The 283,764-nt window shown below is 38.4% G+C and overlaps 6 protein-coding genes and 1 non-coding gene across 9 annotated transcripts in view; 5 read left to right on the top strand and 2 right to left on the bottom strand.

Moving 5' to 3' along the window:
- The first annotated feature begins 26,328 nt into the window (after positions 1 to 26,328).
- Positions 26,329 to 61,026, top strand: si:ch211-196i2.1 (collagen alpha-1(I) chain). Its single transcript, XM_060891575.1, has 63 exons — positions 26,329 to 26,448; positions 28,819 to 29,334; positions 32,906 to 32,950; positions 33,897 to 34,016; positions 34,999 to 35,037; positions 35,353 to 35,406; positions 35,519 to 35,572; positions 37,585 to 37,692; positions 37,772 to 37,825; positions 37,939 to 37,992; positions 38,212 to 38,256; positions 38,345 to 38,398; positions 38,572 to 38,616; positions 39,287 to 39,340; positions 39,456 to 39,500; positions 39,592 to 39,645; positions 40,894 to 40,938; positions 41,139 to 41,192; positions 42,643 to 42,687; positions 42,919 to 42,972; positions 43,085 to 43,192; positions 43,435 to 43,488; positions 44,075 to 44,128; positions 44,262 to 44,306; positions 44,665 to 44,718; positions 45,339 to 45,383; positions 45,797 to 45,850; positions 46,368 to 46,421; positions 46,507 to 46,560; positions 47,221 to 47,274; positions 47,354 to 47,407; positions 47,498 to 47,542; positions 47,697 to 47,741; positions 49,098 to 49,205; positions 49,359 to 49,412; positions 49,483 to 49,536; positions 49,625 to 49,678; positions 49,777 to 49,884; positions 49,985 to 50,038; positions 50,138 to 50,245; positions 50,344 to 50,397; positions 50,508 to 50,561; positions 51,472 to 51,525; positions 51,728 to 51,781; positions 51,864 to 51,971; positions 52,063 to 52,116; positions 52,230 to 52,283; positions 52,921 to 52,974; positions 53,149 to 53,202; positions 53,467 to 53,520; positions 53,762 to 53,815; positions 53,943 to 53,996; positions 54,069 to 54,122; positions 54,224 to 54,277; positions 54,525 to 54,578; positions 54,702 to 54,719; positions 55,754 to 55,807; positions 56,164 to 56,226; positions 56,712 to 56,877; positions 57,911 to 58,020; positions 58,115 to 58,195; positions 58,291 to 58,473; positions 58,877 to 61,026. Exons 1-63 carry the CDS (start codon positions 26,353 to 26,355, stop codon positions 59,024 to 59,026), a joined length of 4,584 nt encoding a protein of 1,527 aa, XP_060747558.1. The 5' UTR covers positions 26,329 to 26,352; the 3' UTR covers positions 59,027 to 61,026.
- A 1,080-nt stretch (positions 61,027 to 62,106) lies between these two features.
- man1b1a (mannosidase, alpha, class 1B, member 1a) lies at positions 62,107 to 79,935 on the top strand. The gene is made up of 14 exons (XM_060891206.1): positions 62,107 to 62,383; positions 63,471 to 63,599; positions 66,453 to 66,561; positions 66,686 to 66,852; positions 67,089 to 67,225; positions 67,726 to 67,820; positions 69,290 to 69,481; positions 69,575 to 69,723; positions 69,882 to 70,070; positions 70,590 to 70,780; positions 72,185 to 72,302; positions 72,544 to 72,738; positions 73,329 to 73,460; positions 75,764 to 79,935. The coding sequence occupies exons 2-14, from the start codon at positions 63,507 to 63,509 to the stop codon at positions 75,968 to 75,970; spliced, it is 1,974 nt and encodes a 657-aa protein (XP_060747189.1). The 5' UTR covers positions 62,107 to 62,383; positions 63,471 to 63,506; the 3' UTR covers positions 75,971 to 79,935.
- Positions 79,936 to 90,153: 10,218 nt separating this feature from the next.
- Positions 90,154 to 186,814, top strand: whrna (whirlin a). Of its 2 annotated transcripts, XM_060890874.1 has the most exons (13): positions 90,154 to 91,440; positions 133,713 to 133,931; positions 141,064 to 141,189; positions 153,138 to 153,346; positions 157,376 to 157,412; positions 169,297 to 169,509; positions 170,828 to 171,049; positions 171,426 to 171,458; positions 176,656 to 176,727; positions 178,385 to 178,853; positions 181,002 to 181,168; positions 181,611 to 181,733; positions 185,982 to 186,814. In XM_060890874.1, exons 1-13 carry the CDS (start codon positions 90,727 to 90,729, stop codon positions 186,162 to 186,164), a joined length of 2,787 nt encoding a protein of 928 aa, XP_060746857.1. In that variant the 5' UTR covers positions 90,154 to 90,726; the 3' UTR covers positions 186,165 to 186,814. The 2 variants fall into 2 exon arrangements, with proteins under 2 accessions (XP_060746857.1, XP_060746859.1); XM_060890876.1 differs by lacking the exon at positions 171,426 to 171,458.
- A 12,199-nt stretch (positions 186,815 to 199,013) lies between these two features.
- akna (AT-hook transcription factor) lies at positions 199,014 to 218,022 on the top strand. The gene is made up of 24 exons (XM_060890936.1): positions 199,014 to 199,252; positions 203,101 to 203,424; positions 204,021 to 204,195; positions 204,530 to 205,334; positions 205,921 to 206,221; positions 206,525 to 206,599; positions 208,948 to 209,104; positions 209,290 to 209,414; positions 210,052 to 210,111; positions 210,226 to 210,347; positions 210,434 to 210,596; positions 211,181 to 211,356; positions 211,585 to 211,758; positions 211,876 to 212,104; positions 212,613 to 212,716; positions 212,913 to 213,181; positions 213,343 to 213,499; positions 214,106 to 214,282; positions 215,285 to 215,412; positions 215,607 to 215,735; positions 215,864 to 215,983; positions 216,070 to 216,168; positions 216,804 to 216,954; positions 217,611 to 218,022. Exons 2-24 carry the CDS (start codon positions 203,209 to 203,211, stop codon positions 217,858 to 217,860), a joined length of 4,362 nt encoding a protein of 1,453 aa, XP_060746919.1. The 5' UTR covers positions 199,014 to 199,252; positions 203,101 to 203,208; the 3' UTR covers positions 217,861 to 218,022.
- Positions 210,859 to 210,950, bottom strand: trnar-ucu (transfer RNA arginine (anticodon UCU)). Its single transcript is given in 2 exon segments — positions 210,859 to 210,894; positions 210,914 to 210,950. It is a non-coding gene; the product is annotated as a tRNA-Arg (tRNA).
- Positions 218,023 to 220,375: 2,353 nt separating the features above from the next.
- On the bottom strand, positions 220,376 to 252,416 carry stxbp1a (syntaxin binding protein 1a). 2 transcript variants are annotated; one of them, XR_009649784.1, is made up of 20 exons: positions 252,256 to 252,416; positions 238,369 to 238,418; positions 236,504 to 236,585; positions 236,018 to 236,094; positions 235,513 to 235,591; positions 234,620 to 234,723; positions 233,176 to 233,324; positions 232,191 to 232,275; positions 231,980 to 232,110; positions 230,666 to 230,773; positions 230,500 to 230,560; positions 230,224 to 230,289; positions 230,024 to 230,104; positions 229,660 to 229,798; positions 229,212 to 229,321; positions 229,015 to 229,116; positions 227,404 to 227,489; positions 226,552 to 226,706; positions 224,423 to 224,608; positions 220,376 to 221,359 (listed from the first exon to the last, which is right to left on the bottom strand). XR_009649784.1 is itself a non-coding variant. In XM_060891211.1 (19 exons), the coding sequence occupies exons 1-19, from the start codon at positions 252,290 to 252,292 to the stop codon at positions 221,277 to 221,279; spliced, it is 1,785 nt and encodes a 594-aa protein (XP_060747194.1). In that variant the 5' UTR covers positions 252,293 to 252,415; the 3' UTR covers positions 220,376 to 221,276. The 2 variants fall into 2 exon arrangements, 1 of the variants encoding a protein (XP_060747194.1); XM_060891211.1 differs by lacking the exon at positions 224,423 to 224,608 and having other exon boundaries at positions 252,256 to 252,415.
- Positions 252,417 to 254,885: 2,469 nt separating this feature from the next.
- The window catches only part of niban2a (niban apoptosis regulator 2a), a 41,136-nt gene continuing 12,257 nt past the window's right edge, over positions 254,886 to 283,764 (top strand). Inside the window, exons 1-7 of the mRNA XM_060891351.1 lie at positions 254,886 to 254,927; positions 255,184 to 255,250; positions 263,513 to 263,643; positions 264,810 to 264,938; positions 265,207 to 265,312; positions 267,145 to 267,312; positions 277,980 to 278,095. Of these exons, the coding sequence (XP_060747334.1) occupies positions 254,895 to 254,927; positions 255,184 to 255,250; positions 263,513 to 263,643; positions 264,810 to 264,938; positions 265,207 to 265,312; positions 267,145 to 267,312; positions 277,980 to 278,095 (750 nt within the window). The 5' untranslated portion in view covers positions 254,886 to 254,894. The remainder of the gene's footprint in view (positions 254,928 to 255,183; positions 255,251 to 263,512; positions 263,644 to 264,809; positions 264,939 to 265,206; positions 265,313 to 267,144; positions 267,313 to 277,979; positions 278,096 to 283,764) is intronic.

A 283,764-nucleotide genomic window follows, 5' to 3' on the forward strand; every position in this document is an offset into this window, starting at 1 on the left:
TGATTTAGAGCGCACCTACAAATTTGATGCCATATAAGGAAGTACAATAAAACAGGTTGCAGTAATGATAATTCTGCAATATTCATTTGTTTTGGACAAATGTGGGGTTCATGCCTTTTTTTAATCCATATTAAGCAACATTTTCCTTTCAGATGCTGCAATACACAGCCTGTATTTATTTTAATGGCCACTAATTATTGCGCATTATCTGATCATAACTTAAGCTGAAGCACAAAGAAGGAAGAACTCAGTCATAACGCATTCAGTCACACCGTCTCCCCTCCCCATATATTGTAAAGTATGGTGAACAGATCTGACACAGATGCTGGTCAAATTTCCCTCAACACTGTACATCATGAAACAATGAGTCTTTAATCAAGGAATTCAGATAAACAGATTTTATTGTACAATAGGCAGAACAATCTTGCTGGATTAATCAGTACTGAATGACTTCATCCCAACAGTTTATATTGAAATCCTCTTAAAACACAGCATGTTTTTTACCAGTAGACATATAATAGTCCCTGAGGAGTCTTGCCTGGTTCAGTGAATCAGCCACATCATTTTGATCTTTATATTGTTTATAGCACTGCTGTAAAAATGGTCAGGATTTAATAATAGGTAGTAATTCTGACATAATGTAAATTCAGCTCTATTAATAAGTCCCATCTCAGTTTAATACATTTCTTTCTTAGAATTTGACACATTATATATTACTGACACTGTAGGAGTTTTGCTTTAAAGCATTCAATATTGTACCATGAGTTATATCAGGTACAGTATATTGCACTGTAGACACGGTACATGTAGGCCAAATGGATTTATTTATTTTATGGGTATAATATAAATGAACATCAAATATATTATTTAAGATATTTTACTGATGCTTTCTGACAGGTTATATAGAATACACCACCTGTATTGAAAATTATTTATAATAGCATTATATCAGTTTACCGATATAAAACATAAACATAGAAACATAAAAAACATAGTGACACATTTGAAGACATCAACCAGAGAACCTCAGGAGCTCAAGAACAGATAATAACCACCAGATCACATACGATCATCACAGGAATGCTGCACATGATTTGCTTTGTTCATTAATGACTGCATATATTTTGGAAAAATTATATATATATATATATATATATATATATATATATATATATATATATATATATATATATATATATATATATATATATATATGTATAGTTAAATGACTTTTGTTGTAATATTAGTGACTGTATACTGCATATGGATAGTAACAAGGAGTAAAAAGTGAAACCAAAATGCCTCTGAGTCCCTCTAGAGGCTGGTTGCTGTACAATGTTTTATCCCACCATGTCCCATTACAATCGCATTCCCAATTCTGTTCCTTTCTGTTCCATTCCGTCTTGTTTCATTTCATCTCATCCAATTTCATTCCATAATGCAACAGACATTTGAGCACATATACACATCATTATGTTTGCAAAAATCAAACCATTGCGCAACAACATAGAAAACATGTACCAACTTCAAAGCACGGTAGAGGGGCGTATAATGTTAGCTGCTTAACCACCTCAGGGTCTGGACATCTTGCAATCATTGAGGAAGCAGCATTTATCAAGCGGTTTCAGGTAATTACACAGCACAATGTCGTCATGTAACCGATGTAAAACTATCTGACGGTGGCTTCACGCAGCATGACAGTAATCCAAACACAGGAGTGATCAGAGTGGCCTGGCGGAGACCAGACCTCAGTCTTGTGATGTGAAGCCGGCCATTCAAGCACGACATTCCGAATTTCTGCATGAGCTGTAAGATCTCTGTGTAGTGGTAATGGGCTTAGAGACATAAACACTGTTTGTAGATGATCAGAAGTCACACAGTGTTTGATGAAGTTTACTGCCATAAAAGGAGACTTCCACATTCACTAAATATGTTATCAAATGCTACAATTATACTGTGGTCTTTTTAGTAGATATGTTCAACATTGCTCACATAGTTTCTTATTGAGTCTTAGAGAGAGTACTGGGACTTTCTGTAAGTTTATTTAAAAGTTTATTCAAGCTTTTTCTTACTTTTCTAACTCTTTTTCCCACTCTTAGTAGCAGTAGTATTTTTTATAAATATATCATGTTTAAGTAATCCGTCCACGAAACTTACAAATAACTGTAAGTAAGCGAAGGTTCTGTATAAGTTCTTATAAGGCTGTTAATAAACCAATAGTTTATGGTTATAAAAATAATACATACAAAAATAAGAATAAGAATTTTATTTCCTCAAAAATAACGAAACAACAACAATATTGTACAGAATATTATTTTCAGTGCTGGGATCTTACACAGCTCATACAGCCACTCACAAAATGGGCCCTGACGTGTTCAGCTCCCGGTCATGGAAATTTTGTGATTATGCTGCCGCTTAGCGGTTTGCAGTACCAAATGAAAAAAAATCACGCCAAGAACCATCGCAGCAGCAAGGACATTCTGAATGAGTAACTACTGTATATAGTTCAAGTTAAAATTTGATATTAGACAGACACATTTCTTGGACTGGTTTTTAGGCTTGTGTAAACGCTGACCTTGTGCAATCAGTTTCTCTGACTAGAAACTGACCCTGAGTGATGACATATGATGAGCTCAACTGTCAGGTGGCCTGTGGCCAAATCGGCTTCGGATGTAAAAGAGAACATTTCTTATTTGGAACCCTGATCTATACTTGTTGCAGCATGCAGATCTTGTAAATGCTGTACAGATGGCTGTAATAATATGTTGGAGTCCATTTTGTTTCTATTAGTCCAAACAGTATTGCAGCAACCATAGTAACTTCCTGAAAACACCTGTAGTTATTTCTGTGTCTTATGGTTCGGTGTTGGTCTCAGTCACAAATTCAAATTCCATCTTTGTTATGCCTGTTTCTGCTTGTTTTTCTCTGTTTAATTCACTCTTAGTGATATCTAAAGTAATATGAAAAGAGTGTGCAAAAAAAACATTTAAAGAGGATTACGAGTAGTGCCTGGCTGCTGGCACTCAGACAAGGGCAGACCTGTTGTAGAATTTATATAAATAGCACTCTCTGACTGTTTGGCACCAATCATCCCACTGGGAAACCGTAAAGCTATAATAATATTGTAATTCTTATTTAAAAAAATATAAAGAGGCAGCTGTGACTGGTATAATGACCCCACCACTCCTGCATGTATTCCATGCCAGATGACATCATGTTTTTGTGAGGTTGTTAAACACACTTGGACTGTTCACAACCCACAATGAACCTGTTTCTTCTGGCACACACTTGGCAATGTTGACCCGTGTGCACCTCTTTTACTCTAACGGTAGCCTGGCGTTGACACCATGAACAAGGATAAATAGGCAGAAGTGGTCAAACAGGCCATTCATATTTATTTTTAATGGATTCATTCGATTCCCCACATGTTGACTCACATGGTAGTAGGATAACACTTAACTGTACCTTCAAGTCATAATAGCTAAACATTGGTCTAAAGTGCTAGATACAATTCAGCAAGGATATCAGTCATAAAAATACATAATGTTTTTGCTTGTATCTCAACCACATGTAACATTCTAGTATTTATAAAAACCTGTCAAAGGGGAAATTTGCAGACATTTTCAAAGCAGGTATCTGATTGCAAAGTGAGTTGAACAGACATGCTTCCATTTCAGTGTGGCATGTAGCTAAACAATGACTTGATTGAGGCATGACATTCATTACGTGAAGAATTCATGCAAGGTTTTTGACATTTTTAGGCTGGTAGACTGTTTTAACCCTGCAAAGATGGGCAAAACAGAAAGATTACACAATAAAAAAAAATAAAACAAAACATGTCCTTTTGAGTGAATATATGCATGTTTATATTTATGGTAAATTATAGTCGGAATTAATCTGCAAAGCTAATAATTCTACATTAGTTTTTAGCTCTTTGCCTTTTTTTTCTCACATTGTGATTGTGTACCATGTGCTTAGTCTTTCAGGTTAGAGCATTTTGTCAGGACATGTTACCCATTTAAGCTTTCATTTATTTCACTTACCCTTTGTTTACATTTAAGACCCTTCTACAATGCATCCATCATGTCCACAACATTAAGATCAGCTGCATAAGAGGACAGTTGTTAATCGTGCTTGACGTCTACTTGTTAAGACATTCTATTCATCCTTCCCTTCTTCCATTCAGCCACACAATTAGTGACGAAATATATCCCATGCTGTAAAAAACATTTTCTGCCATGTTGATGGATTGGTGCCACATTTGAAACAAACACTCATGCTTACTATCTGTCTATAGGTAGCCTTTGCTTTTCCCAAAGAAAGGTAAACATGCGGGCTGACTGAGGGTGAAGGAAACATGATCAGGAATCGAAATACACATTATCAGGCTTATGTCATGACTCTACACATGTATTCAGCCTTTTGGTTTCTTCTCTGACTAATACCCTCCTAATGGCCGCCTCTAGGCAGAGTCGCGGTTGTGCCATGTTCTTTCCATTATTAAATAATGGATTTATTGGTGCTCTGTAAGATGTTTTCCAGAACCTTGTCTCAGACTTGATTTGTTCCTTTACAAACTCCAGGGAACAAACTTCCAGGAACAGGTGTATTTAAATTGAGGACACAGGGCACTATAATTGCACACAGATGGGTTCCATTCTACTATTTATATGACTTCTTGTTGGTAATTGTGAACACTTAATGCAATCTGTAAATATAAGATTGCCTAAGAAACTCAGAACATTATACACTTTAGTATTATGTGAGATTATGTATAGATTAATGCCGTATAATAACAATGAAATGTTTTCAATTTGTTTAAGTCTTTTTCATCTTGCAAACCTGTAGTTTCCTTTTTTCTTCTGCTATTTGTTTTTGAAGCAATCTAATCTATCTAGATAAGTAGTCTGTTTCATGGCTATAGCCTGTCATTAAGCTGTGACATGCACACACACACACAGACACACACACACACATACACACACACAAACAATCACCCTACCATCAGACCAAAATTACTCTCACGCTAGGTGAGATTGTGTCATTTATAAGTCACTAGGGTAGCATCTGCTGCATGTTCCTGCAAAATGCCTTCTGCTTAAGTAAACACTGCTGCCGGCTTTTGTTCAAATTCGCTGACTTACAGATTTATTTGCACAAGTCAATGATTATTGTGGCTGATAAAATTATCTTCATACGTATGACTTCATGAGGGCCTGGGCGTGTTATTTCAGTAATTAACACCATTGTGCAAACATAACATTTCTGTCCAAATCATTCTGTTTCAGCCATGATGTAATGGAGAGAGGGAAGTGAAAGACGAGGATTGTGTATGGTTTGTATGTTTTACTCACTGGAGCAGGAATGAGGCTAAAAAAGAGTGAGCTAGTTAACATTTCTTCCATGTAGATCAGTCTGCCCATATGCAGACATTTATTTACTCTCAGGGGAGTTTGAACCTAAAAGGTCAGCTTTGTCACTGCATACGAGCCACAACGTAAACTCCATAAAAATGTAAAAGTGCTTTTTTTATGGCTTGAAACACCTTTGTCAGTGCAGTTATAATGTTGTCATGCCCTTTGAGTGGCTTCTTGCACAACATGACTGACCCTGACGAGCACTGGGGGTAACTTTTGAGGGCAAAGCTGGGATTTAACTGTTTTTCAGTCATAGGAAACTTTCCTAAACAAACATAGCTTTACTGCTCAGACACGGCAGCTGGTGCTCATCAGATCCCATTCCTCACCACTGAGCTAGTCTTCTGATCAGCATGGCATTATAAATTATTTTTATACATGTGATTGCTAGGGAGAGTGAGGTGTTAGCATGCTAAGAGATATCTTAAGTAGGGAATAAAAATTATGGGTTGAAAATGAAAACTACTGATGACAAGGTGCTGTGATCACCTTTTTTTATCATTTAAGGAATTGTATGTTATTCATTTTTATTAGTGTAAAGATAAGTGTAATGTTGAGGACGACTCACGAACATGCTCTAATGTTACAGCAGCTGTAAACATTTGGTTCCTCACCTCAGCATCTTTTTTCTCTCGATAAGTTCATAAGACAAAAAATGCAGCCCCCTGTCCTATGTAAGGAGACGCTTATTTTACTGTACATTTTGGCAGGATTTTCAGGTCTCAGCACTTTATGACATTCAGAGGTAAAGTGCTGAGACCTGAAAATCCTGCCAAAATGTACAGTAAAATAAGCGTCTCCTTACATAGTTTGTGCCGAGACGTTTATTTTACATTTTGGCAGGAGTTTCAGGTCTCAGCACTTTATGGCATTCTTTATTCAAGTATATCAGTTCACCATGGAGTGTCTGCCATCCAAGTCCACGTACGTTATTACTAAAGAACTGTGAAAGAACTAGAAAACAGTGCTGTGGTATGAACATGGTTTAAATCACAGATGATTATATTGTACTGTAGAGTTTTTTCTGATCCACATCGTTGGTCCCTCAGTGCTGCCTTTTTTAATCTAGACCCTCAGGCATGTGTCATACTGGACTTGTTTGAAGATTGCCTTTTTCCTTTCTTTGGCTCCTATCCAAAGAGAAAGCCTTAGAGAAAGCTGCAACCATGTGCTGCAACCATGTGACGTTTATTTTATTTAAAATAAAATAAACGTTTTTTTTTACGCTTTTTTTATTCATTTATTTTTATTTATTTAAATTTATTTTGATCAGCTTGACTGTAGAAACCTTTTGTAACTTATTTAATCCTGTTAGTTTCTTCTGAGCTATAGCAACATGTTGGGATTGAGCCTTATTACATTATAGCATGGTTTAAAATATATCTTAGTATTTAACTGAACAGAAGGTTTAAAAAACAACCTTAATCTGAATTAAGTGAAATTTTCTTATCTTCAATTACAAAAATCAAGCCCACCATGATGCACGTGCTTTGTCCTCCACATAATCCCCCTCTTCCATGTTTTGGCCTTCCATGCATACATTCTGTATTTTGGAGGAATTCCTCTGTTGATGGGGATGTCTCCCAGTCCATTAAATACACATGTAGTGCCTTCTTTACATTAAAGTGTTCCTTTGATTACTAAAAGTCTTCAATAATTACTCACCCTTCTAAAAGAAACTTCAGCATGTCTGTCTTTTACCAGATTGCAGTGGCAGAAAAGATAAACCAGGAGTTTTGTAACTAACGTTTGCAGTTTCTTGCTTGAAAACTTAATGAAAAGCCAGTGTGCTGCTCTGGCCTTCTGTTGTTCCCGCTTAAGTAGTTGTGTTCAGATTGCCTAGTACATTTCAGCACACTTTTTTTCAGATACTTGCAGACTTTATAACATCGTGCCCCAGAGGTCTGCTCAGTGCTCAAGCTGGTTTTCTCATCTGATGTAGAACACACTTCTTACAAGCACTGCTTTCATATATGACCTACGGTGACTTACAGTAAAGTTAAACGCAACCTCAGTGTAATATTGTTTCAAACAATAGTCAGTGATCATAACAGCTGGATGGTTTATTATGTGTGTAGATTTCAGGTGGGAGCACGGCAATGGAACATGCTGGACCGGTTCACCATTTTCTTCTTTCACTAGCAAAGCATTATGTTTTGTCATGTCTCGTGTTCATTTTTAGTAGACTTCAAGAGAATTTTATAGAGAGACATTGTAATCTTCAGACCTGTTCTAGTCACCCTGCAGGGCCATACAAAAGGTTATGGATAGTAAAGGTTTTGAGAAAAATACCCTTATGGAGTGTCATTTTTGATTGTCTAAGATAAAAGGACGTAATGATTTTCATCTGTTTATTTTCCATGAGGAAATGCCCTATGCAAATTGGTTTTATGAGCCTGACTCTTGGTGCAGTCTGTCCAGATGGTGTATGCTCTCAGTCCTGGTCCTTCTCTTGTGTGCGCTGAAGGAGAGAGGAAGCTCGGCTCTACATCTGACCCAGCACCCAGTAAAACGCACCTTGCATCCTCAGCTTCCTCTTACACACATCTGTTAAAGCACTAACACAGTTTGGTTTCTCAGAGACATAGAAATAGTTTGTAATTTTCCAACACTTGAGTTTCCTCTAAGGGATTCCGCACCCACATCCATACAATCATGTAAAATAATTGCTGGGATTTGGAGATGGAAACATTCATAGATCATCTTTGAACATTTGCTCTAGCTGTACAATTCTGGACTGCATAGTGGGTATCTTGGAACTTCATTATGCTTCACTCATGCTTACAGAAACCATTTGATTCTAGGTTTGCTATATGTTTATATAACATCTTTTTATCTGTCTTTGGAGATGTTGAGAGTTGGTCCAAATGTTAGGTGAATAGTCACATGGAGTTATATTCACCTGCATTTACACATTTAGAGCTATTTACCTGCTTAAGCTGATTTAATAAAATAACCCATCATGTAGCATTTTTTTTGTACTCCCACAATCACTTCATGTATGTGGGATATAAGTTATTTCATCATGCTATTAATGAACTATTTTGATTAATAATACGAATTTGTATAAAAACCTGGGCCAAATCTGATACGCAGAGCTCATGATCTCCAAACAGGAAGCAGCTGAAAGAAGATAAAAATACATAAAAAATTATTATAAACAAGAATAAAATAATGTTAATGTTTTTCATAATTTGCACTCTCCTCTCAAGAAAATTTGGCAATGGATAGATGTGACTAAGCACACATCTAATAGACTTACAGCTGCCTTTAAGTTTTGCTTGCAATTCCAGTGTCCTCTGCATAATACTGTTATTAAGATTAGTCATTAATAGTTAATCGTTTTACATTTCCTCCAATAATTTAATGATGTCTTTACTTGTCTGTTTATAATTGTTCAATTTTTCACACAGCTTTTTGTTGACAACGGTAGTTGTACGTTCGTGCTATTCATCATATTATTTGACAATAATGGTACATAATGGTTGAATGAGAGTGTGTGTGTGCCCTGCGATGGGTTGGCACTCCGTCCAGGGTGTATCCTGCCTTGATACCCGATGACGCCTGAGATAGGCACAGGCTCCCCGTGACCCGAGGTAGTTCGGATGAGAAAACGAGTGAGTGAGTGAGGGTACATACAGTAATGGTCTGACATAATGGAGGAAATTTCCACAATTATTTGAAAATAATGGAACAATATGTGTTATTGTGCATTATCAAAAGATGAGGTAGATATGAATTGTGGAAAACTAGGAAGTAGAGACAGAAAACAGGACACAAACAGAAGTCCTCTGTAAGACAACAAACACCCGTGACAGTGAAACGTATCTCTTAAAGGATTTGATTTAATATTACACTTGAGAGGGTGACAATCCATATTGCTAACTCTACCCTCTAGCGTAAGTCTAAGCTGGAAAGATTTTTGACAGCACAATGACATACAGAAACATTTCAAAGATGTCTGCCCTAAAATTACCATGTGATTACCTCTATTCTGCCCTACAATAATCCATGGAGTATTTGACCTAGAGCAGTTTCCATCAATGCAACTTTTTTTTAGTCAAATGTCCTAATAAGTTGTTTCTTTAACTCAGGCATGTATTGACTGGCTCTCCATCTATTCATCTTTACCTGTAGTGACTTATAGCAAAGATCCTTAAAGTGCTTAAAGGTTTACCAGCGAATTTGCTCAAGAAAGACATTTTAGAAGGGTTTTAATTATTAAAACAAATGACAAAGGCTAAAGGTGTTGTATTAGTTATGTGGAAGATTTGAAACTATTTTATACCCCAGCACCATTGGATTTTTTTAGGTTTACTTAATCCAAGCCTAATACTAAGCTGGTGTTTAAAAAAGAAAAAAAGTTATCATGGTATGGTAAAGCTTTCTTCAAAGAGACATGCATTGATGGAAATCTTGGAAGGACAAAAAATATATCTATATTTCATTCATATATTTTAATGTATTTTGCAAAGAGAGCTGTAGTATACAAAAGTGTAAGCATGTTCTATTGTTCTCTACAAAGTCATTCTTTTGCCATGAATATCCCATATTCACGTCTTTTCCTGTATTATGGATTTATTATTATTTATTATTTTGCCTTATTATTATTACTAATTATTTATTATTTAGCCTCTTCTTCCTTTCCGGGCCCCAAAGTGGGGATACATATCCCCACATAGCATTTTCCAGATGACGAGTACTTAAAAGAAATGTCTGTTGGTCTGTTAGATCATGCTTCAGCTTCAGGGCTGTCCAATGAGCCCAGTTTGAGCAGATATATAGGGGAAAAGCAATTATTTTAGCATATTGCTGACAAATAATATTCAGGTTGTTAACAGTAGACAGAAGGTGACAGTAAGAAAGGTATGTAACATATTAAGCCCATTTATTTCAGTATATATGACAGTATGAATAACAGTGTATATGAGAATACAGGATGTAAGTAAAACGTGTCACATTTTACACCGCATGTTAATCTGCATTAACTGTGCATTCAGCCTGTGTTAAAAGATTTAATCCATTAATTCTAAGGGCTGACAGCCTTTTTTCTTCTCACAACCTCCTTGATAGATAATTGTTGTAGCTGCTGGCTTTTCCTAGCCCATTAGAGAAACATGAGCCTGAGGAGAGAGACTGCCTCAGAATGAGGAAATGGAGCCCAGATGAAGGGGGCAGAGAGAGCGGAAAGCGATAATTCCTTATCACTGGAAATCAGTCATTTTATAGCAATGGAGAGGACAATATAAAGGACTGAGTGACTTGTTCACTACTGTGCTAGCTCCAACCTTCACAGCAAAAATGTAAAATAAACGTGGTGTATACCGTAAAGAACATGGTTTAGAAGAACATTGTGAGAACACAGTTTAGCACAGTTTATTTATTTTCTTCATAAACTTTAAAAAAAAAATTTATATTCATGAGGCAGATAGATACATTACATAGATTGGATTGAGTAAGATTTAAATTGGTTTAATTGCATATTGATTTACTTAAGAAAAGTACTGCTGTAAAAATAAGTAATGTTTATTTGTTTTGTTAGAATCACTCAAATATGGGTATCAGAGCAGTTTTATTAATACAGTCACAATGAGCACAATTCTTGGTATTGTGTGTGTCTATGCAGATAATATCATTTATGTTCTACCTGACGCCTGGTTCAGTTTTCTATAATATATTTTATATAACTGTCCAAAAGTAAAGTCATCATTCCTGTTCGACATGCTAGGTGAAAGTGCCAAAACAGGGACGTGTGTCAAGTATCAAGATGGAATCTGGCATTTGTCTCCGTACTCTGTGAAACTACAGTACATATGGTTTAATATGGCCTTTAATGATGTACACCTGCCTATCTCGGATCCTCCTAGATTTTGAACCATTGATCTTCAATGAGGCTGTTTCTGGGACCTGGAGGTCTTTCTTTCACAGCACATTAATCGTGCCAGGAAACTCTTTCTGCAACTGACATGCAACTGGTCTTCTTCTTCTTCTTCTTCTTCAAAGACCTGGTCCTTCAGAAGAAGTGTGGAGTAGAGCAAACAGATCCATGGAAGAGCTGTGTTGTAGCACAGGATTGTCTGCCTTAATCACCATATCAATTACAGTATGAAGTCATTGGGATTTAACCCAGCCCTTGAGGTTCTGTGCACAGTCAACATTGGTGTTCCTGTTAATCAACAGCCGCTCAACTTTTTTATCAGGCTGAGGTACCATTAACTGACCTGGAACTGAAAAAAACATGCTTTGTCTTGAGGTGTTAAGGATGTTGTTGATTATCTATAAAGAAAGCTGCTTAAATTTGTGTCTGTGTGAAATGTTACAGCAGATCATAACTATCTTTGCTTTTTTTTATTACAGTTAACAACGAAAAGCATGTATCAATATAAAGTGTCAACCAATTTCTAGGATCAATTTTGTGTCTGAAGTGAGATACAGCTTACACTGCAGTCCATTAACATAACACCCGAGTAGGCAAATACATTGTGAATTATTCTTCAGTACAACACATATGCAATCCATCACGAATGCCAGAGTCATTCAACACCTCCTATGAAAGAAGCAGGCCACATCTGGCAATACAATCTCTTTAGATAAGTATGGCTCTCCATCAGAGCGAGAGATTTGGAACTTAGAAAGGTTTTAGTCTTTTGATTATTTTGTTTTTAATTATATTCAAGGATTATGTACCATATCATACCAAGTTCTCTAGCCAGCAGTTCTCAGATCTAAACACCTCACCTTCCTGGGGTAGACAAGCAATTACGTATTAGGTTTCCATTCACATTTGCCTGGCAGGCAAGCTTCAACTACCACAGGAAGGAGAAAAACTACTAAGTGTTGATGTGCATAGTGAAAACTTGTACTTGCTCAGGGGAATAGATAATGAATTTATGATTTGTTCTCCAATACATTCAAATGCAAGTAAAATGTCTAATTCTTCAGGGGCTACTCAAGTCCAAGTCTCATCATAATCTTGTGTGGACACTACTGTAGCTTAGCAAATTTGCGGTAACTTGTGTTAGTGAGGACCCTGAAGTCAAGTGTGCGAGAGTGTGTTGGGTTTAATTTAATTCGATTTTTTAGCACAGGTACTTACCATTCAAATAAAAATCTAAACAAAGCTCAAAAAGGTTAACTTGTTCATTACCTGCTAGTTCTCAGTAACTCCTAGTCACAGCTTGTATTTGAACAGTTCGCTGTTGCCACAGTACTGTTTACTTTTTACTGTTTACTGTTTACTGTTTATATTTACAGGTAAAAAAAATGTAGTACAAGTCAAGATTTTTATCTTATATAAAAAGTCTCGCTTTATAATCCAAGACACTCATTATTTTACTGGTTAGCATATTTTTATTTTTTTAGTAATGTTTAGTGTCTGTTTTTTGACTCCTGTTCTATATGAGTTAGTATTTATTTTTGTTTAATGGTCACTGGTTTGAATCAGTTTTGTCTTTCTTCCAGTATTTATCTTGAGCTGCTGCTTTTGGCTTTTGATCTCAAAATTGTCTTTGGTCTCTTATTTATGACTTGCCTGCATGAAGGTCACTTTTATGGTTTTGGTTGACTCTTCTGTAGACTTCATTCTTTCCTCACCAGGGGTCAGTGATGGATTCCCCCTTCCTACACAATAAGCCGTTTTGGGGATTATTTACGAAAGTCTCCTTAAATCCTGTGACTTCAGAATGTAAACAGAATGCTCAAGCTTTGTTTAACTTGTTGATCAGGCTTAAACACACGTGAGTGATCACATCAGTATGACATTGGCATTAATGGGGGTGTGTTTGTGGCTTATTGCTCATTTAAAGATGTTAAAGTGCAATGAGGTTTAAAAGACCCAGAAGAAATGCTGCAATCGATGCAGTAATTACTAACAGGATACACCAGAGTCCAAAACAGTCCCCATCTGTGTGAAATTGTTCTGGCTTAATGACCAATTTGTCTGCAAAGCCTTTTCTCAGGGTACAATCCATCTCATGGCAGACAGATGCAGAAGAAGAATAGCTAATGCTTTATTTCAGAGTGAACAAACCAGTAGATGTCCAAACTATGTTCTAACAATATATATATATATATATATATATATATATATATATATATATATATATATATATATATATATATATATTTCACACACTCACTGGCCACTTTATTAACTGCTCGTTAACGCAAATTTCTAATCAGCCAATCACATGGCAGCAACTCAATGCATTTAGGCATGTAGACATGGTCAACACGATATGCTGCAGTTCAAACCGAGCGTCAGAATGGGGAAGAAAGGTGATTTAAGTGACTTGGAACGTGGCATGGTTGTTGGTGCCAGACGGGCTGGTCTGAGTATTTTAGAAACTGCTGATCTACTGGGATTTTCACGCACAACCATCTCTAGGGTTTACAGAGAATGGTCCGAAAAAGAGAAAATATCCAGTGAGCAGCAGTTCTGTGGGCGCAAATGCCTTGTTGATGCCAGAGGTCAGAGGAGAATGGCCAGAGTACTAACTGAGTATTGTTGCTGACCATGTCCATCCCTTTATGACCACAGTGTACCCATCTTCTGATGGCTACTTTCAGCAGGATAATGCGCCATGTCATAAATCGCGAATCATCTCAGACTGGTTTCTTGAACATGACAGTGGATTCACTGTACTCAAATGGCCTCCACAGTCACCAGATCTCAATCCAATAGAGCACCTTTGGGATGTGGTGGAACGGGAGATTCGCATCATGGATGTGCAGCCGACAACTGCAGCAACTGCGTGATGCTATCATGTCAATATGGACCAAAATCTCTGAGGAATGTTTCCAGTACCTTGTTGAATCTATGCCACGAAGGGTTAAGGCAGTTCTGAAGTTCTATATGCCCTGCGATGGGTTGGCACTCCGTTCAGGGTGTATCCTGCCTTGATGCCCGATGAAGCCTGAGATAGGTACAGGCTCCCCGTGACCCGAGGTAGGTCGGATAAGCTGTAGAAAATGAGTGAGTGAGATAGTATATATAATATATATTTATTTTTTTTAAATATAAAAATAAGTCTAAAACAAGTCTAAATACAAATGTCAATTATTCTATATTAGTCCAAGTCAATAAAGAAAAAAGCCTTATAGCGATACCACCACTGGCAAAGAAATTTCACATTTGTCTTATCTTATGTTAGCTAATATTTTTTAGGCTAGTTAGATTTCCTGGCAATCAAAACATGTAACTGGGCAGCACATTGGAGTGCTCACTTACACAGTGGTCTGGTTAATGGCTTTATGTTCTTCTCCACTTCTGTATTTACTTTGCTAACATCTGTTGGGAAGGAAAATGTTTATTTTTTTTTTAAGTACAGTCACAGTAACCTTCTGGCTAGAATGCTTAAGAAATGACATATTAAGATTCTACTAATGGAGTTTAATCTCAGATTACATCATTTAATTTTAGCGCTGATGAGTCTAGGTGTTTACAGACACCATGTGCGGAGATGTTACCTTTTCTATTTTTACAAGTGTATTAAGTTGCAATGTTTTGTTTTTATTCATGCTTTACTGAACCTCAGTGCAAAGTGTGCATATGCACAGAGAAAGGCTGCTTGCAGACATGATGTGTTTGCAAGGAATGTTCTGTTTGGCATAGAACATGCTCTCCCAGGCTGCTGCACAGGACCTCTCAAAGAATGCTTGACTAATAAATAAAATCCAACAAAAGTCCTGCAGTTCCTTTTCTGTTGCTTTGTACGACCTCAGTGTCACAAAGAAACGACTTTGAGCTTGAGCGGGTTTGTTTTGAAACATTGACTGACCCAGGACTTGCCCTCAGGTTGGAGAAAAGGTGTTTAAATACACACACACACACACACACACACACACACACACACACCTTCACTAAAGAACTATAGGTGTCTGGTTTGTGTTGTTTATGTTGTCAGTTTTGTGTCTGTTTTGTTTCAGAGTAAAACAGAGCACATCAATCTGTTTCTTTCTGTAATAAGACCTTGTCTAGACAGATGTGGTTTTAAAACTGTTCTTATATGCTGTAACTGCTATAACATTGTAAAATTGGGAGCAATCTCACATGCATGAATTTGGTGTATTCCAAGCTTTCTAAAGCCACAAAAGCAAATGCAAGTCTACTTTGTTAGGAAAATCTGTATTCTAGTTCATTCATGTCATTGTCCTGTTATGTAGCAGCATCATGGTGCATAAAAGCATGCAGTTTCAAATAAAGTTTACCTCAATCAAGAATGTGGAAAAAAGCGATCTCAGTGACACAGACCCTCGCACAGTTGTTGGTGCCGGATGGACTGGTTTGAGTATTTCAGAAAATGCTGATTTTATGCACAACAGTGTCTAAAGACTGGGTGGCGATTATGCAGACAGAAATGGTTTGTTTGCGTGAGAGGACAGAGCAGAAGGATCAGGCTGGTTCAAGCTAGGAGAAAGGCGATGGAAATGCAAATAAGCACTTTTTATAACTGTGGAATATAAACAGAAAATCATCTTTGAATGGAAAACCTTAATGTGGATGGTCTAAAACAGCAGAAGATTATATGGGGTACCATCTACTGTAATCCAGGGGGCTTCACTGGGTACAGGCCCACAAAACGGTTGAAGAGTGATAAAATACCAGGTGATACTCTATAAAGTGTTGTGTGTGTGTGTGTGTGTGTGTGTGTGGAAATTCACTGAGTGCAAACCATGTTCATGTTCTGCTGTTCTCAGTTAACCTGTTTCATTTCCCCCCTTCCTTTCAGTCACATGCTAGTGACAGGCTATAATTGATTTACTTGGTTCTGGGCCAGAGTGGCTTTCTATTTAAGGCTACCATGTGCATATTTGGTCCTTTTTCTTTCAAGGTCCCTTGAGATTTGACAGTAATTCAGAGAAAAGTGAGCATTTTCCTCCCAACGCTCTACACTGCCTGCTTTAAAACACATAACAGGTTGCTTTATTTTTAGTAGGTACTAATCAGTGTGTGTCTTGTGTAAAGTAATCCATCCGAAAGAAAAGAAAAACACGCCTAAGTGTGAATGTAAATGATGTGTACATGTAAATGGTGCCTGTCGTAATCAGAACCTTCTCTCATGCTGGAATTTTCTACTAATCGATTCTAAGCAGCATGACGTGAGAAAGGAACTGCCTGGCCCACCATGGTGAGAAACCTTGCTCCCATTTGTCAGGCTTGGCAGGTGTGTTTTTTGCACTTGCTGTGCTGCTTATGCAAAGTTTCTTTCTCTATGCTGGATTAAATGCAGCTTTCTTGACAGCACCTAGGAGGTCACAACAGTTTATTTATCACCTTCACTACCATGCTGGCCTGCTTTCCATCTCATATACACTCTAGCATAAACTATTGTGTCTGGATATTAAACGAGTGAAAGGTCTAATTCAGTGGCTGGTCCTGTGGAGTATGATTTTAGAAATATAGCTTAACCTTTAATGAGGGTTCTGATCCCCATTTCTGTTTTTTATTAAAAGCGATTTCCTGCAAGGCATTACACAAACTCCCCATCATGCTGTCAGGTCCTGTGCATCACAAATGAATTGTAAGGGGCCCGCATGGAACAGACCTCACCGTTTAATCTACCAACGTTTATAGGCTCTAATCTTTCATCTGCACCTGAGCTTACTCTGAAAACAGATGTTGCCAGCATTTATTATACTGATGTGTTAACTTGTGATTTAAGCTACCTCAGGCAAAGATTCAGGAAGAGTCATCATGCTTTGCCATGTTTCCTGGAATGATCACTTATATCTGCTCTCTCTCTCTCTCTCTCTCTCTCTCTCTCTCTCTCTTTCTCTCTCTGTAGATGGCATCAATCTACTGGATCAGCTGTGGCAGGTGGCCAACAGCAGTAATGCCTCTGTAGCACTGGAAGATCAGGGATGTCCAGTGCTGCATGTGGGACAGTACTCCACTCTCTCCTTACCCTTACACCAGGTTTTTGGCCACAGGTAATTACTAAACTTTAGTAACCCTTTAGTAACTTTAGTAACCTTTTACTTACTAAAGATCCTTTACAGTATTTATTGCTTTTTATTTATTTATTTATTTATTTATTTATTTATTTATTTATTACACATTTTGTGTTTCCAGATTTGGTGATGAGTTCAGCCTTCTGCTCCAGCTACGCAGTTCTCAGAATGAAGACCGTAGCCTCTTTACATTCCTCTGCCCAGATGGTCACATCATCCTTCAGATCCGCATCAGCGCACACTATTTCACCTTTATCAGTACACAGCAGCGCCATTACGAGTCAGTCTAAGCTTGTTCACATACATGAGCACTCTCTAGTCGGATGAAACCTGCAAAAAAGGTTTTCAAGGAAAGATAGAGAAGTAGGCAGTGGTTGTAAAGCTATTATTCTAGTACATTTCAGTACAAGGTATCAAGATACAAAAGTCGACATTGCAAGTGAATTAGTACTTAGTAACAAATGTGGTTACTTGGTCTGATTCCAAAACGAGTGTAAAATGATATAAGGTGCACATGTGAATGTGGCAACTTCACAAAGAGCATGATAATTATGTGGGTTAGAATTAATATATTATTACAAAATAATTCACAGATCTTTAAAGTCAGACCCCACACAGCAAGCATGTTGATTATCTGATCATGGAAATTGTAGTTGGCTGAAACTACAGAACTTATGCCTAAAATAAAGGATTCAAATTGTGAAGTCATTTGACATGAATGTTTCTTTCATTTATCACGGAAGTCTATTAATATCCTCCATGTGTTTCTAGCATATTCTGTTTGCTATATAAATATTTCTTTAATATTTCAGATCGAGAAAGCTGTTTATTTAATACATGATGGTCACATGATGTAGTTTTTAGTTATGTCTGGTTTATTTTAGGTTTCCCGTGGCTGTGTTGTCTGATGGAAATTGGCATCGAGTGGCAGTGAGTGTGTCAACTGGCCGGCTTGTGTTGTATGTGGACTGCACCCTGGTGGAAAGTGTAGACTGGGCATACAAGGAGGGTCTGGAAGTCACCACTGACGGGCTTATCATCGTTGGAGGAATTATTGAGGGCTTTGAAATACCATTTGAGGTAAAACTACTTAGTTATTTTAAATGATTAGACTTCTTCAGTTCCAAATGTGATCAAACTGTAATCATTTACAACAAACTCAATGTAAAAAGGTGTCTTTGAAACACTTGATAGCTGACTGAAAGTGGGTCATGTAATCCTACTTTTCTGCACCACACAATTCACAAGGCCATCCCCAAACTTTTGTTACTACAGACTTGTAGCTACCTAATCCCCAATGTGTTTATGGGGAATGAATTATTAATACCAGTGGTATGTGTGCCATAAGGGGGATCAGGAACATCTGTGGTCTCACTTATCTGACAACGTGATGCATTTTCCATCACGCAATCTCCCAGGAAGACCCAAGACAACATACATAGATAACTACAAATTGTTCACACGATTAGGTCTATAGTTTAATTGTCTTGTTTTGCCAAATAGAACATAGAAAATAGAACATGTTTTGCAAAATAGAACATGCAGCTTTGACTAGCTATTATATGAACCATATCATATCTAAAATATAGACCTCTTCCACCTGAGAGCCCTGGTACCTTAATAAGGAGCTTAATATGTAAATCAGGTTCATTCAGTATGTATCCACACATGCTGCATACCTAAAAACAATGGGAAGAAACTCTATTAACATTATTTACACTCTATTAAGTCTAGAAAGACTATTTTCACTTAAATAAAGCAGAATTCCAACACCAAGCAGTTAAATCAACAGACTTAGTAAACTTAGTAAACATGTTGTATGTAGGAAATGTGACAACTGTAATCATCCATTAACACAAACACAATCTTAGATGCATCAGAAACCTGAGATTCCAAAGCTACTGTATCAAGATTATCAGTGTGTGAACAAGATTTACAGAATTAGAAGGAAAAAAACACAAAACAACTGAGCAGCCATGACATTAAAGTTGCTCTTACCTTTGGTGTTTCAGGACTATAAATCCTATTTATAATGTGCTGGGATGTGGGCTGTGGTAGTTCAGTGGTTAAGGCGTTGGACTACTGATCAGAAGATCATGGGTTTGATTCCCAGGTCCACCAATCTGGGTCTCTGAGCAAGGCCCTTAACCTTCAATTGCTCAGTTGTATAAAAATGTAAGTCACTCTGGATAAGGTTGTCTGCTAAATGCTGTAAATGTAAACATTCCAAGAGAAAAACCCAGTCTCCTGCTTATTGTCTCTGTTACTTGCTGTGTCTGTGAGAGACTTACAAATCCAAGAAGTCCATTGGCCATCATTCATTGATCATTCCTGACGACTAACTTTACTGCCTTACTGTTGAATTATGATTCAAAGTATGGGGAACCCAGCCGATGTCTTGCAATCGCTGTTGGAACAAAACAAAGTTTAAAGCCCTTTTAAATGTCATGGACCTTTAAATTCACTAAGCCAACTTTCTACAGGATTTTCTCACGTTATTTTGCTTTTTAAGCGCTGAAAACGCACGAAACGGAAAACAACTGGTCAAGTTTGTCTTTTTACTGTAGGTAGTGGTGGGTAGATTCCAAAACAAATAGTTATATTTGGATAAAATGAACAATTATAGCGACATATAAATCAATTAAATTAAGTGTTATAGTTCGGTAGCTGATAAAACTGTAATATTTTGTCAGGCGGAATTTTATTTTTAAATTTTTGCTGTGTTCCATCTTGCCTTACTCTGATCTGTTAATATATATATATATATATATATATATATATATATATATATATATATATATATATATATATATATATATATATATCATGTGTTACCTTTATTTTGGTACCAGAATTATTGAATTACACCCTGAGAAACCACAGATATTACAGATGAATGCCAATATGTGCCATCATCGCACACAGGAGAATCTGCCTAGACATCTCTCTACAACAACCTCTCTCTAATGTCTCTTATACACGATAGATAAATCAGTCTTGAAAAGGTTAATGGTGAGATGTTGTAAAATAGATTTCTGGAGTTTTCAGGCTTTGTTATCAATGATTCCATAGGGATATTCTCTCTGGAATTGGAAAATTCTGTCAGGCGGATTTTGTTTTTTTTGGGTTGTTCCAGCTTCTCTTACTCTGAACTGGTACTATATATACGTATTTTATCACTTCTGTAGCAATCTTACATGTATACATGAATACAGAATTATTCAAATACTCCTTGTAGTTTTTGAGAAATACTCTTTTGAAATAGGTGAAGAGTGAAGTGTAGAGAGATAATCACACGTCCACTTAAAAACAGAGCTCTAGAGTTTCCCTGAAGTGATCTTACAGACCTCAAGTTCAAAAGTTATAATAAGATTTATACACTCAATGGTCAATGTATTGCATGTGGACCATTGATAATCACATCCATATGTGCTCAACATGGCTTGTAACATGGCTGTGGCGATGTGCCCATTCCAGCACAAGAGCATTAGTGAGCATTAATTAACTAGTTGTGAGCTGAGTGGCATTTTGCTCATGTCTGATATAGATACGTTTCCTAATCGAGAATTCCAGTAATACATTAAAAGCAGCCGGCTTGTATAGAACTTTGGATAGATTTTATTGGAACCTCCACTACCATTATGGACTAATGGTTGAATGCTACATTTGAATGATGGATGAAATGATTTAATGATATTTAGTGAAAGAGATTTGGACAGCTGCAGCAAAGGTAAACGTAGGGTAATGAGAGTTAATACTGCATGAAGTCTAGGTAGTGCCTGTTACAATGATCTCATTTAGTGCATTATCTTGGCTTGTCACACTTTTACACATTGAACTCACTGGCAGAAAGAAGGCAATACTGTAACATTAGAACCAATATTTTCATGACTTTTCATTTGTGTATGTATGTTTTATATGCCTAGGGTGATCTGAAACAGGTGATATTCATAATGGGGGAGCCAGATGCAGCCAGAGATCAGTGTGAACTGTCTTTACCACAATGTGATGGATCTGCTCAGAAACCCAGATACTTCCCAGACATTCAAGTTCCAGAAGTAAGTTAGCTACACAGTTTTTCCTTCATCCATAAAGGAAAACGTTTCCTTGACAGATCCTGCAGGATCCTGGTCATGGTTACACCTCTACTCTTCAGAGATGCTCTATTTGCATTGCACCTTAAACATCCATAATTTGCCCTAGCAACTGAAAACAGTAACACAACATGCTATATATGATCCATCAATTTAAAAAAATTGCAGTCATCTAATTTGGACAGATATGATTAGGATGGAGTGTAAGGAACTTAGAGGAAAACCTGCTTTTTTCATCATCCCAGCAGCTCATATTCAAGCCACTGGCAACACAACTTTTATGCACCACTTTATGTCTGATCACGTTACTGTCTTTTGCTTATTTCAGGAACTTTTGCTGTCCTCAAATGACTTGGAGGATTTACTGGACGGTTCTGACCCAGAGAACGGGGGCTTGAGCCACATGGCAGCGAGTGTAAGGATTGATTTTCCTCTATCCCATCAGTGCAAACGGACCACTGGTTTATGCACGTTATCCAAAACCTTTAGGAGAGACAGGTTGAAAAAGGTCTTGTGCTTTGCCCCATTCTAATCTCCTCAAACACAACACAGAACACATATTTATTAACAATAGGTGATGATTCATCATGTGTTAATTAGTCTTGTGTTATAAGCTTTAAATAAACAGGACAGGGCCTGTAGAATTTACTTTGCTATCAGAAAACTATTATACAAGTACACGGTTACCTGTTGGTACAACAAGGCCAGGAGCCTTAAAGCAATGCAACATGTTTAACAAGAAATTCTTTACAAAGAAATTTGTCCACAATTGCCGCTTGTTTGTTTAATTGCCTAATGCTCAAATAACTAAATTCAAAGTCACTGAAGTGATCTTTTTTATTTGCATTTGTTTCTGCATTTTGAGCTTCACGTGATAAGTTCTATCAAGCACATTATACAGTGGTTTTTAAAAACAGATCAAATTTTTCTTAGTAAGTTATAAGTACAGCACACATGTAGTCACAGTAAGCTGTATGTACAATACATATGTAATCAGTGCTGTCTTTGATCCAACTCCATGTTCTGTAGAGGTGGTTTATTCTAAACGCAGAGCCAAGTAAAATAAATGTGAGGCATGTGAGCTGTGTACTTGTGTGTAAGTCCCTCACCCACCATCTGGTTCTAATTAAGCAATGTCAAAGTTTCTGGCCTCAGGAGATTGAAGTACTTCAAATTTCACCTAATATTTTTGTGCAAACCTTTTTTTAGACTCTTGTGTCTTAACCCTTTGAATTTTGACGGCTTTTGTTGTTGTGGCAGGCTTTCGTGGCCACAGCACTTTCAGCCACTTGTTTCCTTTATACTGTACAAGCTCCCAGTGGAGCAGCCATGCCCCACACTGCTACAATCACAAACTGCCTTCCATTTTACATCGGAAGGTTAAAGGTAAATACTTAAATACATTTTTTTCCCCAAACACCAGAGTGGGGCCCATTCTTGAGTGAGGCCTAGTTCCCAAGGCTCTGTTTAATTGGTATATTAGAGCACACAAATAATTCTTAATAATGGCTCTAAAACCTAAACTGAATACAAATTATGCTAAACCTTTTCATAACTGTTCACATTAGACTTGGGCAAAGGCCATCCATAAAAAACAGTGCAATATCCTAAAAATACTTGTAAGTTTATAAATGGTTTCAAATATTTCCCTGCCACACTTGGTCACACTTTGCTCCATTACCTTCACTAGACCTGTGCTTTTGGGAGAATGTTGTAGTCAGTACACAACACTGGGCAACAGTTCTTTAAGGTCTGGATCAGGACATCTCTTTGAACTCGCTAGCACCTCACCTTTTGGGGAGCATCATCTTGGAAATCATCTTGTCTCAGTTACCAATTTGACAGGTTCATAATAAAGAATGATTTTTAAGTAATTATTGTATTGCAATATTGTACATTGTATTTAAGCAGATAAGCTATTTAAGACTGAATAACTTGGCATACTTTGCGGTGAAAGTGGCTCTCCTATAGACTTTGTCCTATCAGTGTGGCTCACATGAAAAAAATAGTGAAGACCACTGCTCTAGGGGTAAGTCACTGTCAAGAACAGCAGCTGATAGCTTTGTAAGTTTCTTTTGTAAAGAAAATATCTAAGAACTAAGAAACAAGTTGAAAATTGACTCTTAGAGAGCACAGTATTAAAATGCAGTATACACTTTTTGGTTTGCTTTATTTGCACAGAATAATCTGAAAAAGCAACAGGTACATAATGAAGTGTGAGACTACTGTATGGTTCTTTTTTAAATTTTTAGATAACTGTTCCCTGTTACCTGGTTTATATAAAGCATTGCATTTAAAAGATTCTGGAAAGTTACTGATCTATTCCTTTGCTGACACTCATCTCACCCCTCATCACCGAGGACAAAGGTCAAGCTTTCTGATCTGACCATGTGCTTCGATCCCTGTCCTCATGAAATAATTTACTGACACTCATTCCTGAAGATCAGAGGGCAAACTAGATGAGACACCAGTCTACACTTGTTAACACCTGGACAGTTCAAAAAATTCCATGTGTGAAACCCACAGGGAAAGCGAGAAAATCCTGGTGGTCATGGTAGTAGTAACAGTATCTCAGGATCATGGATAGTGCTGTGAAGCACCAACTCTACTCACTGAATCACAATGAACCCAAAGATTTTATTGCATATATGCATTGCATATGGTGCTGCAGGTAGTATTTGTGCCAGCCATAGTCACATTTTTTTCATATGAGAAAAAAGTTATTATTGGCACTGCTTAGAGTATAAGGAGCAAGTTAAGGCATAACTCTCCCAAACATCTTATGTGAAGAAGTTTAAATATCACTCTAAGCATCATTATACAGAATGCTGTGCCATCTAGGACAGCTACAATTAGCTATATAGCCTGGAGTCAGTTATGAGGAATTGTGCTGATTGTGAAAGTGTTTTTCCGAAAACCTCTGGAGTCGAGCTGATGTTTAATGGTAGCTATGTACTGTATGTGCAGAAGAATACAAATACCAGCAAGGATAATCTCTAAAATGACCTCGGAAATGGTGATATATTTAATCCAGGGTTATAAGTGCGTTAGTTGTAGTGTCAGGACAAAGCAAATGAAACCCACTAATGATCAGTAATGCACTATTAAAAACACAGTTTCAGTTTGCTCCACTCAGTCTGCTCATCATCTGGTAATCAATGCTTTTGGCCTCAAAGCTAAAACACCTATAATTAACCTTTCTGAAGCAGTGATTTACTACAGGTGACTTAAAGTAACTATAAAATGTCGATGGAAAGTGTTTGGAACATGCATGTAGAGATTTGTCAGGACTTTACTCTCTTACATTATCTCTCTCTTTTTTTACCCTCTGTCTTCCTTTCACTCCGAGCGTGTTTAAAAATTCGAAGGTGCTTAAAAGATTATTGATTACATTTTTAAAACTTATCTAAAATACTTTGGCAGGTCTGAAAGCAATTATTTTTCTTGCAATTGTAAATTAGAGTTATTTTAATTTTATTCTCTATTCATTGTCCAAAACTGAGGTTGTGTACAGTATATCCTATTTACTCTGGCAACACTTCCAGTAGAAGTGCTGTTGTGGTTTCTGTGGTAATCCTTACTGTTGTAGCCAAAGGCCTAGATGATTTTCTAATGTGCTGTAGGTCTCATGGCTCTGTAACTCTGGGGTCTCTGAAGTCTTATAAATCAACCATTTAAATTTTCCTATTGTTGTCTATACCTAATAAATCTCTTCCTTACACTGTCTAAATATTTCCCCAGTGGACCCTGAAAGGTTCTTTCAAACAAAGCCATAAACTTTATAACAAAAAGGATATTTAGAAAAGAATTAGAATCTGTACACTTGGTGGTCTAGTGATGAAATTATCCAACCCAGATTTGTTAGCGTTAATTCAATTTGTTCACTTGACAAAATGTAATTTCCCGGACAAATTAGCACTTATTTACTATGTAAATTAATAACGTAAAGCTTTTTAAATGCTGTCGGCATCAGACATGCAATTATTACATTTTGCTAGTAATCACATGTAAAGGATGCTTTTTGGTCTCCATTCCTGAAGTAGTGTCTCATTTCAAGGTGACAACATTCTTATTCATACTAATATGTTGTGCTTTTTTTTAAAAACCAAGTTCTCTGACAAGTTAATTTTGCACTTTTGCAGACCTTCAGTACTCTACAGCTTGTGAATGTCAGATTATGTGCTTTGTTTAATCCTTTATTGAATATTGATTGCACCAAAACCAAACGTTAAGTAAGAGTTATTTTGAGAAATACATTTTTGTTTTCCTGTATTCTTCTAAGCAATTTCTTGCTGTAACCTCATCTTACCTCTCTTAGCATTATTGGAGCCAAAGGTCAAGGGTGAGGAACTGACCATGTGCTATACTACTTGCCTCCTTGACCTCGATCTAGCTCTCAAGTTTGCTTTGCTTGCTGTTGAAGTAGAAACTTTGGTCCACCTGTTCATCTCAGGGTACCATTCTCACACTAATAACTCAAAAAGTAAAAGCGATTTAATAGCCTAAAAAAAAAACAAAATAAGAACAAACATCAGACAGTACTGTGTTGAAATGAAATGCTCACTATAGGCATATTTTGAATACGAGTCATAAGATAAGAACATGACCGTCTTTATGATTATGTAGAAATACACATTATCCAGCTGAGATTAGAAGCTTCAAGCCGAGATAGATCTTCAGGTTAAATAAGGCGTGTGTGTGTGTGTGTGTGTGTGTGTGCCTGACCGTGTGTGTGTGTGTGTTAGGAGGGTGAATGATACCTCAGTGGGTGTGAGAATGTGCACTTTGTGAGTGAAACTCATCTCACCTCCTCAGTGTATGTTCTGTTGTGGATCATGATGTGACAGCACAGTGTGAGCTTCACTGGTTTGTGGTATGAATTTGTAGACATGAGGATTTGGCTGTGCCTGATAGGATGGATTCTGCTGGACCCACAGGGTCAGGGACATGCAAGACTCCAAGGTCAGAGGAATTGGTTGCTAAAGGTATGTTTCTTCAGGATAATTTGGATATTTATGTATTGCACTGTGGATCTATTAAGTATGCATGTCAGTATTCTTACAAGATGAAAGTATTTTTCAATACCAGGATGCTTAGGTTTTATGTATATAAACAGTGAGAGGCGGTCACAGTGATTTTAGTTTATTGGAAAACCTACAAATCCAATGTGGGACTTTTATAGCTTTTGTCATGTGACAAAACTCCAGATTGTATTTAGCCAGCATGCATTTCTGCCATGACAAACAAGTCTATGAATTTCCTTGACATAGACCACTAATAGATGAAGAATGACAGATCTTCTCTGACACTGTAACTGAACTTGCACGGTTTCTGTTTTATTCTTGCTTTTCTTTTTTTTCCAAAATTCAATTCCTTGTGTATTTTGCATTAGTCAGCTTGCAAGACACTGCCAGTTAAATGTCAGCAATTAAAAATACCACTGTCTGTAAGGTGGATTTATTAAACTTGGCACTTTTCAAGTCAGAACAGCCTTTTTTTTGTATGTGTACCTGTGTAGGAACTGTGAAAGACTTGCTGTGTGAAGCTCATACAAAGCTTGTTATCTGATTTGCGGCTTAAAGTTTACCGCAGGACCGCCTTTGACTTGCCCTGAACATATATTATCTTCCTGATACATGCTCAGTAAAAGCTTCTTGGTATGTCATTTTTAGCCTGCAGGCCTTTTTCCACTCCTTTGTTTTTCCAGAAATCCGTCTTACAGCATTCTGACTTATCATTTGGATGTCATCAAGTTAATCCTCTGAGATTTGGCATATTTTATACAAAGACAACTATCGATACACAAAACGGTCATTTTTGACTGTGATTAAGAGATCAAGTTTTATATCTGGGCATTTCTTCTATTATATACAAATTTTCCAAGTATGTTTGACCATTTTTAAACTGTTAATATTTATATTATTTCTACTACATAGCAGGTGTAATAAGAATTGGGAAAGTATTTTGCCCCCTGGTGGACGGTTACGGAATTACAGAATATGGTTAGCTATGGGTGAATGGTCTGCTTTTGGGCTTCCCTGGCAAACCAGCAGAAGGATTTCAGGTCCACTGTCCCCTTTGAGATAAGCTGGCCAAAAGCCCAATGCTGGCCTTTGGAGATCAAGTGATAGCTTATCAGACTACATTCAGGACTGAGCTTCCTGTGGAGCACATCAATGCTTCTGCTCAAGCTTAGCTTTATTCATCTTGCTGAACTGTACCAGAATTCTCCATTTCAGAATAGCAGAACAAACAGCTTGAAAAATTCATGTTCTAATGAATTAGTTCCCTGGCATTGAGCTGCATTCTCTCAGCATGGCAACATGTTATATTAGTGACCAGATCCCAAGCACATTCACTCAGCCACAAAATTAAATCCACACATGGAAATATAGCCACAAGACAAAAATCATTTCTCTTTTGCCTGTTTTGCTGATCACAGACTAGTGCATGTGTTTAAGTGGAGACTCTGCTGTTTTGTATTTCCTGTGCTTTATTTCAAAACAAGGCAGTGGAACATCTGTCTCACAGGTTCCCAACTCCTGCTGAGCTACACATCCAAAATCAGGGTTTTCTTGTACACCCAGGCCAAGGCCTTCACCTCCGGTGTGTGTGTGTAGATCTTTAAGATGGTGTATATGAGTAATGGGAAAACTTGCTGCTTTAGAGGACAGTAATCTATCTTTACATTTATTGATGTTTCTAGCAATACATACCAACGTCTTCATGGTTACTGTAGCTTTAGTTCACCAGTTTGCCCTGGGCAAATTCTTTTTGTGTGCACATAAGTCATCCAAAGATGAATAAAGCAACAATCCATCAACCCCATTGATATTATGCAGTCACTGACGGGCCAAAAAAATAAATACAGTTTTGTTACATAATGAAAAAATACTGCAATAAAATGATTCATTTCTAATTCACGTTCACAAGATACTTATTATATATTTTTATTTGGATTCGTGTACTTCAACTGTTTTTAGCTATATAACGTATGTTGTACCATCAACAACATTAAGCGTAACTACAGTTGAACTCGTGATTTGTCTGAGGTGGGATCAGAAACTCCATGATGAGTCTGAACATCTAATAACATTTAAAGTGAAATTGTTGACAGTAAATACGGCTATAGCAAATCATGCGCTTAATTTTTCTTAAAAGTCAATGCTATGATTATATATACTGAGTTTTTATCACGGTGTAAATAGTGTCTCTGTAGTCTATGGGCCTTAGATACTCACTCACTCACTCATTTTCTACCGCTTATCCGAGGGCCTTAGATATAAATTACTAAAATTTTTATTCTCATTCTGTTCACCTCCTGTGTGTGTGTGTGTTTGTGTGTGTGTGTGTAGGGTGTGAGAAGACGTGGCCTCACCCGTGGAGATGGCACACATCCTACAGGTGTAAAGCGACCCGGCTCCATTAGCCGCGGGGACGTCTTTGAGGTGGACGAGTACACTGACCTGATCGATCCCAACACCCTGTCAAAAAATGCCGGCTTACCCCACAAGATCCACCCACCACTTGCTAAAGGCAGCAAGGAAGCAAAGCCAGACTCTACCTCAAAACTTCTAGATGAGAATATCACCACTGAGAAAAGCACTCCTGACAAAGGGATTCCTAAAAAGCCTGTCTATAACACCATTTTTGACGTGGACGATCCTTCCATTTTGAAAAAAACTGGAGAAAACTCAAGCTCCACTGGCCCTGATTCCAATCTGTTACAGGAAGGAGAGGAGAGAGTGACATCAACTGTCCCGAATGTGGTTCTCACAGATAGGACAGGTGGCCTGGTGCGAGGCTCAGATGGGAAGATGTATCACTTTCGTCAAGGCCCTCCAGGGCCAATGGGGCCACCTGGGGAGCCAGTGAGTACTTATTACTTATTTCTTCATTTGTTCTCATCTGATCAGACGTAGTGCCAACCTCAATAAACAACTGTAATTAGGAAGTGTAGCACACAACGTACAGTAGCACACAATACATACCGCACCCATATCCCATTCCATTTATGTACTTAACACTCATTTTTCACTAAAATGGCAGATACAGTATATAATACAGATTTCACAATATATATCATGCCATTATGACTTGCATGCTACAGTATTTAGGCAGCAGATTTTAGATCCTCAACTGAATGTGACCTGTATGTGAAATAATTCAATTCAATGTGAACCAAATATTATCAGACCTGTTTAGATGCTCAGGGAAAAAAATGTGACATAATTGCAACCAGTATTTTATCTATTGGCTTAAATTTGTTCAAATGCACCTGCGTTTAATACAGCACTATTTTTTTTTTAAATACTTAATTTAATGTCCATTTCATTTGTGGATCTAATCAAGATTTACTGAATGTGTACTGTACTGAGTATTGTCAAGATGTGTACTGAAACACACTAATGTCTATGGCAGCATGACTGTCAGAGAAAGCATACCATTTAAATCTATTATCTATGTGTTTTGTATGTAGAAAATGTGTACAAAGGGGATTGCTGGCAACCTAGGTAACTTGCCTTTGCTTGTACAATTGATAGCATGTGGATTTATATATCTGGCACTCAGCCAGATTTAAATTGTTTGTGATCTTTCACTGATTTATATATTTAAACTCATGCACATGTACTGAGTCCATAAACAAGGTAATTACACTCAGGTATGTGAGCAGGGGCAGTGTGTCTGGATTCCGTCTGACAAGTTGTACCTACATCAATAACGAGGTTTAACTTGTTCAGCTCCCAATAGCTTGCCAAAGTCTCTTTGACTTCAACTTTAAGCATTTTTTTATTTTTTAAAGCAAACAAAAACAAATTCGGTATTCCTTGCAAGCCGGGGATCCACAAAAAATGCAGAGTGACATCAACATTCTCTATAGTCTGGAAGTAATAAAGTTGGTCTGCAATTCAGGTTGATGGAAATCATTATACCCTTAAAGCCCTTAGCTAACAAAACCAATCTTACATCACAAATCACAAGTACATCATCTGCATCTGTTTTCAGTCAGCCAAGGAAACATAGTGTGTAGTGTAAGACAGACGGTTCGCAGACGTTTTCAGATCTTTTTTTGTTGTCGATTGATTTAAAATCATTTTAACCACGATCCCAGGCTGACGTATGCCGAAATGGCACGCATCAGTGGATTATACAGTTTAAAGCGAGAAGATGGTTAGCTGCAAATTCTGTTTACTCATCAACAAAGCATCCAGAGACGGCAAGACGTGATCCGAGGGTCCAAATGTAATATCTATCTAATCTGTAATGCCTTACTGGGTCAATGCCTTCCAGAATAATCTGTTTGTTTAGATATTAAATTATGTTCTCATCCATCACTTTACCCTTATCATTTTTTAATACTTCGCACGTATCAGGAATTAACACTGAACATCTTTATCAGAACTGTACCGCTCCGTTTAACTAGAAACAGGACAGAAAAGACTCCAGGTCAAATCACTCAGATTATCTTCTTTAAGAGAGGAAGGAGCAGCAGAAGAAGTACCAGATGCAGCAGCATGAGGAGATACCAGACCAGGCTCCAGGGTCACAGAGCTGTTGGAGCTTTTTTGTAGTCCTCACGCAGCCCTGAGTCAGACATGAAAGAACACAGATGACAAGATGCACCGCTGATGGCAAGTAAAAGTTAGCAGCAGGGAAAGAGACAGTAATTAAAACTCTGTTTTGTGTTTATCAGTGAAAACCCCAGACAGAACGTCAACTCCTGCCTTGATGTGACATAACTGGAGTTACCACTGTGTTTTAGGGTACAGCCAGAGGTCATACAGTGTATTACATACCACTGAGCCCGTCTTTCCCTTTGTATATCTGAATTTGGCCAAACAGTAAAGTAATTAACTAAAGAAAATAATTCACAGTTTTTCAAGTCACCCAGAATTAGCAGTCCATATACAACATTAAAGAGAGCCTTGTGTGTTATTTAGAAAGCTGGTGTACAAGCCTAAACACATAATGTGTGCACAATGCATGCAGCAACATGCTCTTTCATGCACTCTTTCAGCACAGATAAAGTGTGAAATGGAAAATTGATTGCAGGCTGATTACAGTTTCCTTTTCATGTACTAAACTCTCAATTAGTGTTTTTGAACACCTCTCAAAACCAGGTCTAATTTAGCACTTTTCATTAGCAGTTTCTAGGTCTTATACATTATATGAAAAAATATATTTTTATGATAAAATGTGTAATAGTAGATAGACCATTTTAGGATCATGACGAGGTGCGAGATTTACAGCAAATATGACTTTTAATCGTTCTTGTTAATTCGCCTGTTTTCGTTTGACAAACGGTGATGGCACACCACCCAGGAACACATCCATCAGATTGAATTTCTACGTTAGACACAATTTTGTACCATATGGAATTTTCCAACTCTTAATGTTGCACAAGAAAAAAAGAATACAAAATATTTTTTATACATATCAGTCTTTAGTAAAAAATTAAAAATTAAAGAATTCTAGCACAGCAATGTAAATTTGTTCACAAAAATTCACAAAATCCTGTAAATTTTAGTAATAATAGTTCTGAAAGTAAGTTAGCTTTTCTCTATAACAGCTCGAGAGAGAAAAAAAGGCCACTTTGCGATCCGAGTACCGGTACTTCCGGTACCGGGTCTCAAAATGGCCTTTTTTCCCCATAGACTCCCATTATAAACTTTGGAGGTTTATAACTCGGCAAGCTTTCGAACTATATACACCAAACTCGGCCAGCTCCTTTAGGGTGATACTCTGAACAAACTTTTAAGTTGGTGTACCGACTGGCCTTCCGGTTGGGCCGCAGCCCCGCCCCAATATATGCAAAATAAAAAAACTTTTTACAACATGGACATTTGACATATCAAAACGCTCAGAACAATGAGGGGAACTTCCTCATGTGTATTCAGAATACGTCACATGCTCGTCTTGACTAGCCTCCGGGATTTGCCACATGCAAACACCATTCACATTTTCTTCAGGAAATGTATGTTCTAGTTTAGTAATACAATTCTAATTGCTGGCAAATTAAAATAAAAATAAAGCACTTCCTGTTGTTGATTATTTTCCTAAAATCACAACCAGTTATTCTTAAATTTCTCACCTGCTAATCAGATTGTGTTTTAGTCACATTATTTCTCTCAACATTGGTTAGTGGGTCTTTTTTGAAGTAAAGCAGTCCCAATTGTTTGCCTTCCAAAGATTTGCGATGCACCTTCTTTTAAATGCGTCTGGCTGAGAGAAACTTTGCAAGGATCCTCTATTACTGTGTCCTAATAAGCTTTTCAAGGTTTTTCTGATTTTCTTAAAGTTTCTCTAAACTTTGAGGAATTTTACTGCTTTAGCTTTAGTGTTTCCACATGAAACCTGATTTGAATAAATGTTCCGATGTAACGTATTGCTTATAATTAGCGAATTTGTGAATATGCAAGTAATGTTGTTCATTTACCTTAGGGTTGTCCAGGCAGTGTGGGCTATCCTGGGTTCAAAGGTGAAAAGGTGAGTGCCAGACTTCTCTCTTATATCTGTTTAATTTGTTAAAAAGGTCTAGAGGGGTTGTTACACACAGAGCAGCTCTCTTTCGCCTGAGTCTCTGTGCTGTCTTTTTGAATTAAGACTCAGAGAAAAGTCCCTGGGGATATAGCTTCTTCATCGCAGAAGTTCACTTAAAAGTTCATGGGCTTTTGTTCTGACCTTTTGTGACCTTTATGGATGCTTAGGAACTGCTCTGGTCTGGTCTGTGTTCATGCCAGATACCCAAATCCCAGCAGGACAAGGCTGCAGAGAAAATACATCAGTCAGTTACATTTATATTTACATTTACAGCATTTGGCAGACGCCCTTATCGACGTACATAAGTGCTTAAATCTCCATCGTTGGATACATTAATACTGGTTCATTTGGTTGCATACTTAAGATACCATGAGTTTAAAACATTATTCAAAGTTACAATGAAAAAGTTTCAAAGTTTTTTTTTATTTTATTTTTTTTATAAATGCAAAAGATAAAGAAAGAAGTGCTAGTTGAAGTGTTTCCTGAATAAGTAGGTCTTCAACCGCCGTTTGAAAATAGCCAGTGACTCAGCTGTCCGGACCCCTAGGGGAAGTTCATTCCACCACCTTGGTGCCAGAACAGAAAAGAGTCTTGTAGTAATGTAAACTTGCAGTACACTGCATTGTCATTCCATGCATTGTAGAGTTATTGTGTCTTTATAAATGTCTCAGAAATGATTAGTATAGTAGAATCATATCCCAGAAACTCATGGGCAGGTATTCAGTATAATACACAATGTGTGTGTGTGTGTGTGTGTGTGTGTGTGTAAATCTTTACTGTATGTGACGATAGTGGTGTTTAAGTAGGTTGATTGATTCATTTGTTTTTTACTAATTGTAAATTCACAAGAGTTACTAAATCTCACATTCAACCCTTTGATGTTCCTGTCTAGGGAAGTGTCGGACCAGAGGGTCGTCCTGGTCGGGTTGGTAACCCAGGTCCCCAAGGACCACCAGGACCTCCCACTTTATATCTATGGAAGAACACAGCAGAGGAGTGGGCTTACTTCCAGGTAACCATTCATTCACACTCCTGCATTTGCTATTCCTCCTCAGGCAACTTAAGAGCCAAAACAATTCTGTAGCAAGGATTTGATCCACTACAGTTTATAGGTTAAAAAAAGGAAACTATTAAAGAACAACAGCAAAAAAAATAATATATCAGTACCCCACAACAAGCAATGAAATAAGATGAGACATTAAGACGAATATAGTTATTAGATTCTCTTCCATTTTTCCATATCAAAAACTATAAATGGGAATTAATTACAGCTAGGAACAGCTAATATAGAGCAGAATACATGGCTGTGGATTGGTCTGAGGAATCATTTAAAGCAATTTATGGCAATTATTGCTTTACGTAGCTTGTTGTTCACATGCATTCAGTTGAGTCACTCGTTCCTTGTCATTATTGCAGAAATTGTGACTTCATATCGAGTCCAAAGATAGAAATGAATAATCAACAGTTATTACTTTGCTGCTTGTTAGTATAGAGTTGGAGGGTGAATCCAGTTTCCTTAAAGTTTGTTGGGAAATCTTTGAATCTTTGTAGACTCAAGACCCTATTCTTTTATACAAAGTTCTACATCTCTTGGAAAAAGAAAAGGTCAGAGGTCATTCTCACAACCCATATGCATAGACTATCCTGTCACTGTCTAATGAAGCATAAAATCCCATCAGTATGCCTTTCCCTTTCCTGCCAGTCTCGCTTTCTGGTGGATTTCATCATATCTGAAAACTGAATCTGGTACTTTATGAGCCATGCAAAATGTAGCATGTTTTATAGATTTCATACTGCTTTTATGTTCTTCTTCAGGGCCTGTAAAGGAAATACATCATAATAATGACAACCAGAGTAGCACAAGTAGAAGTGAGATAGTCAATAGATAGTAGTCCAGCTTGAAGTTTGGAAATTTTGCTCATGTGCAGAAATAATTTTGGAATATTTCTAAAAACGATTTATTTATACAATTTATTTGCTTCCTCTTTTTCCAGCAAACATCATTCTTTCAGCTGTTGTATGCAGGTTGGCCTGTAAGTATGCAGTACGGGGTTACAGTTTAGCACTGACTCGCATATCACAAACAATTCTAAATGGTTTCTACTGTACCTACACAATCAATTTCATGAGTCATAAATTGTAGATGCATTATATATAGCATTCACTTAACTTAAACACTGTCACCCCTACGAAATATAAGTGACATTCTTAGCTAGGATTTTCTACAGTAGTGTTGCTTATAAGATGTGGTGTCTTACTGGTGGCACGAAGAGATTCCATTTGAATATTGGCTCATATGACTGGAATGTACGCTCTCTCTGATTGGTGTCTTCTTTGTGAGCCTGTAGAGAGAGCTGGGGTTACCTGGGCCACAGGGAGAATTGGGAAAACCAGGCCCACAGGTGAGATGCTGACTCAGTATTATTTCTAATAGACTACACTATTTGTAAGGGTTGATGGATTTATATTGATTCATCCGTTCCTCTTTTCATGTTCCTCTGTTCATCTTTTCAGGGACCACCGGGTGAACCTGGAGAAAGAGGACCGTCAGGCCGTACGGGAGATATGGTAATCCCCTGAGCTGTGCACATATGACACATACAGTAATCTCATTTCACAGCTTGGATGAGAAATCAGAAAATATATGAAAAAGACACATAGATAAATAGAAGCCAAGGTCTGACAACGTTATCAGCTCAACAGCTTAAAAGCTTCAAGTCACTTCAAGTTTGCTGACACAGGAAAATCTTCAGGAGACAGACCGTGTGCTTTTTCTTGTGCGGTTGCTAGGTAACATCACAAGCTGCATGTTTTTTTCATCTTATTACCTTCCAGAGAGAGAGGGGAAAAGGAAAGAGGTTGGTGAGGAAATTACTTCATAGAAGTGATAACAGAAACAAACCTGATTCACTGACTTTCTACAACATCTGGTTTTCCATGAGGAAGTCTTTAGGACAGAACTTTAAGACTTATAAGGGTTAAAATTCATAATTGTGTCCTTGGTTATCCTTTCCAGCCAGGTCTTCATAATTATACAATATTTCAAAAAGCTGTGTTTCTGTCCGTTTGAAAAAATAAAACCTAGACACTCTAACCCTCATTACTTCAAGCTTTAACCACATAAAACATAAAGTGTGGTGTCTGAGAGCACCATTATGGTTTTTGAAGGATTGTGACAGTGACGTGTTATGTTTGTGTCTGCACAATGGGCTAGATTGCCCACTTAATGAAACACAGTACCAGCAAAACAGAAGGAAGGCATTAACTTTCTGATGTGGTGCTATTGTCGTTGAGTCCTCAGAGGTAATTGACAAAACTAAGCTATTTATTGTGCATAGTAAATACTGTGAGGAAGGGTTTAGCCATGTTAACTTGTTTATATCAGTCGACTTTAGTACAGGCTCTACACTTCCTCACTGCTGTTGTGTGTGTTTATCAGTTTTCAGTCTGAGAGTAATTATACTAATTAATAATAATACGCTCGAGAGTTAGTCTGTGTGTGTATGTGAGCATGATCCAGTTCCTACAGCTGAAAGCACAAAATGTAGAGAAATCCATCAAGTCTTACACAAACCGCACACAAACACAGCCATATACAGTAAGTGTTTCTCCTCACACAAGGACCGAGAAATTAATCTTGTCTCCTGATGTGTAAATGTTGCATATGCTGAAAATGAGCCACATTTTCCACATACACATGCGGATTTAAACTAGATGTAGAAATGTGTGAACCATAATGCATCGACCGTATATTCGCACTGTTGTGCACAATGTGGCAACAATTAACGACGAATACTTTTGTGATGGATGAAGTACTCTATAATTAGTAAATTGATACTAAAGTATTATAATAATTATCAATAATAACATGTAAAATCTCCTCTTGGATTCAGCTGTGGAGTATAAAAACTGTCAGAGCAATGGTTGTGTTGGCTCCTTTCATAATTACGATAACAATTGGATTATGAGCTATTTTCTTTCTATAAGAGGAAAACTCTTAGTTTTTTTATTCAGCATCTGAACTGGAGCCAGCATTTAAGAAATCACCAATGATAAGGATTATGGCACAAAAAAATGATCTTTTAAGGATTACAGTCGTATTTATAATTATATTTGTTTATACCTTTTGTAGCACCTGAATCTTTAATGCTTATTCAATTCTTTAATTTCTCTAATTAAAGTCTACAATTTTGTATTTAATGCTGTTATGTAGTAAATTTGACTTTTTTTATCGCAGTGAAAAATGCGATATGAACTGAAATAATCTATCAGACCACAAAATGATATGCACACGTGTGTGTTTTTAACTCCATGAGCAGCAGGTCAAGAAGTTATTTTGGCTGACTTGAGATGTCTCTTTTTTAGCATTTTCAAGTGATAGTGAATATCAATGATAAGAGTACAAATTATTTGAGGTTTTTTTCCCAATGGGATGGCGGACGCCGTCATCTCCACCATTATATGAAGTGTGTTCATCTTTATCATTTTGCTTTTATGATTTAATATAACGTTTTTTGCAAGTTCTGTGATTTTAGATGTTAGAAAGTAATTTTTGTGTGTGTGTTTTTGCTACACTACAGGGTGACCCTGGCCTCCCAGGTGTGCCTGGCTTACCAGGGGTTCCTGGGAAAGATGGAGAAAATGGCATGAAAGGACAGCAGGGGACGCCTGGAATGCCTGGCCCAAAGGTAGAGTAATGCGGTGCTAACTTCTAATCAACATTAACATGTCGCTGACTCTCTTTTATGTTTTTTTTTTTATCTTCAGGGCCCTCTTGGCTATAAAGGAGAATTTGGTTTACCTGGTGAAAAAGGAGATGAGGTAAGATGAGCTAAAAAAAAAAAAAAATAAAAAAAAGAAAAGATGTGCTTATTGTTTTGGCTCTAACCAAATTCTGCTCACTTAAAAACAAAGCTTTGCTATTGTGTGTCTAGGGACCTATTGGAGCAGAGGGTCGCAGTGGAGATGTAGGGGAACCTGGAGAGAAAGTAAGGTGTATTCTGAATAAACTATTTTATGAAGTTCTGAATAAGGTAACAACTACTCATTCATTCGGAGTGGGAGAGTTAAAAGTTTGGAGTTGTTGCCATCTAGTGGCTGAATGACTTATATATTTCTTTTCACTGAATAGTGCGATGCAGTATTAGCACTTTATTTAATAAGTACTATTCATTTGCTGTTATATCACACACTTGTGTCTCATTTAGGGATATAAAGGACTGCTCGGACCACCTGGTCCTATCGGCTCTCGAGTAAGACTTCAATATCACTGTGTTACTCACTAATGTCTTTATGGCAACATAATACATGCTATAAGAGTAACATTTCCTTGAATTGCAGGGGCCACAGGGGATTAGGGGGATTGAGGGCCTTGAGGGCCCTCCAGGGACAGATGTAAGTAAAGCTAAACATTTTAATATGACACAGACTAGCTCCATGGATTAAAGCTTTCACCACCACATCAGACTTCCTGAGTTTTAGCTTTAATCCTTGTGGATAGGTTTACAAAGTACAGCATGATGCTGTCTACATTTCAGTAAACATTCTATCTTTTATCTCTTTTACAGGGGGACGATGGCTTCGACGGTCCACCAGGTTCATCAGGTCCACAAGTAAGAAATCTATCCAATTAATAAATAGTATTTACAATTCTGTTGTAGTGACTTCTCACTGAATCATTTTTAGACATTATTCACATTTGATTTTAATTCAGCAAACATTGTATTCGCTCTCAGGGCCGGGCGTATTGTTCCTGGTTTAATTAGGATGCTGTGTTTGAAAATCCTAGCACCTCATGTACCCCGAACGCTCAGACTTATGCTTATCACCTTCATACATATGCATTTGAGAAAGGATTGAACAAAAGCATGTTCAGCACAGTGACAGGGTGGAGAAATTAAAGTGCAGATGATTACATATTCTGTTTGATCTACTAAAGCAATTCCGTGACTGCTTTTGCATAGATTTTTTTTTTTCCGTGATCCATTATCTGGTGAAAATTAGCAGCATGCATGTCACTCAGAGCAGTATCACTAAGTCGGCCAGGTGTGGGGATTATTAAAATAGGAACGCATTAGAAATGCCACCTCAGCCTGCTTAAAGTAAGCTGCTTCTTTAGCTTGTCCATTATGATCATGGTTTTAGAGAAGAGTGGAAAACATTGGTGCAGTTCATTTATTCTTAACAAAACAGCGTAATGAAAACATAAACAAATTACACCCTGTTCACACATAACAAGTGTTTTTCTCACTGTCGCATTGTCTCACTGAAATATTTGTGTAGGGCCCTCCAGGTATCACAGGGTTTGTAGGTGCTCAGGGCATAAATGGCTCAAGGGTGAGTCTTCTTATGATTTTATAAAACTCTTCTGATTCATCCTGTTCTGCAAGACTTCAAGTACACAGCTGTTCCTATAGTGTCTGACTGTGGCATTCCCTGATCTGCTTTACAGGGGGATCCTGGGCCTGCAGGAAGCACTGGTCCCCCAGGGCTCCAGGTATGCCATTACCATCACAACCCTTCACATTTGAAAGAAACCTTCGCTTTTTGAAGTTGGATATCTATATAATCTATTCTTCTTTTGACAGGGTGCCCAAGGACTGGAGGGACAGATAGGGCCTCCAGGGCCACGGGGCCCACAGGTGAGAACCTGCTTTTTATTCTAACATCAGAGTCAGAAGAACTTTAAAGTCAGTTAAAGAAGTTAAAAGACTTGAGATCATGTTACACATCACACGATAATATTAAGTGTTAATCTGTGACAATCATCTGTAGTTATTATGATTAAAGCTGTTTAACCTATTTATCTAGAACAAAACATGTAAGATATCATCATTTAAAGTTTATTAGCTCATTATACAGTATGCCTGATTATGGACGGTTGATGCTCTTAGGTGTGTACTCAGAAAAGAAAAGGAAAACTTATTAACCTTAATCTTTATTCTTGTAATGTTGCTGGTGTGGTGCGCTGCATTTGAAGACAAGCATTTTCCTTGTTAAACAATATTAGGCAAGCCTACGTTTAGCTACCTACCTAAGCACATAAATGACATAATGTTTGAGATAAATACTGCCACTATGTTATTATACATAAATGCAATCCAGCCACAGTACACCAAGTTAATAGTTGCTCTGTTGTCAATTGCAAAGTAGCCACAGATTCAAACACTAATGAAACACCCACGTTTATTGCCATGTAGTCTATAAAATAGCACCTGATAGCACATTCTATTTCTTTGCATGAGAAACTACAAGTAGAGTTATATTTTGGAACTGAGCATAAAGACTAAGCATGAGATGAAAAAGTTACAGAAGTGACAAAATCAATAACTGGATGTTGACAAATGTCAAGATTACAATACTGTAATATATCTGTGTGCATGCATACTGTATTGTGCTTTCATTATTTTGTTTTGAGTTTTAGAATGTAAATTGTTTAGGATCATTTGGTCTAATCAGGTTAACAGACAAGCTTTTAAGAGAAAGAGACACGATTTTATTGTCATAATAAATATGCCTTATAATATTCAGTTCACAAGATAAGTATTGAAGACTTGAGATAAGCAGTGTCCTCTGTGGGCAGCAAAAAACTAAATCAGTTTCATAGTTAAACTGCCTGAGTGCACTACAGCTTTACTGTAAAACTGACTGAATTTAATACAGTTGCTGGTACTTACTTACAAAGAGCACAAAAAAGCAAATTTTGCTTGCATTTTTTTTTTTTTTGTGGCATTTATGGCGATGAGTATAATGTATTTAAAACATATCTACAACTGTTACTGAGGGCCAGAGTCCAGTTATGTGGTGGCACAGCAAAATAAAGAAAAACAAGTCTGAGCTTTTATAAATCCACACATATACAGACGATGTGTGTTTGTATATTTTCACAGGGTCAACCTGGCAGAGAAGGCATACCTGGCCCAAAAGGAGATCCTGTAAATATATTCGTCCTTTTTTCAAAGAAATATCATTTTGTATATTGTTTAACTTAAAGGATGTGGCAGGAAACATGAAATCAATTTGTCCATCAATATGCAGTATGCTGATATTTTCTCAGATGATTCTATTTTTATTTTTTTTTTATTTTTATTTTTTTTATAGTGGTATAGATTTAGACTGAATTTCTGTCTTTTAGGGACTTATTGGGCCAACAGGACTTCGGGGAGAAACAGGATTTGAGGGCCCCATGGTAAGTGGTACAATATGTCTAATTCACTTTCATGTTTTCAATCGAACACTCCCGAGCAAACACTGCAAACCTCTTACGTTATCATTCTCAGATTTAATGTATTATCTGGATTTCCCTTTCACTTTAAATCCCACTTTAGGTCATCGGTATGCCGGTGCTGTGATTTTTGTTTGAACATTAGAGGATATAACTAGAATACACATCCTTAAGTGATTTCCCAGCAGATGGCCACATTGTTACATATGAAAGGGTATCCAGTGAAACTGTAAAACATGACGTGACAATTTCCCCATGTGCTTTATATCCAACTTTGATAGATTCCATTTGTATCAGTTATGTGATTTCGAGTGCCAGAGCAGCTGTCATACATTATTCTATTATCAGTTTTAGATCTAAATCAAATAAAATCATCTCTACTACAAATGTTTTTTTGAAGCCACACAAACAGCGCGTGTTTAATGCCAACCGAATACCGACGAGAGGTTCTGTACATACAGCTCATTCGATTATAGCCAGACATCTATTATTTTGTTAGTATTTGTTTCTACTTGTAATAATTAAAACCTTTAGAAACAGTCTCGCTGTTTAACCGGCACATTTAATGAGCATGGTTAGGTATATTGTTGTTAGCTTGCCTTTGGGAAATTGCAGTTTTAAATGATGCTCAGTAGTTTGCGGTCACACATGCAGTATGATTTTCACATGCAGATTACTTTTAGTGTCCTTGTAACTAATTTGTTAAAAAATAAAGGTTAAAACCAAGAGCTTTAAACCAGAGAAAACTTTTTTTTTTTGCTCAGACCGAACATTTAATTGAATGCTTTTATCTCTGCAAAGAATTAGCATGGGTTTTATATAGGAAAATACCATAGTCTCATAGTCATGGTCCCTACTGAAGGTTAGAGACCATGCAGCCAGTATCATCTGGGGAATATCCATGAGCAAAAAACTGAGAGAAAGGGCGGGCGATAAAAAGTTCACAAACAAGGTTCAGCCTTAACCAGACAAATGCATTGTAGGACTTTGTAATGAACAACACAAACAGACTACCAGAAAAAACAAACAAACAAACTATCTAACTAAATAAGTCCTAACAGCAAACAGGCTGAAACAATGTGCAACAAACCAGTGACAGTTCATGGTGGAGGCAGGACCAAAACCAAATCAAAGACACATGTCAAACCTGCTACTTTAAAAGCTGTACTTTCTCATTATTGCAGATATTGATCTGGATTTTGATTATTTCTCTCTACATTTTTCAGATTTTTTTAAAAAATTTTTTTACACACACTGATTTTCATTTTCCTAAGCAGGTTTTTCTTATCTGAAAGTTCTATTTGGGATTAATATACGTTCAAAGTCATAAAACATGCACTTCATCTGTAACGTAATGCAGCTGAGCATCTGCATTTCATATAATCAAGCATTGTCTCATTTCATTTTGAATCAGGGTGCATTAGGAGCTCAAGGTTCTAAAGGATTTGTAGGTGTTAGTGTAAGTGCATCTTTATTTATACTCCTTTTTTTCCTCTTAAAGATTATTAAATCAACATTATCAACATCATGCTTTTTCAAACATTTTGCCATTCTATTGTCTGTGTGTGCATGTATACTAATTGCAACTTTCCCTTTTTTTTGCACTAAGAATAAAAATGCTTTTTTTTTGTTTATTACTTGAATTATATAAGAAGATATCATGTTTACATATTTCTATTATGCTGAGCAGGGTAAAAGGGGACCTGAGGGAGACAAAGGAGAAGCCGGACCAAAGGGTGACAAAGTAGGTACTACTTCAGAAAGATATATATATATGTGTGTGTGTGTGTGTGTGTGTATAGTAATTGTATAGGATATGGTTACAAATTTATGTGTTTTCCTTTTCACTAAACCAGGGTATTAAAGGAGACCCAGGGCTACAGGGTCAACAGGGTGAACAGGGACCCACTGGTTTTACAGGTTTTTCAGGGGTCAAAGGTCTGCCTGGGCCAAGGGGAATACAGGTACTGTACATGTATTTTTTTTTTATCTAAAACATATATATATATATATATATATATATATATATATATATATATATATATATATATATATATATATATATATATATATATTTAGAATGATTTATTATTCATATCGTACTACATTATTTTTCAGCATTATTTTTAATAATTTCCTTATAATATCACTACTGCATCTGTTTCCTCACGTCATTTGAACTCTGTGCTATTTGTTTTTCTTTTAGGGAGAAGATGGAGACATGGGTCCACAAGGCAAATCAGGAAAGGAGGGGATAAAGGTCAGATGTCTACAATGCTATTCTAATTTCCCACATTGCTTTTCTGTGTTTTGTTGTATTCTCGTTCAGCACTGCAACTATGAGTCTAATATCTTATCAGCTTGTCAGTAATCTCACCTCAAATGGTTTGCATTATTCCATGGCCAAATGCATATATACTTCTTTCAAATGACATCAGTTTTGTCAACCACACATTTTCCCTCTTATCAGATCAGGTGCTTTGTTTTCATGCCACCTGGTTAAAACTGGCATTTTGATATGTTGGTTGGATGCAAGCCAAAATCCCAAGACCCATTTTAGTACAAATAAATAAAACAGAATGTTACTGACCTTAAACTAAAAGCTAAAAAAAACCCCAGAAACTTTCACTCACCCTTTAAAGTCTTCTTTCTACTATTCTCTTGTGAAGTCACTAAGCCTGTTTCCTCTCTGTGTTTATACAGTATGTCAGTTATATGGTAATGGGTGAAGGAAAAACAGTAAATAGTTCCTTGTGTAGCAACTTCAGATTAAATGTACTATTGACTTTTTTTAATTGGTTTTTAAAACGGATTTTCTAATTGTTTCATTTGATTTTGTCATAAAGGGCAACAGGGGATCAGAGGGCTGTCAGGGAAAGCCAGGACCAAGGGGACCAATGGTATTACAGCACTACTTTTAAACCTGTTCTAAGCATCTCAGCAATTAGATTAGATAATTAGCATAAAGATATATTATGTGCTGGTTTACAGTTCACTGAGTGATAATTCAGTGTATGTCTGATGCTACTTCAGGGTCGTACAGGGCAAAGAGGTCATGCTGGAATGCCTGGACCTCCGGTAAGATTATATTTTTAAGACAATAAGACAATAACTACGGAAGTCCTAAGAGGCCATGCATTATTCAAATTTTTTCTTTTTTGTTTTGTCCTGATAACTTAATTTCAGATCATGAGAAAATTAAGTTGTTGTCGCGACAAAACAAATTTCTGTCGAGATAACGAGAAAAACCAAGCAGTTAACACGACAAAAAAGAAAGAAAGAAAGAAAGAAAGAAAGAAAGAAAGAAAGAAAGAAGAAAAAAAATGAAAGAAAAAAAAATCTAATAATCCATGGCCTTTTAAGGACTAACATAAACAACAGACCCTAAAGTGCAAAATTTCAGTATGTCTTATTTGGTTTTCTTTCAATATTTTAGGGATTTCCAGGTCTTCAAGGAGGATTCGGGGCTGAAGGAAAGCCTGGTACACAGGTTCCCATTCTATATTTTCATACCATGATTACTGCTTTACTGATTATTTCCCTATGTACATGGAGAGAAGGGTGGGAGCAGGCGGCTGTCGTGTCTATAAAGTTTCTACAAGGCTTGAAGTTTGAACAATTCTCAAGTGAACATTTAACATAACATTATTAACATGATTTTTGCAATTTCTGCTTTTTGAACCATGTGCTGCATGGTGATATTTTATACTGTCCCTCCAAGAAAACCTGGGCTTTTGTGAGAATCAGCCAGATAATATGTCATGATAAAATGTTTGTGGTCTATAAACACATTAAACAAATCTATGGATTGTAATTTGAGTCTAATTAGTTGTATACCCAATAAAATATTTCACGATGCTTAATTTAATAAATACATCCATGAATATTCAGATAGTATACTGAACGTATAAGTATGTAAAATAATAATAATATTTCAAAGCTTCTAAGATTTTTGTTAATATTGATATTGCAGATTTCTGTATATTAATGTTCAATTTCTGAAACTCCAATGTTTCATCAAAACTCCTGTTATACACTAGTGGAGTCTGAATATATTTTTCTTAATGCAGTTTAGTAATGACGTTCTTTAATATTTTTTCTGTATTTCAGGGACCCCAAGGTGCTACAGGTAACCCAGGGGAAAAAGGACTAATGGTGAATACAATTCTTTCAAAATAAAAAGCCTCAGATTTCGATCTAAAAGATGTTTCCTTCCTTTTATATGTACTATACTGTATGTGTTTTCTTTATTCCTCAGCCATTGCAATAGTGCTCTAAATGTATATGATAGCACATTGGTGCTGAAAAAGGTTCTTGGTAAACTTGTCATGTTTTATAGTGGATATGATAGGACTGTTATCATAAAAAAGCTTCTCCCAACACACTTTTGAGTGATTTTTCTGAGAAGAAATGGGCTCTTGTTCAATGTTGAATATTATTCTTTAGACATAAATGTTGGAGTAAAATATGGGGTGCTGAAAATGTAACGGTGACTATAATCAGCTGAAAAATAAACACATAGATTTGTAGTAATATGTCTTTTCTTTTTTTCCTGCTTGTTCCTCCAGGGCTTGCATGGCAGTGCTGGAGAGCCTGGTATGGACGGTCCAACTGGATATCCTGTGAGCTTCCTTTTATCTTACAACCATTCTTTTTAGAGGGAATGAACTAGTGCAGGTAGTCCTTCTTATTTAGTCTCTGATGTGATAAGAATATAAATAAACTCAGCTAATTGGCATGAGAAGTTCATTTGTTTGCAAGCAGTTTTGGCTGAAAGCTGATTTACACAGAAGCTGGTTTATATTTGGGCTAACGCTGTGTAAACACACCCACTCATAGATAATAAAACATTTAAAAAAAAAAAAAAGAAAATAAAAATAAGGATTAATAAGAGGAATTAATAAGAATGAATAACAATGTAAAATGCAGTAAACAAAAATGATGGAAAAAACCTACACTGAAAAGTAAAAAACTTAATTGCTTTGTCTTTACGTGACCTTCTGGGCTTTTGTTGCGGAAGTGAGCTTTGTAGTTGAAATGTGCTTCTTGAGAGGACAGATCAATAAAGAATAATAACAAATTTACAATGGTAATATAATCACAGTTGTACATATCTACCCCATATTTCTCCATTTTCAGGGTCCATCTGGACAAGAAGGACCCCGGGGCAGTCCAGGTCCACCAGGAGAGAGGGTAATTGTGTTCCGTTCATTTGCTTGTTTTAGTCTTTTACGTTAGGTGAGTACTAGTGTGTAATTTACCTTTGTTATTTCCTCAGGGTTTCTCAGGAAAGCCAGGAGCAGTGGGGCCTCAGGGCCCTGTTGGCATGTATGTAAGTGATGCTTCTGCAGGGGTCTCCAGAAAGTGGGGCTTTCCAATTAACAATGTTTGTATGTAAGACAAAGCAATGTGAGAATTGTAGCCTGCAGCATTTTCTTGTTTCCCAGGTTTAAAGGTATATATGGTAATGTTAGTGGTAGGTTTAGCATAAAGCTCCAAAGATCTATAATATTTTATTTATACAGAGGTGGTGATTGTGAATTGATGATTTGAAAGCCCTGGCCAATTTAAGCAAGCCAAGCAAATTCAGCATAAAACCCTTGGAAAACAATATAATCCATTTGTCCAGTCCCTGTAACTAAACTTCATTGCAGGCATTGTTTTACAGTTTACACTGAACATGAATTATTCATTGTTTATTTTTTTTGGTTATACATCTTCCTGCAACTTTTGCTCCTTGTGTGCTAAACAGATGGAGTTATTGTGTGTGAATATCTTAACTAGCACCATAACTATTATGTGACAGAATAGTACAGCACTATAGGTACAGATGCAGGTACAAAATGCTACAGTATTTACAACGTTTGTATATGACTGTTTTTGGACACAGGAGGCCCACCTGTACCTAATACACAGTAAAGTGCATTTAGACTGTCTGCTTATATCAGTGTCCTTAAGACAGCTGTCTTACAGTGTTTTTCTGCACTTCAAGGGTTTTACAGGAAGCACAGGCACACGAGGAAGACCAGGAAGCATGGGAGAACAGGTTACTACAATATTATATGCATAATATTGTTATATTATATTCATACAAAGACTTTGTGATCAAACTATTTTCCTGATAGGGAGAACCAGGTGTGAAAGGACCACCAGGACCCAGTGGAAAGCCTGGACCTGCAGTAAGTGTTATAAAATGTATGCATGTATGTATGTATGTATGTATATCATGCACATACCAACCTATAGACGCATTTTGTTTTTGTCTCAAGGGACTAACCGGTCCACCTGGAGTGAGAGGTCCTCAAGGACCACAAGTGAGTTTCCACATAACCTAATCAGCATTTTAGAATACAGTGTGATTTAATGCTTATATTGCAGATGAGGAACTGCTTATTTGTACTAAAAATGAGAATACAGTTATAGTTTTTTATTTGTTCTATATTCTAATTGCTCATTGCACCTCCTCAGGGCAGGCAAGGGGATCCTGGGCCTCAAGGAATAGACGGCGCACGTGTAAGTCATATTTTATGGAATAATTTTCATATCAAATCATATATAGATGGATTTTTCTTCATTGTACCCATAATTCTACATTACAAAACATACATGAAAGAAAATATAATCTTTATATTTTCAGAAAAAAAATAGTGTTCCTCTGACTTCAGTTTTCATAAACTCCTGAAATATAGCCTTTATTTCTCATTCATTTCATAAGGGTACTTGAAACTAGTAACAGCCTGTGTTTTTAACTAAGCAAGAGTGCAGCATAAAATGAATGCTAAGATGAACAAAATGGATAGTTAAATTTGCCTAAAACCCTTCATTTGTTGCTTTATTAAAGCAAGTGCTATATTTTTCATCCTCATGTTGATAAGATACATGTTTTATGTTAATGCATTAATAAATAATCACTGTTTCATTTGGGTATGTTTAGTGCACTGTCCATGGTGCTGAAGGAGTTGCTGATTAAAGTGCTGGTGTTTTGGTGCGTTGGGATGAGTGGTGGCACTGTATTAATTCCACGATTGAGTCTTGCGGACAATTTGTAACAGTTATGGTAAACATATATTACCAAATTGTAGTGCAAATGACCCCAAAATATGAGAACAGCAACACTTGAATTAGCAACTCCACAATAAGCCTCATTTAGCAAGATGGATAAAAACAAATATATTCTTTAATTTTCTTAATTTTCTTAAGAAGTCTGTTATTCATAACTAGCCAGTCTGGAAAATATTTATATCTTATAAGAGCCCTGAGTTTGTGTGAATTTATGAGAAACTCATTAATTTGAAATTCGATTGACAAAGTTGGTGAGTCACAATTATGTATTACATTGTCAAGATTATTTAATTCAGCTGTACACACAAATTTAATGAACATTTTAGGAAATTCAGTCTCATAAATTTCAGTCTCCTAAAATTTAGCAGTAGGTTGATTGTAGATCTTGTGAAAATATCACAATTAATCAACAAAGCAATGTAGGTATTCATATATTGAGACAGGTATATACTTGGGATGGGAAGCCAGTATATCACAGGGCACCATGCAAACACAATCACACACTCATTTACACATATGGGCAAATTATATATGCCAGGACACATATTGACATACTTGTCAGAACTGGGAAGAAAGTTACAGTACCTGTAGGAACCCATGCACAAAGGGAGAAAATGAGAAATTCCACATAGACAGCAGAGCTCACATTGTTCCCAAGCACAGGAGCCTTCCTGGGTTTGGTCTATGAGCATCACCACATTTCTTTACTAAGCAAACTAAATTAAAGCATGCTTTTCCCATATAATTGTGGGACTTAATATTCATAAAATTAGGTAATTATTGTATCCCTTGCTTTTTCATTTGCAGGGTCCTCCAGGGCTACAGGGAGTTGATGGGATGATGGGAAGACCAGGGCCTTATGGCAGTAAAGGAGTGCCAGGAGATCCAGGCCCAAGAGGGCCTCCAGGTATCTCAGTAAGTCTTGCACTTCTAAAACAATGGAAAATCTATATAAAATAAAAAAAAAAAAATAAAAAAAACTGAGCATCATGAGTGATGATGTGTGGCCATAATATATTAGTGTGTTTATTAGTGTACATCCTGAAAGTGTTACATCATTTTCCCCAGGGCTCTCAGGGTGAAAATGGGTTGCCTGGACCAGCTGGGGACAGGGGGGAGAAGGTGAGATTTTTTTAAATAATTTTTTGTTTTTGTTTGAATAACTTACATAAAAATGTGTTTGAACTACTAGGGAATAATGGGCCATCATGGTGATATGGGGCCGTCTGGACTCGAAGGTGAACAGGTCAGATTGTATGCTTTTATAACATTTACAAAATAATTGGGGATATAATTGCCACTTGAGTGTGATTATATACTTTTGATTTCCATAGGGTCCACCGGGTCTATTCGGACAGGAGGGACCGTTGGGGAGAAAAGGGGATCAGGTCAGGTGATAAATATTACTTTACAAATTAGATGAAACTTTTTTGCACTACAGAAATCTTGGAATTTTAGGTTCCTAATTGTTGCTTTTCATTTGTAGGGAGAACAAGGCCTCTGTGGTAACCTTGGTCCCCAGGGACAGAAAGGAGACAGGGGCCCACAGGGTACAAAAGGTCTGCAGGGTCTACCTGGACAGCTTGGAAAAGAGGTGAATGTTTTTTTTCCCTACACACCATAGCAGTGAGGTCTGTGGCACAGTAATATACTGTACAAGCTAAAGTTTGATGTCTGTAATTGTCTCAATCAAGGGAGATGTTGGTAAACTTGGAGATCCTGGCTATCCTGGGCCTGAAGGGGAAAAAGTGAGTTACATAAACTACATACTATGTGCCATCTTTTCTGTAAATTGCTTACATGCAATACATGTTAAGGCCTTTGGGATTTGGTGTTTTTTATTTCAGGGTGAAAGAGGCCCTCAGGGGATGACTGGTTTAGAAGGGCCCTGGGGCGCTGTAGGAGAAAGAGGAGCAAGGGGAACAAAAGGAGACAAGGGCAATGTTGGGCTTCTGGTAAGAGTAAATATACCATATATATGTGCTCCTTTTTGTATGCAGCAATGGGCTATTATGATTATAAGCAGATAACTCTGTCCACCACATATTTTCAGGCTGAGCCAGGTCTTATGGGTGAAGTTGGACCTGGTGGGTTGAAAGGACTTCCTGTGAGTATATTTTTTTTTAATTACATTTGCATAAATTAGGAATGCTTTGGCAGTTATACATAATTAACAATTTTGTTAAGCTGATCCTAACAAACTATTCTTTTAATAAGGGAGAAGCAGGACCACCAGGGCCAGTAGGAGCAAATGGACCACCAGGGGACAAGGTACCAGATTTGTTTAACAGTTTTGCATTTTGGCCTTGAACTCAGCTTTAACCAAATTATAGAGCTGTCAGTAATCTCTAAAGGACAATACAGTGATGATGTTTTTCCCATATCTCATAAAAATGCGCTGTTGCAGCTTTAAAGTGTACTAAATCAAGCACTTTCTGAAAAAGTATTGAGAGATGTAGGCACTTTTTGTACGTCCTTGGTGTGTATTTTTTACCTGGGAGAATGTATGCAGTGAACCTTAAACATATTGTGCGAACATAATTGTACCTCAATGACAAGGGTGCATTTCTATTAACAGAACTTTAAATAATGAAGCACCTCATGAACCTGCCTTGTAAGTCAGTCTGTGAGTGACTCAATCAGTTAGTCTCTCAGTCTGTGAGTCTGTTAATCAGGCCCTCAGTCAGTGACTCATTCAGTCACTCTGTGAATTATTCAGTCTCTATCATTTAGACAGACAGTCACTCAGTCAGATAGAGTCACTTACTCACTCACTTATTTGGGCTATGACTCATTCACCTTATCACACATATCACAGTTACGCATTCAGTCAGTCAACCTGTCAGATAACCAGTCTGTCAAACACTCATTTATTTTATCAGCCACCTACTCATTCATTCATTCACTGACACAGACAATCAGTTACTTTCTCATTTATTTCCTATGTCAGTTGGTTAATCAGTCAGTTGCAGTCACTTTCCATGCATGCAATGTGACCACTAGTAAATTATCTGATGAGACCTTCCCTATAGAGGCCATTTCATATAACCTGGACTACTTAAATTCTGTTTTCATCCATTAAAAAAAAAATAGTGAAGCACCAATGTTGGTGACATAATAACGACTATCCTGCTTTCTTCTGTCATGGGCTAATGGCATATGTGTTTGTTCTTACTCAAAGGGGGAGATGGGGTCATCTGGCTTGCCTGGTATGCCTGGAATTACTGGGCCTCAGGTATGGATTACTTAAACATTCCTTCACATCCTTATGGGGATAATAAATATATAGAATATAAATATATAGAAGATATATAGATAAATATAAGGAGAAGTCATGCATCTTGGTACATATCCATTGAAATACCTAACAAGAATATGTTTGTTTTTTTATTATAAAGACTATATCTGTGTGCAAATAATGTCTGTGTTTAAATTAGGGAATAGCTGGTGTGCCAGGAGTTAGAGGAGACACTGGAAAACCTGGACAACAGGTTAGCATCTGCTATTCTATCTGTTAGTGTTTGCATAATTAGCATAATATCTATTTATTGTCTTTAATTGCCTTAAATACAGGGTACTGAAGGGCCTGTAGGTCCTAAAGGAGATGTTGGGCCAAAAGGCTATGCAGGGCCAGAGGGAGAGAAAGGAGAGCCAGGGATCCCAGGAGAAACAGGAGAGCAGGTAAGAGATCATAAAGAACTACTTTATATACTTTAAGTAATTCTCCTCAATAAATGCTGTGTATATTTAAATAGAATTTAAAATTCTTTAGGGACCAGAGGGCCTTCCAGGTATTCAAGGGCCCCCTGCATTGCCTGGTTTAGAGGTTTGATTTTCCCTACATTTCCTTTTACACAACTCCAGCTATATAGATTTGTAGGTCAAATAGCTTCATGGATTTTGTCACAGGGTATCTACTTTCTACTTTCCAATCTTTAGGGACCACCAGGAGAGTCAGGACTTCAGGGACCACCAGGTCCACCAGGATCCCCGGTAGGTATAGACCAGCGGTGTCCAAACTTAAGCAGTCTATATAAAGACTGGCCTATGGCTTGATTTGTCCCAACTCCAGGAATTGTATCACAGACTTTATTTAACCGTATATATAATATATTAAATACTTAAATCAACATTGCTGCATAATGTGATGGTAAAACAGGCATTCAAATGCAGAGGTCCATACAAGCTGCATGTTGTAAAAAAGGTGAATTCTCAGACGTATGAGGCATTCAGTAGCTAAAGAAAGCTACCAAGCTCGCCCAACCGTACATGTACAACATCCCTTCACAACTTTCCCCTTATTCTTCCACCCTTTTTTTGGTCTTTTTCAAAGAATAATAAAAAAAAAGACATGATGAATTATTGCTATTTGTTCTCTTTGGAAAACTCAAGACATACAGGCTAGACATATTGTTTTGAAGCTTTATGTTTAAAAAAATGGCAAAAATGCTTTATGTTTAAAAAATTATTGTTTACCTCACTGCACAAGTTTGTAAATTCATGCATTTTTTTCCACTTACATATATATATATATATATATATATATATATATATATATATATATATATATATATATATATATATATATATATATTTTAACCACCTCTTTAATGTATATTGATTGCTGCAGGGAAAGATGGGTCGACAAGGACCAGAGGGAAGACAAGGCATGAAAGGAGACAGGGTAAAGTCATAGTGGCAGTTTCATTCTGCCTTAATATCTTTGTCCTTTCCAAAGTACTCCTGTTTGTGTTTTTTTTTCTTTTATATTAGAGGAAAATGTTTAAAGTTTGCACAGTGTAATAAAGCTTGAAATGGTCGTAAATGTCAGCTAATAAAAAGTGCTTGTGTGTGTTAGGGAGATGATGGCATTAATGGACCACTAGGAAAGATGGGTCTCATTGGTAGGAAGGTGAGATTACTATTCATGTCTTTAAAATATTTTCCACATGGATGAATTGGCTTACAGTATGTGAGATAAAGTTTACTGTTAACTCTTTATCTAAGTTAAATGGAATTTATTGGAATGTATTTAATATTACATTGCATTGCCTGACTTTCCCATCAGCCATTCAGACTCCTGTTTAAACTCAAATTAGCTCAAAACGTTTCTACTCACTGTGGTTTGCTGTAGACAGATCATAATTTAACTGACCTTAATTCTTATTTTCCTAAGGGAAAAAAAGGCAAAACTGGTTTGAGGGGCACAAGAGGACCAAGAGGAGAAAAGGTTCAAATTCACTGGTTTAGTAATGATGCAACATTATCCATCCATCTTTGTCAGTCACATCCATAGCTGTTTTGATCACTGCGTGCACATACAGAATAATGACTGATGCCTGACATCACGAATAAATGTTCCTTGTTGTTATAATAGTATCATATCGTATTATTTTAAAAGTAGCCAATAATCTACAAGCATTGAGTATTCATTGGAAAGTTCAGCTGTCATTCTCTTGGCTGCCCGATAGGGAGAGAAAGGAGAGATGGGTGAGAAAGGACTCCTAGGATGGGAAGGGTCTATGGTAAGTCTGCTCCACTTATCCAGATACCAGAAGAGTCCACAAAACCGTGGTCTAATGGTTTTATTTCAACATAACTGACATTTCTACTAATAGTTTTGAAGTCCTAACATATTATTTTTACTTCCAGGGTATTTTAGGTCAACAAGGAGATACGGGTGAAGAAGGTGCAAAAGGAGAAGAGGTACAGCTAGGACAATCTACCAATCTACATTCTTTATGAATATATAATACATATAGTTATCCATTTTGGTAGGGAGAGAAGGGTGATCAAGGGCCACCTGGTCCACCAGGAAAAGATGGCTTAAAGGTAACCCATTAACATAGTCAATCTTAGACAAAATGTCCAGTTAATGGAAATCTTACACTCTATGTTTGTAGAATTTTTTTGTCAATTTGTTTGTGTTTTAGGGAAACCAGGGTCCTTTTGGTCTACCTGGACTACCAGGACCAAAGGGGGATCAGGTAATTTGAGATAATTGTACGTGATTATCCATATTTAGTTCAGTTTCAAATTAATGCTTCATGTTCTACTAAAATAATAAAAAAGTTTTTTTTCAGTAATTAGAGCGATTGACACATTTTCAGTGTTACATGTAGACACCTTTCGATTATGGAAAAAAATATTTATGTCTCTACGTATACCATTGTACGCTAATATTATTTAAATATAATTTTCTCTTTATACTTATAGTCTTGCTTCTGTCTCTAGGGTAGTATTGGTATATCTGGTCCAAGAGGGACGCCTGGCATACCAGGACTACCGGTGTGTATTGATCTGAACAATATATTTTAGAAAATGACAAAAACACCTACAGTATAAAGATTTTTTTTATGAAAATCATTAACATCTCTGACTCATGCGTTTCCTATTTCTCCTATTTTACAGGGCTTGTTTGGAGCAAAGGTATGATTTTATATATATATATGTATATATATATATATATATATATATATATATATATATATAAACTGAAACTATGAGAATTCTCAGTGTTCATCAGGATGAATGTTTTTGAACAGATGGGAACAGAAAAGAAAATGTTGTTCAGTGATCAACAGCGATCTATAAAATCTTGCTTGTAATAGTTCTGGATTTTTAAGATTTCTGTTTACTGTTCAGATTCATTGCTTTTCCGTCTGGACTGGAGGCCATACAATAATACATCAGTGCTCTCTCTATCTAGCGAGTATCGTGAGTCAGTGAGTGAGCAAAAGTAAGAATATGTTTGGGTTTTGTCCACATTTTGTAAACCAAACTCAATCAAAACAAAAGGTAGATGGGAACAAGGATCTTTCTGCACAAGGATAATGAACTGTGTTATTCTATTCACTAATCAATGTCTCGCTGCTCATTTTCTCTTTTATAGCTTTCGATTGGTCTCTTGTTGTATTGTCATAAAATCTAGTGACAGAAAGCATGCTTACTATAAAACCATCTGCTTCTTATTTCTATCAATATTACATTTGTAAATGAAATTTAATAGTATGTCATTAAGAAAGTATCACAGTATTCTTCAAGGAAACGAGTTAAAATGATTTGATTAAATATCAGAGAAGCACACCTGACCACATGTCTTGGTAATGTATTCCTTCAAACCACAAAATATGATTACAATCATGCTGATTCCTGTGCTAACAGACATGAAAAGAGGCAGGGAAATGATCGCATATGTATGAAATAAAATGATAGTTCAAAGACTTGCTTTCTAAACTTGATATAAATATAACTAAGGATATTTATAACTGCGTCCAAAATGTTTGTATCCTCTTAAAGATAATCTCAGTTGCAGTCTTGAAAGTCTTTAATTTTTCCAAATAAAATTTCTTTTTTTTTAATGCAGAATCCATTGGATGCAAATTTTTTGAGCTCCACTACCTATATGTGTTGTATGACTATCTATATGAAGAGTAATAAAGGCTGTCCCTCTGTATTTGCAGGGTTTAAAGGGTTTACAGGGAGCTCCTGGGCCAGCTGGAAAGAGGGGCCTTCCGGTTAGTGTCTTATGAACATAGGCAGATTTTATAGCCATTTATATAAGAATGCTTAACATGCACTTTAATTCTTCAGCACAAACAAACAAACAATTACATTTCCAAAACCCATGCATACAAATTGAACGTTATCACTAATGAAAAGGGTGAAATAGAATATTACAAGTAGTCATAGGAGACACCGTTTAATCAGAGCCTGGATTTAAATGAGAAAAATAGAACATTTCACATGACCCTTGAAAATGTTATTCATATGCCATTCAGATAATATGTACAGTACAGTATGTGGATTTTTCTTGAAACATAACTCCCTCTGTCTGCTGTGCTGTTTGATGGATTGAATAATTTTTTTTTAGGGACCACCTGGACCCCCAGGACCTCCGGGCCTCACTGTGAACCTTACTATTACCCAAATTAAAGCAAGTCAATTATTATTGCTTATATCAATCATTTTTAGATAAAGGTAGGATCAGAGAGGCAGAACATGTTTTCGATGCTTTAATTGGGGAAAAAATAAATGATGTGGATGGCCAGATGGAGCAAGCAGTCAGAGTTACTTATAATCTACAAGCACCAGTCATTAATATTACAAAAGGATATGGAGAAACAGGAACTACTGTATAGGTTTAGGGACGTACATGAATGTAATGAGACTTTGTGACAACACAAAAGAGCATGAGGGTGGCATAGACCAGTGACAGGAGAGAGGGGGAAGCAGCTGTAGACAGGCAGAAACAATGCTCACTGCTCTGGGAAACACAGTGTGTGATAAGTGTCAGTTAAGACAAGAAGGCATCTTTACATGCCTGTCAAAAAACTGCTCCAACAAATCTTTAAATGATGTTGATTTATTTACCCATGACTCTTTTTTACATTGTATTGAATTTCTTTTTCTCTCCAACAGGATTTGATGTATGTCTCAGACAAGCCCAACTACTCACTCATCCAGGTGCTCTTAGATTCACTGAACCATGACCTGAGGCTGTTGCTGGATCCACCTGATGGCAGTAAAGAACATCCAGCCTCCACTTGCCTGGAACTGTGGCTGTGCCACCCCAACTACACCAGTGGTCAGAACCCCATCACCTCATGATGCTGCTGTTTATTCAGTTCATTACCAGGGTCACTAATAAGCACTTTTTTGGTGTTCATTATTTAGTCTGTTTAAATTTAGCCATAATATGTTTATATCAGGGGGGCACGGTGGCTTAGTGGTTAGCACGTTCGCCTCACACCTCCAGGGTTGGGGGTTCGATTTCCGCCTCCGCCTTGTGTGTGTGGAGTTTGCATGTTGTCCGAGTGCCTCGGGGGTTTCCTCCGGGTACTCCGGTTTCCTCCCCTGGTCCAAAGACATGCATGGTAGGTTGATTGGCATCTCTGGAAAATTGTCCGTAGTGTGTGAATGCGTGAGTGAATGAGAGTGTGTGTGTGCCCTGCGATGGTTTGGCACTCCGTCCAGGGTGTATCCTGCCTTGATGCCTGCCTGAGATAGGCACAGGCTCCCCGTGACCCAAGATAGTTCGGATAAGCGGTAGAAAATGAATGAATGAATGTTTATATCATTGGTTCCTCAGTTCCTTAGGTTAGATGTGAACTCAACAAACACATTCGTTCCAAGACTACCTGAGAGAACAAATACTAGTGCATACTTCAGTGACTGGTGATTCAATAAGGATTTAGAACAGTACATGTGCCAAAGCATAAAGCTTAAAAACAAACAAACAAAAAACAAATGCATTTCTTGGCTGTAGATCCCAGATTCAGTACACAATATACTCATTCATTCAACTTCAATAAGCACTTTATCCTGTCAGGTTCTTAGTGGATCCGATGCGAATCCCAGGAGCACGCAGCTACATACCAAGGACGAGAAAGCCATGGACACAGTCAAACAATGACTGAAACTTTTTATACTGTATTTTCAGTTTGGCTCCTTCCTGCAAACTTATAATAAATATGTTCTTTGCTTTCTGGTCTGATTAAACCTGTGTAGTGGTAAATTTCAATTCTTATAGTGCTAAGCAAAGCACACAACCATTACAAGAACATGAAGTAACTGAAACAATATATCAGTAATATGCTTTTATAACCTTATAATTACAGGGTTCTATTATATCGACCCGAATCAGGGCAGCACTGCAGATGCTCTTTTGGCTTACTGTGACTTCTCTGAGTCAAGGGCAGAGACATGTCTTCACCCTAGAACTGCACAGGTGACTGCCGATTGCCGAAAGCTTAAACTGTATCATATTGTTGAGATTCTTTTCTGGGAAGGAACTCTAAACCCATAATTATCATTCCCCACAGCTACCGTTGAGAGCATGGTTGAATGACTCTGTATCAGATAGTGCTTTCTACTGGCTCAGCTCCCTTCACAGGGGCTTTGCGGTAAGCAAATTTCAGGGTTGTTTTGATTAGACAGTGTAGAACATTAAATAGATTTCAATATGAAATAAAATACCTTCTTCCTTCTCTTTGGCCAGTTTGAATACACAGGTCTCACTGTGGTCCAGGCCAGATTTCTGAGACTTCAGAGCAACCGGGCAGAGCAGAGAGTGACTTATTCCTGCTATCCCGGACACAGATTGGGACAAACACAGAGACAAGCACGCTTTCTCACCAGCTCATTACAGCAGAGCTACCAGGGGACCCTTCAGGACTGTGTGGTATATGATATTTAATAACATTAGATGTGGTTAAAGAGCAAGAGTTTCTTTTCTCAGTCACCATTTTCTAGTTATCCAATGTTACAAAGAAAGTGAAAGTTTGTGCATCTTTGGAACCTGATCTGATGAGCAGAGTGTATAGATAAGGAAGTCAGAGAGCTGGACTAAGACTAAGGCTCCATTTCATTAGAGATGAAGTAAGGGATAAATCTTAATGGCACCAATATCCATACTGTATTAAACGTTATTGTGTGTAATTCAGAAAACTTAACCAAAGTGAAAATAGACCCAGTTATTCAGTGTGATTTTTTTTCTTTAATATGTGGTCTATTAACAATTACAAGATTTTCAAGAAGTGTGTGTGTGTGTGTGTGTGTGTGTGTGTGTGTGTGCGCATTTTCAGCCTGCCAAGGAAGTGGATCCTGGACCACGGGTGTCTGTACTTCAGTTTGAGGATAAAGACCTGCTCCCTCTGCGGGACATTGCAGTCTTCGCCAGCAGCAGCCTTTCACATGAGTTTGGCTTCACTGTGGGCCCCGTGTGTTTCAGCTAGAGTGTGAGAGAGAGAACGAGATTGTTTTAACGAGTAAAATCTCACACACAAATGGCAGCAAAAAAAGACAGAGGTAATCTGTTCAACATGAGGATAAACGGAAGGGCTGTGGTTTGTACCTCATGTCCATTACAATCCTCACTACACGTTAATGACACTTTAAGAGAGCACATTTTACTGGTGCTCCTCAACAATTGACCATCTTTTTTGTTTACACATATTAGCATTTTGTAAATTATATTCTGTTTTGTTTTTGTTTTTTGTAGTTTTTGACTGTGGATTTTATTTTAATTTTTTTTTTTAACTTTACGGCATTTCAGTAATGTGGGAAGCCAAAGTGTTCATGTAACCACTGTGTGGTTGCACAGTGTTTAACTGAAGAACCAGAAAATGTTTCCAGATTATATATACACTTCAGATACAGTACATCTTGATTAGTATCATTTTATTCATTTTTTTCAAGCTTTCCTATTTGATATAGAAGATTTTTCTAGTAAAACAATGTGTTGTGAAAGGAACACAGCTTTGGCCTGATCTTTGTGTGACTGTATAAGACAAATTATACAGTCTGATATGATTTCCCCTTTACAGTGCTTAGCATTATGTATGTTGGTTTTAGAATTAATTGGGATGTTTTGCAGCTGATCGTTAATCTTATCACTGCTAAATTGTCATGTTTGAAATATTTTTTCATTTTTCAGGTGCTAAAATGTAACATAGCAGGGAAATGGAACTACTGTGCTGTACTTACTGTTATGTTTATTACAGTTACATAACAAAGCATGACAAGGTTCGCTGTTAAAGAGAAATAATTAACGATGGGGGGCTTTATTCATTTTGTACCACAGCACTTTGCCAATGCTAACTATTTTTTTTATTACCTAATGACACATCATGGTTTTTATTGATTTGTAGTTGTATTTACTGTATGTTTTGGAATGTCCACATTACATGCATTGTAGCAGACACAACCCTTCATTCCCTCAGGAGCACATGCAGGTTGCCACAACCCTTAAGCAGTTAAGTTAATTTCTAGTCAGCAAGTTTTAGCTGTGATAAATAGTCATTGCCTTACCAGATCTGACTGTCTCTCTCTCTATCCGTCTTTCTCAAAAAAAAAAAAAAAAAATCTCAGTATGATCTTACTGAGAATCCAGAAAGCATAAACTGTTCTGTCCTGAAGACTTTCTTCTGAGTGTTCCAAAGCACTTACAACTGAGATTCCTTCCACAAATTTTAAATAAACACCGTATCTCCTAAAAAAACCAACAACAAATCAATGACTATACATTTTACATTCTTAAGCAACAAAGTTTTTTATGTGAAACATCTGCTAAACAACTGCCTCAGTATGAGATGATACTTTAGAAACAATAATATATTATAACGAGCACATTAAGCCGTATTAAATGTTACAGCCAAAAGTATTATCTAACCATGCCATTATATGTATATTGCGCACTGACCTACCAGCTTTGCAAACTCTGACAGACTAAATATTAATCAACATCTTCTGACCAAACAGAATGAAGCATTCAGCAGTGCTGTGGTATAATTTAACACATGACCAAATACTTTATTGTACTGTAGCACAGATACAAGAAAGAAAGTCATGCTCTTGATTTGTGCTTTGAACAGATATAAAAAATTGTCTTAAGTGGTAAAAATAATCATTCTTTTACAGTTTAGATGGTATACATCTCCTGGTTAGGAAAAATAAGGTTTCCGTTATTATCCGTAATGTTATGTAGGCCTCAGGGAGCATGTGGCATGCCATAGTTCTGAAAATATGTTTAGGTGCTTGAAAAAAATCAATGAATCCATATTCTTTATATGAGAAACTTGTTAAATGTCATTAAAGAACTCATTATAATCACCAGGGAACACCAATCACAAGGTCACCTTACATACAACCGCATACTATAATGATTTCAACTTATTTAGCGGAATTTAACAAACATGACTTTGGACTCTTACTTTATAATAAATAGTTTCATTGTAATAACTGGTGACATTTTAAGTCAAATGCTGGTCATCTGCCCTGAATGTACGATTCAGGAAGAACAAATGACATGCATTTCTTTGTAAGTGTGTATTGTTTTGTATGTTTTGTAAACTGAACTTGACAATGATGTTTATAAAAAAATATTGTCAGCAACTGTGTATCTACTGGTTTGTGTTGAATGCTTTAACATGATCATGAAGAGGAACCTGAGAGCAACAGCGTTCATAATTTTAAACTTCATATTTAATCATTTAGTATTGTATTTAGTATTGTAAATTGGACCTAAGAAATACTGCTGTGATCAAAAAGACTTGATTATATTGATCCCTTTGAACACACTTACTTTTTGATCTTATAGCATACAGAGGTAGAAGCACAATTGGCTATAACTGATAATGCTAAAATAGTATTGAATTGTTTGTTTAAAACTATACAATATATGCCTACATGGACAAACAATAGTTGAACAGGATGTATCGAACAGCTTAGTGATAATGGCCTAGGAGGTCATCTTTGCTACTAGACATCTCATGAAATCTTTCACCCTACTAGATCATGAGGTCTGTATCTTTCCTGCCAGAGACATTTCAGACATCTGTATCTGTACATTTGTGGCAGAAGTTTAGGGAAGTTTTTCTTCCTGTTCCATCATGACAAGGCCCCTGTGCACAAAGCACAGGTCCATAAAAAGAGATGGAGGAACTCCCGTGGAATACACAGCCCTTAACCACACTGAATTCTTCTTGGATGAATTGTTATATATATTGTGAGCCTGGTCTCCTCATCCATCATCATCGCTTGACCTGACAAATGCTCTGTTGACTGAAAATAAAGGTACAAATTTCCATAAATACACTCCAAAATCTTGTAGAAAGCCTTTCTAAAGTAATAAGTGGAGGGTATTATTATGGTATATTAGGATATATAAGAAACTCCATATCAATGTCCATGTTTGGTGACAGGATGTTCAACAAGCTCAGATAAGTGTTAATGTCTGTTGTCCATTTTATTTATAGGGGCTCGAGGAGTTAACGTTACGCCCCTAACGGTCACGTGACACGACTACTGTACGCTATCGGGTAAACACTGTCCTGTTAGACATATATCAGTTAAATAAATGTAAAAAAAAAAAATATTATTATAATTATTAAATAAGCGAAGCTTTAGCATTATTTTTATTGTTAATATTATAGCAAAGGCGTCAAATAAGAGATGCGGATTAGCTTGCATGCTAGGCGGTGTTATTAGCTTGTTAGCTACATGGCTAGTGTCATGGCTGTGTCCATGGCTACAAGCTAATGCTGCTTCAGTCAAGGTAAACTCACTGGTCTCTGGATGTAAACACAGACAAGGTAACTGTTTAACACCACGTGTAGCATCAAGTACAGGCTAGATGTTGTTTACATGTTTATCATAAGCAGTGTTTATGTTATTTTTCTGTTTTAATTGGTCTCTTCTCGACCTGATTAAATATCTGCTTAGATTTAGATTTTCCCATTATCATCTCAAGCGTTATGCCCATAATCACACGTTCAATCACAAAATCATAGGAAATGATTATGGTGAAGCCTTTATTTATTTCACATGGCAAGCTGTGATTTTATTTAGTCATTAATACAAGAGAAAGGGGGGGAAAAGGAGGCTGGTGAGTAAATGAGTGCTTTCTAAAAAACTTTTATTTAAATGTAAGTGATAACGGGAGCTAATTTGTCTCATAGTTATTCCGGATTAAATGTTTAATATTAAATGTAACTATAAATGCTTATAAAGCATTAAAATATCTTCATTACTAAGAAAAAAAATAATGCAATCATTGGTAGATTGTTGTAAGGAATAAGAACCACTGTTTAAGATTAATCAGTTTCGGGGGGTTAATAGGAACTATTTATTTATTTATTTATTTATTTATTTCACAGAAATACTCTGTTAGATAAATAAAAATGAATTGTGCTGTGATTATTTGTAAGTCTCTGTTAATTTCATGGATTTCATTTAAATAATTATTATTATTATTATTTTTTTGCATATTTCAAATGTTGTGGTTTGGAATGGGGTTTGAAATCAGATAAGTGTTGTTTATTATTTTAGCTATAAAAAGCTTTATTATAAACAGCACACCTCCTTACAATATCGTTAATTTCAAACAAATCGAAAGACAAACCTTTTCAATTTCAAGTCTCGAACACAAGCATCTCTCCCTTGCTTTATTGAGAATGAATTTTCTCGACGTTATTTTGTTCTTAAAAATAAATTCTAGATTCTTTTTTTTTTTTATTATCCGCATTATTAATGAAACATTTTGTTGCTATAGCGACAACAGTTACTCTGCTCTCTTTATTATGCGTTCAACAGTCAGTAATATATGTTATATCTCGGTATTTTTTCTACTTTTTTACCTGTTTGTATCATCTGTCTGCTTTTTTATTTTCATTCTTCCAGCTTGGTGTTTGTGAGACAGGATTTTCAGGAGGAGAAATGTATTCAACACAGAGGAAGGACTTTGTATCTCTGACTTTGGGAGAACGCGGCTACAATAACAAAAAGCATCGGAGGCAGTCCTGCTGGAGGGTCAGTATGAGAACGGCTCCATACGGGGCTTTGAGTTAATGGTTGTGACATGCCATTTGCTCACAATCCTTTTAGATTTACTATATTATTATATATAGTATATTTATAGTTATATATTTAGTTATTATATAAATAGTATATAATTTTCACCCTCTAAACAAATAAAAAAAATACCCTGGATGGTGTAAACACATGATTCATTGATTGGTGTAAACACATGATTCATTTATGACTATAATTTATTACTTGTTGTTCCAATATTTTTGGATGGAATTGTGTATATACACACATATATATATATATATGTATATATATACATATATACACACAATTCCATCCAAAAATATTGGAACAACAAGACCAATTCATTTGATTGAATGTGTGGATAAAAGCTGGATAAGACACGAGTTTGGGATTTCAGCTTTTATTTCTGTTTATGTGCATGCATACGTGTTAAACAGCATGGAGTTGCAAAAGTATAGGAACAGATAAGTCATGAAGTATGAAAGCATATGACACTTAATATTTCTTGCTTGCAATAAATGGGACTCATTAATCTCACCAAATTAGAGGTTTTTTCTTATTTTCTGCTGTTTTTTCAGGGTTGTTCTACAGCCTGTTTCAATGATTTAAAACTTTCCACTTTTGTTTCCTGATAATGTTTTTTGTTGAGTTGGCAATGTGTTTTGAGTCATTGTCTTGCTGCATGCTAAAGTTCCTTCTGAATAACTTGGATGTATTTCTATATAAATGCAGACAAATTGTTCCTGTAAACTTCATTCTCAATCATGAGTTATCAGTAAAGATTAGCAAGCCTGTTCCAAAAGCAGGTCATACAAGCCCAAATGCTACCACCACCATGCTTCATGCTTTGCTGTTGTCTTGGCTGAGCTGCTCAGTGTCTGTTGCTCTGTACACCAGCGGTTTCCTTCATTTTTAGGACATTTAGTATTGTTGTATTGGCTGTGCCCAATGTTTGTGCCAAGCCTCTGATTGATTTTGCAAAAACTGCGGTCATCACAAAGGAACTGAAGGCCAAACCCTAGAAAGAGTACATGTTATTTATAGCTTAAATAATCAATCTAAGAGATCGCTTCTTGGTAACAAGAAAAAACGTGACATGTTCCAATAATTTTGCTTGCCTAAAAATTTGGTAGTCTGGTATAAATTGTGCTGTGGTTTAACACATCTACATATGGATGCCATATTTCATATTATAGCAACAACAAATGAATGTTCCAATAGTTTTGGAGAGATCCATCTATCCATCTATCTATCTATCCATCTATCTATCTATCTATCTATCTATCCATCTATCTATCTAATATATATATATATATATATACACACATACATACATACATACACACACACACATTGTTGTCTAATGAAAAATGTATTGATGTATTGTTATCTCCAAGACAGCCCCCTTATTAAGTCGTGCTATGAGTGGGCGAGGAGTCTTTGTTGATTAGCACTGTCTCTCTCTCTGAATGATCCAGTCTTGCTTTCTCTGTCCGATTTTACCATTTTCTGCTGATTGCACTTATTTTTCTGTCTAGACGCCTGATTGCCTATTATGTTGTTCTAGTCCCATATCTTACAGCATTGATCATATGCTCTGCCTCACTTCTAATTAGATATTAGTTTAATATTAACGTTTTGTTCAGGATAACACACTCTGATATACATTTATAGCAGACTTATCCTCCACAAGGATGATGGGCGGTAACAGAGGAAAACGATGCACTCTGTAATTGTCGTCTTAAGAAGTACTGACACCCTCAATCAGGTTGAGTGACAAATAAATATAAAAATAGCTAATCTTACTGTGAGAATCTGAGAGGACTCTACTGCTAATTCTTGAGGAGATTAAAGAATTAAAGATTAAAAACTACTTAGTACAGAATCGGTTCAGATCTACCAGGGTTCTTGGTCCTCTCTCATCAGCTAGGACTCTTCTTTTCAGCTTTCACGACTGGTTTTAGATAGGATCAGCAGACTGGAACATGATAAAAGATAGATTCTGTGATTACTTAAATATTTTTCTGTGGATTTTGGACTTGTGGATTTTTGACTTTTTTTTTCCCTCAAATTCACTTTGAGTGCTTGCTTCCAAAAAACTCTATTCATGTTACATCTGACCATAGAAGTCAGTTCTGGTGGTTTCTAGCGCACTTTAGATGCCTTGTGGTTACATAAAAGAAAAAGCTTTCTTCTGGCCCATTTTATAAATAGTTTGTTGTCAAGGAAGTAGCATTTAATTGTAGCTTTGTTCGGTCCAACGTGATACCGTCTTCTGCAGACTTCCAGTTTTGGGCTCTGTAAAGCTTTTTCCACTGTGTGTGGAGAAAAATGCTTTTTTTCCATGCACGTTCATGGAGGCTCCAGTTGTTTTGCTCAAAATCTGTTTTGTCTGAACGTCAACACACTTGTTTTTTTTTCTTATTTCATTTGTGTATTTTCTGAACGTTTCCATTTCGATAAAAGATTAAGGGAATTCAGTTTCTGTGTCACCACATATCCATTCCCATGTCATAAGCCATAGGTGGCCGCTTAAGAGTTCTTGAACACTCGGGTGAATGTTAAAACTAAAATAAACCTGCAAGTTACATTAATTTCTAGTGTTGCTAATTTTGATGTCCTGTATTATGGTTTAACATGGGATTTTCTCTATTCTAACAAAGTTACTTGATCTAAAGATAAGATTTCTCTCATCTTTCAGTTTGCATTTAAGCTACTTAAACCACACAAAAAAAGACATTTTAACATAACTTTCTTTACCTTCTTATTCATGAGTGCCAATAATTCCGGAGCTGACATTATATTTTGAAACGTCTCTCATCTTTTCAGAAATGGAAGCAGTTTTCTCGACTGCAGCGCAGTCTGATACTGTCTCTCTTCTCCATTCTGTTCATCGGAGGGATCTTCTCTTACCCCAGCCTTTCTGAGCAATGGACAGGTGCTGAGTGTTTTATAAAGAAAATTTGATTCATGTTTGGATTCATACAAAAAACTGACCAGTCAAAAGAGCCTGAAAAGATTCAGTTTCAGTTTAATTACTCTTTCTCTTGCCTTCTCTTTAGATCTGTTTGATGGATCACTGCGGGATGCAAGGGATGACCTGCAGAAGCAGGGTTTCCACCCTATTCCCCCGGGTCAGATATTGAAACCCGTACCTGAGATCATCCTCAAGGAGCCTCCTGAGCCGCAGAGACCGAACGCTTTCGTCCTTCCCAAACCTGTAGCTCTGGTCAGTTCTTGTTTGGAAATAGAAACCAAAGGACACATGTCAATCAAAAATGCTGATGAGTGATAACCAGTTAAAGATGTTCAGAGTAACTTAAGCTCTCATGCCAGTTATTATGCTGTTATATTATGAGGAAAGCTTCTTTAGGTTCAGACGGGTTTTTTCTGATGGACTTTTCTGAATCTAAATGATGAAGCAAGTCACATGATCACGATTCTGCTGTGCTTTATGTCCAACAGAAAAAACCTCCAAGCAAACGTGGTCCTCCAGGCATGCAAAAACAAGGAAATGTGTCAGACTGGCAGGTGAAGGACATACGTGAAGCAGCTGTCCGAGGAGAAGAAGAGCAGGACGAAGAAACACAGACAGTCATTAGGTATAAACTCAATTCGCTGTAGGCGCTGTATACATTAGCAGCTGTCCTAGGACAAATTAACTACCACATATGACAACTATTAAACACGCACGTTTTCCGATGTTGTAGGAACATAATTACTTAGCATTAGTAGAATGTAGTTCTGTTTTTATGCTGTTTGCATTGTGCAGTGCTTTCTGTGTAATCCGTGATCCCCTTATTCGGTTGGAACCATTTTGCATTCAACTCAGTCACTTCACGGAGGCTTAAAATGCATTAAAGGCCATTAAGCTAATGAATAATGTGACAACCATAAAGAGGAACCTCTAAGTAAAGTTATAAATTCGTTTTCATGGACTTAGATTAGATTAATTTGTTCAACTCTTAAGAGCAGCCCTAATACAGACACTTAAAATGCTTAGAAATACTTTAAACGCTTGATTTATTTTATTTACTTACGTCCATTTTTTTGTTCTAAACGTTTATCGGCTCGGGTTCATCGTTCCCTGTTGCCCACACAGCTGGCGAGGGGCCATGATCGAAGCCGTGCAGGACGCTGAGCCGCAGGAGGCAGCAGGAGCCGCAGAAGTTGAAGAAGTCGTCCCTTTACAAATAGGTAGGTCACATCTGCACTATAATGACAATTTATTTTGCAGATTATTTTTTTAATCTACCAAAATCAGCCTTTTTTTATTGTGTATCTCTTTTAATGCTATATTATAAAAAAGCTGGTCCTTAATTATAAAACTGGTTCTTAATCACATTATTTTCATATTAGGTATAAAGTAAACTGCACTTAAAAATAAAGTCACCAAAATGTGAAAAAAATATATCAGTGAGTTATTAAAAAAGGACTTTTGTACCTGTTATTTCCTCTTTTTTTTGCCTACTTCGTTGACTCTAATGGGAATGTAGAGCTGAAAAATGCAAACAAACCTTTGCCCGGTGTGCGAAGAAGTCACACAAATCACGCAAGTGCAGAGAACACAGAGCTGGTGTTAAATAAATAATTAGATAATTATATAAATAGCTAGTTTAATATCCAGAACATGTTTTATTTCTGCAGCACTACAGCTCTTTTAGAGCTCCATTTAGCAGCTCAGATCTACAAAAAAGCTGAGTTTACGAGTTACAAATCGAACAGTGCTACAGCCATCCGTGCTGTCTGGGCAGTAGGGATGGCATATTCTGTCTATCCTGGCAATCACAGCCAAAGATGTTGGTAAATATGAGTAGTTTTGTGATACACTACCCTGTAACACAGCATGAGCAGCATCTAAAAAGATCCTGTGTCTGGCGTCACGTATCTCAGAGGAAGCAGGTGTTAGTTGAACCATTCGGGGATCAAAATTCGAATCTAAACCAGACCCAACGAGCAAATGATCTAAAATGATCAATTCAGAATCAGCAAATGGTATAATAGGTTTGAAAGGTTTTTATTGACTCGTTGACCTATACACGTGTTATGTCTATTTGCTGGCATATTGATTTTATTTTGTCTAGGAAGCGCAATGTTGTTTTGGGCTGCACCTCAGTTCAATTGCTTTGTAGTCACCTTCCAGAATAAACAGCACAGAGAAGGAAAATTGAAAATGCAAATTCAATCCATTCAAATTTAAATGAACTCAATGCTGTCAGTCAGATAACCAGTTAAGTACATTACCTTTACCTAATTATGGAAGCCAACAATTTGAACTATTTATCCCTAAAGTATTTTCTTGTTGTGTATTTTTTGGACTTTTTTTTTTTTTGTAATATGTTCCCTGAGCCTCTGGGGTAATATGTCCTCCTTGTGCCTCTGGGGTTTCCTCCCGTTTCTCCGGGTCCTTTCCTAGTCCAGACGTGTGCTGTAGGCTGACTGGCATTTCTAAATTGTCCATAGTGTGTGAATGTGTGTACGGTTGTGAGTGTGATTGTCCTGTGATGGGTTAGCATCTCATCCAGGGTGTGCCCTGCCTTGTACCTCGAGTCATCAGGGATAGACTCCAGTTTCCTGCTTTTCTGTGTAAGATAAGCGGTACACAATATGAACGATGTCCTTCTTTAGTCCCATTCAGTCCCTGATGACAGGATATCCTTCTTTAGTCCCAGTGAACCCAGTGGACAGGGTGGAGGCTGTCAGAGAAGCCTTCAGGCATGCATGGAAAGGCTACAAAGCATTTGCATGGGGTCATGATGAGCTGAAGCCTGTCTCGAAGACACACAGGGAGTGGTTCGGTTTGGGTCTCACCCTCATAGATGCACTCGACACCATGTGGATTCTCGGCTTGAAAGAAGGTACCAGTGCAGCAGGCGCTTTTGAGACGTTTGATAACATGTAGTATGTCTGTCTTGCCTCATAACTCTAGGTGTCCTCTCTTTTTCTCTCAGAGTTTGAGGAAGCTAGAAGATGGGTAGAGACAGAGTTATCATTCTCCAAGAATGTTGATGTCAATCTGTTTGAGAGCACCATCCGCATTCTCGGAGGCCTCCTGAGCACTTATCACCTTACTGGAGACACTCTGTTCCTGAACAAGGCTGTTAGTAGCTCAAACACACACTTTCCTGGAGCTCATAGTGAAAGGACAGTCAGCATTTGTATAAGAACAAAGCTTTTAAGGTCTTTTAGCGTAATTTAACGCGAGTGCTTTGTCAGAGTGTCTGTATGCTAACTCTTACACTTAATATTTTCCCTTAGAAAGACATTGGTTCTAGATTAATGCCTGCTTTCAAGACACCGTCCAAGATCCCTTATTCTGATGTGAATATCGGTAAAGGCACCGCTCACCCCCCACGCTGGACCAGCGACAGCACCGTGGCCGAGGTCACCAGCATCCAGCTGGAGTTTCGTGAGCTCAGCAGGCTCACTCAGGATCCACAGTATCAGGTACTGACTCTTATTCTAACAGGATTTGATTTATATACTACATCCGTAGCACTGACAGTAGCTTCAAGGTATGCAAAGTTTACATCAGACTTTTCTGATGGACTCTCCAGATAAACTGTTTAAAAAATGCATCTAAATGTGACCTGGCAAGGTTTTCATTAATGGTTTTGGAAGGAGTCTGCAGAGTCAGAGTTTAGTAACAGGGTAAAGCTATCATTTTAAGTTTTCTAACATGGAAAAGTCTTCAGGAAAGTAAGTTGTAACTATTATAATGTACAGTAGAAAATAAACTAATTTGTGTACAATATTAACAATAAATGGACAAAAAAAGTGACGTTTTTTGTGCCAGCTTTGGGATGGTAACAGACTGAATCACACCACCACCTTGTTGCTAACTTTCCTATAAAAGCATATCCCATTATACATTTTTTGACATTAGTACTTATGGCATATAAAAATAAAACCATCTTTCTAGCATACTATGTATGTTTTTGTTTTTGCGCCTGTGTTTGTGGTCAGAATGCAGTGGATGAGGTGATGAAGCTGGTCCACAAGCTGGATGGGAAGCGTGATGGTCTGGTGCCAATGTTTATCAACACCAACAGTGGCAAGTTCACCCACCGAGGAGTGTTTACTCTGGGAGCCCGTGCAGACAGCTACTACGAATACCTGCTCAAACAGTGGCTACAGGGAGGGAAAAAGGACGACACGTGAGTGGAGAATTAATGACTGAAATCCGTCAGAAAGCATCCTCAGATCTGGATAATCGAGGCAGCTAAATGCTGTAAATGTAAATTTTGTTAGAACCTTTATACATATTTGTATCCGTTAATAATTAATCAGAAGGAAAGCCAATGTATCAAGCTGTGGACTTTTATTATGTGGTTCAGAATGGAACTTTGTATTGGACTGAGTCTTTATAACCTTCGTTTTTAAGAGAATGCTGAGTCCACATTCTCCTGGGCTCAAATGAATAACCTGGAACAGTCACATTTTTCGCTTTATTCCTTTTTTTTTCCACCCTCTTATCTGACCCTGTACTGCTGTGCTGTGAATGGTGAATGAATGTCTGTCTGTCCACCTTCGTGTCTGTCTGCCCGCCTTCCTGTCTGTCTGCATGTTTGCCTTCAAGTCTTCCTGTCTGTCTGTCTTCCTGGCTGTCTGCCTGCCCGTCTGTCTGTCTGCCTGGCTGTCTGGCTCTGATAAGAATGCCTGGCCGTTTGTGTTCCTCTCACCTCGCTGCTCACCACCTGATCATGATTGGCCTCCCTCCAGTGCATACATAATACTGAGATGCTGCTGGATGCTGCTCCATCTCAACACTGTGCACTTTTTAAATCCTCATTTTAAAATATTCCAGTAAAAATTAGAGAAGGGTTAGATGGCAAAAATTAAAGAAAAGAAAAAAGTCATACTTTGTAATTAAAGTAACACTTTGTCTGTAGTGCAGTGTGTGATCAAGTCAAGTCAAGAAGCTTTTATTGTCATTTCAACCATATATAGCTGTTGCAGTACGCAGTGAAATGAGACAACGTTTCTCCAGGATCATGGTGCTACATTAAACAAAGACATGGCTAGGACTTAGTACTGTAAGTAGTCTTAGCCACATATACTGCAACTGTGCAACCTGGTGCAAACAGTGCAGGAAAAGACAGACAAGACAGTGCAGGACAAAATGATAATGCAGACAAAAAGGTTACAAGACAATACACAAAATACAAAAAAGACAATACACAAAAGACAGTAAACAAAAAACTGCGCAGACCGACCAGTGTCAATACTATATGTAAATACTGTAAGTTCAGTGATCTAGCACACGATTGTGATTTTATTTTTCTCATTTTACTTATCAGGGCTTTTACTTATATAATCTAACGGACAACCAAGTTACTGTTTTACCTTAATGCCCCATCGATTTAGACCATTTTTGCTTTCTATTGTTGTACAGCACTTGAATATTTTTACCTGTAGGAGGCAAATTCGATCAAACATCATGCTAGGTGCAAAGGGAAGTTTTATTATTGTACAGCACACTGCATAAGTATTTGACAACACTTGAAAATTTTGCACACACTTCTATGATAGGTAATATGAGCGTGTGTGTGTGTGTTTAGGTTACTGGAGGACTACCTTCAGGCTGTTGAAGGGGTGAAGAAAAACCTACTTAAACAGACAGCCAGTAAGCACACCTTCGTAGGAGAGTTATCTCACGGACGTCTCAACCCCAAAATGGTGAGAGATTAATGGAAAATCTGTCGTGTCCAGGGTTTTTGTTTAGATAACATCCCACATTTGGAATTAATCTGTAGGCCGTCGGTGTTTGGGGCATCTGTGTGTTTAATCCACAGATTTGGATACAGTGTTCTTAATGAGTTCTGTGGAATTGGATTGCTTATGAGGACGAACGTTGGCATTACAGATGGCGATTTCTGAATCCGTGACCTGCTGGAATCTCTTCTGTTTTTCTTTCCAGGATCATTTGGTGTGTTTTCTCCCGGGCACGCTGGCTCTGGGAGCACATAACGGCCTGCCAGCTGACCACATGGATCTGGCTGTGCAGCTGATGGAGACATGCTATCAAATGTATGTGCAGATGGAGACCGGCCTGAGCCCTGAGATCGCCCACTTCAATCTGTACAGCCTCAGCGGCCATGACGTAGAAGTCAAAGTAAATGTTTTGTGTTTGAAATCTGATTCTTTCTCACTTCTGTAGTCATGAACAGCTACTGAACGAATCTATTATATCGTCGCTGTCGGGCGGAATCCTCGTATCTCCAAAACCATTACTTTTCAGGAAATTAAAAAAACGCCGTACCTTATCGGCAGTGCACAGGGTTTAGTCCGCATTACAGTGGATTGTCTTGCGCTAAATTCCTGTCCTCAGACGCGCACCAGAACTAGCGGGGGGCAAGATTTTTTTTTCTTTGAGCCCAGTGTTTTGAAGACATTTACCTCAGAAGACGTGTTGATTCGATGCGACTCTTCTTGAGGAGAAATATGCCACGAAGCTCTCCCGCGGAGTGAGGAAGAGGTGGAGAGTTGAAGTGTCCAATGGAGTTATGAGATTTGCGCTCAAGCTATTTTCAAGACTTTAGATTGGTTAATAACTTGTAAAAATAACAGACCCACGTGGGGACTGACCAATAGCATCGATATGTGAAAAAATATGACATTGACCAAATTTGGACATACGAGGTTTCCGCCCGACAGCGACGATATATTATATAATACATTTCTACTCTGTGCGTTTCTGTGTAGCCAGCTGACAGACACAACCTCCTGAGACCGGAGACGGTGGAGAGTCTGTTCTACCTGTACAGATTTACCCAGGACAAAAAATACAGAGACTGGGGCTGGCAAATCCTAGAGAGCTTTAATAAGTACACCAGGGTGAGTTTTAATCCTCAGCTTCATGCCATTACCTACCTGTTAACCTAGTGAAACTGGTTTTTAAAATAAATAAGAGAGATTTTCTACAAAGCCTTAGTGGATGAAATCAGTGGGGATCTTTTCAGGTTTCTTCTTTCTTGTCCCATTCAGCCTGTCTATTATATGGTCACTAAAACCTTTTCTTACATAAGATTTTTTTCCCCCAGGATTAATAAATTCAATTGAGATTTTTGTAGGAACTGTGACACTGAAGTAGACTTAGAAAATATGCATGCAGATCATTTTAATAATCTGCATAACAGATTATTTTCTCAGCCCTGAAGCTGCTTCTAAAGGCTGCAGTAATCATTAGGTCTGTCCTGTGCTCGACTCAACACTCCTATTCACAATACGCTTATAAGGAACATCCTTTCACCACACATAGTACATGTTCAGAATTACACACAGGGTTTCTTTTGTGTTTTCTTCCTTGTCTCATCTCAGGGACTCTTTCTTTGCCACATATGTCACATATGACATATGGACGTCTATAGGTTTCTATTTTCATGCCATCAGCCATCAAGTTGCCCATGTATAAATGCCAAGGATGTGTAAATCCACAGCTGCCCAACTCACTGCAGAATTAAATGCGCACCTCTTTTGTCAGGAGTTCCACTGGGTCAGTATTCATAGTCAGGCTGCTGGTCAGTCTTGCCAATGCCAAGCATTTGTTTCAATCGTGGCAGCAGTGGAAATCTTTGGCTGTGGACAATGTGGAACATGATCTGCTCTCTGATGTGTCCATTGTCTGGAGAAGCCCTTAAGGAGAATACTACCGGGACTGACGCTTGGTCACTATGAAGCACCAGGTGGATCAGTGATGGTTTGGGCTGCAATATCATGCCACTCCAAAGGCCCAGTATTTGTGGTAGGTGGTACCCTGAATGTGGTGGCAAGAATCCAAACAAGTGGTTTGATGAACATTGAAGTAAAGTTGAACATCTCGCTTATTGATGTCTAAAAACCAGGTGTTTTAGTTTCAGTGTGTGTGTGTGTGTGTGTGTGTGTGTGTGTGTGTGTGTGTGTAGATTTATTTGATTGTTGTTAATCTTATTTATTTTATATTTTATTTTTATTTTAAACTCTTATTTGATGTATATGTTTTCTTTGATATTACTATACTTGCTTGCACTGATGCGCCAGTTTATACAGTATTTTCCCTGCGGGGAATTAATAAATGAGTAAATCTCCTGATCTGTAGTTTTATACAGCTGCTTTGTGACAATATCCATTGTTAAAAACAGTATAGAAATCCAATTCAGTTCAAATCAATCCAATTCAGCTTTGTGTTTCAGTTTGTGTTGCTAAAAACACAAAGCTGTTTTGCGACGAATATTGTTATTTTGATTGTTAACCATTATCATATTTTCCCATTTGAGTAGGCTGGAATTGATGGGTGCCAGAAATTTCCCATTACATTGACAGCCGCGTCATTGAGCATGAGGTAGAGTAGAGGGTGAGGATATGTTTCAATCAAAAAAATATAAAAAAATTGTTTTTGTTTGTGTGCCAAGGTGTTTCTGAGTCTCCTCTTGACTACTAATGAGACCTCCAAAATTTGTATTTGCAAAAAAAAAAAAAAAGGATCCATGAGTGCAGGTGTACAAGAAGTAAAGGAGCATTGAGAACACGCATCCCTTAGGTACTGACGGACAGCCCGGGATCATTTACTGTCGAGCTGTAATGAATTTGAAACCCAATTCCACAAAATAAATATAGGAAAGACAGAAGACTTTGCACAAGCTCAATGACAAGCTCAAGAGAGAGAGAGAGAGAGAGAGGGAGAGAAGTGAGGCTGGAGTACGAACGAATGTTTATAGCTGCTGTGCTTCATAAAGATGAGAACATTAAACAAAACTATTTTGTCTGCACTTTTTTATTATTATTAAATAACTGTGCTTGTAAGTTGGTAATAATTCCTTGTAAGCATCATCTAAACTCTAATAGTGTCTCCTAAAAAGTCGCTGTTCAATATAACGGTATGTGGATGACATTATTAATGTTTTATGGTTGTTAATAAATATTTCAGTTACTTTAGAATTATTCACAGGTCATTACTAAGGAAAAATGTTCTTCTGAACAGTATAGGTTATTATTATAAACAAATAAAACATGATTAGAAGTGATCAAGGAAGGATTAGAAGTGATGGTGCATTATTAAAGCTGTATGGTCTTTATTAACTTACAGTATATATACGTACATACATGCATTTCCGTGTAAAGTTGACAACACTAAAGTCACACCAAAGTGCTTGTATTCTCAGGTCCCCAGCGGAGGCTACACGTCTATAGGGAACGTACGAGACCCGGTCAATCCCAGCCTCAAGGACAAGATGGAGAGCTTCTTCCTCGGAGAGACGCTGAAGTACCTGTTCTTGCTGTTCTCTGACGATCCTGAGCTGATCAGTTTGGATAAGTATGTATTCAACACTGAGGCTCATCCTCTTCCTATTTGGCCTTTGGTATCATGACCTGCACCGGAGCTGTATAGGCTTCAGTATGCTCTGAGAAGGGCATCTTCTTCAGAGCTCTTCATCTGGATCAAAGAGCAAGTGGAGCTTCAGAGTAGAACTCGTTAACGGTCTTGCGTCTGCCTTACGTCACCCGATCTGTGGTGGCGACACGTACACGGATCGAACTGAAAGGAAGAACTGGTTCATTCCGATAGATTTAAGGCTGTTAAATCATTTATCTCCCTCCACACATGCGCTATTAGAGATAAAACCCTGGTATAATTAGGCTATTGCTCCTCGTCATCCCCATTTTGGATTACATGCATAAGACCGCTCAGATTCCATGCTGTAAAAAAAAGTAAGGCATTTACTATGCGTTTTTCTATCTTCTATCGCACGTGAGGTTTTAGCATTTCGTCTTGTCGACGTGACGAGCTCTCACGCAGGGGACCCACAAACGCATTTCTGCGTATTACATTTATGAGATACAGGATGCATTTAGGACCACGTTGAACAGTCAACCGTTTGTTTTTAAGAGTTATATTTTATTTGATGGCTCTAAGGCCTGGGAGATTTTATTTGTTTCTGTTCACTTCATCTGACAGCTTTAGCACTTTAGTAAAAAAGCCCATGACTTGATTTACTATCGTTCCCTCCGGGAGCTTCTCAAGCTGAAGCGCTGTTTTCTTCTTCGCCAGCCGTGAGACAAAAGCACAGCTAGACTTTTGATTCGTGGCAAAAAAAACAAACAAAAAAAAACAATCCTTTTTTGTAATTTTGGATGCTTCTGATGCCTGTGAGGTGAATTGCAATGAAAATACTGATAAGCTACCTAAAGCTAGACTTAAATTTCTGTGTATTCGTATCTCGGCACGTCACACACAGGAGTCTGCTAGAATACTCCACTCTTTAACAAGTTCTATATGTTTATTGTATATTGGTGGTATAACCGTGAACAGTCGGGCTTTGAGAATAATATACAGAAGTTGTTGCTGGATAGAATAAAAGACTAAAGCAATGCTGCATCTCTCTAAAAAAAAATAATTTCAATTAATACGCGATCGTTCATGGATTTTCCCTTCAGCGGATGTAAAGAAGGTGAGTTCGAGGTGTATACACTGTACATAAGGACTATTTTTGGCGGCATTACCTTTACCCTGAACCTCTGTATGGTCTCATATCCATATCAAAAGTGTGCACGTGCTGCAGGTTTTTTTGCTAAAACGTACAGTATGAAATAAAAATGTGGCAGCACAAAGAAAGCATGACGGCTGATTTAAAAAAAAAAATAATAATAATAATTATGCAGCATGGATCGTCCTGTAGTTATTTATCAGCTCGGACCTTGTGAATTTTAATTACTTACATGAACTCGTCTGATTCACAAAATGAATCACTGCCAGGATTAATATTAATATTTTTTTTTTATCAGTTAGTTTCTATGTACTTTTATTTGTAATTGTACTGCGAGTGTGTACAAAGAGAGAGCCGCTAGAGCGGAGTAGAAAAAGAAACCGTACGAGTCTAGCCTCCTAGAACACATCACCTCCTGCTAGGCTATGATGCCTTTCTGTGTGTCCTGGGTTAAGTTTTAGGGTCTGTACAGAAATATTAATCGACTATAAGTGGTCGAGTTGAGCAGCTGTGTCGAGACGGAGGCCGGAGCCGATTTCAGGGACAGAAAATTTCATACAGAATCGAAGACATTAGTTAGTTCTTTTATGACGCAGTATTTTTTCTAAGGAAACGGTTCTCAAAGCAGGGTCCAGTAAGGATATTTATTTATTTATTTATTTATTTTTATTAGGTCTATTACTTAATTACTTGTTTAGCTGGTCACATGAAATGAATGAACTTGATTCAAAACTCAATAACTAGTTAAGATTTGAAACACAAAGTTCTCTGACCTTGTAATAGACTGGCATCCTGTTCAGCATGTACCCTACCTTGTGCCCCGAGTCACCCATGATTGTCACCGAGGTTAGATCACAGTTGTTCTTCTTGAATGGATGGATGGATGGAAGCTTCATGGAGAAATGAAGGGGTCCTGTGAATTTATTTATTTATTTATTTATTTTTTATTTTTTTACATTTTAACCAACAAACCTGTTAACCTGCATTTTGGATTTAAAATACCTTACAAAATCTGCTGTTTTTACTTCTTACAGCAAAGGATTTCTTTTATCTTTAACTCCGTACCGATTTATTTTCTGTACATCATTCAAGTATAATAACAAATACGAGAATCATTAATTATTTATCAGTAATTAGTTATTAGGCAACCGCTAATTCGTCATTATATTATAATAGGTTTATTGGATCCGTAGAGCTTTTTTAGTCCAGAACTTTCCATGTACAGAGCACATTTTGTCACTAGATTTCTTGTCATTATGTAAAAATCTCATTATTGAGTTATTGATTCTTGGATTAAATTCATTCAGTTCTAGTGACCAAGCTAATAAATTAAAGGGGAAAAAAAAAATCTGCCTTAAACCACTCAACTAATGAGTGCTTTACTCACCCGTTACTGCTCTTTAGACGATTTATTCATCGTCACTATCTCGCTAAATCCGAGTGGTTGAGTCCTGAACGATGTTTATAATAAGTGTTTGTTTTGATCGTATTTACCTTGCTGTAATCTTCACACATGCAGCAAGATTTGGCAAAAAAAATTGAGGCAAATAAAGATTTGAGATCCAGGCGTTTAACCTGCAGTCATGTTCATTTCAGTGTTTGAGCGCTTATTCTGACTCGTGTCACGCTTTGCTTTTTATACCCTGTCATTTTTGGAGGCTTATCTGTGATAGGTTACCACATGCTCTAAACCTCCTGAAGCGCTCGGCTTATGCGTAGATAAGCTTTTTAGCAAAATAGCACATTTCCTCCCGTTGTAATTTATTGCAGGAATGACAGACAGCTTCGTTTTGCCTGCTCATTCAGAGCATGGTGGAAACCTCAGGATTGTTTTCCGATCCTGAAACGAGTGCCATAAAGAATGCAGAGTCTGCTCGACTCGTCGTCCTCGACGGCGGATGGGTCGTGGTGATTCCTGTTTGTTTTACTAGCATGCAGCACTTAAAGCAGGAGCTGTGAAGGATGTCGCCTCAGGCCCGAGATGCTTTTAGTAACGACCTATGTATTCTCTTGTAAGATCTAAAAAATGCATCTGTCACTATTGATTCCTTTATTATCAGTCTATTATGTTGTCTGACATAATCGCAACCGGTGAAGGACAGCAGTGAAAAAGGATTGCATTCATGATAACATATACACACACACACACACACACACACACACCGGCCACATCTTCTTATTCATGCAGTTCTTTGTTCATCAAATCATGTTTCCAAGCAAATTGATGAAAAAAAAAGACCAAGTCAGGTTTTTCAAGTGTTCTTATCTTCAACTGTCCAGTTTTTGATGATCTTGTGCCCACAAAGATTCTTGTTCTTGGCTGACAGGAGTGGATGGTCATTGATTGGGCATTTGGAGATGCTTTTCTGCTCACCACGGTTGTAAAGAATGTTTATATTTTTACAATTTTTTATTTTTTTTTATTTTATTTTTTTTACGGACTTACTGTAGACCTCCTGCTGGCTCAAATCAATCGAACCGTTTTATGCCATCCTGCATATTTAGCAAAGCTTTTCCATCTACAGGAAATGTATTTTTTTTTTTTGTATGTATAAGTTCCAGGAGTTTGGCAACCACACCATTGACTGATTGGATAATTACATGAATGAGCAGGTGTGTAAGTGTTCCTGTTAAAATGGCAGATGAGTGACCTTAAGAGTCTTTTTATTTATTTATTTATTTATTTATTTTCTTTGCAGTAATGCTTAATATAATGTTTGCTTAATGAAGCAACAAGTCCTTCCTTGCTGTTTTTGGCTGCTTTATTTGTTTATCATCAGATATGTTACAATCCGATTATCTGAACCTCTGTACTACGTTCTGTAAATAAAATTCGTAAGAATCCTCAACTTTTGACTTGAGTGCATGTGCACTTAATGTCTTTTGGCCTAAAAACAGATTTTGTCATGCTGTAGTTGATGTTTATTTCATTTGTCAAGACAGTTTATGCTATCTGTTAGCAGATCCATTATCGTGCAGTAATTGTTGCCATAGCCTGCTAAATTATGCAATTTTTTTGTGAATTATTATTTAGTTACCATATGACCAAGCTCATGTTTGATTAGACTGAGAAAACATTTTTTCTCAGTCTAATCAATATCATTGTCAGTAGAATGAACTCAATCCTTATTTCTAAGTAAGAATGAATAAAAACTCATTTGTTTATTTAGCTTTAATATTATCCACAAAACAGCTTTTCTATCTTGAAGACATTCCCGTATTATATCATTACCATCTTTTAGCCCGTGACTAAACACTGACGCTGGAGACTCCTTCCTGCGGGCTTAAATAAAAGTCTCTTTATGTCCACCGTCTGTCATACAAATCCCTGTGTTAGCTGTTGCTATAGAAACAATAATGTATTTGAACAAGCACCTTAATATAATCTTTGTGATTTTCCTCGCAGCCAGCAGTGTAATAAATAACAAATCATGTGAGTCTGGTTTCAGTGAAAAATAAAATTCAGAGCTCTTTGGTGTGTAAATAATAATATCACAAAGTGCTTTATATCTGCCTGGTGATGTAAGGATTGTTTTTACAGTACGTGTTGATAGTTAAACGCTTCTGTATTCTTATTTGAAGTGGTGGTGTGTTTCTAATCATACTGTACATTTCCCATTTTTTATAGCCCTGGAGAAAGATGTAATAGCATGTTTATAACATGTTTGTGCATGCTGTGGGAAGGGATATTAGTTTAAACCACTAGTTTCTGCAGGAACGTCGGATTGCGACAGTTTGCTGAACAAAATACGGCCTTGGAACTCTTACAGACCTTCAGCTCAGGCAATTTCCTGCTTGGCTACAAGCTGAGACGAGTGCAGACCCCGCTGACCCTGCTGCGTCTTCAGAGCTGAAAGCGTACATAATTACCTGTCTTTATCATGCCTGTTTACAGCCCAGTCGAAGTGTCGCAGAAATTTGAAACCAGCAGGGTTTGTAGCCAAGCTGTTGTTGAGGCACTGGTGCTGTTTTGACTACCAAAGTGTCTTATTTTTAATCCAGAAATGCTTCAGATTAAAGCTCCTGATCATGGTTTAAATGCCTTAATTATAATGATTAAATTTCACACCACTATTAAGACTCCATTAGTACGCGTATGCAAGTGTGACACGAGTGTATTATCTACGTAGTAATCCAAGCCCGTGGTTCAGGACTCCGATTATATGAATGTTTATGAGCATGTTACGGCAGACTCTGGCTTCTGTGACAATCCGACTGTTCTTGGAGCCAGAAACAGCTGCCATTACAACATGCCCTTAGGCTGTACTGTATGTGAGCCCATGGCAAAGGATTTAGAATTTCTGAAAATGTCACTAGGGAGAAAAGTAAAAAAAAAAAACAAAAAAAAACTTTTTAGCTTTTGCCTACAAAGATAAAAATGGACCCTCCAACCTTCTAGCACTGCTTGACTGGTCCCACTATCTTTCAGTATACAAAGAAGGTAGGTGTTTAAATAAACTTCTCCTAGATATCAAACTGCTGAGTCACTGGCGGTCTTCTCTAGACCTTGCTGTTTTTACTCTCAACAAAGTTTCTAGACTGTATCCTTAATCCATGACCTACTGAACTAGTATCGATGTATTTGTTGACATAGATTTTAAAGCACTTGATAAGGGCGTATATGCCAAATGCTAGGGGTAAAAAAAAATGGGAAGTTAGCACTGGGTCTACATGTTGGATTGCATTACCACTGTTTCTGACTATATTTAATATATTTTATAAAAAAAATGTAATCTTCTTTGATATATTCTTTGAGATATATATATCTCGAAGAATATATATATATATATATATATATATATATATATATATATATATATATATATATATATATATATATATAAATATATATATATATTTTAGTATAAGGTTGAGGTTTGTAATAAGGTACAGCTGAATACAATATAAGAAAAAATAAACATATATTTATTTATTTGTTCTTATATTGTATTCACCTGTAACTTATTTTTTTATTCCTTCATTTTGTTCTTTTATCTACTATCGGCTTTTATCTACCATTAACTATTATCTACTATCTAATAAATCTATCTGGCAGGTGTGAGTGAGTTTTTTTTGGAGGGTTTTTTCTCGTCGTACAAAGCATTCTCTACATGTCGTACTGCGTATGATCGTGTATGTGACAAGTAGAATCTGAAGTTGTTAAATGCCGGGGTAAGGTAGGAGTATAATGTGATGCTGTATCTGTAACTGTGTAGTGCTGTGGTTTCAGTCATAATGCACACCTCAGGTCTTCATAAAACACCTTATTGTAAGTCACTGTATTAATCGTGTTCTAACTGAGAAATTGAACAACAACAAAAAAATTTGTAGTAGCATTTAGATATAATTTAGGATTAATGCGTCTAATTGCGGCACTACACAGTCTGGCAGGGGTAGATGAAAGAAGAGGGTGGATGTCAGCTGCTTCCTATGGATAACTCATGATTAGATGACAATGAGATTGAAAGAGGCTGCCATCTTGAACCATTTATCCAGGCAGAGAGAGTCAGAGGTGATATAAAGGCGTTCATTATACGCATGTACTTTAATACGTGGATAAATAAAGAATATGATATGAAGGGCACACTGTGTCATAAAAGTGACTTAACTATGTCATAAACATGTCATGCTGTCATGACAGTTTATATCCAGTTGTATTGCAGGGTCATGTTATAATAATTCATGAAAGTGCCCTAGTGTTTGGCTTCTGAAATGTTTCTTTGGCTGCCAAATGGTTCTAAATGTTTACATGGGTTTTAACCCTAACAATAACCCAATTTCATTGGGAAAATAAGCTTTTATTTTTTTTTTTAATCATGTGTGCGTCATGCTATGATAACTTCTCATCAAAGGTTATGGGCTCTGTTCTATATGGAGATGTCTTTTGTTCTCTTTGAAAGACAAACCAACGAACGCTTTAGGTTGATAAAAACAGTTTTACCTTACACAAAATTGGAGTGACTGTTACCATGGTTACTCTTTCAAATCACAGCACATCACAAGTGTTTTATTTCTCTTTTACCTCAGCCAAAGAACATTAACGCTTAACACGTACTCTTTAATTTAGTCGTATATACTGTAGCTATGCTAAACATTCCAGAAATACATTTGTTCACGTTATTACTTTATAAAGCATTATAAGTAATATAAGTGATTATACTTTTATGCTTTATACAGTAAGTACTTATTTATAACATTAAAGCAGCTATAAATGAGTTACTTTATTAAAATAACAAAATGTAGCTCATCGTGTTTTTTGTCACAAACACTAAAGACTCAGCTTTACTTGAAAAAGCATAAAGCGACACAGAGACTCTTTCCAAAAGTGCAAAGGAAATGTATCCTCATAGAAAATGATGTTTTGGTCATTTTGTTGAGTGTCCAACATACAATTTCTTGTGTAAGCTGTTATTATAGAAAGAACAGCATAGTCTCATCCCAGCCGCTCATACTAGACTCAGATTTTTAACTAGTAGTAAAAAATAAAACAAAACCATGCTATACACCTAGACATGGGGTTGAATGGCAGCTCGTACGACATCTTCATGTTTCCAGAGTGGCTATGTTAATCTCATGCTGCCAGATTTAATGAAACCTGAGAAACCTGGGAAAGATAAAGACAGAGAAAGGCAGTGAGCCATGGAATAAATATTAAAAATATTGGCCTAGCAGGCCGGCGATGTGTCCTCAGTAGATGCAGGAGCAGGTAGATGGGGATTAGCTGTACTGGATGTCTAGAGAACGGCTGTGCTGCGTGGGCAGTGTGCACCGCTCTCATCTCCGCCAGTCTGACAGCTTCTCCGCAGGGACCACCTGTCTGCCTGACTATTCAGAGCTAATGGTAAACACTACAGTTCTTCATATAGCCCGTGAGCGCTCTCACGCTCTCCTACGGACTGAAAGGTGCGTCATACGCCCACATGGCATTCATGCCTTTAACCTGGCCAAACACAAACCGTATGAACCGTCACTCAGAAACCGGCTTTGCCACACAGACCCTCTAGATCGCGGTGCTGTACGGAAACCAGTATTTGTATAATTCATGATTTGTGCTAAGTGTGTTAGTCTATGAGCATGAACAGGAGCATATTTGCCTCATGCATATAATAATAAAGCTTTTTATACTTCAATCCTGTGTGGCATTTTATAACCCAATTAATTTCATGTCATGAGGCAAGTTGCAAATTAAGCGAAGCTTCTCTTTGCGCTTTTAATGGGCCTTTTCTTTCTATCAGTGAAGGTCAAGAGAATGCAAGTCGGAGATGGGTTCAGCTGAGAGCTATTTTTTCAAATTACTTTCATACGGCTGGACAGACGAGGATTAAAATGTAGAGCCTGAGCTCTGTAAATACAGTAGGAAAGTCAAGCTATAAATAGCAGTTCTGTTTAACTCATTCATATCAAAAATTTTATTCTTAATTCTGATTGGGTCGTTCTGCAGAGCGAATCGAACTCTAATCTAGCAGTTTAAACTGGGACTCGAATGGATAATGCTTAACAGATTTATCTAAATGTCATTTTGCATATGATGTAGTTTATCATGAATTCCCTCGCTCAGCAGTGTTAGTTCCTCATATACTTTGGGTTATATTTATGTTTCTTTTCTTGGTCTTCTTCTCCACCCATGTTGTGTCATTGTTTCTTGCTCATTTGTATTTATTTGTTTTAGGTTTTCAGTTTTGATCAGTTTTCTTACTTATACTCTACTGTGATGTCTCTCAGTTGTATCAGTCATGTCTGAGCCTTGTTTCTGCCTCTTCTACTTTCTGCATCAGATTTTAGATACACCTGCTATTACCTCTTACTAGAGTTTCTGTTTTGCCCTAAGTAATGTTCAGATTTTACACATTGCATCCTGCCATAAACAAACTGCATAGTACAAAGATGTTTGTTTGAGTCACATTGGTGAGGAAATTAATATTCATAGCTGCTATAATATAAGAGATAGTAGCTTACATGTTTCACAACAGTAAATGTAACTAGAAATGGATAATAAGTACAATTTGTTATAAAAATTTCTGTGATATAAACATCATGGTTCTGCATATGGAAAGAGTTGGAAAGACTTTAGAAATGTTTAATAGCATGCTCTTAATTGCCTGAGATACCGGAAAGGGCCTCAGGAAGGACCTGAAGGAAGGCTAGAAAGGAACAACTTAAGGCAAGGTTTATTAGCTGGGAAGCCAATAAGTACAAATTATGTTAAATGGCAATCAAATAGTGAACGTCCTGCAAATAGGGAACAGTTTGGTGTGGTATTAAAGAGGCTTTAGTTCTCTGAGGTGGTTGTGGGTGGGTGTGATGAAGAAAGAACATCTGTGTTAGCTTAGAGGGCTACAAAAAAACTCAGTGGGTGGATTTGTAATGCATGCAGCCAGTCTGGGTATTGAGCCTAATGAGGAGAGACACCATATAGATGGGCAAAATGAATCAATACAGAGAAACTAGGAAAGGTCAAGGGTGTGCTGGAGTGGAGGAAGAGGAGGAGGAGAGGAGTGAGCAACGGGGTTCTTTAAATAAAAAAAAAAAAAAAAACTTGAAATGTCATTCTTGTTCTCTTCCCCAATTTGCAGCAAATGAATTATATTGATAATTAACATAATATGGACCCAGATGACCCTTTTTTTTATACATCCTGGGTGGTCTTTCTGTGTATGTTTTCATGGAAATATGCATTCAGGCCAAAATGAAATATAAAGCGCTAATCTGAACTGGGGGGCTGATTATTTATTCAGTAGGAAGTCTGTAAACATTTCAGAGTAATCCAACATTTATGCACCATCTGATAGTCATTAAAATGTTATCAAATGCTTTGCCAACCTTAGAAGCAGTCTGTATCCTGAGAGGTAGAAACCGCTTTTTTATCTTAAACGTTCCTGTTCAGGCTGATAATGATGCCGTTGTGATCTAACACTTGCTTCAGCATGACCTAAACAGAGCCACTTTTAGACTGGATTTCTTCTCAATATGACGCCATTGCAGGAAAACAGTGAGGTAGAAAAGAAGCTTTTGCTCGTTAACTCTTTAATTTTAGCTACTTACAGTACGTTGAAACCTGACTCTTTGGCATCACAAACCCAATCGCATATATTACAATAAAAGCACGTTTAATGGGTGACGTTTTCCTGTACGAAAGAATTTAAGAATTGAATTTAATTTGTGAATGTGGAACCGAATGACATATAATTGAATCGGACCTTTCAAAATGATATAATTTACAGGGTCAGTATAGTCCTCTCTGTTTAAAGTGATGGCTTCTTGTATTGCAGAGTAATTTCACTCGTCTCCGCCTATTACATTAAATGCTACTGATGAATAATCAACCAGCAGTACTTCATTTGTTCAATTGCATGCAAACTCACACACACACACACATTTGTACGTAAATAGACAAATGAAAGGATGGATAGAATCTAGTAGAACTATCACTTTGTTATCACTGTTATCATTTTTTTCAACTATCTGCTGCACATTACGCATCCAGGCAGATAAAAACAGCATGCCTCTTTGGTCAATAGATTTGATTGCTATTGTTGTTTGTTTGTTTGTTTGTTATCACACGCACAATAAGACAGTGCAATTTGCAGAATAAATTGAAAATTAGAGAAATCACCAAAGCCATTAACTTTGCTGATTCTAGCGAGTAGAGACAAGAGCGAGTTAATTACCTTTGCTTATTCCGCTCAAATTCAACTGCTTTCTCTTCGTCTCTGGGCATATTAGTTTAATCGGTTATAATGTACTGTTTGCTGTGCCTTATTGTAGCTATTACTCTTTAACTCCATTAACTACTTTCATCAATCACTCATTCTCTCCTGTCTGGTCGGTGCAGCTTTCACAGCTCAGTGAAACCCACCGGCCATCTCAGTGCACACAACTACTGAACCTTACAAATTGTAAAAGTGTAGTCCATCGACCTGGATCTCAATTACCTGGAAACTAAGGAATTCAGCATCTGCCTTGACATCAGAATCAATCAGCATATTATCAAGCCATGCATGCGGGAAGTGACATGTGTTGAATAAGAAGTGGAAAACTTGTGTAAACTCTGTGAGGTTTCGTTATCCAGTTCTAACAAAAACCCAATAGCTAGCCAAACAGTTTAGAGGTATTAAAGGTAGGGTCTCCGTTGTTTGAAAGCCAATGTTGACATTTGAAATCAACAAAACAAACACTCCCCTAACTCAAATGGGTCCCACCCCTGTATTGATAGCTCCGCCCACACATACATACGTAACCCAGGCAACTAATGGAAAGAAATGTGTCTTTATCATAGCTGATTGGAGTTTCCCGAGTGAATAACTCCTGAGCTAAACGCTGTTACTAGCAAAACGCGGTTGTAGCTGCCTCTCTACATTACTACGATAGAAAAGAGGTGTTACTGTATTTGTGTAGTAACAGCATTTAGCTCAGGAGTTATTGACTCGGGAAACTCCAATCTGTGAATATGCAGCCAACTTCCCGCTCCTTCAGTTCTCTCCAGCGCTGGAAAGCTGATCCTATATTAACACGGGTCCTACTTCTTGCCTTATCGTAAACCTTTCTTCGCTTTCTTTCTTTGTTTTTATCCTCCATGTCAATGATAAAACCGCTTTCTGCTAATGTCACACATGCACACTGAACACTCTCTCCACCCATATTGACAAGGCCCGCCCCTTTCTGCTCATTGGCTACACGTTTGTTTTGATTTTTGTTTTGTTTGTCATCCCGACTCAGTTTTCTGAAGCATTTCTCAAACAACGGAGACCCTACCTTTAATGCTGGACGATTTGGATGCCTAGATTGCAGGGTCTTCTTTGATAGACAATGCATATTGAGACATATTTCAAAATACTGCTAGATTTAACTATTATATTTGATTGTGAGAAATTCTAAAAAAAAATTTTAAATTTAATTCTAAATTATTCAAAAATTCTAAAAGGATCAAAGTGGCTCACACTGAAAATTTGTACAGAAAGATATCTTCATATTTTAAGACTAGGAAAATGTAGGACACCAAATTAACTCTAAATGTTAACTCATTTTCAATCTATTGTACAATTCTGTGCAAAATTTTTCAGCCCTTTGGTTTCTGACTGATGCATGTTAACGTTTTCCTTTTTAATTCAACATTCATTAAGTACTGTAGTTCTTGGGTTATTGCAGCAACTGAGGATTACCAAGCTGAAAACTTTGCATTCCCATCAATTTTATATATTTGCTTGAAATAAATGTGCATCATTAAGACATCTAATGATGTAAAACCATCAAGAGATGTTGACTTTAAGTTTTATTTACGGCAAATTCAACAGGTTCAAACTCACAAAACTTTGTGTCAAGAGACAGAAAGATCTATTATTAGACCAGAATATGGTAATTAAGTTAGATAAGTGTTTAGTGAGCTATATATACTTCAGAAATAGGAAACATGACCACAATTAAAAATATTCATTTAAAAAAATATTAAAATTCTATTTTTTTTTCTTCAGATTTTTGGATATACTCCGTCTTCTTCTCTGAACTACTTATCTTTATACTGACTCATAAAAAATATTTTTTTAAAAATCAACATTTTATTGTGTTTTCATTAATTTAGATTTTATTTAGAATGTATTTAATTGAATTCACCATAATGACAATAAAAATGGAACTTTTTAAATTTACACAAATATTCAGAGCTTTATTCAGTAAAACAGCAGCGATTTCATCTTCGAGTCTCATTGTGTGAGTCTCTACACCCTTCACATGCCTGGATTTGCATCGTTTCTTCTGCTCTTCCTGTCAGAACCTCTCAAGCTCAATCAGAGTGGACGGGAAACATCCGTGAACTGCAATCTTCAGGTCTCTCCACAAATCCTCTATGGATTTCAAGTGTGTGCTTTGGCTGGGACATTCAAGGACATTCAAAAACTTGTCATGATGCCTCTCCAGCATTGTATTAGATTTATAATTCATGCTAAAAAGCATGGAATTTGAACCTTCTCCCATTTCTGATAAACTGGGAATATGATATGATGTGTTTTCTTGGTTAGTCAATAAAGAAATGTCGTATGTTTACGTATGTTGAAAATGTTTTATGAGATTCGAAGATGAAATCGCTGCCGTTGTACTGAATAAAGGTCTGAATATTTGTCTAAATTAAAGAGTTCCATTTTTATTGTTAATAAATTTGTGAAAGAAAAAAAAACATTCTAAAACGTTTCATTCTGTCATTATGGTTAAATTAAATGAATACATTCTAAATGGAATCTAAATGAATGAAACAACAATATATATATAGTTTGCTTGTTTGTTTGTTTGTTTGTTTTTTTATTTTTAAACATTGGACCTTTTGTTAATGACAAATATTTGCACTAATGAAGCAACAAATTAATAAACATACATTTGCATAAATAGATAGATAGATAGATAGATAGATAGATAGATAGATAGATAGATAGATAGATAGATAGATAGGACAATTCAGGTTGTATTTATATTTATGAGAACCCTCTGGCTCTCATAATAGACAGACAGATAGATAGATAGAGCTATATATATATATATATATATATAGGTATCAATATCAGTTAAATGAACAATTGGTGCATAATAATTGTGATATTTAATGTCTTTTAATTTCATTTAAATGTATTTAATAACCCTATTGTCCTGTTATATTTAAAGTCTTGCTATAGGTTGTTATAATGATGTTATAATGATGTTATAATAAAGGGACTAAAGCTAGTCTTGGTGAGCACTCTTTTGCACTCACCTGCGTGTTTTTAGTAGCGTATATTTGATTTTTAGAGCTCTATATAAAGCCATGTCCTCTCTGATGGAAATTATACAAAATTAAAAAAAAAAATCTAAAGAAATAATTAATATCATTTAAAACGTCCGGTGCGCACGTGTGTTGTTGGTTACTAAGCAACTTACTCGCGCCCCACAGTTGCGTCACTTCCTGCAGAACCGTGCGAGTGTCAGAATCGAGCCTGTTCACGCGCAGGCAGCTGAGGAGCTACGTGTCTGTTTGCGTATGTTTAGTATTTATAGTACTGGAAACTGTATAAAAAACGGGTTTTTTTTTTTTTTTTTTGCGATTCATTATATTTCCATTTCGTGGAAGTAAATATCCGGTTTTTAGTTACATGGAAAAAGAAGTTAGTATTGATGTTAGACGGTTTGTCGTCGCGTTACGGCACTAACGACGGGAATAAAAGCCGAAATGTCTCTCACAAGATTGTTTACAAGTTGTAAGTCTGTATTTATTTACAGGTTTTGAGTTTTTACAGTGTCTAGTTTGTGTTGTTAACTCACAAAGCCAGTGTCTGACATTAGAGAAGCTTCTTCGTGCCACTTGACCCCGTTTTCCAGAACCGAAGACGCACCGTTGAGGACACCGTTACACCTGAAACACACTTAAAGTGCTAGTTTAAAAGTGTCATTTAACTAATAACACTCTTTAAAGAATCGACTCAGACGTTTAAACACAATGAATTCCATCTGGAAACTTCTCTGCAGTAAGTCTCGTGTGTTATAGATATATAGACAAGGTGATCGGTATGAAGACTGACATCCACGACCGGAGACGCCACGCTCCGCTCCGGAGCCCCCGGTAGCTGCGGTGTGTCGGTTCTGTGTCTGATTGCTGAGGTGGCAGAGTTTGGGTGAGCGCGAGGATGAGCGCGGACCTGGAGCGCGTGTCGCTGAGCTCCTCGTCTGCGGGCTCGTTGGCTTCCAGCGCGCGCTCGCTCTCCGCTAACGTGCGCAAGCTGCACGATGCGCTCAATTTGCTGCTCAGTGAGCTCGAGCGCGAGCAGTTCGTGCACTGCCTGAACGTGTACCACGCTAAGCGGAACGTCTACGACTTGGTCCAGACGCTCAAAGTTATCCTTGACGCCCCGAGCAAGCGACAGCTGCTTCCTATGCTGCGACTGGTCATCCCGCGCTCCGATCAGCTCCTGTTCGATCGCTACACCTCCGAGGGACTGTATTTAAAGTCGGATTTGCTGCCAAGTAGAAACGGGGAGCACGAGACCACCGTGTCCGGCTCTGCGAACAACGCTACGCTCACGCGTTTACCTCTGCGCGGTTCCCCTGATCACCCGAGCGCCGGCAGCGACGGGACATCTACTGCGCTCGTGCCGCTACTGGGCAGACATTTCCTACCTGAACCCCCAGGTGAGGTCAGACAGGTGACACTCAAGCGCCACAAAAGCAACGAGGGTTTAGGCTTCAGCATCCGTGGTGGATCTGAGCATGGGGTCGGGATCTTCGTGTCTCTCGTGGAACCGGGATCCATGGCCGAGAAAGAGGGACTAAGAGTCGGTGATCAGATCCTCAAAGTGAACGATAAAGTGTTCGACAGGGTCACACATGCCGAGGCTGTGAAGGTAGGATACACTTCGTTAATTACCCGTCATTTAAGTGAGAATGGGGTTTTTGCCAGAAGGTTCCTAACCCTGATCCTTCAGATCCCCATGCAATCCAGTACCAAGATGGGGAACCTGGGGGTACACATAGGGACAACATTGACCCCATCTGATACATGATACCATTTACATTTTCATTGACTGCCGTACGTTTTATATGATGCAGGATTTCCTGACAAAGTAAATCATTTTATCTTTATTAATATATATATATATATATATATATATATATATATATATATATATATATATATATATATATATAAAAGACTTACAGATGCCTGGAGACACCTTAAAATCAGCTAAATCCATATGTGCATTGGATCAGTTTATCAGGGGGCATCTGTAATACATCTGTAATACGTTTACAGCTCTAACATATGCACAGTAATAAGGTACATAAAAGAAAGACAGAAAGAAAGAACTCGTGGATTTAAAAAAAATAAAAAAATAAAAAAATAAATGAAATTTGCTGCAAAAAAAAAAAACAAAAGGCCAAAATCCTTAGCACTGTTATGGGCACACCATGTATTTATGTTTTACCAGTTAAGACTAACACAAGCTGTGAGTCTTTTATCTTTATACTTAATGGGTTTAATCCTTTTTTAATAACTCTCGTTTCGAATCCCACCAGGATCTGAGAGCGAGCAGTTAATACGTTCAACAAAGATTTAACCTTCCTTATTATTTTTCTTATTATCAGTGTTTGTAAGGATTAAGTAAGGAATTAAACACTTCAGAGTGTTCTTTTATAGGAAAACACTTGATGACAGGGCAGTTAGCATCCAGTATTTTATTTCAGTAACATTATTTCTAGTAATATTGTGAAACGTCTGTAAAACAAACATTCGTCCCTGTTATCCTTTACGTTATAACAGCTACAAACTGTTTCTCATTACCAGCTTTTCTTTTTTTTTCCTCTCTCTCGAAGTTAATAAGAAATAAAACACAGCTTGTAATGTCAAAAAACATCCTGGAGACTTTACAGGTACAAGTTACAGCTTTAAATCTGAGTGTATGGAGATTCCTTCCTAAAATGGCTAGATATCTCCTTAGTTACCCCGTGTAAGTTTAGTGTGAACGACACTAAAGTGAATGATTTTCACTCCAAAAACCTGTAAAAATATTTGACAAATAACATCCACAGCTTTGACACTGGAAGTGCCATACTTGTGTTTCCTTGATTAAATTCTCTATTAATTATTCTCCAAGACAAGGAGCATGTGTGTCTGTCCATAAACAAGTCAGAGATTAGTTTTTTTTCTTTCATGCCTCAGCATGGGAAGTCTATACCGCTGCCCATTTCATCAGCCAGCTCCCCACCTGCTGTTTGCTTACGTCAGTAATTGCATTCTGCATGCTGAGCTGTGATTGATATACGCAATATGTATTCTCTCCACACATATATCGAATATCACTGCCATAGCGAGAAAGAAGTTATTGTTATTTTCCTACAAATCAGATATTCTCAGGTCCTTTCAGGTGAACGTTTACATTTGGCCTTTTCACTGACCTGTTTTTTTTTTTTGTTTGTTTGTTTATGATTTGAGATGTACTGTAATATTTATTTACATTTACGGCATTTGAGGGACTTAAACTTATCTAATTTATACAGCAGGGGGGCACGGGGGCTTAGTGGTTAGCACGTTCGCCTCACACCTCCAGGGTTGGGGGTTCGATTCCCGCCTCTGCCTTGTGTGTGTGGAGTTTGCATGTTCTCCCCGTGCCTCGGGGGTTTCCTCCGGGTACTCCGGTTTCCTCCCCCGGTCCAAAGACATGCATGGTAGGTTGATTGGCATCTCTGGAAAATTGTCCGTAGTGTGTGATTGCGTGAGTGAATGAGAGTGTGTGTGTGTGTGCCCTGCGATGGGTTGGCACTCCGTCCAGGGTGTATCCTGCCTTGATGCCCAATGACGCCTGAGATAGGCACAGGCTCCCCGTGACCCAAGGTAGTTCAGATAAGCGGTAGAAGATGAGTGAGAGAGTGAGTGAGTAATTTATATAGCTGAGCAATTGAGGGTTAAGGGCCTGGCTCAGGGACACAGGAGTGGCATCTTGGTGTATTAGGGATTTGAACTCATGACCTTCGGATCAGTAGTACAACACTTTAACCACTGAGGTAGCACTTCCCAGTTTATCATGAGACCCAGGATTTTTTTTACGAGAAAGGGAGATTAATTTACCAACCATTTAGTTTGTTTTGCAACAGTTATTCCGTGTTATTGACGAAGCAAAATTTTTAGAATCGACATGCCGTTTACCTAAAATAGCAACAAAACACCTGATGTAATGTAAGACTGCAGAGATTTACATTTAATGATAGATTGTAATAGATAGCATTGCTACTTTCTTGCTCAGGTGAGTCAAACTTAAAGAGCGCATTTGCACCCGTTAGCGTGATACATTTTCCTGGGTTCGGATTTACACTGCACAATTTAAACAAAGCAAAAAGCAAAAGCAACATTGGCTGAGGAGAGAACGACCTAAAATATCGACCTAAATCTTTTCATTTATTGGTCAGAAATATGCCATTGGAAAAGGTCAACAAATCTTTGGCAAGTACACACAATACACACAATAACCCGAGGCATTGAGAACATACTGTAGAGTCAGCACTAAATAAATGACTAGATTTGGCATTTTTTAATATGTCAAAATATTATCTACAACATGTTGTGTTTCTGTGCTTCTGTTCTTTGGCTCACTTTCTTCTTATGGGATAGTTTAAAAGTTCAGCATAAATATGTAGAATATTTGACAACCATCATATAAAAATGCCATCAAACAAAATCCATCTAAACATATATGCCAAAACTCCACTTGATGCACTTGAGGCAGTGATGCCTTGGGATAAATGAAGATAAAAAGCAGAGCCAGTAAACAAAAGATGGCAATATCCCTCCGACAGCTGCCATCCTCTCACAAACAAGACTGAAATAAATATCTTCAGAAAAGCATCTTTTAAAAGTCTGCCTTAAGTATTTCCTAAAATAGCTTCTTTCCGGCTCTCCTGGAGCGCTGCTAGAGAGGAAGTCCTTTACATCAGAAGCTTCCGAGTGCTTAAAATACCTCTAGGGCTTAACGCTACAATTGAGTAAACAGTTTCAAACTTTTTCAGCCTCATTGCTTTTTTTTTCCCGCCTTATCACTTCCACCGGAGAGCAACTGAATCACAGCCAGGCACAGCGCTGGCTGTAAATCCTCTTCCTCACACCTTCTACATAGATAGAGTGAGGAAGGGGTGGCAGAGGAGTGACTCCTGGTTAATCACAAAGGTGCCTAAAAATGGACTTCGTCATGCTACGGATGTGCCTACTGTTGCATGCAAAGGCATGAGAGCCTTCAAGAGGAAAAGAGTAATCCATAAGAAATATTTTCTTTCTGTCATTCTCTGTAATCATTATAGCAGGAGTTGCCATCTGATGTGGACCCAGTGGGGTGTTTCGCCAGTCTGAAGGAGTTTACCAGTTTTGATTGTCTAATGCCCCGCACTTTATTAGCAGATAAAGTAAGAGTTTTAGAAAAAATAATGTCTCCATATGTTAGCTGAACATACCAGAAGGCTGAGTTATCTTCATATTTTAGAAACAGAAGGAGGGCCATCTGTCTCTGGGACAGTGCCTCTGTCCTTTGGGTCTATAATGTGCTTCATGGATATTGTGATGTAGCTCAGCTTATTCAAAGAAGATAATCCAACAAGTAGGGGAATTAATCAGCGTGCCCCCTGCTTCCTAGTGGAAATGTCAGTCCAGAGATTTATAGGTTTAGATGAACAAAGTTGGGAGTGACTGAAGGAACTATGTGTGTGTGTGTGTGTGTGTGTGTGTGTGTGTGTAAGAGAGAGAGAGATTTTCTGTGTTTGTGCAGTAATGAGTCGTATCACATGATGGGTAGCACAATCTTCAGGGCTGTCTGAGTTTGCCTCTTTCTCAAGCAAGCTGTGATGGATGACTGTTTTGTAGTTCCTTTTCTTCTTTTCATCTAAAAGTAGGGAGAAATGGTAGCACAGTGGTTAAAGTGTTGGACTACTGATCAGCAGGTTGTGAGTTTGAATCCCAGAGCCACTGAGTTGCCAGTCCTGGGCACCTGAGCAAGGCCCTTAACCCTCAGTTGCTCAGCTGTATAAATGTAAGTTGCTCTGGATTAGGGCGTCTGCCAAATGCCTTAAAGTAGCACTTGAACGTGTGATAGAATGTTCAGGTATTTAGTGAACTCACAATTCAAAATAACATACACAACGTTCTGAATATGGACGTGTGGCACCAATTGTCCACCTACAGCTTTCTGAACATCTCATTCCAGATTTAATCCTTCTCTGCAGTTAGAATAAGCTCCAGTCTTCTGGGAAAGCTTTCCTATCGAGTTTGTTGCATGGAGTGTCAGTGAGATCAGGCACGGATGCCCCAAAGGTGTTCAGTGGGGTTCAGACTCTGTGAAGCTCTGTGAGTTCTTCCACTTTAATCTTGGCAAGTGATGTCTTCACTGAACTCACTTTGTGCACAGGGGCATTGTCATGATGGAACAGATTTGGACCTCTTAGATCCAGTAAAGGAAATTGCAGCTTACTATGACATTCTACACAACTGTGTGCTTCCCAACTTTTGTGTGAAGAGTTTATAGTAGAACCACATATGGGTGTGACGGTCAGGTGTCCACATACATCTGGCCATATAGTGTATATATAACCGAACAGACCAATTTTTTTCAGGTATCCCATCCTCACTGTGGGATCCTTAAAGATTTTTAGCTGATGTGAGAGAGTATGATTATGGTTTTGTCACTAGATCTGCCAAAGAAACACCTACTATAGCCCAACTTAACATTTATAAAACCTGACTGAATCCTAAAAATGATTACATTTTAATTCTTAACCTTTAATGACTGGTCGTCATGTTTTGTTTATTGTGCTATTTCATATTACCACTTTTACTAGTGCCATGGCCTTAACGGGACAAGAATAAACACATACATCTCTATCCATTTGTCCTTTCTGCTTTTCTCATCATACAGTATGTTAGAACATAAGCTGTGTCATTGCTTTGCTTGTAAGTTTGGCTTACATCTTTTCTAGAATGAGTTTAAGGCTCCTTATATTCAACTAACTCTACTCGCCTTTATAGACAAGCGGATCAAATCTGTTTGGAAACATTTCTAAATATAGCCGTTTTCATGTTGATATCATGTTGTGGTTTTATTAACAATAACAATGTTTGAATTTGATTCATCTGGTAGACTGCAAAAGTACAGAGCTTTTTAAGGAAGCATGAGAATTGATTGTCGTTCCAAGTTTCATCCAGCGTCTGTTTTGAATTATTACCTAAATGAGGCAGAAAATGCTTTAATTTGAGCAGAGATACTCAAACAAAGGTAATTTTGCTCAATGTATTTGTTGTCCTGACACTGAGAGCTAAATTACACTGCCAGCCTTTTTTATTCATTTATTTTTATTTATTTATTTATTTATTTATTTATTTATTTATTTTTTACATTTTTATAGTTTTTAGTGGCAAGAAAGGATCAGTTCTGATTGACTTACCAATATCAATCAAGCTCTCGTTCTCTTAGGGGCTTCTTTCTAAACACCTTTCCAACCGGGAATAAAATCACACACCTACACTTGTTATACAGTATAGAACGAATACCATGGTTACTTAAGTTCAAAAATTTATTTGTGATCAGTCAGGGAGAAGACAGAAGGACAGATGATGATGGAGGAAATGAGGAAAAATTAGAGTGATAACCGGCGAGGACGGAGAAGGAGGATGGAATGCAGATCTTTAAAATTTTGGACAAACAGTACACATGCAAAGAATTTATCAGTTTAGGATTAGTTTTATAAGGATTTTTGAAGAACATGCTATGGAGAAAAGATCACCGTCTTGGCAGTTCAGTTCAGTTACTTGTGAGGCTAAGGGTGTTTAATGCACATGCAAAGTTTACTCCCTTTGTTTTTGGACCTTGGCACAGAAATACCACTCACTATTTTTTGGCAGTTTCCACCCACCAGCCTATGTGATAGCTACCATCCACGACACGTGAAGCCAGATACCACGTCTATAGGAACTGGACATACTCCCTTTTCAGCATACATGAGCTCGGAGATGGTTACGACTGGCCAGTGCTGAGAATACTGTATATAATCCTTTTCATCCAGCGTTCACAGAGAGTTTTGTTCTCTTGAATCCCAGCCACAGATGGCTGTAATAGTACTAAGCCTGTTAAATCATATTAAATATATATAAACCAAAAGGATAGATTTAGCTCTGATTTGGACTAGATGGACAAACATATAGAAGAGTTCATGTCAGAAATGTTACAGATTGCCAATCATATCAAACTTTATTTGTATAAAGCAATGAAATATATACTTTTACTGTATATACACAAGATCAAGATAAACTTCAGGAAAAAAACAGATAAAGTGGCACGATGTCCAGTATATTTGTTAAGTTGACAGACTTGTTTTTTCTGTGATGCTGATAAGCATTAATCTCCCTACTTATTCTTCAGAGTGAAGATAATGGATAACGATTACACATTTTGGATTTGAAGATTTAAACTGCTGCTTTTTTGTAGTGTTAAGGTGTCTTAGTGAATATTGACGAAAACATTCTTCTGTTTTGTTCATAGAAGGCAGTAAGACTCCTTTCTTTGTGTAAGGCTTTGTCCTTCTCACCCTGGATTATTTAGGGAGAAGGAATATAGTGCTGTAATTTAATACAGCTCGCTTGACCCCTCCCTCACCCCCTCACCCACCCAGGTCTTTGTCCACATCATTTCTCGCTCAGCCTCGAGTCGACAGTGGACTAACAATAACGTCGTTTAGCTACAGATGGCCGATGGACAGAGAGACGTTTGTGTTGCGTGTACCTCTCTAAAGACCCAGTACACTATTGATGAGAAGGTCTGCCCTATCCTACTTGTACGTGCCATGGCTCTGTCCGAGGCCTCTGATTGGCTGCTGCCATGATCAGTGACTCCTGGTGGTAAATAATTAAAGAAGCAAGCCACCTCACCCCAGAGCTGCCACGGCTTCACTGCTCAGAATAAGACAGAAACTCCGTCAGTACAGGCAAGGAAATTCATGAACAGGGTTTTTTTTTTCCTCCACTGACTTTTATTCTTATTTCTCTAGCAGATAATGGTCTCTATTCGTCACACTTTGACCCCCCGTTTTCTACTTCCCTCTTCATTTTATGCCTCCTGTCTCTGATAACCTCACTTAATTAGAGTGCACATTACCAGTGAACATGCTCTGAATGCAAATACGACTGCCCACATTACACATGACCATGTCTGGGATGAACATATACAACTTACCATATTAACATATACAAGAACCTCATATACTGTATTGTTGTGATATTGTTAAGCAAGTTCATTTAAAGCTCTACTCATGCGATCTGACTTTTTGAATAAGAACTTTGTAGGCATGGCTCAAAGCACTGATTGAATTATGGATGTCTCAATCTAATTATTGGTATCAGTAAAGGTTTGGCATGTTTTCTGATCCAATTCACTGTAGTGGTTTATTCCCTTCTGCAAGAATTCAGGGCTTTGCGTCTACATTGTCACTACATTTGTGAGGCTTTTCATGACTTTGCAACAAATGCTTGTAGAGACACTGTTTGAATACAAAGAGGATGTCAGTTTATTGGCTCACGTGTTCGTTTTTGGGGTTGAAGCGTTGCAGTGAATCCAGAGCCACCAAAGGGTGAAGCAGGAACAACACCTGGAAGCAGGAACACTATCAGTCTACAGCGGAGCCCCATACACACAAATGCACACAATCATTGAGACTTAGGGGCAATTTATCACAAGCATTCCACCAGCAAGCATGTTGTTGGGACGAAACACACACAGACCCAGAATGAACATACAGACAGTGACCCTAGCTCAAGATCAAACCGTGACACATTTACATTACATTTATGGCATTTTTACATTTTAGGCTTACATTTTATCAAATGTTTATACAACTGAGCAATTGAGAGTTAAGGGCCTTGCTCAAAGACCCATTAGTAGACGTTTGGTGGACCTGGGATTCAAACTCACAACCTTCCGGTCAGTGGGTCAACGCCTTTATCACATCCCTGCTTCAATGAATTAGATCATTCACAGCTTTGATATGGGCTTTGAATCAAAAGTGTTTGCAAGTTTTAGTACTGCTTTTCTGCTGCTGGTCAGATTCTGCCCTTGTCTGTATGGTCCCCCCATATTTAAGGGACCAAAGGTAACTGAGCAAACTAACAATCATAAATTATATTGTTATTTTAAGTACTTACAAAAATCCACTTTAATAAAGAACTCTATGAAGAATACATGCAATGTTTTATGTACTTAATGATTACCAGCTCTTTTGAAAAGGACTGGTCATTTAACTTGGGCTGAACTTAGGGCTTCCTTGCTCTAGAGTTACCACAGAAATCATTCAACCTGTATGAAATAACCGAGTGCCAAGTGCTTACGCTGCTGCAAGGTACCTGCAGTTTTGCCTGGAGATGCCTGAAGATTCACCTCATCAGTGAACAGAAAAAAACAAAAAACAAAATAAAAGACCTCACCTAATGTAATGGAGTCATATGGGAAGAACCGGCGCCGATTGGCAGGTGACCAAATTGAGGCAAAAAAACAAAACATAATGTGAGAGACAATGTGTAGATTTGACTGATATCTGAAACCTTGTTTGTGACCAAGTCTCTGTGGAAATAAACAGGAATGTTTTTAGTTTGTAGGTAAATGTGCAGCGTATGAAATTCAAAGTGTTTCTCGCCATGTTTAGTCCCTTGTGTCACATTGTGCCAGTAATGAAACTGCAGGGGTTATATTACCTCCTCTGTTTTTCACGGCACACGTTATGGAGCATTTTTTTGATCGTGTCGTCATTGTTGTGTTTCTCACAGGTCTTGAAATGTGCTTGAGTGGGGACTGAAGGTGGGGTCGTGTCCTAGTACACCTAATCCTCTTTGCCCAAAACACTCTGATTTCTCTCGCTCCTCACTCCATTTTATTGGTCCCTGGCCTGTACTGCGTTCCTCCATTCTGTTTGCATTTAGAACTGAGTTTTCTGACATAGATCAGGTCCATGTATAGGCAAAATGAGGTTTAATACCACCTATGCTAATGATTCCTTTTGAGCTGTAATATTCCTCTCTTGGCAGGTCATTGGTTGGAATAAAGTTGAGCTGAAACCTTTTCATTGCTGGTCGGTTAAATGTTTCACAAGCTACTTCTAGCATGCAGTAGGGAAAACCAGCCAAGCCATGCCAAGTATCCACTGGCGCTACTGCTGTGCTCAGTCAGCAGACTTACAGCTGATAAATGCAAAGATGCTGAGCTCCTTCCACTTATAAATAATCTTGTATTATGGTGCATTACCAAGGGCAGAATAAGACTGGATCAAAGCATTGAAGTTTTAATTTAGTCATGCAAATTTTCTACAAACAAGAACATTTGTGTGTGTGTGTGTGTGTGTGTGTGTGTGTGTGTGTGTTTGTGATGCTCATGAATATCATAGGGATTCTGTTGTATTCAGGTCAGGGTGTTGATGTCATTTAGATGCAGACAGACTCAGAACAAGTTCAAGCAGAATATGTACTTTTTGCATACATTGATTATTAGGGACAAGTGTACACCTGACCCTTCATGCCATTGTTCAATCAGCCAATCATGTGGCAGCAATGCAATGCGAAAATCTTACAAATACAGGTCTAGAGCGCTCGCTTTTACATCAAACAGACGAACGGGAAAAAGATGCGATCTCAGTGACTTTGACTGTGGCATGGCTATTGTTACTGTCGCAACAACAAGTTTTCTTAGAATAACAAATTTATAGATATGAAATAAAAAAATCATACTGTGAGCATTAATTCTGAAGGAGAAAATAGCTAGATAAGAAAGGTTAGAGGACACTAAAATTGGCCAGACGTATTTAAACTCAACTACTGTTTATAATCATGTTGAGCAGAAAAGTCTTGAGTTCGCCAAGCACAGGAATCTGAGGCTAGCACATGCCACCATCCTGAATATAGAGTGCACTATTCACTTCAAGAGTTTCATTTGCTTTTACATGCAACACTTCTCATCTCAACGTGATTCTACTAGTAATAATTAACAGTAGATGCTGATTGCAAATACAAGTCCACATTTGCCACATTGGGATTTAAACCACCTGAAAATAATAAAGCACCCTGACGGAAAATATGTTCCCTACAATCTTGATGTGACCTTCTGTGTATATGAAGGGCTCTTTATCAAAGTGTCTGTCATCTTAAAGAGCGCTGCGAACGCTTCGAATACATATTTTCTTACGCAGCATACTGAGATCACGGCTCACGTTGCCGCGTACTAGTGGGATTTTAGAGGGGAAATAAAAAAATTAATATGCTTAGAGGAAATAATTAAAGTCTCGCAATGTCATTGAGATGGCCTGAAGCAGACTTTAATATTACAAACCCATGTGTATTGCTGCACGGATATGAGCGAAATATGTCAATATTAATTTAGCAGAGATGCATGAGCGGTCAGGCCAGACCACCATTTTTCATTATTACCCCTTGATTATGACGCTATGAAGCAGTCGAGGCAAGCAGGTTGGATGACTTACTCAAGCGAGCCAGATGAAGATAATTGATTCTGTTCAAAGATTTATATTTCCGTGAAAGTCTGCGAAAGCTCAAGCGGTTGCAGGCTTTGCGGCGCGGATCAACACGGAACAGAAATTAGTTCAATGTCAGAGAGACCTGGATCCACACCCGACTTTAACATATGCTCTCTGACTGATTAGTTTTCCTGTGGAGAGCTGCCAGTGCGGTCCATCATTTTGAAACGCTGGTCTCCTCAGCCAGGCTCGTGAAGTCTCTTCAGACGTTCTCTGCAAGAACACACATCCTCCTGTGACTAAAGGCTGGGCTAATGAGAAAACTGTGATTTGATAGGTGATATAGCCGTCCTGTCATTCATTATCGGCCTCACACAGGGACAGAGACAAACCGCACGATTCGTCTCGGCATGTCAAAAAGATTGCACTCACAATTTTTTACTTCTCAGTTTGCTGGAATTGGTGCAGTATGGAAGCCTTTGAAAGATGTTTGGATTGTTCTCAACATTTTAATATGTATTTTCATTTTAATGTAGTTGATTTTTTTCCCCTCAGTGCATTGAATCAACTCTCTTTTATAACTTTACACATTTATACTGTACCACAGTGATAAGTAGTGACAGTGGAAGAAATTTAAGAAAATCGTTCTCACATATATGTTTTATAGAAAGAACAACAATCAAGGGTTTTCATTCTCTTTATTGATGACTTACACCAGAATTCTTTGAAGAATGCAGATCTTTGTTCAGCGTCATAAAAACGCATCTACTGTAGTTGTGAAATCGAATAAGAGGCAAAAGAACAACATTCTGATCTGACCGAAAATTTAAAAGTGGACTGTAAGGACTGCTTTAATATCGCTGTACTCTGCTAACATTGTTGAATTCATCACCCTGTCGTAATATTCTTTGTGTTCAACGCCACAGAGAGAGTTTAGACATAAGCCTTGACTGCGAATCCGCATTACACTCGCTGTATGTGGCGGTGGAGATGCCGAGTAAGCCGGCTCTGTTCTGTAAATCTTAACAGCCTCCAGAGACACAGATGAAACTCAGAGCTCAAGGGTTATTAACATCTCAGCTGACTCCATTCCTGTTAATATTCCTTTCTCTTTTACACCCCGAGAGACTGAATGGGGAAGCTAGACGAATGTGTTTTAATTACACGAAGGTGTTCGTGTTCTTCTTTTAATTTTCCATGCGTTCACGTATAATTTATAGAAAAATGTTACGTCTCTTAATTTCTAGATTGAATAACTAGATTGAGTCACATAGTATTAACATAAACTAATTGTAATATGAATTATAATCATAAGGATATATATAATCATGAGGATCACGAGGATATTACTGCTGAGAACAATTAATGATAGTCAATTCAATCACATGGAACCGACGTTAGCATTTGAATTAAGTACATTTAATGAGCTTTTTTGGGTAAACATTTTCACAGGTGGCACTTAAACTAAACTAACATGCACAGGTTGATAAATACTGTATCTCTCATAAGCGCATTTACGCCTCAGTCGATTGAGTTCCTGTGGTGTAAAAATACAAACAGTATTTTCATGAATATCACATAGTTTAGCATTAATGCTTCTGTAAATTTATTTCAATCCGTGTTGATAAGCAAGGCTCATTATCATCTAGAGTCAGCTTTGGTTTAAATGACGAATTAGTGCCATCCACTTGGTTAATGTTATTGTTGTTGTTGTTATTGGTTTTTAACCTGCATTGAAAGTACTGCCTTTTTACACTTTTAGGTCTGAAGTAGCAATCCAAAGTAATAGCCTCTGGGAAAAATGGTCATTCTGATAAGTATTAACTGGAGGCAATAGAGGTGTGTGTGTGTGTGTATGTGTGTTTGTGTGTGTGCGTGTGTGTATGTGTGTGTACGTGTGTGTGTGTGTGTGTGTGTGTGTGTGTGTGTGTGTGTATGTGTTTTAGGTACAGTGTTCCCAAGGAGGCTCATTGTAACTTTCAATGACTTTATCTGGAGAGTAATTATACCCAGGATCACTCTCTCTCTCTCTCTCTCTCTCTCTCTCTCTCTCTCTCTCTCTCTCTCCCCTCTATATCTGGATGTCTGGGTAGTTTCTATTGAGCTGTTTCTCAATTTGAACATTATTTCTGAAAAGTCTGAAAATGAAGTGCACCACTGTTTTCCAGCTGTATTTGAAAAAAATTGAAGTTATAGATTTGCTTTATTGTTCACTCATTCTTTTGTCTTAATCCAGATCTGGTTTGTCATGACTTTCAATGTTGCTTGCATAAATCAAGAGAAACCCATGTTCCTGTATCTAAACACACTTTAAAAAAAAAAAGTCAGGGAGATCTGTTTATTCGTGAGTGAAAGTTAGTAGATGGGTATTTTTCAAATGATAAAATGCATACATTTTCATCCGCATTTTGTTTTCTGAGAGCTGCTGGAATTTTAGGCTTTGAAACGTAATTACTTCTTGTACTAGCTTCCCTATAATTGGCTAAGGCTGATCTATCACTCTATAAAAATCATTTAAGAAAGAAATACAAAAGTAGAACTTAATTATCTATTTCTGAGCCGTGTTCACTATTATAGAGGGAATGACAACTTGCACTCCTGGCTGTGTGCTTAATTATAATGTTTAAGAATTTTATAAAAAGGGAAACGTTGCACTTATTATTGAACCCCGTACCTTCAAAAGAACCGAACGAACGTTGAGCCGTAACAATGGCCAAAGGAAGCCTTCTTTCTGACAGAGTACGAATCAACTACTTTCCTTAATGTCTTGATGAAACAAAAAGGACAATTATGTTAGCAAAAGATTGCAGGAGTTTGAAAGGCCTTCCTGAGCCGGTTTGTCAGCTGGGCAACTGGAAATGATAAACTAATAGCCATTTACAGTACTATTCTTATCTTGAGCGCCTGGGCTTGTGATTTGTCCACCCCAGGGCAATTAAATGACCAGAGGCAAGTTCAGACAGTACAGAGGTGACATCTGTATTTAAAATAAGTGGAAACACTGAACTGTTAAAGAAATGAGGCAATTAAGCAATAAGAATAACAATGAAGTGTGTGTACAAATACACAATTCGGCTAAAAAGATGTGGACACCTGGAACTCACAGCTTTAAGGTTCTTCTCTAAACTGTTTGATTGAACAGAAGGTCTCCTGCAGAAAAACTAAGGAGCACATGTACAGTACTGTCTGTTCCAGCACTACAATGCGCCTGTGCAAGCTGCATGATTTCCCTAGGATAGAGTGTAAGTACTTGAGTTTTGTAAAGAGTCTGTAGAAAGGACATTATTCATAATAACAATCTCCGGTGTTATAACAGTTTATAATCACACCCTCCAGTGTCACCCAAATGAGGATGAGGTTCACTTTTAAGTCTGGTTCCTCTCAAGGTTTCTTCCTCTTCCATCTAAGGGACTTTTTCATTACCACAGTCATCTCAGACTTGTTCATTAGGGATAAATACAAACACATTTAAATATAAGTCTAATATTAATCGTAAACTTTTGTATAATATTAATTTTTGTATAATAAACTTTTTGTACTATATGTGGGGTGTGGTAGCTTAGTGGTTGAGGTGTTTGATTACTGATCCGAAGGTTGTGAGTTCAGGTCCAGCAGCTGCCATTGCTGGGCTCCTGTGCAAGGCCCTTAACACTGAGTTATATAAAACTCTGTCTATGGGTGTCTGCCAAATGTACTTTATTTCTTATGTCCTGTAAAGCTGCTTTGAGATCATTGTCCATTGTTAAAAGCTCTATACAAATACATTTGAATGGAATTGAACTTCATTGCCAACATCAACATCTGACCATTTAATTTTTTTGTTGCTGAATGAGCACAAATACCAAAATCTGGAGTGGAGGTTATTATAAAAGCAAAAGGGGGTGTATATTTTCAATGTTATGTTCAGAAAGCACATATAGATGTGCTGGTTAGGTGTCCACAAACATTTGGCAATATACTGTAGCCTTATCTTATCATAAACATTCCAAGATCGAAGTAATCGAAGTGTAATATTTCGCTTCAGGATCTAATGCAGTTCATCTCTCTGAATTTCACTCAATTTAAAATACAGTAGTAGCCTAAAGCCCAAGAATCATATCTCCTGGCCTCAATATATTATCTCCTGGCCTCGACACTGTATATTAAATTTTTAATAACATCTTATTAAAAAGTAACCACCGTGTCACCTCAGCTTGGCCTTACAGTAATCCTGAACGGAAGTAGATGGATTTTTCCTTGTCACAGTGTACAAGATAAATAAAGTCTTTGCTGAATTCTCTAATAATATTAATAACAATAATCTGTTCCCCATGTCTTAGCGGTTAGCACGTTCGCCTCACACCTCCAGGGTTGGGGTTCGATTCCCGCCTCCGCCTTGTGTGTGTGGAGTTTGCATGTTCTCCCCGTGCCTCGGGGGTTTCCTCCGGGTACTCCGGTTTCCTCCCCGGTCCAAAGACATGCATGGTAGGTTGATTGGCATCTCTGGAAAATTGTCCATAGTGTGTGATTGCGTGAGTGAATGAGAGTGTGTGTGTGCCCTGTGATGGGTTGGCACTCCGTCCAGGGTGTATCCTGCCTTGATGCCCGATGACGCCTGAGATAGGCACAGGCTCCCTGTGACCCGAGATAGTTCAGATAAGCGGTAGAAATTGAATGAATGAATGAATGAATGAATGTTCCCCATGTCAGATTATCAACCTAGGTAATCAATCTTGATCGGCATGAACAGTAGCAATGTTACAGCAAGAGAAACATATATTAAAAGAAGAAGATGAGTCTGGAACTAATTGGAGCAGGTGATTATCCAAGTTAGCTTCTCCATTTAACCATCAATTAGATTCCACCATTACATGACTAAGTATTTGTAGTGGCTCCTTGTTCTTTGCACCATCCTTAGACCTTCATCCTATTGGTGGATTTTAGTTAAGCAGTTTAGAGGCAGCCAAAATAATTTCTGACACTTTCAAAAAAAATTTTTTAGCTGCCTTTGGTGCCAATGGCACTAAATACATGCTAGTGAGCACCTCACATCTTAACTGACAAAGAAAGAATTATCTTGCAATGTACAATTTTTGTCTGACAGCAAGAGATGAGATTTATTGAGTCCTCCATGGAGTTTCATCCTTGGTTCTGCCTGCCATACCTGAAAAATCACTTACTGCATCTGAGTAACTCAGGTCTTTCTGTCTCGAACACACCACCGGGGTACAGGCTGTTGGCTTCACTTTAGCTCACTGCTGAGGGGTGAAGTAGCTGATGGTCTCTACAGCATGTGTGTGACAGACTGTTCCCAGGAGAGAGAGAGGAACAGCTGCGTACCAGGACACAGGTGGATGGTTCCGCCACCTCACTGCTCCATCAGCATTTGTAAATAACACCTTAGGGAAAACGAACAGAGGACAGAGCTGGAAAACAAACAGACACAAAGCTAATGGGGTGGTTCTAGGGGGAAAAAAGACTTCTCTGACACTGATCAGCGTCAGTCCCCACCTGCTTTATTTTGTACTCTCTTACTCCTAGGCACAAAGGTAAGGAGGCTGTGATGGATGAGATTGAAAGAATGAAGGGAGGACACCATGGACAGAAGCACCGTATCGGTTAAAGGAGTGGGGGAGTGATGAGACAGGAATGATGGCAGCCGTGGGTGATACGGAGGACAAAAGGAAAGAGCCAGCAGCAGGGATATAACAGGAGACACCGATAATTGTTTTTAAAGGTTTCCTGGTTTGGATCTAGTCTCAGTGTTATATAGATAATCATGAAAGAAAATGACATTGCAGTTATGTCACATCCTTAGTACTAGTAATACCATCTAACATTCAAGGTTTTAAGTATGTTCTTCTTTTTGTAGGACATAAGTAGAAAGTAAATATATTGCAGTAATTCTCTGTTCATTCAGGATGATGATTTATAAAACTTGCAGATGGATTTATTTTTTTTTTTACTATAAGAGCAAAAACATCATAGAATAATCTGAGCGAAAAGTATCTCTCAGATTCTGATTCTGAAATTTATGTGATTACCTCGTCTTTGACCATGAGCCGAGCACAGACAGAGAGGATGCAGTACTAGTCAGAAAATGATGCTTTTTTATTTGGTTCAGTGGAGGTGAGGGTGTATGAAGCAGGGGTATAGCAGTCATCCTGGCTTGGGGAACGGTGAGCAAAGGTGATATGTTGAGGCAATTTGCCGTCTGGGAGCAGTCTCGCTGTGAGGCATTAATAGAGAGACACGGGTCAAGATCAAACTTGCTCACTTTACTGAGTCCTTTGTGTCCATTTTTAATAAATGGTGAGGAGGGTGAGGAGCCACTGCTACCACCAGCCTTTTGCAGTTTTGCTGCTCCACAATGTGGCCATGAGCTAACTAAAACAACGGGCTGCTGAAGTCTGCAGTCACACAAAGTGTGTGTAGAGGCTTTAGTACAGGGGCTACAGGCCTGCTATTACAGATGAAAAAAACTACAGCATTACTTGCAGTATAGGGCTACATGAAGCACAGGACAGTCTTCACAAATACAGCAACAGTTATTTGGTACAAATCTTCAGCATCCAGGTTAGATTATTCCATGAGCACAGATGAGACCTGTTTGTGATTAGTGCAAATCTGGTCTTGTTTTATAGCCCTGAGTAGAAGAACACTGAAACAGGTGAGCAAGATCTTTTTCCCCCACAGTTGCCTGGTGTTTACCATAAAACCCTGTATATACAGACACTCCCGGTTATACCTTAGACAGGTATTTTGTTAAAAGACTCTGTATTCTTCTTTGGAAGAATTGGCAGGTCAGATTCTCCATAGGGATGCAGAACAAAAGCAGCACACACGAGCAGCATCCTCTTCACACCTGTGTGTCTGTTTGACCACAGAGAGAGAGAGAGAGAGAGAGAGAGTAGGGTGGATGGCTGGGAGTAGGAAGATTATCCTATAGCCATTGGAGAATGTGCTTTTAACATGACATCCTGCACAATCTGTCATCTGATCTTCTACGGCCCTGTTCTGGACGGCTTGGATGAAATGTTGTCGGATTTTTAGTTAATTAAATGGGATTAGATGCAGGCCTAGGATGCAAGCTGTTCATTTCTTATTCTCTCTCTCTCTCTCTCTCTCTCTCTCTCTCTCTCTTTCAGAGGCTATAGCTCTTCAGATCTGCTTGAGGTGTTGCTCCAGGGCAGAGCAGTCTGGCCACCTGACATGAAAGGCAGCAGAATAATGTATTGTCTGTTCAGCAGCTTAACCCCCTCCCATACAGATAGGAATGATGCTTATTCATTTCAATCACTACTAGATTTGCTTCAAAAACAGTAGTAGTGAATTTTACAATCAGGTATTATGAGATTTGTTTTAGCAAAGTGTTTATTTGTTTAACCAGGTAGTCTCATTAAAGCAAAAATCACATTTACAGGCATGTATGTAGAAAATGTCACCGTAATCTTGAATATTTTAGCAAGATGCTTTTTTTTTTGCCCCTCAAATCCATTTGGTCAAAGCAAATACATGGTGTTATTTGTTGCTATTATACAGAATGCTATAGTGCATATCATCATCTGAGATATTTGATGTTTTTCCCTGTACTTATAAAGTAGACTTGTTATTTGGTATACTTTGGACAAAAGGAGAGTAGGAAGAAGAGCGACTATAAAAAGGGTTCAGTTGTTTACTCAGGTCAGCGATGACTGTAGACAGCCTCTTGTGACGTACGCCATGTCCTTTACTCTCTTGTACCTGCCCTTCTCCTATAAATAACATCCTCTCTTTCTGACGCTACACTTGGCACTGGGCAGAGAATATGATTTCAAACCCACTTCACTGCTAAGTTTATTGATCCTTATGACACTCTGACGCTTTTCATCCACCCTTCCATCCATCCATCCATTCAGCTATGCATAAGTAGAACTGTCAACACCAAGTCTCAGTAATTACAGCCTGGGAAGCTTCTCAGTACAGGAAAGAGTGGGTGGGATTACAGTTGGGATGAAAGCTAATTCAAAGAGTTGTCCATTAGAAATCTCATTCTGTCTGATCAAACAAGGTGAGTTACAGCATGCAGACATTTCGTTGATAAGGTCATTTCCACGGATAAGGTCACGAACCTTTCGGTTTTCCGAACTCCAGCTACTCCCTGAACCACTCAATGCAGCAATGTAACGTATTAACGCAAAAATTTGATTGGGTAAAATAATAAAGACGTTAATAGGTGGACAAGCATTTTATTCAGTGATTTAGGACATCTGATCATACATAATGGCTATAGTTGCCTCCAGGTTGTTAAGATAATTAGATATGTACCCAAAATGGTCATTATTGTGTGAAACAAACATCAGTATTGTGTGTTTCTTGCACATAAAGTAAAAAAGGCAGTCTCACTTGTCTGGCCAACAACTAATAATAAGTTTCTTTCATCTCGTTGCATGAGCTATTGATATTATATAATAAGTTGCTGCTTTTGCTTGATTAAAGCAGCGCCAAGTGATTGCTATAAACGTAAACATTTAGTACATAGAACTTGAGTGGTACAAAAGAGGTTTGTTATATTTTAATCTTGCAATGTCCATTTACATCAGCATGTGAAAAAATACCAATTCAAATTCTAGCAGTATCATAGACAATCCAAAAGTTGATAAAACGAACGTTATATTTATGTTAAAAGGCATTTAATATTAACTATAACGCAATACTGTAATTCATTTGCAAAGTTTTGCCTATCAATATGGCTGTCTGTAAAGATACATTAGACTCATGAGTTACATTAGACATTTCATTATGAAGCTGATGTCATACCCCTGACGTCTAAATTTAAGGCTTTTAAAAATGTTTTTTTTTTTTTTTTCTTTAAACCTATTTATTTAGAGAGAGTATGTTGGAGTAGACGGGCTGATTGAAAATAATCAAAATACATGATAACTTTAATCACAAGCATGCATACTGTATGTGGTAATCAGTGAGAAGGGCTAAAAAGTGGCCTGTAGTTGGACTCTTAAGTGTCAAGGCTACAAATCCTCAGAAAACTTTATTGTAGGAAATGTATTGTAATGATGTGCTCTCCATCTGTGTCGTTAGTGATACATCAGTTCACTAGGTGTTGTCTATGGTGATGCCCAGAGACCCTCTTGCTGTCACGTGCTATTATCAGGCACCAGCGGTTTCTATAATTGATTACACTGGGCCATGAAGGCCACATCATGACCTCAACACAAATTACACGTCTACATTGCTACACAGAGCCTGTTGTACAAAGCATATTTATGACCCTTTTTTACACCAAGCATCATTCACTGTCTTCTCATATGCTCTTTATGTAATGAGTTCACCTCGGATGCTCTAGTTCAAATTATCTTCATTGGTTGGCAGCCTATTATAAATAACCTGTTAAGTGCCAGACATGTAGCATTCTTTGGCTGACTCAGCACTGAACTGACTATACACAGGATTATACCCTGACCTCAGTCATTTCCTGTTATTTCTGTGAAGTGGAGAAAAAAGATTGTAAAGAACATTGCGGTCTCTAGACCCCCGGGCTCTCATCGGTAATATGTGAAGAGAGATGGAGAAATGGGATCTAAACAGGTATTGATTCATTTGGCTGGAGGTGCTAGAAGGGCCAGTGGTTTTCTGGGCCAAACACGTTGTAGTTATAGCAACATGCTGCTGGTTTCCTAGCAGGGATGAGTTTGAGCTCTTGTTTTAGTACTGCTATTTTAAGTGGATTGCTGATGTTACTACACTTCACCGACGAACCAAGAGTGCCAGTTGTGGCCGATGCTGGAGAGCCATCACATTCGGACATGCGTTTTTGCAAAACTTTCATGTTATATGCTAATAATGTTCAATGTTAATTTGCCATGTTTGGTTTCCCACCATCACACCCACCCTCCTTATATATTTGACTTTATTTATATTTTTATCTTGCTTTATTCTAACATAAGTGTCACATAGAAAACTGAATGCTTGACCAGAGACGATAAAAGGATGGAAATTATACAGAAAAACTTAATTACAGAATGCAATTACAGGAGGCAAACTTTATCGGTCCTCTTCTGCATACACTACAGGAGCTCACAGATTGTCTAGCGTACTGTAGCTGTGATTGACAGGAGCGAGTGTAATCTCATTCTTTTTTTTTTTAAGATTTTATAGGTCAGATTAAAAATGTGGAAAAATGTTTTAAGCTATTGCTCTGGTAAAAGTACACAAATTTCAGTAATACCTTTACTAATACTTACGAGTGCAAATCATCAAAAATAGTACAGTCGTGGAGTATGAATACTGAGTGATATTTTTCAACCCTGGATTTCTGTGAGGAGGAACCGATAAGTGCAGCACTGCCTTTTGTTCTCCGATGAAGGATAATTGCCTCTCTTTCTCTCTGCTCCAATTATTTAGCTTATCTTCAGAGAGAGAGAGAGATTTGTAGCTTGAAATAATGCAAAATCTATTATATTTTGTGAGCATATCTGCATGGGGGATATGTGGTCTGTGGACAAGACAGCAAGACAAGTGGGACCACAGGCATACGGAGGAGAGAATATGCGAAGGGACATGGCAGGCTTCGACAGAAGTGTAAGTGGAGAACAAGAGGCTGCAGCCACTTTTAGTGGATAGGACTAGAAGTCTTTCAACCTACCATTATGTCGGTGTGGATGATGTTCCCTATTTGCTTTGACATCTCTCAATTTAAGTATACATGATTGCTAGCAGTAATGGCTATTGGACAGTGTAGGCCATCTCTGTGTACTTTCTCTCTAAGACGTCTGGTGTCTTTATGATTTAAGGTAGACTTTGCTCTAGTCAAGCTGCTTTATGCGTCACCACCGTCGTCCACGGACACACGGACCTCCACTCTGCAAAATGCAGATTGCAGCAAAATCCAGATACTAATGGATAAATCTATTAGATGTCTTGTCTATTATCCTTGGATAAATCTAGATCCTCAGGGTTTCTGTCCAAGTTCCGTGATGGACTTTTATGAAGCCAATATTAGATCAGCACATTTATGTGCTTTAGAGGACAGAAAGAGCTTCAGCATGCTGAGGTCAGGATTGACAGAAAAGATAGTGGCAATGATCCAGTTGTCTTGGTGGATCTGTTGTAGAGGACGGTTTAAGCCAGCAGTGCAGAAAGAAAAATGACATGAAGTGACCCAGACTGCAGCTGGTATTGTGGGTAGTAGCAATGACTAAGACCAAGTGCACACTAGAAGAATTTCAATATCCCATAATCATTGAGTTCACACTTTAAGTACTTGTAAACAATAGTCACACTATACAGTCTAGGATTTGTGTTTGCATCATGGATGGTTTGAGAACTGAACGGTACAGTCTGAAAAAAAGCGTTTGAATATACATTATGCAGCACTAGGAATCATTCCATCTTTGTTTCTTATTCTTAAAAATTTATTTTAGAAGCAGTTTTACTGTGCTCATCTTTTGCTCTTTCTCTTCGTCATAAGTAGACAGATTATAAACTGGATTCAGGGAGCTGCTGCACATTACAGAAGATGGATTTTATTTACTTTCAGACTCTCATCGGCTGTTTCTCACCGCTCTTGGTGCTGCTGGTCGAAAGGGTTTTATACAACTCAGTTCATATTCAAGGACATTAGACATAATCTGCACTCACAGCGAGTACGTATCATGCTGCTGCTTGGTTGGCTGTTGACACTTCACCCCCAGAAATGAGTAAATCAGTAAATTATGTAGTTTGCAACAGGCTTTAATTTCTTAAGCAAGGTCTGTCTATACACACGATGACTGGCTGGGAAGACAGTATAATGCAGCTGGGAGAAGTGAAGCCCGCATTTGTGAGGCTATGCTAACATCCAAAATCTGCTACTGTATCTCTCCCTCTCTCTCTCTCTCTCTCTCTCTCTCTCTCTCTCTCTCTATCTATCTTTGTGAAATGAGAATGGGAAATTGATGCCATTCTTCTTCTGGATCAGATTGAGAGGTGCCTGTGTGTGTATTTCTTTATATAAATGTGGGGCTTGATCTTCTACCCTTTTGCCGCCCCAGACTATATGACTGCTCCGTTGATCATTGTATATAATAGTCACTTTTTATATAGCTGATAGGGGGTGGCTTATAATGAAAAGATATATGCCTGTTCAAACTTTTACATCAGTGAGCTACAATTTGTTCAGATTTGGTTCAGGAATAATAGCTAGTGAGTTGGGTTGACTTTAGCTCAAAGAGTTTCTTTGCATTGTCTGGTGCAACACTGGACACTGGAGATTGTGTCTTAGCTCACTCTGACATACACATACCAGAACATGCAGTGTTAGACATGTAGTGTATTCATCACTGAAAATAAATGATACCTTTGTGTTATAATTAAAATAACAGCATTTACATTTAAGGTTCCTGAGTGGCCATGTTCAATGGGTTTCCCTATAAAGAGATGGCGAGAGAAGATTGTCCCTTATGTCAGGTTGGAAGACAGATAGTATATGTATACAAAACATCTTTAACTCTCGTTACACATTATGGGGAACACCTTATGAGTTTGCGGATGACCGTTGTGGAGCCTATTTAATCTCTGTGCTGCCTGCCAGGTAATAAGATTTATTACTATTTAAAAGGTTAATCTTGCCATGTTTTTTCCTTTAGGTCGCTTCAGTGATGCAATAGAAAGTGTTCAGTAGAAAAGTGTTCCTTGTTGATATATAAAACCAGACTATATGTTAGTCCAATGATATGCCATGCTCATGCAGTGATCTTAACCATTCATGTGTTGGTACAACACAAAACCTTATGTGATAAACCTTTAATTTCTCAAAACTTATAAAGAATCATGCATCCGTTCTATATAACCTAATTACGTTACAAATAACATAAACGTGTAACACAAGGACGATCACATGTGCGTGCACACATTAGCTGCACCTGTGATTTGATTCTTGGTGTTAGAGGACATGTCCTTATATGAGGTGAAGCATGATTTCCTTTCCTTGCTCCTCAACACCGTGTCTCAGCTCCACTGGGTCGACCGTAATTGGGACTCGGTTGTAAAAGCTATCACTAACGAACAGCAGTGATGATCCCATGATCCGGACAGCAGAATAGACTTTTTGTTTGAGTGTGTGTGCGTGTGTGTGTGTGTGTGTGTGTGTGTGTAAATCCACACAAAGTAGGCGAAACTATGAAGAAACTACAACCACACAGGAGGAGTCTGTAGTGCTAGCAATTTGAAAAGTCTTCAAGATGGAGTTTTTCAAAATTCTCAGTAACATGACATGCCTTTCATTCTATAATAAATAACATGAAGTTGTTAGTAAACTGCTGCAGAAACTAACACTTTATTATCGTTAGAATAAGATAGTAATAACATTCAACTTGGAGATGGTGAGAAAATCTCTAAAAATTGGAGCTGTCTGAAATGACAGACGATATGATTGACAGTGAAATAAGAATAAATCCCTGCGCTGATTTGTCAGATATCGATGGACCAAGTCATTTGTTTTTCTTCTGTTTATAGACAGCCTGAGGCACCACCGAGACCAAATTTATCTGCAGAACAGATATTTTACTGGCAGTTGCCTGAATACAAGGAAACTATCACATCACTAAAAATAGTTGTCTCCACCTTTTACCTATTTGTTCACATCAAGTTTTAACAGATATGCTGGAACTGTGAAGGAAGAGAGGGCAGGATGAAGAGCAAGGGAAAAAAAGGAATAAAATGTTATACTTCTTTTTCCTTATTGTCAATATATATTAAATCATATTACCCCATGGAAACTGCTCCTTCTTTCCATCTCACCTTAGCTGTCTCTCAACTAGATTATCTGATCTCGATAATAATTTCTTGTGGCCGAAAAATCAAATCCCCACACCATGCTTCATAATCTAGTGGAAAGCCTTCCCAGAACAGTGGGTTAATTATAACAGCAAAGAGGGAAAAAATCTGAAATGGGATATACATGAACATATGGGTTTGATGGTCAGATGTCCACAAACTCTTGGCCATATACAGTATATGCTCATTACAATTTTTCCTTAAAAAGTGATTAGAAAAATTTATATATTTCAAATAGACTACAATTTTACCCCATGATGAATTATTCTTCTTCAGGGCTTGCAGGTCTGAATATACTCAACAAGCAGTCTTAAATGTGGTATTTAAATCAAATAATTGAAGCCTGTCAAGCTGAAGTTCTTTTTAAAAATTGAGTGCAACTTTGAAGAAGACACTTTTTTCTTGATATGTTCTGTAATATGACTGAAAATGGACACATGGTAGGTCAGTGAATACAGGGAGTGAATGTGGAATTGTAATGACTCTCTTCCTTAACACAGTCTTGTTAATGTTCAGTAAAAGTACTCTGCTGCACTAGATACACAAGAACTATGTACAGATTCAATTATTTTGACGCACACACGCAGTCGTTTGAAGCCTGACTGAGTTGTTCTGATCAACATAGTTCCCAACAGCCAATCACTGATTGACACTGTTTCCAATAATTATTGATTATTCCATAGATAAATCACTCAACACCATTTTACCCAATAACCATTCAATAATCACCATTGAACCTATTAACCATTCAATAATCACCATTGTACCCAATAACCATTCAGTGGTCACCATTGTACCCAATAACCATTCAATAATCACCATTGTACCCATTAACCATTCAGTGGTCACCATTGTACCCAATAACCATTCAATAATCACCATTGTACCCATTAACCATTCAGTGGTCAACATTGTACCCAATAACCATTCAGTAATCACCATTGTACCCATTAACCATTCAGTGTTCACCGTTGTACCCAATAACCATTCAGTAATCACCATTGTACCCATTAACCATTCAGTGTTCACCGTTGTACCCAATAACCATTCAGTAATCACCATTGTACCCAATAACCATTCAGTGGTCACCATTGTACCCAATAACCATTCAGTAATCACCATTGTACCCAATAACCATTCAGTGGTCACCATTGTACCCAATAACCATTCAGTAATCACCATTGTACCCAAAAACCATTCAATAATCACCATTGTACCCAATAACCATTCAATAATCACCATTGTACCCAATAACCATTCAATAATCACCATTGTACCCAATAACCATTCAATAATCACCATTGTACCCAATAACCATTCAATAATCACCATTGTACCCAATAACCATTCAGTGGTCAACATTGTACCCAATAACCATTCAGTAATCACCATTGTACCCAATAACCATTCAGTGGTCAACATTGTACCCAATAACCATTCAGTAATCACCATTGTACCCATTAACCATTCAGTGTTCACCGTTGTACCCAATAACCATTCAGTAATCACCATTGTACCCATTAACCATTCAGTGTTCACCGTTGTACCCAATAACCATTCAGTAATCACCATTGTACCCAAAAACCATTCAGTGGTCACCATTGTACCCAATAACCATTCAATAATCACCATTGTACCCAATAACCATTCAATAATCACCATTGTACCCAATAACCATTCAATAATCACCATTGTACCCAATAACCATTCAATAATCACCATTGTACCCAATAACCATTCAATAATCACCATTGTACCCAATAACCATTCAATAATCACCATTGTACCCAATAACCATTCAGTAATCACCATTGTACCCAATGACCAATCACAGGTTACCATAATTTTCATCAGTCACATATCACCATGATTCCCATCAACCAACCACTGGTCACCATTGGTCTCAGTGACTAATAACTGTTTTGTGTGTCCCACACGCACACTTCTTTACACATTAAAGTCAGTTCTTTCATTCCATTTGTGTCTATTTCCTAAACTAATCACATCCATCACTTCATTTTGTTTGTCTGCATGATAGAAATAATACCAATTTCTACATAAGCCAGAAGTCAGATTTGTTTTAAATTATTCTACCTAGATAGACAGTCAGGTAAATACCAAGAAAATGACATATCCCTGAGACTGGCTTGTTTTTCTATCGATTCTGAAAATGAAGACAATTTGCATTGCATGATTTGGGATTTCTTCATGTGAGACCAACAGAGTGAGTGGCTGTGTAGAAAGGCAGGCTTTTCATCAGCAGGTTCCAATACCTTACCAATGCTTGCTGTGACGCAAGGCTTTATAAATATTCCTTTTTTTAATCAGCGGTGGATGATGCAGACAAAATATAATCAAGTTAAACATTGTTCTTTCACGAATCAGCTTAAGCAGATTATAGCAGTACTCAGCCAGGCATTCACTTGAACAAGAACGAATAGGTTACTTTAAAATTTCTGATGTATGATATTGTTCATCGTGGCTGGCTGGCTTCGTGGCTACATTTATTTTAGGACGATATCAGTGAGGAGATGCGCATGCAGCCAAATAACTACAGATCGAAGCTTTCAGAGGATGTGCTAATCAGAAACATGTTCACTTAGTTCCTCACTGTCATCACCTTTTGTTTCATTCTGCACCTTAGTTCAGTGATGTATAAAACACAATTCAGTGTGCAAAAAGAATAAAATGATTAGAATTTTAAAATATTGTTTTGTTTTCTATTTATGGTTACATTTATGTTGCGGCACCTCGGTGAGACTCTGTTAGCTCCTGTTATAGCTTAACTTCTGTACATTCTCTTAAAGTAATAAGACTAAGGCTTAATCAATTTGCATATTTAATTAAATTGTTAATAAAATGTTTATTATTCATGTGAATTTATTGACAAAATGTTTAAGCAGCCTTTAATGAGAACAAATATAACAAATATCATTTTTCCTTAATCAACTTTGTAAAACTGTACTGACTTTCTTATCTAATTGTTATTCCATGTTCTTCCCTGTTATTCCCAACACCAATCCATGAAGGACGTTGTTGTAAACAAACACAGTAATTTTTGGATTTAGAAAGGTCTTTGTGTCTATCTCTCTCAAACATGCTAAGAATTCAGAATGGAACATAACCAGCCTCAATAACATATGAAGCTGTTGCATCTACAAAAAAAACTTGTCAAGCCCTTTATAGTAAATGTATTGTGCTTCTTTAATGTTACCTGTTTTGTATATATATTACACTCGGCGAACAGAAGCTTAATTTCAAATGTTCTTGCTGCCATGAAAGTTATCTTTGCTTTGAGCCAACTGCATTTTTCTCTCTTGCTATTACACAGCACAATTCACAATTTGTTGTGGTCTGAAAACTGCTTTGTGCACTGTGCTGTGTGGTAAATCCAAGAGTACCATAGAGTTCCATATGGGTTAAATCCAAGAGTTCCATAGAGTTCCCTGTGCGTTAAATCCAAGAGTACCATAGAGTTCCCTGTGCGTTAAATCCAAGAGTACCATAGAGTTCCCTGTGCGTTAAATCCAAGAGTACCATAGAGTTCCCTGTGGGTTAAATCCAAGAGTACCATAGAGTTCCCTGTGGGTTAAATCCAAGAGTACCATAGAGTTCCCTGTGGGTTAAATCCAAGAGTACCATAGAGTTCCCTGTGGGTTAAATCCAAGAGTACCATAGAGTTCCCTGTGGGTTAAATCCAAGAGTACCATAGAGTTCCCTGTGGGTTAAATCCAAGAGTACCATAGAGTTCCCTGTGGGTTAAATCCAAGAGTTCCATATAGATTCCCATAAGGGTTAAATCTAAATATTCCATAGAGTTCCATAAGGGTTAAATCCAACAGTTTCCTATAGTTCCATTAGGGTTGGATCTAAGCGTTCCACAGAGTTCCATATGGGTTAAATCCAAGAGTTCCATAAAGTTCCCTATGGGTTAAATCTAAATGTTTCACTGGGCTCCATAAAGGTTAAATCCAACACTTCCATAGAGTTCCATAAGGATTAGCTCCAAGAGTTCTGTAGAGTTCCATAAGGGTTTCCAAGAGTTCCATATGGGTTAAATTTAAGTGTTCCATAGCGTTCCATAAGGGTTAAATAAACTGACAGAAAATATGAACAATTCTAGGTTTTTCTTTGTTACCATACTAGTCGCTGTGAATGATCTGATCCTATGGAAACTGACTGACTGACTGACTACTGTCATAGTTGCTGTTATAGAATATTAGCATCACCTTCTGACCATCAGAATGAAGAATTCAATAGTGCTGTGGTTTTATTTAAAGAGTTTTCATTTATATGTATATTCATATGTCTCCACGCCTCAGGCAGTAAGGTATCTCTCAAGGTATTTATCCTAAAAGCCAGCACTTAATAAATCATTAATATCAGAGAACATAGACCCGTAGATGGTGTGAATAATATAAGATCAGCCGCTTTAAGGATTTGCAGGATATTCATATCACCAGCAGACTGTAGAGCCGTTTGTCTTTAGCCTTCTTGACTCCAGACATGATGGAACATTGATCTGAAAATGTGAAGGCTTTTAAAATACTTCAGGGTTTGGATCTGATAAAGGTTCTTGTGTGTGTGTGTGTGTGTGTGTGTGTGTGTGTGTGTTAGGGGGTTTGCTGTAAGTCTGCATCAATACAGTGGTACTGACTGAGCTGATTGAGTTAATTTTCTGCACAGGTGAGCACTGAGACAAGGAGAGATTATAGACCATATATCCAGACCACACACACACACTCATTCTCTCTATCTCTCTCTCTCGCTCTCTCTCTCCTCTCTCTCTCTGTCTCTCTCTCTCACACACACAAACACACACACACACACACACACACACACACACACACACATATCTTTCTCTTTCTCACACACATACTCTTTCTCTCGCACACGCACATACTCTCTCTCTCACACACACAAACACACACACAGACACACACACGCTCTCTTTTTCTCTCTCTCACACACACACACAAACACACACACATACTCTCTCTTTTATACACACACTCTCTCTCTCAAACACACACACACACACACACACACACACACACCCCTACATCAGGAATAAAGAGAGTTAGTGATTGTAAGTGGGGTGCTGGCCGAGATCAGGAGGTGTCACCTGATTATAACAGCCAGACACTCAGAAAAAAAGCCCTCTCACTAGTTTTACAGTTTGGAAGTCTATCATAAAGGGCAGAAAGAAAATTAGAGAAAAATAAAACGGGAGAATTACGGCCCTGATTTAATACAAAATTTACATAATGAGTCAGTGAATCAGTAAATGGTATTTTGTCATTTTCTGTTCTTGATTGCAGCTCATCTTGGTCTGATAGAGCAAGATAGTTTTTATTTTATTTTTAGATTTCAAAGAGTTTCTGAAATTTGCTTGACATGTTTTTGAAATTTTAGCTAGACACGCAAGGCATGTCTGTAATCAATTTTTATCCTATCTATTGATTGCAATTCAGAAATGTGTCTTGAAACACTGGCGGCATAGACGCATCTCCAGTCTAGAACCTGAAGTGTTTTCTTTTTGTATAGTTTCTTTTTTCTAGGAAAGAAAAAAACCCCTTTCAAACCCTTTTAAAAGTAAACGTTTCCATGTTTTATTCCTACAGGAAGCTAAATATTTGAATTCTTCTTCACTGTAAAGTGACAGGTCATAATATCATTACACTCATCTGTGTTGTATTAATTTGCATATTGGTTACGATGTTGGATTGTGGTTTGAAGAACTGGTACAAAATATTTATGTCTCTGGGTGTAAACCTCTGCTAATCTTCTCAGTATTACAGACGTGCTGTGATTATAAATCACTACACTATTACACCTCAAGCATGACCTAAAACTGACAACCAGCTAATGGTAGCCAGCTAGCAATTATATAACAAAGTGTGCATGCGTATTCCTATTTGGCTGAGGTACAAAACGATGATGTATAACATCCGAATTCACAACTATCAAAAAAGCAGAGCTCTGTATTTCATAGTAGCTGTTGTTAGCAAAACCGCTTTAATACATACAGTGTATTATGAAAATGTATTTAAGAGTTTTTGCCACATCACTCAACCCAACGGTCTGACTCGGCATTACAGTCTAAATAAATATAAACAAAGGGGCACTTTAAAAGGAGATGGATGATATTGGACCAAAAGCAACACTTTCTACCCAGTCAGCCAAAAATTCCCTCGCTTACAGTGGCACAATCAGTCTTACCTCCTGAAGGAGAGTGTGCCTAATGATTGTTTTTTTGGGCCTGGCTTAGTAAGCTCTAAAAAAGACACAGGAGACAAACTGCACTTTCTGAATATACAGCTACAGAAGGACAGCGATAAGTGGTGACTACTAGGAGCTGCTGGTCAAACAGTGTGGAGGCGGATGGAGTAGTGGAAGAACTTACGGAAGAAGTGTCTAACATGCGATTAAAGCTAAAGCTTAACAACGGCCAAGCAGAAGCATTTGTAATAAATCTAAAATATATGAAAGTTTCAATGTTTGAATTAAATTGTGGGAAAAAATGTATGTTTCCTTAATATTCAATTTTTTTTAGATGCACCTGTATATATATATACGTATATATACATATATATAATGAATTGCAGATAACACAAGGAAATTTGTATCCTTTTTTCATGTCATCTATTCACTAACCTCAGCTTTGCCTTTAAATACAATGACTTTCAAGTGGTCTAAACTACCATTTGGACTCCATGGGCAGTAAAAACATCATCAATTTTCATCTATACAGAACGTAAAATTAAGCTTTTTTTTTTTCAAGAAAAGCAAAAACTTGGCAACTGTTGTCTTAAGCTCTATTATTTCTCCTTATTCTAGTTATTCTAACTAGGAATAAGACTTAAGGTCAGACATTTGGTTATAAAACATTCAAAAGAGGAATAATTATGTACAATTTTTTTCTAGTTTGTCCTAGTGAACTGTGCCTGGAAAAATATTCACTGGTACATGACATATTATTTTGAGCTGCAAAACACTGTACTTGTTACATAGCTGTTTTACATTACATTACTTTACTTCTGACCCGAAGTCCTTCCCTGAGGACAGTTAAAAAACGACACCCTCAACAATCTACAGACATCATTCTTTCATTCTGATATCAACAGATGAGCAATACCATGTGATACCATGCGTTCAACCATGCGTTCAAAAACAGCCAAACAATAAAGAGAGGTCAGAAAGGAGAAAGGAGACAAGTCATAAAACGAATTACATCTTTCTTGGACTTCAAAGGGGAAAAAAATCAAATACAAGGAACACACAGCACTCTTTAATCTTTCATATCATTTTTGTCCCAAAAACAACGCTTTCATTTCAAAACACATCCAAGCCTTCAAACATATCCAACAATAGCTTCAAAGCAAGTTGTGTCTAATGCAGCCATTCAAACGGGACACTTTTTATTATTATTTTTTTATTAGTTCAGGGGGGAGTATTACATAAAATTGTCTTTGGAGGCAGATGCCTTTTAAACGACACACATCTCATAACAATCATCTGGAAAGTCCATCATAAAAAGGCTGGACAATATACTGTATATATTTTTTTTAAATAGCATTTACAAATTGATTGGAAATTTATGATATAATGATCCTCTTTTTCCCCTTCTGTTTCAGTTGATAATATTTTATTTTTTCCAGACATATAGATAAGTCTAGTTAAATCATCCAGTTATTTGTATTTACTGTAACACTTGCAACGTATGTATATATTGTGATGTATCGTAGAACAGACATATTGAAAGATATTGCAGAAAGCCTGATTGTGTATTATATGGCTCAGGCAGAAAGAACTGCTGCTAAATAACTGGCAGGCTTGGATACAGTTCATGCCAGAAAACAAGAGAGAGAAATAGAGAGAGAGAGAGAGAGAGAGAGAGAGAGAGAGAGAGAGAGAGAGAGAGCGCATACAGCAGCACAAAATACCACTGCTTTGTTTATGAGCTAAAACCTTTCGTGTATTATTATTTAGTCTGTTTAAATCTAACCCTCAGAACAATTTGGTTGGATGTGCGATCACAGGAACTGCACTATTATTTAGTAATTTTCTTTTATTAATTGTATTTCAGACAGAAAAATGGGCATCGCACTTTTTTGTTAGGCACCACATAGCAGATCTGTGTCTTTCTGAACAATACCAGAACAAATTCAGTCAAAGATGCAGCAGCGCTACCCACCATACCACCACACTTTCCACTCAGAAACCCATCCATTCTACAGATCAGCATCAAAACAGATTTAGACCCTACAGGAATCTTTAGACAGGGTCTAAATCTGTTTTGATGCCGATGTACCACAGGTTTGTTTTAATCTCTGGACCAAATGTGGCACTGAAGCAATTTGAGCAGTGGTGATTTGGTGATCCAGACTCTAGAGCATTATTGAAGACACTTCAATATCTTCCATATATCGCTTCCATGTCTTCCTGGACCTCACTTTGTGCACAGGGACAGTGTCATGCTGGAATATGTTTGGGCCTCTAAGTTCCAGTGAAAATATTATAATGGTTCAACTTAGAAAGACATTCTATTACAATTATGGGCTTCCAGTTTTGTTGGAAAAGTTTGGAGAAGATGTTGGTGTGAATGTCACCCGTCCTCACACTTCTGGACAGGTAGTGTATGTGTTCTGAGTCGGTTGATTGACAGTATTCATCACATCTATTAAGCCTGAATTTGGTAGAAATCCACATTGGTGATTATTATTTTATGACTCCTGTGGTCATCTGGCCCAAATCTGCCTTCTGTCAAAGGACAATGTATCAGTCTACTTCGAGAATGCTCGTGAGAGGTGGTCTCAGGTTGTCAAAACTCATACCAACATCCAGTAGTAAAGCAGACTTGTATTATGTTATATCCTGGTATGTATTATGGGTTGGATGCAGAACTTTTTGACAGCCAAGCTGCTATACTGACATGCAAGATGGGAAAAGAGTGCTGAAGCAGAGAGCAGGAGCACTGCAGGGTTGGTTCTGGACTTCTGAAGGAATTCTGAATACATTTCACAAAACAACAATAATTCCACTTAACCAATCTTGCCTTTTCTACCTAAACGATTATTTGTTTCGCTTCTTGTAAAATATGCAATATGCATAAAACAAAACAAAAAAAATAGATTCTAATGACTGATAGGTAAGAAAACTACCAAAAGATGAGTCATGACGTGCAGTTTGTTTTTATACAAGTCTAAAGAAAAAATGTTCTAAACTTCAATGGTGCTAACGTAGCTCTAAGTAGAGCTAACAAGGCATACGTCATCCTATCTGATAGAGTCTCTTCCTCTCTCTCACTCTTTCTCTATCCCTCATATATGTCTTTCTCCTCTCCCTATCCGTATATCACCCTGTCTCTGTGTGACTGCGTATGAATAATTCATCAATAAAAGTGAGGGATGGAAGACGAAATGCAGCACTAGGAGAAGTGATGGGAAAACGTGCAGGTCTGTCTGGTACGCTAAGCTGCAGCGTGACCCTCCAGATCCACAGTCACACTGTCTCGATGCTGACGTGGGTTCCTCTGCTGACCTTGCCTTCCAGACTGTGATTCGTAAAAAAAGATCATTACTTTGTGTTTTAATTTTGATTTATTTAAATAATAGGACAACTTGTGGAAAACAGACACCACACCACACAGTTATTTGCCCTCTGGGTTACGTTAAGCAGTTTGAGTCTTGTTATGTATTGAAGGAGATTTTTTAATACAGACAATGAGACTGTGAAGGACGTCGAAGGTTACACAAATGAGATGCCATACACAGTCTGCATGAAAACGAGGAGGTGTGTGAATCATAACCACGTATTTGCATGCCTTGGATGTTTATTGCTGCGTTTCATCTCATTCTTTTAGGGCTCCTTGAACATAGTAGGGGTTTCACAGCTATTAATTTTTACTAGTTGACCAGTAATTCAAACAAAGTTCTTTATTAACTTGACTTGACCCCGAAAAAACGTTTCAGGACGTCACTGTTTTAGGCTGTTTTATTTATAAGTGCAGTGAAAACTCAATGGATGCATCATACTGCACTTCAGTTAACAGCCACACAGAGAAAATAATTACTGAAATCATTGCTTCTGGAACTGAGAGCACCTTGCACAGAGCTGATGTCCATCAACATCCTGCGGTGTTAAACCGTCATGTTGTACAGCCTCAGCAAAGGCTCTGAACTAGCTGAGTAGGAGGGGATGGTGATCCGAGCCAAGATTTTATTCAGCTTCAAGGGACAACAAATGTAACTGAAGTAAGATTTTTTTTTTTTTGGGCGTGGGAATAAAAATGGACACCTACACACTTAATTCAAAGTGATACTCCCAGTGCATATACAGTATCTACTTTAGATTAAAACACATCATATCTTTTTACTTTGTACTATGAAAAATGATTATTTTTAAAAGCATAAGCATTGTAATTTTAAAAGCACCATGAACTATCTATCTGTACATTATCAGGCTTTATGCCTAATAGGGATTTTTAAGGAATATGCTGTGTTTCTTTTCCATCCGATTGGTTTCTCTCAGGGGGGCACGGTGGCTTAGTGGTTAGCACGTTCGCCTCAGACCTCCAGGGTTGGGGGTTCGATTCCCGCCTCCGCCTTGTGTGTGTGGAGTTTGCATGTTCTCCCCGTGCCTCGGGGGTTTCCTCCGGGTACTCCGGTTTCCTCCCCCGGTCCAAAGACATGCATGGTAGGTTGATTGGCATCTCTGGAAAATTGTCCGTAGTGTGTGAATGCGTGAGTGAATGAGAGTGTGTGTGTGTGCCCTGCGATGGGTTGGCACTCCGTCCAGGGTGTATCCTGCCTTGATGCCCGATGACGCCTGAGATAGGCACAGGCTCCCTGTGACCCGAGGTAGTTCGGATAAGCGGTAGAAAATGAGTGAGAGAGAGAGTGGTTTCTCTCAGAACTATAGAGGCTGTTTTACCTTTCCTATGATTGCTAATAGTTGCATCAAATTTTCTAAATGAAACCTGGTGCAATTTGCCTGTATACTTATTTCCCTTGACTGTGTGTATATGGGTGATTTATGGCACAGTAGAGGAAGAGAAAGAAAAATGGTACATCACTAGCATCCCATCCAGTGACAGCTTGCAGATTTTTTTTATTATGCTGTGTTTAGAGGATAATTGATTGGTTACAGTCCCTGGGTTTCTAATTGGCCTCTGATATTTATGAGTTTGCACCTGGGGGCTGTGTATTATTTAGCATGTAGGCTAGGTTTAGCAACAGCTGCTAACTCATGCACCAGTAATATCACTGTTGTGCTTCAAAACACTAACTTAACCCTAGGTTACAGGATAACTTAACCCCAATTAGTATAAAATCTACAGGTCCTAAGAGGCATTGCATGATTATATTTTTCCTTTCTTGTTTTATTGTTACCACGACTTAATCGTATCATTATCTCGATATAAGATGTTCTAGATGCAGCAAAGGTGCAGTAAATAAGATTCATGGATGATCGCATTCGCTTTTACTTTGATCAGGGACTCATGTGATTGACAACTACCAACTACATATGTGTCCGACACTTAAGAAGGAGGCTGCGATGTCTGCATCTTTGTCGTCGAAGACAATATTGAGACCCTACATGCGGTTAATCCAGCAGCTCTTTGTGAAAGCACGGTTAAACTAGCAGCACGTATATTACAGGGGCACGGCTTTAGATACTTAGCAATAATAGAGCTGATAGAGAAGAAGAGAAAAGTGAGCGTCTACAAGCTCTTACATCACAAAACAACCAATTAATACAAAACGATAGTTTTTTTTAATAAATGTGCGACAAAACGAATACAAAACAATTGACAGTATTTATGAGATTAAAGGCTTATGCTTTTAATAATCCATTACATTTTAAAAATGAGGTACATAAAGAAAAATGATGATACATTACTGCACTTTTGCTGCCTGTAGAACATGTTCTAATGTCGAGGTTACGAGAAAATTAAGTCGTGAGCACGAGAAAACAGCTTGTTATGTCGAGATCACCAAAAAATTAAGTCGTGCTAACGATAAAACAAGAAAGAATATAATAAAATATTACAGGCCACATTTAAAGCTGTCCCAAATTTCAGCAGGTTTAAAGGCTACATAAGAGGTTTTCAAAATTCAGACACTAACTATAATAGGAAGTACATTCAGTTAGTACTCAAGAAAGTACTCATAAGTATGCGATTTGAAACCTTTTGTTTATTTATTTATTTTTATTTTTTATTTTTTACCAGTCCACCAGCAGAATGGAAATCGACTTATCAAAAAATTAACTGTTTGATTGCTGCAAGTCTGGTATAAATGGATAAGGACCTGGGTCGGCGGTAGCAGTGGGTGTAGTGGGTGCTTAGCCCACCCAAATTTGCTTCTAGTCCAACCAATGAATGTATTTTTTTTTTTCCAAAGAGAAAGATAACACAGAAAATACCAGCATGACTTCTAACTCCTGATTCGGTGGGTAGCCTACAGCCAATAGACAATGATCTTTCTCTATCTGCCCCACACAAAGCCCCACTCCTGCAACACAGTATAGTTTTTAACCACTCGCCAGTTCAGGTTTAGCTCCATACTTTAGCTCCATACGTTTATTTGGCTATCATTACAACATGATGTACGTTGTAAAAGCATTTTAAGCTTAGAAAGTAAAACTAGTGCTGTCTGCGTACCAGAGACTGTTGCTAGCCCATCAGATACAGCTAATTCCAGTTTGCCCTCCACAAGCACTGCTCCCCCCCCAGTCCTCAACCAATGATCCAAAGCAGACCCAACTCTAGGATATTTCACCACTGGGGGCACATATTTATTTTTACCAGACCACCCTAATATAATTGGCTGGAACCGGCCCTTGGTCAAGACTCTGTTTGCTTCAGCGTAAGATATTTGTTTTTTTCCTTACAGAGAATTTTAGTGGGTGAATATAATGCTGTCAAATTTAACATGCTTATGGACAAGCACTTGGACAAGCATCTCAGAGAGCAGAACTGGGTTTGACATCTTTCACGAGGATAGAAACATTTGCATAAAAAAAAGGTTTTTTTTTGTTTGTTTGTTTAACTTTTCTATGAATATATTGGCCTCAGGAAAAAAGAGTTTTTTTTAAAAAAATGACAGATTGCAGTATTGTTCAAGTTTTAGTAATTTTGTCCCTTAATACTTTTTCAACATAACAAACGAAGCCGGTTTGTAAATTAATGGCAAAAATGTAATTAGTATGAAGTATAATTAGCATAAAGTGTAATTTGCATGAAGTGTTGAGTACTGAGGGAATGTTTCTAGCTAAATCTCCTATGACTTTGATGTTCTTTACTTATTAATGTTATTAATTACCTCCAGCACTATTTTTTAAAATGTAAAAGACATGTGCATGAAAACAAATATTGTAATATAAATCGACTATTTGTGATAATTAATCAACACGTAAATATACATCAGCTTAAATGTAGCTTTTTATAGAGATGGGCTATTAAAAATATCCGTAACATTTAACATTATTCTTGTTTAAAAAAATCTCCTCTAGGGTTACACTAATGCTACAATAACTGATGAAAATGATTGTAATGACAAATAAGGAGTATTTTATAATATGCAAAAAAATTTTAATTTGAATGAAGCTTAACTGTACTAAATCACATAGACGAAATCAAGCCTGAATTAAACAGTCTAAGGAAAGAAACACAAAACTTAAAAAAGCAGTATTAAAACTTTACTTCGTTTACTGCTACATCAGAAAAAAAAAAGTCAAGCCCTTTGAAATGAATGTGTGATGAGGCTATAATTTTATCATTTTTAATGCTTTCTTTAAGGTGTCTCAGCAGTGGTGGCTTAAGTAGTTAAAGGTGGGGTGCACGTTGTTTGATAAATGCTTTAGAAAACTGAGTCAGGCCGACAAACAAAACAAACGTGTAGCCAATGAGCAGAAAGAGGCGTGTCTTGTCAATATGCGGCGGAGAGAGTGTTCAGTGCTCATGTCTGACATTAGCCGAAAGCGATTGAAACATTGACATGGCGGATAAAAGCGAAAAACGAAAAAAAGGCTTATGATAAGGCAAGAAGTAGGACCCGTGTTAATATAGGATCAGCTTTCCAGCGCTGGAGAGAACTGAACGTCTTTCGCGTGAAACGGAGCTAAACCTTTCACGGTACAACACACAGTACTACAAAAACACATTTGTATTACCATAGTATTACTCATTGAGCTCATTTTTTGATAAAAATATACCCTCGGTCAGCTGCCCCAGCAGGTTCCGCCATAATAGTTGCCTGGGTTACATATGTATGTGTGGGGCGGAGCTATCAAAACAGGGGTGACACCCATTTGGGCTAGGGGCGTGTTTGTTTTGGTGATTTCAAATGTCAACATTGGCTTTCAGAGATTGTGCACCCCACCTTTAAGTCTCTGGGTTGGTGATCAGAAGGTTTGGATTCAAGCCCCAGCATGGCCAAGCTGCCAATATAGGGAAATTACTGTATCCCTACTGTATCATAGGTTCTCCTGCACCCCAACCTCCTCAGCTGGGATATGTGAAGAGAAGAATTTAACTGTGCTGTAATGTATTGATATATATGGTGATAATAAAGGCTTCTATGCGACCATTTCATTTATATAGATTGCTTTTTTTAGGAATGACTGGTTAAAGTTCCACTTCAAGTAAATAATAACAGGAACTTTATTTTCATCTTGTTCACATCACAACAGCTGATAAACGGCCTGACATTTATTAATAAATACGTATTGGTACGGAAGTAATAAAACATCTTAGGGTTGTAATGGTAAATGATTATTTTTCTGTAATGCCACACGCTGGTTTGTTTTATTCCCTACGTATTGTATAAATAATATCTATAAAGCTCTGAGCTTTTTGTTTTATTAACAGGTGTAAAGATGTACTAAGAGAGCTAGACCCATACAACAGAGCAACTGCAGAGCTCACTGATCATCCTAAGAACACTGTTTTGGTTTAATGAGGTTTCAGATGTCTATCACAGCTCCACTCCCATTCATAATCATGCACATGCCTTCTTCTCTCCACACACATTCACTGTGTAAATGAATGTGCTACATTGTGCACACAGCACAGCAACAGCTATTTACTAAAGTGCCGTTTTGTTATGCTAATTCCCACAAGAGGACTCAGATTTAATCTTTTTATAAACACTGTCTCTGTGTTTATATCTAACTCCACAGGGACACACATTCATGTTTGTCTTCCTATCCTTGTGAGGACCTTAATGACATTATTATTAATCCAGATAATTAACACTACACCTGAATTCAAGCCTAATATTTAGTAACCAAAAGAAACGTTCAGGTTCCTTTTCATTGAAAAACATGTTGCTGTTCTGGAAAAAGACTTTTTGTGGGGACCAGGCAAATGTCCCCACAAGGTCAAAACTGTAAAATGTTCCTATCCTTGTAGAGACATTTGGTCCCCAATAAAATATAAAAAGATTTTTATTAAAATAATGAGGAAATGGTATAATATAAAGCCAAATGTGCCCAAAAGCTACAGTATCATGCTCTTTTATCATCACTCTCTCTCTCTCTCTCTCACACACACACACACAGGCTGCTGTTTATTTGATGCTCCCTCAATTTCTAATTCAGGTCCAGATTACTTTATTGCACAACAGTAAATAAACACTGACAAGCATGTCCTTGTGTATGTGTGTATGTATGTGTAGTTGTGTGTATATGTGAATGTGTGTGTGTGTGTGTGAATGTGTGTATGTATTTGTGTGTGTGTGTTTGTGTGTTATATATACATATATATATATATATATATATATATATATATATATATATATATATATATATATATATATACATATGTATGTGTGTGTGTGTGTGCGTGTGTGTGTGTGTGTGTGTGTGTGTGTGTATGTATGATTTGTCTTTTTTGACCCACAGTCATGAAACGTTCCCGTCAGCACTTTAGACAGACGGTACGTTTAGATCATTGCTGTCATGCTGCATTTTATTTAGCATTATTCACTCCTGAGCCATTTGTACCATTTTTCTCTTTCTCCAGGGAAATCTGTCTTTTTTTTCTCCCCCACTCACTTCCTTCTTTCATTTTCCTTCCATGGCCTGCCATGACAAGTGCACTGTGCAGTTTATTTATTTATTTTTTCTTTAAAATGCTGTGTTTTATATCAGGGAAGATGTAAATATTAACGGGCATCTGAGTACAGGATTGGATCTTAAAGAAATTTAAGGAGAGGGGTGAGAGAGAGATAGATAGATAGATAGATAGATAGATAGATAGATAGATAGATAGATAGATAGATAGATAGATAGATAGATAGATAGAACAGAGGCATAGAAGCCTTTATTATTGCACATATACATTACAGCACAGTGGAATTCTTTTCTTTACATACCCCAAATGAGGATGTTGGGGTCAGAGTGCAGGGGCAGCTATGATACAGCACCCCTGGAGCAGTGCAGCACCTTGAACCCCGATCAACAACCCAGAGCCTTAACCCGTTGAGCCACCACTGCCCTCAAAGATAGATAGATAGATAGATAGATAGATAGATAGATAGATAGATAGATAGATAGATAGATAGATAGATAGATAGATAGGTAGGTGAGGCTGTGCCCACTGTACTTGGCTGACAGTAGTCTAACCTTTTTTTAGCCAATACACCTTAACAGATTCTGAAAACCTTTATTCTGAGATGCTTTTCTGCTCACCGCGGTTATAAAGCGTTATGTATGCTAGTCTTCCTGCAAGCTTGAACCCTGTCTGGTTATTCTTCTCTGGTCTCTTTCATCCACAAGCCATTACTAGCCACAGAACTGACACTCAGTTGATGCACCATTCATTGTAAATCCCAGGAGGTCAGCAGTTCATAAAGCACTCAAACCAGACAAAAATGAACAACCATGTGATGCTCAGAAACGCTGAGATTATATTTCCCCTCCAGTCTGATGTTTGATATGAGTATGAGCTGAAGCTCTTAGCTGGTATCGGCATGATTTGATGCATTGCTCTGCTGACATGTGATAAGCAGCGTCTAGGGGGAAACATGAATCAACGAAAATGAATCACACAATTAAATTACATAACGCTTAGTGTTCAGCACTAATGTAGAGTGACGTCTGTTAGACATCAGAGCAGTGTGAGATCGGTACTGAGCAGTGTGTGTGTGTGTGTGTTAGTACAGAATCATTTCACACTCTACAGGAGTCATAGTGTCACACAGTGAGATTGGGGACTACATTTGATCTGCAAAGTGATAGCAGTCATCTCAGGCTCTCAGTGGTCAATGAGCCGCAGCACACAGGAGCTTTCAGTTCATCTCAGCTCTCCTCATTCAGCCTGCCCTGCCTGAGAGACTAGAGCTGTGTGTGGGCTTAGGAGAAGGAAGGATGTACAAGGATACAGGAAGTGGCAAACAAATCTAGCAAATCCAGTTGCCCTGGTGAAAGCGTTAAAAAAAACGGATTGCTCTTTTTTTTATTATACTGTCATCTGTTTCTTATCTCAAGGCAGAAAAATATATATATTTTTTTTTTTTTTTGGAAATTTTTAAATTTATTCATTTTATTCAAGGTCCTAAGATATATGATTAGTGCATCATAAGAGTGTGAACTCATGCACACTTCCTAGATACTTCCGAATAAACAAATATACGTTTCTCAGTTAGCCTTTTAATGGCATTACGTTCTATTGCTCTTAACCCTCAAACATTTTTTCAGTTTTTTTTTTTTCACAAAAATTGCCCAGCAATATGTAACTAAATTCCAAGAGTTATTTGGTTTATACGGTAGATTATTTTTGGTTACAAGAAGGCGCAGGATCAAATGGTTTCCATCTCACTCTGTTTTCTTGCAGGTACTGAAGGGCAATAAGAAGTTGTGCATGTCAGTGCGCTCCATGGGTCGCATCCCAGGCGGCTATGTCACAAATCACGTGTACACGTGGGTGGACCCGCACGGCCGCAGCGTCTCTCCTCCTCCAGACCTGATGGAGCACCACAGCGCTACCCTGAACAGAAACCAGGGCAAGCAGCGCAGCCACATGCAGCTGCTGGAAGACGGAGATGAGAAGAAGGTGAGGTGGGATAAATATCTCAGCATCTGAATGGAACAAGCCTGTGCAGACAATTGAACTAAAATGGTAATAAAAATTACAACTGTTATTAACTGTCCTGTCTGCTGCCTCTCCCACAAGCATGGGGTAGCACGATTCTACTGTACATCCAATGAGCTTATAATATCCCTTTACTGTAACTGTGTTCAATTTTTAAATCCTAGGCACAATAACACTATTTACTGTAAATTTTCAATTTGCCAACCTAAATGAGGTAATTAGTATATCACTGAAGTTTAAAATGGATAGAACTGTGAATGTGTCACAACCAGGGAAGGAAGGAGAAGGACCCATACACAGGATAGCTTCAAAGGAATGGGGTTTAATAAATGATAAAGACAACACAGAAAAAGGACGAGGACTAAACTAATAACTAACAAATGACGAAACCTAACCTTGACTAGACGTAACCAATGAATCACATTTATACAAAAGACAATGAGATACAGGGGGGCAAGGTGGCTTAGTGGTTAGCACGTTCGCCTCACACCTCCAGGGTTGGGGGTTCGATTCCCGCCTTCGCCTTGTGTGTGTGGAGTTTGCATGTTCTCCCTGTGCCTCGGGGGTCTCCTCCGGTTACTCCGGTTTCCTCCCCCGGTCCAAAGACATGCATGGTAGAATGATTTTCATCTCTGGTAAATTGTCCGTAGTGTGTGATTGCGTAAGTGAATAAGAGTGTGTGTGTGCCCTGTGATGGGTTGGCACTCCGTCCAGGGTGTATCCTGCCTTGATGCCCGATGACGCCTGAGATAGGCACAGGCTCCCCGTGACCCGAGGTAGTTCGGATAAGCGGTAGAAAATGAGTGAGTGATTGACAATGAGATACAATTAGGAACAGGTGTGGAGACAGGAAGGAGCAGACGAAAGTGAGGCAGACACGTGACTATAATAACAATAACAACAGCACATGGCCGAAAGTCCGTGCTGATCCCTGACAAAATGACTGAAAGAGGACTTTATGATGATTAAAATATACATATTTATATAAGTTTGCTCCTTTTTTTTCATTTTTTTTCCATGCAAATAGTTCCTCAAATATGTTCGAGCATTCTTCAGCATCATCCTAGCAATTATGTAAATGTCTGTTAGGCACCTAGACCAGGAGCTAAAAAATGAAGCACCAATCTATTCTCTTATCCGGAGTGAATCATCGCTGTTATCTCTGTACATGTAATACTGTGCATTGCTACCCAGAGATCACAATCTCCCTGACATCTGAGAGCAGGTGGCACATTCACGTTCCTTTAAGTCCTGCTTTCTCCACTGTATCAAACATGAATCTAAGCACTGAGCGATGTAATAATGAGCAGTGACTAACAGAGAACACTTCATTCAAGACATAAAACAAACGAGCCGATGTGTGTGAGCTTTCTGCCAGCAGCTGAAGACAGATAAGCTCTCTGTCCTACACAATGACAAAATCTGTCTGATTCCGTGCACAGAGTATCCAGAATGTGTCAAGATATTAGTTTATGCAAACATTTGTTAAACTGGTGTGAATTACCAAGCATCTAGTGCTATGCTCGAGCATACTAGAAGCTTAAATTGTGCTGGAAATCAGCTCCTTATTCTGCTGTTGAGTTTATCACCTCTACATAATGTCACTGCTATGATACCCAGTGACCAGTTTACTCTGATTATTCATTCATTCATTCATTCATTCATTTTCTACCACTTATCTGAACTATCTCGGGTCACGGGGAGCCTGTGCAGGCTCAGGCGTCATTGGGCATCAAGGCAGGATACACCCTGGACGGAGTGCCAACCCATCGCAGGGCACTCACATACACACTCTCATTCACTCACACAATCACACACTACGGACAATTTTTCCAGAGATGCCAATCAACCTACCATGCATGTCTTTGGACCGGGGGGAGGAAACCGGAGTACCCGGAGGAAACCCCCGAGGCACAGGGAGAACATGCAAACTCCACACACACAAGTCGGAGGCGGGAATCGAACCCCCAACCCTGGAGGTGTGAGGCGAATGTGCTAACCACTAAGCCACCGTGCGCCCCCTACTCTGATTATATATTATATTATTTTATATTAACAGACTGGATTGTATTTGCACATTTGTCTTTGAACTCCGCAATTTCCTTCAGAGTATGCTAGTATAAGCATCAGTAACTAATAAGACTTTTTTCTTCCTAGATCAAATGGCAAATCAACCAATCGTCATATAAGGTTTTGCTTATATGACGATTGGTTCATTTGCACAGAGAAACACAGAGAAATTCCCCAGAAAATGGTCAAAAACAACACTTTTGCTTAAGCAGTGTTAAGGTAAAATAAAACAATGATAAGGATGAGAAAGAAATGAAAAATTAAAATACACAATTTTTTTCACTATGTGGATGTTAAACAACCAATTTCAAAAAGGATTCTGTTTAAAAATTTACCGTCATTTATTACATATTACTGTGGAATCGGCTAGCAACTGGTCAGTTTTCACAGCTGCCTCTGCTAGCAAGCACTTACCGACTCCACACCTGATAATATCACTACGCTCATATACTCTCCTTAAACTTTAAAATGGTGGAAACGGTTATGTTGTTGTATTTTATTTAAATTCATAGACGCTTCCATACCTGGAAATCTCAATTGTTTGCAGCCGAACTTGGCTTTCGATGAAAAAAGACTCTGACTCCTAAATCTGACTTTCTGAAGTTTATTGCTCCACCCTGTTTTTTTTTTTTTCTCTCACTCTCCATTAGGGAGTCAGAATCTGCTAAATATTATTTTAGGGGGAGTTTTACGACTTATGCGTGAGGCTGTAAATCTTTCGACAGTTGGTAATCTTCCAAACAGCCTAGGAGACTGTGGGTGCATTAGAGCAGAGGAAAAGAGTCTGTCGTAGCGTTCCGACTCCACTCACACTCTCTTTTCACAGACTGATTGATCATCCTGTTTGCAGAGCATTTTCTAAGTTAATTGTGAGAACCTTTCCAGTAAGACCCAAGAGTTCAAGTAAATACGAAGAGCACTTATGGAAAGGACTTTTTTTTTTTTTTAAATGTATGGCATTATAAATAAGGACACAATGCACACAATGTGCCAAATTGACCTTTCAGGGATGACTTGCGCTAACCTTTACTAGAGTGCTAGTGGTTTTGCTTATAGTCCAAGGACACTTGACGGTGAGTGTTACAGGTCTCGGTGAGTTCACTTTCGCTTAATATTAAAGGCTATATTTAGAATTATAGGAAAAGTTCACTCTGAAAAATGCTTATAATTATACGTTGATGACGTGTTCAGCAATTCCAGAGCAGATATTTTTTGGTTGGTTCTGTATTTGGTTCACGTGTGATGTTAGTGGTTGTTTGTTGCTCTGACATCACGAGGGACACTGCTAGTGCAATTACAATGGCATTTATGAGGAGAAAAAAATCTCATAACAGCCAGAGCTGGGCAAGAGAGCAAGGAGTGCTTTTTCTCATCCACCATTGTCCAGCAACGTTCAGTGGCATATTAATAAGAAATCCCATGAATTGAAAACAACAAACAGTGGACTTGGAGTTTCAGAATATAAAATAGAGAGCTTGTGACTAAATCAAGGTCATGAAATTGTAACGCTTGTGTGCTCTTTTTTCCTGCTTCATCTCGCTAGTTTAAGTCCTCAAGCTAATAATACAGTCCTTCTTACTAAGCCGTCATCTGCTACACTTACAGCTCACTTTACAAAGACAGAGTTCCTAATTTAATTGTAATAATTAACATGCCATGTAAAACTGGAGTATTGTCTCTACCCAGTGAATTAAAAGAGTCTCTTTTCTGAGCTCTTTGTACACTCATGGCATCTCTGTTGATTTTTGTAAAAAAAAAAAAAAAAAAAAAAAAAAAGGCAATCTTTAGCTTTACAGTTGCAGTGTTTTCTGAGATGCTTTTCTGCTTACCACGTTTGTAAAGAGCAGTTATGTCATGTCTGTTCATACCAGTCCACTCGAACCACTTGGGTCATTCGTCATTTTTAGTCATAGAACATCTGTAGAACAAGATGTAGTACACATCTGTACATCTGTAGAACAAGATGTTTTTTTTTTTGTTTGTTTGTTTGTTTGTCTGTTTGTTTTTTCAACTTTCAGTATAAACCCTAGAGATTCATGTTTTGCATGAAAATTTCAAGAGAGTTTCTGAAATACTGAAATACTCATTGTCATTATGAACATGTCCCCCACCCCCCACCTCCCATTCTGTTGTTTGATGTGAACGTTGCCTGAAGCTCTTGACCTCTATTCGCATGCATTTATTCATTATGCTGCTGCTACAAGATTGACCAATTGTGTAACTGCATCAGTGAGCAGGTGTACACAAATTCAGCAGTGTATTGTAATACTATATACTGTTTACGTCTGCCCTCAAATGACATTGTATTCCATTGAATATTCTGTGTATTACAGTACATTATCTAATAGCTGTGTATTCTGTTAAACCTCTATCAAAAGCTGGATGATGAAACAGGGGCAAACTGTTACATACACACTCAAAGGCAGATAGACAGCTGATTTCTTTAAAGCTGTAAAAAAAAAATACTGGATTTGTACCACATTTCCTAGACTACTACCAAATTGGTATACAAAATGATAGTACTTGGCAACACACACACATACATACACACAAACAAAAAACATCATGTTGATGTTTTAAATCCAGGCGCTTTTTACTGTCGCTTAATTATCAAGTTAATTTTTAAGCCTAAATGATTTCTACAGCATTATTTTAAGTCCTAACTACACAGTTTCCATAAGCACAATACAGCCCTAGAAGAGAGTAGACACAGCTAGACTGGATAAGCATGTAGCTGTTTGTCTGTCACTATTTATAGGACTCGCTATTTGTCAGCACAATTGATTCAACCACATTCAACTATTCACTGAATACTGAGAGTTTTTCTACATTTTTCTACCTTTTTTTTTTAAAGCAGTCCTAATAACGTCTGACCTTGTCTGATTTAGTAAAGCACTGCCGGACTCGTGAGTTATTTTTGTATTCCAAATGTTGACTGACTAAACAGCAAGACTTTTGGAAAGTGCTTCGGTAATAACTGTAATGTTTGGGCTCTTGACTGCAGGTCAAGTGTAAGTCAAGAGTCTGTTCTGCATGTTGGCAAAGAGTTTATCGAACATCAGCTCACATAACATGGCTGGCAATAACAAATATTAAACTATTCATAGATCAGAATGTTTTATTGTGCATACAGATACACTACGGTACAAAGTAAAGTCAACTTAATACAATGTGATAAGGTTTAAAAGTGAAAATAAAATAGAATAGAATTAGAGTACCTTAAAATAGAATGTCAGGTGGATGAGAAATATTAATAGGTGGAAAGCTGCAATTTTTTCTCGGCTGCATAATAGCAGGAGTTTTTTTGCTCTTCGTTTTGCTTCTAGTTTGATATGCATTTGCAACAATGCCTGTTATACAGTAAACAAATCATGAAATGAATTTATTTTATAAATTAAACATCCAATCCAGTGATGCTAAGCACACTAGATAATTTGTCTTGAGCTCTTGTTTAAGGCATTCTGATCATAGTACCATCGGTTTACTGAGTATCCCAAAACATTGACAAACTGGGGTCAGCTGCATGATATAGTAATTTAAAAAAAAATTGAACTGGAAATGATTTCATCAGTATAAGGATTGAACTAATCTCTGGAAAATTGTCCGTAGTGTGTGAGTGCGTGAGTGAATGAGTGTGTGTGTGTGCCCTGCGATGGGTTGGCACTCCGTCCAGGGTGTATCCTGCCTTGATGCCCAATGACGCCTGAGATCGGCACAGGCTCCCCGTGACCCGAGGTAGTTCGGATAAGCGGTAGAAAATGAATGAATGAATGAATGAATGAATTAAGGATTGAACTATTATACAAAGATTTCCCACCTTGCCATTTATTGATCCAGATTTCTTTGCCTTCTTCTGAAATATATTCTGTTATGTACGTTTTTGTTATTTTCATACTCATGTGTGTGTGAGATACGTTCTTGTGTGCTTTTAAAGGTTTCTTCCTGGTACTCTGGTTTTCTCTCCCAGTTAAAAGTCATGCTTTGTATGCTGACACCATCTCTAAATTGTCTGTAGTGTGTGTGAGTGTGAGTGTGTGTTTGTGAATGTGCCTTGTGATTGGTTGGAACCCGGTTTAGGGTGTCCACTGTCTTGTGCCTCAAATCCATGACCCTGTTTAGAATAAGCGCTACAACAAGCAGACAAAAGGAAGTGTAAATGGTTAGCGCCTAGCTATGGCTGCTGTTGTCAGCTCTGTGGATTCAAGTGGAAAGAATCATAATTACATACACAAGTAGAAAACTACTACATAAACTTGGTAAATCCTGAGTTATCATGATCAACAGAAATATGCATCTGTTATCATCAGTAAAGTTTCTAAATGCCTCATAATCCATTATTAATGTTGTTTTGCTCCGCAAAATGTCATAATGTCATTTTTGCCACCGCATGTTTTTAACGCTAGACACATTTTCACGTAAGGTAAGGATTTGTAAACAAATTTCTTTCTAACCTTTAGCTACTTTTTGTTGAAATTCATACTCAACAATGCTGTGCTAACAAAGGCAAAACTGCTAAAGAACACAGGCTGGCCATTAAACCGCAACAAGAGTCGACTTTTTATTACAGTAGCAAGAAAATTCCAGAAGATAAACCTCTACAGTGAAGGCGGTCTGTAAAAACAGGTTTTACTTACTGTACCTTCACGAATCATCTGGATGAGCTGATAATTGAGGAGCAGCTACCATAAGAAGAACCATTTCATTCTCGATCAGCCAGGATATGCAGTGATAAATATAAAATCAGATTTTCTGTCACATCTCAGATTATTTACTAGAAAAGTGATCTAAGCTCTTTAAGGCGTCCATTCTCTACCTTCAGACAGTTAACAGTGACATAAATGAAGCCTGACAGTCTTCTACCTTTGAACAGAGCAAAAGATAAATTGGAGACGTGTGTGTGCGTGTGTGTGTGTGTGTGTGTGTGTGTGTGTGTGTGTGCAAACCTCACATACACATATTAATAGATGTATTTGAAATCATTCTCAGGAATATATGTAATGTTTGTGTCTCTTTTCTGTCCCAGGTCAATCTGGTGCTGGATGATGGTCGTTCTCTGGGTCTGATGATCCGTGGTGGAGCCGAATACGCTCTGGGGATCTACATCACTGGAGTGGACAGAGGTTCTGCAGCAGAGTGTGGAGGGCTGAAGGTAAAGCCTCACCGAGTCCTCCCTCCACACCATTAAAAAAAAATTCTTCTCTCCCTCGATCCAGCACCGACTTCCATACTAGTTCTCAACTGCACATCTTCACTGTTACTGTATAACCGTTTCATGTTTCTGATGCCTCTCAGCATTATATCTCACTATACATTCTCAGTATCTCTCATTTCTGTCGCTGCCTCCCACCTTCGTTCAAGCTTTCATTTTCTCTCTGCCTAACTTCCAGCCTTGCCATTTCTCTTCTCTGTTTGATGCAATCTTATGTTGACGTGTGCATCTCTGTCAGGCCTCTGTGATAAAGCTAACACGTTGTGTGGTTACAGGCTGTTTGTGCAGCTTGTGTGTGTGTGTGTGTGTGTGTGTGTGTGTGGACCTAAACAGGTGTCTAGCTGGTGTCACGCTCGCATCAGTCATCCTCAATGTCCTTGTGAGCCCCTCGCACACTCTGCAGGATGATTCAGAATTCAACCTGGAAATATGCAACTTCATGTCACATTTACACTCATTTTTGGGACCGACCGGTTTTTAGATTCATTTGCTATCTCCATTTGTTTTTAAAGTGGCAATTTGTAATTCTTCGAGTCCTCTGCTTCCTGAAAGATGAGTTGCAGTTGCACTGAAAATGTTGATAAGTCCTTGCCATTCTCTTCAACAGACTGAAGAACCTGCTGTGTAGAAATAATGTGCATGTGTGGAACAGGGGCAGCCTGGGAAAACACATGGTCTGACTTTTTCACACATACATACAGAGATTTCTCTGAACTGAATCTCAATCATTTTAAAAGCTCTTTGTCCCAAGATTGAAAAAACACAATTCAAGATTTCACACCAATGTCACTTAAAGGTATTTCTACATTTATTCAATTCAATTATATTTGTATAGCACATTTAACAATGGAAATTGTCTCAAAGAAGCTTTACTGATCATAAGAAATATATTACAGAATGTTTAATATTATACAAAGATTAATAATTATACAAAAGTTAAAGATTAATATTAAACTTATATGTAAATGTGTTTGTATTTATTCCTAATGAACAAGCCTGAGGTGACTGAGGTGAATGTGGTAATGAAAAACTCCCTTAGATGGAAGAGGAAGGAACCTTAAGAGGAACCAGATTCAAAAAGGAACCTCATCCTCATTTAAGTGACACTAGAGGGTGTGATTATAAACTGTTATAAACACCGGATAATGTTATTATGAATAATGTCCTTTCTACAGTCATATACAGACCAACAGTTGCGTATTGATTAGGAGATTGTTGTCCTCAAAGACAACATGGAGTTGGCATCTCCTCTTTGAATGCCCGAATCCAACAGGAACTGTTTCATTCCTCGATGCCTCAGGATCCACACAGTGTTGGCCTCTTTTCACTGAAGGCCTGAAATCTTCATGATGCCAAACACAACTGAAGCTGGCACAATCTTTGGATGCCTTGGTATTGGCTCAGGGTTTAAGGCTCAGGGTTGTTCAAGCCCCAGCACTGCCAAGCTGAACCTGTTAGGCCCTTGAGCAAGGTTCTTAACCCTCTCTGCTCCAGGGGTGATGTATCATCCCTGACCATGTGCTTTGACCCCAACCTCCAAAGTTGAGATATGTGAAGAAAGAATTTCACCATCCTGTAATGTATATGTGACAAATAAATTGGCTTCTGTCTAAAACTGTGTATCTTTTGGCTTCTTCTAAAAATTCACTCCACTTCTCCCTGTTCCCGCTAACATCAATAAGGAAATCATTGCTTATTGACTCACTCACTTCTGTTCTGCTGATTTTAATGTTCATTAAGCCATTTAAAAAGTGTGTAAGCGCTCTCCTCTGTTTTGATGATGATGATGTGACAGAGCCGGAGAATCAGCAGGTGTTTTGACAGACATACGAGTTGATCAGGATTATGTCCGTCGTGCATGTTTATATGCAGTGGCATAGAATACATTTTAAAGAAATGTATAAAAAGGCAAGTGGCTCAATCTCATGATGAAGAAATGCATTGCAGTATCATGGACCATAGATATCGGAACTTATACCATTAATACTGATGTAGAAACTCTGTCCATTGTGCATTGCATCTTTTAAACATTCTCTCCTGTTCTTTTTTGGTATATGTGTCATGCCATGAGTGTGTGCACTGCCTCTGAGTAACAATGCTCTATAATTTACTCAGACAACCTGCCTTTATTCCATTTTCACAGCACATTGCTTCTCCATTTGGTGCTTTGATTTGAGATGAATCTCATCATTACGTAGGTTCATGGAAATTTCAAGCTTGTGGGGGAATAATGTTTTTTTTTTTTTTTTTTTTTTTTGGAGCCAGACGTTTAGATTTAAACGATCAGAAGATCAGACTGTGTGTTATATTTGTGCTCCTGGAATGAATCCATTTAAAGTCTAGTGAGGGAGAAAGAGGGAGAGATTGAAGACAGAGAGAAAGAGGGATTGGGACTGAGCAAGAGAGAGAGAGAGAGAGAGAGAGAGAGAGAGACGAATGACAAGAGCTGTCGAGGTTTTGCTTATGGTAGAGTACCTTGTATTGTCTGAAAACCACAAACGACTACGGTGGCCGAGAAGTGCAAAACACATTAACAAATCCGAAAACAAATTAACAAATCTGAAAACAAATGAACAAATCCGTAAACAAATTAACAAATCCGAAAACACATTAACAAATCCGAAAACAAATTAACAAATCCGAAAACACAAGGACAAGTCAGACAAACCGGAAACGGTAGTGTATCGTTTTTGAATGGAAACTTACCGATCATTGGACAAGACACCTGTCACTCAAGATATACAGGTATGGAATCTTATGTGTAATGTGTAAAGTTCTCCGTTTAAATAAAGTTCTCCGTTCAAGAAAATAACAGAATTAATCCACAGTAATCCATTCCATCCATCCATTCCAACTTTTCCCTGAGGCAGACTGTTGAACTTCATGTATACCTTGAGTGACAGGTGTCTTGTCCAATCACAAACTATACCAACCTCTTCCGGGTTGTCTGAAATGTCGTTGTGTTTTCTGATTTGTTAATTTGTTTTCTGGTTTGTTAATGTGTTTTCTGGTTTGTTAATGTGTTTTCTGGTTTGTTAATGTGTTTTCTGGTTTGTTAATGTGTTTCGTTTCAGACAACCCGGAAGTGGTAGGTATAGTTTGTGAATGGAAACTTACCGATCATTGGACAAGACAACTGTCATTAAAGATATACAGTTGAATGAAAGGTGTCTCGTCCGATGATGGTAAGTTTCCATTCACAAACTATACCAACCTATTCCGGGTTGTCTGACTTGTTAATGTGTTTTCGGATTTGTTAATGTGTTTCCGGATTTGTTAATTTGTTTTGGGATTTGTTCATTTGTTTTGGGATTTGTTCATTTGTTTTGGGATTTGTTAATTTGTTTTCAGATTTGTTAATTTGTTTTGGGATTTGTTAATGTGTTTTGGGATTTGTTAATGTGTTTTGGGATTTCTTAATTTGTTTTCGGATTTGTTAATTTGTTTTCGGATTTGTTAATTTGTTTTGGGATTTGTTAATGTGTTTTCGGATTTGTTAATTTGTTTTCGGATTTGTTAGTGTTTTGGGATTTGTTAATTTGTTTTCGGATTTGTTCATTTGTTTTCGGATTTGTTAATGTGTTTTCGGATTTGTTCATTTGTTTTGCACTTCCCGGCCACCGTAAACGACACATCACAGCTCACAAGCCTGCTAGTAAATGAAACTCACTGAGTTTTTATGTAATTGGCACTACGTTTTTATTCACGAGAGCGTACGAAGAAGCAGCGATGATCACTCAGGAATTGATTACATTTGTAAGATGACAAGTCGAATGTACAGTAAGGGAAATAGAAGGAAAGTTCAATAGCGGTAATAAATATTCAGTGTATTATTGTACATTCATGAAATTAATTATTGCAAAGGGGCCAAAATATCTCATAAATTGTCCTCTGACTAAACGTGTCAATTTTCTCCATATTTTCACATTTTTACAGTGTCTAAGAAAGACATACTGTATTGTATTATGCTGATCAGACAAATCAGATAAATCATTTGAAGGAAGAAAAAAAGCCAAGATGAATAAAAAAGTAATTATAATAATTCTTTATAGGTAAAAAGTCAGTTTTATAGGAAATGATTCATCATCTGGGCTGCTCATAATTTACTATATTAAAAATACATAATTAAGCTAAACATTACTGAGGACGTTAGGAGCGGTATGCTGGCTTTATACATCCATAATCGCAAAAAGCAGATGTTATGTACTAAATTGCATTAATTAGGTCCACAGTTTGGAAAAGGAATTTGTATGAAAACAAACCTGTGATGAGCCCGTATTTTCGGGGACAACGCTTTTGGTTTGTTTTTTGTTTTATTACCACATCCTGTTTGCTCATGTAGTAATACAGTCATCCTGCTGCTTTGTGCTTTGCTTGTTTTTGGCTTACATTTTTTCATAATGACATACAGAATAATGATTTTAGATCATCTAGATTTAAATACGTAGATTTTGGCTCAGGTAGGTTGCTCTGCAGCCAGGAAAAATCACCGGTGTATTTAATCTGCTCTGATAGGTAAAACAAAATGAATCAAGGGGAGATAACTCTCTGGAATGTGGTTGCTTCTGTAATTTATTATACATATACAGTTGAGGCCAAAATTATTAGCCCCCCAGGAATTTTGGAACATTTTCCTAAAGATCTTTCCAATGTTTGCAGCATTGATAAAACTTGATATAATCAAACATTCGCCAGTGCTATTTAGTAGCTTTTGGTACATTTTGGAATATAAAATACATTTTTAGGCTTGCTTTATAATCAAATATAGTGAAAATGGGGTGGTCAAAAATATTAGCCCCTTGTGAATATTTGCTTTCAAAACACACCCAATTAATCAATCAGCTTTCAAAACACACCTAATTAATCAATCAGCTTTCAAACCACACCTGTGCAGTCAATTGGCTTCCTAACAACACCTGGGCATTCAATCAGCATTAAAGGACTCCAAGGAACAGGGCACTTGAACACATTATTGGGAGAGACTACTTTTACTCACCATGCCAAAGACAAAGGAAATCAGTCTTGAGCTCAGAAAGAAGATAGTGGAGGCTCATGATAAGGGGGAAGGCTATACTGCCATTTCCAAGCTTTTCACAGTGTCTAGAACCGCCGTACGTTGCATCATTGCCAAGTACAAGGAGACAAATTCTGTAAGAAACAAACCTGGGCGTGGTCGTAAGCGCAAGATTTCAAGAACCCTGGAGAGGAAAATAGTCAGAGATATCAGCAAGATGCCCCAGACATCTGCCAAGATGATTGTTGCTGACCTGGCCTCTTCTGGAGTTGATGTTTCAAGGAACACAGTTGTGAGGGCTCTTCATCGTGGTGGGCTTCAGGGCCATCGTCCCAGAAGAACCCCTTTACTCAAACAGCGGCACATCACAGCTAGACTGAGGTTTGCCCGTGAACATTTGAAAGGTAAAGATGAGTTTTGGGAGTCTGTGCTTTGGTCTGATGAGACTAAACTGGAACTGTTTGGGCACATAGATGTTGCTTATGTTTGGCGAAGAAAGGGTGAGGCCTTCAACCCTAAGAACACAGTTCCCACAGTTAAACATGGTGGTGGGAGCATCATGCTGTGGGGCTGTTTTGCAGCTTCAGGCACAGGGAGCCTTGTTCGGGTGCATGGCATCATGAAAAAAGAAAATTATGTTGACATTTTGAGGGATAATATGCAGAAATCTGCTCGTAGTCTAGCCTTAGGTCGTCGCTGGGTCTTCCAACAAGACAATGACCCAAAGCATACATCGAAATTGGTCCAACAGTTCCTGAAGGATACCAAAACAAAGGTCCTGGAGTGGCCCGCACAGAGCCCAGACCTCAATCCTATTGAGAATCTGTGGCGAGTGCTCAAAGTGAATGTCCATGCTCGGAAACCACGTAATTTGGACCAGCTGGAGCAATTTGCAATGGAAGAATGGGCTAAAATCCCTCAGGAAACCTGTGCCAACCTAGTAAAGAACTACTCTAAGAGGTTGTTGTCAGTTGTGGCTCAGAAAGGGTTCACTATTGACTATTAATGACCGGGGGCTAATAATTTTGGACGTTTCATTTTTGCCCTTTCTTGTTTCAACTCACTATTTCAATTAAATATCCTAATCAAACTTAGTGGAGATTTTGTCTTTGTTATTTTGGAAACAAACACACTATAAAACACTTGTTGTTAATGGTCATTTCCATGGAGAAATCAAGAGTTTTGTCTAATTTCATAAGGGGGCTAATAATTTTGGCCTCAACTGTATATAAATCTTCATTTACAACAACAAGGAATCCATCACACAAGCCCTTTGGTGCCTAATAGGTGAAAGCAGGAATACAGTCTTATACAGTATGCGTGCCTTATAGTATTAGAATTAGCTCTGGTGCTTTTGGGTGTGGTTCTACAGCTAAGCCTTGAGATGGAGAAATGATGGATAAGGGATAAATAGAGGAAAGGGTGAAGCATGGACAGCATGAACTCTGGCCATGACAGAGCTGGAAATGAGCAAGCAAACTCCTGATCCAGGACACTTGACATTTTGAGTGATGGCATCGGTGCAGCAGAAGCAGGCAATTCTTACACACGCATTTCTATCAGCAGAATAGACAGAAAGGCTTTCCACTGCACACTGGCTCTCACAGCCCTATAGAGAGTGGTATATACAGGCGACTTTATGCAACATATCGAATTAGATTTATCTGCGAACAGACAAAGGAATATTTTCAATAACATTTGATTCAGAAAAGGACAAATCTCTAAGCCTACATCTATCTACATCTATAATATAACAGACATTTAACTAATACACGTTTCTGAGCTGACCCAGAAATAGCACCTGTTGTGTTTTGTATGCCGAGCAAATAAGAATCTGTCAAGCTGATTATTTTCACTGCACCAGAATCAGAGATGACGCTGAAGGCGATGATGATGATGTACAAATGTTGTTAAAAGAACCTGCCGCTGTCTCTATTTTACTCATCTGGGATGGCTGTGATGGATGGATTTCATCTCCTCAATAAAGATTATGACCATTGTTCTCCACTGGCCACACCGGTGTTTGTTGCAACGCGTTACCTGTCCTCTTCTTTTATTTTCAGCCCTCGTTCCTGCAGGAAAAGACAAGAAATGTTTGGTTGTAAAATGCCAGAGGTCTTAATAGCTAATGCCTCCCATAGACTGTTAATGAGATGTAATAATGAGGTCACACAGTGGGAGCTCTCTTGGATCATTGATGTTTGGATGCATGTTGCATCTTGTACACAGTCGAACAGCATAATGCTCTCCAGGGCAGAATGTTAGTCAGACTCACTTGCCTTTAACACCTCATCCAAAACGGTTTGTTTTCCTTTTATACCACAGTGGTTTGCAAATGTTTTGTCAACATCTGTATATGTTCATGTCGAATGGGCTCGGTCAGAGGGCCTATGGGATCAGGCATGTACTTTCAGAGTGTCTCTGGGAATCGATGGACTGTCAGGGTGTCTATGGCTGTGAGCAAGTACTGTCTGGGTGTCTGTGGGATCAGGTGGTTGCACTGGGAGTGACTGTGGGAGTGGACAAATGCTCTCAGAATGTCTGTGGTAGTAGACAAGTGCTGTCAGTGAGACTGTGGGAGTTGACATGTGCTCTCAGCATGATCTGGAGTGGACAGTTGATCTGAGAATGTCTGTGGGAGTGGACAGGTGCTGTCAGAATGTCTGTGGCAGTGGAAAGGCGTCTCAGACTGTCTGTGGGATTGGACAGGTGTGTCAGAATGTCTGTGGTAGTGGGTAGATGCTGTCTGAATGTCTGTGGAAGTATACAGGCATGTCAAAGTGTCTATGTGGCGTGGAAAGGCATGTTGTAATGTGGGCCAGAATGTCTGTGGAGTGGACAGGTGTGTCAGACAGTCTGTGGGAGTGGACAGGTGTGTCCGAATGTCTGTGGAGTGGACAAGTGTGTCAGAATGTCTGTGGAGTGGACAGGTGTGTCAGAATGTCTGTGGAGTGGACAGGTGTGTCAGAATGTCTGTGGGAGTGGACAGGTGTGTCAGAATGTCTGTGGGAGTGGACAGGTGTGTCAGAATGTCTGTGGGAGTGGACAGGTGTGTCAGAATGTCTGTGGGAGTGGACAGGTGTGTCAGAATGTCTGTGGGAGTGGACAGGTGTGTCAGACTGTCTGTGGGAGTGGACAGGTGTGTCAGACTGTCTGTGGGAGTGGACAGGTGTGTCAGAATGTCTGTGGGAGTGGACAGGTGTGTCAGAATGTCTGTGGGAGTGGACAGGTGTGTCAGAATGTCTGTGGGAGTGGACAGGTGCTGGCAGAGGGTCTGTGGGAGTGGACAGGTGTGTCAGAATGTCTGTGGGAGTGGACAGGTGTGTCAGAATGTCTGTGGGAGTGGACAGGTGTGTCAGACTGTCTGTGGGAGTGGACAGGTGTGTCAGAATGTCTGTGGGAGTGGACAGGTGTGTCAGAATGTCTGTGGGAGTGGACAGGTGTGTCAGACTGTCTGTGGGAGTGGACAGGTGTGTCAGAATGTCTGTGGGAGTGGACAGGTGTGTCAGACTGTCTGTGGGAGTGGACAGGTGTGTCAGAATGTCTGTGGGAGTGGACAGGTGTGTCAGAATGTCTGTGGGAGTGGACAGGTGTGTCAGAATGTCTGTGGGAGTGGACAGGTGTGTCAGACTGTCTGTGGGAGTGGACAGGTGCTGGCAGAGGGTCTGTGGGAGTGGACAGGTGTGTCAGAATGTCTGTGGGAGTGGACAGGTGTGTCAGAATGTCTGTGGGAGTGGACAGGTGCTGGCAGAGGGTCTGTGGGCACAAGTGGCTGCGGTTTGAATGTCTGCAGAAATGGTTTGTGGCAGTCAGTGTGTTTTCAGGAATGAATAAACACTGGAATTAAGAAATCAGTGCAGCTTTACCTTGTGTCTCCAAAACACCCTGCCATTAACCTCTAACATTATATATTATGTGTCCTTGCTATATAAAGCAAGGCTGCCAGATTTTAACATTAAACCACTGCTCAGATCAAGTTCAATAACTTTGTTAAATGGAGAATGGGTTATACACAAAGGCATTTTTCACTGTGCGACTGTAAAGCATTTTAATGGAAGAGGCTCATAATTCACAATGTTCATATTACTAAAGCTGTTGTTCAAAAAAAAGAAAAGAGCCTTTTTATGGTTTCATTCATTCTGATGAGAAATTAGATTATACCGAAGCTCAGCTCGAATACTGTGATCTGAATACTGAAATTGCAGTAGTGCATCTGTCAGTCTATTTAAAGTCCCAGGATTCACTCATGTTTAGTCCATGGGCCACACAGGAAGTGTGTTACACAGATTGCATCCTGGTGGAAACATATTTTAGAAATGTTTGACATTTTGCATGCTATGATAGTATATTCTTTTCTTTAGTAAAACGTTACACCTCAACATGATCCCTGAACACTTTCCTAACTTACATTAAAGGAATATGAAGACTCAGCTGATTTCTTATATCACAATCACAGATGAAAATTTATCGAATGAAAATTTTCAGAGATAAGGTTTTAAAATGCTAGATGTCTCTCACTAACCAACCCATCCACCCATCCACACCATATACCACCCCACCTTGTACCACCCTGTTATGTATCACATATATTTATATAGGTTTCCTGTCTCACCCATACATTAGCCAAACTTAATGTGACTGCCTGAAAGTTGTCAGTGGACGTCACACTTACGGCAAATGATTATTTAGGACGCAGTTCATGTGACCAACAGTCCAGGTTTATATATTAATATAAAATACAGCTGGACAGCCTGGAAAGTTAGTTTAATACTAGTTCATTAAAACCTAATTACATTATTTATGCGTTCGCTTGTTTATTGCTTTGGAGATTTTGTGTGTAGCTTACTTCCCATGGGTCCTCATTTGTGTATGATTTTTATAGTCACATTTATATCCAGGCATCCGCAGAACACATAAACAATATATGGGCCACGTTCAGAGTTTTCTGGTGTACCATTAATGGGAAGCAGTATTTCAGTAATGCGTTTTAGACCAGCACTTTAAGGCCCCCATCCTAATAATTAGGTTATAGAAATTGACTGAGAAACGGAGATTACGTTTTTTTTTTTCACTTAGGCTGCCAAATACAATATGAAGCATAAAACAAAATAGTACAAAAAAAAGGTCAGTTTAGACAAATTCTAGCTTTCAAACCAAACACTGTGTAAATATTTACTTTGAAAGTTTCTTGTATTCACAGTCAGCTTATTGCATGCATGAGTTGATTTCCTGTACACGGCATTCAGCTTATGTAAATCACCCACTTGTAGTCCATGCTTCTGAGGCTGTCAGATTTTTTTTTTTTTCAGTAGAAATGTCAAAGAGAAAAAAAAAAAATCAGGGATAGAACATGCAGACTGAAGGTCTTATTTAAAGCATTTAAAGTATGAGCAAAGAAAACTTTTTATAATTACAGCAGCAGTTTAAAGGCAGCAAATCTACAGTATCCAGGTGGGATTATCCATGAAAGCAAAGATGAAACTTGGGCTTGAAGTGTATTATTTATTTGTTTGTTTGTTTTTTTGTTTGTTTATTTATTTATTTGTTTGTTTATTTATGCAAATGTATATATCCATGTGAAATTTTTTGCAGCAGCAAAAAAATCAGTTCATAGTGTGGAAAGCTTCAAGCAGAAGAAGTATCAGGATGAATCAGGCAGATCAGAAAGGTGAGATGAGCAACATAGTAAGAGAGAGAGAGAGAGAGAGAGAGAGAGAGAGAGTTGTTCCAGCTCCAGCAGCCTTAGGTATGACATTATAACTAAAAGGAAGAACCAAAAGATAACACCGGCATGCTACCGCTCCACCATCAACAAGCCTGAGTGAACGCATGAGACAGCACACCTTATGCATTCATTAATATCATTATCATTGGAAGGGCTGCGTAAATACTCTTGAGTTTTTTAGGGGTTATATAAGGTCAGGGCAAGAATCGATCCAGAGAGAAAAAGAGCAATAGGGCTAAATTCTAGAGGGAATTATCTCATTCAGACAATGCATATTTATTATCTCTTATTTGGGCAGTTTTGTCTTTTAAGTCACAATGTTTATAGCCAGAAATAAAGGCTTATACTGATGATACAGTGGCATATAATGTTCTATCTTTATATCCTTATTTGACTTCCTTATGCAAATTATGCTATGAATGCTATGAATTAAATGACGTGACGTGACATACGGCTAAGTATGGTGACCCATACTCAGAATTCGTTCTCTGCAATAAACCCATGCAAAGTGCACACACACAGCAGTGAACACACACACACACACACACACACGGTGAACACACACCCGGAGCAGTGGGCAGCCATGTATGCTGCGGCGCCCGGTGAGCAGTTTGGGGGGGTGGGGGTTTGGGGGGGGTGTTGTTTTCTCTGACCATTAGGCCACGACTTCCCCAATCATATATCATTAAATCATATATCATTGCAAATATTGTCACCGAGCTACGGTGCACACTCCATTTTCTTGTTTGTTTTTTCGGATAGCTGAGAGATGCAGAGTCAAAAACAGATAAAAAGCTAATATTGTAACACACAGAGGAAGATTAAAAAATGCAACATATTCATGTGAATACTGTGAGGATAGTGACTCAATAAGAGATGGTGTTTTGAGATAAGTGAGACGAAGGCGTTCTCACATGAGGACACATTAGAGAGAAGCTTTATGTGCATTTATATATCTATGTGTGTCATTTATCATGTTCTTATATGTCCTAGTCATATTCCTCTGTCTTTCTATTACCTTTCATCACCTCATCTGTAGCACAGTTGGGCAAAGTGCAATGTAATCAGAGGTTGGATGGAAATCCAGCTGTGCAACAGATGATGTGGTGAGAGGCAAAACCTTCACTCTTTGTCTCTGGTGCTCCCCAGGTGGGCGATCAGATCCTGGAGGTGAACGGGCGGAGCTTCCTGAGCATTCCTCATGACGAGGCAGTGCGCATGCTCAAGTCTTCACGCCACCTCATGATGACCGTGAAGGATGTGGGACGACTGCCTCACGCCCGCACCGTGGTAGGAGAGACCAAGTGGATTGCCAGTTCCCAGATCACAGACAGCTCGGCCAGCAGCAGTGTAGCAGGGTGAGATAAAAATGAAGCATTGTAAATGCTTTATAGATTTTTAATGCTCTTTTACTTATGTAATGGAGAGCGTCTCTCTCTCTCTCTCTCTCTCTCTCTCTCTCTCTCTCACACTCTCTCTCTCTCTGTACACTCTATAATGTGGAGCTTTATTTAAGCACTTGATAAATCATTAGTGTGTTTGGTACTCAGACTTCTTTTTAAAGAGGCAGTACCAACAGTACCACCAGTCTAAATGTGTGTGAATAGAGAATTAGGTTTTTAAACCAGTTTTATTCCTAGGCTTTATGGAATATAAGAATGCCATTGGTTTATATACAGTATTTTATGGATAAGGGCCTTGCTCAAGGGCCCAACAGGTTCAGCTTAGCAGTGCTGGGGCTTGAACCCTAATCCACCAATCAACAACTCAGAGCCTTAACCACTTGAGCTAGTTTTCTAAAATTAAAACAGTCGGAGCAGACGTGTAGAAATGTTTGCAGTAGTAGAACTGGTACTCTATTGCCCCTTTTCCACCAAAAAGAACCGAGTGCTGGTTCAGAGCTAGCACTGGTGCTGGTTCAAAGTTGGTTCCACTGGTAAGCCTTCTAAGAACCGGTTTGCCTTTCCGCCGGCTAAAGAGCCAAGTCTGACGTCACTGTATACGTGTCACGTGTCTCAGCAACTTTAGCGCAGCAGCAGCAAACACAAACACATCAACAATGGCGGGTGTTGCTTTACTGTTACCGCTCATGGCTTTGTGAACCTACATTAGCATCCAAACGCGGCGAATCCAACGTGTACGTGCAGCTCCATGTAATTTGTATAAACGGAGGTTGTAATCGAGAAAGTACATAACGTTATTTTTCATTAACACAGAAAAAAGGTAGCCTTAGCATGTAGCTACCTACTATAATGTGTGCATAAAGTAAAAAAGTATTAAACATTAGTATACTTAAGCTACATTATCAAATGCGCTAACAGTAGCCCCGCCCCCAGCCCCTGACACAAGCGGTTCTTAAGTCTAGACCAGCAACGTTTTGGTGCTACTTAAGAACCACTTTTCCTGGTTCAGAGCCGGTGCTTTGGCTGTCGAAACAGAAAGAACTGGTTCTAAATTAGGCTCTGGCTCCGAACCAGCACTCAAACTGCCTCGGTGGAAAAGGGGCATATGGTACTCGTAGGGTTCTTCTTTTATACTCACAAAGTGAAAATATCAAAAAATATCATATGACATTTGAAATACATGTATTATTGTGTTTTGAACAAAATAATGCACTATTGTCTCAACCACATCATTGTCGCAAAGCAGCTCTACAGAAATCTTATTTTAAATTCATATCTAGATTCTTAATGAGGAATGACTCACTGATACAACTTAAAAGGTACCAGACTCAAAAGGAAACCAGTGGCTTCCTGGGAGAAACCAGATAGCAGGATGACAATGAATCATTAATGTTCTAGAGTAAGCTGAAGCACTAAGTACTATTACATATACACTATATATGCTATATGGCTACAGTACCTTGACATCAATGTCCTTCTGAGAGAACTTTATAACCGAAGATAAATTTATTTCAAATCAATACGCTGCAAAAGATTTGTGGATTACTCGCTAAGAAGCTATTAGTAGTCGTTATCCCAAGTAAATCCTTAAGGGCTAAAATAATGTGATAATCTCTGCTAATGTGCAAAATACATTTTATATTATTTTATCTATTTTTTTAAACATTTTTTTCGAAGCCTCACTGGCGGCACTGAAATCACCCATTTTCTGGCTGATAAGTTTGAGAGTTTGTGTTGTTTTCACTCATGTCTCTGCCTGACTAAACAGCCTGTGGGTGTTCGGGCGTTGTGTTTGTGCTTAATAAATTACCAATTCTATGCTTAGACATGCTGATTTAATTTGAGTCCTGAAACTGCTCTAAGGTTGGGTTTAAATCTCCATTTTAAGAATAGTCCTAGTGCTAGCAATTCCACCCTCTTGTTTTCTATTTGGCTACATCTTTACAGCCTTCGAGCAGCCCTGTGGCTAAAAAGAGTTGTGAAAATGCTGCAGCCTGCTCCTGGTGTCACAGCTGTACTCTTTACTGAAGAAGGAAGTTAAGCATGGAAACCAGATCGATGCCTTTATTCCTTAGGCTTCTTCCAGGTTTTATTTTAAATGATGTATGTCAACAGTAGTGACTTATAGTAGAGTTCTTTTGTATGCAGGTCTATAAATAGAAGTGTTTGTGTGTGTGTGTGTGTGTGTGTGTGTGTGTGTGTGTGTGTGTGTGTGTGTGTTTGTGTGAGATAGAGTGGGAAAGAGAGTGAGGTGGTGGGTAAATTGCCCTTTGTGTCCAGTGCAAACACGTTTTCCGTCAGCTTTAATGGAACGTGGCTGATGGAGGTTTAGCTATACTTGCAGGCAAGAGAAAAATGCAAGGTGGCATTTTATAAAGGGCCGTTTATTAGCTTATTTCTTGGCTCATATGGCGTGAGGTACACCTACACAGAACAGGCTACAATCCCACAGGACCAGCCGTGTTCGTACTGTTCGTACCGTTTCATCCGCGCTGCAGAGTAAGGCTCATTATAATGCTGGAGAAGGTGTGTAGGGCTCTCTCGTTTGTTCTTTTATTCTCTAGACTAACCCAGGCTCTTCAGATCCATGCATTCCAAAGAACCATTTCTCATTTCTAGTCATCACCGTCCATGCTTATAGACGGTGTATAGTTTAATGGAGCAGACGCTCTTCCATACAGGACACAATAGCTCACCTTAGTCTATAATAGTTACATAACAGGTATTTTACATTTACACCCTACAACTGTTAACGTATTGTAATCCGCATGGGAAAAATATCTAGAAAATAATTCATTTATCCAGCAGTTTTCCTAAATCCAATGGCACAACATACAGTAGTATAACACCTGACTGAAATTCAAACACAGGATGTTTATTTTACTGTAGAATTTTAGTCTAAAATATCATGCTGTCGGGCGGAATCCTCGTATCTCCAAAACCGTTATTTTTCAGGAAATTAAAAAAACGCCGTACCTTATCTGCAGTGCACAGGGTTTAGTCCGCGTTGCAGTGGATTGTCTTGCGCTAAATTCCTGTCCTCAGACGAGCACCAGATCTAGTGGTCAAGATTTTTTTTTTCTTTGAGCCCAGTGTTTTGAAGACATTTACCTCAGAAGACGCGTTGATTCGTTGCGACTCTTCTTGAAGAAAAATATGGTGCGAAGCTCTCCCGCGGAGTGAGGAAGAGGTGGACAGTTGAAGTGTCCAAAGGAGTTATCAGATTTGCGCTCAAGCTATTTTCAAGACTTTAGATTGGTTAATAACTTGTAAAAATAACAGACCCACGTGGGGACTGACCAATAGCATCGATATGTGAAAAAATATGAAATTGACAAAATTTGGACATACGAGGTTTCCGCCCGACAGCGACGATATGTAAATGCACAATGATGTTATATAGTCCTAATAAACATTAAACTAACATCAAGCCTAGTGTTTCTAATAATGGATGCCACTGATACAGTATGTATTAGGTGTAAAATTAAACAGTGGAAAGAATTCTTTAGGGTATAGAAAATAAAAGTCAAGTTCTATTAGTCATACTATTATACAGTAGCAATGCATTTACAAGATGCAATGGTGACTCTACTACAGATACTGATCAGAAAGTCAGGGATTCAAGCCCTAGCACTGTCAAGTCTCTTTGCTCCAGAGCTATAGCTATAATGGCTATAATAAAATAGAATTTCACTGTGCTGTGATGTATATGTGACAAATAAAGGCTTTTTCTACATGCACTATGCTTCTTTTTGTTATTATTGTACAGCTCTAACATGCTGTGAAACTGCCATTCTTTAATAAGTACTGTTATCTGTCAGTAATTTTCATCACTGTCAAAAGCTAGATGAAAACTTTGTAATTATAAGAATATTGACACTGGGTTGTTTTTTTTTTACTCTATGTTAGCCACTGGTTTTGAATTCCGCCAGAGTGCTTTCCTGCCACACTATTGATTTCTCGTCATTTCTTTCTCTATTGTAGTCTTTCTATGGATCAAGGGGCTTCAGCCTCAGGAAAGGTGAGTGCTGGGTTTCTCCATCTGAGCACAATGTTCTCTTGTGTTTCTTTTGTTAACACCCCAATTTTTACAGCAGTGCTACCAAACCAAGGCATGTATTTTGGTTGTAATTACTTTGCTGCAATTAGCACAGTAAAGCAATTCTGAGTATTTGTGCTTCCAACTGTTTATAGTACAGTATAGATGTGCTATTAAAATGACTCCCAAAAATCTGGTGTATACATTAATGTAGAAAAAGAAGTTTGGTTTGAGTCATAAAATGGCCATCTGCTGTTGAGCTTTTCTAATCTAGCATATTGATATTGCGTCAGTGAAAATGAAGTTGCAGTAAAATATATTGGGTGTTCAGGCTTCATAATGGATTAGCTTCAGTCTGTTTGTGGTGTTTTAATGACTGAAACAATGACGGTATGAAAATGTTCTTGACTAGATAATTAAAATGAGAACGGGGGCACAGTGACGAGGCATTGCCTGTTGAGTTATAGGACAAACTGAACATCGATGAGTGATCGAAAATCTATCGTGATATAATGACATGGGTTTTAGGTGCTAGAGTTTAGGATGGATCTGTTTGAGAACCTTCAATCCAGGATGGTGGCCTGCTTTTGCACTCAGAACAGTCTCAATTCTGCGTGGCTCATCATAATGGTTTGTGTGGTCTGAGACGCTGTACTGCTTACCATGGTTGTAAAGAGCTGTTATTTGAGTTGCTGTTTTGAGCCTTCGTCTTAGCCTTCCTGTCAATCCAGCGCTGTTACAGTAGCACTAACAGCTATTCCACAGACAATTAAAATTTCCCCTGATTTTAATGTTTGATGTTTTTAATGATTGACATGAATATTAACTGATGCTCTTTGTCTTTATCTGCACGATTTTATACATTCCACTGCTACCGAATGACTGACTGTTTGGAGTTGCATGAATGAGCAGGGTTTGTGATATAGGTTTGTGATTAGCCCTGCTATAGGTGTCTTGTATAAAATCTATTTTCTGGTCCTGTTCTTTAATATTCTCTAGTGATATTGGTATTCATGAGTTTACTCTTTATCATGCGTTTATCATACTATATCCTACTCTACAGCAGTGCATTGTGAGGCCTTACTTGTAAAGATGGTTTTAACATGCATCTTACCATGCTAAATTTTATTCTCATTTTTATTACTTTGTCTCATGTGTGTCCTCTCTATTCCCTTTGGCCAAAAAAATTACCCCATTAGTTCATGTCTGGTTTTGGGCTCTTTTCACTATCCGTGCACTGACTAACTTCCCTTTTTTGCAAATCTGTCTGGGGTTAGCTGCCTGTACTTCCTCAAAATCACGCGCTTTCTACGGTCAGTCGGAGAGGCTCAAAGCTTTCTAGTTCTTTCATTTATATCGATGTTTAATTTTTGTTATTTAAAATTTCCTACACAGGCTTATATTTTGGTGATGTTTCTTCATTTATCATTAGGACTACATTATTGACTTAAATTATTTGTTTTTTTTTCCTGGGTTAAATCAGATGTTTCAAAACACTAAACAGGAATTTGACATACCTGGCTTAAGATGTCATGATCAGTGGTACACATGTTGGGGAAGGTGTACAAGGTAAAATCAGATAGCGTGGTCCTTCCCCCATTACAATATGACCGTTAGTTTGTATAACACACAGAATCTGTCATTGCTGGTGGGTTTGAATCCCAAAGATCTGTTACTGGACTGCAGCCAAATCACAGCCATGCTGATATTCAGTCTAATGGCATTCTTACTCTTCAGAGCTTCAGGTCATTTTTACATCATACAGCAGAAAAATCTGATCTCATTAGCTTTGTATAGAAAAATAGATGGATATATGTTCTGTTTAGTTTGAACGAAAAAGTGCAAAAAACATGTACTGTACTTTAATTCAATTTTCTGCTTTCTTTCTACTAACAAGTACCCCAGCATGATGGACAGCCTTCAAATAAATAAGAACCTTCATAGGAAATAAGAATAACATTCTGTTCCAAAAAAAAAAAAAACATGGAATGTTCCAGGCTTTTAACAGAGAGAAAAGAAAAGAAAAATGAGAGAGTAATTATTGTGAGAAGACAAATGGAGAAAAAAGGGAGCAGCCAGGACAGGGTAATGCAACTCAATGTGACCACAGCAGGGGATTTCTGAGAAAAACAGCACTTCAGATTAAACCAGTAGCGACTGCGAGTGATGAGTTGTGAGGCTTGTGCTTAAATGTGTGATTTTTTTTTTTTTGCATGAATTTAATAAATGGGAAAGTAAACAAGGAATGGAGTAAGAAAAAAAAAAAAAAACAGCTTGGCTCTCAGATGAATTGCATTTCTTTGCAAAGGATGTGAACGCTGTTTAGTTTATAAATCAATTGACACCAGTATCACCTCTTAACCCCCTATGTAAATTATTTGAAGTTTAGCCCCGGGGATCTAATACCATAATTTCAGTGTCTGATTACAGTGATGATTGGTGCTCTCTTTAGAAGTGTACAAACAACCGTTTAATTTTCCATAGGCCCATATTAAAGCCTTATGGCAAAATTTGCGTGAATAATTGCAGACGTGTTTGCTGGTACCGTTTGATTAATTACAGGTCAGTACTCAAATGTGAGCCGCTGTGGGGAAAACATGCACAGATAATTGGCATAATCTTTAAAAAAGGAAAATGTCCTTTATGCAATTTCATTACAAAGCCCCTGTCAGACACTTTGTCTCTCCCCAGTGCATGCAATGAATTGAATTCAGCACAAACTCATATGATTAAAGATTCATGAGAATCTGCATGACCACTTATTACACATTAAAGCTTTAAAGCTTGAAAGCAGGTAATGAAAGTGTATGTACACAGTAGTAGTGTGTTGTAATTGAAATACAAGTGACATGTACCTGACATAGGGAGACTTTAAACGTGATAATTATGTAACTGTAAATATCAGGAAACAAGCTTTTTATAGATATACAGTATAAAATGCCATGGTAGTGCTTTATCACATATACAGTACATTACAGAACAGGGAAATTCTTTCTTTACATATCCCTGGAGCAGAGAGGGTTAAGGGCCTTGCTCAAAGGCCCAACAGTAGCAGAGTTTCAGTAATGGGGCTTGAACCTCAATCCACCAATCAACAACTCAGACCCTTAACCACTTGAGCCACCACTGCTCTAGTATTATTATTATTATTTCTGTCAGGACCACTTTGTCAAATGAGAATTTATTAGATGATAGCATACTGTACAGTTAGTGTTGGCGGTATGGTTCTGTTCTGGGCAGGAATCCACGCGCCCGTCTGTGCGCATGCATGGGCCGAGCGGGGAGAGCAGCAACTAGAAAATAGAATAGACAACCCCACCCCACTTTCATTTAAGTACAATTCCTCAGTACTGGTTCTGTGTGGGTGGAAACTGAAGATAGGACAAAACAGTGAAATTAACTTTTTTGTGTTTTAATTTTTGTATTTCTAATAGTTTGTTATAGAACACAACATTGTTTTGTTTTGTTTTTTGTAAATTTGAAAATTGTAGATTATCCAAAAATCGTAAAAATGACCAAAATTCGATGAACAAAATTAACCTCATCATGCCTTAACCTTATCCTGATAGAATAGTCACATTATACAAACCTCTATCATATACTGGATTATTCCACTGACTCCAGGTCCTTGCTTTGACTTTGATCCCAATTCCCCAAATAAATCTTAATCATAAACCACTTCCTTGTGCCAGTTTTCCTGAACAAAGCCAACTAACTTGTATTTTTTTTTGCTGAGTGAGACACTTAGCGTTATAGATTGCACTATGAAATTTCATGCCTTGAGAGTGGCTCAACTGGACTGAGGCTCTTTGCCAGCCTACTACAGCTTTAACCTTCACTATAGAGAAGTTTCTTAAAGAAAATGGAACATCGATTTGCAGAAAATTGCATCTTCTTTGAAGAGAGTCACACACTTATACATGGAGCCGTTTTGTTTCCTTTCATCGGGTTTGGAAAAATGATACAGATGTGTCCTTGTGTGAAAAAAATTGCTTTTGATAGATTCACCTTCCGTTGCTCATTTTTTAATTCTGTCTTTCTGATTTAGGAACAGTGCTCATGTAACAGTCACAGTTGTGCTGAAATGCAGATTTATTTACAGAAATTCTTGGTTTGCAGGCATTAATGAGGCATGCAGCAAAGTGAAAGTGGATACATATTCATTTTTTAATTGTCATACACCGTTGGAAAATACATTAGTGCTCCCAAATGCATTCGAACACTTAGAATAGAATGCTGTTCAGGCCTTTATTTGTTAATGCACATAGAGGAGATAACAGTTTCCTAATCAAAGAGGACAGAATTTTCTATGGATAAATGTATGAACTTCACATTGTACTCAACATGGCTGTATACAGATTCCACAACTAAGTCCCAAAGTTACAACAAAACCTACAGTGGGAAAAGAGAAAAGTTACACAGGTGCTTTAGTTGTTTTTCTGGACTTAATATTTACCACCTCAGAGATAGATACTTACTCCTGCAAACAGGGAACACCCCACAAGGGTGTTCAGTGGGTAGTGGTGGCTCAAGCAGTTAAGGCTCTGGCTTGTTAAGGCTTTGGCCAAGCTGGCGCAGTTGGGCCCTTGAGCAAGGCTCTTAACCCCTCTCTGCCTCAGGGGTGCTGTGTCATAGCTGATTCTGCGCTCTGACCCCAACTTCCAAAGTTGGGATATGGGAAGAAAGAATGTTACTGTGCTGTAATGTATATGTGACAAAAATAAAGGCTTCTATAAGACCTGCCGTTTTAAAGATGCTCTGACCCAGTCATCTAGCCACCTCAATTTGGTCCTTTAGTTACTCAGATTCTCACACATGCCCATTTTTCTTGCTTCCAGTACTTTGAGAACCGTCTTTTCACTTGCTGCTTACTATATCCCACCATAAACAAATGTGCAAATACTTTAGAGAAGGATAGAGAAGATATAGAATGAAGTGTATATATATAACAAAACATATATATATATATGTTTTGATTACAGAAATTTTCAGACAGGTAGAACTTTATTGTCGTTGCCGAGTACAGGAACATAACAACGAAATGTCGTTTATCATCTACCAGAAAAAGGAAGGAACAAAGGAAGTCCAGATAAATATGTAAATATATGTACAATAAATAAATAAAAGTATGTGCATAAGAATAGTATGTGTATAGAAATATGTGAATATGTGATAGTTGTGTATATACAGCACAATATGTCTGAAAAAATATGTATAATTATGCGTGTCTGTGCAATATGTGTGAAATATGTACAACGTATGAAGGTAGAGAAGATGTGACAGAGTGTACGGGGTGGAGCAGAGCTGTAAGGTGATTACAGAAAGTGATTAGTGAGACATTTGGGTCCTTGTCCTGTAGTGTACAGTTCAGTTCAAGTTTAAGGTCATGGACAATAATGAAAATTATGATTTCACGAGGGGGGCACGGTGGCTTAGTGGTTAGCACGTTTGCCTCACACCTCCAGGGTTGGGGGTTCAATTCCCGCCTCCGCCTTGTGTGTGTGGATTTTGCATGTTCTCCCCGTGCCTCGGGGGTTTCCTCCGGGTACTCCGGTTTCCTCCCCCGGTCCAAAGACATGCATGGTAGGTTGATTGGCATCTCTGGAAAATTGTCCGTAGTGTGTGATTGCGTGAGTGAATGAGTGTGTGTGTGTATGGGTTGGCACGCCGTCCAGAGTGTATCCTGCCTTGATGCCCGATGACGCCTGAGATAGGCACAGGCTCCCCGTGACCCGAGGTAGTTCGGATAAGCGGTAGAAGATGAGTGAGTGAGAGAGTGATTTCACGACTGCAGTTGTGTATCTCTGTGTGCATGATGTACTTATGTGTGCAATAGAAATAATTTAATAAATCCAGTCTTCCCTGTTGCACTGCTCCTTTTTCTCCCATGTGCCTAAACATTACACTTACCACTGCTGTTGGTACAAAATACTTCTATTTACAGTGGAATAAACAGGCAGTGCTTCTGTAGTGCTATTTTATAAGCTGGAAGACAACATGAGTAGAAGCTATATTTTTAATTTAAGACAAAAAATATACTAATTACAATTAGGACCATTCATGCGTGCTTTTTTTTCTCTCATCCTAGACTTAACGTGACAGCATTAAATTAAATCATGTAACTCGCAGTTGATGGTATTTGCTTTCCGTGCCAGAACAGCATTAAGGCATTGATCAATTATTTAGAGTCAGAGAAAGCCAAAAGTAGAGTCTACAGGATGTTGGTGTGTCTTTTTGTGAATTAATAGTTACACAGGAGATTTTAGGAGACCGTAGATGCACACAGTGAGTTTGCTGTCACAGAGTAATGGAAGAAGTTCAGACGGTAAATTATTCAATAAAGAAGAACCATTTATATTTTTTTCTGTCAGGTTCAGAATTAAAGAAGAAATTTCTGACTATATTTTGAGGAACAATTATGTAATATTTCTTAAAGAAAAATGAACAGAGAGGAAAATAGCAAAGGCTTGCTTATTAATGATAGATGTTTATTTTTAACTTGTATCATCTCAGTGACAGACAGAAGAGGAATCCTGACTGATCTCTCCAGCTATTCGCACAGTCAATACCCTGTCTTTGTGTAGAGCCAAAAATGTCCTTGTTAACATCCATCAGTAAAACAGTTCAACCCCACACCTTCCCTCCAAACAAAACCCGTCTAAAAATATGTTAAAAGCTTGCTTCTGCACTGTAGTAGTGTTTTGTTCCCATTATCATAATGTCATAATTTTTGTTGTTTATATGCCTTATTATCTATACATAATGAATTATAAGTTTATCATATTTTCATAGAGCAGTTGTGTCAGGAACTACTAGGACAATTCCCTGCCAGACCACTAGAGGGGGTGCTGGCAAGTGTATTGCTATACCTTGTTGAATGTCATGTGTCTTGATTTTTTTTTTTTCCGTGGAGGCATCCGTTCCTGACAGATGTTTATTGAATGGAAAGAGTCTCCACTCCAGTGTTGGTGCTTTGTTAACAGTCACAGTGTTTTGTAATGTTGCCCTGTTTTCTGGATAAAAGTGTTTCATGATTTAGAGTTGAGAGAGAGAGAGAGAGAGAGAGAGAGAGAGAGAGAGAGCAAGAGAGAGAGAGCGAGAGAGAGAGGAACAGAGCGCAAAAGAACGAGAACAAGAGAGAGAGTGCGAGAGAGAGAGAGAGAGAGAGAGAGAGAGAGAGAGAGAGAGAGAGAGCACAAGGGAATGAGAATGTGAGAGAGAGAGAGAGAGAGAGAGAGAGAGAGAGAGAGAGAGAGAGAGAGAGAGAAAGAGAGCGCAAGAAAATGAAAACAAGAGAGAGAGAGAGAACGACAGAGAGAGAGAGAGAGAGAGAGAGGGTGATGGTTAGGAAACAACTGCATCATTGCTGTAACATAAGTGATAACAGGAACTAATTTTGTTTAACAATACTGAATATAAATACAGTATAAACCATTAAATAGCATGACATGGTGTTCACCAATGAATTGTGATTGGTCTGTAATTGTCATATAAGCAGAATAACACTGCAGTGTTCTACAATAAACAGCACAAACTTCAGGTTGTTAATGTATCACAATATTCTACTCACATATTCTAACACAGGAAGGAAACAGCATTAGACATGTGATTTTATGCCAGCTATGATAACGGGACATTTTTATAATACTTGACATATGATATACGTTTTATAACAGTAATGATGTGATTATATCCAGGTTCAACATAATAATGACTTTCAGGCAGAGGAAACATCTCATTGGTTTTCGAGCTCTTCACATCCCTCCAGTCACTGCAGCACTACGAGTTCCACTAATGCTCACTCTTGTCTTTATTAATCCTTGTGTTCACTTCTTCCCAGAAGGTAATTTCTACAGCCATTTTATTTGCAAACGACATGGTTTGGCCAGAAATGAGCCTTTTCTGCCGTTGCTTCTATAAAATGTATCAGCAGCTACACCATAGCCGTAGACTTATCTCCTACTCTACAGTAAATAGTTGACTCTATATACATCTTGTGTAGGTTTGAGCTGAGCTGTATGAACATGAAGGGTGATTATAAGTCTAAAGGTAATTGTCCATGTTTGAATTTGAGTATCTGAAGACAGTCCCCACTTTCCCCTCAGCCAGTATACTGTATTTTAATGGTAGCTATGAGAATGAAAAGATGAAAGTCTCAGCTTTCAGCAGCTTAATGTCTCTGTCTCTTCCATCACCCACTATTTTTCCCCTTCATTACATTTAATATAGGTAAGTTACTCATGCGATCCCCAAAATAATGCGGAGTTTATGATGTTAATACTTCATCTCAACTCAGCTGAATGTCAGCAGAGCAAAGCAACGTGAAGGAAATTTCTGCTCTTTGTGTCATCCTGAGGAACATCACAAGAGGCATATTTTTTTTTTGCTTAAGATATTGGCCAGCGATTATACATTGTTACGACTAAAGAGGGTGTCAGTGTCATAGGACCACTAGCAAAAGAACATTGTGGATAATGTTGTGTTACAGATAGCAGAAATTTGTTCTGATCATAGAAATCGGTGTTGTCACTGGAGACTCCTTCTGTAAAAGCCATACAGTATAAAGCTCTTGGATTAATAGTCTATATAAAGATATTGCTAAGTTATTTGACATGACAGCACATTTAACCATTTCAACTTCAATAGTCAATTGCTTCCGATCTGATTTTATAACAATAATAAAAAAAAATAGTTTTCTTCACAAAACTGGAGATATTTCATATAAGTTTATTACATGGTGTATGACAATATGGATATTATATCACTGTGCAAACGATTTTCCCTAACAGAGAAATGTTCATTTTGTAAGGTCAGTCACTCGAGATGCTTTTGTGCCATACTTTTTCCATCCACAGCCGGTTTAGAAATGACTCGACTGAACTTTGATTGAGTTTTCATTCTGTGCAATTGCTCCAGTAATGACCAATTAACGTCTCCTCAATTTGACCTTCATCAGAAGTCCAGTTCTTTCTGCCAGAATGATTTGGCTTGTGCGTTGTACAGGGCAGATCTCCTAACTGACTTTTCTTTCCCCAATACCATGGCATGTATCTGTAATGCCTGTCAGAAGGAATTTGATATTAGAGTATACAGAGCACTCAGATTCCCAAAAGGTCCAGGGCTTAAATTGTTTAGCCAATACAGACAAGTGAGCCTGCATGCCACTGTTGTCTGTATTGATCGAGCTCACATCAGCACTGTTTCTTTTGTATGTTTTAATAAACCAGGTGATCTTATAGAATAGAGCATATTTTTTGAAAGAAAGAGACAAAGAGAGACACGGGGTTGCTTATGTCAGTCAAATTAAGGCACATCTCCAAAGCTCTTTTGTTCTGATGGCAAGTAAGTGTGTCGTTAAAGCTGGACTCATCTGCTGCATTAAGGTAAAATGGCTCTAACAAATGTGAAAGAACATAGTGTGACAATGTGCCTAGAATGGACCAGTTATTGATCATGGCACTGAAAATAATTGGAAAAGGGTGTGAATAATGTGTTGGTCATAGAGGAATACAGATAGTCAACTCTATTATTTACAGATATGCACCATTTATAAAAGCATGGTTAATGTATATACTGATTGAAACAATACATACAACAAATAACATTTTGAATTCATCATATAAGGAAGCAGTATCGTTATCAAACATACTACACAGGTTGGTAAAGCCACATCTGAGGAGAATAATGACAATGCATTTCATCCTGTAATGTCTAATAAGGTTAATGACCAATGTTAATTAGATCTTGACCTGCTCCTATACTCAAGACATTTAAACATCTTAATATTCTTACATTTGTGTAAGTGTGCCAACGTATTCGGTTAACACCACTGATTTCACCACTGACTGAGAAAAACTGAGATTTTGTGTCCACCAAAGAACCATGAAAGACCAAGTCTCATTCGTTCTGGTAGAGGCAAGCTAGTTTTGACTAAAGGCATAAAATATTTCAAGAAGATATTCAAGATTGCTAAAGCATTACACCTGCTCTACCGAAAGACTAAATACCTTGTTCATTAACAAGAATTAACTTTTATTTCATATTATTTTTCTATACAGCTGCTATCAAGTGCTTGACAAGTTAACTTACTCTTTTAAATCTTTTCATAGATTTAGCTATTGGTCTTGATGAAAGATCCACCTTTGGTGAAGTCCTAACCTTATCTACAGAGGAAACCTGGTTTTGATTAAAGCATGCTGGTGGAACAAAATATGTCGCAAAATTTTTGGCAGTTCATGAATACAAGGTTTGCCAAGTTTGGCCAATGTGTCAGAACTCATGTGGCCTGCACACGAGCCTGACCTCAACCTCACTGAACACCTTTGGGATGAACAGGAACAGCAACTGCACCTCATTCTTCCTTCCCCGACAAATCCCCATAGTCATGCGCCAGTCTAGTGAAAAGCCTTTCCTGAGAATTATGTTATTATAACAGCAAAGTGGGGTCTAAATATGGAATGGGATGTTCAGAAACCACTGTTCAGATTAGTTATGATCCCGTTTCCACAAATCTTTATGCCATATAGATTATCATTCATTCATTCATTCATTTTCTACCACTTATCCGAACTACCTCGGGTCACGGGGAGCCTGTGCCTATCTCAGGCATCATCGGGCATCAAGGCAGGATACACCCTGAACGGAGTGCCAACCCATCGCAGGGCACACACACACTCATTCACTCACGCAATCACACACTACGGACAATTTTCCAGAGATGCCAATCAACCTACCATGCATGTCTTTGGACCGGGGGAGGAAACCGGAGTACCCGGAGGAAACCCCCGAGGCACGGGGAGAACATGCAAACTCCACACACACAAGGTGGAGGCGGGAATCGAACCACCGACCCTGGAGGTGTGAGGCGAACGTGCTAACCGCTAAGCCACCGTGCCCCACCTTATAGGTTATCATTACTTAAAAAAAAAACAATCCTCTAGACCCAAAATAAAGAGGAAATTTTAATTGTTTTAGAATTAGATATCTTGATGTTCTGCTGCTAACTTGTTCTCACCATGCTGCCAAAGTTATACTAAGAAATACTCATAGCAATGCTTACCCTAAAGTATACTGGGTAAGTATTATTGGGGCAAATACAGCAAATATTCAGTGACTACACCAGGTATTTCTCAGCAGAATAAAATATTTCTTTAAAAAAAAGCAAAGGAAATAGAGTATGTATGCTGCCTTCAAAAACTGGTGAGATGAAGGCACCTCAGACGGTAGCATTTTATGTATACATAAAGGAGCAGGCACATAGCATCAGCTTTCTCTCTCACGCTCTCTTTTCTCTCACTTTCTGTTTCTCACACTCATCATCTCATCGGTAGAAACTTTAAGGTTTTTGGTTTTGATTGAGGAGCTAATTTAAAAAAGCTCCCTCTGAGGACAGAGATGACAGTGAGAGGAGGAAGACTACTGTAGGAAGATCAGGATAGAGATGTGCGCTTCAGTGAAATATCATCTTTTCCATTTAAGATTGAACGAACTCTCAGTGGAGGTGTTGAAAACAGATCTTTCATATATTCTCAGTGAGCTGGAAGCTAGCCAGCAGGTCATTTGGATGACAGAAATATAATTCGTTGTTTGTTGCCAAAATTCAAACTTGGAACCAGACAGAAGACAGTAGCTGTATAGAGCTGTATAGAAACAAAAGAAAAATGGTTGTAATTTTAGCTCATATTTTTATTTGGTGGAATCATCATGCTTGTATATAATTTAAATGAAGTCTTGTATTAAATCTTATGCAATTGTCCTTTTACAAGTTTTTATGGTATAAATGCTTTTCTTCTTATTTCATGCATTGAGTTATTATTATTATTATTATTATTATTATTATTATTATTATTATTATTATATTCTCCAGATGGGTTTTTATAAAGGAGTAGCCGGCTCTCAGGTGACTCTCTCCAGTCTGGTGAACCAGAGTAAGGCCATGCTGGAGGAACAGGCCAGACACCTTCTGACTGAGCCTGAGAGACAAACCATGAGCTACTACATCCAGGAATATAACAGAGGACACATTGGAGTCGAGCAGCTGGTCATGGCCCTCTTTGAGCTTCTCAACACACAGGCCAAGGTTTGTCAATGTGAACGGTTTTATTGATTGTCTTGGTTCTGTAATCCAGTGTCTACATCCCTTAATCCCTTAATGATCCTTGCACCAGTTCCACCCCATTACATCACATCTATTTGAGTCCCAGACACTATTTAATAATAATAATAATAATTATATAGATAGTCATAGATAGCCTTTACCTCAAATATTTTCAATTTTGCATCTTATTCATAGATTTAGTTCTTGATCTTAAAGAAAGGTCTTATCCACCTAGAGCCAAATCCTAACCTCATGACCAAGACAACATGGGTTTGACTAAAGCACACAGGTACACCAGAATTCAGCATGTTTCACAATATGGTGAAAAGGTCCAGTGCACCAATATGTGGTTCTTCCACATATTGGTGCTACAGGATGCTTTAAATACCATAGCATTACAGTTCCTCTTCTGGAACTAATAGGCCCAAACCTTTTCCAGCATAACATTGCCCCAATGCAAAGAGCCCTGACCTCAACCCCACCGAACACTTTCAGGATGAATTGGAACACTGACTGTGACCTCACTAATGCTCTTGTGGCTGAATGAACAAATCCCCAGATGGAGACAACATCCGGAATGGGATTTTCTTATAGGTACGATGGTCAGTTGTCCACAAACTTTTGGCTAATCACTTAAAGCTATGAGTTTATTAGCAGCTGCAAAGACTAGTACATTTGCACATTATTATTGTGAGGGTTGGGGTTGGAGTTAAATGAGCCATTTTAACTCATCTTTAAACACCGGTGAGGGAAGAGAAGAGTTGAGCATGACGGTTTAACTTTTGAGTCAATATCAGACCGGAAAATCCTCCCAGACACTGCTGTAGACATAGCATGCTCCAGCTAACATACTGTAGGGCCCTGTGGCTGGACATGAGCTTCCATGCTGCACAGTCTCAGATTCAGAACCATTGGTTTCAGCTGAGACTCAGATCATCTACATGACTGAGTGCTTTTTAAGAATAGCTATTTCAATAAATAGTGTCATATGATACTCTTTTTACAGCACACACACACACACACAGTTTTTTTTTTTGGAGATTTTTATTTATTACAGTTTACTTCAAAAATATAAGGAAATAAACAAGAATTTATATGAACATTTAAATATTTTATTTATGGACTTATTCGTACACTCAGAAATTCTAGCGACAAGTGCACTTGTTTAGAGAAGCAGTCCAGAACACATGACACTTTGTTGTTGCATTATGCTTAATGTGTGTGTGTTTGTGTGTTTGTGTGTACGTGTGTGTGCGTATGTATGTGTTTGTGTGTGTGCGTGTGTGTGTTTTGTCTGCAGTTCTCCCTTATGTCTGAGATGCGGGGGCAGATCAGCGCACAGGATCTGGAGCGTTTTGATGCACTTGTGCTCCGCAAGGAGATTGAAGCTCTGAAGGCTCGACAGGGAGCAGCAGGAGGAGCAGCACTTCACACAGACTCCTTCTCAATGGTTTCCTACCCAGACACACTGGCCTCCTCCTCAGGCAGCTACATGACCAGCACCACACTCAGCTCTGCACGGGTATGTGTATGTGTGTATGTCTGTGAGGATTTAGGTGTGTGTGCGCATATGTGTATGTAGGTACTGTGTGTGTGTGTGTGTGTGTGTGTGTGTGTGTGTTGGATCCTATAATAAGGATATTTGCTGAAGTCTGCTGAAAGCTGAAGAGAGAGGTTTGACTCCTCTGTTTAATGATTGTGTGCATGATTGTGTGTAGCTCAGTGTGTCAGTTGGTCAAACTCTGATGGTGGGTAAAAAGCGATTCAGAATAGTACAGAGTGTGTGGGTGTAACAGATGGATAAGTGCTGAGTTCCTGCTAAATTGTACAGCCTTGAGTACTAAATCCTAGATTTCAGATACTGTTTAACACCCACTATTCCCTCTGTATCCAATTAGGAGCGACTGCTGTGGTTGATTGATATGATGGAGGTAGGACACAGATACAGATGGGTTTGCAGTGGCCTGACTTTTCTTTTTCCACCTCTCACACTCTCTTACACACATACACCCACGCACGCACGCATGCACACACACACACACACACTTGTCTTACTGTTCTTGTGTTCATCTAAATTAATATATTCACTAATACATCTCATTAATGCTATGCCTAATCTTAACCCTAACCCTAAACCTAAAATCTCTTTCCAAAAGGAAACTTTCAGCTCTTTTAGTTTTGGTGTGTGTGTGTGTGTGTGTGTGTGTGTGTGTGTGTGTGTGTGTGTGTGTGTGTGTGTGTGTGTGTGTGTGTGTGTGTGTGTTTTCTTATGGGGACCAGCTAAATGTCCCCACAAGATCAACATTTTCTGGAATTCCTATCTTTTAGGGTAGATTTGGATCAAATGCATTTAAAACCATGCCTCCATATATACAGAAACACACACACACACAAAATACACACACAATACAAACATTTAGCCTCAAATCAAGCTGGATTAGTTTTACCAGAGGATGTTCTTGAATATGATTTTTAAGGATTTGGCTGATTCAGATACGATAAAGTACCTTTAATTTGCTCATAGTGGTACGTCACACACTCTCAGAAATAGTTTGGGTATTTACATCCTGCCAGGTTTCTTTCTCCTTGTGAGGACTTGACAATGATTTGTGGATTCCAAACTAGTAGCCAAACTGGACTTTTCCTTCTCACTGATGTGTCAGGAGTATATATAACTTTCCTCTTGTAATATGAATTACAAAACTTATATATGGCACAGAAAGGAACAAGTACCAGCACAAGAAAAAGTACTGTTTTGGAAAGTGGGATCCAAGAACCATCGTCGAGAAACTACTCTGAAAAGAGGAAATACATGATACCTTTCGCCACACCTCACAAAGAGGAGGAATAATAGAAAGGATGAAGGCCTGACAGGATGTAAAAAAACAAACTAATTAAGGTGAGGAAGAAGAGGTTAAGACAATCAGTAACAAGACAGACAGTATGTTGTGTAAAAAAAAAAAGCACCTAACAGTGCAAACCCAAGCACGTGACTTGAACTCAAAAGAAAACAATATGTGAGTAGAGAGGTGTAATTTGTTTCACTGACAGTGTAGCCTGAGTGTACATGTCAGCATTATTTAACACTTATGCATAAACAACACGCCGCGCTCTACTGCATTACCGTAAGGTCAATACGGACACGACTGTTATTACTGAAAGAGCTCTGTGCTCCGCATGCTGAAAGTCGTTTGCTCTAGAAATGATAACTTTTCGGGCTTGAAAAGCTATAATTGTCAGAAATACAGATGCAGCCGTAGCATGCTGAATTCAAATCACCTTGAGAAGTAAAACGTATCCAGCTCAAACACGGCTGTATTCGAATGCTAAGCTTGTACGTAGCTGGTGGAATGGCATTATTAACATGTGTGTGATTTATCCCCTTTTTTTCTTTAATATTGATTAAAGATGGGTGAAAATTAAAGGATAAAGAAAAACATAAACTGTCATGTTAGTTCACAGCTTCAGTGGTGTATTGACTACAAGTGACGCTTCTCTCAAAGGGGAAAAGCAGAGACAAACCATGTGTGTTTGTGTGTTATTATGGGGACCAGCTAAATGTCCCCACAAGGTCAACATTTTCTGGAATTCCTATCTTTTAGGGTAGATTTGGATCAAATGCATTTAAAACCATGCCTCCATACAGTATATACAAGCAGAGACAAAGAGCTAAATGAATCCTACAGCAAAACAAAGCCAGTGATTTTTTTTCCCTTTAGTTGTTACCCTTCTGTATGTATGTGTGTGATTGTGTTTTTTTACCAGTCTGATCTCGATAAACCATATTTATTGCATGTGTGCACTTAATAATAAAACTGAGACCAGTGTACTTGAAATAAACACAGCTGCAGCATGTAATATATATATGTATATATATATATATATATATATATATATATATATATATATATATATATATATATATATATATATATATATATATATATATATATTAATACAATAATACTCTTACACTCGAACCATAAAGCTCTAAAATGGACATGAGAGAAGTTCCTACCATTTATTTTTTGTAGCTTTGCTTGTATTCATGGTATCTTTTTTTAAACAATGACCACAAACAGCTTGTTTGCTTGACTAGATTTTTAGTCTTTAGTCCCGAAATCTTACGTATTTTCTATTTTGTAATTTTTAATTAAGAAAGATTTGTTCAATATAAACGTTTTATTTCTATTATTTTTCTAAACCTATGTACAGTATAAATGTCTAGCGTGATGAAAAATAAATTTCCTTATACAGTAGTAAATCACTTTTTCTGTGACTTGACAACTCTATGTAGGGTTTATTAGGCATGTGCATGTGAGCAAAATTGTCTCCAAATGTCACAGACTGTATTGTCGAGCTCGAGTCTCTTTTCCTGCTCATTATCGTGCAGTTGTCGAACCGCTGTACAAGCTGCCAGTCTGAAATCTGAACGGCATAAGCAACAGTGAAGCACAACCTTGGCAGCACACTTCGCTTCCCTCTGAGACTCACACACAGTGATCAGATTGGCATTGTACTCAGAGTTGTGTGGCCCCTCAAGCCAAAAAAAAGAAGAGCGCACATCTGTCACAGCCTATACGGCTTTCTGACAAAAAAAAAAGTTCTAAGGGAAAACTTCTAGCTTTCCGCTCCGCTGGAGCTCAGCCGGGGATTGTGGACTTGGGAAGTGGAGGACCTGGGCTGACTTAGTGCACTAGAATTTCACACATAAGATTAAGAGAAGGAGGAGTGCAAGCTTGGGGACCTAGCTAGAGGGACAGATTGACTGAATTCATGCAAGTGAAGATAAGAGGCATGTTCGTTCATGTGAACTTCTAAGCAGAACGACACAGCAGTCATCCACGGTCCAGTGCAAAAGTTTGCACACCCTTTATTTGGGCTGTCAAGAAATTCTGATTTCTATATACAAGTTATCATATAGTCATGTGAAAAAATTAGGACACCCCATTACATATTCATTTCTTGATTAAGAAATGTCAACATGTCAATTTCCGATCTTAACCTCAATAAGCTCAATGAGACGTTTCTTGTAGCCATCTAAAAGTTTCTGACATCAACTGGAAGAAAGTTTCCCCCACTCGTCAATGCAGAATTCTTTCAGGCGTGTGATGTTTGAGGGGTTTCTTGCATGCACAGTCCGTTTTAAATCACCAGACAGGATCTCAATAAGATTTAGATCTGGACTTTGACTTGGTCACTTCAGAATTCTCAGTTTTTTACTTTTCAGCCAGTCCTTGGTGGAATTACTGGTATGTTTTTGTCATGTTGTAAGGTACAGTTTCACTTCAGCTTTTAAACATGTGAAACGATGTGGATTCTACGATAAAGAGCTGGCCAGGTCCTGCTGCATCCTTAAACCATAACACTTCCACCTTCGTGTTTCACAGTTGGCATGAGGTTCTTTTGCTGAAATGCTGTATTTGGTTTATGCCAAACATGCCCGTTGTTATGGTCTCCAAATAATTTAATTTTAGACTCATCTGTCCAAAGCACATTATTCCAGAAGTCTTGGCCTTTGTCTCTGTGTTCATTCGCAAACTTCAATCATGCCCTTATGTTTTTTATAAACAGCAAAACTTTTACACCTCCCATGATAATTAAAGTTGTTCAGTCTCTTTCTGGTGGTAGATTCATGCACTTTGACATCAACTGTAGCAAGCTGTAGATCCCATGATGATATTTTAGGGTTTTTTGAGACTTCTTTAAGCATCTTGCAGTCTGTTCTTGGGGTGAATTTGCTTGGACGGCCTGACCTGGCAATGTTGGCAGTTGTTTTAAATGCTATCCACTGTAAATGATTTTCAGACAGTGGAATGGCTGATTAGAAATTCTTTTGAGATCTCTTTATATATCTTACAAGACTCATAAGCATCAACAAGCTTCTTTCTGAAGGCCTCAGAGAGCTCTTTGGATCTCGCCACGGCGATACCTCTCACTTCAACAATTAAATTATGTTTTACAGATTGTTTAAATTCTTTGGTTTAATTTGTTTAGTTATGTTACTTGAATCTTCCAACATTGTTAAAATAACAATCAAATGTCCATATGTTTAACTATTAAAAAAAAAAAAAAACAGGCTTTCATGGGGTGTCCTAATTTTTTCACATGACTGTATATGTAAGCAGTTGTAAAATTTTTCTCAAAATCCTTTCTCTGAAAGTTTATGACCAAATCACATGTCACACAAATGACAAAACGGGGTGGATACAGGACCAGAAAGCAGAAACCAAGACACAATAAGATGAGCTGAGCACCATGCTGTTAGGGGATTCAGGACATGGTAAATGTTAACAGCTAGCATAGCTCCAGAAACAAAAACCTAGAAATTAAGACTTTATACAAGTATTTTTTATGTCCCTGGTGTAATCCGATGAAATACTTCACTTGGTCCGCATCCAGACCACAGTTCATCTTCACTATAAACCTGTGTCAGCAGTTTTTGGTATTGCAACTGGGAATTTGCCTCTGGTTTGTGCACATGTGAACATTTTTTAAAGACTACGTTGACCTCTATTAGCATTTCTGTTTATGAAACATCTCACATGGCGAACCATGAAGCAAATAACAAAACCTTCAAAACACAGAAGGATCATTTGTACCGTAAGAGGGTTCCAGTGACACCAGTGTCATTCCGTACGCCTGTTTTAATTAAAATTTTCACAAGGAACATTACCATAAAATCAAGCAAACATCCACCTACTCTAACAGACAGGTCTTTGAAGCTAAATGCAAATGAATTAGCCATAAGTGCTTCCTATACTTGCACCGAGCAAGCAATTAGAGGTAATTGATGGGGCTTTTGTTTTGCTTGGGGAGACCTTTAATGAGGAGAACTGCAAGCTTGTACTCACTGGGCTGTGAAAAGCAAATCCCAGAACCTCCCTGCCATTCTAGGCACCTCTTAATCTTAATCAGGATTTTTCGGGGGGTATTTGGAGGTGGGGGGGTTCAAAGGAGAGGGCTTGAATTTACAAGCCTGGGTGTGCATGTTAAACAGAACCTAAAGGCTTTCTGATGACTCCTCTGTGAGACACAAACTCAGCTATATTGCAGTTTGGATTCAACATTCGTTGTCCAGATGTTTTTTATTGTCTGACTTCTTTCTGCTTTCGTTCCCTTTGTCAGAATGACAGCGTGGTGGAGACTAATGGAGAAGACGCCCTGGGGAGTGGAAACGCCCTTCCAGACGTCTCTCTGGTGAGCCCTACGACACGGTTTGAGCACAGCCGCACACACAAGGCTCGGGTGGAAAAGCAACAGCATCTCATGTCTGCAGTAATCACACGTCTAAACAATGTGACGGAAGATCTGAGGCGTGAAAGAAAACCTGGAAAATGTCTTGTCAGTAATTGTGCAATGCTGTGATTCCTTTCCAAAAGTAAAAAGGTCACTGAAAGGAGAGATTAACCATAGGTCTGCTGAGTTACAGGAAGGCATGGGAGTCTTTTCAGCCAGTATGCTATCTAAAACATATGCAGATTTGATTGACAAACACCGTAATTGTAATTGAAATCCTGTTTCCCTGTAATCACCTAATGGAAAGTTCTGTCATTAGACTTTACTCAGATGATACGCTCTAAACAGTAGATGTCTTAGACTGGGATCGAGATCATTAATCTCATTCCAAAGCTATTCTTAAGAACATTTAAACTACTTTTCAATACAGGAGCCATAACAGCAAAAGTCATCGAGTTTTGTATCTATGTGTCTATGTGCTAGTAGATGTAGATGAAGTAGGACACGTCCATGTTCATAAAAGCGTTCTATAGAAATGCATGATACAGTATAAAAATATTTATATTTTTGCAACAACTCCGCTGTTCAGTTCACAATGGAAATAAAATAATATGAGACCTAAGCCAAGACTTCAGAGATATAACACAACAAATGTCTCTGACAAACGATTCAAAGAATGTTGCCCACTTTCGTAAACTTTGTTCTTTTGATCACTGTAGTGCCTCTGGGTGGCCAGATGAGGCAAGACTTTTAGACAGTTGGAGTACTACCATCTCTTAAAGTTTTAAGTCTCTAAGCCTTGATGTTTGATGTGTTTCAGGGTAGAAAATGCCATTTTATTTCATTTTATTTTATTTTATACATTTCCTGCATTCTACGAATATAAATATTACCTGATGCTCCTGCAACTGCTCCTAATCTGCTCTTAGATTATAAGCAAGTTTGAAGTAGGCTTTCAGGGTTTTTCTCAGTCCAGTGAAATGTCAAAATCACTGATTGTAGTAATTGGACTACATATGTGGTAGACTTTAGCTGCAAACCTCTGACATACGTGTGTATGGTTGTCTCTTGGTTTGTCTGTGTTACAAGGGCCGAGCCCAAAAGACAGGTGCTCTTTTGTCAACGTGAGTAAGTGATGTCAGCCCTCTAATAAAAACCAATCAACTGGTCACAGCTGTTTCCACGGCAACAGACACCTTCAGGCCGGAATTTGTGCGGTTGGAGTTTTCCAGTGATTTCTGAGGGCCAAGAACACCACTCAGACAGCTCCCATTCACTCCTTTGATTAGTTTCTCTCTCCAGTCACTCCATCCATTCGATTTTGAATCATGCTTTTTGCTTTGTTTTTCTTCATTTTTCTCTTGGTTTTGTTTCATTTCTTGTTTTTCCCCTGGATGAATGAGAAAACCCGATAATTTCATGCTGGATAATTGAATGCTTTAATGATTTGCATGTTCTAGAAATATTTATGATCGATGCTGTGTTAGTGTGTGCTGTTTGTTTTCTGATAAAAGATCTGCTACAGTTGAGAATCTCTCATGATGTTTATGTGCAAGACATTCTAGGTGTTTTATGCTTTAATTAGTTTAACATCTGATGCCCTGTTCTTCCATCCTAGGATGAGATGGGGTCAACTTCAGAATCCCCACCTTCCTTCAAGCCCCCTCCTCCCCCTCGCGTACAGCGCCGCCCCAGTCGTAAACCCGCCCCTAGCAAACGCCCCACGTCCGACTCCTCTAACTCTGACCTGCACTTCACCGCCCATTCCCACTCACCTACCAAAGACTACACACAATCCAAACAGCCTTCGGGTGGCCCAAAGAAAGAGCCTCCATTGGCTCAGCTCTCCATGGTGAGTCAGCACTTGATCGGTCCTTTCCCACGTGTTCAGTCCCCTAACAGGTTGAAACCCCCCCCAGCACCTGCAGTCCCAGCTCCCCCTGCTCCTCCTTTGCCCCCGAGTCCAGAAAAACCAAAAACCATGCCCTCCTCCCCATCCTCCAACCAGCACTTTGTCATGGTGGAGGTGCACAGGCCCAACGCAGAGCCTGACGTCAACGAGGTCAGACCACTTCCTCAGAGCAGAGGTGAGGAGATGCAGAACATCACACAGTTACTGGTCAAAACATTCTGAATACTGATCTACACCTGCTGTACACTTTATGTCCTGATTTATTGTTTTGATTTATGATTCACCATGGATCTAGGATATTGGCGCTGTGTACAAGAAAAGAGACTTTGACATGCAAGTGTATGACATGCAGCATTTTAGTTTTTCAAGGAAACAGAATATGTCAGAATGCTAGAAAGTCTGAAGTTTGAAGGTGATGATGTATGGGTATGTATTTTGGTTTACTGCTAAAAAAAAAATTGTAACACATTTTCTTTGATTATTATAATACGAAACAGGACATTTCGAAAATACATCTGGTTTATTGGTTTGTCGCCATTAATAAAATCTGGAATCATCCAGCTCAGCATTTTGATCAGTGAAAGCTTGGTGTAGGAAAAGGGATGAACCATGGTATTCGTTTATGGTTTATTGGTGATATCATTGGCTTATTTTATCTTTACTCTACACATGCAGATGAATAAAATGGATACACAGTCTTCAACATTTGGCTTCCTTTCGCTAGGTACAGAAAGCACGCATTCAGGAATCAATCTATGTCAGATAGAGCAAGAGATGAGTAAGTGTTGTAAGGGCTGAGGCATAACTATTAAAAATTATATCATTTTTCCTAACACAGGAAAGTCTTTAGGATGGAGAGCTTTGCAGATTCTTAGTGATGCAATTTTTGTCTTATGAAATTTATTAAAAAAATGTAAAAGAAAGAATAGTGGTTAAAAAGAGATCTATTTATAGCAGATATAAAGTTTCATTTGCAGATTTTCACAATATTGGGCCTCATTTATGACTTTGTTTTTTTTCAGAAAATTGTGTTAGTGTTTGCATTAGCCAAAGGGAACTAAAATATTCCTCTGGATTTTTGAAAAACACGGCCCATTTCTATGTAGTGACAACCACTAAACTCCATAAAAGGTGTAGAGTGTATAGACAGCATGTATGAGAACATGAAATGAATGATCGTGGTAAAAGAGGAAAGACAGAACGGGAAACGATTTTGTTTCACTTCTAACTAACTACTACTACTACTACTACTACTACTACTACTACTAATAATAATAATAATAATAATAACAATAATAATAATAATAATAATAACAATAGCAATATATCTGTTTGTCAGCTGAAGCTTTTCTTCGAGGCTTGTGGTTCTTCTCAGACAGGCCGACCCATCTTCTGCTTATACAGTGGCATATTTTGTCATAGATATCATATTTTTTATTTAATTCCAGTTATATAAAATGACACATTAACTCTCAGTCCTTGACCTATTGTGTTTTTGACTGAAACTCCAAAGCACTTTTATCATTTTCTCTCAATCAGAACATTTGCTAAATACTGTAAACATAACAGAAATAAACAATTTGAACTTGACACTAATTTCCATACACAAAAATGAAGAAATCTGCAAGTTACGAATGTTATTTTTTACTGTTTTTCATGAATAGCTAATTTCTTCTTTAAATGCTATGAATACGCTTGATCAGTGAAGCCCATTAAATATAACTATAACAGATCTATTTTATTTTATTTTTTTGACAAACTGCTGTGGTAAAAGTGGAATAAAATACTATGAGACATGGTGTTATAGCAAAAATAACCAACTATTTTTTCTTACTTGAATCACACCACCCCTTTGTCAATATTACTATTACACCTTCGATAAAAACTTCCAATGTACTTACAGTACACTGAAGTGCAAAGCATTGCATTAAAGAACTGTCTACATGAAAGCAAAATGTTAAGAGTTTAAATAATATTGTATTAAATACAGCCTTTTACTCTACTAGAATCCATAAATAATTAAACACAACACAAACTTTTCTGTCTTAGAGCACATTATTATTGCTCTTATGTAATAATAACAAACTCTATATCACCCTAGCAACAGCCATCGATGCGGATCTGTTGACAAGCAGATTATTATGATGATAAATTCATTTTCCTTCCAGCTACGGCGCTAGCGTTGACGCTTTGCACTAGTGCATTTCGAATCTGCTTTATAGAGATCTTGCATTTCAGTGACGAAATAAGAGGATGCATCATAAACTAATGAATCCTTCCACTGCAGTACAAAATGACTCATGTGTTTGTGTCTGCGCTGCAGGGTCCACTCTGTCTCAGCTCTCTGACAGCGGACAGACGCTGAGCGAGGACAGCGGCGTGGACATCGCAGAGTCGGGACGCATGAGCAAGGAAAGCAGTCCATGTCCTACCCGAACTCGGCCACTCAGAGAGAGTGCAGGGGGAGGGGAGGGGAGCACTGTTAAACCGGTGAGACCGAGAGAACCAGAGAGGGCGAGAAAACTCGGAAAATCTGAAAAAAAAAAATAAAATATTCAGATGTGTGCGCTGAACTAGTGCGTAAGGATGGTGTGTATGAGCTGTGATTAAAATTTGATTTGAAACATCATGCTTTTTTTTGTTTCTCATTCACCTTCTTTTTTCATTTCACCCATCATTAAAAAAATGACCTCACTGCACTACACAGAGAATACGGCTTCACAGATGAACACGTGACTGTTATAGAAGCACAGGTTGACGCTTTTGAAATGATGATAAACGGGATTTTTTTTCGGGTTGAAGGTTGTCAAAAGAAAACTCTGAAGACAAAAGAAATAATGAAATCCAAATGTGTACGTGTTGGAATCTCTCGCTCTTGAAGAAATTTCTGAATTCATTATTATTCTCATCTTTCTGTATCTTTCACTTATAGCCCGGCCTGCTGGAACCCATGTCAACTCTGGTGCGAGTGCCGAAAAGCGCCAACACGCTGGGTATCGCTATTGAAGGAGGAGCCAACACACGGCAGCCTCTTCCGCGCATCGTCACCATACAAGTGTGTAACAACACAGCATCACACACTCACACTTATGACAAGCCCTATCTAAAAATAGGGAATATCAGTCTCATACATCTATAAAATCTAATCCTCGTGCATAAAGCATTGTATATGTACACTTCTATATATACAAAACTTTTTTTTACACAAAACTATCAATTGAAACAAAACTACAAAGACATTCATTCATTCATTCATCTTCTACCGCTTATCCGAACTACCTCAGGTCACGGGGAGCCTGTGCCTATCTCAGGCGTCATCGGGCATCAAGGCAGGATACACCCTGGACGGAGTGCCAACCCATCGCAGGGCACACACACACATTCTCATTCACTCACGCACTACGGTCAATTTTCCATAGATGCCAATCAACCTACCATGCATGTCTTTGAACCGGGGGAGGAAACCGGAGTACCCGGAGGAAACCCCCGAGGCACGGGGAGAACATGCAAACTCCACACCCACAAGGCGGAGGCGGGATTCGAACCCCCAACCCTGGAGGTGTGAGGCGAACGTTCTAACCACTACGCCACCGTGCCCCCCACTACAAAGACATACACTACACATTACACACAAAAGTCTTTACAAGAAAAAAGCTTAACATCCATTTATACCTGCATTGTTCAGTAGAAAGGTCAAAAAAAAAAAACTCTGTTTCAAGCTTACAGGAAGGCTGCGGTAACTGAAAGATACACCCTTGCTGAGAAGATACACTGAAAGGTACAACCGTGCTGAGCAGAAAAGCACCTCAGAATACACAAAATGTCAGACCTTGTTGTGGATGGGTTTCAACAACAGAAGATCACATCAGGTTCCACTCACATCAACCAAGAACCTAAAGCTATATTAGTCACAGTTACAGTACATGTTGTTATTCGTATAAGCTATTGACCACACCGAATGGTTAATTGAACACAGCTCTAATAAAAAAAAGACACTCAAGTAACTGTTTATACTTGTAAACACTTGCATCTCATTAGCAGTCAGTAAGCTCCTTGAGTCATTTGTCTTGTTTTTTGAAAAGTAGCTTCCACTCTTCCAAACTTTCCAATTGATTTTGAAACATGGCTGCGGGATTTGTGCTCATTTAGCCACTAGTGCATTAATGAGGTCAGACACTGATTTTGGTTGAGGAGGTCTGGAGCTCGAGCTCTCCATTCCATGTCATCATGTTCTTCATTCTGTACAAAAGTGTTGTCATGCTGAATCATGGCCAGGCTTTTTAGTTCCAGTGAAGGGAAATCTTTATACTACAGTGAAGTGACATGACATACAGCTAAGTGTGGTGACCTATACTCAGAATTCATTCTCTGCATTTAACCCATCCAAAGTGCACACACACAGCAGTGAACACACACACCGTGAACACACACCCGGAGCAGTGGGCAGCCATTTATGCTGTGGCGCCTGGGGAGCAGTTGGGGGGTTGAGCAAGGCACCTCAGTTGTGGTATTGCCAGCCCGAGACTCAAACCCACAACCTTAGGGTTAGGAGTCAAACTCTCTAACCATTAGGCCACGACTTCCCCCAGTTTTCACATATCCCAGGTTATGGGGTCAGAGCTCAGGGTCAAGCCATATTACGGCACCCCTGGAGCAGGTAAGGTTAAGGACCTTGCTCAAGGACCCAACGTTGATGCCTCAGCAGCGTGTGAACTCGAACCCCAACCTTCTGATCAAGATCCCAGCACCTTAACCGCTGGACCATCACGACCTCACAAATAGTCATACATAGTCATAGACATTTCTGTGCTTCTAACCTTCCAACAGTTTCAGGTGTCCACAAACTTTATAACATAGTTAATAATACTGACAGGGACAGTGTTAGTGCTGTATATTTAAGTGTCAGTTGCTTTCTTTCACCCTCTTGTGATACAGAAAGTAGCTCATTTTCAATTAAACCTGCCTTGATTCTCTTTAACTTAAACCTTTAAAAAGTCAGTATGCCTCTTAAACTCCTAAAGAATTTGAAAAGCAGAATATAGAAGTTAAATTATAGGCTCTCTGCTGTCTGTCAATGGCACAATGGCCAAACGGGAGCAAGGGCATTTGGACAAAAGAACTACATGGGGTATCATCAGACAGCAAAGGTCTGCTTATCCTTCTATTTAAAAGGCACTTTTGACTCTTCATCTTGTTTTTTTTTAAATATTTTTTTTTTCTTTTATCTTCAGTTAAGTGACGCTTGTAAATGATATTAATGCAACAATAAGCTTGTGCTCCCTTCATATTCAGGAGGTGTGAATAGAGTCTGTAAAAAGGTTTTTAAGGACATGTCACTTGTAAAAAGGAAATTTGCCAGTTATGTCTACTCTCTACAGAGATTTTTCTCTTTAATTGAGCGTAAAGCAGCTCTGATCTGTAAAATTACAGGTTAATTAGCTGCAAACAAATGACATTAACACTGATGTTCTATACAAGTCTACAAGATTATTAATAAATGAGAACTCATTAAATGCACTACAGAGGCTTGAAAGAGATTTGTTCAGTTTATTGAGTTACTACTTTTAGCAGTGATTTTGCAGAGAGACTCATAAGCTTTTACAGACCTGTTGGATATCTGATGATATGCTGCTTGGCTGTTAGCTGCTACTTAGACTGCTAGCTTCTATGCTAATGACTGATGACTAGCAAAAAATACAGTGGGTACAACCAGTATCATGAAATTAGAACTTTGACTGTCTTAAACCTTGGATAAACCCAGTGATTGACACATGGTGGTTTTCTGAAAACAAAGCCAATATTTCATACATAGCTTCACACAGTCAATTTTATTTATGCTTTCTCCACTTTATTAGATGAACTGAACAGGCAGGTCACCAAGGGGTTCATAAGCCGCAGCTATGAATAGATTTTAATTAAAGTGTACTTTGGCAGAGATATGATATGGAGATGTATTATGACATATTGCAGTTGTCTCCATTGGCATTACTGCAGAGCTTATCTGTCACTTTATTAGGAAAACAGCACTAAGCTATGGTAGTAACCCCTTTGCTCTCAGAATAGCCTCAAATCCTCAAGCTGTTCCACAATATTCCACTGAGCTTCTGGTCCTTGTTGACATGATTGAATCCCATAATTGCTGGACTTGATGAATTCATAAATTGTGGACTTTATTGGTTGTTTCGGTCTGTTACTTCAAACCATGTTTGGTAGGTATTTAGAGGCCAAGGTACAGTATGCCAATAATCCATTCTGACGCCATTACACCAACAGCATTAAGCTGAACGTTGGACAGAAGGCAGTTTGGATTCATGAATTTATGCTATTGACATCAGTTTCTGACTCTACTATCAAAAATCATTTGATCAGGTGATATTTTCCCAGTCTTCAGCTTTGCAGGTTCAGTGAATCTGTGCCCAGTGTAGCCTCAGATTCCTGGCTGGAACTCAATAAGGTGTTCTGTGTGTTCAGCTCAGGGTTTCACCTGTTGGGCTTTTCAGTTCACCATGACTGTAAAGGGTGTAGTGTAGTGTCTCCCAGTTGCAGTTGTGCCGAGTTGTTTTTTATTCTGTAGTCCACACATGAAAGTGAGAAATTCGGGGACTACTTGGAGTTACTAAAAACCAAAAGGAATGTTTCCGACATCAGCTCTAATTCCTGTTATGCAATAAATACATGTTGAATAAAAACAAGATTACTGTATGTAGGTCTAAGTAAGTAAGCTTACTGGGGAGAGCTGGTGTGTCTGGAGCAGTGATAGCATGTAAGGGTACGGAGATCAGCAGCAATAGGGCTTCGAGTTTTAAGGCATGTATCATGAACTGGAGAGAAAACTGTAGCTCTTAGAGCCTAATGTGCAATAAAAAAGTGCTCATTATGGCTGGCTTGGCTACAAATGAATACATTGAATAAAAGGCTCGGTGGATAACCGGGTAGACGAAAAGAGCTTTTAATGAAGTGAGGGAGCTGGAAATAGAGAGTGAGATGCTTGAGTGGAGGTGACAGATAGCCAGGCAGCCAGGAGTAGATTTTAATTCCCTATCCATGGGCGGTTTATCAGCACTAGAAATGGGTAATCCAACAACAGCAGCTGTGCAGATGATAGACCTAAAAGCTTTGTCTTTCCTTTATACCATTTTTGTTTTGTCTCAAGTCTCAGGGTTTTACTGGGTGGATTTGATTTACATGTTAATACTCAAATCACCTTTTCTAGTGCCACCCGTCTTCCCATATGCCTGCACATTTCCATGCTAATTATTAATAGCTTTTGTGTTCATGTAAAACAGTTCTCTCTCTGTTTCAGAGAGGAGGCTCAGCTCATAACTGCGGGCAGCTGAAGGTGGGCCAGGTGATTCTGGAGGTGAATGGGATCTCTCTGAGAGGACGAGAACATCGAGAAGCAGCCTGCCTCATCGCAGAGGCCTTCAAGACCAAAGAGAAGGAATACATTGACTTCCTCATTACAGAGTTCAATGTGGCGTTGTAAGAACTCTCAGAGGCCAAAAATCAAAAACTCTTTTTGGCATGAAGCCACCAGTAGTCCCAAGCAAGTAGATCTTCTTTTATCAGATATTGTCTGAAGACAGACGCATTTTCAGTGTAGAAACTGAATAAAGCCACCTGGTAAACCCCAGCTTTATCATTCTGAACATGGCAAACTGGTACAAGGCACTTCTCAGTCTGATCACAACCATATTGGATATTGAATGATATCTGTCTTTACTTGAGTCCTTTTTTACACAGGTCCCCTAGTCCCCTGTCAAAAAAAACAGATTTTATTTAGTTTCTATATCTCAACTTTCAGCTCATTCCCCAGGTCGGAATTTGCTCCTTTAACCAGTATATTTCATTCATCTCAGATTTCTATAATTTTATATAAAAAAAAAAAAAACGCACCTTTGTCTCTATTTTCATGATCATGAATGCAAACCCTAAATGCTGGCATTATATATGTTATAAATATTCAGGACTATCTGCGCAGGCATTATTTTGAATCGATGTATTCTCAAGACATGCGGTTAGACATCCATTCAAATCAGCTCCTTTAAAAGCCATATGGCTCAGGACAGAGAGATTTTCACAATTAAACGCAGATAGATCTTACAAAAAATGGTCTGCATTTGCATTTAGTAATAGACTTGAAGACAGAAAAAACTCTTCTAAAAGACAGAACTTAAAACAAATGTGTTTCCTGTCTACTTGTACTGTACAGTTCTGTGGCTATTTCTTCATGTGGGTAAACATCCAGGACATAGAGTTCTTGTATCACCTAATCTGTCATCCATCATCTTTTCATTAAATTTGATGAATCTTGTATTTATTTGATTCATTTAAGGCATTTTGTAGGTTAGTTATTTCCATAATGATGGGGTAACAGTCAGTTACATTTAGAAGCCACAGCTGAGTAGTCTGTTATTTGTGTCTCTCTAGCATCTTTATTTACTCTCTATATATAGAGAGAGTATATTTATGTCTTGTTTGTTAGTCTTTAGACTTTTTACATAAACCTGGCTCATCCTGATTCTGAAAATCCTGTAACAGGCTGTTATATGAGACATGGATGCATATGCACAAATACGTTAAAAGTCTATTGCAGGGTCTAAAGCATAGACAGCAGGAAACCAGGATAAAACAAAAGGTAGGTCAAAACCAGGACATAATATACACAGAACTAGAAAACAAGGCTTAGAATTAGTGAGACAGAAAGATGTGATAAGACAAAGGAACAGTCGATATAGACTATTTAAAGGCTAAACAAAGAACAGGTGTACACATTACAGTAGGTAACAATCCAAAGGCAAATGGGGTGGAGAGAGAACCAAAACAAAGGCACATGGAACTGTAATCAAAAAGCACATGGAACAAGACATGAGGCAATGTCTGGAAACATGCCACGTGCTGAGAGAGATGAATTTGAGACAAAAATGATTATCTGTCATCTTTGTAAATTAATATTGTACATCCTTTTAGTTAAGTCACTGTAAACCAGATTGCTTCTTGGTTGATGTGTGTAGTGCAGCAGGCACTGATACTGCATTAACGGGTCTTTTTAGCAGTTTAATGTTTTCATCCCAGAGAGTTTTGTGAATGTAAACAGGATGTAAGGATTAATTACCTTTTCTTGAGCATTACAGACCATGAATAAAATGTGGGATGTGGAAGTCTAGTGGTTAAAGCATTGGATTACTGATTGAAAGGTTGTGAGTTCAAATCCCAGGTCTACCAAGCTGGCACTGCTGGGCCCCTCAGCAAAGCCCTTAACCCTTAGTTGTGTAAAAATGAGATAAAAATGTAAGTCACCCTGGATAAGGATGTCTGCCAAATGCTGGAAATTTAATAAAAAATCTAACAGAATCTAACAAAATCTAACAGCCCATACATACAATCGTCTTTTCCTGAATGCCGGGACTAGTGATTTTTTTTAACCCCTGTGTTGGGGGAAATAGTCTATTTATATTGTAGGGACACATAACAGTGTACATTCACACTATGTCTTATGAAACGAGACAGGAATTTTTATGCTTTATCCAATGTTAGATACTGTAAATATTGTTAAAGCCACATGGCTGCTATAAGAAAGATCCTAGGACCCAATCTTGGGCTCAGAAATCCCACTGCCACAAAAACAGCAACTGGGTGAAAACAGGAAATAAGTAGCTCAATCCTGACTAAATTATTAATATGCCTGTGTTCAACTACTGAAATACACTTGCACAGAATCGAGATCTCACATTGTTTCATAAAGAAATGCTAAATGTGGTTGATGAAATATGACACCTGTTTAGTTTCCTGTAAGAGTTGCAGAAAAGATCTCAAAATCATTTTTATTGCTTGTCAGCATGGCACATTTCTTTCTTTATTCCAGGGTATTTTTTTGTTGGATTTGTCTTTTAATAATTATTCTTAAGCTATGACACTCAGGCACTGGGACAGAATATACTGTTCATACTCATACTGTGAGAGAACGGTGACAGAGCAAGAGAAGGGAAAACTCATCCCCAACAGTGTTTTTACACTGAATCTGTAGCTCAGCGAATTTTCCTTTACAGATCTAGCGATCCAGAGAAAAGCAAAGATGTGCTTTATCTAATTATGATGGTCCAATCTGGAACAAAACAAGGTAATCAGGCAGAGAAGAGAAGAGGAGATGTGCAGTCAGTGTAACTAATGAAAAGTTGCAGAGTGTGAAAAGAGAGAAGTAGACGTAGAGGGCTGAGTCTTGATGTGTCACTCACGTTACATAAGCATGGAGGAGTGGGAGTGAGTTAGAGAGAGGGATTCTAGTCTGTTGTCGATTCTAGTCTATTCTGTGTGTGTGTGTGAGAGAGAGAGAGATAAAAAGACATAATTCAAAAACAGCACGAGAATTCTAATTCCGAGGGATTCTAGTCTTTTCTCGATTCTTTTCTATTCTGTGTGTGTGTGTGTGTGTGTGTGTGTGTGTGTGTGTGTGTGTGTGTGTGTGAAAAGAAAAAGGGATTGCATGAAAGAGAATTGTGATCTTTTGCTTTGTGTAGCCGTTATCTGTACACACAAACACACACACACACAAACACACACACTCACACACACACCTTCATTCTCGTTTGCTTCTGTTGAGCTGCTAAGATAAGATCCGATTTCCATCCTGCATCTTTTAAATGCACTCACTACAAGTGTGCTAATGAACTGTTTATTACACATAAATATATAGAACGTTATATCTCTATAGACGGACTGGATTATTTACACCAAACAAAACACCGAAGTCTGTTTCTTTATCTTTCATTGTCAACAGTTTCCTACATCGATACAGAAACCATGAACCGGATCTGCCAATATAAAAACATATTACTTAATTTCTGAGTGAATAAATTTACAGAATACCTTTAAAAAAATTTCATTTACGTACACATTATTACTTTTCATTTAATTTATTGTTTTTTCTTTATTTCTTTATTTATTATTAATTTATCTTTTTTCTTTTCCTGTATTTTTTGTTTGCTTGTTTGTTTTTGCTTATTTTCAATTTATTTTTAAGAAACCATGAGTCGGAATTTATCTTTGATGGGTTGCCAGTCAATCTTTATTTATTTTCTGTCATTTTTAATATTTAACACATTGTTCATGAATATATTTGTTTGTTTTCCTTTTTGTTTGTGGGTTTATTTACTCTCATTTGTCTACTTATTTTTTTATTTTTTGTATGTTTATTCACTTGTTTTATATAAATTGGCTTCTTCTCATTTTTTTCTGAAGTTTTTTTTTATTGTTTGTTTGCTGCCATATAATCATAGTTTTCCCACAATCAGAGACAAGATTAAAAACCATAGATATATACGACCTAAAAAGTGTTTAAACATGGTACTTCCTATCACATTTAAATTACATTTTAGTGTTTAGATATTATTCTAGGTAATTATTTTTATCCAGTTCAGGTTACTTGCCATTATTGTTGAATATATCATGAAAAGCACAAACGTTACCCATGAATTGGGTAATGTTTATTATATAAGATATTTATTATATATCTGTCTCATTCATATAGCATCATGGTAGAGGTGGGGTTGGTAAAATAATTTGGTTCAGATGCATATTTCTTCACATGCATAGTTTTTAAACATTGTTTTAACAAAATATAGCTGATATACTGTGATATACAGTAAGGATGGAAACAAGTGCAGAGTTTGAGAGATTTTCAAAGTAAAAGTTCATAAATACAATCCAGATCATAACACAGAGGGCAAACCATCATGCAAACCAAAAAGCAAAGGATTAGACAAGGTCATGAAAGAAATCCAATATCCACAGATGAATGTATTTAGAAATCTAATATGCTGTTTTGCTACATGTTCAAAATAACCTTAACATCAATGACACCAATCCATCACAACGTGACATATCTAATCATAAAGCCTCTCAGAATCAAAAGAATAAAGAACTAAGGAAAGAATTGAAGAGTAAACCTCCCAGTGACTCAGTTGGTTACTTAGTAGCTCAGTATATTTACAGAATAATGTGATTTAAGATGAATAAGGGGTTAATAAATACACCGAATAATGATTCATTTATAAAGGTGAATAGAGACATAAATGATTAAACAAGCAAATATTTATTCATGAGATAAATCAATAAATAAATAACAAGGAAATATAGAAAAGTATTTATTTGTATATCTATTAATCAATTGTGAATAATTTGGTAGTTTATTTATTGACTCATGGATTTATTCATTTATTATTTTTTTTGTTTGTTTTTTGTTTTGGTTATGATCTGGGCATTTGCTTAGAACAGACGTTAAAGCAAAGTGTCGAAATCTTCGTCGATTGTCTTTTAATAATGATCAGGCTATTTTAAATCCATTGCTGAGTATGATGAAATAAGCAGGGCTTTGAATAGTCCTTATCCTTCACATGAATCTTATTCCCGAATTCAACCCGCCTGTCAGATATCCTCGGTGCGTTCAGGAAGTCACGCCGAGTTCTTCTATCCTTCTGAACACACAGTGCTACTCGGTTTTCAAACACTAGTATTATAGAGCAAAGCCTTTCTTCTCCATGAGCACGGTCCAGACATGGGCAAACAGTCCAGCTGTGTGCACTGCACATCTGGAGTCTCCACTTGTGCCTTTGCACAAGCCCAAAGAGATAGGATGAAAGAATAACAATTCTGACCTACACACACATACACACACACTTACATTTGATTCTAGTCTTGTTTGCTCTTTCTTCTCAGTCTGACTGCTCATTCATGGAACATGAGAACCTTTTGCAAGAGGTTTTTTTAGTTTTTGAGGATGATCTGGGAATCTAGAACTTTCACAAACTGTACCCTAGTACCAGATTTAACAGTTGTACTAATTGTTTTTACAATCCTCTGTAGTCTAGTTGATTTCTTCTCTCAGGTAAACTGTTTCATTTAACACACTGGATTATTTTGGATCATTTAGAAGATTAAACATTAGATTACATTAAGATGACAGCAATGCTATGTATTATGGAGCTAAATTAGTCTAAAAATGTGCATAAAATAATAGTATACTTATCAAATATTAATATACATCTCGGAAGTTGGGATGGGTTATTGTTCGATCATAATTACTGTATATCAGTTGCTGAAAGCAGTATTGGATAATTCATTATTACTGTATTATGTATTATGTATCAGTCTCAACGTATGAGACTCGATCAGATGTTCATATGCTGTTAGAAATGACTGACTGAAATATTCTTCTTGCTACCTTTTCTTCTGTTTTTTAATAAATGTGTTTGATTTATTTGTTTATTATTTACTTGGCTGATATATGTTACATTATGCATTAATCTAGATTGTTGCACCTTGGAGGTGTGCATTAATGTTTGTAGGTTTTTATTTTTTTGCTTTATTGGTTGATTGTTTGGTTGGGGTTTGTTGTTCTTGTTTTTTTTTTATTTTTATTTTGTTCTCACTCATTCCTTCATTCTCAGAGGAATTCTACCCAATCCCATCCCACTGTTACAGAAAATCTGACCAATCCTGCCTTTTTCCTCCAAAGGTTTGACCAATCCCAAGCCACACCCAGCAACATTATGACTTATTCTGGCCAATTCCTCATAACGTTTGACCAATTCCAGCCCACTCCTAAAGGAATTTTGACTGATCCTGAAACCATTCCGAAGAATGACAGACCAATCCTACACTTCTACAAAACTCCTGACATATCTCAAGAATTTCTGACCAATCCTACCTACTTCTACTTATGGCCAATCTTTCCATTTTCCTCAGGAAGTCTGGCCCTTTTTCTCAGAACTTTGACAAATCCCAACCCACTTCCAAAGGAAATCTGACCAATCACACCTGCTTCCACAGAACCCTGTTCCCACCAACCCTGACCCCCTGTATTAGAAATTTTGACCTATACTAAGATTCTCTTATGTAGGATTGGTCAGTTTCATCCTTCCTGTCCCACTGATATCATTTTGTTTCCCACTGCCCACAGTATTGTCTAACAAATTTAGCTCATTTGAAACATTGTCCTTGATAATAATAATAAATCAGTTACTAAAGATGAATGAAGGATTGTGTTATATATAAAATAACCAGTGCACCCCCACATTCATGCAAATGGCCTTTCTTTGTTCTGCCTATTTCCATTACATTCAGCATTCAGTTCTGGTCAGTGACAAGCCAGTATGACAAAACCCACATGACACTGATTGACATGAACCCAATCAACGCTACGACTACGTCTGAACAAATAAAGAATTCAGCACTTTAGTTCATTATCAAACCAGCAGACTGACTGACATGAATCCAATAAGATTTATGAATAGGTCTGAAAAAAACAGAGAATTCAGCACTTTAGATCATTATGCACCCTTGTGAGACTTGTATTAAATGTAGTAAAGTTTTTTTATTGTTTATGTGTTAGTGCCTTCTTTCAGCCATCAATGTTATTCCTGAGTAATTACGTAAATTTGGCCTAGTTTATAGCAATCCAGTGTTGGTGAAAGCAGCTCTAAAGTAATCAATATCTTCACACCATGGTTTGTTTTAAGCTTTTTTTGTTTCTTCATACTTCTTTTATATTAAACCATTCTGATTCATTACGGCAGATCAACCATCAAAAACGAACTCTTTTTTCGTCATTATTTTCTACCCTACTGTATGACCTCCCCGTCATGTTGCCTGCCTCTTGTACAGTTTAATTAAAAAAAGCATTGTACACAGCCATGCTATTTATACAGAAAGTGTGTTTAATTTTACAATAAAGATAAACTGCAGAATACACGGCTGCACTGAGTTCATGTTTTCTCATTCGTTATTCAGGGAGGAGAAATTACTGTAATGCAGGGCTGTAATAGTGGGTGATTAAAAATAATCAGAAAACAAAAAGGCTTCAGTCTTTGCCTGCAAAGCACACTTAAGAATAGGAAATCGAATTATGAACTAGAAAACAGGCAATAAAGGGGGGGGGGGGATTTCTTTAGTGTATCTTGCCTTGATGCCCGATGACGCCTGAGATAGGCACAGGCTCCCCGTGACCCGAGGTAGTTCGGATAAGCGGTAGAAAATGAGTGTTACAATTCCACACCAAGTACAAGAGGTGTGTTAGAATTACACCAGTTACAAGAGGTGTGTTACAATTCCACACAGTGTAACCAAGCTGCCATTTCTGGGCCCCTGCACAAGGCTGGGCCCCTGCTGGGCCCCTGCACAATTGTTCAGAGGTATAAAATAAGATAAAAGGTATGTCACTCTGAATAAGGGTGTTCTGCTAAATTCCATAAATGTAATGATTGGGTGGCTTTTCCCTCAAGGATCAGTTCTAGGACCTCTGCTTTTCTCGATATACATGCTTCCCCTAGGGAACATCATTAGAAGACATGGGATTAGTTTCCACTGTTATCCTGATGATACACAGTTATATATCTCATCAAAACCAGATGAAATAGCTAAATTGTCAAATTAACTGAGAGCGTTAAAGAGATAAAAGATTAAAGATGTAATTTTCTGCTTTTAAACTCTGATAAGACAGAAATACTACTTATCGGTCCAAAAACCAGTACACAGAAGCTCTCACAATTCAACATCCATTCAGAAAGATGTACTGTTACTAGTAGCTCGACAGTGAAAGACCTGGGTGTTATATTAGACAGCAACTTGTCTTTTGAAAATCATATTTCCCATATTACAAAAACAGCCTTCTTTCACCTTAGAAATATTGCCAAGCTGAGAAACATCCTGTCTGTATCTGATGCTGAGAAGCTAGTTCGTGCTTTCATGACCTCTAGACTGGACTATTGTAATGCATTACTAGGTGGTTGTCCTGCATCTTTAATAAATAGGCTACAGTTAGTCCAAAATGCAGCTGCCAGAGTTCTTACCAGGACAAGAAAGTATGACCATATAACCCCAATTTTATCATCTCTACACTGGCTACCTGTTAAGTTTAGAATTGATTACAAACTGCTGCTACTTACGTACAAGGCTCTTAATGGTTTAGCTCCCATGTATCTAACTAGTCTTCTAACACGTTACAATCCTTCACACTCTCTGAGATCACAAAACTCAGGACTTCTGGTAGTTCCCAGAATATCTAAGTCTACTAAAGGCAGTCGAGTATTTTCGTATTTAGCTCCCAAACTTTGGAATAGTCCTCCTGATAGTGTTCGGGGCTCAGACACACTTTTTCCTTGTTTAAATGAATATCTCTTTAGTCAGGCGTACACATACAGTAATACATTCCATAATATTGTACTCTATTACTGTACATCAGACCAAATGCACATTATCATCTAGTACTTGAGAATATTATGATCAGCAGCTATGTTAATCCCTCTCCACTGCTTCTCTCTTTCTACCCATCACGAGGCATCCAGAAATTGTACCAGCTCCGATTGTCTTCCGTGCGATGAAGATTTTGGACCTCCACTGAGATGAGGCCGACTCTGAGAGATCCTGAGGCATCTAGAGATTTACCAGCTTCAGTTAGACTCTGTGATACTAAAGAAGAGATGTGAACTCCATGCGGTCTTTTGCATCATTACAACATTTATCAGACTGTATATTTATAATCACAGTGTCCCAGTGTCGTCCACATGAGGATGAGGTTCCCCTTTGAGTTTGGTTCCTCACAAGGTTTCTTTCTTTACCATTCAAGGGAGTTTTTCCTCCCCACAGTCACCTGAGTCACCTCAGACTTGCTCATTGGGGATAAATACATACACATTTACATATATCTAATATTGAATTTTGTATTATATTAATCTTTATATTATTCTTTATAATAACCTTTTGTTCTATGTTTATGTTCTGTAAAGCTGCTTTGAGACAAGGTCAATTGTAAAAAGCGCTATATAGAAATAAACCTGAATTGAATTGAATTTTTCCTGATTTTTCTCTCTCTCGAACATTTTGAACAAGCTCCTGACTGTGTCCTGACACTGAAGATTCCTTCCTGTTATATTTAACGTATTTACTTTACAACTTATAACGTATTCAAGTGAGTGCATAAATACAACCCATGCAGCTGGCACTACTGTAAAAAAAAACATAATTCATTGTGAGTGAGGAAGATTTGAGCATTTCTCTCTTCCTCTGTCTTATCTAAAAATATTTCCATAGAGCAGTGAATGGCCTTCGCCGAGTGATGCTTGGCCTCTCGTCTTCTTCTTCTTTCCCCTGCGGTTCAAGAGAGCATATTTTTATAACTTAAAGACAACGTGAAGCAGAAATCTCATTCTCTTTCAAAAACGTGACATTTTCTAGTAAGGCAGCTCAATATTTTTGCTTAGTTATAAATAAAAGAAAGAAGGGTAAGATGAAATGATATACTGTATTATCGGTTGATTTTTATTAGTCTTGATGTTTTGCTGGGAGAGAAAGGAAGAAAAAAGTTATTTTGTCTTTTAAGTGATTTATATTAACAAATTAATTTTGTGACCAGGAAAATAAACAAAAAAGGGAAAGGTAGGATTTGGTTGATATGGTGAAGGTTTTTTTTAAAGAGATTTCTTTAATTATTTTGGAAGAATTCTCCTGTGCTAACGCTTTTTAACCACCAAATGTAAAGCTTTCTTGATACAGGAAAAGTTTCCAGATGAAGAAATTAGCATTTTGCCCTTTCTTAGTAACATGACATTGTTTATTTTGGTCTCAACAGAAAGAGTAACCATAAAGAGAATATATAAGACAAATGAACACAACCGGATGCTTACATTCAGAGTATTTATCCACACCAATGTTTTTTATTCCCCGTTTATCCTCGAAATACATCCAGATTTCATCTTTAAAGAAGTTACATAATTAATTAGACAACAACTGAATAAAACGAAATGTCTAAAAACACAGACAAATCTCAGATTTGTATATTCTAAATGCCACCCACATTAAAATGAAGTTAATGGAGATAAGCTGAGAAGGCTGTGGCTTACGCGAACAAATCAAAAAAGTAAATAGCTTTTCATTGCTTCTTGCATTTCTTAAGGCCCTTTTCTATTAAGTGCTTCTTCAAGATATATCAGATCCTATTACACAGGGAAAGTGTTATATATAGAGTCCATTGCCAGTCTGCTGGTTTAAATTTCATTGCTGTTATTTGATGTTCCTCCCTGATATTTCCCTTGGGTTGGTGCCAATTTTCAAATAAATTTATTCCTTCTATTATCTCAACCTGCCAGATTAATCTCAGCAGCCACCTGCAGTTTGATCAGCAAAGAAAAATCCAAAACTAAACTGTAAGCAAACTAGTATGGCACAATTTTTTTTTTTTTTACTCTAATGCAGCTGTTTTCGACCGAGCCAAATGGACTATACTGGATTGATGCTGTGTGATAAACCAAGGTAAGGTCTGTTGCTATGGTCGGCCTTTGAGAGCTGGTAGTAATGTTACAGATGTCTGCCAAAATTTGCGCTGTAGGCAAAGCACAAAACAGCTACGTTTCTTATCGACTATGTAACTAGGATGATGTATTTTGAAACATCCTTATAAAAAAGCAAGCCATCGTTACAAGACATTTCAATGGCAAACCCGATATATAAATCACAGCTAATAGCACAAAATTCTGTTCTACAATTTATAGGTTGCCAATTAGAAACTTGGAATAGATAGATACTAAGTTAAAGATAAGGTCATTGATTTTAAAGACAGAACATTTTTTTTTTTTTTTAAATTCTTCTCACATTTCAGCAGTTAATAAAATATTTACACAGACAATCCTGTGGCCTCACAGGGTTTTTAAACAGAAGGAAATAAACATGATATGAACCACTACCACACAGCCAGCTGGGACAAGCCGGTCTCTTCACATCCTGGATTTAGCCCTTTTTATGGTGAACGTTTTCCATTTCTGCAAAAGCTATAAATGACACTTTAATGACACGAGCACACGACAAATCGCTCATTCCAGTAGTAGTTTGACTTGTGGGTCTGCAGCTACCGCTAATTTTGTCGACTGTGGTAATGCACTTTCTAGTGTATATGAGAAAATGGTTGGTTTATTAACAATCAGTTGTTTCATTTACCTGAATCTCTGTGCAACATTTTCTACTAATTCTGCAGGTCAATAAACACTAAATGCTCTCGTCACTCCTCACACTGCACCTCGCTCCATCAGATCTACCAGCACTGCTCCCACCTTCCCCAAGAAGAAGAAGTCACTGGTATCTTCAAATGACGGTTGAAGACCTTCAGGAAGACCGAAACACTTCAACTAGCCCTTATTTTCTCTGATTGTTTTGTGTGTATTAGAAAAAAACCTGACCAGAGTTTTAAGTTACAGTAATGGTATCTAAGTCTGTACCCTAGTGAACCAGTTTTAATGTATTAATTCCTGGAGACTTCAAAGCACTTTTGCATGTCGCTCTGGATAAGAGCATCTGCCAGATGCTGTAAAAGTAAATTAAATTACTGCAGTTAGTTTTTGTGATACGGGTAACAGAAGAAATGCCATAACATATGCACCAAAGGAACGTCAGAGGAATCATTCAAGCATTGAATTAATATGCATTAATATGCAAAGCTGAAAAACTGAAAAGATCTTGATCCAAATGTCACTTTTCATGCTGGTGCTCATAGCAGAGAGCTTCTGAGGAGCCTCCTAGACTGCAATCTAGACTTTAGGAAACTGTTGTTGGTAGATTTTGCTAAAAAACATTTTTTAAAAGTATTTGTTCTCTTTTTTTTTTTTTTGCTTATAATTTTGGAATATTCTTACAGTCTAAAAAAAACATTATCTTTGTAATTTGTCTCTAATTATGTTATTTCAGTGTTGAATATTAGATATAAAGTGCTTGGCTGGAACTAATCAAGCTACAGTAGTATGCTACTTTCTAGTAAAATACTTAAATGTCTCATCAGTCATGCAGAAAAGTATCTGATTTTTAATGCACTACTGCCACCTAGTGACAAAGAGGGTGAGGTTAAAACAAAACAATTTTTTTTTAACTGGAAAACCGGGAAATGTCGCCATCTTGTGTTTATCTGAAGTAATGCAACGTGTCAGTTCTTCAAACAGTCCTCACGAATCACGCTTTAGGTTTTCATAGCACACGTACCAGATAGAAAACAAATGTTTTTTTCCAAAATTAAAAACAGTATCAGTTGTTATTTTAAAAAAACAAATAAATAAAACTTTACAAACGAACAAACACTGTGATTCATTCAGCATTGCTAATGATCATACTAAAAAAGGTAAGGATGTCGACCCGCCCCCTTTTCACGCCTCAGCCAATTAGATTTCGTCTTAGCGTCACGTTTTTTATTATTATGCAAATATATGATCCAGCTCAAATCACTGGCTCTTTAGCTGTCGTCAGTGAAGAGTTTATATAAGTTTATATATATATTTTAATTACTTTGTTTACAATTGTAACTATTAGATGTCTGTTTAACTGTAAACTTTCTAGAAGTATGAGCGAATTGGGTTAAAGTACTGTATATGTTCCTGTGGTCGCTTAGTGATGGACGGAAGATTGTGTTGTTGTTCTCTTGGTAACGGAGACTCGGGGCCTCGGTGTCAAGTACACTGATTTACGGAAACGTACAACTAAAAAAAAAATACAAGACTTTACTTTTTAAAATACATATGCATAGTTCTGGATACCCAGATTAAGGTAAGTTAAGCTTTTAAAAACTTCTATGCTTCTCAAAAGTGTTTTATTGCATTTTTTTATATTTTTAATTGCGCTTATTTTCGGTGACTTACGGTAACTATGGTTATTATTGAGTTATACTAATGTTGTATACACTTTAATCATACCGTGTTTTTATTGTATCTTTGTTTGACTGGTTATTAGTTGTTAAAACATTTACATGCCACTGATCAAGGTGATAGATTATCTTTGTGAGCCTGTAAGTTATTTCCAGCTTTCTTATTTTTTTGGTTAAATGAATTAATGGTATAATATACTGTTGTGTTATTCTCTTAAAATAGAGGGGGTTTTTTTTTTTCATACCAACTGGTAAAGATGGTCCACCAGTTTGACTGGTATCTGATCAGGTCAAACTGGATTTTTCACAAGGATTCATTGTAACTGTGGTTATTATTACCAATGACGTCTAATTGTGATCTTGTGGAATCGATTATTTATTAATAATTAAAAAAAAAAAGTCTTATCAATGGCATAATGAGAACAGTTCATGAGATAAACGTTTTTTAAGTGTTTACCAAGCACTCATTCATTCATTCATTCATTCATTCATTCATTCATTCATTCATTCATTCATTCATTTGTCTTCAGTATGCACTTTATCCTGGTCAGAAACACAGCAGATCTGGAGTTTATCCTGGGATCATTTGGTGCCAGACTTTAATACACATTGGCTGGACCTTGTGGAAATCGTGGAAGTGAAAACATAAGTGTTGCAATCTTTTCATTTAAAGTTTCGCATTGATTGGATAATCCTAAACTTTTCATTTTTCCCCTAAAGCCATTTTGTAGGAAAAAATAAAGATAGAGTAAATAATTCACCTTTTGTGTGCTCGTTCAATTCGCCACTCATATTTCACATGCGTTCTCCAAATCCTTGCTAAAAAAAAAATCATCTGCCAAAAAATATCAGCCCAAACAGAGCCAAGATCCAGGGCTAGTTTTTTTCTGACTGTTACTGATACTGTAGGCTGCATGAATCTACAAACTGGGCTAGAAAGACATCAGCCCCAGCATCACTCCATCGTACCATCCTGTGTGTAGATGTACTTGGTTCCACAAAATAATCAGCCATAAGTCACTTGTTGACAGCATCTTATGCCAATGCCAAAAAATGCAGTAGGAATCTTGTAGTCACTTGTTGTACGATCATATAAGCACGTATAGGGTCTGCCATTTGTATCCCACTGATACTAGATTAAACTATTGTATAAAGTGAAGTTATGTGTAGTATGTTTTAGTTAAATGACCTCATCCATTAGTAAGACATATCTATATGTTGTAGCACTATGGGGACTTCTGTAATATATTGTAATTGTCCTGGATCAGGTATATCAGTGAGCAGTATTATTTTTACAAATCTTCGTATAATGTTAACGTTTTTGTACTTTTTGCAATGTTTCTTGTGTTCTGTAAAGCTGCTTTGAGACAATGTCCATTGTTAAAAGCTCTATACGAATAAATTTGAATTGAATTGAATTATAATTAACTAAATAAAGCTGCACTTTGCTTGATTGAGTTGTAATCTGTGTTAAGAGGCTGAGGTTGAACACACTGTAGGTTTATAGTGCTAAAGCTGTTGTTCTACCAAACACACTTTCCCCTTACCAAGCATTCTAATTAAATACTGAAAACGTTCACTTGTTCATCTGTGACTAAGCACGAAACTAATACACTAATATACCCTAGTTCTTGTGTTTTTAAGAACTTTTATAATCTTGTGTAACATCCGTAAAACAAGTGAGTTCCTGTTATTACTAGCATTATAGCAGCTATAAACATACGTTACCTCACCACACCCGAAGTGACAAGAACACGACAACAAATGTAGCTTTTCAAAAGAAACAACACAAAATGCTTTACAAAGCTGTAAGACTCGAGACCCCTTCCATCAATGCTGCACAAACATCTCCTCAAAGAAACTCATTTAACAATATATCAACAATTCCATGTTTTTCTCTGTTAGCATGGAGTGTCCATGATGTCACTCAAGTCTTCGTGTGAGTTACCATAGAAACAATAACGTATTACAACAAACAAAAGTTGTACAGCAAATTGTACAAGCAAGTTGTACAGTTTTGGTTTGCGTCTCAGTCTGCGTCCTCAGCCGTGACCCTGGGACATAAGTAGCTTATATATAGCCGCTCGGCCTTACGTACACGCTCTCTCAGCATTCGTTGGGTCTCATTGTTGTTGGATACCTTCTCCGTTTTAACCACGACCACGCAGAAGGCTTTTTGACCTTCCAAGGCAGCCTGGAGACTGTTACCAAGCAGGTAATTAGCATGTAACTCTTCAGCATATTTAGGATTAGCTATGTTTGGTTATGTGTGTGTTTCCAGCTTGTGTGGTTTTCATGCCTGTTGTCAGTCAAGAGATCCGTAACAGTAGCGTACTGGGGTTAAAAATCCTGGTACTTTCTACTTGCAGAGTTTATGTGATACTTTACATCCTTGCAGCTTGTTTGTTTAAAGCCAAGGTAAGTGTGTGTCAAGCGATTTCTTTCTTTCTCACATGGTAAATCAGTAAGAGGCTTATGTTTCAGTTCTTCCCCTGACGTTATAGAACATTATACAATAGTCTAGCGAATATCCTGATCATGCCGTTAGTCGATATACCGCTATATATAATGGCTAACTGCTAGTGAAGAGAGCCAAACTCTTTTTATTAATCATTGGTCATCTTTATCACGCACAATAATGCTTCTTATCATTATCATTTCATTTTATACCACAGCTCTGTTGGATTCTTGATTCTGATTGTTGATTAATTTGCAGTGATGATCGATCAGACTGTAGTTTCAACTCTTAACTGAAAAAAATTACTGATATATGTGCAGTATCTCACACCTCCAGGGATTTGGGGTTCTGGCCTCAGATTCATGTGTACAGAGTTTGCATCTTCTCCCTAAAGGCCTTGATGCTTTCTCTGGGTACTCCGGTTTCCTCCGTTAGTGTAAGGAGATATGTGTGTGTGTGTGTGTGTGTGTGTGTAAGTGTGATCATACCCTGTGATGGTTGGGACCCTGTTTACAGTGTCCCTTACCATGTGGACTACAGGTATCAGTATGAGCCTGTGTATGATAAGCAGTACAGAATGTGAATGGATGGATGGATGGATTTGAAATATCATCTACATTAAAGTGCCATGAGAAAGACACTTTACTTTCTAGGCCTTTTGGGGTTTTCAATCACACTGTACAACTCTTGTAACCTAAGTAATATCAGTAAAGATTTGACGTTCCACAACATCCCATAATAAACCATTGTAACTATGAAGTGACCAAAAGTATGATGTTAAATAAAAGTAATACTCAGCAAACCACTGAGGTGACAGACAACTACAACATTACAGCACATGTCCCGAAGTGATTCCAAACACTGGAGCCATACAGTGAAAAAGCGTTGTGCTGTCAGATGTAAGAATTCTTGTTCATGTGTGTAAACTTTCATCGCAGTTTGTTAGTGCTGCTCATTACAGAATGACTGGCAGCGCTAATTTCAAGGAGCTGTGCTTTACAGCTACGTCTCTTGGGCTGCACAGGTTTCCTGCAAGGCGACTGTTTGTTTTCTTCCTGGTGCTTTTCAAACCTGTTTAATTGCGCTCAGTGGATTCGTTTACTCTGAATTGTGACACTTGTGAATATGACGATTGTTATCGGTTGTGTTTGTTTTTAGTTTTAACAAGCCGTGCTTTATGTCTGAGTAGGCGACAGTAATAATAAGAAGAAATGTAATTAAATAGTATTCATAATAATTAATAATAATGATTCACATTGTGTGGCTTTTCTTTTTTTCATTTTCTTTTTTCAGATTTGTGTTACATCACCTGTTCAGACCAGGACGTTGCCATGACGGTGAAGACAGACTCTGACATGGCAGGTAGTAAATGGACCAATAAGCTACAAATGCACTTTGTCCATGCAGCGTGAAAGGAAGAGGAAGGAAGCGAGGGAAATGGAGGGAAAAAGAAACATCACCAGAGTGCGTATACGTGCCTGGACCCCTGCCTCAGGATACTCTTCACCGCCAAGCCCAGTCAGCTCACAACTCAGCTGGGATGAGGGCAGAGACGCGGACTTCCAGAACCAGATGGATGAGAATGGTATCATTGGTCTGAGAGAGACACAAGAGGAGGTACGAATGTTAAGTAGGTCTGACATACTACATACTGTACACTAGAAGTACTGTGAGTGTGTAGTGCACTGTATATTATGTCATTCGGGACACAACCTATGTCATTCCTGTCCGGTTGAGGTATACAGTAAGGTACATATATATGATCATTTAGTTCATACACTTTTTCACCACTACATCAGGTTGCCCTTCCATATACAGTGCCTTGCATAAATATTCACCCCCTTTGAACATTTCTACATTTTGTACTACCTTTACAGAATGTTTACATTTTATTTAGAAGTAAATTAAATAAAAAGCATACAGTTGTATGCATAAGTGTACACACCTCCCTGTGTCGAGCCACCGTACGGTTACCTCTGACCAAAGGTGGTCCTGACCTGCAGCCAGAAAGTGACACCGATGCTGACACATATTACACCTTTAAGGTGATAATAAAGTAAAAATAATTACCTATTGGTTTTTAGAAATCCTAGAAATCGCTGCTGTGCCTGATACACTAATAGCAATGCAACACCGGTGGGCATGCAGTGGCATCTAGTTTATTATGAAGTTCTGTGAAAATAAAATCTGTAACCATCTTTTCTCCCACTTAGACTTCAGAGCAAGAAGACGAGGTTGTATTAGAAGAAGAAGAGGACATGTTATCAGATGTTTATACTCCAGAACCTGAAGATGGTCCATCTCCAGTGCTGGAAGATCTCAGCTGTCACCTGAGTGAGCTGCTGGACTCAGAGCCCATAGGAGATGACTCTCTCTCACCCAGACACAGTACCAACCTTTTTATTATTCACTTATTTTTTTCTTATTTACTTTATTTACTTTATTTATTTATTTATTTATTTATTTATTTATTTATTTATTTATTTATTTATTTATTTTAGAAAAGCTTTTTCTGTAATTAAAAAGCTTGTTTTCTAGGGTTGCTCCTAAGGGCTTACAGTAAGTGATGATCACTATCACAGTCTATCTATCAACAGTCAACTTAACGTGGTTTTATTAGACTGCTTTTTTTTTATTCTACACTTCATACATTTTAACCATTTCTTTTTACATTCAGTGTTCAGTGGAACATCCATGAATTAATTTCTCACTTTTTCTTTAGACAATATGGAGTGTAGTGTTTCTCTGGAAGACTGGAGTGATGATGATGATGACGACATTGATAATGAAGAGAAACTTGATGAGGAAGATGAAGAGAGCTTTAACATCCGCAGACCCACATTCCCACATTCAAGACCAGATAGAGATTTCATTTCAGAAATTCCACATGAAGAGACTGAGGCTGGAGCTTTAACGATGGTTAAGCTGCATGGAGACGAGTCGCATCCTCTAGAAATGAATATAGTGCCTCGGGATAACTGGACGGACAGCTGTGATATCACCAGTCGTGAAGGAATGAATAATACCAACAAATCTGATATAGCAGATTTAGGAACTTGCACACCCTCCCAGAACAGTTGTGATGAGAGGAGCCATTTGTCTTCCTCACCCTCCTTCAGAAATGCTCCTCAGTCCCATATCCATCCTCACATCCCAAAACTGACTTTACATGACGAGGCGAGTAACCATGGGATTGAAGATGAAACATACGCAAAGCTACCTGGGACTTACAGCCTTCGACTCAGACACAGCCCTAGGACTTACCCACCTATCAGAGTAGCGGAGGAGGAGAAAGAGCCTGTTCCTGCACTGAGGAGATTTCATTTAGAAAATGGTTTACCTGCTGGACCGCAGGAACGTCACCATCAGCCTCCTAGTTCCACTCTTCAACAGATAGATTCTACACCACAGATGAATCACTCATCTTCCAACTCATCTGCAAAGCCTACAGCTAAAGATTTCACATCGGGACACAGGAGACACCACAGACCCCCTAAGATCTCTCAAACTGACCTGAAAGATGTGAGGTAAGTGGTGAGGTGAGGCCTCTGTAGCCTATACACACATAACAGATGTACAAACAATCCAGATGAGGTACTTAAACTCACACATCCGTAGGGCAATGTGACCTACTGTATAACTGTATAACCTTCCACTGGGCACTAAATGTGTCGTAAATAATTTGCATCTGAATGCAGTTGTTGCCAGATGGTGCTGTGCTGCAAGAACCCACATCAGACTCAAAAGGGAACCCATCCTCACCTGATTACATGCAGTAATTAAGTACAAATCTGTCATATCTAGGTGAGCATATTTACCGAAGCCACAGTGAGACCTTAAGGGCTGGAAGTGTAGATCTTTAAGATATCCATGTGGGGCTGATCACTGCAGCATAAGGTGAGTCACATCAGGATGAATCAGATAGGTCAGGATAAAACCATGAAATTAGCTCTGCTCTTAGCTGGACAGAGTCTCAGCCATATCTCGCTGCCTTAAAAGTCATCTCATAAGGCACACATGGTTTCAACAAAGAAGGTTCAAAGCTCACATGTGCTCATAAACTTCCATTTTAAATCCACATTGAATTAGTTTGTATTGTCTTTGCGTTCTCAGGAATGGCCAGCTGAGTCACCCGTTACCAGATTTTTCCAAAGTGGAGCCAAGAGTTCGTTTTCCCAAAAGCAGATACACTCCCCCGAAGAGTCGCAAGCCCCCTCACAAAGAAAACTCGAAACCTGAAGCTTCTGTCCTGTTCAAATCCCCGGCTGACATTGTGAGGGAAGCTCTGTTGAGTAATACTGAAGGGCCCTCGGATTCCGTAGCCTCCGCAGACTCCAAGAAACCATTGAATACTACAACGCCCGAGCAGTTTTGGTGCCCTCTGCAGGCCAGCGCTATGGTGCAACAGCTTCAGGTACGACCAAACCAGGAGAACCAAATTTTCAGCTCTAGTGTTTTGTTTGTCTGAAAGCACAAATACCCCATCGGTGATTATTTTCTAATTAATGCATCACTTACTGTAGTGTTTTATTTTGTTACTGATGTGACTCGATGCAAAAAATACCATTTTTTCTCACTCTGATGGATCCCACAAGCATCCCGTTGTGATTGTAGCTACAAAAATACATTTATTCTGATTGTCGAAAATCACTGTCTCTACACAGCCTATGGGGATGTCACACATTTTGTCTCCCTTTCTTTTTTTTTTTTTTTTTAGGAGGATTACAATAGGCTTCTAACAAAGTATGCAGAAGCTGAGAATACAATCGACAGGCTACGTTTGGAAGCCAAGGTACGATTTTCCCTTTATGTAGGTCTTTACGACCGAGCACCTAAACATTCTTTAAAAACAACTATTTTTAATAATACATTTGAGACCTGTATGAAAGAGAAAAAAAAGATTGCATGTACTGTATTACTCTTAACTGTCTGTTACAGTCAGATTGAGAGTGTTCAAGTTCAAGTTCAACTTTATTTATATAGCACATTTACAAACAGCCACACGGCTGACCAAAGTGCTTCACAGTGCGTTTGACATTACACATACACTTAAGAATACACACATTCACAATAAAAATAGCATTCAAAAAGCTAAAATAAGAATTATTATTAAAAAAAAGAATAAAAAATTGTAGACAAAATAAAATAACCAGTTTAAAAGAAAGTGATAAACCATAAAATAGAAACAAACATGAACCCCTGAGCAATCATGAGAAGGCTAAAGAAAATAGGTGGGTCTTTAGTATGGACTTAAAACTAAAACTTAATCTCTAATGGCAGGGAGTTCCATAGTCTAGGACCGGCCACAGAGAAGGCACGCTCACCTCTACGCTTGAGCCGTACTCGAGGTACCACCAACATAGCCTGGTCAGATGAACGAAGACTTCTAGTATTAGAGTAGGGATGAAGAAGCTCAGATAAGTAGAGAGGAGCGGTATTATGGAGAGACTTATAGATAAAGAGTAAAATGTTAAAATCTATTCTCTGAGAAATCGGCAGCCAGTGTAGAGATTTGAGAATGTGTTCATGTTTGCGACAACTAGAGAGAAATCTGGAGTGCTACATCTCCTGTATGCTGTTTGATATCTGAAGATGCAATAGATATATACATATATATATATATATATATATATATATATATATATATATATATATATATATATATATATATATATAGACTTTTTGTTCTGCATGTGATCACAAGGCAGCTTTTCAGTGACTCTCATGACCCTGCAAATCACATGCCAAGATCATTCTCCCCCTTGTGCCGTTTCACACTGATAAACACTCCCGTTTCATGTTCCTGTGTTTTTCTGTGTATCACAGTCAAGCTTCCGTTGACGTTGTGTCTTGCTTCTTGCGTTGCGGTCCGTACCCTCGTTCACAGACTGCATGTTTTACTATTTCGGTTTTTGCTTTACTGTCCGTTTGTTCCTTTTCCACATTGTACTTGCATTCACTGCCTCTATGATTACCGGACAGTGAGAGGGGAAAAAAGTAGTGTCACTCTGACATTGTGTCATAAAGCTGCTGTGCACATGCTGTAGTGTTGTGTTACAACCTAGATGTGAAACTGAACAAATTTGTACCTTCAGATATGAATGAAATCACAATCATAATTAAGTCAATTTTGGTTACAGGTTGTAACACTAATAAACGTGGCAAAAGCCAAGGATAGTGAATATTTATTTAAGTCAATGTGCTGTCCACTGAGCTGTGACACTGTGATTAACAGGATGGACCAGGATGTGACATCATGCTCCCTGAAAGTATTAATTAGCACGTCATTGACTGACCTTGTGTCTGAAATGGTGCACTGCGTTTCCCTTTCTTATTTTTTTGCTCTGTTTCCAAAATTCATATAAGTAGGGAACACTACAGTGTACTAACTTACAGTATTGAATCACATTTAGGAATTTCACTGACAAGGGGACAAAAAGGACATGGTAACGTAGATAGATTATGGATCTGATGGTTCTAATGGTTCCATTTTACAGACCCAACACTTGCAGTAATTTTGGATTTTATAGCACTCAGTCTCTCGGTTGCTGTTTATCCATCTGGCTGGGTTTATTGTTGTGCTAATTACAAGGAGCTTACCCCCACATGCCCTGGCCATCTGTCCATCCTTTTATAGGTATAAGGATGGAGGATTTAGGTGTCAGTGTCAATACTGCTGTATTACTCAAAGCACAAGGGTCACATAGGGGTAAAACGGTGTGATATTGTGTCTGATTGTTTTATTTTTCTGGCACTTCCTATTCAGACACGACTGGCTGCAGAGACACACATTATGGAGAGTTTTATTGACAGAGAGTGTGTGCTTGCGTATTTCTCTTTCATTTTGTGTATACACATAGTCCTGTTTTTGGACAGCTTTCAGTCCTTCCTATTTGCGGACCATTTCTTAAACAAATATTCCATTGTCTAACTGATTTGGGCACTAGGTTGCGGTCAATCTCTGCAATTCGTAAGAAGGTTTATACACAGAGGCTCTTCTCTGATCCCGTTTGATAATTCTGACTCTTAAGGTACAGCTCGGTATGGCATTGTAGGCACCTCTGCATCAGTACATCTTATGATCAAATAACAGACAATGTAAAGGAAAGCAACAGCTGTCATGTATGTGTGATTTGTCAGGTATGCTTACACTCGGATCCTCCCAAACCTAGCCAGCATGCTCTGTCAGGTGTTCTGAGGGAGGGGTCAAAGGTTATAGCCCTGAGTTTCCCCCAGGCTCAGAGGGCAGAGCTGGGCATCGATGCTGTCCAGCCGACTCAGCAAAGGCTCAGTTCAGGTGAGAGCATCTTTAACACACATCTTTGTTTTTTTTTGTTGTTGTTTTTTTTAAGAATAGTTAAAGAAGCATATTAAACTATAGATTTGTCATCCAATTGATCTGTTGAATATTGAATTAATTTACAGTTGAAGCAAAGAGAACAAATAAATAAAAAGGATTATCTTTTTTTTATGTGGTAAAAGCTACCGGAGCGACACCCAATCGCCCGTCTTCTGTGGAGTCTTTTACTTCCAGCTGGAGGGAATCTCCTACTGCACCTCCACTAACTGAAGCACTCTCCAATCAGATGGCGAGATTTCAGATACAGGTGTTGACATTAAATTCCTCCGTCCTCTCAACGTCAAAGTGTAGACTAGAAGTTGTTCATTTTTACCATTTTGTCTTTTCTATATCAAACAAAATACTGTTAATTGCTAAATTGCATATCAGTTGCTACAAATGACATTTCCAGACACATTTCGGTGTGTCTGTCTTAGCATGGAAGCTCATGTCTATCAACAGCACTCTCCTTATAGCTCTTATAGAACTGCTTGGCTTTTCGATTCGATACCAAACAGCAGACAGTATTATATGTGATGTGACAGTATTAATTAACTAGATTTACATTTACAGCATGTAGCATACACTCTTATCGAGAGTGACTTACATTTTTCTTATTTCAGTTTATACACCTAAGCAGTTGAGGGTTAAGGGCCTTGCTCAGGGGCCCTGCAGTGGCAACTTGGTGGACCTGGGATTCGAACCAATGACCTTCCAATCAGTAGTCGAACCACCTTAACCACTGCGCTACCACATCCCAATTAACTAGATTATAAAACCCCTAAAGAATCCTTAATGCACCTAATTTGTGTCCAAATGCTAACCATGATTTATTTCTTTTTGGTGTAAATGAAATGAAAAGTTCTGATTGAACCTGTGTTGAATGTGATCATTGTTTTGCTCAGATTAATGAGTTTGAGAAGCTGCTAAAGAGTCACAGACTTAAATCTTCTGAGCAGGCACAGGTATCATCATCATTATAAACATTTTAAAATTTATATATATATATATAATGTGATGTTGTCTCTATATATATATGTGATGTTGTCTGCCATCTAACACATTATTGTTGCAAACAGGGGTTGTCTCAGCTGACTCAGGGTCAGGAGTCGATGGAAAAGGCTTACCTTGCTGCACGTGAAAAGCATCAACAAGTGCAGAGGCAAACAGGAGGGAGGTCACAAACCTTTGACCCTGACAGGTGAATACTGAGCACTTTATGTAGATATGAATTCTGCAACATATTGGAACATAAGCCTTATTTCTATAATGCCCTTTGTATTTTAGGGAACTCGAAAGTCTGATATTTCAGGCAGGGATACAACTGGAGGAACTAAAGGAGTGGATAGAACATTCTGAACATGTTCAGCTTACAGAAGCTACTCCAAGCAACCCCACTCATGCCCTTCAGCCCTTCGTGTCTCTGAATGAGACAGAGCCACAGCCTGAGGTACTTAAACTCTGTCATTGACCTACTCACACATCTGTAGGGCAATGTGACCTACTGTATAACCTTTGACTGGGCACTAAACGTGTCATGAATAATTGGCATCTGAAAGTGAGGCGTTGAAAGAAAATTAAATGCAGGTTTCAGTGTGAACACAAGGTGGTGGTGTGGAAAGGCAATGACATGGTTTTTGGTCTGGTCTGGTTTTCTCCCTGCGTAAGTAGGCTGAGTGGGGTTTTTTGCAAACAGTAGAACGACATAACTTCGACTCTGGTGGGACCCGAACCCACAACCTTTGAATCTCTTTCCTGAGTGTTACTTAGAAGTCCAATGCGCTATCCATTGCGCCACAGAGCCACACGGCTGAGTGCTTTGACAAATAAAATTTAAGAGCACTTGTGATTTAATCCGCAATATCATTGATATTTTATGTAATTTAATTAGCTAAGTAACTTTAGCTAAGATTAGTAATGTCATGCTAGATTATCTTTAATTAAGTGATGAAGAAAATGTACTAGATGAAAAACATGTAACCTTATTTAGAATGTTATGAAGATGTAAGAAATAAAAGAAATGTCTCTGAACAGAACCCAGCCTCTGCAGCTCATGTAGAAGTCACAGTCGGCGTGGAGGTGAGTTCCGTCAGTGGGGAGAGTGACGGAGAGAAAGAGGAGGGTGAAGAAGACATGCTTCCATCTGTCCTCCATCCCCTTAAACACAAACATCAACGTGTGGAGAAAGACTTTAGCAAGCTGATGGACAAGTAAGAGCTTTATGACCCTGGCCTCTAAATTCTGTACCTTTTGTTTAGCAGTTCTGTTTTAATCCAGTCATTTTATTCTTCATCCTCAACTCTGTTCAAGTAACATAAGTACTTCACACATGCATCAGTGTTTAATACACTGTAGACAAAGAGCTTTATACTGCACAAACACACCTATCTGAATGTTAGACATTTATGAGTCTGTGCTGTTTTTTGCCCCATACTCAGCTACCAGGACTTTAGAGATTTCTCCAAGCTACTAGACGGAGACCAGGCTCAAGTGGATCACAATTCCCTGGAGTTACAGGATCTTTCTCCTCACCCAGCCAGAATTGATAGGATAGAGAGTAAACAGCAGCAGAGGAGTGAAAACAAGCGGCACGCAGACAAACCTCTCCAGCCGTGAGTCCGGTCTCAAGTTACCAAAAAAATAATCAAAGCTTTAATGCATTTCAGCTTCTCAATACCATTATCATGTAAAAACTGACTGTTTACTCTGGCTGTCTCTCTTTCTCAAAGAGTGCCAGTGGCAGACTCTCTCTCAGGCCCTTCTGGTAGCTCACATGTGTGTAACTCCATGGAAACTGTCCCAGAGGCCTCAGTCCCAGATTCAGAATTACCAAGGAAACAGGGCAGTAGAAGAAGTGCTACAGGTAGCATAAAGTCCCACAGCAGCCAGGGAAAGAGTGCAGCCATGGGAAAAAGGGTCTCTAAAGAGAATGACAGAACCCTGGGAACACAGCTTCAGGTCAGTACGACTTCAGAAATAATAATAATAATCTTCAGAAGACTTCAGAATAATCTTAAAGACTTCAGAAATAATAATAATCAAGTAAATTTTCTTATTTAATTCTACTCAGTCTCCAGAAACTTTGACTATACACTTTGGATAATAGATATGATTTTGCACATCCTTTACTACACAAAAAGGCAGATAGATGTTGCCACACAATCCTGTAATTGATACATAAACATAAGAAGTATGACTTCCATAACACCAAGATGTTTGGGTGAGTGGCAAAAAATAATCTGTTGTTAAGAGCAAATCACAAAATCAGAGACTGAACTGAGGACTTACATTTGTATTCTTCCTCTCACTTCTTCTCATTTTACAACATTATTCATTTCAGAGATTCATCTTTATTTGTTTTTATGAAGTCTACCAGTGTTTTCACTGTATTCCATTACATTAAACTTCTTAAAGAACGTCAGACTTCTAGAAAGCTATAGATTTTGTGCTTCTGGGATCGCTGTAGGATGGTGTGGTAACTCCAGAAACAGATAGTGGGTTCTTGGGCTCGGAGAGCAGTCGACTCACACCTGCAGCACAAAGCCCTGTCCAGCAGAGGGCAGCATTGAGGTGAGTCATCTATTTTTGTCCATAGTCAGAACGTTCTTTTTCTGTTTGCTGTTGATTTTTCCTGTTTTAGGCAGATTGCACTATGTGAGTGGTGAGTGTGTGTGTGTGTGTGTGTGTGTGTGTGTGTGTGTGTGTGTGTGTGTGTGTGTGTGTGTGTGTGTGTGTTAACTCCACCCTCTTTTCCTGTTTCCTCCAGGGCGACAAGGCCATCTGTCACACAGGAAAAGTGCAGAATAAATCCTGATTCTAGCGCTCCAACACACACACTTCCATCTTCAGATGCCTCTAGAGCCCATGTCATTGCTTCTGGAGGTGCTCCAGGGTCCTTGGGGAGAAGAGGAGGGGCAAGGATGCATCACAATCCCAGTTCATCTGCCTCCAGCTCCCCCCTGCGCTGGCCTAGTACACCTCTCCAGCCTTGGCCTAGTAGTGTCATTAGCGAGCTGGAGCAACAGAGCGAATGTGGTAAATATGTGTTAAGGCTTGTACATTTTACCAAATAGGAACCGGTCAGAGACTAAAGAGCTCACCTGTAGACATATAATTCGGTAGGTTCCGTGTTGTATGATTCGTATCATCGTATTTCCTTTCCTGCTCACTGACTTCTCTCATCCATTTGTCTTTAGCCCATTCCTTATCAGAAGATGGAATACGACAGGGTGACCAACAGACACAACCGTCCAATCAGGATCCCCTTTATCTCAGAAGCTCCTCCCTTACTGCACCCTATCACCATGGTGACCACCTCAATGCCCAAAGTTCTGGGCAGCTGGCGAATCACCAGTGAGTCTGTTTGTAGCTGCCATAGGCACGGTAACACAGACAAGCCAAGATTTATGCCTGCTGCAGAGTGGACACTGAAAGGAGTGCACTGCAGTATATTATTATGGGGAAAAGTCCCCAGTGGAGTAATGAATATTATTTTAGCAATTTGTTTTTTCAACGGTGGCATAAAAATTTAATTCAGTCTGATTTACCGATTCAGAATGGAACATTTAAAAACATCTGATATACACATTTATAAATATAAGTATGTAGGATGTGGCTTGACTGACAAACATGTGCTTAAGGAATTAGGGATTGTAATTTTAAATGAAACGTCTCCTGTTGTTTTTTACAGTCATTGAGAGTTGATAATCTTGAGGAACATAATTGGGGAGGTATTTTAATAACTGCTTTTACCACATGTTGTGTGAAACTGCATGGAGTGGTATGGAACCTAAAAATAAAGCATGCTGAGTGTGGTTCATTTATCTATACCACATATTACATCACATGTCACTTGGCCTCTGCACCATGCTGTATTTTAGCTATCATTCAATTCTACACGTCTATAAACTCTTCATGTTTCTATATTCTCTTTTTTTTTTTTTTCTTTTTTTTTTTTAGTGAGGCCATCGAGTCTCTTCAGGCAGAGGTACACAGACTCAGAGAGCACTTAGAGGGAACTCTCAGGACAGCCGGTCCTCTCCATCGTGTGAGGGCACCCTATTCTCCCTCAAAAGACATTAGGGACCATGCACGTCCTCACACATCTACGCCTCATCCACAGCAGCGTGATTTCAGGTATCTCACACTTTACCTTGCACCTCTGTTATTCTGACAAATCTAGACGAAGGACAATGTTCTGAATACTTCACACTGATACACGGTTTCCTTCAGAGTAGTACAGAATTCTAAGTCGGCAAGTACCTACAGCAAAGTCATCACCTTGTGACTGTGACGCCATACCGCAGCCTATAAAAGGTTGCTGTCATGCTTATTGTGTTTTCCCATCTTTGTCTTGTGAATTATTTTTGCTGGTTATTTTTTAAATTGTACCGTTGCCATTGTTGTGTGTCTGGGAGCAGAACACCTTCAATAAGCATTTACAGAGCCATGACTGACTGCAGTGCCCTCTAGGAAAAAAAAAGGTCAGCTCTTTGCTGTGTTATGAAGGCAGGGAGAGAAATGTGCTGCTGTTGGAGCGTTCTAATGAACAGAGAGTAATGCAGGAGCTTAATTCAGCAGCAGTGAACATGCTCCAGACTGGTATTAAGACTGCCATTTGACCTATAATCACTTGCGTAACCCATTTTGTGGTATAGTCACCCATGCGATTGACTGAACTCTAGCCACTTCATTAAGGAGTCCACTTGTGTATTCAAAAGTCCATATAAGGATATTGGTATATGGCATGAATTGACAGAAACATGGTACAAACACACTACCCAAGACTGTTAGTGTCTAAACCTTGCTCAATTTTACAGACTGAATACTGCTCTGTTGCAGCTTGTATGCTGTGTGGTGAGTCTGAGTGATCCTCACCCTCAGAAGGAAGTGTCTGAAAGAAAAAGAAATTGAAGGTTTAAAGGATTAATTAAAGGAATGCCAATGCCAGGCCCCATGGATCCCATGGGTTGAGTCGAAATGCCAGAGAACCATCATGGCATGTCTGGCACGGTCAAAAGTCGATGATTTTGCTATTAGTCTTTGGCAAGGAAGCAGGAAAACTCCGCTAGTACTGAAGGAAGCCACACTGGTTGTCCTCCCGAGGTAACACACATAACCTTTCATTTCTATATGCAGGGAGAGAAAGACTGCCAGCACGAGAGATCCAAGAGAGACTGTGGGCACTGTGAAGATTGAGCATGAGAAAACTATACCAAGAAGAAGATCAGCATCTGTGCCCCGCCTCAGACCAGAGCCAGATACCAGTGTGTACATTTAACAAATCTATCTACAGTATTGTAGCCTGTGTGTGATTGTCAGAAATGAAGTTCATGTACTGACTGAAACACACTTAATAGGGAAGAAATCATGGTTATGTATTACTATGAATCAGTATTTAATAACACTGTATTATGTGTGTATCTATTAATATATTTGCTATATCTTGTTAAAAATACAGGTACAGATTCGGACCATACACAGTTTAAAGTCATGACACCAGACCACATCCAAGCATCACCTGTGATGATACAGACAACGCGGAGAGCGAGGGCTGAAACTAGACGAAGCCCAAAGACCACCTCAAATCGTAAGACACTGTTGTAGGCTATGCACAGACTTCATCTGTAAGCTTGTGGTAATGATTTCTGTTTCAGATTTCATTTTTTTTACATCAAGAATCAAATGAATATTAGTGTATTATTATTTTCCCCTAAGGCCAGAAGCATAGCTTATCAGCTGACAGATCACATGTGAGAAATACTGAGGCTGAACCTAGAGGGAGACCAGTACCTTTGTGCGCTAGCTGTATGGCAAGACGCAACAGAACCTCCGAATGTAAGATTTTTTTTCCATTATGTGAGCCGTGCTTTGCTCATGTATTGTTTATTCACTTATGCAATGTTCTTTTTTTTTTTTTTAAGGTAAAGCAAGAAACGTTAGCTCACCTAGTCACGCTCGTTTCTACTCTGATCACTGTCCACTGTGTGGAGCACCAAAAAGAGAGACAGTCTGTCCACCTGGTGAGAAATGACATTATTTATACGTCATTGCACTTTGCATCACACTAAAAATAATGAGTATAAAATAAAGGTTCTCAAACAAGTGTCAAAAGTTTTTGCATTATAAAGTGAGCAGGACCAAAGATTTCATTTTAGTAGACCAATAACAAAACAACAGCTCTGATTGAACATACAGTATATCACCTACACTGCAAATGAAAGTACTGCCATTACACAGAAACATGTATAAAGATCGCAGAATTATTTCCAAATTCAAAAGCTTTATTTGTAGGGATTCACCTCCTGCTGCTGTAAAAGCACTAAAATAGTCCTATCAGAAAGAGTTATGGAAGTTCTTATCATTAGCACAGTTTATGTCACTGGGTTTATTGCTTTATGTTGCAATCTATTAAAATTAAAGGGCTCTTTTTAGTTATTATTTTTTTTTTTTATTCAGTCAGGGTTCAGAAGACCCTAAAATTAAACGCAGGCCGCGTTTGGCGGCCCGACGTCGTTTTTGTGTGTGTGTGTGTGTGTGTGTGTGTGTAGCAGATCTATTTTTATTGATTCTTCCCTCCAGGTCCAGTAGAATAAGATCTGCATGCAGGGTTATCGAAATGTGTATCTGTATAATCATTACTGATAACTGATTGCAGCAAACCAAAGCTCAGTGCCGAAGGAAATTCGGCCTGTGAGGCCCACGCGCATGCAGACAGGGGGCGTATACCTGGCAGTAGCACCTCCTCCTCCTCCACTGATTGGCAGTGTGCCTTTGCTCCAGTGTATGCAAGTCTGTCCTTCGGTCCTGTGAGTAGCTCAGAATAAGCATCTTCAGCTTTCTAAATCAGATCAGAGACTCTAGTGTATTTAGTAAGTAGGCACTAGTTTGAGAATGATGCCTGAGAGGATTGTATTTAATCAACATCTCTCATCTATAGCAAAGTCTAAGATGTCAAAAGAACAAAAATAAATTAGACTAATTAGTATTAGTTTAAATGTGTATCTGTTAATATTGTTATATTATGCTATTCTAGAAAATTCATTTGTTTGAAATTTTCTATTTCAATCCTTGAACCTTGCTAAGCATTTAGTAATGAATGCTAATTTGTTACTGGAAGCTCAAAAACACAGGGTAGAAATAATAATTAGAATTGTCATCACAATTGTGTTCTCTGTGTATTTATGTACAATTGCCTTCATAGGCCTTGTTAGGGAAATCAGCAAAATCTTTTTTTTTTTTTTTTTTTTGCTTCCAAAGATCATCAGCTGCTTTATTTACCTATGTCAGTATGAACACAACGAAAGCAAAGAAATTTATATATTTATAATGAATAATATTTTTTTTTTTACAAAATAATTGTGGTAGAAAGTCCTATCGTGTGGCTATCTTGGAAACATTAGTCTTTAACATAGTACATACTTACACATGTTTCAAATCAACTTTGACCTTCTCTGTCCTACAGCTACTACTCCAGCCCTGTGGTTTCAGCCTCCTACCAAAAGCCTCTTTACATTTCACAGAGTGAAGGGAAAGGCTACAGGGGTCATCGTATGCGCTCGCACTCTGTAGATGCTCAGCACGCTCTCAACCGCTCTCTGGGCCGCGCCATCGCCGCCGTCGGTAGCGTGAGAGAGATGTCTGAGCGCATGGTGAGCTCTCTTTCCTCAGGACTGCATCACATGAGCCCACTCGCAAAATCATGTACCTACTGACGCTGCCGCCCTTCTCTAAGTTGACCTCAAGAGAAAGCAGACTGCAGCTTGCAGGCTCAGCCTTCTTGACCTTACATGTGGACACTCACAACTTAACTATGGCAGATGTACTGTAATAAGCTTCACATATTGCACTGTTTACCGTAGTTTACATGCCCATTTTAGGATCATTTTATAATCATTTCATACATTGGAAATACTATGCATAAGGTTTTTGTTGGTGTGTGTAAGATTTTATACCTGGAAATATTCTCCTGCATTTCTTCACTAGGTTTTATTAGTGCATTTTTGCACAGCTCTTTATTACAAAAGATTTTGGAAATGTGTTGCAATTTTTTTAATGTGTTTGTAATAAATAACTGAAATCTGTTTTCATAATGGAAACTGCTGCTGAAATTAGGGGACTGTTAACAATTTAGGGGAATTGGTTCCTTTTATATTATTTATGGTACGTTGATTTGTGACTTGCTTTGTGCCCTTAAAAGGAGATTTGAAAATGCAGGAAATCATGAGCTCCAGAATGAAGCAACACATCACAGATTTGAATCCTAATGATGACACAGCACCAAGAAAGGAAAGTTAATCACGCTGTTGTCAGTCAGAGTGACTAGTGATTCTGTGAGCTCATGTATGTAAGAGGGTTGATAACACTTTCCTCTAAGTGTCTTGCACTGCTCTGTGATTCAGCATAAGCAGTAGTCTAAAGCGATATAGAGGAAGCGTGTTTTTTTTTTTACTAACGTGGGTCTAGAAATTGAAGACAATGTAGTTTTTAGCTCTAACACTTCTGTGAGAGGGTGCAATTATATACATTTTTCTAGGATGTACACTTACCAAAGTTCTTTCTAACTTTTAATATACACTTTTTTTAATTACCTCAGATTTTGCACATATTTGGGACCTGTCATGTGACATCATCACAACGCACATTCAGCATTGAAAGTCGCTTCGATTTACGCGAGTTAAACATTAGTACAGCTGTCATAGAAAGGAATTACTTTATCTCCACTGGTATGAGTTTAATAGAAGAATCATGTGCTTACACCAATTCGAGTAGCTTTCTATAAAAATAAAAAAAAAGACATTTTCAAAATGAATTTTGAAAACATTCATTCACTCATTCATTCATTTTCTACCGCTTATCCGAACTACCTCGGGTCACGGGGAGCCTGTGCCTATCTCAGGCGTCATCGGGCATCAAGGCAGGATACACCCTGGACGGAGTGCCAACCCATCACAGGGCACACACACACACTCATTCACTCACACAATCACACACTACGGACAATTTTCCAGAGATTCCAATCAACCTACCATGCATGTCTTTGGACCGGGGGAGGAAACCGGAGTACCTGGAGGAAACCCCCGAGGCACGGGGAGAACATGCAAACTCCACACACACAAGGCGGAGGTGGGAATCGAACTCCCAACCCTGGAGGTGTGAGGCAAAAGTGCTAACCACTAAGCCACCGTGATTTTGAAAACAATCACCAAAAAAATTTAAATCCTGAAGGGACTGATAGAACATCAGTCTCACAGATTAAACCATAATAAATAAGACAACAGAGCGTAATATTAGTTATGTCCATCAATATAGAGCAGTGTGGGAACAAAATTGATCCATATGCAGTTTAGGTACTGACCCTCTAAATCTACAATGATTCTGGAATTAATTTCTGTTTCGGTTTTTGTGACAATATCCTGAAATTTTTTATTTTGAAGAAGGATAAAATAAAAAATAGTCCAATCATTTCTACAGTAATTCAGCATTTTCACTTTATTGAACTCGTTAGCTTTGTTGCTGCAGTTATATGGCTGCCTTCCAGAAACTCCATATTGAAATTGAATTGAAATTCTCCTTTTTTCTCTGTTTATATGTGTGTAGAAAAACCGACTGACTCGTTCCTGGAATGGAAGCCATTTTATTGGACGGTCTTATTACATCAGTACACATTGAGTTTTACTTTTGTTTGTGCTTCAACGCTTGCAAACATGAAATCCCAGCAAAGATAAAGAGGTTTAAAGACAGACTAACTTCTTATTTTTTTTATATTTTCTCTGATAAATAAATTTGATATAAATTTACTCGACACACCCAGAGCTTTTACAACAGCAAACCAAAAAAAAAAAAATAAATAAAAATGAACAAGCATTCGCATCACAGAAAACTCGTAGTGCAATATACAACCTGGTCGCAGGAGCAGAGGAATAAAATAGAAATAGAAGGGGATAAATAAAGAAGATGGGATTACATCTCTCTTTGCGAAGCCATTCACCAATGGAAGAGTTACGTTGCACTAACAAACAGACAAATCAAATATAGATAGTTGTGTTTTTTTGTTTTCTTTTTGTTTTTGTTTTTTTGTTACTACTACAACTACAGCTCAAATATCACAACACATTGGCTTCGTATTATTGAAAGAAAAAAAATACTACTTCACAGTTAGAAAGTCAACAGGGAGACGTTGTAACATCAACATATGGCATATATAACATCACACTACTCAGTGCATGGTCTGGTTAAACATGGTTTACTAGCCAATGATAAGGCTTAATCAGACAGGATACAATACTGAAGTACAGCTGGCCCTTTTTTCTGTTGAGAATATTCTTCAAACATTTGCAAGCAATGGCCTCTTGGACACTAAAACGTGAAATTCTCTGCAGAGCTTTAAAACAAACAGTCCTGATGGGTAGATAGAGCCGGAGCCGAGGCCGGGCGAGGACATTTATTTGCATTCTGGAACTATTTACAATTTGACATGTGACTCATTTTTTTTCTCATCAACTGCTTTGCTTTCTCTCGTCAGCAGACGCACAGTCAGTGTCAAAAATCCTTTTTTTTTTCCCACCTCCGATTTGAAAATGGCCACAACTAAGATTCCATGGCATGCAGGACTATGAATCTAAAACCAAAGCTTTCAGCATACGGCTTGACGAACGACAGGAGTTTGTCATAAAGCAAGAGAAATGATATGACGATGATTTTACTCACATCCACACGACCGCCCCTCCCCACCCACAACCATAACAAATCACATCGACGATTTGAGATTCAACCGTTTACATTTACATTTCTGAGCATCCAATATCAATATTAATATCAGTATTTGGTTCTTTCTGTTTCAGATGACCTGTGATATTTAAACCATATTTTTTGACAGTTTAAACATTTGCATCCATTGTAAAACATGAGAATACTTACAATGATTCTTTTGCTTTTCAACATATTATATATTTATGTATATTTATATATTTATATCTATATCTCTTTTTTTAGTCAGTGTTTCCATTGGGTTGTTTTTTTTTTTGTTTGTTTTTTTGTTTGTTACATTTTCTTTCAAGCAAGATGCATACACATTAATATAGGAGCGGGGGATTTGGGTGATCAGCTAGAAGAGAAACGAGGGAGAGTTTTAGCTTGTCTGATCCTCGTCTGGTTTGTTCATGGCCTTGAGTGCGTCCAGGAGCACGGTAGGGGTGAAGATATGGGTCGAGCCTGCAGGAGTGACAGCACCCGTGGAGAAACAGAGAAAATAGTACACATCAGAATCGTACAGGCAAGCTAGTTCTTCTCCGAATGTGTTTTCAGCTGTTATATCTATCTACACGTAAAGATCGTGTAACATCACAAACCGAATGGACGTAAAAGTTTTAGGGAACTAAAAAAAAACGAGGGACGATGACGTCTTCCGTACGACTGTACGTCGTGGAAAATGTAAAGGGACAAAGTCACGATTCCAACACATGATGTGCACAGACTTAGGCACTAAAGGCACTAAAACAGATGTAGGTCAGCAATAAGTGACGTGTGAGGAATTATCTCACCGCACACTAAGGCAAGACTATAAGATGACAAAAATCCAGAAAAAAAAGGAAAACAAAAAATACATCTACTCCGTTCACGTGACATCAATTCGAAAGTGGATCCGAGTTTATTTTAGATTAATAGCTGAAGACACATTTCTTCAAAAGAAGAACATAACAGGTTCACAATTAATCAAGCATTTGTGCCAACTGGATGTTATTTGATTTGATTTTTTTAATTCGATTCACAACAATTTCCAAAAACGATTCTGAAAAATTCTTAGAGCCCAGTTGGAACAAACACTTGATTCATTTCTCTACATCGTTTTCGTTACAGTTGTTTGTTTCTTTAGCAAAGCTGCACATAAAAGCTCTTTTTCCTCTATTCTGAAATCAAATAATTTCACTTAAAATAATATTCTAAAATAAGCTAACGTCAAGTTCACGCAGCTAAACACATCAGACTACACAGTTCATTGGTGTGGTTATTATTTACAGAACATCAGCCTTAAAAAAATCTCTCGTACAGCTCCGTTACAGGATTTTAGATAAATCCAGGTATGTGACAAGACTTAAATTCTGGATGAACGTTTGTCATTTTAATCTGCAAGTAAAATCCACCTGGAGCATCTAACATAAACATGCAGCTTTACTGAGCTCTGGCAAGAATCACAATGAACTCTACCAGCAGCTAGATGAAACGAGTGTAATAAACCGCCAGAACAGAAACAAACATTACATGTGGAGTATAAAATGACCGAATAGTTCAGTAGGTGTTAAATGTAGCAGTATGGATTAGGGCTGGCATACTGCAAATGGTGTGATTGCTACCATTTAGATCCAAAAAAATACAAAAAATGATCAACTAATTTAAAAAGGAGTAGGGTATAGAAAGAGAATATAGCTTTAGCACATCAACTAGCTTTATACAGCTATAACTATCTATTTAGTTAGATTGTAAGATAATGAGAAAGCAGGACATGGAAGATTTTAGCTTTAAATGTTATAAATGTTAATAAATAGTGAGTAAGTAAGTGTTATATTTGTTTAAATTCATGAGGAATAACAAACAGGATTTCATGCACACGCAACTAGATTCGTGAACGAATAAAGCAAAGGTTTTTTTTTTTATCTATTTATATTTATTGTTGTGGAACAGCTAAATTAACTTCTGAATCTCTTGCATTTTAATAGTTATAAAAAGCCGTTCCTTCACTTTCTATTGAAATAAAAATGGTTTGTTTTTGTTTTTGTTCAAAGCAAAAAATGGAACTTTTCTGTAAAAGGAAGCAAACTTTTAAAAGTTACAGCTTTACATCTGAGTGTTACAAAACTCTGGGACTGGAGACTCCTTCCATAAATGATAAGATTTAGAAATCGTCAACATATCAACAATTAGAGGCTTTTCTTTGTTAAATATCAGCACATTTTAGATCATTGTATTCTGATATGAGTTAGTTGTTAGGACAGGAACGTATTAGATCGAGGGCATTAATATTAATATGAATATAAATCTGTGACTTTGCAGATAAAAAAATTAATCAGCCAGATTAAATGCAGCACTGAAATCGTGAGACGTAACTTGTGTAAAATGAATTAAAAGCATATCAGAGATTGAAATTACAAATTATACTTAATTTGTCAGATTTTTTTCTGAAAGATGCTAAAACACACCCAATACCAGTCAAAATCCTATTTACTTTCGTTTAACCATTTTTTTGATTGGATTTTACTTAACCAATATAGTAACATACTGTACATATCACACATGAATTATTATTTGAAATGTTTTGACAGACGATGCTAGAATTTTAAAGCAATGTTAACAAATTAGTGAGACAATTAGCAATAAGCAGGAACGAAACTGCTAGAAAAAAGGATATTATTGTGGTAATTGCTTAGTGCTAAAGCTTAGTAATAGAACGTAGCTACATTTCAAGCTTTGGCATCTGCAGGCGAGTCACACGTTATTTAGCCAAATCGCTCTAGTTTAAAAATGCAGCAATATGGAAATTGGCAATATGGCAGTTATCCAAATGGAGAGTATATTTGCTGTGCGATCAGCGCAGACGCCCACTTGCTCATGTAGTGAGTGATGTGTGGTGGATTTGTTTGAATAAAAAAAGGGAAAAGAAAAATATATCCCGGAATTATCCTGCTGAAATTCAGCATTAAAGAAAGGAGCTCTGTTGTTAATTTGGATGTGAATGATTTTCTCGGGTTGTTATATATATATATGTAAAACAACTGGAATTACGATTAATCTCTAGGGTAGATTAATCTGCAAACAAAACAAAAAATCAAATATGACGGATATGAAATTTTGGGTGTGCAAATGTAGGAGCTCCTCGTCACCCGAAAAAGAAGAGGCACCACTGGGTTAGAGGGCGTATGCTGGGAAAAATGCAGGTTAATCCACCCGGCTGAGAGGAATGGGAACGGCAGGGATGGAGTCAGCACCCGTTGCATGGCTGCTCCAAAGAGGCTCCACTCGCTGCAGCTCTATACGTAAGTGCTAATAATCCACCAATCGTGACCAAAATCAGCTGAAAGACTCTGATCCAGCCACTGATTGGTCATTAGTGAGCAGTGGGTGGAGCCTTCTTTAGACTGGCAGGTTCTCCATGCACTGAGGCGGAGGCCAACCGCTCATCTCTGCAAGGAGGGGAGTAAAACTGGAAGTAAGGAGGAGAAAAAAATGAAACCCTTGTGCTGTGGGGATTCAGAAAGGGCTTCTTCGAGCGGCTGCCTTTACTTTGTCAGAGTGTGATTTCTCTCTCTTTTTCTCTCTCTCTTTCTCTCTCTCTTTCTCCCACCCTTCCCTCGTTCTCTCAATCCTCTGAGGGAACGGGGTCCTCAAAGGACACCCTAGTGGACTCTCGGAAGTCGGGATGCTGAAGATCCTTTAGAAATTTGGTTGGGGTGAGAGTGTGGGTGGAACCTGCGGAGGAACAAAGGTGGCTTCACGCTCGGGTTATCATCAAACACAGCATACCCATTTTCTCTTTAGCCACCTTTCAGTCGTCTTGAAGAAAACAGGGGTTAAGCAGCCATTTCAATGCATCCATTTCTCATAATACATTCATGAACCTCAGCATTTGTGTACTTAGATAGAATGGTCTTAGTGTTTATTTGATATTTCCTACACTTGATAAGAAAAAAATTGCATACATTTGAAATACTGTAATGATTCTGATGAAGACACTGAGGAAATCAGGTGAGTTTGAACATAACAGTACAAAATATATGACAGGCGTTGATTCCAAAATATCAAATATTTATCAAATATTAACTTGTTCCAGTTCACTTAAACGACTTGTCGAGAATCCAAGAAAGCACATATTTAATATAACCACACTGGGACTTTTATATCCTTATCTGTGTCTGCCTCGTAAAATTCACCTTTAACAGGAATGTTCCGTACAAATCAATATGAGCCAGTAGCATATGTGCCAAGTGAGTGTGGCTTCTTTGGGACATATTTCTGCTAAAAAAAAAAAAGCAACACATTGCATCTGAAATTCCACTTATGCTATATTAATCTCCTGTTTGTACAGAAGCAATATCACACTTGGTATCATGCCAAATCACAGGCGTGCTGATATTCAGCGTTAGCGTGAGTACGATACTGCAATAATATCAATCACCCTTTCAAACTCTCTGATTCTTGTTTGAAAGTTACTCCTAGAAAGTTCTCACTAATTCCAGCAAAACTAATGAAGACATCTAGCCACGAAATCTTCTTCAGAATGAAGAGATAATCTGCTGAAAAACAATTCAAGAAAGCAGAATGTTTTTCACAATGCGTTTACATTGACAAGGCATTTTCATTCATCCTTAGTAACTGCCTGGTCAGGGTCCAAAGGTCCAGGGTTAAATTTGGATTGTAGGCAGATCAAAAATAATATTTCTCTTTTTTATCTCTATTTCAGAAAGCTAAACCCACTTACAGATACAGATACAGATAGTGGCATTGTCTTCAGAGTACAAGAGTGGAAAAGTTAAATCTGGCCATGCTGTCCCAAAAAAATGGGATCTGTATAGCCAGAAATCTTTTTTATTTTTTTCATTATTTATTTATTTATTTATTTCAGTTCATTACAGTGCTGGAAATCACAACCCAGCTTTATCAACATTATTATATTTATAAAAGGTATTTACATGTTAGCTGGTTAATTAAATGGTTTAATTCAAATATCTTTTTATTATTATTATTATTATTATTATTAATATTGTTGTTGTTATTATTGTTGTAATTATTATTATTATTATAATTATTATTATTATTAATGATGTAAATACAAGCAGGTTTTTAAATAAGGTCACTTTCAACCTGAGGAAGTGATGAACATCACTTTCGAACTGATGAAGACCACGGGCTCTATGGATTTTTTTTTAAGAAAATTACCCTGTAGCCCTATAAAGAGCCAGTTTTGTAGATCCGTGTACACATTTAAATAATTAGGGTAATATCTGACATAGTTTATAGAGATTATCCAACTGTACCAACGGTACATGGAATATTTGGCTATAAGAAATTGAGAGCTTAAGTCGTTATTGGCTCAGATTGTGGTCTGAGTGTGATTTAGTATTATAATACTTTAAGGAAGGCAAACCAAAACCAAGACATAGAAAAAATAGATAACGCAGATTATTTTTCCGCTGACGTTTCTGCTTTTAAGCATCAGCAGTCAACACAACAGTGGTTAGTAAGACATTAGTTTCTGTGTGTTAGCACACTTACGATAACCCTGATTCATATGTGTCAGTGACAGGAAATTAAGATCTTAAAAACTTTTAAAAAATTGCCTGCAGAGTAAAGGTTAATGTATGTAAATGGCATCCCTGTAGGTAGCCAGGATCACCTCCAGGCTACACACTCACCGATAATGGCCTCCCATTTTCCATTGGCCTGTGTGACCTCATAGGCACAACGCATCTCGCTGAAAGACGCTCCACCGATGATGAAGACAATGACACGTGGCCCGGTGCGGTACTCTCCAGGGGTCTTATTCTTGTGCCAGTGGCCATAGCGAGCACTGTTAGAAAAAGGCTCATGTTAATGAGCAAGAAACTGAACATCAGCAATCATCTGACACTAAACACAGGTCAAAAAATTATGTTCTAATTACCCTGAGCTCTACTCATAACCAAATAACCCTTTTATGCTGTGCGGCTTTATGCTATATCTCATCAGTTCGCAAGAAAACTTATTTATTACATACTTATTATATAATAATATTGTGTAATAATGGATTCCATAGGCAGTATGTTTTCGAAGCATCATAAATTGATTATTGGCAATAGATTAGCATTGTCTGCATTCTGCTACTCAAAAGCAGTGTGTGAACAAATAAACATAGTTGAATAGTAACCTAATCGATCATTAGATCATTCTCATGATTGACTCTCGGCTTTTATTACTGTTTTTACTGCCTTTTTACTCCTGAGTTTCGTGTAAATGTATTTTGGGTTCTTTTCTCATTACAAGAATGTGTCAAAGTCCTTGTCAGTGAAAAACGACAAGGTATAAAAATCTCTTAAGTGTATCTTAACTGCAAAAAAGAGGTGTATTAATGCCATTGTGTCCTCTCATGGCCCTGGCCTCATGGGCCATCACACATTATATTGATCTCTGTTCTCTCCCCCTCTATGCAGAGATGACTATTGATCCGTCTTGCTTCAGTCTTTTCAGGGAATACTTCTATGTGTGTGTGTGTGTGTGTGTGTGTGTACCTGACTGCTGATGTGCTGAACGAGGAGGATGAACGAGTTGAGATGTAAGGATAGTGCTTGGTGTCCAGCTTGTCGTCAATGGCATCCTGAGAAATCCATAACAGTGAGTATGTGATACAGAAAAGCAGAATTAAAGCAAAAGCATGGAGTGTCACTCCTAAAATCTGATAAAATGATAATAAAACTGTCTCAATTAAGCCTTTAACTGTTGACCGATTTACAGGTTATAGAATTCTTCATGCACATTAACAATTGTATAAAGAATTAACAATTGTTTCAAATATTTACTGAACACTGAAACAATTCATAATGCTGTTTTTGTCAACATTAATTAAAAAGCAGGTTTCCCTCTTACTCACGATTAGGGTTGCAAAATTCCGGGAATTTTCAAGACTGGAAACTTTCCATGGGAATTAACGGGAATATATGGGAATTAACGAGAATAGATGTGAATTAACGGGAATATATGGGAATTAACGGGAATATTTGGGAATTAACGGGAATATATGGGAATTAACGGGGATATATGGGAATTAACAGGAATATATGGGAATTAACGGGAATATATGGGAATTAACGGGAATTTAAGTAAATCTGAATTTGCAATTTGCAATTTAAGTAAATTTGTACCCTGCGTTCCTCGGTCACTTGCACACAGCACACTGCTTACTGGAGGGCCACTGAGGCCAACCCCCCTGCATGTACTTGCATTCTTCCATAACATGCACAGTAACACTTTATTTTAGGCTAATTTAACTAGTTGCTTATTAGCATGAATATTAATAGAATATTGGCTATTTATTAGTACTTATTAAGCACATATTAATGCCTTATTCTGCATTACCTTATTCTACATTCTTAATTAATCCCAATACCTAAACTTAATAACTACCTTACTAACTCTTAATAAGCAGTAAATTAGGAGTGTTACCACATGCAGATAATTTGATGACCCTCCCCCACACACTCACAACCCCCTGAAATAAAAAAAAACCCTCCATATATCACTTAAGGGTGGGTTCACCTCCATTTTCCAGGCGTTGACTACCACAGAAGCAGAGACCTAATAAGCCTGAGAAAAAATGCTTCATTTTACATCTTGATTGGGACTTTTTTAGAAGGGCAAGGGTGGGGGGGGTGCTTTCATGTTACAATCATAGGGAAATATGTTTATTACAATTATTAAGTTTATGCTTTTGTGTTACTCAATGAAAGAATCTACATCTAGATTCTACAAGAATCTAAAGTTCTAATTTCAATTAAATCAGTCAAGACGCCATTTTTAAAATTTGTACTACCTTGCATGCATGTCTGCTTATGACCAAACAAAATGTTTATTTATCTTTGTATATGATATAGTTTATATAAATTTCCCTATATTTCCAAATAATTCCCATAAATTCCCATAAATTCCTGTAAATTCCCATAAAGTTTCCAATTTGGAAATTTCCAAAATTCCCCAGATTAAGTTCCCGTGGAAAAATTACGGAAATTTACCGTAAACTTTCCGCCCCTTTGCAACCCTACTCACAATACAGTCGCTATAACACACACCCTCTTGTGGTTTATTGCTTTTACACACAGTCAGGATGAAGAGTGGGCATGTTTTACCTCCATGATGTCCTTGACCAGAGGGGTCCAGCGAGAGAGCTGGTAGGTCTGCTCACTCACACGCTCCTTGCGGTCCAACTTCTTCCCTCGGCGCAAAGTGGACTGGAACAAGAAACCACACAGAAGAGAATGTGAGCAGTGAGCAGAAAAAGAGAGAGCAAAGAGTCAAGACGAAATGGAAAGAGCGAGCGCCTCACGTCTGTGATGATGGGGACACCCAGGTGAGCCATGTTTGTGATGATCTCACTGTCCTCAGGGGGGATTTGTGCATGCTGGATCAGCTTGTTCAGGTTCTCCTCTGTGATTCCTAGTGATCACATACACACATACACACATGTAGACACACACACACAAACATGTGTGCACACACACACAAACATGAACATGTGCACACACAAAAGCACACGTGCACACACGAACATGTGAACACACACACACAAACATGAACATGTGCACACACACAAAAGCACACATGCACACACAACCGCATATGCACACATGCACATACACACACACATGCACACACACACACACACACACACACACAAACAGAATTAAAAGGATTACTACTGAAACTGAACACAACAATGTACATATAAGTGTATTGTGTGTGTCTGTGTGTCTGTGTGTTTGTATCTCCCTCACCATTTTTTAGGAATATATAGAGCAGGATGATGCGAATCTTGTCATAGGTGCTGACGTTGGCATCAAGCAGGATGGGCACGATGGCCCTCATGGGGTCCTTAATCTTCTCCCCTTCTGCATCTGTTCCCATGGCCAGGTCCTGCATAACAGCAATAGTGTAAGGGTTTGTTAGCAATATTGAAACATGAGAAATGATGCATACCAAGTCACCTTAAGCATTGTAAAACATTTTAAATGTTAAACACTTCTGGGGGTAATCACTGGAGCAGAATCACAACATACTTTGAGGAACCGAGAAGTACAAAAATCCTAATTTCTCAATCCTAAAAACAGAACCTGAGTCAGTGTGTGAGCTGCAATGTACCTGCTCAACACGGCACAGCTTGTCCACGGTGCCCTGATAGTGTTTCATGCAGTCTTCTGCCAGCTGCAGGTGAGTAGAGTACTGCGGAGACACGAGAGTTTAAGTGTTAATGCCAACACGACTAGCACTGAACTCGTTCAGCACTGCTTTACTTTTTTTTATTTTGTTCGTGTCCCGTCTTGCTCGTTGTCCTCTCTCACCTTGCTGAGCTCTTTCTGGTACTGCGGCATCTTCTTCAGCATCTGAGACAAATCCCTCAGCGTGGTCTGGAATGCAAGATAAACACTTAAATACCAGCAAACACACTGCTTTTTAGTAGAGGAAGCATGTGTGTGTGCTGTCAGTAACATTAAACTGCTGGATCCTCAGAGAGTGTCGTGATGTGATGAGTCAGCCATCACAGCTCGGCTCAGCTCAACTCAGCTCGGCACTACAGAACATTCAAATATATCCAGCATACGACTGTCTTCCTGTACCTTATCTCCAGTGTTCATCCGTTTGCTGGCTGAGAACTCCTTCAGAGATTTTGTCACCTCCCTGTAAAGGAACAAACCCCAACTTAGTTGAGTACCTTCTTCTAGAAAAGAACCAAGACTACAGAAGAAAGAAAAAAAGAGAAGATTCGAGAGGACAGCTACTTACTGAGACACCTCAGCGATGTGTTTGTGTCGCAGAGACACCCACAGGTCATCGTCCTCATGGAGCAGCACTTCTTTCTCCCGAGAGTCTCCCATTCCACTGGTTTCATATCTACAGTACAGAGCCCACAATAAAGAGTCAGCATCACTCCATCAGGTAGAATCAGAAATAACAACAGGAATCGATATTAAATTTGTTGTTAACTTGTCGCTGTGGCATTTTCACATGTATGTTCACCAATGTGCTTCAGAAATCTGATCTGCTCAGTTCCAGTGAAGGGGGACTGTAACGCTACAGCACACAAAGACATCCTTTCATATTGTGTGTTTGTGTGAGCAGCTGCAACACACTTCTATTCTCACAGGTAGCTCAACGTCTGAGTCTTATATTGTTCCCTCGTTCATTCACCATTTACTATGCAGACTGTTCTAGTATACAGAGCATTATGTATAAAGTGTGTGTGGGTGTGTGCATACTGTATATATATATTCAGGATTCTGGCAACATCTAACTACCAGTGAGTGCTCATGAGATGCATCATCATGACTCATACATCATGAAATATAAACAAATTTATCCACCAAACTGAAGACTCAAGCCGTCCCATCGCAGAACACAATCTCGAGCACACACACACGCACACGCACACGCGCACACACACACACAAATGCAGCAAACATGCTTTCCGCATGACTTATTTATGTAGCTGCATTAACAGAAGAGATAAAAAAGGAACTAGTTTCATTGATGTTTTACAACATTAAATGTAACTATACTGTAAAGTATGTATTTAGTAGGTAGAAATGTTGAAAGAAAGGAAATCACTATACATTGTAGTAATTAATATTGAAGTAGCGTGCAGCGGTTGTACACTCGATTTACAGTGCAGTGTATATTTTGTCCTACAAAATGCTGCTAAAAAATACATTTTTTGTTGGTGAGGAAATGTGTTTCTAACTGCGATAACATTTGTGATAAAAGATGCTAACAATTTTTCACAGAAGTGCCACAACATTGAATGTAACTATAAACAAATACAAATACAACACGTCCTTCTTTAATAAGTAAACATGTTTGGCGATGGCAATTACCTGTGGTTTCAGAGGAATAAAACACTTTGGGATCATTGCTTATTTTCACCAGCAATATTTTTTTAGTGTCTTTTTCTACTAATGTCATACTACTTTCAAGAGAAAAGACACTGCCTAGGTATCTAGTTTATTAAAAACTTCTAATATTGTATTCTTAACCCTTATCTTCATCTTTATTGTAAACAGAGTTCAGCCAGGTTTACTGATCGGTTAAAAAAAGTCTTACTTGTAGACATCGTTCTCAATTGGCAACAGGTCGTAGCCCATGGCCTGGAAGGTGAGTTCATGAAGGACAGGAGAGGCAGGATCAAAAGCCCGATCCAGAATGATGAGCTGCGAGCGAGCCTTGTCAGGACCCTGTGCACAGAAACAGATTTAGCCACAAGAGCTAACAGCGACACCAAGCCTCAGCTTAGGCCACTAGTGAAGATCCTCACCTCTCCCATCGTGGGATCATCTGCCTTGTAGGCATCCAGTTTGTCCTGCACCAGCTGAGCCAGAGTGGCATTGTCCTTGTACTCACTGCATTGATGGACAAAGAGATAAACAGACATTCAGACTAGGATATAACAATAAAGAAATTCCTGGTAAGATCTCAGACTCTCATCATATTACAGGCATAAAAATATCTATTGGGAATGATAAAATATTTATATCTCTTAGTCATCTAACATATACATTTCCCAAATTCCCTAGACTAATGATCCATTGAATAAATGTTTGCTATTAATGCCAGCTTTTATTTGCACAACCTTTTAAATCGTAAATTATCTATAACGACAAAATAAAAAATAAAATTGATTATAGCACATTGAGCCAAACCTCAGATTTATAGGCAATAATTGTAAAGGTGCATTTCTATAGTAACACTTAATTTACCGTATCTTGTATGGTGACCCTCTTAAAATATTGGATTAAAATATTGTTGTTTTATAAAGAAAAGCATCGATATAGTGAAGTTTACTGTAAGGAAAGTTTTCTTGACATTTTTTTGGAAAGAGCTTCTATTATGAATGTTTTTTAACTGTCAGAAGAAAGAAAGAAAGAAAGAAAGAAAGAAAGAAAGAAAGAAAGAAAGAAAGAAAGAAAGACATTATTTTTTTAGAATTTCTCAGTAATTCAATGCTGTTTTTATCTTGTCAAGATGTTATGTCAAGATCTAGAAAAAAAAGATGCTGGTGAAGAAACAACTGTCTATATAGAAACTCTGAGCTGACTCCAACATATTTTCTGATCTGCTTCTATAATTTATACAATGAATGTGTGACATGTTCGTATTTAGATAATGTGAATGTCTTTAAATGTTGCTTATGCTGTTATCTGGAACTCAGCAACAGAAGACGGTTGGTTTTGAATGCAATGAATGCTGAATATTATGAACAGCTCAATGCAGCATGAAGGACTGAGGTATTAGTGTCTCACCCACGGTATCGGACAGCAGGGTACTCCTTAAGCGTGGCACACAGAGTGGCCAGCTGCTCAGCTAGCCTTTCCATCACTGGGTTCTTCATCTGAGTTTTGTGTGGGCTATAAAAGCTCTGGAAGGCATCAGGGTTATCCAGAGAGAACACCTGGATACACAGGCGTAAATATTCATCAGTACATGCTTCACATAAAAATGAGTAAATGATCGACTGAACTGCCGTGATTCATTCTCTCTCTCTCTCTCTCTCTCTCTCTCTCTCTCTCGCTCTCTCTCTCTCGCTCTCTCTCTCTCACACACTGTCTATCTGTCTCTCAAACACAATGCAGTGACAACAGAGAAATAGACTCCAGCCTTTCCTTCCTGCCTTTGTGTTTCCTAAACCTCTTCAGATTTCCCCTTCACTCCTGCTCTCTCTCTCTCCCTCTCTCTCTCTCTCTCTCTCTCTCTCTCTCTCTCTCTCTCTCTCTCTCTCAGGAGCAGTGTGCTGTGCTTCTCCATCATACCCTCCCCCAAACCATGTTTGCTCAGATCACCATCCTTCTGTTCAGACAAGTTCTCCACAATGCCCTTCTTTTCCCCATTAACCCTCGCTCACCGCTGATCAAGCAGCGCAGCTTCACACCGGGAGCAAAGCAGAGCTCCTCTGACTCCATTGAATTAATCATTGCAGACAGCATCAAAAGCAAAGCATTATGGGCCAGACTGCCTTATAGCCTTACAGCCCTGGAACTCTGCCAATGAGTCACTGTCTGTATTAACATCTATTCTCCTCTATACATTACTGCCATGCCTTTCTCCCTGAAATCCTGATAAAACATTTCTGACTGACTCGTACTATTGTTATTGTTGAGGTTTTTTTTTTTGTGATTGTTGCAGAATAAAAAATCTGTATAGAATATTTGCTGTGTGTGTTCTCAAAATTTTTCTTTTTTTTTTTTTTTGCAAGCAAATAACTCTTTTTTTAAACTCCTACCAGTGAAGACACATATATTATTACTTTCCAATTGAGTTGTGATGACGTCGGAGGACGTGCCAAAGTCTGTGGAAAATCTGTAGTAATTTAAAAAATTTGCAAAGAATACAGTATCATGCCATATTGTAAAATCACTAAATCCTGGAGTGACTGATTAATACTATTCCTAGAACTTCTATAAATTATATACATATGTTAATTAATATTAGAAATAAAGTTGAATTTATACCTTTTTACTATTGAATAACAAAATAATTAAGCAATAAGAGCTATCATGGAATATGCTATTTAACTATGTCTACTAATTCTGTTACTACTATTACTTACAGTACTACTTCTACTGCTACTGCTACTACTGTAATTACTAGTAGATATGCATCAGACCTTTCCAGCTCATCTGTACTTACTGGGTGTGAATTGTGAGGGACTAAATTGGGAGAAATGAAGGACTTTTCTGTGATTCTCACCTGTGACTCATACGGCAGGAAGGCAATGTTGATCTCATTCAAGGACTTGATGCACTTTGAGGCGCGACTCTTCACCACTTCGTTGAATAACGGATCTGGGCAAGCTGCAGGTCACAACATTTCATTTACAGTGTACCATTTTCATGTTGTGACAAGTGACAACACACATATCTCTGAAACATAATATATCTGAAAAGCTCCTTAGTCCGGATTTGGTTTCTGGCAAATCATACATTATTAATAGGTTTATGAAGAAATTTTTTTTTAGAATTGTAAAATCGATACAGGTAAAATCGATATTTAGATATTAGCAACATTATTTTTACTGTATATATATGTTATGTGGGGGCACGGTGGCTTAGTGGTTAGCACGTTTGCCTCACACCTCCAGGGTTGGGGGTTCGATTCCCGCCTCCACCTTGTGTGTGTGGAGTTTGCATGTTCTCCCCGTGCCTCGGGGGTTTCCTCCAGGTACTCCGGTTTCCTCCCCCGGTCCAAAGACATGCATGGTAGGTTGATTGGCATCTCTGGAAAATTGTCCGTAGTGCGTGAGTGAATGAGAGTGTGTGTGTGTGCCCTGCGATGGGTTGGCACTCCGTCCAGGGTGTATCCTGCCTTGATGCCCGATGACGCCTGAGATAGGCACAGGCTCCCCGTGACCAGAGGTAGTTCGGATAAGCGGTAGAAAATGAATGAATGAATGAATGAATGAATGAATGAATGAATATATGTTATGTTAAAAAATGATGCCTTGTACTTTTTATCCACTAACAGTTGCATTCAATGTTGTAAAAGAAATATTAAGCACAACATTAAGTGAATCAAATGAAATGAATTATATCGCTGCTGAACAGAATCATTCTGATTCATTAGTGAAATCATCCTGCACTCACAATCAGTGAAGAATACATGAGCAGCTCTGTATTTTGTCGAGTGGGGATCCTTGAAGTCACCGATGAGCGTCTGCACAGACTGGAAGAAGACAGAAAATAAGTGTTAAGGGAACATGCACAGATGTGAGCATTAGCATGCACTATAAAGAAGTGAGTGTGCATGTCGCCATAGCAGCCACAGAAGCCCATGGTAATGCAGAACCGGAGATTGTGTAGGCTGAGACAATACTGTGTTTGGTGAAGTGGCACTTCATACATGTGACATATGGTCAGTGTGAGCCATGTGAACAGACTTTCTCCCTATGGAGTGTCTAAAGATAGACATAAAAAAGAGTTGCCTGAGCTGAAGTGCTTTTAAGTCTTGCTGATGTAATGTAGCTGTGTGTGGGTTTGGGGAGGGAATCATCTGCATGGGTATCTAATGTTTAGTTCAATTCTGTATGATGGTCCTGCCTTGCTGATGTACTGTAAGAGATTTCAGCTGATGGAGAGACAAGGCTCATACCTTCTCAGTAGGGGTGATGAGGTAAATGGCCTCCAAGGTAGGCAGAGGCTCTCTTCGCTTGTTTATGTCCTCCACAACTGAAGAAAAAAAGAATTACAATGCAATCGATAAAGAAATACTGCATGGTATAATACAATTGCTATAGTTTTTTTATGTCTAGTCCCTTTCCAAAGTCAAAGCCCCCTCCATTTCTGAGACCAGCTCTAATTCTAATTCATATATCTTCAAAGATTCTTGAGAGTAGTATTGTGGTGAATTTTTATTTTTTTTAATCAGTTTAGTCACATGGGTGTTGAAGTATAACCACAGAAACCACAGTTACTTTCCACCATTTTTTCGTGCTCATCACACATAAACCACAGACAAACCACTATTTCTTTAGGTCTAAAGCAAAAAAAGCCAAGCCCTTGTTTTAAACTGGCAGTTACATGGGGATAGTAAGCATAACAAGTGACAGTGTTATAGTAATGTATTAGAAGAACGTACTTGTGATGCCCTCTGTCATAATGTCAGTCATCTTGCAGCAGGAGGAAAGCATTCTCATGCTCAGCTGGTCCACCACCAGAACCTGAAGACACAACATACAGGTTAGCCACAGAAACAGGTTAAATATTATGTTAACAAACAAAATTAATCCAGCGTTCTCTTATGTTTTGAGTGTGCACTGCCTTAAGTATTTTTTAGTTTGAACAACAAATCATAGTAGAATAGAATAAAAGCCTTTGTTTTGTCACATATACATTATATAGGTTGGGGTCAGAGCGCAGGGTAAGCCATGATACAGCGCCCCTGGAGTAGGGAGGGTTAAGGGACTTGCTCAAAGGCCTAACAGTGGCAGCTTGGCAGTGCTGGGGTATGGACCCTGATCAACCCTTGAGCCACTGCACCACTGCCCCATAGTAGCTATGTAAACTTCTTCAGCTAGCTATTTTTATTTACATTTCACTGAATGTCTTTGTCATGATTAACACACAATAAAGTGATTTTACCTTTTCCTACTAGGGGCAATATATTCATAGTAATAACTATGGAAACAGGGAAGAAAATAAAACCCTAACCAATTCAAAACCATTTCTCAATGATGCCCTAAGTGTTGTTATCTTCAACCACTAATATTCTGTGGATGGTTATCGAACTGAAGGTAAAACAATTTGATTTCTATTCCTTCAACTGACTGGAACACCAGTGTACTGGTAATAACAGTTAAACACAAATTAAACAACACACTAATCAGTATGAGAACTGGTTGTTTCATTTGTGTTACATGCTTCACTCGCAAAACAAGCTAACTGTACTAGCTAAGCACACTCAGCAGTGGTGCTAATGATCTCTGCTACTTCCTTCCAAGCTTCAGTTTTCTTTCTAATGGTTTTATACATAAAAATTATGAGAAGGCAAGATGAAACCACGGTTATATGTATTTCATCTGTTTTGAAGCCTACTAACGTCCCTCCAGAATTTATCGATTTTGTGACAGCAAAAATTTACGCAAAATCAATCGATTTTTGAAAATGACCACAGATTTCTCCTAAAGAGACACATTGTGTGACTATAAGAGTACAGCTTTTAGAGAAAGTAATTACATACTGGATGTGTTTTAACTGGTTCGAGTTTAAAAGAAGAATCTTTTGTTTGATGTTTTAGCAAATTAAGAAGTTCTTGGCAAAATAAAAAGCAAAATAACCTCCAAAAGTTGAATCCCAAATTTTTGAGAAAAGTATCAAAATGAAAAAAAAAAGTGTTCAGTCACAAAAACGAACTGTACTCAGAAACATCAGACCACATGCACTACGGGAATCTCAGAGAAATCATTCAAGATAGTCAAGAGAATAGATCAACTTTAATCACTTTGCTGCATCACATCTAATGTAGAAATACTCCATCGAAATGTCACTTGTCGTTCCATCACTTTGTTCCTTGCTATTGTCACTAAACTCATGGCTAGCTTGGGAAAGAGAGCCATGAGTTCAGTGACAATAGCAAGGAAATTGTTTTAACCATTTTTATAGTTGAAACAAACAGAAATATGTATTTTATTCAATGTAAAAAAAAATATATATATATATATATACGTATATATATATACGTGTATATATATGTATATATATATATATATATATATATATATATATATATATATATATATATATATATATATATATATATACACATATACATAAGCTATCATTTTAGAAAGAAACATGCAGGAAAGAACATTGGAGTAAAGGAAGTCATTAAGCCTTTAGTTACGCTTTAGAAACAAACCTGACTGTGAGGTAATGAAATGCAGAATTATGTGATCCAAACATTCATGCTTAATTTCATCTGCTTAGTGAAGTAATCAGACTTACCTTCCATTCTCCCTTCTTCTTTACCTTCTTGATCACATCATTCATAATCTCTGTAAGGAAAAAAAACATGCCATATATCATATTTTGGTTATCAGACAAAAAAATGCAGATTAAAACTCAACTTTTTTGAAATCCTTTCTTCATGACCGTTGTTGTGATTTATCGGTGGTGTCAACACCGATAAATCTTATGAGCAGATTTCATTAAGCTGCAGTAAGATGTCAGTTTAGTCACAGTTTAGTTCTCCACTGAATAGAAAGCTAATGATTAGTTTGAGGGAAAAATGAATAAGCAGAAATGCTGGGGTTTAAGGGAAACATGAGGACCCTGGTTGTCTCCCAACACACACACACATACACACACATTCATACACATTCACACACATACACATTCACACATATACACACACACACATACGGGGGTTATATTACATTGATGCTGGTAGACATGTCAGGACAAAATGTTTGCTATTACTTAGTGTAGACATCCCCTTTAAACATATACACACACCTGTTTATATTATCCTGTTTATCCAGTTACACATGAGTCTGGTCTGCTCTCTCACAGGCACACACACACACACACCTATATATATAATAATGTGAAAGCAAGCAAACTAAAAAATGACTTTTTAAGGAATTTTTTAAAATTGCTGCAGCTTGTACACAGATTTGGACCAAGAAGCATCGTGTGAAGCATCACAACACATTCACACACACTTCAGTCAATGCTGTCACATGCATCAAACATGAGTACAGCTATTATAGAAAGTTCTTAGGTGTGTGTCTCCATTTATAAGAGTTTAAAATAAGAATTCTGTGCTTTCAATTTCGCCAATTTAAGCAGATTTCCATTTGAAAGAAAGCACAAAAGAACTGAAAGTTGTATTGCAAATTTTTTTTAATATTTCTTTAAAAAACGAAACATTTTTGTTTTGACTCCTTTGTTTTGAATTCGGTTCCTGAAAATATCATCGACCACATGCATTAAATGTAAAAGTAAGCAAGATACGTTTACAGCTAAACTTTTCAGTCTCTCTCGCACTTTCTCGCTCCTTCTCTCTCTCACACTTTCTCACTTTCTTGCTGTCTCTCTCGTACCCTCTTGCTGTCTCTGTCTCGCTCTTCCTCTGTCTCTCTTTAACTCTCTCTCTCACTCTGTCTCCGTCTCTCTCACTCTCTTTCTTGCTCTCTCACTCTTCCTCTGTCTCTCTCTCACTGTCTTGTTCTCTCGCTCTTCCTCTGTCTCTCCCTCACTCTCTCACACTTTCTTTGTTCGCTCTCACTTTTACTCCACTTTCACTCTCTCACTTTCACAGCACTGCTTGGTGTAACAATCAATACAGTGTTAGAATCCTAAGCATTAGCAACGTAATATTAAAAAATAATCAGAGTACATGATCAGGGTTCTGACTTTAATCATAACCTTGTATTTATGATGTTAATCATGACAATTACCTTACTATTATAAGGCTCTTAGGCATGAATGAGAGATTAAAGGAAGATATTCTGAATGTTCTTGAATTAAAAATTCAGCTTAGTTAGATGATGCATTAAGCTCCAGATGTTTAAAGCTGATAGAGACATATGGTAAAAAATCTCCAGCTGTTTGCAGCTAATGATGTTTCTACTAAGCCCCAGAGGAGGGAGTGTTCATGCAACCTACAAATTTGGGCTTTTTTATTTTATTAATCTCTTATAATAAATAAATCGAATCACTGCTGCTCACGATGGCCCCGATGGACCAGCCTGGAGATACACAGGATTGATGTGGATGGTACCACTTAGAAACCATGAAGATGTCTTTAGGCTGGGATTAATATAAACAGTTTTGTTCTCAAGTCTTCATCAGCGAACAGCTGATAATTTAAAAAAATAAACATCATGTTAAAATTTTAATGGATTTCCTGGTTACATAATTTTGCACTTTTTGACCATATAGTACACAGTAACTCAAAAAAAACCTCAATCCCTCTTGAAGCTGGTTCCTCCCAAGGGTCTCTTTCATCCTCATATCATCTCAAGGAGTTTGATCTTTGTGTCAATATCTATTGTTAAAAGCACAATACAAATAATTGTTGATTTATTCCTAATTAATATTCAGTAAAAGCTTCTCAGTAATCTTCTTACATGCTACATAACTCTTTATTGTTGTCTGTACGAGGAATATTTTCATGCCATTTAAAACCTGGCATTTAGAAATTAATCGGAAAGCCACGCCAGCCTCGTGTTGCTAAAAATGGAAAATCATTCAGTGCCATCGCTTTAGGCGTCACGCTCGATGTACGTGTCTGGCGACGCTGCAGCCTAGAAGAGGAAAAGCTGAGATCTGAAAGCTCAAGGACATTAAAAAGGCAGCGTTATATAAATTGGGAAAGGCGTGCTATCTTCATCATCAGCCTGAGATAGTGTCACTGGACAAGGTCATAGGACAAGTAGCTGATTCCACTTCTGATCTTTGTCTTTGCTTTGTCTCTATGTGTAATTTGCTCTTATATTCTCTTGTAATCCTGTGAGTCCGGGATTTAACCGAGTCGTGTTTAGATGCCGGAGCCACAATTAGCCTGATTACTGCACTGACCGTCCAGCTGCAGTGTTACAATAAATAATCTCAGGCTCTTTGACACAGTGCAGTGAGACGAAGTTAAGCCCTACAGCTTGCTGCACGCAGATTATAGCTGTTGATGTAGAAGCCAGGTTTATTCCACTGGTTTGTGTGAAAGGAGGCTATTTTCCTGCCAATGAAATAATGAGCTAGTGATCAATCTACACATCCTATTATTTGAAACGTCACGCCCCGTGATCTCCTGTCGAAGTGAAAGGCCTCGCTGTATAAACATGTTTGAAAAGACTTGTGTATTGTGTGTTAAAAAGGCGTGTTCTCATATTACCGTGTCAGCTGCGTACTACAAAAAAAAGAAGCATCACATCACGACGTGCTGTTTTGTTTGTCTCATCTATTCGTCATCCTGTGTGTACGTGTCTCAGTGTCTGAATTACGGCCTCAGACATCAGCTCCAGGTTACTCTGCTTTTCAAGTGTATCATGCATGTGAGATACAAACAGCTACTGGAGATTTTTTTCCTGGTATAAAAGACTATAAAGGAAATATTTCTAATTGTGCAATGTGTCTGTGCTGAACTTTAAATTACAGTGCATATAAAACAGTTCCACCCACTAACTCTCTCTCTCTTGTTTATGAGTCGGTTACAAAAATCCCACATTCCTCCCTCCTTGTAGTCATTTCCTAAGGGATTACAATGTTTTTTAAATGCTTAGTGTGAAAGCAGACTTCAATACCCTTTGTTTTTCCTCTGAACTCTTAATAGATGTGTAAGCAAAGGAAAAGAGATTACCCTGGAGTCAAACAGCAGAAAGCCAGAAGAGGGGTGGGGTGAGCATGTGAGAGGGAGAAATAGACACAGAGAAAGAGAGGGAGAGAGAGAGAGAGAGAGAGAGAGAGAGAGAGAGAGAGAGAGAGAGAGAGAGAGAGAGAGAGAGAGAAATAAGGAGAGAAAGAGAGGGAGAGGGGGGGTGAGAGAGAGAGAGAGAGAGAGAGAGAGAGAGAGAGAGAGAGAGAGAGAGAGAAATAAGGAGAGAAAGAGACCCAGAGAGAGAGGGAGAGAGGGGGGTGAGAGAGATAGAGAGAGAGAGAGAGAGAGAGAGAGAGAGAGAGAGAGAGAGAGAGAGAGAAGGAGAGAAAGAGACCCAGAGAGAGAGAGAGAGAGAGAGAGAGAGAATGGAGATCAGCATGGGTCAGCATGCTCAGGATGGATTGAATGAACAGCTTTTGGGGGCCGGTCTTCATCTGTAGGAGTTCTTCCTGTTCTGTGCAGCAGTACAATGCAAAACATCACAGACTGAACAAACGTGGGTTTTCAAAGGAGAGACCTGTGCAAACACAAAGCTCCGAGTGGACAGGAAGTAGCTCACGCGTGAGATGTTGGAGCTCTCAGAATACACCTCTGCGTAATTACGTAATGTTGTCTGCACATTTTAGTCAGCATTAACACGGCGAGCTGCAACCTGACTCACTTTCTCTAGTATCTAGATCTTACCTAGCATTAAGAGAGAGGTGCAGATGTTATCACATCATCCAGCTGTCTTACTGCTTCTCTCACCACCACCCACTCTCTCTCTCTCTCTCTCTCTCTCTCTCTCTCTCGCTATCACACACAAACACAAAACAGCTCTCCCAGCAACCCCTTTACGCTATTGTGTGCCCACAGATATATCACTCCCTCTGTTCAACCTGTCACATTGTAATGAAATACAGCACATATGACTCAGACTGATATCCCGCATGAATGAACATCTATGCAGAACCTGCATCCCTAAGTTGCTTTGCTCTGTCGTTCAATTTGCTGGGTGAAATAACTGCAGTACGACAGTATGACACTGATCTCTCCTGTTCATATTCCACTGTCTCACACAGGACTGGAGATTTAACCCCCTACTTGGTCACTCAGTCACTCACTCACTCCTTCAGGGCTCTTGAATCTGATTTCACGACCCACTTTCGCTCAGAGGATTTCATGTCTGTCTTCTTAAAAAGACAGCCAGCTATTTATTCTGTAGAGCTGAAGAGTTACTTGTGGTAATTTGTGGCTTGTGTTGTCAATTTGATCAGAAGAGATGATACACAAATCTTCTGATAATCACAAAATAGGAGAAGATGTCTCACAAGTAAGGCTGTGTTTTTCTTGTGAATGTGTACACTGCCCAACGTCATATAACAAACCCCAGCAATTAGGGAAGGGGAAAGGGGACATGACAGGATAGAACAGTGCGGACCCTATACCAAGAGACTCTGGACACAAGGCGGGAGGCCATTAAGTCTAGCACATGACTTTGGACTGGGGCGCAAACTAGGTACCTAGAGGAAACCCTTAAAGCATAGGGAGAAAACAGAACAGAAGCTCCACTCAAAAACAATTCCAGAGGTGCAAGGCAAATATGCAGACCACTAACTCAGTCTGTTCTTGACGGTCCATAGGCAGGTCGAGTCTCAAGCAATTCCCAGAAGCAGTAATGGCAACTATTAAGAAAATCCTCATAGGCAACGAGTAGCAACAGAACTTCACCCCAGAATCCTTTAGGGTTCTTTTACATGTTAATGAACTGCATTGTATCTGCATAAATGAACATTGTATAAACTTACATTGTATTTTGTATCACTAGATACCAGGACCAGTAGCAAATGCATGTCTTTAACATCCCACCTTCAAGAAAATGTATTTTAATTCACGTTTGTTCTGACTGCTGCTTTAGCCAAGAAAGGACTAACAGTGTATAAAATATTCAGGTTTCCTGTTTCCTGTATTTGTCACGAATGGCATCCAAATCCAAATAAAAAAAACCATGCAAGATCTGGCAATGTACGAACCACAGTACAAAGGTAAATAATACAAGAAACAGCTTCAGAGATCAGATAGAGATACAGTGACTTATTCAGAACTGTCCATGGCTCGTTCTTGGTGGATGCAGGAGGGCCATCTTGTTGTTCCAATGGGTCAAATATATTAAATATTACAGCTAAACTATAGCCTTGATGTTAGCATCTCTGTGAAAAGAGAAAATCTTAACAGAATAGAACAAAGTTTTCTGTTCATATAGTATGTGAGCCCTTTTTAAAAAGGATTCACTTTACATGGGGTCCTGGGGTATTTTCGTATTTTATACATGCTACTCTGTGATTTAGTTTCCTCTTGGATCAGCCATGGAGTATTTTTTATTTTTTTTTTTTTACCTCAGCACTGGCAGATTATTTTAATCACATCAAACACAAAGGCTATCAACCAGATATTAAACACCTCCCGAAATAAAAAAAAAAAGGATGCTTAAAAAAAGGCAGTCATCCATATTCTTGGCAAGAACAGAAAAAAATTCATTAAGAAAAGCAAGATCCTGCAGGCTGATTAATGGAGCCACTGTAATGGCAGCTAAAGGTATGTTTAATAGCCTTAATTTACATAGATGCGAACATCCAGGCTCATAGAAAATACAACCTGCTAGAAACTTATAATAATAATAATAATGATAATAATAATAATAATAATAATAATAAACCTTTAAAAGTAGCTTCTCAAAGCGCTTGACATTCATTCATTCATTTTCTACCACTTATCCGAACCACCTCGGATCACGGGGAGCCTGAGCCTGTACGCCTATCTCAGGCGTCATTGGGCATCAAGGCAGGATACACCCTGGACGGAGTGCCAACCCATCGCAGGGCACACACACACTCTCATTCACTCACGCAATCACACACTACGGACAATTTTCCAGAGATGCCAATCAACCTACCATGCATGTCTTTGGACCGGGGGAGGAAACCGGAGTACCCGGAGGAAACCCCCCGAGGCACGGGGAGAACATGCAAACTCCACACACACAAGGCGGAGGCGGGACTCGAACCCCCAACCCTGGAGGTGTGAGGCAAACGTGCTAACCACTAAGCCACCGTGCCCCCCAGCGCTTGACATAAAAGATGAAAGTAAAAGATACGCATAATATTACAGACACTAAAACTAACAATAGAAAAAATAAAGAGCCAATAAATAACAAACAAACAAGTCACATAAAAGCTACCCTAAAAAAGTACGTTTTAAGATGGGATTTAAAAACACCCAGGGATTCTGCATTCCTAATCTCTGAGGGCATGGAATTCCACAATCTGGGAGCCAAGGAAGAAAAAGCCCGATCACCCATACAGTAGTTTTTAGCCGTGTTGTTTGGGCAGTTAGAAGACCAGTTTCAGAAGAGTGAAGAGCATGTGTAGGTATGTAGGGGCTTAACAGCTCACACAGGTATTGAGGGGCCAAATTGTCCAAGGCCTTATAAGTGAGCATGAGAATTTTAAAATCAATACAAAAACTAACAGGAAGCCAGTGCAATTTTTCCAGGATAGGTGTGATGTGCTCCCTTGTACTGGTCCTAGTCAAAATTCTAGCAGCTGAATTTTGTACCAACTATAATTTACTTAGGGTAGCTTTAGGAACTCCAGCCAGCAAAGCATTACAGTAGTCAAGACATCAATATACAAAAGCCTCTTTTCATAGTTTTTTCTGTCCAGATCAAGGAGTTTGATCACTGAGGAGACGTATAAAAAATATGCGCTATATATCCACTATTAAGCTCTCCAAGGTAAGACACCTCTGTTGCTATTTGAAGAACCATATTCGTGCCTAACAGTGGATATACAACACGTATTTTCTGAAAATGTCTGGAATTTTCTGGAAATTTTATAAAATAAATAATAAAATCACACGCTGTTTTCAGTTTAATACAAAACCAGCTGCATCGAAATCCGGCTCCGACGGCTGCTTGTATGTTTATACATCCTGTATCGCTGCATAGCAGGCAGACAGTAAATCCTGCTGATGACCTGCTGTGATATATATGAAGGTTATATTCTAGGTAATTGGTTTAAGGTGTATCCACTGTAGTGTATGCTCTGGTGTGAGATACTGTCCTGTTATGGTTGTGCAACGCTGCCCTTGAGAAGCAATGAGAGGGATATGACAGAAGAAGCCCAAATTAGCCCTATAGAGTCCAAGGACAGAACACTCACGCACAAACACACACACAAACACACTCAGTGAGCTAGGCTTTGGTAGCATGCTGAGTCATTATTCACATCTTTTTACCAGCGTAGAAGCATCTATGTGAAAACCCACTTCCTCTACATTAAGATATACATGAGAAGTAAAGATTTCTCCTAAATTAGAATCATGTACAATTTCCTGGTTTGGGAATTGCACAACAGAACACAGGCTCAGGGAATATTACAAAATATGATGCTGAATTCAATGATGATTGTTGTTTGGTTTGTTGTACAAACATTGTGTTAACCTTATTGGGTGTTGTTATACAGTACTTGATGTCCACACAATTCCAGATTTTAAATATTTTTTTCCAAAAAGAACAAAAACCATTCCAGTGATGTTTGGAAATATTGTATGTTTGGAAAGTTTCACGTTGGCAGCTATGTGGCATCACCTCTAATACAAACTTCAGTGATCGTAGACAAACAACGTTTAAAAAAATTGTTTATTCTTTTAAGCTTTTGTTTGACCAATTATTGTTCTTCAGCATGCCAAGCCACCATGCCGCAGTAGTTCCTGGTCTGCCAAAACACTGTTGTTTCTTTCAATTGCTTCTATTAGGGGTTACCATGGCCGATCACGTGTCCATGTATTTAATGTATTTAATCAATTTACTTGTGCTTGGGATTGGCACTCTGAGTGCGCTGTATTGTGTCTTGTGCAACCCTAGTGCCTGAGGCTGGTTCCTTGGCTGCAAATCAAACTCAGGCCACGGTGTTGAGAAGACTGAAGCCTAACCTCTAGTCCACCGGGGACCCACCAACTTGCAGGAGCAAGAAATAAAAAGAGTCACAGTCTAGAAACTATACTCTCTTCTGGTAGCAGCTAATATTTCTGTGGTTCTAATATTTCTAATATTTCTGGGTTCCTTACAAGGTTCCTGTGAGGAAACACACACCTTTTGACTCAAATTGTTTCAGGACATGAAGGGCTATTATGAATATATGTATACATCTTCAAATTTAAACTGATATAACAGGTTTCATTTAAATTTAATTTGGCAGGATTTTCAATCCATCCATCCAACCAACATGGAGTCTGTTCCAGGGGACTCAGGGCACAAGATGGGACAGGGTGCCAACCCATCATATGGCACACACACACATTCACCCTATACAGGCAATTTTAAAGGTCCCAATCACCCTACAATGTCTTTGAACTGAAAGAGAATCCCCAAAGTACCGGAAGAAACACGAAGCATGGAAAGAACATACAAACTCTGTGCATGCAAGGTGGCTATCAAAGAGCCAACCAAAGAAGCCACAGTTTTGAGGGAGTTTACAAGACAGAAAACTCAGTGTGGTCTTCTGCACATCCACCTCAAGCTTTGGGGCATTATGTGCTCTGAGATGCTTTTCTGCTCATGGTTGTCATTTCATTTATGGCATTTGGCAGACACCCTTACCCAGAGTGACTTACATTTATACAGCTGAGCTATTTAGGCTCAGAGGCCCAGCAGCTTGGTGGCCATGTAATTTTAACTCATGACCTTCCGATCAGTAGTCGAACACCTTAACCACTAAGCTACCATATCCTTACTTGTGTTACAGTAGCCTTCTTGTCTTGTCTGGCGAAGAGCAACAACGACAACTAAGATTCCCACTTGCTGAATAATGTATTTTCAGAAATTATAGTCATGTAAAAAATTATGACAAACAAGCAAATGCATGCAGTTAATAGTCTGCAAATGCATGCAGTTAAACAAGCAAATGCATGCAATTAATAGTCTGGCCTACCTAAATTTATATAAACCTTGCAAAACTACTGTACAGCTGCTGAAATAGAATAATTCACTTCAGACCAAGCAGATTGGAGAATTCAACATACTATATCTATTAATAACATGAAGCCTGCAACTCTTGGACACATCCATGTCTCTCAGTGCTCTTATCAGTTATCAGTTTATTTGATGTATCTTTTCTGTGGGCTCTCTGTGCTGATTTCATAGAAATGCAATCTGTTTGCACACAATGAATTCTGGGTAATGTATTCCTCAGAGATCCTGCAGGGAAATTAATTATTGCTCCAGCGCTGTGCTAAACGGAACACGTTCAATGCTAACACAACATAATCTGAATTACATGAATTACAATCTGATTACATAATCAAAGGCACATTAAAGGAGTTATGTGGAATTGACACGTCACTGTTTAAAATGGCACCTGCTTCAGGGCTGTCACCTTGCAAAGTTCTGGTACCTTTTGTGGAACCAAACGATACAAGAACTATCCTAAACAAGGAAGCACACAGTTTCTGGATAAATTTGTTTTACATTGCAGTGCAGCATGAAGGTCTAAATGTAAACCAAGTGAAACAAATTTGAGGGGCATATAGCTGTTGTTTTTAACTGTATTGACTCTTCCTTCTGTGAATCGTGTCTTTGACCAATCAGAAACTCCAAATCAATTCAGTGGTACTCAGTTTGAAGCAAGAAATAAAATGCTTTTAAAGTTATCATATACCAAAAGCTACACTCTTCAGTGAAGTTGTAGAAAGAACCCCTTACATACATCTCGGGGTCAAATCTGAATGTAATGCAGACGCCAATGTAAGAACAAGGTATTGCAGTTTAATAATGATGCAATAAGATACAGAAATGTGTTCAGATATAGTGTGAAAAGGGGGATGTGGTAGCCGAGTGGTTAAGGTGTTGGGCTACCAATCAGAAGGTTGTGAGTTCAATTCCTACGTCCACCAAGCTGCCACTGCTGGGCCCCTGAGCAAGGCCCTTAACCCTCAATTGCTCAGTTGTATAAAAATGAGGTACCTAAAAATGAGGTAAGTCGCTCTGGATAAGGGCGTCTCCTAAAATGCAGTAAATGTTTGATAATGTGTTGGAAATAAGCTGAAATCATTGACCAACGTGACAAATTCTTAATTAAATTCAGTTTTTTAGATTCCACTGTCCTGGCAGTCAGGGGCAAAACAAAAACAAAAAAATCATATTTACGAGTATAAATTTTCCAATGTTGTGAAAGGAAGTCTCCAAGGACACTAAAGCTTTGTGTGTATCTTTAAAATCATCCCAATCCCAAACTTTGGTGGTTTTTGACTGTACATAGTAACACTTTAGTTGTATTCCAATTCATTTACATTTCTATTATAAATTTACAGCATTTAGATGTCATTAAAAGGAATGTGAACAAATTAGGTGTGGAGGATTCAGTAGCAGGGAGATCTAGGACGAGCAGATCTGAGATATACAAGAAGGTACAAGAATCAGAAAACAAAAAACCCTAGGACTTACTGACTTTCCCAATAACACCTTTTGAGTCAAACTGTATCAGGACATGAAGTAATCTAATCTAAATTTAGAAAGTAGAAGAAATCTAAAAGTAAGGCATTTCACAGCAATGTGTGTAACTAACCACCCCACCTGCTGAACTTTACACATGAACACACGGGTTTGTGAAAACACTGAAATGCGTCCACTTTGTAGACATAAACATATCAAGAGAAATTAGGACGTTTACCAAAACATGATGCAAGGACAAAGCACCATATTTCATAACCAAAACACTGACCAACAACGGGCTTTCTCTGTATTAATGCACTTAACTAGCAAACTAGCTCACCATACATTATTAGCATGCTGTACATTAGCTACCATGTTGAATCTTTTCTTTGCCAGCTACGAAGCTCTAGCTAAGCTCTTGGATGAAAGATACTCAATGTCTCACATCGCCACATATCATGAGACACAATATAAAATGTCTTCCTCCTTTAAATCCAACCATGATGTCAAATATATGTAATGCAATTCTGCATAATACAGTAATTTTTTTTAATGTTCAAAATCTGCCATTTTTACATTTTTTTTCTTATCCAGCAGCAGCGCCTGGTAGCCTTGGCCCATTGAAGTATCCAATATTTCACAGTAAATTAGCCTTGGGGTGTCATGCCTGTTTAATCTTTTAAAAAATGAATCTACAATTCAAAAGCCTCAACTCAGGAATCAACATTTTGACATAATTATCTAAAATTTCTCCAAGACAAAAGTAACGGCACCCCTACCCGTCTTCTGTTCTCAACTTTACTCCCCATTAATCAGGCAACTGCAGGTGCTGAGATGGTAGAGATAGCATCTTGGATCCACATTTGACACTAAAAAATTATTTTCAAACCTATTCTAACGTATTGTTCATCATACTCTTTCATTACAACGTCACACTCTTACGTTACTATAATGTCCTCCAAAACAACAGATCTACCCCATGTCCTGAACAGTCATACTGGTGTTAAAAAAAACTGATTTTTTTTATTATAAGACTTATTTTATTATAAGTCTCATTCAGTCGATCAGAGCCAGCACTTCCAGTCACATAACACCTCTGTGGTCAATTCCTTAGTTTGCTTTTTCTCCCCATGCTTCAGGTGTTTCCTCCATGTACTCTGGTTTCCTCCCCCAGTCCTCTAAATTGTCTGCAGTGTGTAGAATATATGTATGGATGGTCCCATTCCACGGTCATTAAACACACACACAGGGACACACAGATGGTGTAAAAAGGATGCTTTGGCTTTAGCAAGACTGCTTGTTCTGTTCTTAGGTGGAAACCCCCTCTGATTCTGCTCGTGCATGAGAATCGATTCTTGCATGTTCACTCAAAAAAGGAACCGATGCGTTTTCAAAAATCGTCCTTATTTATTTATTTTTTTGTTTGTTTGTTTATTATCTAATTATGTGTTTTAAAAATGTGTTTATTTGTTTGTTTTTTAATTATGTGGTTATTTATATTTATTTATTTATTCATTCATTCATTCATTCATTTGTTTGTTTGTTTGTTATTTAATTATGTGGTTATTTTTAATTTATTTACTTGTTTGTTTATTTATTTTTTGTTTTTACTTGTTTGTTTGTTTGTTTATTTATTTATTTAGACAGGCGACGTTTGTAGCGCGTGAAATAAATTGGACTCAAGAGAAAATAACGCACCGCCACGATCACTATGAACATTAAACACATTCATCTAACGCACAACCGTAATAAAGGCGTGGAGGTGAGCACTGCGGAAAACAGCAACGCATTTCAATCAAACCGATTCACTGTATAACCAAAAGCAGACTCCACATCCGTGATGTCTATGACTGTACAGTTTATAACCCGTTATAACCATCGTAGCTAAATAATCAGCATGTGTACATCCCAGGGACTGCGTTCAGAATAATAAAGGGCTTCAGGGTTAGTACATAATTTACTGCTGAGTATGTAATGAACATATGCCAATACGCAAAGCCAAGCTGACTTGCATTTGAAATGTGAAGATGTCTATGATAGGTCAGTCTGGTCTGAGCTGATCTCTCAGTACAGTACATGATATAGAATATTTATAAAGGATGATGAGTGCAACTCCGAGGCCTCGGGTTCCAAGGGAAGGGTAAAAGGCATATTCTTTCTTTTCTGTAAAGGATGCTTGCTTTAAATGGAAGCTTAGTGTCATGGTTGATATGAGGAAATGGCCTCATCGACGGTGTGTTACATTATTTCTGAATGAAACCCGCAAATTCATCACTGTATGATGCAGGACGGATAAATAAAGCGAGCGGAAAGAGCAGGAATCAGAGAGATGCGCATTTGGTGCTTTGCGCTCCCATCACCACCTGCACCGCTCCGCCATTTATCATAAGCATCCGGGGGATGGAGGAAAAAAAAGGAGATCGATTATAAATGTGCAAATTTCACGCCATGTGATGTGTTCAGTGCAGAGGCTATATGCCATGGGCCATATCACAGTAGTGATCAAACCCTATCTCTACCCCTGACTTTATTTCAAGGGTGAGGCTGAAATCTAAATGTTAATCATTTACTGCATCCCTGCATCGCAATCACGATGATATCAGTAGTCTTGGATCTACTATATTTGATCTGAAAAGACAATATTTTATTTAATAGTTACAGGGCTATAAGGAAACGCCGCATCATTCGTGCGTAAAGGTCCATTAAAAATACGGGCGTTTCTCGCCTTTTTCTGTACAATCTATACCTACTGTTGGTTTTGTTTTATTAAGATATATATATATATTTAAAAAAAAAAAACACAGATTGTCTTTGTTTGCGTCCTGATTTCCATGATAACAGTAAAATATTTCAGCTTCCATGATCCAAACCACACACTATTTAACAGCATCCATGGAAGCGGCTACCAAAATGCGCACGAAGGACCACAGAGGACACTGAAGTCCGCAATACCTACAACGTATCTGATTTAAAAATTTTATATATGTGTGTGTGTATTAGTTTGTAAATACACATAGAGATATATAAAGAAATAAATGTCACTTACTTTCTCCGACCACCGCCTTTAATCCAATGGGTGCCATGATGCTCTTGCTGAACGCAAACGATATATTCCTCTCTCTGCCTCTCCTCCCTTCTCCTGCTCTCTATTGCGCCGCTGTGTTTGTGTGTGAGACTGGGTGTATACGTGTGTGTGTGTGTGTGTGTGTGTGTAGGGTCCTCAGAGAGCGGCTTACTGCAGAGACTCGGTAGGAAACGTCAGCGCACAGCCGCCCCTCCCCTACAGGATGCTGTCCGACATATGGAAGGCCAAAGTGGTGAAAATTTGTGCAACTTACTACCACCAGGACAAAGAAACAGATTTCATAGACCCAAGGGCTGTCTTGTGGAACAGCACAGTTTTTAATGCAGACCCAGCAAAGTATTCATTCACTACAGCGCTCTTTTTTTGCAGATCCTCTGTTGTGTTTTATCCAATCATGTGCATTTATGAATGAATGATTTAGCTTCAGGATGCTCAGCATATCAGCGACAAGTTGCAGGCCTAGACGTTAGGTCAGAAAATGGAAGGTTTCACAGACTTCAAAGATTTTTTTTTGAAGCCTTCCACTCTGATTAGTGTCTGATAAGCAAAGCAATGGCATGGCTTGTTTTAAAAAATATGTTTGATGTAAAAAGAATACTTAAATGAACACTAGAAAAGATTAGTCTTTTTCCATAGCAAGATTAAGTGTGTAACTCAGCTGGGTTATGACAAATTATTTTTTTCCTTGAGCCCATTCCCACCTATGTTCACAATGCTTTGTCTCTAGGATCTTCAGCGTTCATGAAATAGTGCGTCTATAAATTGACTTTTAATTGACAAAAGGTCAAACAATCAATCAAAGCACAAACAAGCATTTTGGACCAGAAGTTAGTTTTCCAAAGGGTAATTTTGATTATAGGCAAATTAACAAAACAAAGAAAATGTGGATTTGCCCCACATCATGGTGCTAGTCAGAAGTAGTAATATGGAATGTTACTACAAACTACACACGATCATTTAAAATCAACCTATTCACCTGCAGTTGTGGTTGTATGTGAGCTCGTATATGCTGACGATTGCAGACAGCACTTTTCTTTAAGTGTGTTGCACTGTGCTGTAATGTAGCACAGATTTGCATTAACACTGTTGGCTGGCTTCATGTGCCTTGAACCATCATCCTCCATGATTGGTAACTGTTCTCTGATAAGGAAGGAAACTAATCATTAATGACGTGCAATAATAAAGAGTCAAGGGGCCGCTGTTTGGTGATGTTTATTTATTATTTCACTAGCTACACAGATAATACAAACATTAATGTAATCTATTTTATGACTCATTCTTTTTCCTTCTCCATGCAATGTCTATTCCAGATTCTTTAGATTGGCTTGATTAGGTAGGCAGGAGAAAAAAATATATTTTTTTTAATAATATATGCTTTTATATTATATGCTTTGTGCAGAATTTCAGAATTTACACACTGCAATCTTATTTATTAATTAAAAAATGTATATAGAGTACATCTTTGAGAATTGTACATTTAAATCTGCGAATATGAACTGTTCATTAGGCATAATTAGTAGCTTATTAAATTGTTTAATTGTATTTAGACCTCTGTAGCTGTGATGTAAAAGTTGTGTGTGAACAGACATGAATACATTCGTTACCATGTGAAGAAGACGTCAGGTGTTTTTTTTTAGGTGTTTTTGATACTTTTGGCCTTCCATAACGGTAGTACTGTTGCTCTGTTCTGCTTCTCCTACGATGCTGATGGCTGGTTTTCTACACACTAAACTGCTGTCCCATTAAAAAAAATAACAAATCTGTAGTCATCCGAAAGCTAGATATTTGTGGGACTGTATGAAGATGATTAGATAGTTTCCTAGATGGATATAACACACACACACACACACACACACACACACTCACACACTCATTATACATATATATAATGTGTGTGTGAGTGTGTGTGTGTGTGTGTGTGTGTGTACACACACACATATCTCATATTTTTACATGTGTGTTTGTATATATATATTATTTTCTTTAGAATGAAATTTTCATATTATATTGTAGTGGATTATAGCATTTTAATTTCAAGATTTGTCCACCAGATGGCAGTATCTTATTTCAAGAACACGTCCTCCTGCCATTTTTTATTATTTATTTTCTTAATTACACATAGAAATGTGTCACCTAATTGACTACAATCTTTTTTTAGACAATCTTCATCTTTAAAACCAATTAAAACAGTGTTTGATATCCCATGTAATGCTCTTATGTCGTTTAACAGCTATGCTTTAACTATAGCTTTCTTGTTTTGGCAGGTAGTTCAGTTTTGACAGCTGCTATAATAAAAGCACAAACTTTATACAAATAAATACAAAAGCAGTCTTGTACACAAGCCGCAACCCCTAAGCCACGCCCACCCGCAATCCACAGGTTAACCCTTGTTGCCAGATTTGTATTATTAAAATCTGGAAGATTGCTGGTCAAATTTGGACTGCAGAAGATCCTTTTGTGAGAGCGAGTTTATTAAATGTTGTCAAAACTAGAATTGCTTAAAAGTTGAAAGTTTATGGTGAATAAGAGTTAAATCAGAGCAAAACGTTTTGGACAATATTTGGCAACCTGTTGAACACGTTAGACTCGTCTGGACTCTCATGGAAAGAAAGACAGTGTTGGTGACTGAATGGGTGTGTGTGAGTGTATAGGAGTGTGTATGAGCTCAGCTGTAATTTTGCATTTTCATTCCCCTGTTACTTTCGATTGCACTTCATCTCTCACACACCTGTGGAACTTTACTGAGATTGCAGTGTCTGGTGTGTTCTAATGGAAGGGGCCGAGGAGATTGCTTTAAAGTTTTTCAGCATTTTTCACTAATTATCCAGCGTTTAACTTATTGCACGGACCCTGGAACCCTTTTATTTTTTAAATTTTTTTTGGTTTTAGAATATCTTCATCATGGGGGATATAGTTTCTACTCACCTGGACGAGGGAAGGAGACAGATAATTACAGGTAAGACACGCACGCGCACACACACACCTTTTCAGTTGGATGCTGTTCAGTACCTGGGACTTCAGAGATAAAGAAATTTTATATATATATATATATATATATATATGTGTGTGTGTGTGTGTATATATATATATATATATATATATATATATATATATATATACATATATATATATATATATATATGTATATATATATATATATATATATATATATGTATATGTGTGTGTGTGTGTGTGTTCCTCTTAATTTCCTGCAATCCCTGAAAAAAGATCCCAAACTACATTTTTGTCATTTTCATTACTGCTGTCATACATTCAAGAGTTTAATAATGTTTTATAACGTCAAGATTTATTTTTCACCTGGAAACACGAGTAGAAAAGGCGCCTAATTGGACCTTAAGGGCTTCTAATACACCACTGAAGCATTAAAAGCTCATTAAAGCTGCACCACATGCACAAAGGTTCAAAGATAAAGGTGCAAAAGATAAAGCACTTTTCTAGCACTAAGTTAAAAAAAACTGCTTGTTACTAATGTTATTTCTGAATATGTAGATTTTAAACAATTTTCAGGGGATAGCTTTGAGTTTAATCTGCAGTACTGTTATAAATCCTGTCTGCTAAATGCTGTACAGTCAGTTATCATGTCCCCTCCCTATGGATGTATGGATTTGAATAAACTGCCTTCACAATTAATCATACCACTTTATTACTGTTCATTGTGTGTATTGTGGAATAACACTCTATATAACGCTGTAAACTATAGCTGGACTTTTTTGTTTGTTTGTTTTGTGGCTAATATGTATAGCACTCATGCATACTAGCACTTAATCCAGCTATTGTGTTTAGTTGCTACTCCCACTCTTGTTCTTGCACTAGCTTAAATTCTGCAATTGAATTCTGCCTGACTTGTTCGCTCCTTTTGAATAAAAGCCTTCGGCAGATAGATATGGTAAATGGCAAATAAATTTACATGCACTCGAATGAGGGAACACGATATTCAAAATATCCAGAAGGTTGGAGCTTGGGTTCGGGCATGAATTATACACAGTGTAGTAAAATCAGAAATGTCCATTTGGACAGCCCCATAAATTCAGTTATTCTTGGTGCATCGAAAGCTGTGATATTGGGGACTGAATTAAGATCGACTTCTTGTATAATCCCACAGTTCTTATGTCTTCAAAATGCACATAACGCACTAAAACATTAGAAAGTGAATAAAGTGTGTTTGAAATGTCTTTGTGCTAACTGGAACGGATGTTAACGTAACATCCCGTATTTTCACCCAATTTGTTATGGTGTGTTTAAGGTCTGGTGAGTCTCCCAGGTGTCAGTCTGATCCCTTTGCTTGTACAGACATGTTTTAGAGAGCATCTTGACTGAGGGGGGTAAATTGGCGAGAACTTCAGGTTTTACAAATCAGAGTTTGTCAGTGATGTTGGTTGCTGTGAAGTGGAGTTGTTTTATTGCAAATTCTGTGTGTGTGAGTGTCTGTGTGTGTGTGTGAGTGTCTGTCTGTGTGTGTGTGAGTGTCTGTCTGTGTGTGTGTGAGTGTCTGTCTGTGTGTGTGTGAGTGTCTGTCTGTGTGTGTGTGAGTGTCTGTCTGTGTGTGTGTGAGTGTCTGTCTGTGTGTGTGTGAGTGTCTGTCTGTGTGTGTGTGTGAGTGTCTGTCTGTGTGTGTGTGAGTGTCTGTCTGTGTGTGAGTGTCTGTCTGTGTGTGAGAGTGTCTGTCTGTGTGTGTGAGAGTGTCTGTCTGTGTGTGTGTGAGTGTCTGTCTGTGTGAGTGTCTGTCTGTGTGAGTGTGTGTCTGTGTGTGTGTGTCTGTGTGTGTGTGTGAGTGTCTGTCTGTGTGTGTGTGAGTGTCTGTCTGTGTGTGTGTGAGTGTCTGTCTGTGTGAGTGTCTGTCTGTGTGTGTGTGTGAGTGTCTGTCTGTGTGTGTGTGTGTGAGTGTCTGTCTGTGTGTGTGTGTGTGTGTGTGAGTGTCTGTCTGTGTGTGTGTGTGTGAGTGTCTGTCTGTGTGTGTGTGTGTGAGTGTCTGTCTGTGTGTGTGTGTGTGTGTGTGTGTGTGAGTGTCTGTCTGTGTGTGTGTGAGTGTCTGTCTGTGTGTGTGAGAGTGTCTGTCTGTGTGTGTGAGAGTGTCTGTCTGTGTGTGTGAGAGTGTCTGTCTGTGTGTGTGAGAGTGTCTGTCTGTGTGTGTGAGAGTGTCTGTCTGTGTGGGTGTGTGAGTGTCTGTCTGTGTGTGAGTGTCTGTGTGAGTGAGTGTCTGTGTCTGTGTGAGTGAGTGAGTGTCTGTGTCTGTGTGAGTGAGTGAGTGAGTGAGTGTCTGTGAGTGAGTGAGTGTCTGTGTCTGTGTGAGTGAGTGTCTGTGTGAGTGTCTGTGTCTGTGTCTGTGTCTGTGTGAGTGTCTGTGTGAGTGTCTGTGTGAGTGTCTGTGTGAGTGTCTGTGTGAGTGTCTGTGTGTGTGTGAGTGTGTGTGTGTGAGTGAGTGAGTGTCTGTGTCTGTGTGAGTGAGTGTCTGTGTCTGTGTGAGTGAGTGTCTGTGTCTGTGTGAGTGAGTGTCTGTGTCTGTGTGAGTGAGTGAGTGTCTGTGTGAGTGAGTGAGTGTCTGTGTGAGTGAGTGAGTGTCTGTGTGAGTGAGTGAGTGTCTGTGTGAGTGAGTGAGTGTCTGTGTGAGTGAGTGTCTGTGTGAGTGAGTGTCTGTGTGAGTGAGTGAGTGTCTGTGTCTGTGTGAGTGAGTGTCTGTGTCTGTGTGAGTGAATGTCTGTGTCTGTGTGAGTGTGAGTGTGAGTGTGTGTGAGTGTCTGTGTGTGTGTGAGTGTCTGTGTGTGTGAGTGTCTGTGTGTGTGTGTGAGAGTGTCTGTGTGTGTGTGAGAGTGTCTGTGTGTGTGTGTGTGAGTGTCTGTGTGTGTGTGAGTGAGTGAGTGTCTGTGTGAGTGTCTGTGTCTGTGTGAGTGAGTGAGTGTCTGTGTCTGTGTGAGTGAGTGAGTGTCTGTGTCTGTGTGAGTGAGTGAGTGTCTGTGTCTGTGTGAGTGAGTGAGTGTCTGTGTCTGTGTGAGTGAGTGAGTGTCTGTGTCTGTGTGAGTGAGTGAGTGTCTGTGTCTGTGTGAGTGAGTGAGTGTCTGTGACTGTGTGAGTGAGTGTCTGTGACTGTGTGAGTGAGTGTCTGTGTCTGTGTGAGTGAGTGTCTGTGTCTGTGTGAGTGAGTGTCTGTGTCTGTGTGAGTGAGTGTCTGTGTCTGTGTGAGTGAGTGTCTGTGTCTGTGTGAGTGAGTGAGTGTCTGTGTCTGTTTGAGTGAGTGAGTGTCTGTGACTGTGTGAGTGAGTGTCTGTGTCTGTGTGAGTGAGTGTCTGTGTGTGTGTCTGTGAGTGAGTGTCTGTGTCTGTGTGAGTGAGTGTCTGTGTGAGTGAGTGTCTGTGTCTGTGTGAGTGTCTGTGTGTGTGTGAGTGTCTGTGTGTGTGTGAGTGTCTGTGTGTGTGTGAGTGTCTGTGTGTGTGTGAGTGTCTGTGTGTGTGTGAGTGTCTGTGTCTGTGTGAGTGTGTGTGAGTGTCTGTGTGAGTGTGTGTGAGTGTGTGTCTGCGTGTGTGTGTGTGTGTGTCTGCGTGTGATTGAGTGAGTGTGTATGTGTGAGTGAGTGTGTGTGTGTCTGTGTGTGAGTGTCTGTGTGTGAGTGAGTGAGTGTGTGTGTGTGAGTGTCTGTGTGTGAGTGAGTGAGTGTGTGTGTGTGTGTGAGTGTCTGAGTGTAATTAGCATATTGTTCCTTCCACAAACATTTGTTTTTAGACCCTAACTTGTTCACGAGTTCACCCTTTTATTCCCGTCCTGTTTCTTTGTCTGTATTTATTATACTGACATAATTTTCAGGCAGGACAAATGTGTGTTAAACTTTTAACACAGTGATGTATTGCTAATATAGAAGTTCATCTGCTTAGACAAGAGCATCAGTACAGAATGGCACCAAATCTCCCTCCATAATGTTTCGTGTTAGCAGCAAGAAAACTGATTTGTTGTCAAGTGGAATGTCATTGCTCCACCCACTGCTAAACACTGTTACTATGACAACCAGTAGTAGGAAGGCCTACTGACAACTTCAGAGACATGTGAATGGAGCATAACACACACACACACACATGCACACAAGTTCCATTCAGCTTCATACATTATAGATGACGCACTAACAGCAATAGTAACCTTTTTACCAGGACCCTAGAGTTCTGTTTCAATCAATATAAATAAACTAATTGCTTTATTTTTTTATAAAAATGTTATTAAAAAAAATTTTTTGCTTTATTTTTTTTTTTATAAAATTGTCATCCCTCATAAACTGATCTCTGAACAGCTGATATAGGGAGAGATAGAGAGAGTAAAGGGAAGGGAGACAGAGAGAGAGAGAGAGAGAGAGAGAGAGTAAAGGGAAGGGAGACAGAGAAAAGGAGAGAGAGAGAGAGAGAGAGAGAGTAAAGGGAAGGGAGACAGAGAAAAGGAGAGAGAGAGAGAGAGAGAGAGAGAGAGAGAGAGTGAGTGAGTAAAGGGAAGGGAGACAGAGAGAGAGAGAGAGAGAGAGAGAGAGAGAGAGAGTAAAGGGAAGGGAGACAGAGGAAAGGAGAGAGTAAAGGGAAGGGAGACAGAGAAAAGGAGAGAGAGAGAGAGTAAAGGGAAGGGAGACAGAGGAAAGGAGAGAGTAAAGGGAAGGGAGACAGGAAAGGAGAGAGAGAGAGGAAAGGGACAGAGGGGAAGGGACAGAGGAAGAGACAGAGGAAGAGAGAGAGAGAGAGAGAGAGAGAGAGGAAAGGGACAGAGGGGAAGGGACAGAGGAAGAGACACAGAGAGAGAGAGAGAGAGAGAGAGAGAGAGAGAGGAAAGGGTGGAGAGAGGGAGGGGGAGAGAGGAAAGGGGAGAGAGGAAGGGAGTGAGAGAGACAGAGAGGAAGCGGGAGCGAGACAGAGGAAGAGAGAGAGACAGAGACCGAGTGGACGGGAGAGAGAGAGAGAGAGAGAGAGAGAGAGAGAGAGTGGAAGGGCGAGAGAGAGACAGAGAGGAAGGGGAGAGAGAGAGAGACAGACAGAGAGGAAGACAGAGAGAGACAGAGAGGGAGGAAGAGAGAGAGACTATATCTTTACAAATTGACATGCATTATGTATTTGTGTGAATCAAATTGTATTTATTGTCAAATGAATTGTGATGCACAGTTTTGATGATTTTAGGCTTCATAGTTACTGCGTTTTCTTTGCTGTGGCAATCTGTGGCTAAATCTGTGTGAGAGAACAAATGAGTGAAATTGTGCTGACTCAGGGTGCAGGTATGAGGGAGAGAAGGTTAATCAAGCATGAGGGAGCTTTCAGGACCGAAGGGTATTTATTATTAAAGCGCATCCCCTAGAGAGGTAATGACACAGTGGGCAAGCTGAATCAACACACCCACGTACACTGGTACGGAGGAGTCTGATTAATATCTAGTGGGCTTGAGGATAGCCAGAAACTCCTGCTGATTACAGGTTGGCAGATAGACCTGACGTTCCTGGGAAAGGAGTACAGGTGTGTGGCAAAGCCAAATGTTATGGCCACAATATTTATGGATGCTAACAGCATATACTTACAGAACATTGCGCACTTAATGCAGTCATCCAGTCATTTCTGTATAAAATCATGAAGAAATTCATAATGATAATGTTCACAATAGTGGAAAAAAGTGTGATCCCAGTATGATTAAAATCCAGTATTCTGTAATACTGGAACCAACAACCATGCCATGATTGGCATGGTTGTTGGTTCCAGTATTACAGAATACTGGATTTTTCACACACGGCATTCTCTCTATGGTGCACAAAACATCCTGCCAGTGGTAGTCGTTGTTTGGACACCTTGTCAAGCTGTCAGGAAGGATACAGTCACCCAAATCATCACTGTTTATAACCGTGGTGAGCAGAAAAGCATCCCAGAATCCAGAACCAAGAGGTGGCTCGACTACATCAGTGTTGACACCTGGGATTTGAGTCTACAGTGACGGAGTACGGGTTATACAGTACGTGACAGGAAGGTAGACGCGACTCAAGGTGTACGTGTTGTGCGTTCCAAGACGGTTTTCTGCTCACATAATAAATCATTTTGAATGATTGAACCTTTATATGATACAAAACCTGCATGAAGTTTACTCCTCTGGATCAACTGTGTGTTGGCTTTGTTTTGGAAATCCAGGCTTTCAGCTACGTTACATGACAAACTGCATGTTGTCTTCATCTGTAGAGGAATAATGATACACACACACACAAATTGACAAACCGATAAAATGATTCAGGAGGATTACTGTGTGTGTTTACTTTTGTATTTAGGTTATTCTGCTAGCTGAAATACAAACCAATAGAATGTTTAGATTAGCGCACTGTAAGGCACTGGTGTATAGTTCTAGAGGCTAGAGGATGTTACTATATGAGACACACACACACACACACACACACACACACAAAACCTTCCTTCTCTTCCTCAGTGAACAGTTGATTCCTTCCTGATAAACACACACATACACACACACACTATCTGACCAGTCCACCTTAAACAAACCAGAACATTCCCCAAGCCATGATTGGGCTCTGAGTCACATGTCACATTCAATGACTTAGACAGACAGTAATTTAGAGAGAAATGTTACTGTCATTACAAAGAACAGTGACATGAACTGCATAACGTCAGTCGAGGGCAGAAGCATGCCCTGTCTCGGTATTTAAAATAAATTGCTTTTCCTTGTTATATAAGTGACATACTATGAGTGCAATTATTAGCTCATTTTTCCCCCTCAGGCCTTATTTTGTTTAATTACCTAGAGACTTAAGCATGTCTCCCATCTCTCTTGATGAGTTTCGTAAAACACTGTTCGTGGGAGTCTTTTAGCAACATCCTGGTTTCCAAATCAAAATAATCACTCAGCTTGTATTGAAGATAATAGAAACAACACAACAAAAGTCCTGCACTTGCATATCGGACTGTAATTGGCTGGGACATTTTATGACACAATAACACCTACATACCTCATGTTCAGTACTGACTCAGAAAGTGGCGTTTTTGTTGTGTAGTTTTATCATATCAAGCCTTCAGGATATGAATCACAGATGATCATATCCCACCATCTGACTTTAAACCAATAATAAACTCCTACACTGAATGTGAGCAGTCAGTCATAAGTAAATACACTATAAATGGCAGACAAATCCTCAACTTCTCTTTCGAATCCAGACACGATCAGAACGTACACACAAAGATGCCACGTCGGACACTCGAACGACCGTTAAACATGTATTAATGGACTGTTGTTCTCCTTAACGACATTAAACAACGCTTTTCCTCTGAAAATATGTATTTAGGAGTCTTCTAAAATCTCCCCAAGGTGCTCTTATTGAGAATTAAAGTGATGGAGCTGCTGCTGTTGTTGACAAAGTTGAAGATTCTATTGACTAAGGACTACTAAGTGCTAATAGTTGTTTAACTGAATAGTTGTTTTATAGCTTTGATGATCAGTGTGTAGGGGGGCACGGTGGCTTAGTGGTTAGCACGTTCGCCTCACACCTCCAGGGTTGGGGGTTCGATTCCCGCCTCCGCTTTGTGTGTGTGGAGTTTGCATGTTCTCCCCGTGCCTCGGGGATTTCCTCCGGGTACTCCGGTTTCCTCCCCCGGTCCAAAGACATGCATGGTAGGTTGATTGGCATCTCTGGAAAATTGTCCGTAGTGTGTGATTGTGTGAGTGAATGAGTGTGTGTGTGTGCCCTGCGATGGGTTGGCACTCCGTCCAGGGTGTATCCTGCCTTGATGCCCGATGACGCCTGAGATAGGCACAGGCTCACCGTGACCTGAGATAGTTCGGATCGGTAGTAAATGAATGAATGAATGATCAGTGTGTAAAGTTTGTCTGAAGATTGAGCTAGGATGCAGACACCTACACACACACACACACATACCCACACCATTTGTAATGCCTGTATGACTCCCAATAGACCCTCTTCCACACTACATGTCTGGCTTACTCCGGGTTTGTGTGGTGATTATGCAGCCTAAACAAATGCTTTGAAATATGGCCGAGGTTTCACGCAAGCCGTTTCTTCTTATTGTTATGAAAGCAATTTTGTCGATAAATGCTCGCTGATGAGGAATTTATGTTCTTTACATAAAAGAAACGATCACAAAACGTACATACCTGCTTTCTGATTGAACTTTGTTTTGTTATATATAACTTTTGGTCTTCTTTAGCCTGATAAAATATTTTTGTGTGTGTGTTTCAGCTCATACCAGAAAGGTGATGACAGAGTTCGGGAAGGTGTACAGACAGCAGTATGCAGTGGCTCTTTTTAACAGCGTACGTTTTGAGATCGAGGGAGGAGGAAACGCACAGATACAGCTCTTACACCGCAAGGTAACGTCCTCATACACACTTCCACCCATTCCGGGTGAATAAACTATTCACGCGGCTACATACACCATCTGTGTTTCGCCGTATTCAGGTCGGCGTGGTGATCTGGTGATTCTGTTGAATCGAAATGCAAACTGCTTTCTTTTTTTGGTACGGACAATTAAATCCCTGTGCATGAATCGCAGAATCAGCACTACGCCTAACCTCCCTTACTGTACATGTCTAATGGGTGTGTGGTTTATTCATAGTAGCACAGGGATCATGGAAAGATTTTGGAAAGCTATGGAATCATATACTGTAAAGGCACCCATTTTGCAGAGATAAAAAAGTTAGAAATTTCATCTCCCTATTTTAATGATACACCTACTGATATTTAAAACTAAGCAAGACAAAGACTTTGAACATGTAAAGTCTGAGGGGGAAATTTTGGGGAAGTGTTTTTTTTTTTTCGTTATTTTTTTTTTGGTGTTTTTTGGATCTTTTGCAGTTTTGGATCTCGTCCAGTGTTAAAAAAAAAAGCCATGGTCATGTTATGATGCCAAAAAAATTATTTTAAGAGTATAATCCAGTCTTCCAGTAAAAGTAGGAGCCACAGTACGCAAACAGATAGCATCATATTTACTCGTGCCTGATTTAAATTCCTGGATTTTCCACAGTTCCATATATTTTTTTACATTCATTTCAATTGAGTTGACATTAAATACACTCCAATTAAATTTTACACACTACTATATCTGTGCTATGTTTTAAAAATAGAATAGAATAGAATCATTCAGTAAAATGACACTAAAAATCGAAGTGGGAAAGTATATGGAAAATGATCAATTAGTATATGATCAGCATGTGCAGATGTGCCAAAGATAGCAACATCTGCTCGGTTTGCCCTGCTTTATCGTTCGTCATCTCAAGTCATTTCTCTGAGCGCCAGACATAAACAAAAGCACGTAGAAATTGTACATAGCATGCAATTTGTCTCCTAGGCTTGCTGCCCAGTTCTTATTATACACCACCCCAGCCTGGGGGAAAAAAAACCCTAAAACCGTCGCTATTTTAGTCTTCAGATCAAAATTTACAAGAATGTTATCACAGCCTTTCTGTCAAATTTATTTATTATGAGATTGTGAGAAACATGACAGGACGGAAATAATTAATTATTTTTTTAAATTCAGGATCCACTTCAGGACAAATCCATCTTCTCCGGAGATCTGTTTCAGTATTTGGATGAGAATAAGAAATGGAGGAACCGCTTTATATACGTGGGCAACTCTTACAATATCAGCTTCTACGACAGCAGACTGGTGAGGACACTCTTACACTTCTAAAGCGAACAAAACGATTTTAAAATGCGTTCCTTTATTTGTGTCCTCCTTTTTTTTTCCAGAGGTCACATGACCTAACCTTAGAGCAGTGATTTCTGATTTTATCCTTCAAAACACTTGGAATAATGTGGAATAAATAACAATTCATTTGTCATATAATAATGCAGTCAAGATAAGACACTCAACTGTAAACATGGCCCCGTAGTGTGAAGCTCAGCTTTATTATCTTTATCGTCTTCTTCCTCAGGCTTATGAAAGGGGTCTGCATTCCAGAGAAATCGTTAATTGTGCTGGATACAAAGTCCTGACCTCCATGGACGAGTACCTGGACCTGCTGAACAGCTGCCTGCCTGGTGAGGGACGAGCGTGTGAGCATACGAGTGTGAGAGGATGAGGATGAGGAAGATGTGTGTTCTAGCTGGAACTGGAAAACATTCCCTGATACGCCCTAGCTCTTAAACCGAGCTGAGCGGATTAACGCTTATAATCAAAAGTCATTCAGTTAAATTTCATACGCTGGATTATCAGTCCCCAAAGGACTTTTTTTTTTTTTTGATCGATGCAGCTAAAAAATTCTTGAGTTTGCTGATATGAAATATTGAATTGCATTTTTGTAACGTGCAAATTAGAGCATTGTCATTTCTTGCTTCAATTGCATATTTTTTTAAATGAAACTCAAAGTCAGAACTAGGGGGGCACGGTGGCTTAGTGGTTAGCACGTTCGCCTCACACCTCCAGGGTTGGGGTTCGATTCCCGCCTCCACCTTGTGTGTGTAGAGTTTGCATGTTCTCCCCGTGTCTCGGGGGTTTCCTCTGGGTACTCCAGTTTCCTCCCCCGGTCCAAAGACATGCATGGTAGGTTGATTGGCATCTCTGGAAAATTGTCCCTAGTGTGTGATTGCGTGAGTGATTGCGTGAGTGAATGAGAGTGTGTGTGTGTGCCCTGCGATGGGTTGGCACTCCGTCCAGGGTGTATCCTGCCTTGATGCCCCATGACGCCTGAGATAGGCACAGGCTCCCCGTGACCCGAGGTAGTTCGGATAAGCAGTAGAAGATGATGAAAGTCAGAACTACTCAAAATTGTCCAAATATGGCTTCACTGAAATAATCAACCTCATAATCAACCGTTTATTAATGAAAGTTTCACAGTGGGGGGCACGGTGGCTTAGTGGTTAGCACGTTCGCCTCACACCTCCAGGGTTGGGGGTTCGATTCCCACCTCCACCTTGTGTGTGTGGAGTTTGCATGTTCTCCCCGTGTCTCGGGGGTTTCCTCCGGGTACTCCAGTTTCCTCCCCCGGTCCAAAGACATGCATGGTAGGTTGATTGGCATCTCTGGAAAATTGTCCGTAGTGTGTGATTGCGTGAGTGAATGTGTGTGTGTGTGTGCCCTGCGATGGGTTGGCACTCCGTCCAGGGTGTATCCTGCCTTGATGCCCGATGACGCCTGAGATAAGCACAGGCTCCCCGTGACCCGAGGTAGTTCAGATAAGCGGTAGAAGATGAGTGAGTGAGAGTGAGAGAGTTTCACAGTGACGCGTGTCTTCTCTATTATTTTAAGTTAGTTACGTAACTTTAAAAAAAGGTATTCTGTGTTTATGCTTTCCACACAAAAAAATAATAAATAAAAAAAAAAAAAACTCCTTCCCAGTTGATTATAAATAACAGCAGAATCTAAAAAAAAACCCAACTTATTACAGAGTGGATTGTTTTTTTTTTTTTTTTTTTTTTTAAAATAACAATCCACTCTGTAATCGAATGAAATGTTTTTACCAGGACAATATAACATCAGGTTTTTCATAAACACGCTTTAGAGCAATATATAATCTATTTCTTTACTTTGAGGTATTTTAAAATGCCTGTTGAGATTCTATCAGGAAAATTAAACTGAAACGAAATGAATGTTATACATGGTTACATGTGAATTGGAATATTTCTAGTGGTGAAGAGAAAGAGAGAAAAACACCTTCTTTTTCCTTTAGCTAGCTAAACATTGCTGAGTTACTTCAAGTAAACTATTCAGAATGAGAAAGATTCAATATTTACAGGCCAATGCAACAAAGGTTCAGCTAATGAGGACCCCAATGGTGTCAGCTGGGATTTAAACTCTTAACTCTCTGAAAGGAAACTTACAGCTTTGATCAGCCATCCAGTCTGATGTGTTGTGTATTCTTCTTGGATTGTAGACCTAAAGGCGAAACGGGAATCTTCCCCGTTTCTGAAAAGCGCCCCCAGCTTTGTGTTGATCTTGTGGCACCCGTACGCTCGTCATCACTACTTCACCGTGAGGACTGAGAAAGAGCAGACGAAGTGGCTCGCTGTTTTCCAGGACTGCATCAGACACACTAACAACGGTGAGTTCCTTTAAGAACACACACTTGATTCGATGATTCTGTATAAACCGGTGTTGTTGTTTCATGTGTCTTGAGCGTTGACGTCAATTCTTTCAGACCAGGTTTGAGTACAAGTATGTGCTACACAATGATATTGATCCCTATGCTGTTAAAGAGATGAGTAACATTAAGCACTCTGGCTGCATTTCTATGATTGGGGTTAAGTTCAAGCATCTTTGAAGGCCATTGGCGTTTTTACACTCCAGTCTTGGCAGACCATTGACTTTCATAATTGTTGATTTATGCACCGGGGCATTGTCATGTGCTGGAACATGTTCCTTTACTTTACTTCTAGTGAAGGAATTTGGGCAGTGGTGGCTCAGTCGGTTAAGACTCTCCAGTGTTTATCGGAGGATCAGGGTTCAAGCCCCAGTATTGCCAAGGTGCCACTGTTGGGCCCTTGAGCAAGGCCCTTAACCCTCTCTGCTCCAGGGGTGCTGTATCATGCCTGACCCTGCACTCTGACCCCAACCTCCGAAGTTGGGATATGCGAAAAAAGAATTTCACTGTTCATTTATATGTACAAAGTAAATCCTAATCTAGGATCCGAGATCTAATACAAATGGCGGTCCCAGGTAAAAATGGGGTCACCTCACACTTTCACATACTTTTACATACAACTAATCTGTCAACTTCCTTCATCCCCGTCTGTTGTCTGTTTCCTCTTAGCATCGTCCTGAAGACACACACCACCTTAAGCGCAACTCTTAGCCATTATTGTAACAGCTACACCCTCGCTAATCATCTCTGTTTTGCATAACTGCCATTGTTCAAAACATAAAGCAGCATGGGTGGGTTTGTGAGTGTGTGTGTGTGTGTGTGTGTGTGTGTACCTGTTTGTGTCACTACATGAAAGCTTGGATTCCTTTAATACAATTCAGTCCATGACAGTGTGAGAAAGCGCAAAGGAATTTGTTGTTGGCGAATTGCACATGCTGATGATTCAAACCAGTTCTTTATACATGTACGTATATGTATAGTAGTGTTTTTGTCTCAGAGCACTAATTTGAGGCAGATACTCGTGTTTTCTCAGCTTTAGCAGTCGAATAGTCGAATTAGTGCTTGATTTTTTTTATTTATTTATTTATTTATTTTTTTGGTTGTACAGGTCTGCAAACAAATTTCCTACAATACCCAAAGCAATAGGTTAAATGGCTTATGATTTGTAATTAGCTTTCCGAGATCGTTTTTCTCCTCCGTCTCCCTGAACTTAACACAGTTTCCAGTTCAATCGAAAACTCTGAAAACTCTCGTTTATTTGATGTAGGCGGAAATCAGAGTTCGTGCAACATGCGTTTTTTTTCTCTGCTTGTTTAGTGTCACATATTTGTCTCAAATTCTTTTGCTGACATTGACTAGCTTTAAACAGACACACCTTTTTGTTTTTGTTCGGCACCGGTGTGGTCTTTACTAGGAAATAATCAGCCTAAGTTCTGATGCACTCATCATAAGTACTGCTTATGTTGGGTAGATGCGACTCAGGAGCAGTGTTGTATAAAGTATTAGAAAGCAATGCTTCAGTAAAAGTACAAGTATCGTACTAGAAAAAGACTTTGGTAGAAGTGAAAGTTACCTTTTAGAATATTACTCAAGTAAAAGTCTTAAAGTATCTGATATTTACTGTACTTAAGTATCAAAAGTCATTTTCTGATATTTAATGTACTTAAGTATCTGAAGTAAAAGTAAAAAGTAAAATTTCAGTGATTTTCGGTAGGTATAAGAGCAGGGGCGGTTCTAGGGTTTCATCTTTAGGGGGTTTTAACCATCAGTGAGAATTTAAAACAAGAAGAGTTTTGTATTATATATTATATGACTACATAGTAAGCCAAACGTTATGGTATTATTAAATGGCAAAAGTGGACACCAAAATTTTATGCATTATGCCAGTCTTGAATCAAATCAGTATGTACAGTATGCATTCTCTACAAACAGTGAGTCCAATGAATGCAGTCATTAATAAAAAAAAAATATTCACAAGACAAAGACCAAATCAATAAATGTTATTTTTATCTAGTATTGAATGGATTGTTTGCATTAATATTTTGTTTGTGCTATCAACTCTGGTAATTTCCGCCGATTAACGTTATAGATAAATGCCTCAGCTCTGACTGCGCGTGCACGCTGCACGTGCCTGTGCTTCTCCGTAGAGCTTGCGGAGCGTAATGCAATCTCGGAGCAGTGATTCGCCAAACCTCATATATTAAATAGCGAAGTAAATTAAAAATTGTAAAGTGAAATTTCTACTTAAGTACAGTAACAAAGTATTTGTACTCCGTTATATTACAACACTGGTCGTCTACGATAACGGGAGGTTCTCCAGGAGGTGCTTCCATTGCGGTTTCAGTTGTGCTTCCTCCTCCTTTAGCAACATTACGCTGAAATAGTGCGTGCGGAGGAGCGTAATGTAATCTGGGAGCAGTGATTCGCCAAACCTCCCTTATTGCAGTCGCGCACATTTCTTCTGATTTTATTATTGTAGTAACGAGTAACGAAGACGCCTAGTGGAAATATAACGGAGTAAAAGTATACATTTTATCTAGGAAATGTAGTGGAGTAAAAGTGAAAGTTGACATAAATTTAAATAGCAAAGTAAAGTACAGATACGTAACATTTCTACTTAAGTACAGTAACGAAGTATTTGTACTCCGTTACATTACAACACATGAGGGTTAGGACCAAAATGAAATCATACAGAAGTAGAAAAAAAAGAACACATGCGTAATTCTTTGCATATTTAAGGAATTTGAGCTTGTCTAGACCTGCGTGGAAATGTAGACAAAGGTGACGATATAGAGTTTATATAGAGTTAATTCTAAGAACAGAAACACCTTCTGAACACCATGCTGATTCAGGGAAGTCAGAGGAGAATGGCCAGACTGCTTCGAGCGGACAGGAAGGCCATAGTAACTCAAATATTCTGCTGAAAAAAGATCTTTTCAAGCTTCTTTCGCTAAAACTGTCTGCGTTTTGTCCGCCTGTGCTCTGATTCTCTGTTTCTGACCGATAGGACTGGTCCTGATGTAGCTCATGCACCTTAGCGTTCAGTGTGTTGTGTATTCAGAGATGCTTTTCTGCTCTCTGTTCTCTATTACAAACCATTTGCTGTACATTAGACCCTGGTTCTATCTAAACCTAGAATTATAACTCCTACAGCTATTTATTTTGTCCCCTTGTTTTGTACGTTCCAGGCTAAAGCCCTCAATGCCACTGTGAGTGTTTTACTTTCTCCTTCTGTTCACTTTCTCTTTCTTGCACTATTTTAAGATATTCTTAATTATATCCCTGCTAATATTCCTGTCTTAAAAGCACAATCCTTTGGGTATATTAAAGCCCTGGAATGACTGTGTTCTTCATTCTGTAACTCGGATATTCTTTAAGTCAGGACTCCGAAGGTAGAAAGATTTTTTTTTTTGCTGTACTGAATCGGACTGTTTTTTAAGCACTACATTGTCTGAAACTATGCAAGTAGTTTAGAATTTCTTTTTACAATTTTTTTCATTTTCAAATCCAATCCATCAATTGAAGTTGAATCCGATCCCCTGATTAGTTAGATGTTACAAAGTAAATTCCCACTTTTTTTTTCAGAATGTAGTTTAAATATAGTAATAATGTCTGTGTCTGTGTGCGCACGAGGGTCTATGCGTTTGTCTGTGCATGCGTGCGTGTGTCTGTGCGTGCGTGCGTGTGTCTGTGTGTGCGTGCGTGTGTGTGCGTGCGTGTGTCTGTGCGTGTGTGTGTCTGTGCGTGTGTGTGTCTGTGCGTGTGTGTGTCTGTGCGTGCGTGTCTGCATGCGTGTGTCTGCATGCGTGTCTGTGCGTACTTGCGTGTGTCTGTGCGTACGTGCATGTGTCTGTGCGTACATGCGTGTGTCTGTCTGTGTGCGTGTCTGTGCGTGCATGTGTCTGTGCGTACATGCGTGTGTCTGTCTGTGTGCGTGTCTGTGCGTGCATGTGTCTGTGCGTGCATGCCTGTGTGTGTGTGTGTGTGTGTGTGTACGTGTGTGTGTGTGGCATGTATACATCAGTGAAAGCAGTAATCAGGCTTATTCCAACCTGTTCGTGTCACTTACTGCTACAATAACCATGTACATGTCCTCGACCTGACATTACAATCCCAGACTGTGTACAGCTCCCGTTTTAAATTTTTGTAGGTAAAGCTTAGGGCTGTGTTCCTCATCTTTAATTTAAAAGGCTTTTGTATGTGATCGAGTGGATGAAAGAGTGCAGGACTGACAACACACTGCCGTTCTTTTTATTTGCTGGGAAGTTCTGAAAATAGATGAACATATGGGTTCCTGCACGAAAGGCTTCACACTGACATACATATTTAATCCGCATTTAGAATAAAACAATATACTTTTATTCAACCTTATATAGAAAATGTATACAAAGTGGAATGGAATAAGAAAATGGAAATCACCTGGAGGACTTGAGATCAGTTCCACATGCTGGTAAATAAAGAGACAAAACAATATGACTTTGCTCTGTAATTGCTCCATCATCTATTCTATGCCTGTTATGTTTTTTTTTTTGTCATATCACAATCCACAAGGGTGTTTAATGGCTCATATGATAGTAGACACTATTTAAGGGCTTTAAGAGTTTGTAGTGAGCATTTCTGTTTGTACAGTACCTAGCCTCCTGAGAAGCTCCAAGTGCTTGCTTGTAAGCATCTAAGTTTTAAAGGTATCATCTGCTACCACTAAAATTCTGTGTAAGATTCCCACAAAGGGAAAAACAAACATTTCGCACTGATAAGTTATCTAAAGTTATCTCACTGAGATAAATATCCGATTCTCATTCGATTTTCATTCTGCGTCAAGCGAACTCTCTTCTATTCACTTCTATGTGTGAGTATAGTGATCTTAGCAAGTACGTGTGTCTTCCCTTCAATCTGACTGTAAGTACAGTACGTGTGTTTACGTGTGTCTTCTCTTCAATCTGACTGTAAGTACAGTACGTGTGTTTACGTGTGTCTTCTCTTCAATCTGACTGTAAGTACAGTACGTGTGTTTACATGTCTTCTCTTCAATCTGACTGTAAGTACAGTACGTGTGTTTACGTGTGTCTTCCCTTCAATCTTACTGTAAGTACAGTACGTGAGTTTACGTGTGTCTTCTCTTCAATCTGACTGTAAGTACAGTACGTGTGTTTACATGTCTTCTCTTCAATCTGACTGTAAGTACAGTACGTGTGTTTACGTGTGTCTTCCCTTCAATCTTACTGTAAGTACAGTACGTGAGTTTACGTGTGTCTTCTCTTCAATCTGACTGTAAGTACAGTACGTGTGTTTACATGTGTCTTCCCTTCAATCTTACTGTAAGTACAGTACGTGTGTTTACGTGTGTCTTCCCTTCAATCTTACTGTAAGTACAGTACGTGTGTTTACGTGTGTCTTCCCTTCAATCTTACTGTAAGTACAGTACGTGTGTTTACGTGTGTCTTCCCTTCAATCTGACTGTAAGTACAGTACGTGTGTTTACGTGTGTCTTCCCTTCAATCTTACTGTAAGTACAGTACGTGAGTTTACGTGTGTCTTCCCTTCAATCTGACTGTAAGTACAGTACGTGTGTTTACGTGTGTCTTCCCTTCAATCTGACTGTAAGTACAGTACGTGTGTTTACGTGTGTCTTCTCTTCAATCTTACTGTAAGTACAGTACGTGTGTTTACGTGTGTCTTCCCTTCAATCTTACTGTAAGTACAGTACGTGTGTTTACGTGTGTCTTCTCTGGTAGCAGTGAAAGAAGAAAAAGTTGATTCTAAATCAAGTATTTTTGGCCACAGCTTGATGGGGGAAAAAAAAGCTGTTGAAAGCTGGATTCTGATTGGTCAGAAGATGCAATGACAATAATGCTGTCAGCAATGCTGATCTGCTCGTTCTAATGCGTTATTGTTTCTATAGCAACAGCTTGTTCGTTAGGACTCAACACTAAGACTATTTATATTTTCAATCCATTTATCAGTAGTGTTTTTTTTGTTAACACAAAATCGATAGAATCGTTGATATGGTGATGTTTATTGAACATTTAGGGAAGGAGTCTCCAGTGTCAGCACTTTCTAACAGGCTGTACGTTTTTCCACCACAGGACAGTGTTCAGGGCAGATGATTGTTGTGTTTACTGGTTTCCAGGTAACTTGACAAGCTGCAGGATTTTTCTTCTGAACTTTGAGAGGCAGTATAAAGAGAAGTCATGAAGGAAGGACGGTTTAGAGATGTTTGTAGGTATAAATAGTTAAGTATGATGTGTCAGTGAATAAAATGTGGATTTAGCGTTTGGTGTGAGAGAAGTAAAAGGCTTTGGGGGATGTGCTGTTAGTGGGGGGAAAATTGGGGTATTAATAGTAACTGAAGATCAGGAGACATGTTCACTGCATCATTTACATGACATTATTATTATTATTATTATTATTATTATTATTATTATTAATAATAATAATAATAATTACTATTATTATTATTATTATTATGTAGTTATTTATTTTTTAATTAATTAATTTATTTTTTATTATCATTATAAGTAAATAGATGGAGGGATGGATAGGTGGATGGATGGATAGTTGGATAATTTAAATGTAACAATCAGCTAAAACCCTTTGAAAATGTAAAAAAGTGAAGAAATGTGAAAATTGCAAAATAAATATTTTAAATGTTTAGGATTTTTCCCCCTTCAGTGTCATTTTAGGGGGGAAAAGTGCCCTGTGACGCACATTTGTCACTGGATGACGTTTTGTGGTTTAACAGTGCAGTATTTTGTGACACTATTGTCTTGTTGTGTCACAATAGCAACCAGATGAGTCGGTTCCTGTTCAGCTGTCACTCAAGTTACACCCAGTAATGGCCTCATGGTGCAAAGGGCTGTTTTGGAGCTGATGCCTTAGCAGCTGCTGTTTATTTCTTTCTGATCAAAACATTTTGCAATAAAAGACGATTATGTCTTCTTAAAAATTATGTCTTTCATATAGGATTCCTCTCGTGACATCCATTCCTCTGACTATGACTCAATAATGATGGTGTGTGTTTATTTTTGTTATTAATATTCTCCCTGTGTTCTGATTTACATTTGTATAGCTGTGTAAGTTATTTTTAATTCAGCTTGTTTGTGGTCACATTTTTCCCATCGTTCTGATTCCTCTTCTATGACAGATTCCCAGTAAATGGACACGCCTTGTGTTTTTGTTTGGGGTGTGTGTGTGTGTGTGTGTGGTATGTGTGTGTAGTTGTGTGGGTGTGTGTCTCTGTGTGAGAGTGTCTGTGTGTGTGGGTGTGCGTCTCTGTGTGTGGGTGTGTGTGTCTGTGTGTGTGTGTGTATGTGTGTGTGTGGGGCGGGTGTGGTATGTGTGTGTAGTTGTGTGGGGGGTGTGTGTGGGTCGGTGTGTGTGTGTGCGTCTCTCTCTGTGTGTGTGCGTCTATCTGTGTGTGTGTGGGGGTGTGTGTGTGTGTGTGTGGATGTGTGTGTCTCTGTGGGGGTGTGTGTGTGTGTGTGTGTGTGTGTGTGTGTGTGTGTGTGTGTGTGTTTGTGGCCTTTTTCTATACCAGGAAAAATCAGCCTGTTTCTGATGCTTTCCTTAACCACTGCTTATGTTCATTCTAAAGTCCCAGAATGAAAGGTTAGATTAATCCACAGAGCTATAGTAGACTTACAGAGCAGTTTCGTACAGGACAAGGAAGCAGCAGAGTGTAGCACTTTTTATGATGTCTAGCAGTGATGTGTGGAGGTTTGAGTATGAAGCCATCTGTCTTTAATGGTCTCATACTGTGCGGTGAAGATGTTCTGATTTTATGTCATTGGTAGAGGATGCTACAAATCATCAGCATCCAAAGTGTGAGAGAGTGTGAGAGTGTGTGTATGAGTGTGTGAGTGACGTTTGTATGATTTATTTTGCAATATTACACTGCTCTCATAGCTTCTGTTAGAATTTGTGGATTAAATTTTCTCTAACGTTCAAATACATTAGTTTCCACACCCAAAACTTCACAACTGATAGAATAATTATTAATAGTTGTTAGTATGTTTTTAGTGTTTTATTTTTCTTACACCACAGCAATTGGCCAGTGTTTTTTTTATTTTTTATTTATAGTTACATTAAATATGAACAAAAATTCGCATGAAGTTCCTTTAATCGCTTACGTCATCAGCAGCTCTAAACACTGCTGTTCCCTCATTATCCTCTTTGATAAACAAATTAAATAAAAAATAAAAATAATGTATAATAGTGTATAAAATAATAACAATAAAAAAAAAAAAAACAATTGCAGAGAAACTCAGTAATGACGTTTTTCGTATAGAAACATATGAACTGCTGTCAGAGCTTCTGGTGATCAAGATGGAGTTGGCATTGTGCACCTAAAGTGAGCTGCCTCGAAAATTCACACATGCCGTGCCTGTGGTTTCCTGACAACGGGCCATCCCATGAGCCCTCGCTAACCACCGAGCGTGGTTATGTGAGATGGAAACACATCAGACTCGGAGGCCACCTTAAATGCTACCACATGCTTTATTTTTATTCAACTTTGCTCCATTCACACTCCTTCACCCATCTGTTGTAGCGGGTGAAATCTGTATGAGGGCTTTGCCTTGAATGTGAGGGCAGAATTCTCAACGTAGCATACCTCTGTGTGTGTGTGTGTGTGTGTGTGTGTGTGTGTGTGTGTGTGTATACTCTGTAGGCGGTGCTACTATGAGGACAGTTATATCAACTGTAGCATGGTGGGACTTTCACACACGTTCCCAAGAAAACTGAGCGCTGTCATTCTGTCAAAAAAGGGCTTCCTTTTCCTGAAAAATTTACTTGCTCACATCCTGTTATTGTAAGTCCTTGAGTCAATCACAGACGTACACACACAGGGAGTAAGTCTCCTGTGTACCACAAACTATTGGCTAATTTTTAAAGGAGCGGTTTGTCATTTTTTTTAGCGCCCTCTGTATTGCACATTTAACAATTGCCATTGTCTCAAAACAGCTTTATAGAAACAATAAAAATTGTAAAGTTTCTATTTCTCTCTAATATATATCCTTAATGAGCAAGGCTGTGGTGATGATGGTGAGGAAAATCTCCCGGAGATGATCTCATCATCATTTGCATGACATTGGACAGGAATCAAATGTAAATGTAAATAATGTTCTTTTTACAATGGCTTGTAGGCCAGTGGAATTGTGCAACCCAGAGCTCCTGATGAACTAATAGATCAGAGTAATTTCTGAGTTTATTACAGACTTAACACGAATTTCTTCCTGCCAAAGTCTTCAAACGTTCCCAGATGAAGACCCGAGCACAAAGCTGACCGACGCAATGGTAGTTCAATGATGGTGTGATAGTCTCCAAGTGGTTCTATCCTCAGTAATCTCATGGGTCATGGGTTGTCCATGGAGATCTATCCCAACAATGTGTACCACCAAGTGACCAGACTCCAACCAGGTGTAGGGTGTCAGGATGGATGAAATTATGCTAAAATTAAAAGTCCCAGGGTTTTTTTTTTTTTTTTTTGGAGGTATCTTTTAAATCTTTCAGAAATTACAAACTGCCCCTTTAAATTGCCCACATGTGGATGTGTGTGAATCGCAGCACAAGCTTTCTCTCTCTCTCTCTCTCTCTCTTTCTCTCTCTATCATCTGCCTTTCCTGTTGTCCGGACTCTTGTCTGCTGATGTCAGCCTGTGTTTGTGCAGCTTTTGTGTAGTTATTTCCTGCTGGTGTGTGTCTGTGTAGAGAGGAAAGAGCTTCTAAAAGGTTATCATGAGCCAGAAAAAGGAGGAGGGTTAAAACGACACACTGTTTTCAAGAGTTTCAATGATCTGTGTAGTGTACGGTTCTGTAATCTCTTATTTATTTATTTATTTATTTATTTATTTATTTATTTATTTTATATTTCAGATAGAATCTTATAATGCATATGAGAATTGTGGCCTGTCTTCTGTACATAACATAAAAATCCTAGCAAAAAAAACAAAAACACAAAAAAAAAAAAACAAACAAAAAAAAATTTAAAAAAAAAAAAAAAAAAAAAAAAAATAAACAAAAATAGAGCAAAGCAAACAAAAAAATGTTTGCTTTGCTCTATTTTTGTTTATTTTTTGTTTTTTGTTTTTTTTTTCAACTTTTTTTTTGTTTTGCTTTGTTTTTTTTTTGTTTTTGTTTTTTTTTGCTAGGATTTTTATTTTGAATTATGGTTTTGCCTTTTTTTAAGGCTTTGTATTGTTTGGATTTATTTTGGTTTTGTTCTGCTGTGTATTTTTTGATTTGGTTTAGGTTTTGCAAGGTTTTTGAAGAACACGATTCCGTGTCTTTTTCTAGTACAGGAAGCATTTAAAAGCCAAAATATTGAATAATAGAGTTCTTTTAAGTATAGATTGCTTTTCTCTATTCTTTTCCAAATGCACAGGATCCCCAAACCGCTAGAGAACCCAGTTTTTTAAGTTGAAGTGGGTGTGTTAGAGCAGGAAATGCACTGTGTGTGTTCAGTAGGTACTTCATGACCAGGGTTGGGATCCTGTACCCATAATGTATCAATGTTTAATTTCATGTTTATGTTTTTAACCAGATTGACCGGTTTTGCCAAATAATTAAACATTAGCGATGCTTATGTAGTCCTATGATCGCACTAACTGTGCTCTCTTATGCCTCCTGCAGGTCTGTCAGAGGACAACAAGGTGCTCACACCAGCGTTCACCAATTCCCTGCGACTATACAGACAAGCCAAAGGCCACTACGGAACATGGGAAATGATGTGCGGGGATCCAACACAGGTCAGTTCTCCAGTCATAGCCCAAACTCGGGGTCCGAATAGGACACTTTCACATTGTTTATAGGGTCAAACCGGATATAAAAACTAACACATTTCCCAGTTCAGTCAGATTTGCATAGTCAGTTCCTGTGAGCTGTAATTACCCATAAAAGCCTTCTCTGACTCTTGATATAAATAAATCTGCAGAAGTAAAACTAATGGCACGCGTAAGACCTCACATAAGATGAGGAAGGAAGCTGAAGGAGAGGGAGAATGAGGGCATTTATACACTGCACAATCCGAAACAGTAGTGCAACAGAACTTCTCGATTTATTTTATTTTCCTTTCAATCTGACTGATGACTAGAACTGTAGTTTTGTCCCGTAATTGAAAACTTAATACGTTTTGATTGGCTGTTTAGTTAACCAACCAAACGTCGGATGAAAAGGCTCATTCTTTAACCCTACATTCCCGCCCCCAGGTGCTAACCTTAAGCCTTGCCCCCAGCTTATGACGCAAGCGGATCTTAAGTCTAGACCAGCAATATTTAGGTGCTACTTAAGAACCACTGTTTCCTGGTTCAGAGCCGGTGCTTTGGGTGTCGAAAAAGAAAGAACTGATTTCAAATTAGGCTCTGGCTCCGAACCAGCACTCAAACTGCCTCGGTGGAAAAGGGGCATCTGTGAACTGAATCCAGCCTTTGTGTGTAGAGAAGGTCAGGTGAGACACAGGCAGCACTGTGAGTCAGGAAGGAGAAGAAGAAGAAGAAGAAGAGGTGGAAGTGCAGTTACATTTCTGACTCACACACACGTTTGGCTTACCATCTTTATATCCTTCTACTCGTTGAATTATTAATGTAGATCATTAATGCTGTGCAAACAATTAACTCCAATCTTAACCCCAGTAACCAAAAGGAAATGCGCTTTTGTTTTCCTGAAGGAAATCAAACGTCAATCCTTGTTGGAACACAAAGGATGTCTTTGTCAGATCACGTATTCTTCTTGCTAATGTGTCTCGCCTTTTGTTATTAAACAGACTGATTTTAACCTAGATTATACTTATAGTAGTCTTCATTTGAAGATCCATGGAAGATATTTTCCATTCCATTTGGTCTTTTACTTAGTGCATAGCTCAAGCATTGCTTTGCTTTAATGTTACGTAGGCGGTCTAACCCTCAAATTACGTCTAAACCAGGGAGTAAAAAGGCAGCTAGTGATCAAACCTGTCATTAGAGATGTGAACCACAGGCTGCAGAATGTGTGTCTGGGGGGGGAAAAAACGTGTCTTCTGAGGTATTCTTAGCCATGACCTAGCGAAACGGTATAAATAAATTTATTTATTGATAGAGATCTCAAAGCACTTCTTTAAGTCGCACTAGAAAAAATGTAAATATCTGTACTGTTCTGTCTTTATATATTCATTATATCCCACTTTGTGTTCATGACATATTACAGGTTACGGGAGGATTTTAACAACCATCATTTGAAATGTATTTCTAGGAAAATAAACTACGTTTTTGGGTTTTTATAATAATAATAATAATAATAATAATAATAATTATTATTATTATTATTATTATTATTATTATTATTACTACTATTATTATTACAAAATTGTATTAGCCTTTTACTTCATTCTGTTTTACATAAAATTGCCATCCTGTGTTTTTTTAGCATAATCAAAGTGGTATAAATGACATCCATTTAAAAATGCTATGCTAGCTATATATATATATATATATACGCTCCGTCTTCTAGGCCTATAAATCAGATGTAGAACAGGTACAGTATAATAGACATACTTTTGGAAGTACCACCCCATGGACAAATGTTTATACTAGGAAAGGTGTAATTTAGTTCTTTTTATGCATTTTTTTTTTTTTTTTTTATCGATATGATGCTGTGGTTTTCCCTGCAGCTACACCTGCCTTTTATAAAACACTAATTTACAGTGTAATTACATTTTATTACATATTATCCTTCATTAGTGACTTGGATTTAAACAAAGCAGTTCTGTGTTATTCCAGAAAAGCTGTTCTGTGATTTAGTAGTGTTTAGTAGATACACAGTGAGCGATGATACTGTAAACCTGGTGCTAAGTCTCTAAGGTTGTGTGAGTAAGAAGATCCTAGTAAGGAATGTTCTTATTGTTTTTATTAAGCTTTGTGTAGAGTTTGGCTTAGAGAGTATCGAGCTAAAACCAGAGGGTTATGTTTAAGTTTTAGGAATGAGTAGAGCATTATCAGGATGGCTTCCGTTGGAACTAGTGCACTTTCCCCATTCTCACTCATTTCCATACCGAATGCAATTAGGAACGTTGACAAATTTTGTTTGGCATTACATCTAGCTGGGGGGCACGGTGGCTTAGTGGTTAGCACGTTCGCCTCACACCTCCAGGGTCGGGGTTCGATTCCCGCCTCCACCTTGTGTGTGTGGAGTTTGCATGTTCTCCCCGTGCCTCGGGGGTTTCCTCCGGGTACTCCGGTTTCCTCCCCCGGTCCAAAGACATGCATGGTAGGTTGATTGGCATCTCTGGAAAAATTGTCCCTAGTGTGTGATTGCGTGAGTGAATGAGAGTGTGTGTGTGTGCCCTGTGATGGGTTGGCACTCCGTCCAGGGTGTATCCTGCCTTGATGCCCGATGACGCCTGAGATAGGCACAGGCTCCCCGTGACCCGAGGTAGTTCGGATAAGCGGTAGAAGATGAATGAATGAATGAATTACATCTAGCTGTTAAAAGCCCTTGCTTTGCCATACTCACCGTCAACCTACTCTGGTCAACTCTAGTAACCCAAGAGAGCCTGAGGGTTCTCCACTCAGTTGTAGACCCATTTCTTCTGTTCTGGCTTACAAGGAAGGGTTTCTGTGGAATTGGTGGAAGCTGTGTATCTGCATCTAACTTGTCATGAGAGTTCATAACTTGTCCTGATGTTCCACATCACCAGACAGTAACAGACTCACTCTTAAATACAACTAATCCAACTGTTAAATCAGCTTCCTGCTAAGGAAAGGAATTGCTTAAAGTATTGACATTTTTCTCTTTATTCTTGATCTTGTACTGTACTTTTATTGAGGATAAGAATCACACAAAATTCTGGTCCTGGGCTCCATAGAGTGGGCTCCACTTTATTGTGGATGAGTATCGCTTTAAGTCTTAATGCTGAATTCTATCGAGGTGAGTGTCACTCAGTCAATATCCTCAATAAAGTACTGACTGCAGTGAACCAGTATTCAGTCTGTAAAGTCTGGCATAGCTAGAGGATGATCTCTACATAACCCCTTCACAAAATGTCAACAAGTCATACTCGGCTTAGGCACAGAAACGGTTGCATCTATTACCATTTACTGGAAGAAGGTCCCTCTTGTCTTGTGACCAGACAGTGATAGCACATCAGGGTCTGTATCTGCATGTGAAGGCAGCTGTATTAAACTCCTTCCAGCTCTGCACTTCAATCCGATAACAGCTCTTGTATTTGGCCCATGCCTGCTGCCAAATCCTTTTATTTAAAGGCACTCACTTCTCCTCTTTGTTGGGAGCATTCAGGCGATTTGTTTTTGTTCTTGCTGTTCCAGCATGGTGACGAAGCTTATCTTTTCATTCTAAGAGGTTTCTGCAGCTGTTTCTGCTGCTTGCTTCCTCCTCAGCAGTGCCAACTGGAGGTGATGAATAGACTGTTGTAGCCTGTGAGATGCTGATGGAATTAGTTCCAGACAGTTTAGAAATTGATCATATTCATGGTTCATCTTCATTGGGCCTTGTTGGAACAAACACTGAACACTGTACTGCTCGGAAATACACAAAATTAGGAGAAAGTCAACAATTTCCACAAATGATAACTTTACAGACTCTGTGTTTTGAACCATCATCAGCAACACCTAGGAGGCCTAGCGTAACGTAGCCGCGGCCTTCTATAGTCTGCACACTTGAGATCGTGGTCAAAAGCTAATAACTTTACTCTACTAATAGGTCCATTGAAGTCTGGAAGGAAAGTAAATAGAACAAGTAATGTCATGAGTAAAACACACACCAGAACACATAGAATTAAACAAGCAAAGGAATGAATTTAGTAGTATGCATAATTTGAACACACATACACTCAAAGTCCAATCATGAGTCAGCTGACAATTTGGAAGTTGTGGCCTAATGGTTAGAGAGTCTGACTCCTAACCCTAAGGTTGTGGGTTCGCGCCGGCAATACCATGACTGAGGTGCCCTTGAGCAAGGCAACGAACCCCCCCAAACCGCTCCCCGGGCGCCGCAGCATAAATGGCTGCCCACTGCTCCGGGTGTGTGCTCATGGTGTGTGTGTTCACTGCTGTGTGTGTGCACTTTGGATGGGTTAAATGCAGAGAATGAATTCTGAGTATGGGTCACCGTATGTCACGTCACTTTCACTTTTATCCAAAACCCTTACATATGCGGATCAGTTATCATCTTCACATCAGTTTGATCAGTGTGGTATGGATGTTGGTACCGGTTGTTTTGAGTATTTCAGACAACAGTGTCTAGCGTTTACACATAATGGTTCTGTGGGAGGAAAGTCTAGTGGATAAGAAACGGATCAAGCTGCAGGATATACTGTAGTAACTCAAATAATCACTCTTTGCAACCATGGTGAGAAGAAAAGCATCTCACAATGCATAAAACATTAAACTTTGAGGTGGATGACCTACAACAGCTGAAGACCATACTGAGGTTCACTCCTGTCATACAAGAACAGGATTTTGAGGCTATCATGGGAACAGACAGCAAAACTGGACAGTGGGAAGTCCTGGTCTAATGGTTAGAGAGTTTGACTCCTAACCGTAAGGTTGTGGGTTCGAATCTCGGGCCGGCAATACCACGACTGAGGTGCCCTTGAGCAAGGCACCAAACACCCCAACTGCTCCCCGGGCGCCGTAGCATAAATGGCTGCCCACTGCTCCGGGTGTGTGTTCACTGCTGTGTGTGTGCACTTTGGATGGGTTAAATGCAGAGAACGAATTCTGAGTATGTGTCACCGTACTTAGCCGTATGTCACGTCACTTCACTTTATCTTCGAAACAAATTGAATCTACATGTGTGGAGGTGTGGATGTCTGAGGGAAATGAAACCCTAGTGATTTAACAGAAGCACTAGGATTTGTCTTATGAGCAAATAATACTAAGCCTTTATTAGCCATTAGGCCTGGAATAGAACAGCAGCATGGTTAAGCCTAAGAAAAGGAAATGAACTGAAATTTAACAGTGTAGCACAGAAGTACTTATTTACATGTATTTAATCCATGCAAATATATAAATTCGACACGTTCCATGGGTAGACGGGGGGAGTTTAAATAGGAATATAAACATAAATGAAAAGTTAAGGAATTGAGCAGCAGATGGTTTGAGACGTTTATACCAGTGCGAGCTCGCACGCACACTTTTACTTAGGCAGAACTGCTGTTTATATTAGACATTTAAAGACCGTTTCGGACACACCACGATGAACAAACCGTGTATGAATGACACTATTACTGCTTCTAGTCAGGTCTACACCCTGATGCAGGGTGAAAATAAAGCACCCATTGAGGAAAAAGTGCATGCGTGTGTTGTCTGCAGTGTGTATACTACGTTGTAAAACTCCATTCACTTCCTGACTGCTTTTTTTCTCCTATAAAAATCTGGAAATGACTGACCGTGTGTGCTGTTCTTGGTGATCGGTGTGGGTGTGG

The sequence above is a fragment of the Tachysurus vachellii genome, chromosome 17 (assembly GCF_030014155.1).
Source record: "Tachysurus vachellii isolate PV-2020 chromosome 17, HZAU_Pvac_v1, whole genome shotgun sequence".
NCBI lineage: Eukaryota > Metazoa > Chordata > Actinopteri > Siluriformes > Bagridae > Tachysurus > Tachysurus vachellii.

What these genes read in the sequence shown, in the direction of transcription:
- whrna (XM_060890874.1), top strand. Translation starts at nt 90,727, where the DNA reads ATGAGCGCGGACCTGGAGCGCGTGTCGCTGAGCTCCTCGTCTGCGGGC. An exon ending in AAGACGGAGATGAGAAGAAG is followed by an intron (nt 133,932 to 141,063) that starts GTGAGGTGGGAT and finishes TTTCTGTCCCAG; the next exon opens with GTCAATCTGGTGCTGGATGA. An exon ending in ACCACTTCCTCAGAGCAGAG is followed by an intron (nt 178,854 to 181,001) that starts GTGAGGAGATGC and finishes TCTGCGCTGCAG; the next exon opens with GGTCCACTCTGTCTCAGCTC.
- si:ch211-196i2.1 (XM_060891575.1), top strand. Translation starts at nt 26,353, where the DNA reads ATGAGGATTTGGCTGTGCCTGATAGGATGGATTCTGCTGGACCCACAG. An exon ending in ACGGTCCAACTGGATATCCT is followed by an intron (nt 45,851 to 46,367) that starts GTGAGCTTCCTT and finishes CTCCATTTTCAG; the next exon opens with GGTCCATCTGGACAAGAAGG. An exon ending in CAGGACCAAAGGGGGATCAG is followed by an intron (nt 54,278 to 54,524) that starts GTAATTTGAGAT and finishes TTCTGTCTCTAG; the next exon opens with GGTAGTATTGGTATATCTGG.
- man1b1a (XM_060891206.1), top strand. Translation starts at nt 63,507, where the DNA reads ATGTATTCAACACAGAGGAAGGACTTTGTATCTCTGACTTTGGGAGAA. An exon ending in GGAGGCAGTCCTGCTGGAGG is followed by an intron (nt 63,600 to 66,452) that starts GTCAGTATGAGA and finishes TCATCTTTTCAG; the next exon opens with AAATGGAAGCAGTTTTCTCG. An exon ending in AGTCGTCCCTTTACAAATAG is followed by an intron (nt 67,821 to 69,289) that starts GTAGGTCACATC and finishes ATCCTTCTTTAG; the next exon opens with TCCCAGTGAACCCAGTGGAC.
- akna (XM_060890936.1), top strand. Translation starts at nt 203,209, where the DNA reads ATGCAGCGTGAAAGGAAGAGGAAGGAAGCGAGGGAAATGGAGGGAAAA. An exon ending in ACTGACCTGAAAGATGTGAG is followed by an intron (nt 205,335 to 205,920) that starts GTAAGTGGTGAG and finishes TTGCGTTCTCAG; the next exon opens with GAATGGCCAGCTGAGTCACC. An exon ending in GGCTACGTTTGGAAGCCAAG is followed by an intron (nt 206,600 to 208,947) that starts GTACGATTTTCC and finishes GTGATTTGTCAG; the next exon opens with GTATGCTTACACTCGGATCC.
- stxbp1a (XM_060891211.1), bottom strand. Translation starts at nt 252,292, where the DNA reads ATGGCACCCATTGGATTAAAGGCGGTGGTCGGAGAAA. An exon ending in AAAGGCGGTGGTCGGAGAAA is followed by an intron (nt 238,419 to 252,255) that starts GTAAGTGACATT and finishes TTTTCCTTACAG; the next exon opens with AGATTATGAATGATGTGATC. An exon ending in TCATCACCCCTACTGAGAAG is followed by an intron (nt 235,592 to 236,017) that starts GTATGAGCCTTG and finishes GTCTTCTTCCAG; the next exon opens with TCTGTGCAGACGCTCATCGG.